At 45.9% G+C, this 288,358-nt stretch overlaps 2 long non-coding RNA genes across 2 annotated transcripts; both read right to left on the bottom strand.

The window, feature by feature from the left end:
* Window positions 1-79,179: 79,179 nt before the first annotated feature.
* LOC109777749 (uncharacterized) lies at window positions 79,180-83,320 on the bottom strand. Its single transcript, XR_005756256.3, has 4 exons — window positions 82,826-83,320; window positions 81,907-82,275; window positions 80,930-81,090; window positions 79,180-79,508 (listed from the first exon to the last, which is right to left on the bottom strand). It is a non-coding gene; the product is annotated as an uncharacterized lncRNA (long non-coding RNA).
* A 50,136-nt stretch (window positions 83,321-133,456) lies between these two features.
* On the bottom strand, window positions 133,457-136,906 carry LOC120961977 (uncharacterized). The gene is made up of 3 exons (XR_012184120.1): window positions 136,601-136,906; window positions 135,356-135,424; window positions 133,457-133,755 (listed from the first exon to the last, which is right to left on the bottom strand). It is a non-coding gene; the product is annotated as an uncharacterized lncRNA (long non-coding RNA).
* Window positions 136,907-288,358: the final 151,452 nt, after the last annotated feature.

The following is a 288,358-nucleotide window of genomic DNA, read 5'->3' as shown; positions in this document are numbered from 1 at the left end:
TTCATATCTCTCAACTCGGGTATTTGCTTGAAATATTAACTTCAACTCCTGGAACATCTCATATGGTCCATGACGTTCAAAACGTCTTTGAAGTCCCGATTCTAAGCCGTTAAGCATGGTGCACTAAACTATCAAGTAGTCATCATATTGAGCTAGCCAAACGTTCATAACGTTTGCATCTGCTCCTGCAATAGGTCTGTCACCTAGCGGTGCATCAAGGACATAATTCTTCTGTGCAGCAATGAGGATAATCCTCAGATCACGGATCCAATCCGCATCTTTGCTACTAACATCTTTCAACATAATTTTCTCTAGGAACATATCAAAAATAAACACAGGGAAGCAACAACGCGAGCTATTGATCTACAACATAATTTGCAAAAATACTATCAGGACTAAGTTCATGATAAATTTAAGTTCAATTAATCATATTACTTAAGAACTCCCACTTAGATAGACATCCCTCTAATCCTCTAAGTGATCACGTGATCCATATCAACTAAACCATGTCCGATCATCACGTGAGATGGAGTAGTTTCAACGGTGAACATCACTATGTTGATCATATCTACTATATGATTCACGCTCGACCTTTCGGTCTCCGTGTTCCGAGGCCATATCTGCATATGCTAGCCTCGTCAAGTTTAACCTGAGTATTCCGCTTGTGCAACTGTTTTGCACCCGTTGTATTTGAACGTAGAGCCTATCACAGCCGATCATCACGTGGTGTCTCAGCACGAAGAACTTTTTCGCAATAGTGCATACTCAGGGAGAACACTTTTATCTTGAAATTTTAGTGAGAGATCATCTTATAATGCTACCGTCAATCAAAGCAAGATAAGATGCATAAAAGATTAACATCACATGCAATCAATATAAGTGATATGATATGGCCATGATCATCTTGTGCTTGTGATCTCCATCTCCGAAGCACCGTCATGATCACCATCGTCACCGGCGCGACACCTTGATCTCCATCGTAGTATTGTTGTCGTCTTGCCAACTATTGCTTTTACGACTATCGCTACCGCTTAGTGATAAAGTAAAACAATTACATGGCGATTGCATTGCATACAATAAAGCGACAACCATATGGCTCCTGCCAGTTGCCGATAACTCGGTTACGAAATATGATCATCTCATACAATAAAATATAGCATCATGTCTTGACCATATCACATCACAACATGCCCTGCAAAAACAAGTTAGACGTCCTCTACTTTGTTGTTGCAAGTTTTACGTGGCTGCTACGGGCTTAGCAAGAACCGTTCTTACCTACGCATCAAAACCACAACGATAGTTTGTCAAGTTGGTGATGTTTTAACCTTCATAAGGACCGGGAGTAGCCACACTCGGCTCAACTAAAGTGAGAGAGACAGACACCCGCAGTCACCTTTAAGCAACGAGTGCTCGCAACGGTGAAACCAGTCTCGCGTAAGCGTATGCGTAATGTCGGTCCGGGCCGCTTCATATCACAATACCGCCGAACCAAACTATGACATGCTGTAAGCAGTATGACTTATATCGCCCACAACTCACTTGTGTTCTACTCGTGCATAGCATCAACGCATAAAACCAGGCTCGGATGCCACTGTTGGGGAACATAGTAATTTCAAAAAAATTCCTACGCACACGCAAGATCATGGTGACGCATAGCAACGAGAGGGGAGAGTGTTGTCCACGTACCCTCGTAGACCGAAAGCGGAAGCGTTAACACAACGCGGTTGATGTAGTCGTACGTCTTCACGATCCGACCGATCAAGTACCGAACGCACGGCACCTCCGAGTTCAGCACACGTTCAGCTCGATGACGTCCCTCGAACTCCGATCCAGCCGAGTGTTGAGGGAGAGTTTTGTCAGCACGACGGCGTGGTGACGATGATGATGTTCTACCGACGCAGGGCTTCGAATAAGCACCGCTACGATATAATTGTTGTGTCTATGGGGTGCCCCCCTGCCCCCGTATATAAAGGAGCAAGGGGGAGGCGGCCGGCCAAGGGGAGAGGCGCGCCAAGGGGGGAGTCCTACAACCTCCGGGAGTAGGACTCCTCCTTTCCTTGTTGGAGTAGGAAAAGAGAAGGGAGAAGGAGAAAGAAGGAAGGGGGCGCCCCCCCTCCCTAGTCCAATTCGGACTAGTCCATGGGGAGGGGTGCGGCCTCCCTTTGGGGCCTTTATCTCCTTTCCCGTATGGCCCATTAAGGCCCAATACGAATTCCCGTAACTCTCCGGTACTCCGAAAAAATACCCGAATCACTCTGAACCTTTCCGAAGTCCGAATATAGTCGTCCAATATATCGATATTTACGTCTCGGCCATTTCAAGACTCCTCGTCATGTCCCCGATCTCATCCGGGACTCCGAACTCCTTCGGTACATCAACATACATAAACTCATAATAAAATTGTCATCGTAACGTTAAGCGTGCGGACCCTACGGGTTCGAGAACTATGTAGACATGACCGAGACACCTCTTCGGTCAATAACCAATAGCGGAACATGGATGCTCATATTGGTTCCCACATATTCTACGAAGATCTTTATCGGTCAGACCGCATAACAACATACGTTGTTCCCTTTGTCATCGGTATGTTACTTGCCCGAGATTCGATCGTCGGTATCTTGATACCTAGTTCAATCTCGTCACCGGCAAGTCTCTTTACTCGTTCCGTAATACATCATCCCGCAACTAGCTCATTAGTTGCAATGCTTGCAAGGCTTATAGTGATGTGCATTACCGAGTGGGCCCAGAGATACCTCTCCGACAATCGGAGTGACAAATCCTAATCTCGAAATACGCCAACCCAACAAGTACCTTCGGAGACACCTGTAGAGCACCTTTATAATCACCCAGTTACGTTGTGAAGTTTGGTAGCACACAAAGTGTTCCTCCGGTAAACGGGAGTTGCATAATCTCATAGTCATAGGAACTTGTATAAGTCATGAAGAAAGCAATAGCAACATACTAAACGATCGAGTGCTAAGCTAACGGAATGGGTCAAGTCAATCACGTCATTCTCCTAATGAGGTGATCCCGTTAATCAAATGACAACTCATGTCTATGGCTAGGAAACATAACCATCTTTGATTAACGAGCTAGTCAAGTAGAGGCATACTAGTGACACTCTGTTTGTCTATGTATTCACACATGTATTATGTTTCCGGTTAATACAATTCTAGCATGAATAATAAACATTTATCATGATATAAGGAAATAAATAATACTTTCTTATTGCCTCTAGGGCATATTTCCTTCACGATGCCCTTCATCCCAGCGCCAGCCGCTGCCTCTTCGGTGGCTCGCCGGAGCCCCGTCCGCCCCATCGTGGCCGCCGCTCCCCAACCGCGCCCAATCGGGCTGGGCATCAGCCCCCCAGCGCCTGAAACCCGTCTGCCCAGCGCCCGTTAAGGCCTCTGGGCCTATGACATATGGGCCCCGCCCCCAGAACGATTAAAAGAAAAAAAGAGAATAAAAAAATGTTAGAATAAATTAATTAATGAGTTAATTAATCCTATTTAACTAATCTAATTAAAATAAATTAGCCTAATCACTCTGTTAGTCTAATTAACCTGGTTTAGTTAACCTGAGTCTATGACGAGTTGGACCCACGTGTCAGCTTGACCAGTCAATGGTCAGAGTTGACTGCTGATGTCATGCTGACATCACGATGACGTTATAAATGCAATTTCGAATTAAAATAATCTCATAATTCTAGAAAATGATTTAAAATTTTAAAAATTAATATAAAATAATCCGTAACTCGGATGAAAATAATTTATATATGAAAGTTGCTCAGAAAAACGAGACGAATCCGGATACGTAGCCCGTTCGCCCGCCACACATCCCTAGCATAGCGAACATGATACTTTGCCCCTCTGGTTCATCTGTCCGAAAACGCGAAACACCGGGGATACTTTCCCGGTTGTTTTCCCCCTTCGCCGGTATCACCTCCTACTACGTTAGGGCAGACCTATCACCGTTACTTGTCATGTCTTGCATCGATATGCATCTGTTTGCATTGTATTCATTGTTTCTTCCCCCTCTTCTCTCCGGTAGAGTACGAGACCGATGCGGCTGCTACCCAGTACGACTACGGTGTTGACGACCCCTCCTTCTTGCCAGAGCAACCAGGCAAGCCCCCCCCCTTGATCACCAGATATCGCCTATTCCTTCTCTCTAATGCTTGCATTAGAGTAGTGTAGCATGTTACTGCTTGCGGTTAATCCTATTCTGCTGCATAGCCTGTCATTGTTACTACATTTGTTACCCTTACCTGCAATCCTAAATGCTTAGTATAGGATGCTAGTATTCCATCAGTGGCCCTACATTCTTGTCTGTCTGCCATGCCATACTACCGGGCCGTGATCGCTCGGGAGGTGATCGCGGGTATATACTTATATACATAATATATGATACATGTGGTGACTAAAGTCGGTTCGGCTCGTAGAGTACCCGCAAGTGATTCCGATATGGGGGCTGAAAGGACTGGTGGTTCCATCCCAGTAGTGGTGGGCCTGGGTTCCCGACGGCCCCCGACTGTTACTTTGTGGTGGAGCGACAGGGCAGGTTGAGACCACCTAGGTGAGAGGTGGGCCTGGCCCTGTTCGGCGTCCGCGGTTACTTAAAAATAACACGCTTAACCAGATCTTGGTATTTGATCTGAGTCTGGCCACTAGCCTATACGCACTAACCAACTACGCGGGAACAGTTATGGGAACTCGATGTCGTGGTATCAGCTGAAGCCTTCTTAACGTCAGCGACTGAGCGGCGCGCGCCGGATTGGACTGGAACACCTGCTCTTGTATTAGGGAGGCTAGGTCTGCTTCCGGCCGTGTTCGCAACGTGCAGGTGAGCAACGGGGGATGGGCCGACACCCCTGCGCGCATAGGATTTAGACCGGCGTGCTGACCTCTCTGTTGTGCCTAGGTGGGGCTGCGACGTGTTGATCTTCCGAGACCGGGCATGACCCAGGAAAGTGTGTCCGGCCAGAGGGATCGAGCATGTTGGGAAATGTGGTGCACCCCTGCAGTGAAGTTTATCTATTCGAATAGCTGTGATCCTCGATAACAGGATGACCCGGAGTTGTACCTTGACGTTATGACAACTAGAATCGGATACTTAATAAAGCACACCCTTCCAAGTGCCAGATATAACCCGGTGATCGCTCTCACACAGGGCGACAAGGGGAGGATCGCCGGGTAGGATTATGCTATGCGATGATACTTGGTGAACTTATCATCTGCTCTCTTCTACATGCTGCAAGATAGAGGCTGCCAGAAGCGTAGTCTTCGACAGGACTAGCTATCCCCCTCTTATTCTGGCATTCTGCAGTTCAGTCCACCGATATTGCCCCTTTACACAGATACCCATGCATATGTAGTGTAGATCCTTGCTTGCGAGTACTTTGGATGAGTACTCACGGTTGCTTTTCTCCCTCTTTTCCCCCTTTCCTTTTTACCTGGTTGTCGCAACCAGATGTTGGAGCCCCGGAGCTAGACGCCATCGTCGACGACGACCCCTACTACACCGAGAGTGCCTACTACTACGTGCAGGCCGCCGCCAACGACCAGGAGTAGTTTAGGAGGATCCCAGGCAGGAGGCATGTGCCTCTTTCGATCTGTATCCCAGTTTGTGCTAGCCATCTTAAGGCAAACTTGTTTAACTTATGTCTGTACTCAGATATTGTTGCTTCCGTTAACTCGTCTATGATCGAGCTCTTGTATTCGAGCCCTCGAGGCCCCTGGCTTGTAATATGATGCTTGTATGACTCATTTTATTTTTAGAGTTGTGTTGTGATATCTTCCCGTGAGTCCCTGATCTTGATCGTACACGTTTGCGTGTATGATTAGTGTACGATTGAATCGGGGGCGTCACAAGTTGGTATCAGAGCCGACTGCCTGTAGGAATCCCCTTCCAAACTCCTTGGCCTAAGTCGAGTCTAGACATTGCAAAACTTTTACTAACATGGTTGTGTGGCTTACGGGCCCATGTTGCCATTGGGTGGTATTAGGATCTTTTATTCCTCGTCTATACTCTGGGACTCTGATCTCTCTTCTATTCAGGTTAAATGATTTTGCTAAAAAGACTTAACTTTAGGTTCTCGAAAATACTTTCTCCCGGAGAGCCCCTCACTCCAGATGATCGCTTGCTGCACCAGAAGATTCCGAAGATACTCTCCGATAGTATCCTGAGAACATGTGCTCATTGCGTTTGCAATTCCCTTCCACCGTCAACCCCTATAGATAACTACATGCACTTGTCATTCTTACATTAGTCCCCAGTTGCTCTTGCTATTACAAGATCATCTGAAATCCTCTCTATTGTTCCGAGAATATTTTGTGCCTACTGCCTTGCAGTTCCTTTCCACCTGAATACCCCTATGGATAATTTCTCGCCCTTATCGAGTATCCGCTCATCCCCAGTTGTTCATTTGTTTCACAATGGTCTTCGAAATACTATTCGATCCTCCAAAAATCCTCAGTAGCTTATTGCTCTGCAATACTTGTCTACTTGCATTATGGATGCTTTCCATATGTCTGGCAATATTCGTTAGTATCCCTAGACACCGTCATTTTGATTCTATTGATTCAGCATGAGTGCGAATGCACGCAATCAACAGTTGATACTTTAAATTATCTTTCCGGCACAGACGTCATTTGAACACGAGCTTGTTCTCGACCAATCTATTTGTCGTCAATTGTACCCTTAGGTCTATTGAACTTATCCACCCTTGATCAGAGCGTCTGCTTCTGATCCTTCGATTTGGAAATCATAATTCCTTTGATATCTAAGCATCGAATCATTCAGATGTTCTATAATCTGATGCCCTTGCATTCTTTCTTCAACTAGTGGTGTGCCGATGCTCACACCATCTCCGCTATGGACCGTCAGATCCTTTGTTGGATTATTATTTGACAATGTCCTTCATATTTAATCGCCTTGTGAATTCTTCTCTGATACATAATGCCATTAGTAAATCCTATTCTCTGATTTGGACAACCATGCTCTACTTTCGAGCTTGTGTTAATTACTCCTAAAAATTTTGTGGTATAGGTTCCTAAGACGCCCTGATGGGTTGAACCAATGCCTTACCTAATCTATGTGAGCCCGAAAGATTTCAAGGGTCATACTCATCTGGTATTTCACCAGGTAAAACTTTCAACACTAATGCCATTATCGAAATGAGAAGTGAATGTAAGGTTGTGCTTTGGAGAAGTGGGAGTCGACCTTGAACTTTGTGTTCATGCCCATGGACCCGATGTGGAACTTATCATGGAAGCTTCTTGTAGTAATAATAATCCCCTTGTTATAAGTTCATCTTGTATCTATGTTTGGTCCTTTGCAACCGTGGCTCCGACCATGATTGTTTTTCGTTGATCCCATTTCTCGGACAAGTTAAATCGTTTGTGTTCTGCAGATCAATATGCCTGCTCGACCTTGGAGCATTCCCCTATGGTATCTCGAGAATATCACGGAACTACATAACTTCTTATGAGTTCTTCCTCAACTATTATTTCTCACCGATTCCAATTTTTCCTGGGATCTGAGTGGTTAGTCACTCAAGTACACCGATAACTGAATCGTGTCTGTTCTATGATTCAACCATTCTTAGCAATGTTCCCTGCTTACGAGTGTGTACCCGATCACTTCATTCCTAGCCTGGTTGACTATATCATTATTGTGCCATCTTCATGGAGAATTTTCGACGACGAGAAAACCCTACGTCGATCTTCCTCGTCATATCATTTCGCCTTGAACGGCAAGCTTGATTTCGAGTATGTGTCCTATCCTTGGTTCCAATAACCTTTCGCTTCATCATTTATTTGACTTAATGTCATCGCCGATCGATTAAACCTGCATGAAATCTCTCTACAATTGTGTTGTGATCATCATCAACATTTTGAGCTCTTTCAGGATATCAATCAAATTCATGATGGGAAATACCATCCCTTCCCCTCGATGATTGTGTTCTCATCGACCACCTTATTTCCTTCCATTCAACACAAACTTGTTCGTGTTTTGTGTATACCTTGAGATCCTTGCTATCCAGCATTTGTTCTCCGTTACCTTGGAGTATTACCATCTTTTATGTCAAGAATGTCGTGAGAATTTCACCACCTCTTAAGAATTCTTGATACAGGTGATACTTCTTGCCATATCCGTTCATTCCTTGGTCCTCGTGTTGTTTCTAATCAGAAAACCAACAATTCAACTATGCTGTGCGACTTCAAAATTCTAGCAACCCTGTTGCTTTGAAGTTAATGGTCGATATTTCATTCTTAGACCATTGGTTATCGAATCACCATTCTAACATTGATCATGCTACCTAAGCCCATATTTTGGGTGCACCTTTCAACCAATGTTTTAATGTGTATGTTTTCCTCGAGCATACTGAGGGAGTCCTGGATTAGGGGGTCCTCGGACAGCCGGACTATATCCTTTGGCCGGACTGTTGGACTATGAAGATACAAGATTGAAGACTTCGTCCCGTGTCCGGATGGGACTCTCCTTGGCGTGGAAGGCAAGCTTGGCAATACGGATATGTAGATCTCCTCCCTTGTAACCGACTCTGTGTAACCCTAGCCCCCCTCCGGTGTCTATATAAACTGGAGGGTTTAGTCCGTAGGACAACAACAATCAGACCATTGGCTAGCTTCTAGGGTTTAGCCTCTACGATCTCGTGGTAGATCAACTCTTGTAATACTCATATCATCAAGATCGATCAAGCAGGAAGTAGGGTATTACCTCCATCGAGAGGGCCCGAACCTGGGTAAACATTGTGTCCCCCCCCCCTCCTGTTACCATCCGCCTTAGACGCACAGTTCAGGACCCCCTACTCGAGATCCGCCGGTTTTCACACCGACATTGGTGCTTTCATTGAGAGTTCCACTGTGCCGTCACCGTAAGGCTTGATGGCTCCTTCGATCATCGGCAACGATGCGATCCAGGGTGAGGTTTTCCTCCCCAGACAGATCTTCGTATTCGGCGGCTTCGTACTGCGGGCTAACTCGCTTGGCCATCTGGAGCAGATCGATAGCTACGCCCCTGGCCATCAGCTCGGGTTTGGAAACTTGAACTATACTGCCGACATCCGCGGAGACTTGATCTTCAACGGATTCGAGCCCATGTCAGGTGCGCCGCACAATCACAACGAGCATGATTTAGCTCTGCCGTCGGACTGTGTTCGGGAGAACACACCTGCAACTACTCCGGCCCTCAATCCGGAACAAATTGCGCCATCTGTGGACGGGTGGATGGACCCCGCCACGGAGGCCGCACACTCAGTGGCGATAGCGCCGAATACTGACTTCACCTCCTACGAGACCCGTGTTGTCGAACCATTGGATTCGTCCCCGGCCACGGACTCCGAGCCGCTTGTGTCCGTGCCCATCAAATCCGATTGGGCACCGATCATGGAGTTTACCTCCGCAGATATCTTTCAGCACTCGCCTTTTGGCGACGTACTAAACTCATTGAAGTCTCTCTCCCTGTCGGGAGACCCTTGGCCGAACTATGTCTGGCTAGAATGGGATGCGGACGATGAAGAAATTCGCGCCCCACCCACCACCCACTTAGTAGCCACTGTCGACGATTTAACCGACATGCTTGACTTCGGCTCCGAAGACATCGGCGGTATGGACGACGATGCAGGAGACGAACAAGAACCACCGCCCACAGGGTGCTGGACTGCCACCTCATCACATGACATATACATGGTAGATACACCCAAAGAAAACAATGACGAGGAACGGAAGGATGCAGCGAAGGATGGCTCCCTCGAGAAGCAACCAAAGCATCGGCGTAGGCGCCGCTCCAAATCCCGCCTCGGCAAAAACAGTGCAAGAGAAATTAACACCCCAGTCGACTCTAGAGGAAACGACGACCACATTGACCCAGCGATAGAGCAGGATGAACCAGCAAACAACGAACATAGTACGAATCCGCTGTCCGAACACGGCGACGCCGAGGATAAAGCTCATCAACCTCCCTCCGGATAGGAAAACAGTCCGGACGAGGATGCACACATCATCCGGGAAAGGCACTTGGAACAAGAGAACCTCCGCAGAAGGCTTATTGCCACCGCGAGGAGTCTGAAGAAGCAGAAGCAAAGGCTTAAGGCCGCGCAGAATACGCTCAACAGTAGATGGAACAAAGTGCTCGACAATGAAGAAAAGTATGGTGGTATTTACCACACAAAGAGCTATCCAAAGAGCAAGCTGCTGCCTGAATTTGATGATGAGGCCTTAGAGCCCGCATAGCCGAAAAACAAAACGGCCGACCGGTCGGATCAACCACCTCGTGGCCGTGATAGAGCAGCTAACAAGGCCGCACGTAAGTCAGCACACGATTCACGTGAGGACTTGCATCAGAAGACCGGCGTGACCAGAACCATCTACGAATCAAGGAAACGCGCTCCAGCGCACAACCAAAACCGAACACTACAACCGTCAGAACGCCATGACACATCCAAATACAGGGGTGCCGCAAACCCCCTATGTTTCACCGACGAGGTGCTGGACCACAAATTTCCAGAAGGATTCAAACCAGTGAACATAGAGGCGTACGATGGAACCACAGACCCTGGGGTCTGGATTGAGGACTTTATCCTCAATATCCATATGGCTCGCGGAGACGATCTCCACGCCATCAAATACTTGCCCCTCAAGCTGAAAGGACCAGCTCGGCACTGGCTGAAGAGCCTCCCCGAAAACTCAATTGGAAGTTGGGAGGAGCTTGAGGATGCTTTTAGGGCTAATTTTCAAGGGACCTATGTCCGACCTCCGGATGCAGACGATTTAAGTCATATAATTCAACAGCCCGGAGAGTCAGCCCGAAAGCTTTGGAACAGATTTCTCACTAAGAAGAACCAAATCGTCGACTTCCCGGACGCCGAAGCCTTAGCAGCTTTCAAACACAGCGTCCGAGACGAATGGCTCGCCAGACACCTCGGCCAAGAAAAACCGAGAACAATGGCAGCCCTGACAAGCCTCATGACCCGCTTTTGCGCGGGCGAAGATAGCTGGCTAGCCCGTAGTAGCACCAGCAACACGGGCACATCCGAAGTCAAGGATGGAAATGGAAAACCATGATGCAGTAAAAGCAAGCGTCGAAATAAAGAAGACAACCCAGATAACACGGCGGTAAACGCCGGATTCAGGGGCTCTCAACCGGGTCAGCGAGAAAAGCCTTTCAAAGGCAGCAGAGATGGATCGTCCAGCCTAAACAAGATTCTAGACAAATTATGTCAGATTCATGGCACCCCCGATAAACCTGCAAATCACACACACAGAGAATGCTGGGTCTTCAAGCAGGCCGGTAAGCTAAACACCGAACACAAGGGGAGGGAGACACCAAGTGAAGACGAGGACGAGCCTCGCCAGCAAAGCACTGGGGGAGAGAAAAAATTCCCACCAGAGGTCAAAACGGTGAACATGATCCACGTGACGAAGAGGAGATGCAAACATGCACTCCGAGACACACGCGCCGTAGAGCCCGTCACCCCTAAGTTCAACCCCTGGTTGGCCTGCCCGATCACTTTTGATCGCAGGGATCACCTGACAAGTATCCGGCATGGAGGATTGGCTGCCTTGATGTTAGACCCAATAATGAACGGATACCATCTCACACGAGTCCTTATGGACGGCGGCAGTAGTCTTAATGTGATATATCAGGACACAGTCCGCAAAATGGGGATAGACCCGACAAAAATCAGCCACAGTAATACTACCTTTAAGGGAGTAATACCAGGCCCAGAGGCCCGCTGCACGGGCTCTCTAGTACTAGAGGTTGTATTCGGTTCTCCCGAAAACTTCCGAAGCGAAAAGTTAACCATCGACATCGCTCCATTCCGAAGTGGCTATCAAGCACTACTCGGAAGAGCAGCGTTTGCTCGTTTTAATGTAGAACCGCATTACGCTTCTCTTAAGCACAAGATGCCCGGTCCACATGGCATCATCACAATTAGCGAAAATATCGAGCGTTCCTTATGCATGGAAGAACGTGTGGCGGCTTTAGCAGCCGAACACTAAACGGCCTCTCCAACCAGAATAAATGATCGGTCGTCAAGACCGCGGACAGGGTTAGACGAGTCCGGCACATCACTAGCTGTAACAGCTTAGATATACCTAAAATTGGTTCGATGGATTTACCCTCATAAGCGGTAGCAGGGGCTTCCCGCATGTAAAAGGACTACAGTTCGGCTCGACCTTACTTATCTTGATTTCTTATGGTTTATTGAGAATAACCAATTTTTTCGCACGACAACTTTCACCTAAGTTCTTCTCTTTTACAGATGGTAATCGTGATACACCCTTCCAGGATACGGCACAACGGAGACACAGGCGCAGACGTGCAGCAGATCCCCGCTCAAAGGTTTCTTTTTAGATTAAGACCCTGCGTAAACCTTTTTTACTGTCTCTTGTTGCTTCACATCCTCCGGATACTCAGCATAACCGAGAGCAATGCTGACGTTATTGGCATTTCACCACGTCAGAACAATGCACGTACCTGGACACTCAGGGATCATCATCAAGGGCGTTATTTAGCCCGGTATATGTTGTAAAGACCGAATACCTTAGGGAGTGTTCGGCGTCGCGAGTTTGGCCTTATATGCATCAGCTCCGAATCATGTCTTTGGTCAAATGTTGGGTTTGCCTGGATCCCGTGTTTTGCTACCTTACGTTCTGCTCTATCGGCTAAGGTGGCACCGGGAGAACTACTGCGATTGTGCCCTGGTTCATCCGGACGAGCACCTCAGTAAAGAAAGCCGAAAACTGACTGTCATGATAAAGCGCGAGACTGGTCAACCACTCAATGACTTAGCGGAATCTTCGGGATTCCTCTGCATTAACGAAGGGCCGTTTCCTGGTCATATACGTACGCGCCCCATATTCGGATGAGCGCGGAGGTACCAGGGGCTATATAGTAGCCCCACCATCACACACCTATGGCTAAGTGAAGGTGTTAAAGCAATATAGTCCGATTGCCTCGTTCGCTGTGCTATCACCTCCTTAATGGACCAAGACGTTGGATCAAGTGTGAACACGCGTTTTTTGCGAACACCCCCGCATTATATGCATGGGGGCTGAAGCCGACGACTGCAAACTTTCAGGTTATATACATATATACATAAACGGCCACAGAGGAGGCATCATAATACTTTCAGGCAAAAGTATAAACACAGCCTTTATAATTTAATAAGCTTTGTTCTTACAATTGTGATACATGTCACTAGAACATGATATGCTTCGAGCATTGAGCCTCTATTACACGAGCGCCTTCTAAGACTTCCTCAAAATAGTGCTCGGCCGATACCCAGCCTACCGCCGAACTCTGGGATGCCATAGTGGTGGCTTCCATCTCTGCCCAGTATGTCTTGACACGGGCAAGAGCCATCCGCGCACCCTCTATGCACGCCGACCTCTTCACAGCGTCGATATGCGGCACAACACCAAGGAATTGTTGCACTAGGCCAAAATAACGATTCGGTCTCGGTCCCTCCGGCCAAAGGTGATCCACGACGGACCTCATAGCAAGTCCGGACAACCTATGGAGCTCGGTCCACTCGGCCATTTGTTCATTTAACAGTAGCGGACGCGTTGGAGTGCGGAACTGTGACCAGAACAACCTTTCCACTACATGATCCTTCTGATCTTTGAAAAACTTGGTCGCATCAGCGGCACTCGCTGCTAAATCCAAGTACGCGTCTGCAGAACTCCATAATTTATCCAGAGGGGCATACTTCGGGTCTCCAAACCTCGTCCGCAACAAAAAGGGCTTCCCAGCCGCAATATCTCCGGCTTGACGGAGTTCCTCCTTCACCGCTCTAATTTGCATGCGGGTTTCCTTGGCCGCTTCCATGGCCTGCTTCAGTTCCGCCGCCTTCGCTTGGCTTTCCTTTTCAAGAAGCTCATACCGGCTGGCGGCATCTTTCAGCTCAATAGCCATCTTGGCTATTTTATCTTTGCTCTGGCAATGGGCAGCCTGTTCGGCTCTTAGCTCTTCGATCGCCTTTAGGGCGGCCGCATCACTCTTCCTGGCTTGTTCCTTGGCTCGGGCAAGTTCTGCCCGAAGGGTCTCCACGGCGACAGCTCCATCTGCAGTCACACCATATTACAGATACTAGCATCATGCTCGTCTTAATATGTATTGATCCTAGGAGAATACATACCATGTGCCTCGTCAAGCCGCTTGTTTACAAGCACGATGTCGGCATCTGCCGCATCAAGTTGCCGCTTTAGTTCGGCAAACTCACCAGTCCGGCCAGCCACCGGACCCGCAGCCACCTGCACATGAAAGCAGCACGGTTTTACCTAGGACTATGATCCTCTATTTGCCGTCTTTTTCGACAGCAACTAGAGTCTCAGAGGCTACGATCTGCATAGGCCACACCTAGCGTGTGCGGTATCGTCCAAAAAATATATATTACTTCACGTACCTCAAAGCCTTTCAGCAGACTCATAAAAGCTTCATGCAACCCGCTTTCGGCGGATGAAATCCTCTCAACCACCGTGCCCATTAGCGCATGATGCATTTCCGAGACAGCCGCTTGCTCCAGAAGATTCATCAGTGCGTCCGATCGCACACCGGACGGTTCCGGACTCTTTCTGTGGCTCTCCTTAGGAGCCGAATACCCTGGACTTCGGTTGGCCAAAGGTTTACCTTCTGGCCTTGGCGGATTAGGAGAAATCCTCCATGACGACACCTCAGGGTCGCCCGCTTCACGAGGCGGGGAGGCACGGGGAGGTGTTTCGCTCTCCATCATCTCCGGAAGAAGATCCCTCGAAGACGAGCTCTGTCGAGAAGGGCTACGATCCGAACTACAAGACGCACGCCTCGGTTATCGTTCTCGGAAATGAAGCAGGATATATTTACTATAAAGTACTTTCATTTACTTACAGCTCGGTAGAGGGCTGGTCCCCTTGCGGGTACTGTGCGGTAAGGATGCCCTCCGGGGTAGGACCCTCCGACAAGGGATTCTTCCCTCGCTTGGAGACCATTACTTCCAAGTCTTCAGAGGTGGTCCTCTTCCTTCCCTGGGGAGAGGGAATTTTAGATTCTTCCCCCCGGTTATCCTCCTTCGCGGAGGCACTAATTCCCCCGGTCTGGATGATTAGTGAGTGAGGCTCGCTCTCGGCCTCTTTGTTCCTCCCTTTACCTTCCCCTGATGGCGCTTGATAAGGCGCAAGCTCAAGCATCCTGGCTAGTACAGGATCCGGTGAGCCCTCGGGAAGGGGGGCCGGACATCTGATCATATTCGCCTTTTTTATCCAGTCCTGGTCAAAAGGCGACTTTTCAGAATGATGTTGTGATAAATTAAAAGACAACGTGTTCGGCCACGGAATTACTTACTTGAGTGTCTGGATGATTGCAGTTCAGACCCGCATCCTCAGAGGTGTCCGGACACTCTATTTGTGATCCGAAGAACGATATGTACATCTCCTCGAGCGTCACGCCGAAAAAGTGCTGAATAGTTCACGGTCCTTCCGGGTTGAACTCCCACATACGGAGAGGTCGACGTTTGCAAGGCAGGGCTCGACGAACTAGCATAACTTGCATTACCTTAACGAGGCTGACATCTCTCTCGTGGAGATCTCGGATGCAACTCTGCAATGTCGGAACATCATTTACTGGCCCCCAGTCGAGCCCCTTGTTGACCCATGACGCCAGTTATGGCGGGGGGCCCGAGTGGAAGGCAGGGGCGGCTACCCACTTAGTACCCTGGGGAGCTGTGATATAAAACCACTCCCGTTGCCATAAACTGGACACCTCCGGGAAGGAACCCTTTGGCCATGGAACATCGGCACCTTTGCTTATTACGGCACCTCCGCACTCTGCGTGTCGCCCCTCAATCATCTCCGGCTTCACATTAAAGGTCTTGAGCCATAAGCCGAAGTGTGGGGTAATGCGGAGGAAGGCTTCACACACGACGATGAACGACGAGATGTGAAGGATGGAATCCGGAGCTAGATCATGGAAATCGAGCCCGCAGTAGAACATGAGCCCTCTGACAAAGGGTTCTTGACTGAAACCTAGCCCTCGGAGGAAGTGGGAGACAAATACGACACTCTCGCCAGGTTCGGGAGTGGGAATGACTTTCCCTCGACCAGGCAGCCTGTGCGAGATTTCGCCGGTCAAATACCTAGCTTCTCTTAGCTTCTTGACGTCATCCTCTGTGACGGAGGAGGGCACCCACCGACCTTGAAGGTTGGATCTGGACATGATTGTAGGTCCGAAGCGCCTAGCCTGAACCTTGGGTGTTGGAACTCGAGGCGGGGGAAGGATTCGATTGAGCGCGAGAAGAAGGGGACAGGCCTAGGCCTCTTTATAAAGGGGATGAATATCAAGCGTCCTCCGCGTGGCCGTTTGGGACTTGCCTAAATCGAGGAGTCATACCAACAGGCACGCTTGGGTTACCCATACCCGTATTGATGAGAATCCCGTGAAAAATGGGACACGATCTCTGCTTCGACAGGACGTGCCAATAAAAACTGCCTCACAACGCGTGCAATGGCAGGGTCAGAAAAACGGTTCTTCATGACCAGTCCACGGCAGTACGTCACATTATGAAAAGCTGTCGGCAGATTAGATTTGTGGAAATATTATTCTCTCTACGGTGGTATGTGGAATTTGTTTTGCAGAGCCGGACACTATCCTTGTGTTCAAAATCTTCTATGGAGTATTCGGAGGAGGAACCCGCCTTGCAATGCCGAAGACAATCTGCGCGCTGGACTCATCGTCATTGAAGCCTGGTTCAGGGGCTACTGAGGGAGTCCTGGATTAGGGGGTCCTCGGACAGACGGACTGTTGGACTATGAAGATACCAGATTGAAGACTTCGTCCCGTGTCCGGATGGGACTCTCCTTGGCGTGGAAGGCAAGCTTGGCAATACGGATATGTAGATCTCCTCCCTTGTAACCGACTCTGTGTAACCCTAGCCCCCTCCGGCGTCTATATAAACCGGAGGGTTTAGTCCATAGGACAACAACAATCAGACCATAGGCTAGCTTCTAGGGTTTAGCCTCTACGATCTCGTGGTAGATCAACTCTTGTAATACTCATATCATCAAGATCAACCAAGCAGGAAGTAGGGTATTACCTCCATCGAGAGGGCCCGAACCTGGGTAAACATTGTGTCCCCCGCCTCCTGTTACCATCCGTCTTAGACGCACAGTTCGGGACCCCCTACCCAGGATCCGCCGGTTTTGACACCGACACATACCTCATTATATCATTTGATCTGACAAATGTTATCTCCTTGTTCACATAAGTGTGGAAATCCATCTTTTGAAAATCTCAATGAATTGTCGCTGAGTCAATCAGCCACCTCCTCACCTCTCCTTGATTTAATGATGAACTCGTGTTTCGGAACTCGCTTCCATAGTTCAATTCCTGAGAATCTTACAATGTCATCTCGACAATTTGTGTTGTACCTTTCTTCTAAGGCATCCTGAGTCTGAGTTATCCTGACACCAATCAGATTTGAATCTCGGTCATATATGATGGTTGGAACATATTTCCAAGAGTTATAACAACGGTCTTTATGTGACCCGGCAAGGTGATGTCGTGCCTAACACACCTGGCCAGAGGCCCTATTGTTATAGTTCTTCCTTTTAGCAATGTTAACCATTCTTCCATGAGGAAATTGAAAGACTTATTCTATAAGTTGTTCCTGATGAATCCATTGAGTATCCAAAGTCCAACCTTTGCTTGAAGACCATGTCAATGCTATCTCGAAGCATGTCTGTGGTACTCCGATTTTCAACAAGAACATTTGAAGCCCAATGCTAATTGTTTCTTGATGAATTATCCAAACACCGTTGTATGGGTAATGTCATGAAATTTCTCTCCCCTTACCTAAAGGGTTTTGTACTTTCTATCATGTCATGGATATCTTGTCCTTGGAAGGATATACCCCTGAAATGTGTGTTTCAACATGTTTTCCTTTACATTGTTCTGTTTAATCTGATGATCACATTTCCTTTTCCATTGTTTTGGTTAACATTTCTTGTGATCTATATGATCTAAACAGTAATATTCTTCTGCTTATGTAAACACCTCGGTGTACAGCTCTGTCAGTAGGACCCCCTTACTATTGCTGATAACATTCTGGTAACCACCGATGGACGAGAACTTTGCCTATTGGTCTGCCTCGTTCAATGAGCAGGAAAATGGTTCTCTTCGTCCCTCGCCCTTGGTATCGATGTTGTTGCCGACATAACTAACAGGCTATCCTCTATTCCTCTGACATGCCTTGCTTACATGATCGTGCAAGACGTCACTGCCCTTCCTACTTTTAACCCACATGGTGGGCCAATAACCCACAGTTCCACAGGATCAAAACCTGACTCTCCTGTACACCCCTATTTCTAAAGTTAATCCCCGCGTTTGGATTCATAGGTAATTCACGAGCCACCTTCCTAGTGATCCATTCTGGTATCAGACGCAATACTTATCCTCGTTGCTCTAGACTCCTATCACACTTTGGTTCAGGCATTGAACGATTGTCTATCTGTTTGAAACTTCTTATTGTACCTTCTTACTTTGCTCTCGATGTGTTTCATTTAACCAACTCGAGAGATACCCATGTGTTCATTCATGGGATAACCCCCGATGATTACCCCTTATAGCCATCTATCGTTGTCGAGCTGCCCCTTTCCTATTCGTAAGTACGATGGAGTTCCTGAAGAAAGGATGCCGACTTCATCATGATGACCTGAGATAGAGAAATGAAGACATCAGCGAGAAGGATCAACCTCTTTGAGAAGATCAAGCAAGACCGAAGAGATTCGTTAGAATTTCGTAACCAGAGCTTTCTCCCTTACTCCACCTCTTAAATCCCGGGAAGAGATTTCTTGTAGTGGAGGAGAATTGTGACGCCCAGATAATTAAGCTACAGTAACCCTCTGCGCTGTTAACCTCGCGTGAGTTCAAAACCGATTCGAAATTCGAATTCAAAGTAAAGGCAAACAACAAAGGTTTTGAAACTTTAAGATTAAAATGTTCGGTTTGTGGCAAATAATCCATACTAAATATTGGCAAAGAAACCACACTTCTACAAAGTATTCAAATGCACTACAATAAATAAAACAACAACTAAACCTATTATAAATGCCCTTTTGAAATTTATAAAAATGCAAACTAGATAATTTAAATTCCAAAAATATATTGTGGTGGTGGGCTAATTTGCATCCTCAATTTAGGTACTGGTCTTATAATTTTACAAAAATAAAAGCTATTAATACTAAAAAGAAAACAGAAATGCAAAATCAAAACAAACAAAAATACCTAAAAGGAGAACCCCCCATGGGCCACGACCTAGCTGGCCTTTGGGCCAACCATACCGGCCCAGCCAGCCCCCTCACCTCCAAAACTTAACCCACTCCCCGTGACCTAACCTAACCACGCCCCCACTCGCCCCCATACGTCTCCCTCGCCCCCCCCCCCCACTCGCTCGCTCTTCCCCCCGATCTGGATCGAGATCGGGGCAAGGTGTGACGCCCCCGATTTGACCGTACACTAATCATGCACGCAAATGTGTACGATCAAGGTCAGGGACTCACGGGAAGATATCACAACACAACTCTAAAACATAAATAAGTCATACAAGCATCATAATACAAGCCAGGGGCCTCGAGGGCTCGAATACAAGTGCTCGATCACAGACGAGTCAGCGGAAGCAACAATATCTGAGTACAGACATAAGTTAAACAAGTTTGCCTTAAGAAGGCTAGCACAAACTGGGATACAGATCGAACGAGGCGCAGGCCTCCTGCCTGGGATCCTCCTAACTACTCCTGGTCGTCGTCAGCGGCCTGCACGTAGTAGTAGGCACCTCCAGTATCGTAGGTGTCGTCGTTGACGGTGGCGTCTGGCTCCTGGACTCCAACATCTAGTTGCGACAACCAGATAGAAAGGAAAGGGGGAAAAGAGGAAGAGGAGCAATTGTGAGTACTCATCCAAAGTACTCGCAAGCAAGGAGCTACACTACATATGCATGGGTATATATGTAAAGGGGCATATCAGTGGACTGAACTGCAGAATGCCAGAATAAAAGGGCGATAGCTAGTCCTGTCGAAGACTACGCTTCTGGTCATCTCCATCTTGCAGCATGAAGGAGAGAGTAGATTGAAGTCCTCCAAGTAGCATCGCGTAGCATAATCCTACCCGGTGATCCCCTCCTCGTCGCCCTGTTAGAGAGCGATCACCGGGTTGTATCTGGCACTTGGAAGGGTGTATTTTATTCAGTATCCAGTTCTAGTTGTCATAAGGTCAAGGTACAACTCCGGGTCGTCCTTTTACCGAGGGACACGGCTATTTGAATAGATAAACTTCCCTGCAGGGGTGCACCACATAACCCAACACGCTCGATCCCACTTGGCCGGGCACACTTTTCTGGGTCATGCCCGGCCTCGTAAGATCAACCCATCGCAGCCCTACCTAAGCACAACAGAGCGGTCAGCACGCCGGTCTAATCCTAAGCGCGCAGGGGTCTGGGCCCATCGCCCTATGCACACCTGCACGTTGCGAACGCGGTCGCGAGCAGACCTAGCAACCCACACGATCACGGCGGTTACGTCAAAGCGGTCCAACACGGCGCGCGCCACTCAGTCACTGACGTCACGAAGGCTTCGGCTGATACCACGACGCCAGGATACCCATAACTACTCCCGCGTAGATGGTTAGTGCGTATAGACCAAATGGTCAGACTCAGATCAAATACCAAGATCTCGTTAAGCGTGTTAAGTATCCGCGAACGCCGACCAGGGCCAGGCCCACCTCTCACCTAGGCGGTCTCAACCTGCCCCGTCGCTCCGCCACAAAGATCCACTTGCGGGTACTCCTACGAGCCGACCCGACTTTAGTCATCACATGTGTCATGTACATAGTATATAAGTATATACCCGCGATCACCGCCCAGGTGATCACGGCCCGATAGTATAGCACAGCAGACGGACAAGAATGTAGGGCCACTGATGGAAAACTAGCATCCTATACTAAGCATGTAGGATTGCAGGTAAAGGTAACAACAGTAGTAGCAAGGATAGGCTATGCATCAGGATAGGTTATCGGAAAGCAGTAACATGCTACACTACTCTAATGCAAGCAGTATAGAGAAGAATAGGCGATATCTGGTGATCAAGGGGGGGGGCTTGCCTGGTTGCTCTGGCAAGTAGGAGGGGTCGTCAACTCCGTAGTCGAACTGGGCAGCAGCAGTGTCGGTCTCGTAGTCTACAGGAGAGAAGAGGGGGAAGAAACAGTAAATACAATGCAAACATAAACATGACGATGCGTGACATGACAATGAGCAGTGCGAGGTGTGTCCTAACGCGACAGTAGGTGGTACCGGCGAAGGGGGGGGACATCTGGGAAAGTATTCCCGATGTTTCGCGTTTTCGGACAGACGGACCGGAGGGGGAAAGTTGCGAGTTTGATAGGTTAGGGAGGTGTGGTGTACGAACGGACTGCGTATCCGGATTCATCTCGTCGTGCTGAGCAACTTTCATGTTGAAAATATTTTAATCCGAGTTAGGATTAAAAGATATGATTTTCTACAGATTTTATTAATTTCTGGAATTTAATTAATTTTTTAATTTAATTCGAAATTTGGATTTATGGCATCAGCATGATGTCATGCTGACATCAGCAGTCAACTTGGGTTGACTAAGTCAAACTGACATGTGGGTCCAGTGGGACCCACCTGTCATTCTCTGTTTAGGTTAATTAGGGTTCAGCTAAATAATTACTGTTTAATTAAATTAATTATCTAATTAGATTAATTTAAACAGGATTAATTAACTTAATTAATTTAGTTAATTAATTAATTAAATTTATTTTAATTATTTTTTTACTATTAATTTATTTTTATTTTTTTATTTATTTATTTATTAGTTTTTATTAACTAGTTTATTATTATTATTATTTATTATTATTTTTTCATTTCATTTTCCTTTTTTTTGTAAACGTTCTGTGGGGGGGGCGCGGGCCCCGTTTGGCAGTGGCCCAGGGCCATAGCGGGTCGGGCGTCGGGCATTGCCCGAAGGGGCGCTACGGGCGTGGCCGGCAGGGGCGCACCCGACCGGGCGCCGGCGGCCACCGCAGGGCGCCGGAGCAAGGGGAGGGGGGTGCCAGTGGCCAGGGGCGGCCGGAGTCAGGCGCGGCGAAGGCCAGCGGGCGCGGGACGCGGCCGGTGCGGCGCATCCGCGGCGGCGCGGGCGGCACCGGAGCGGGGCATGGGAAGCGGCGGCCGGTGGCGGCCAACGGCGGGCGGGCCCGGCGCAGGGAGCTCGCACGCGAGCGGCCTGGGGGCGAGGGTGGCCACAGGCAGGCGCGGCAGTGCGCGCGCGTGCGGGCGGGAGAGACGGGGCGCGGGGGCGCGGCCATGGGCGCGTTCAGGGGCGTCGGGGCGCGGGTGAGGACGGCGTCGTGGGGTCCGCGAGCGGCAGGCGGCGCCACGGCGGGCGGCACGTGCGTGCGACTACGGCGCGGCGCGGGAGCAGAGAGGGAGGAGGGGGAGGCGGCGGCTCACAGGGGCCGTAGGGGATGGGCATCGGGGGTTGAGGGGGTCGACGGGGACGACGGCGACGTGGGAGCAGGCCGGTGGGGAAGCTCCGGCGAGGGCGAGGCGGCGCGTGCTCCTGGCGGCGGCGGAGAGGTCCAGGGGCGGCGGGGTCGAGCGCCTCCTCCTCGATCCCGATCGGGGGAGAGGGGGGATATTTCGGGGGGAGTGGGGGGTTGTCGATGAGTGGGTGGGGGTGAGGGGATAAGGTGAGAGGGGTGGGCCGGCCGGCTGGGCCTGGGGGTCGGCCCAGTTGGGCCAGGGTCCTGTGGGGGGGGAGGGGGGTTCCTCCTTTCTTCTTCTTTTTTCTGTTTGTTTTCTCTGTTGCATTTTCTTTTCTTTTTATTTATTTTCTTTTCAGTTTTACATCATTTTAAAATTGTTAGGCATTTTCTAAAAATATGTTTTCTCCACAATAATTATCAGTGCAATATCTGGCACCCACCGAACATTTTTGTTTAAATTTTTGAAAACTTTTATTATTGACATTAATTTGAATTTAAATTTTGAAACGGTTTCGAATCATCGCGAGGTTAACAACAGTAACCGTGGTGACGTGGCATCATTAGCGTGGGATCACTGTAGCTTAATTATCCGGGCGTTACAAATCTCCTCCACTACAAGAAATCTGGTCCCGAGATTTAGGAGGTAGAAAGAAACAGTGCGGGGTATTCTTCGCGCAGACGATCCTCTCGTTCCCAAGTGGCCTCATCTTCAGAATGGTGCGACCACTGGACTTTGAGAAACTTGATCGCCTTCTGACGTTTGCGGCGTTCAGCTTGGTCGAGAATGCGGACCGGATGCTCCTTATAGGAGAGGTCTTGCTGCAATTCGAGCACTTCATGATCCACAGCTCGGATTGGGTCCTTGAAGCAACGGCGGAGCTTTGACACATGGAACACATCGTGAACCTGAGAAAGGTTCGGCGGTAGCTCCAGTTGGTATGCCACTTTTCCACGCCTTTCGAGAATAGTGAATGGTCCAATATATCGAGGAGCTAGCTTGCCCTTGATCCCGAAGCGGTGAGCACCCTTCATAGGTGTGACTCGAAGATAAGCCTTTTCGCCAGGTTGATAGACCATATCTTTATGATGACGGTCATACTGACTCTTCTGACGTGACTGAGCAGTCTTGAGATTCTCACGAATAATGCGGACTTGTTCTTCGGCATCTTGGATAATATCCGGACCGAAGAGTGGACGTTCCCCAGTTTCTGACCAGTTCAGAGGGGTTCGGCACTTTCGTTCATATAATACTTCGAAGGGGGCCATCTTCAGACTAGCTTGATAGCTATTATTATAAGAGAACTCAGCATACGGAAGAGATTCCTCCCATTTCTTGCCGAAGGAAATAACACAAGCTCGAAGCATGTCTTCGAGAACTTGGTTGACGCGTTCAACTTGCCCTTGCGACTGAGGATGAAATGCAGTACTGAATGACAGATGAGTTCCCATAGCTTCTTGGAAACTTGCCCAGAATCTTGAAGTGAATAAGCTGCCACGGTCTGAGCTGATAACCAATGGAATACCGTGGAGTGAAACAATCCTGGACATATAGAGCGTTGCCAACTGGCTAGCAGTGATCGTTTCTTTGACCGCCAGGAAATGTGCAACTTTGGAAAGCCGGTCAATGACGACAAGAATAGCATCATTACCTTTCTGCGATTTGGGAAATCCAGTGACGAAGTCCATCTCAACATGGTCCCATTTCCATTCAGGAATAGAGATAGGTTGCAGAGTTCCAGCAGGCCTTTGATGTTCTGCTTTGATACGGCGGCAAACGTCACACTCAGCAACATAACGAGCAATGTCTTGCTTCATATTAGACCACCAAAATCTCTGACGGATGTCTTGGTACATCTTTGTACTACCAGGGTGGATACATAGAGGTGTATCATGGGCTTCTTTCATAACTTCCTGTGTCATATCCAGGTTTTTCTCTGCACATGGCACCACTAGGCGGCCCTTGAAGTATAAGGTGCCATCTTCAGCAACAGTGAAGAATGAGGGCTTTCCTTCCGCGAGGTAGCGCTTAATCTTGTGGGCTTCAGAGTCATACTTCTGTAGTCTTTTGATGCTGTCCACGAGATCTGGTTTAGCAACTAGGGTATTGAGGGAACCCTGGGTAACAACGTGGAGGTTCACCTTGCCAAACTCCTTAGGAGGGGGAGCGAGTGCACCCGAAGGGACAATATAGAGGTTCAGCTTCCTGAATTCTTCAACAAGCGAGGGCTGAACTTTGTGAACCTGGAGGTGGTTGCAGTAAGACTTGCGGCTCAAGGCATCAGCCATTACATTAGCCTTGCCTGGCGTATAGGAAATACCCAAGTCAAAGTCTGCAACAAGCTCCATCCATCTCTGCTGACGGAGGTTCAGGTCTGGCTGAGTAAACAGATACTTCAGACTTTGGTGGTCAGTGAAGATCTTGCAACGATTACCAAGAAGGTAATGTCGCCACTGCTTCAGCGCATGAATGACAGCAGCAAGTTCGAGGTCGTGAACTGGGTAGTTCTCTTCGTGAGGGCGCAATTGCCGAGAGGCATAAGCAATCACTTTGCGGTCTTGCATTAGGACACAGCCTAATCCTTGACGGGAAGCGTCGCAGTAAATGACGAAGTCCTTCTTAGTATCAGGTGGAGCTAGAACTGGAGTAGAAGTCAACTTGTCCTTGAGTGCCTGGAAACTTTCCTGACATTTGTTTGTCCATTGGAACTTGACGCCCTTATGCAACAGATTAGTCAGAGGCCTGGCGATCTTGGAGAAGTTCTCGACGAATCGACGGCAATAGCTGGCGAGACCGAGAAAACTTCTGACTTGCTTAACGTTCTTGGGAGGAGTCCAATCAAGAATAGCCTGAACTCGCTCGGGGTTGATGGCAATACCATCCTTAGAGATGACATTCCCAAGATAGGTTACTTCCGGTAGCCAGAATTCACATTTGGAGAACTTGACATATAGTTGATGCTCTCGTAGCTTTTCCAGCACAAGTCGAAGATGTTCAGCATGTTCTTCTTCGTTCTTGGAAAATACCAGGATATCATCCAGATAAGCCACAACGAACTTGTCAAGGTAATCCATGAATATATAGTTCATCAGACGAGAGAAGGTGGCTGGAGCATTGGTTAAACCGAAAGACATGACGGTGTACTCGTATGAACCATAGCGAGTCACGAAGGCGGTCTTTGGGATATCCTCTTCGCGAACACGGATCTGGTGGTAGCCCAACCTCAAGTCGAGCTTAGAGAACACTGACGAACCAGCCAGTTGATCATACAAATCATTGATCCGAGGAAGAGGATACTTGTTCTGAATGGTAGCTTGGTTTATAGGACGGTAGTCTTGAACTAATCGGTTTGTCCCATCCTTCTTCTTGACAAAGAGAGAAGGTGCTCCCCAAGGAGAGCAACTTGGGCGAATGAATCCTTTGCGAAGAGATTTGTCGATTTCCTCCTTAAGCTCAAGGAGTTCATGCGGCGGCATCTTGTAGGGTCGCTTGGCTATAGGAGCGGTGCCTGGTTTCAAGTCGATGATGAATTCGACAGCTCTAGCAGGGGGAATCCCTGGAAGTTCTTCAGGGAAGACGTCGAGGAATTCACGCACGACGGGAATGTTTTCAATGCCCTCGAGTGGTGTAGCGTTCAATGCATTCAATGCATAGAGCCTTGCCTCGGCATTTTGCACCAGATGGGCTTGGTAAGTAACTATCTCATCTGAAGGGTGTAGCAGATGGACGGTCTTAGTGGTGCAAACGATTGAAGCAGTATGCGCTTTTAACCAATTCATTCCCAGAATGAGATCAATGCTACAGGACTTCAGTACGATGGGAGAGACAAGAAATTCCAGTCCTTCAATTTCAACAGGAACGTTGTGACTAGCCATAGAGGTTTGACATTGGCCCGCAGGGGTGTGTACCACTAGCGGAGTGTTCATCTCTTCGTATTTAATGCCATGCAGGAATGCAAATTCTGCTGATATGAATGAATGGGATGCTCCTGTATCAAATAAAACGGATGCTGGTACTGAATTTACGAGGAGTGTACCCATCACAGTAGCAGGCTGGTCTTGAGCTTCGTTGAGATCAACGTGGTTGGCATGAGCACGACCATAAGACTTAGCATTGTTGTTGCGGGGCTGGTTGTTACCACGGCCAGCTGCTGGAAGGGCCAGTTGATTCTGGTTCTGATAGCAGTTCCTGGCAAAGTGACCCGGTTGACCCCACTTGAAGCACAGACCATTATCGGGAGTGGGGACAGGAGCCCCAGGTGGGGGAGCTGGTAGCTTTGACTGCCTAGATGGTGGAGGAGGCAGACGCGGTGCAGCATAAGATTTCCTTGGAGCAGGTGCATTTGGACGGTACATGCTGTTCGGGATCCATATCTTTCGCTTCTGCGAGGGCGGGCCCGAAGATGAGCCCGTGTCACGGTTGCGCCTCTGAGAGCTCTGGTATTCCTGCAGACCAGTCTCGACATTGATGGCCTTATTCACCAAGGTGGCGAAATCGGCGAAGTCATGCACTAGAAGTGCGAGCTTGATGTCAGCCTGGAGGCCATCACGGAACTTCTCCTGTCTGCGTGCATCAGTTGCAATGTCCTCCTCAGCATAGCGAGACAAGTCCAGAAACTCCCGTTGATAAGCTTCAACAGTTTTGTTGCCTTGGGTGAGGTTGCGGAACTCACGCTTCTTCCGGTCCATGACTCCCTCAGGAATGAAGCGGGCACGGAAAGCAGCTTGGAAGTCTGGCCAGGTGATGATTGTTCCAGCCGGCAGAGTACGCCTGTGGCTGTCCCACCATTGAGCTGCGGGTCCCTTCAGAAAGAAGGAAGCAAAGTTGACATAGCTGGCAGGGGCTACATCGGCAGACTCCATCTCATAGGTGATGTCACGGAGCCAGTCATCAGCATCCAGGGGCTGAGTTGAGCTGCGGTACACAGCTGGGTTCAGGCGCATGAAATCCTGCAGAGTTACTGGGGTTGGTTGCTGGTCCATATTGGGGCGAGGAAACTGAGCCATCATATTTTCCATGAATTGGCGGTTCAGTTCAAACTGTTGGATCATACCAGCCATGTACTCAGGTGGTGGTGGGGCATCGCCACCACGACCACCTGGTCTAACCATCCTGCTAATATATAACAGGGGTAGTTCCGCATTGAGAAAATTTGCAAAGACAAGAATCATTCATGATGAAACATGCATAATGAAAGGAGCACGATAGCTACTACATAGTAGTCGGCATAACTTACAAAAGGGGTCATGCATAGAGTTCAGTACATAGAGTTCAGTACATAGACTAAAACATCATAGGCGGCACACAGGCTCGCGGCGAATGCATCTAACTCTACAAGCAAGCCTACATCAGTCCCAAGAGGTACTGTGGAGGTAATCGTAGCCCGACAGCTGGTAGTGAGGCAACGGGTAGCCCTCCACGTCAGCAGACTGGGGGCCGTGGATACTCAGGTGTAGAGCCCGACGCTCAGGTGGCAGAAGAGGACCAAGTGCGGGAGAGTAGCCTCCCACCTCTGGCCAACCGACACCGTGGGGCATCACGGTCCTGGCTGGGTAGATCGCAGTACGCGGTAGCTGTCCAGATCGGACAAAGGGATGTAGCAGCGTCAGAGCACAGTAAAGGTGCTGACGGGTGGTGTACATCTCGTGGCGAAGAGCTCGGTTAGCTCGATCCAGCCCATCAGCATGCAGAACCAGGTTCTGATGGTAGAAGGGCTCTCGGGTGACAGTGGAGTAGGCAGCAGTATAGTATCCCTCCGCACCAACATCAGATGCGATAGCAATGTGCCTGAAAGGGGAGGTGTCCAACTCCCGATACTCTCCACGAAGACGTGTCAGAGCAGCATAGGCAGCATCGTGGACAGCCATATCGATGGTCACACCAACTCCGTGTGCGGTGTGCAGCACAGCAGTGGAGTCATACTCCCGCGAGTAGAGGTGGACGATGGCACGGTACTGCTCCTGGTTAAAGTCCTGGTACTCCTCGTAGACGGTGTACTCAGGGTGCCAGCGATAACCCAGATAGGTCATCATCTCAGCTAGCACAGCCGGTGATCCCGAGGCACCAATGGCCGTCGTGTGGCGCACGACCTGCCTCGTGGGTTCCATTTGAAAGCAAAGACGTTTCAAAGGAGTCAAATGACAGTGTGTGAATTGTTCAAAATACTATTCTAAGAAACAACTATGGCTTATCCAACTTTGGGGTGAATGCGGTCACGGGATCCTAGTGTTAGAGTTAGTAAATTCGCTTAACCCGAGTAGAAGAGAGTTCAGAGTCCCAGAGTAAAGGTCGAGGAGTAAAAGATCCTAGTACCACCCAATGGCGACGTGGGCCCGTAAGACACACAGCCATGTTACTAAAAGTTTTGTAATGTCTAGACTCGACTTCGGCCAAGGAGTGTGGAAAGGGGGATTCCTACAGGCAGTCGGCTCTGATACCAACTTGTGACGCCCCCGAATTGACCGTACACTAATCATGCACGCAAATGTGTACGATCAAGGTCAGGGACTCACGGGAAGATATCACAACACAACTCTAAAACATAAATAAGTCCTACAAGCATCATAATACAAGCCAGGGGCCTCGAGGGCTCGAATACAAGTGCTCGATCACAGACGAGTCAGCGGAAGCAACAATATCTGAGTACAGACATAAGTTAAACAAGTTTGCCTTAAGAAGGCTAGCACAAACTGGGATACAGATCGAACGAGGCGCAGGCCTCCTGCCTGGGATCCTCCTAACTACTCCTGGTCGTCGTCAGCGGCCTGCATGTAGTAGTAGGCACCTCCAGTATCGTAGGTGTCGTCGTCGATGGTGGCGTCTAGCTCCTGGACTCCAACATCTGGTTGCGACAACCAGATAGAAAGGAAAGGGGGAAAAGAGGGAGAGGAGCAACCGTGAGTACTCATCCAAAGTACTCGCAAGCAAGGAGCTACACTACATATGCATGGGTATATGCGTAAAGGGGCATATCAGTGGACTGAACTGCAGAATGCCAGAATAAAAGGGGGATAGCTAGTCCTGTCGAAGACTACGCTTCTGGTCATCTCCATCTTGCAGCATGAAGAAGAGAGTAGATTGAAGTCCTCCAAGTAGCATCGCATAGCATAATCCTACCCGGCGATCCCCTCCTCGTCGCCCTGTTAGAGAGCGATCACCGGGTTGTATCTGGCACTTGGAAGGGTGTATTTTATTCAGTATCCAGTTCTAGTTGTCATAAGGTCAAGGTACAACTCCGGGTCGTCCTTTTACCGAGGGACACGGCTATTCGAATAGATAAACTTCCCTGCAGGGGTGCACCACATAACCCAACACGCTCGATCCCATTTGGCCGGGCACACTTTTCTGGGTCATGCCCGGCCTCGTAAGATCAACGCGTCGCAGCCCTACCTAAGCACAACAGAGCGGTCAGCACGCCGGTCTAATCCTAAGCGCGCAGGGGTCTGGGCCCATCGCCCTATGCACACCTGCACATTGCGAACGCGGCCGCGAGCAGACCTAGCAACCCACACGATCACGGCGGTTACGTCAAAGCGGTCCAAGACGGCGCGCGCCACTCAGTCACTGACGTCACGAAGGCTCCGGCTGATACCACGACGCCGGGATACCCATAACTACTCCCGCGTAGATGGTTAGTGCGTATAGACCAAATGGCCAGACTCAGATCAAATACCAAGATCTCGTTAAGCGTGTTAAGTATCCGCGAACGCCGACCAGGGCCAGGCCCACCTCTCACCTAGGCGGTCTCAACCTGCCCTGTCGCTCCGCCACAAAGATCCACTTGCGGGTACTCCTACGAGCCGACCCGACTTTAGTCATCACATGTGTCATGTATATAGTATATAAGTATATACCCGTGATCACCGACCAGGTGATCACGGCCCGATAGTATAGCACAGCAGACGGACAAGAATGTAGGGCCACTGATGGAAAACTAGCATCCTATACTAAGCATGTAGGATTGCAGGTAAAGGTAACAACAGTAGTAGCAAGGATAGGCTATGCATCAGGATAGGATATCGAAAAGCAGTAACATGCTACACTACTCTAATGCAAGCAGTATAGAGAAGAATAGGCGATATCTGGTGATCAAGGGGGGGGCTTGCCTGGTTGCTCTGGCGAGTAGGAGGGGTCGTCAACTTCGTAGTCGAACTGGGCAGCAGCAGTGTCGGTCTCGTAGTCTACCGGAGAGAAGAGGGGGAAGAAACAGTAAATACAATGCAAACATAAACATGACGATGCGTGACATGACAATGAGCAGTGCGAGGTGTGTCCTAACGCGACAGTAGGCGGTACCGGCGAAGGGGGGGGACATCCGGGAAAGTATTCCCGATGTTTCGCGTTTTCGGACAGACGGACCGGAGGGGGAAAGTTGTGAGTTCGATAGGTTAGGGAGGTGTGGTGGACGAACGGACTGCGTATCCGGATTCGTCTCGTCGTTCTGAGCAACTTTCAAGTTGAAAATATTTTAATCCGAGTTACGGATTAAAAGATATGATTTTCTACAGATTTTATTAATTTCTGGAATTTAATTAATTTTTTAATTTAATTCGAAATTTGGATTTATGACATCAGCATGATGTCATGCTGACATCAGCAGTTAACTGGGGTTGACTAAGTCAAACTGACATGTGGGTCAAGTGGGACCCACCTGTCATTCTCTGTTTACGTTAATTAGGGTTTACCTAAATTATTACTGTTTAATTAAATTAATTATCTAATTAGATTAATTTAAACAGGATTAATTAACTTAATTAATTTAGTTAATTAAATAATTAATTAATTAAATTTACTTTTATTATTTGTTTTACTATTAATTTTTTTTATTTATTTATTAATTTTTATTAACTAGTTTATTATTATTATTATTATTATTATTTATTATTATTATTATTATTTCATTTCATTTTCCTTTTTTGTAAACGTTCTGTGGGGGGGCCCGTTTGGCAGTGGCCCACGGCCATAGCGGGTCGGGCGTCGGGCATAGCCCGAAGGGGCGCTGCGGGCGTGGCCGACAGGGGCGCACCCGACCGGGCGCCGGCGGCCACCGCAGGGCGCCGGAGCAAGGGGAGGGGGGTGCCAGTGGCCAGGAGCGGCCGGAGTCAGGCGCGGCGAAGGCCAGCGCGCGCGGGACGCGGCCGGTGCGGCGCATCCGCGGCGGCGCGGGCGGCACTGGAGCGGGGCATGGGAAGCGGCGGCCGGTGGCGGCCAACGGCGGGCGGGCCCGGCGCAGGGAGCTCGCACGCGAGCGGCCTGGGGGCGAGGGTGGCCACAGGCAGGCGCGGCAGTGCGCGCGCGTGCGGGCGGGAGAGACGGGGCGCGGGGGCGCGGCCATGGGCGCGTTCAGGGGTGCCGGGGCGCGGGTTAGGACGGCTTCGTGGCGTCCGCGAGCGGCAGGCGGGCGGCACGTGCGTGCGACTACGGCGCGGCGCGGGAGCAGAGAGGGAGGAGGGGGAGGCGGCGGCTCACAGGGGCCGTAGGGGATGGGCAGCGGGGGTTGAGAGGGTCGACGGGGACGACGGCGACGTGGGAGCAGGCCGGTGGGGAAGCTCCGGCGAGGGCGAGGCGGCGCGTGCTCCTGGCGGCGGCGAAGAGGTCCAGGGGCGGCGGGGTCGAGCGCCTCCTCCTCTATCCCGATCGGGGGAGAGGGGGGATATTTCGGGTGGAGTGGGGGGCTGTCGGTGAGTGGGTGGGGTGAGGGGATAAGGTGAGAGGGGTGGGCCGGCCGGCTGGGCCTGGGGGTCGGCCCAGTTGGGCCAGGGTCCAGTGGGGGGAGGGGGGTTCCTCCTTTCTTCTTTTTTCTGTTTGTTTTCTCTGTTGCATTTTCTTTTCTTTTTATTTATTTTCTTTTCTGTTTTACATCATTTTAAAATAGTTAGGCATTTTCTAAAAATATGTTTTCTCCACAATAATTATCAGTGCAATATGTGGCACCCACCAAACATTTTTGTTTAAATTTTTGAAAACTTATATTATTGACATTAATTTGAATTTAAATTTTGAAACGGTTTCGAATCATCGCGAGGTTAACAACAGTAACCGTGGTGACGTGGCATCATTAGCGTGGGATTACTGTAGCTTAATTATCCGTTACACAAGGACCCGAAGCCACTGCGCCACCCGGCGCCAACCACCTCCGTCGACTGGAGCTCCTCCGCCGGACCGCCTCATCACCGCCTCGCATCTGGCTCCAGCCACCGTCGCCCGCATGCGCCACGCCCGTCACCCCCTTCGCTCGCCCGGAGCCACGTCACCGACCATCGCCAACTCGCCGAACCGCCTCCCCGTCTCCGTCGCTCGTCCCCGTCCGCCTCCTCGACCCCCGCTGCCCGTACCCTATGCTCCCGCGGTGAGGCCTCGTCCTTCCCCTTCCCTGCCTCTGCTCGATGCCGACCGCGCGCATGCGCACCACGCCGTCGCCCCCTGCCGCTCTCGACCGTGCCCCGCGTCCATAGCGCCGCCCCGGCACTCCCCACGCAGCTGCCCCGCTCCAGCGTCGTCCTTGCGCTGCCCCACGCCCGCCGTTCCCGCACGCACCCTCGGCGCTGCTCGCGCGCCCTCGTTCACCACCGCCTGGACGCTCCGCCCCTGACCTCACTCGCCTGCGCCTGCAGCCGCGACCACCGCACGCCGTGGCCGCCGCGCCTCGCCCTTGTCCCTGCGTCGTCGCTGCAACGCCCCCCTCCCCCTTGGCCTCGCCCTAGGCCCAACTCGCCTCGTCGCCACTGCCTGCAGCTACTGCTGCTCCGTGGCCATGCGCCGTCTGCCACGGTGGCCCTCTCCGCTACCCGCGCCGCCCTGCTCCGGCTACGGCCACGGCCGTCGGCGCCCACAGGGCCGCTGCCCTTCATCCCAGCGGCAGCCGCCGCCTCTTCGGTGGCTCGCCGGAGCCCTGTCCGCCCCATCGTGGCCGCCGCTCCGCAACCGCGCCCAATCGGGCTGGGCGTCAGCCCCCCAGCACCTGAAACCCGTCTGCCCAGCACCCGTTAAGGCCTCTAGGCCTGTGACATATGGGCCCCGCCCCCAGAACGATTAAAAGGAAAAAAAAAAGAATTGAAAAATGTTAGAATAAATAAATTAATAATTAATTAATGAGTTAATTAATCCTGTTTAACTAATCTAATTAAAATAAATTAGCCTAATCACTTAGTTAGTATAATTAACCTGGTTTAGTTAACCTAAGTCTATGACGAGTGGGACCCATGTGTCAGCTTGACAAGTCAACGGTCAGAGTTGACTGTTGATGTCATGCTGACATCATGATGACATCATAAATGCAATTTCAAATTAAAATAATCTGATAATTCTAGAAAATGATTTAAAACTTTAAAAATTAATATAAAATAATCTGTAACTCGGATTAAAATAATTTATATGAAAGTTGCTCAGAAAAATGATACGAATCTGGATACGTAGCCCGTTCGTCCGCCACACATCCCTAGCATAGCGAACACGCAACTTTTCCCCTCCGGTTCATCTGTCCGAAAACGCGAAACACCGGGGATACTTTCCCGGTTGTTTTCCCCCTTCGCCGGTATCACCTCCTACTGTGTTAGGGCACACCTGGCACCGTTACTTGTCATGTCTTGCATCGATATGCATCTGTTTGCATTGTATTCATTGTTTCTTCCCTCTCTTCTCTCCGATAGACTACAAGACCGACGCCGCTGCTACCCAGTACGACTACGGTGTTGACGACCCCTCCTTCTTGCCAGAGCAACCAGGCAAGCCCCCCTCCTTGATCACCAGATATCGCCTATTCCTTCTCTCTACTACTTGCATTAGAGTAGTGTAGCATGTTACTGCTTGCGGTTACTCCTATTCTGCTACATAGCCTGTCATTGTTACTACATTTGTTACCCTTACCTGCAATCCTAAATGCTTAGTATAGGATGCTAGTATTCCATCAGTGGCCCTACATTCTTGTCCGTCTGCCATGCTATACTACCGGGCCGTGATCGCTCGGGAGGTGATCACGGGTATATACTTATATACATAATATATGATACATGTGGTGACTAAAGTCGGGTCGGCTCGTAGAGTACCCGCAAGTGATTCCGATGTGGGGGCTGAAAGGACAGGTGGTTCCATCCCGTTAGTGGTGGGCATGGGTTCCCGATGGCCCCCGACTGTTACTTTGTGGTGGAGCGACAGGGCAGGTTGAGACCACCTAGGTGAGAGGTGGGTCTGGCCCTGTTCGGTGTCCACGGTTACTTTAAAATAACATGCTTAACGAGATCTTTGTATTTGATCCGAGTCTGGCCACTGGCCTATACGCACTAACCAACTACGCGGGAACAGTTATGGGCACTCGGCGTCGTGGTATCAGCCGAAGCCTTCTTGACGTCAACGACTGAGCGGCGTGCACCGGATGGGACTAGAACGCCTGCTCTTGTATTAGGAAGGCTATGTGTGCTTCCAGCCGCGTTCGCGACATGCAGGTGAGCAATGGGCGATGGGCCGAGACCCCTGCGCGCATAGGATTTAGACCGGCGTGCTGACCTCTCTGTTGTGCCTAGGTGGGGCTGCGACGTGTTGATCTTCCGAGGCCGGGCATGACCCAGGAAAGGTTGTCCCACCAGAGGGATCGAGCATGTTGGGTAATGTGGTGCATCCCTGCAGGGAAGTTTATCTATTCGAATAGCCATGATCCTCGGTAACAGGATGACCCGGAGTTGTACCTTGACCTTATGACAACTAGAACCGGATACTTAATAAAACACACCCTTCCAAGTGCCAGATATAACCCGGTGATCGCTCTCACACAGGGCGACGAGGGGAGAATCGCCGGGTAGGATTATGCTATGCGATGATACTTGGTGAACTTACCATCTACTCTCTTCTACATGCTGCAAGATGGAGGCTGCCAAAAGCGTAGTCTTTGACAGGACTAGCTATCCCCCTCTAATTCTAGCATTCTGTAGTTCAGTCCATCGATATTGCCCCTTTACACAGATACCCATGCATATGTAGTGTAGATCCTTGCTTGCGAGTACTTTGGATGAGTACTCACGGTTGCTTTTCTCCCTCTTTTCCCCCTTTCCTTTTTACCTGGTCGTCGCAACCAAATGTTGGAGCCCCGGAGCTATACGCCACCGTCGACGATGCCCCTACTACACCGAGAGTGCCTACTACTACGTGCAAGCCGCCGCCGACGACCAGGAGTAGTTTAGGAGGATCCAGGCAGGAGGCCTGCGCCTCTTTCGATCTGTATCCCAGTTTGTGCTAGCCTTCTTAAGGCAGACTTGTTTAACTTATGTCTGTACTCAGATATTGTTGCTTCCGCTGACTCGTCCTATGATCGAGCTCTTGTATTCGAGCCCTCGAGGCCCCTTGCTTGTAATATGATGCTTGTATGACTCATTTTATTTTTAGAGTTGTGTTGTGATATCTTCCCATGAGTCCCTGATCTTGATCATACACGTTTGCGTGCATGATTAGTGTACGATTGAATCGGGGGCGTCACATTCGCCGAGCACTGCAGAGAAACTGGACGGAGGACTAAACTGTGAAGGGGGACGCCGCACACGGCTAAGAGATTGTCGTGGTCTTGTGTGGTGCCCCCTCCCTCGTATATATATAGTGAGGGGATGGGAGGCAGCCAGGAGGCGCCCGAAGGGTGGCCGGCCGGCCCCTTTGGGCTCCTGCCCTCTAGCGCCCCCCTTCCTTGTATGCGTGTGGGGGGGAGGCATGAGGAGGTGCCCCCCTTTCCTTCCTCCTAGTGGAGGGAAGGAAAGAGGGGCTAGCCCCCTTTCCATACCTAGGGCTGGCGGCCAAGGGATGGGACGCGCCAGCCCCTTGTGGGCAGGTGTGTTCTCCCCTCTTGACCCATAAGGCCCATTAACCTCCCGGGGCTTTCTGGAACCCCTTCCGGTGATCCGATGACTACCCGATACGCTCTGAAACCTTTCCGGTGTCCAAGTAGCATCGTCCTATATATCGATCTTTACATCCAGACCATTCCGAAGCTCCTCGTCATGTCTGTGATCTCACCGGAACTCCAAACAACATTCGGTCATCAAATCACATAACTCATATAATATTATATCGTCAACGTTAAGTGTGTGGGCCCTACCGGTTCGAGAACTATGTAGACATGACCGAGACACCTCTCCGGTCAATAACCAATAGCGGAACCTGGATGCCCATATTGGTTTCTACATATTCTACGAAGATTTTTATCGATCGAACAATATGACAACATACGTAATTCCCTTTGTCTGTCGGTATGTTACCTCCTCGAGATTCGATCGTCGGCATCTCTATACCTACTTCAATCTTGTTACCGGCAAGTCTCTTTACTCATTCTGTAATACATCATCTTGCATAACTCCTTAGTCACTTTGCTTGCAAGCTTCTTGTGATGTGTATTACCGAGAGGGCCCAGAGATACCTCTTCGATACACGGAGTGAAAAATCCCAATCTCGATTCACACCAACTCAACAGACACCTTCGGAGATACCTGTAGAGCATCTCTATGATCACCTATTTACGTTGTGACGTTTGGTAGGACATAAGGTATTCCTCCGGTATCCGGGAGTTGCATGATCTCATGGTCGAAGGAACATGTATTTGACATTAAGAAACAAGTAACAATAAACTGAACGATCATATGTTATGCTACAGTTGGGTCTTGTCCATCACATCATTCTTCTAATGATATGATCCTGTTATCAAATGACAACTCATGTCTATGGTTAGGAAACCATCTTTGATCAACGAGCTAGTCTAGTAGAGGCTCACTAGGGACACGGTATTTGTTTATGTATCCACACATGTATTTAAGTTTCTGGTCAATACAATTCTAGCATGAATAATAAATCTTTATCATGATTAAGGAAATATAATAATAACCATTTTATTATTGCCTCTAGGGCATATTTTCATCAGGCAAAGCAGCAATGATATACCACACTAGATTGATGTTACAGATTGGACCCAAATACCTTTCTGATTTTTTTCCGAAGGGTGCGATACTGGACCACCACACAATATCAAAACTATATCTTTATATTATTTATCATACGTGGAGGTCCCTGTATAGTCTCTTATTTCCCCCTTATTTGAATTTTATAATCCTGGCTTTTCAATACATATCTAAACAGACATGATGTGTTTCTAACTAATTAGTTCCAGGTTTGGCGCAAGGAAACGGTTGTTATGAGTTGCGAGGTCAAACGGCGGTGATCGGATTCGGATGACTTAGAGCAAAGCTGTGAAAGTTCATGTATACCAAACAATATGTCCAGATGCATGGCTTTCTGTGTAAATGCAGACTGTATGCTTACTTATTGTCGTGATCTTTGTACTTCTATGCCTACACCCTACAACCTGAACCACTTGATGACTAATCTGTAATTTGCTGTTCTTCCGTGTTTTTGTACAGATCTTTATCTTTGGTTGTTAGCAATTGAACTTTGTTATGTTTGTAGCTGCAGAATGGTACTGTTCCAAGAAAGGAATTTGTGCGCATTAAATACATGGAAACGTCTTAAGTTGTGTGAATGCAACAATAGATGTTAACGTCAATGGAACCCTTTTCTTCAATTTGGATATGATAGAGCAGGAGAGATTGTATCTAGTTATCTTGCAGTGTTGTTTTTAATACAGACAGCATAATACTCTGCCCATCTTATTCATGCATAAGACTGCATTCTTTCAACCTTATGGTCTACTATATCAACTTAGTTTTTTCTTTCCCGCCAGATACTTTGTTTTCCGCAAGTATCGAGCATCTGCCATGAGCAATGCGAGTGTCTAATATTTGGTTTCCTCCATTCAGCTTGATACACTGATAGTATATATACTCATCTGTGTGTTCTGCCGCAGATTGATACATTAAATCAGCATAAATGAATTAAGACCTTTGTTGTTATATTCACCGGCGAGACATTGTTTCGGATATATACACATATAAATCAGGGCTACATCACCCTTCATGGCCTTGAGTGGTCGAACAAGTGAATATATTTTTTCATTATATAAGGGTGGTGTCTTCACTGCCTTAGGCTGGACGGTTCAATATTTAGTAGCAAACCGTTCAATACTTATCAAAAAAAGCAAACGTACGGTATTAACATAACATAAAAGGGAAAATGGAAATAACTTAGTGTGAATATCAGTAAGGTTAAGAAATATCCAGAAAGAAGAAAGTCAGATTCCCCTATTTAATATATTACGGCAAGAAATTGAGGTTGTATTGAAATGTGATAAATCCGATGCGTTCTGATAAGGCAAGGATCATATGAATCACAAATTTTCTTCCATTAAATATATTGTGAATCAACTGGGTTAATTCACAAACGGATTTCGTGATGTATGTTTCCTTATAAACAACTATATATTGTATGTGTGTTGCATCACCCAAACCAGACCGCTCCTGAACAACTCCTTCAATATCACACCATTCTAACGTCCTTTGTCATGTCGTCCTCTGACTTTTCCTCTGGCTTCAACAACGAGAGGGCTGAGGATCAGCATGAAGATCAGGAAGAAACGACGCAACTGCACCCTGATGTTCTGGCCGGAAGATGAGCAAGAACCTAGGTCACCAGAGGTTTGCATCTTCACCTTACCAACAAATCCTCATGTTGGTGAGGGAACCGCACTGAGGTCTAAAAACTTTAGATTACAAGTTAAGTGGACTTCAATTATTATGCAATTTGGATCGTGTTATATAGAAGTCCAGTTAACTTGTAATGTAAAGTTTTTTAGACCTTGGTGTGGTTCCCTCACCAACATGAGGATTTGTTGGTAAGTTGAAGATGCAAACCTCTAGTGACCTAGGTTCTTGCTCATCTTCCGGTTGAGCCAGAACATCAGGGTGTGCAGTTGCGTCGTTTCTTCCTGATCTTCATGCTGATCCTTAGCCCCCTCGTTCTTGAAGCCAGAGGAAAAGTCAGAGGACGACATAACAAAGGACGCTGGAGTTGTTCACGAGCGGTCTGGTTTGGGTGATGCAATGCACAGACAATATATAGTTGTTTATAAGGAAACAAACATCACGAAATCCGTCTATGAATCAACCCAGTTGATTCACATTATATTTAATGGAAGCAAATTTGTGATTCGTATGATCACTTGCCTTATCAAAACGCATCGGATTTATCACATTTCAATACAACGTCAATTTCTTGCCGTAATATATTAAATAGGGGAATCTGACTTTCTTCTTTCTGGATATTTCTTAACCTTACTGATATTCACACTAAGTTATTTCCATTTTCCCTTTTATGTTATGTTAATACCGTACGTTTGCTTTTTTTTTATAAGTATTGAACGGTTTGCTACTAAATATTGAACCGTCCAGCCTAAGGCAATGAAGACACCATCCTTATATAATGGAAAAATATGTTGAGTTGTTCGACCACTCAAGGCCATGAAGAGTGGTGCACCACTGATTTATATGCGTATATCTCCGAAACAACGACTCACCGGTGAATATAACAACAAAGGTCTGAATTCATTTATGCTGATTTAATGTATCAATCTGCAGCAGAACACACAGATGAGTATATATCCTATATACCTAAAAGATTCATCCCCACAATCCTATTTATCTAAACATGCAAACCATCCACATCACCAGCCAAGCCACATCAGCGTGTTTGCTACATGCTTACAGAAAAGACCCACCACTGCCACATTAGCCTTCAGTTACCAAAAGGAGCATCCACTCGGGATGGCCACGCACGTAATTATCCTAGGCCGACCACAGCGTTTTTCTCCCACGATTGAGCCCGTGCAACATCATCCAACCCACACTTTGCAATTTGTCTGCCTGTTTACCTTCTCGGGTGGGCCATGTGTGGAGTAGAAAAGGAAAGGCATAGAACTCGCTGATTTTCTTTGGTGATTCCGTTGCTCTCCCTATCTATTTTCTTTCTCTCCCATGTCCAATTCACATCCACTTGGACCACTCCTAAGGCCTCCTTTGGTTCATAGAATTAGAAAATCATAGGAATAGGAAAGTCATAGGAAATGAGATGACATGTATCTCAAATCCTATGCATAGGAATAGAAAAGAAGATGCCCTTTGATTCACACCATAGGATTTTTTCCATTAAGTTTAGTCTAATGTTTATTTTTCTATGAAATGTGAGGGATAGGAAGAATTCCTTCATAGGAATAAGATTTCATTCCTACAAACCAAAAAGCTCTAAAGGAATTTTTCCTATAAAAATCCTATCCTATGTAAATCCTACAAAATTCCTCCAAACCAAAGGAGGCCTAAACCTTCGAAATTCTTGCGTTTCCTCTCTCCTGCTACACGCATACCGCATACCCTCGGTCACTGGAGCGAGCGCCGCTTCCTATTCTGTCGTCTGCCGTAATTGACGAGTCAATCTAGCGACTTCCTCTTCCACAAATTATTACTCCTCCGACTCTCTAGCTTCAGGCTGCATCTCTCTCCATTCCCCAATACTAGATAATACCATGCGCGTTGCAGCGGGAAAATAAGCTAATAATATTTTTTATGTACTCCCTCTGTGATCTAAACGCTCTTATATTTCTTTACAGAGGGGTCTAAATGCTCTTATATTTCTTTACGAAGGAAGTACTTGATTTTTTGTACAAATTGTTTAACTACTGATGTTATGATGTTATGCTAGTCTGGTAAAAAAGTATCGACTATAGAGATGACATGTTCGATATAAAAACCTTAATAATTACTATATAGTGCATGAAAATAGATGGCGATGAATGGCAGAGGTGCCTGTATAGAGAATTCAAAGTTACTATTTGTTTCCGATCAGCTGAGATACACATTAAACAAACATCATTTTTTTTCCACTAAAGGCAGCATCCTTAAAACTCATGTAACAACTCAAAAAGTTTATATATGTAACTGCAAAAACAATTTGAAGACATTCTTAATGGATCTCTATTTTAGTACCAAGCAGTATGTTAGTGTCAAAATATTAGTGTTTGTTATTTCACTTTCAGTTGCACAGTCAGACAAATATCCAAACTTTACAATTGATGGTATGGAAAATAAGAACGGTATGGAAAATAAGAACATACCAATATATGGCCATAAATATATTTTTCTTGGTCCTTGATGTAGAATTCAGTCTTGGTCACTGGAAGAATTAAGCGACTTTGCAAGGAAAAATTACTTGTAGTTGTCAAACTGAAACTGGCCTGAAAACGATGACAAAATTGTGCATTCATTGATGTATCATCGGTGTAAAATGTACTTATTGTATTATGCTAGGTTAGATAGGGAAAATCGTTAAGCAAGAAACAGTATGTACCATAGGAACCAACAAACCTAAGGCAGAAGTATATTAATCATACCTCAATTGTCAATTCTACTAGGATTTGTTTTGACAGAAAAATAACTTTCCAGTAATAAATGGACCTTTGATATTTGAAACACAACTTTTCCAGTGCCTGAAATACCATGTACGATTAATCATATGACGGACATTTTATTACCTTCTAGAGAGCAGTAATATATTAGTTGAGACACAATAAATGAATAGAATGTTAGGTCTGCTATGGTGCATTACCTATCAGAACTGACCAAAATCTATCATTTCTGTTGCCTCTAGGCCTTCTACAGTACAGTACAGTGGAGGGCAACCATCCCAACCTAAGAAAAAAGAAAGTGTTGCCTCCACCCAAAGGGATAATGTAATAGGTAGACATATATGTTTCTTTAAACAGATAAAAACAGTTTTACCTGCCTCGCTCCGCATGATATACATGAGCATCCCCGCAGTTTGCAACTCTCATATGCATGGGGAGTAATCCAATATACACTAAAATCTGAGCATACGGCCTTTAATTTATGATATCTAATCAGTGAAAAACAAACACTTTCTATGCAGTGACCTGTGAGGATACAGATGCAAGCAGCAAGACCATCAAAAGAACATCTAATTTATTCAGTCGTACCCAAGGCCACAGTTCAGTCTGATCGAAGAAACTAAAATGGGCCAAAAAGAATAGATAGGAGAAGCAAGCGCGGATCTCTAGGAAGACTTGTACTGCTATATGCCTATCTTATTTCCCTGACTTTGGAGTCCAACTCTCTGTTTTCACAGTAGAAATAATTGTATACGGCCAGAGGGAGACTTCTATTCAATCTCGGAAATCCTTGATCTTAACAAACTAAAAACACATAAATTAAATCATGGCGAAAATCAAACTTGCAACTGACAGAATCCACATTAACAATTACATCAATGTCGTCGGCGGTCCATAGTAGCAAGAAGATCACTGGTGGATCCTGTTGGAAATATGAGCAATTTATCAAATGATTTTATTAACAGAAATATTAGATAAAGCATGACTAATATAACAGTGACAAAACTAGTCATGCGATCTGACAGAAAGAAGGTAAATAACATCTGCATACATGAACTGTAACCAAGTTTATCTAGAGCAGACAGTAGGACAAGTTCCATATATGAAGCAGAGTCTATCATATCTAGGGCAAACACTAGAACAAGAAACTGTAGCAGAACCTGTTGGGGAACGTAGTAATTTCAAAAATTTCCTACGCACACGCAAGATCATGGTGATGCATAGCAACGAGAGGGGAGAGTGTGTCCACATACACTCGTAGACCGAAAGCGGAAGCGTTAGCACAACGCGGTTGATATAGTCGTACGTCTTCACGATTCGACCGATCAAGTACCGAACGCACGGCACCTCCGAGTTCTGCACATGTTCAACTCGATGACGTCCCTCGAACTCCGATCCAGCCGAGCTTTGAGGCAGAGTTCCGTCAGCACGACAGCGTGGTGACGATGATGATGTTCTACCGACGCAGGGCTTCGCCTAAGCACCGCTACGATATAATCGAGGTGGATTATGGTGGAGGGGGGCACCACACACGGCTAAAAGATCAAGAGATCAATTGCTGTGTCTACTGGTGCCCCCCTGCCCCTGTATATAAACGAGGGAGGGAGAGGCCGGCCCTAGAGGGGGCGCGCCAAGTGTGGGGAGTCCTACTAGGACTCCCAAGTCCTAGTAGGATTCCCCTTTCCTTTCCGGAGTAGGAGAGAAGGAAAGAAGGGGAGAGGGGAAAGGAAAAGGGGGTTGCACCCCTTGTCCAATTCGGACCAGAGGGGGGGGCGTGCCTCCTTACTTTTGGCCTCTCTCCTCTATTCCCGTATGGCCCAATAAGGCCCAATACTTCTCCCGGTGAATTCCCGTCACTCCCCGGTACTCCGAAAATACCTGAATCACTCGGAACCTTTCCGATGTCCGAATATAGTCGTCCAATATATCGATCTTTACGTCTCGACCATTTCGAGACTCCTCGTCATGTCCCCGATCTCATCCGGGACTCCGAACAACCTTCGATACATCAAATCACATAAACTCATAATATAACCGTCATCGAACTTTAAGCGTGCGGACCCTACGGGTTCGAGAACTATGTAGACATGACTGAGACACGTCTCCGGTCAATAACCAATAGCGGAACCTGGATGCTCATATTTGCTCCCACATATTCTACGAAGATCTTTATCGGTCAAACCGCATAACAACATACGTTGTTCCCTTTGTCATCGGTATATTGCTTTCCTGAGATTCGATCGTCGGTATCTCAATACCTAGTTCAATTTCGTTATCGGCAAGTCTCTTTACTCGTTCCGTAATACGTCATCCCGCAACTAACTCATTAGTTGCAATGCTTGCAAGGATTATAGTGATGAGCATTACCGAGTGGGCCCAGAGATACCTCTCCGACAATGGGAGTGACAAATCCTAATCTCGAAATACGCCAACCCAACAAGTACCTTCGGAGACACCTGTAGAGCACCTTTATAATCACCCAGTTACGTTGTGACGTTTGGTGGCACACAAAGTGTTCCTCCGGTAAACGGGAGTTGCATAATCTCATAGTCATAGGAACATGTATAAGTCATGAAGAAAGCAATAACAACATACTAACCGATCAAGTTCTAAGCTAACGGAATGGGCCAAGTCAATCACATCATTCTCTAATGATGTGATCCCGTTAATCAAATCACAACTCAAGTCTATGGCTAGGAAACTTAACCATCTTTGATTCAACGAGCTAGTCAAGTAGAGGCATACTAGTGACACTCTGTTTGTCTATGTATTCACACATGTACTAAGTTTTCGGTTAATACAATTCTAGCATGAATAATAAACATTTATCATGATATAAGGAAATAAATAATAACTCTATTATTGCCTCTAGGGCATATTTCCTTCAGTCTCCCACTTGCACTAGAGTCAAAAATCTAGTTCACATCACCCTATGATTTAACATCAATAGTTCACTTCACCATGTGATTAACACCCATAGTTCACATCGTCATGTGACCAACACCCAAAGGGTTTACTAGAGTCAATAATCTAGTTCACATCGCTATGTGATTAACACCCAAAGAGTACTAAGGTGTTATCATGTTTTGCTTGTGAGAGAAGTTTAGACAACGGGTCTGCCACATTCAGATCCGTATGTATTTTGCAAATTTCTATGTCAACAATGCTCTGCACGGAGCTACTCTAGCTAATTGCTCCCACTTTCAATATGTATCCAGATTAAGACTCAGAGTCATCTGGATCAGTGCCAAAACTTGTATCGACGTAACCCTTTACGACGAACCTTTTGTCACCTCCATAATCGAGAAACATATCCTTATTCCACTAAGGATAATTTTGACCGCTGTTCAGTGATCTACTCTTAGATCACTATTGTACTCCCTTGCCAAAATCAGTGTAGGGTATACAATAGATCTGGTACACAGCATGGCATACTTTATAGAACCTATGGTTGAGGCATAGGGAATGACTTTCATTCTCTTTCTATCTTTTGCCGTGGTCGGGCTTTGAGTCTTACTCAATTTCACACCTTGTAACACAGTCAAGAACTCTTTCTTTGACTGTTCCATTTTGAACTACTTCAAAATCTTGTCAAGGTATGTACTCATTGAAAACAAACTTATCAAGCGTCTTGATCTATCTCTATAGATCTTGATGCTCAATTTGTAAGCAGCTTCACCAAGGTCTTTCTTTTTGAAAACTCCTTTCAAACAATCCTTTATGCTTTGCAGAATAATTCTACATTATTTCCGATCAACAATATGTCATTCACATATACTTCTCAGAAATGTTGTAGTGCTCCCACTCACTTTCTTGTAAATACAGGCTTCACCGCAAGTCTGTATAAAACTATATGCTTTGATCAATTTATCAAAGCGTATATTCCAACTCCGAGATGCTTGCACCAGTCCATAGATGGATCGCTGGAGCTTGCACATTTTGTTAGCACCTTTAGGATTGACAAAACCTTCTGGTTGCATCATATACAACTCTTATTTAATAAATCCATTAAGGAATGCAGTTTTGTTTATCCATTTGCCAGATTTCATAAAATGTGGCAATTGCTAACATGATTTGGACATACTTAAGCATCGCTACGGATGGGAAGGTCTCATCGTAGTCAATCCTTTGAACTTGTCAAAAACCTTTTGCAACAAGTCGAGCCTTATAGACAGTAACATTACCGTCAGCGTCAGTCTTCTTCTTGAAGATCCATTTATTCTCGATGGCTTGCCGATCATCGGGCAAGTCAATCAAAGTCCATACTTTGTTCTCATACATGGATCCCATCTCGGATTTCATGGCCTCAAGCCATTTCGCGGAATCTGGGCTCATCATCGCTTCCTCATAGTTCGTAGGTTCGTCATGGTCAAGTAACATGACCTCCAGAACAGGATTACCGTACCACTCTGGTGCGGATCTTACTCTGGTTGACTTACGAGGTTCGGTAGTAACTTGATCTGAAGTTTCATGATCATCATCATTAGCTTCCTCACTAATTGGTGGTGTCACAGGAACCGGTTTCTGTGATGAACTACTTTCCAATAAGGGAGCAGGTATAGTTACCTCATCAAGTTCTACTTTTCTCCCACTCACTTCTTTCGAGAGAAACTCCTTCTCTAGAAAGGATCCATTCTTAGCAACGAATATCTTGCCTTCGGATCTATGATAGAAGGTGTACCAAACATTTTCTTTTGGGTATCCTATGAAGACGCACTTCTCCGATTTGGGTTTGAGCTTATCAGGTTGAAACTTTTTCACATAAGCATTGCAACCTCAAACTTTAAGAAACGACAGCTTAGGTTTCTTGCTAAACCATAGTTCATACGGTGTCGTCTCAATGGATTTAGATGGTGCCTTATTTAACGTGAATGCAGCTGTCTCTAATGCATAATCCCAAAACGATAGTGGTAAATCGGTAAGAGACATCATAGATCGCACCATATCAAATAAAGTGCGGTTACGACGTTCGGACACACCGTTACGCTGTGGTGTTTCAGGTGGCGTGAGTAGTGAAACTATTTCACATTGTTTTGACTGAAGGCCAAACTCGTAACTCAAATATTTTACCTCTGCGATCATATCGTAGAAACTTCTATTTTCTTGTTACGATGATTCTCCACTTCACTCTGAAATTCTTTGAACTTTTCAAATGTTTCAGACTTATGTTTCATCAAGTAGATATACCCATATCTGCTCAAATCATCTGTGAAGGTCAGAAAATAACGTTACTTGCCGCGAGCCTTAACACTCATCGGACCGCATACATCAGTATGTATTATTTCCAATAAGTCAGTTGCTCGCTCCATTGTTCCGGAGAACAGAGTCTTAGTCATCTTGCCCATGAGGCATGGTTCGCAAGCATCAAGTGATTCCAAAAGCCCATCAGCATGGAGTTTCTTCATGCGCTTTACACCAATATGACCTAAACGGCAGTGCCACAAATAAGTTGCACTATCATTATTAACTTTGCATCTTTTGGCTTCAATATTATGAATATGTATATCACTACGATCGAGATCCAACAAACCATTTTCATTGGGTGTATGACCATAGAAGGTTTTATTCATGTAAACAGAACAACAATTATTCTCTAACCTAAATGAATAACTGTATTGCAATAAACATGATCAAATCATATTCATGCTCAATGCAAACACCAAATAACACTTATTTAGGTTCAACACTAATCCCGAAAGTATAGGGAGTGTGCGATGATGATCATATCAATCTTGGAACTACTTCCAACACACGTCGTCACCTCGCCCTTAACTAGTTTCTGTTCATTTTGCAACTCCCGTTTCGAGTTACTACTTTTAGCAACTGAACCAGTATCAAATACCGAGGGGTTGCTATAAACACTAGTAAAGTACACATCAATAACATGTATATCAAATATACCTATGTTCACTTTGCCATCCTTCTTATCCGCCAATTACTTGGGGTAGTTATGCTTCGAGTGACCAGTCCCTTTGCAGTAGAAGCACTTAGTCTCAGGCTTAGGTCCAGACTTGGGCTTCTTTACTTGAGCAGAAACTTGCTTGCCGTTCTTCTTGAAGTTCCCCTTCTTTCTCTTTGCCCTTTTCTTGAAACTAGTGGTCTTGTTAATCATCAACACTTGATGCTCTTTCTTGATTTCTACCTTCATCGATTTCATCATCATGAAAAGCTCGGGAATCGTTTTCGTCATCCCTTGCATACTATAGTTCATCACGAAGTTCTACTAACTTGGTGATGGTGACTAGTGAATTCTGTCAATCACTATTTTATCTGGAAGATTAACTCCCACTTGATTCAAGCGATTGTAGTACCCAGACAATCTGAGCACATGCTCACTGCTTGAGCTATTCTCCTCCATCTTTTAGCTATAGAACTTGTTGGAGACTTCATATCTCTCAACTCGGGTATTTGCTTGAAATATTAACTTCAACTCCTGGAACATCTCATATTGTCCATGATGTTCAAAACATCTTTGAAGTCCCGATTCTAAGCCGTTGAGCATGGTGCACTAAACTATCAAGTAGTCATCATATTGAGCTAGCCAAACGTTCATAACGTCTGCATCTGCTCCTGCAATAGGTCTGTCACCTAGCGGTGCATCAAGGACATAATTCTTCTGTGCAGCAATGAGGATAATCCTCAGATCACGGATCAAATCCGCATCATTGCTACTAACATCTTTCAACTTAGTTTTCTCTAGGAACATATCAAAATAAAACAGGGAAGCTAAACGCGAGCTATTGATCTACACATAGATATGATAATACTACCAGGACTAAGTTCATGATAAATTAAAGTTCAATTGATCATATTACTTAAGAACTCCCACTTAGATAGACATCCCTCTAATCATCTAAGTGATCACGTGATCCAAATCAACTAAATCATAACCGATCATCACGTGAAATGGAGTAGTTTTCAATGGTGAACATCACTATGTTGATCATATCTACTATATGATTCACGCTCGACCTTTCGGTCTCAGTGTTCCAATGCCATATCTGCATATGCTAGGCTCCTCAAGTTTAACCTGAGTATTCTGCGTGTGCAAAACTGGCTTGCACCCGTTGTAGATGAATGTAGAGCTTATCACACCCGATCATCATGTGGTGTCTCGGCACGACGAACTTTGGCAACGGTGCATATTCAGGGAGAACACTTGTACCTTGAAATTTTAGTAAGGGATCATCTTATAAAGCTACCCGAACTAAGAAAAATAAGATGTATAAAAGATAAACATCACATGCAATCAAAATATGTGACATGATATGGCCATCATCATCTTGTGCCTTTGATCTCCATCTCCAAAGCATCGTCATGATTTTAATCGTCATCGGCATGACACCATGATCTCCATCATCTTGATCTATATCAATGTGTTGTCATATGGTCGTCTCGCCAACCATTGCTCTTGCAACTATTGCTATTGCATAGCGATAAAGTAAAGCAATTATTTGGCGCTTGCGTCTTATAAAATAAAGAGACAACCATGAGGCTTCTGCCAGTTGCCGATAACTTCAACAAAACATGATCATCTTATACAACAACTTATATCTCATCACATCTTGACCATATCACATCACAACATGCCCTGCAAAAACAAGTTAGACGTCCTCTACTTTGTTGTTGCAAGTTTCACGTGGCTGCTACGGGCTGAGCAAGAACCGTTCTTACCTACGCATCAAAACCACAATGATAGTTCGTCAAGTTAGTGTTGTTTTAACCTTCTCAAGGACCGGCGTAGCCACACTCGGTTCAACTAAAGTTGGAGAAACTGACACCCGCTAGTCACCTGTGTGCAAAGCACGGCGGTAAAACCAGTCTCGCGTAAGCGTACGTGTAATGTCGGTCCGGGCCGCTTCATCCAACAATACCGCCGAACCAAAGTGTGACATGCTGGTAAGCAGTATGACTTGTATCGCCCACAAGTCACTTGTGTTCTACTCGTGCATATAACATCAAGGCATAAAACCAGGCTCGGATGCCACAGTTGGGGAACGTAGTAATTTCAAAAATTTCCTATGCACACGCAAGATCATGGTGATGCATAGCAATGAGAGGGGAGAGTGTGTCCATGTACCGTCATAGACCAAAAGCGGAAGCGTTAGCACAACGCGGTTGATGTAGTCGTACGTCTTCACGATCCGACCGATCAAGTACTGAACGCACGGCACCTCCGAGTTCTGCATACGTTCAACTCGATCACGTCCCTCGAACTCCGATCCAGCCGAGCTTTGAGGCAGAGTTCCGTCAGCATGACGGCGTGGTGACGATGATGATGTTCTACCGACGCAGGGCTTCACCTAAGCACCGCTACGATATAATCGAGGTGGATTATGGTGGAGGGGGCACCGCACACGGCTAAAAGATCAAGAGATCAATTGTTGTGTCTAGATGTGCCCCCTGCCCCCGTATATAAAGGAGGGAGGGAGAGGCCGGCCCTAGAGGGGGCGCTCCGAGTGTGGGGAGTCCTACTAGGACTCCCAAGTCCTAGTAGGATTCCCCTTTCCTTTCCGGAGTAGGAGAGAAGGAAAGAAGAGGAGAGGGAGAAGGAAAAGGGGGCTGCACCCCTTGTCCAATTCGGACCAGAGGGGGGCGCGCACCTCCTTCCTTTTGGCCTCTCTCCTCTATTCCCGTATGGCCCAATAAGGCCCAATACTTCTCCCGATGAATTCCCGTAACTCCTCGGTACTCCGAAAATATCCGAATCACTCGGAACCGTTCCGATGTCCGAATATATTCGTCCAATATATCGATCTTTACGTCTCGACCATTTCGAGACTCCTCGTCATGTCCTCGATCTCATCCGGGACTCCGAACTACCTTCGGTACATCAAATCACATAAACTCATAATATAACCGTCATCGAACTTTAAGCGTGCGGACCCTATGGGTTCGAGAACTATGTAGACATGACCAAGACACGTCTCCGGTCAATAACCAATAGCGGAACCTGGATGCTCATATTGGCTCCCACATATTCTGCGAAGATCTTTATCGGTCAAACCGCATAACAACATACGTTGTTCCCTTTGTCATCGGTATGTTACTTGCCCGAGATTCGATCGTCGGTATCTCAATACCTAGTTCAATCTCGTTACCGGCAAGTCTCTTCACTTGTTCCGTAATACATCATCCCGCAACTAACTCATTAGTTGCAATGCTTGCAAGGCTTATAGTGATGAGCATTACCGAGTGGGCCCATAGATACCTCTCCGACAATCGGAGTGACAAATCCTAATATCGAAATACGCCAACCCAACAAGTACCTTCCGAGACACCTGTAGAGCACCTTTATAATCCTAATAGAAAGAGGAAGAACACGTACGGGACAGCAGTAGCAGAAGCACTGGACTTGGGGTCGACATCCTCTCCAGCCATGTCGTTGATGAGGTTGTCGACGTCGGGGAAGAAGTCGTCGTCGGGGAAGTAGTCGTCGGAGTCCGTGATGAAGAAGTCAGTAGTCGCGCGGAGCGCTCCCCAAAAACCTTATCACCCTTCTCCTGTACAGGACTCAAAGAGCTGCGGTTTCGGAGGCCTACTGTCCCGACTCGCGGTGCACGCCGCAAGCCGGGATGAGGAAGACAACAACAGCACAGAGATTGGAACCGGTGGCGAGAGGAAGGAGAAGTTCTGGTGCCTTTCTCTGAGAGGAGCGACCTCCGTTTTATAGGTGCAAGAGAAGGAGGCGAGAGGCTGCGCCGGGAGCTGAAAGGAACTCGGGAAATGAAACGAACAGGCAGCAGCCGAAGGGTGCAACGTTCGTATTCAATGTCCACTATAGCAAAAACTTTCCAGCTCCCGAGTGACCTTTCGTATACCCATAGTGCGTGGCAAAAATTTGGATATCGGCTCGGCTCATTCCCGCTACCCGTCGTGACGAGGCGTGGCGTGGCGAGGCGGGCGGCGGAGGAGGAGCGCGCGTGGATATCCCTCTTGTTCTTATGCTCATACAAGTGGGGAAAAAACGTCCCTCATAAGGAGGTCCAACTCCTACTAAACCAGCAATGTGGGACTAAACTTTAGTAGTATCCCTTGCCTTGCACAAATGGGCTAAGTGGGCCTCTAGGATTTATTACAAATTTCTGAAATAGTTATTGGGCTGCCCAAAATAGACTAAATTCCAGCAATCCCCCACCAGATCCCAGAGGCACACAGAAATTTGCCTTTGGTTCCAAAAACTGTTTTATATACCGGTACTGCAGTGGATACTGTTAAGTTGAACTTCCACCTAGAACTCTATGCTACACTAGTAAGCAACTTGAATAGTGGACTGGGCCTTGAACTGCAAGTTTTCTGCGAATCTAGCTTCACATAAAGCCTTGACGGATACGTGGCTACCGTGGGTCTTCCCCGCGGGTGGAGCTTATGCGTCATACTCCGAGACCTTTCATGAGTTTACTAGAGAGAACCCTACTCTCATAGATTGCGACGTTTGACAATCAGACTCATATAGGTGTGTTCTTCAAAAGATGTTCTGCAGGACAACATCTCTGCTTAAATGAGACACTTAGAACACATTAAGATATACATCAACCTGCCATGCAGTTTTAGGAGAGTATTGCATCTTCATGGAGTGGTATTGTTAATAGTAAGGATACTCTCCTCTCAGTTGACCAACAGCTTGTCTTCCACATCTAATTCATGGGATCTCCGATCACAAAGAATAGGTTACCACTGTGAACAACTCATATTGTTGGTCTCATACCCATCTCCCTCGATGCATTATCTATCACATTACGTGATAGACCCTTAGTAAAAGGATCTGCCAGATTTTTAGACGTTTGTATATAATCCAATGCAATAACTCCGGAGTTTCTCATTTTTCTGACAGACTTTAACCTTCTCTGAACGTGTCTCGATGACTTCATGTTATCCTTTGAGCTGCTCACTTTCGTGATCATAGTTTGATTGCCGCAGTTCATAAGGACACCCGGTACAGGTTTCTCAACAACCGGCAAGTCATTCAAGAGCCGACGAAGCCAATCTGCTTCGACCGTAGCTCTATCTAGTGTTGTGAGTTCTGCTTCCATTGTTGACCTCGTTAAGATGGTCTGCTTGCCAGACTTCCAAGAAACAGCGCCACCTCCATGAGTGAATACATATCCGCTCGTGGCCTTTATCTATCAGCATCTGAGATCCATTTTGAGTCACTATACCCTTCAAGCACCTTTGGGTGCCCGATGTAGTGAATTCCATAGTTTGCAGTGCCTTTCAAATAACGCAAAACTCTCTCTAGAGCTTTCCAATGAACATCTCCTGGTTTTGAGGCAAACCAACTCAGTTTGCTAACGGCAAAAGAGATGTCACGTCTTGTAGCACTGGCTAAGTACATAAGCGAGCCAATAATCTAAGAATACTTCTATTGATCTCTAGCAATTCTTCGATTCTTTCGAAGTAGCACGCTAGCATCATATGGTGTTGGAGAGGGCTTGCAGTCACTATAGCCAAAGCGACTCAAGATCTTTTCCACATAGTGAGATTGAAGCAATGTAATTCCACCATCATCGTCTCTCAACAACTTGATGTTCAGAATGACATCAGCCACTCCTAAATCCTTCATCTCAAAACAGTGAGATAGGAAATTCTTGACCTCCTTAATAACATTTAGATTTGTTCCGAAAATCAGTATGTCATCAACATACAAGCAAAGGATAACTCCCTCGCCCCCACCATGGCGATAATACACACATTTGTCAGCTTCGTTTACAACAAAGCCTACAGCTGTTAAAGTTCTTTCAAACTTCTCATGCCATTGTTTGGGTGCTTGCTTGAGTCCATACAAAGACTTCAGCAACTTGCACACTTTTCCTTCCTGACCATCTAGTACAAACCCATCTGGTTGTTCCATATAAATTTCCTCGTCCAACTCTCCATTTAGGAAAGCAGTCTTAACATCCATTTAATGAACGAGAAGACCATGCGAGGAAGCTAGTGAAAGTAGAACTCGAATAGTGGGCAATCGAGCCACAGGTGAGTAAGTATCAAAGAAGTCTTCACCTTCCTTTTGGGTATAACCCTTAGCCATGAGCCGAGCCTTGTAGTTTTCAATAGTACCATCAGGCATAAGCTTCTTCTTGAATACCCATTTACATCTTATAGGTTTGCATCCATAAGGACGATCAGTTATCTCCCAAGTTTCATTCGCCAAGATGGAATCCATCTCGCTACGAACCGCTTCCTTCCAGTAGTCAGCATCTTCAGATGCATAGGCCTCTGAAATAGAATTGGGAGTGTCATCTATGAGATACACAAGAAAATCATCACCAAAGGACTTTGCAGTCCTCTGTCTCTTGCTCCTAGTAGGAACTTCATTGTTCTCCTCCACAGGACTTTCAAAGTGTTCCATCGAAATGGCAAGTTTGGTAATTGTAACTGGTTCCTGATTCGATGAACTAGGCATCTCCTGATTAGATGAGGTAGCCATATCCTTCATGGGAAAAATATCTTCAAGAAAGTCGCATCATTTGACTCCATGATCGTACCGACATGCATGTCAGGTACCTCAGATTTTACAACCAAAAATCTATAGCCAATGCTATGAAAAGCATATCCCAGGAAAACACAATCCATAGTCTTTGGTCCAAGCTTCCGCTTCTTTGGAATTGGAACATTGACTTTTGCCAAACAACCCCATGTTCGTAGATAAGAGAGTTTTAACCTTTTCTTCTCCCATTACTCGAATGGAGTTATCTCTTTGTTCTTTGTAGGAACTCGGTTTAGGGCATGACATGCCGTCAATATCGCCTCCCCCCACCATGCCTTGGAGAGACCCGATGTGTCTAACATGGCGTTAACCAAATCAGTTAGAGTACGGTTCTTTCTTTCGGCCACCCCATTTGACTGAGGTGAATAGGGAGGCGTCCTCTCATGGATTATACCATGTTCCGCACAAAAAGCATCAAATTCATTGGAAAAATACTATCCACCACAGTCGGACCTAAGCCTCTTGATTTTTCGATCAAGTTGGTATTCCACTTTAGCTTTATAGATCTTGAAAAAGTTCAAAGCCTCATCCTTAGATTTCTGAAGATACACACGGCAGTATCTAGTGGAGTCGTCAATTAACGTCATGAAATATTTCTTTCCACCTTTTGTCAAAACACCATTCATTTCACATAGATCTGAATGTATGAGCTCTAGTGGTGCAAGATTTCTCGTTTCCGCAGTCATGTGAGACTTACGAGGTTGCTTAGCTTGCAAACAAACTTGACACGTAGATCCCTTGACAGTGGTGAAACTAGGGATTAAGTTCAACTTCGCTAGTCACGACATGCAACCAAAGTTAACATGACAAAGACGTGAATGCCACACATTTGATTCACTATTGTTGCAAACATGATTAACAACTTTATTGCAAACATTTGACAAGGATAAACGAAATAGGCCTCCTGACTCATAGCCTTTACCAACAAAGGTTCCATATTTGGATATTACAAATTTATTCGACTCAAAGACAAGCTTGTAGCCATCTCTACACAGAAGAGATCCGCTAACAAGATTTTTATTGACGGAGGGGACATAATGCACGTTCTTCAGCCGCACGATCTTCCCCGAAGTAAACTTCAGATCGACCGTGCCAACACCACGAACAGAAGCACTTGAACCGTTGCCCATCAGCACGGTTGAAGTCCCTGCGGTCTAATAAGACGAAAACATGGAAATATCACCGCATACATGCACATTAGCACCCGTGTCAATCAACCAGTCAGGAGAATGACATACTGAAAGAATACTGGGAAATATACCATACCCAGTATCCTTCATGTCAGTGTCTCCAATGACAACATTAGCGGTCTTGCCGCCTTTCCCAGGATGACGCTTGTCATAGCGATTAGGGAAACTAGGAGCCCAATGATCAGGATCCCACAAACATGACAAGCACCTTTCTTCTTGTCATTCTTCTTCTTGAAGTTCGTGTGTTGCACAACCTTGTTCTTCCCATCAAACTTTGCTTTACCATCAAACTTGCCCTTGTTCTTGAACCTGTGGAGCTGGAAGTTCTGCTTCTGTACCACATTGGCACTAGATCCTCCCTCAATACCTCGGGCACGTGTGTCCTTTGCTCTCGCCTTTTCTTCCACATCAACAGTGCCAATGAGATCCGGGACGGAAAACTCCTGCCTCTTATGCTTCAGCAAGGTAGCAAAGTTCCTCCACGAAGGAGGAAGCTCCATGATGTACAGCTCAGTGCCAGCATCCGAGACCCCAAACTTGGCCTCGAGTGCATCCCACATATCTTTTCCATTATCAATTGACGCATAAGCATCAACTATGTTCTCACCAAGAACACTCAAGAGAGCAGCCTTAAACAGAGCATCCATTTTCTGAAAAGCTTGTGCCCGTTGAGCATCAAGCTCTCCTTCAGGTTTGCCAAGAGTGGCGTCATAGCAACTCATGGTTTCAAACCATAAGACTGCTCTCACGCGCCAGCTCTTATAGTGGATACCCTCAAATATAGGAGGTCTCATGGAAGCAGCAAAACCACTCGGGGTAAATTGCCTATAGTAAGGTTTTTGGATTGTTGGAAATATGAGCAATTTACCAAATGATTTTATTAACAGAAATATTAGATAAAGCATGACTAATATAACAGTGACAAAACTAGTCATGCGATCTGACAGAAAGAAGGTAAATAACATCTGCATACATGAACTGTAACCAAGTTTATCTAGAGCAGACAGTAGGACAAGTTTCAAATATGAAGCAGAGTCTATCATATCTAGGGCAAACACTACAACAAGAAACTGTAGCAGAAACTCTAATAGAAAGAGGAAGAACACGTACGGGACAGCAGCAGCAGCAGAAGCACTAGACATGGGGTCGACATCCTCTCCTGCCATGTCATTGATGAGGTTGTCGACGTCGGTGAAGAAGTCGTCGTCGGGGAAGTAGTCGTCGGAGTCCGTGATGAAGAAGTCAGTAGTCACGCGGAGCGCTCCCCAAAAACCTTATCACCCTTCTCCTGTACAGGACTCAAAGAGGTGCTGTTTCGGAGGCCTACTGTCCCGACTCGCGGTGCACGCCGCAAGCCGGGATGAGGAAGACAGCAGCAACACAGAGATTGGAACCGGTGGCGAGAGGAATGAGAAGTTCTGGTGCCTTTCTCTGAGAGGAGCAACCTCCCTTTTATAGGCGCAAGAGAAGGAGGAGAGAGGCTGCGCCGGGAGCTGAAAGGAACGCGGGAGATGAAACAAACAGGCAGCAGCCGAAGGGTGCAGCGTTCGTATTCAATGTCCACTACAGCAAAAACTTTCCAGCTCCCGAGTGACCTTTCGTATACCCGTAGTGCGTGGCAAAAATTTAGATATCGGCTCGGCTCATTCCCGCAACCCGCGGCGCATCGTGACGAGGCGAGGCGTGGCGTGGCGAGGCGGGCGGCGGAGGAGGAGCGCACGTGGATATCCCTCTTGTTCTCATGCTCATACAAGTGGGGAAAAAACCTCCCTTATAAGGAGGTCCAACTCCCACTAAACTAGCAATGTGGGACTAAACTTTAGTAGTATCCCTTGCCTTGCACAAATGGGCTAAGTGGGCCTCTAGGATTTATTAGCAATTTCTAAAATAGTTATTGGGCTGCCCAAAATAGACTAAATTCCAGAAAAACCCCACCAGATCCCAGAGGCACACAGAAATTTGCCTTTGGTTCCAAAACACTGTTTTATATACCGGTACTGCAGTGGAGACTGTTAAGTTGAACTTCCACCTAGAACTCTATGCTACACTAGTAAGCAACTTGAACAGTGGACTGGGCCTTGAACTGCAAGTTTTCTGCGAATCTAGCTTCACATCAAGCCTTGACCGATAAGTGGCTACCGTGGGTCTTCCCCGCGGGTAGAGCTTATGCGTCATACTCCGAGACCTTTCATGAGTTTACTAGAGAGAACCCTACTCTCATAGATTGCGATGTTTGACAATCAGACTCATATAGGTGTGTTCTTCTAAAGATGTTCTGCAGGACAACATCTCTGCTTAAATGAGCCACTTAGAACACATTAAGATATACATCAACCTGCCATGCAGTTTTAGGAGAGCATTGCATCTTCATGGATTGGTATTGTTAATAGTAAGAATACTCTCCTCTCAGTTGACCAACAGCTTGTCTTCCACATCTAATTCACGGGATCTCCGATCACAAATAATAGGTTACCACTGTGAACAACTCATATTGTGGGTCTCATACCGATCTCCCTCAATGCATTATCTATCACATTACATGATAGACCCTTAGTAAAAGGATCTGCCAGATTTTTGGACGTTTGGATATAATCCAGTGCAATAACTCCGGAGTTTCTCATTTTTCTGACAGACTTTAACCTTCTCTGAACGTGTCTTGATGACTTCATGTTATCCTTTGAGCTGCTCACTTTCGTGATCACAGTTTGATTGTCGCAGTTCATAAGGACACCCGGTACAGGTTTCTCAACAACTGGCAAGTCATTCAAGAGCCGACGAAGCCAATCTGCTTCGACCATAGCTGTATCTAGTGCTGTGAGTTCTGCTTCTATTGTTGACCTCGTTAAGATGGTCTGCTTGCAAGACTTCCAAGAAATAGCGCCACCTCCATGAGTGAATACATATCCGCTCGTGGCCTTTATCTCATCAGCATCTGAGATCCAGTTTGAGTCACTATACCCTTCAAGCACCTTTCGGTGCCCGGTGTAGTGAATTCCATAATTCGCAGTGCCTTTCAAATAACGCAAAACTCTCTCTAGAGCTTTCCAATGCACATCTCCTGGTTTTGAGGCAAACCGACTCAGTTTCTAACCGCAAAAGAGATGTCAGGTCTTGTAGCACTGGCTAAGTACATAAGCGAGCCGATAATCTGAGAATACTTCAATTGATATCTAGCAATTCTTCGATTCTTTCGAAGCAGCACGCTAGCATCATATGGTGTTGGAGAGGGCTTGCAGTCACTGTAGCCAAAGCGACTCAAGATCTTTTCCACAGTGAGATTGAAGCAATGTATTCTGACCATCATCGTCTCTCAACAACTTGATGTTCAGAATGACATCAGCCACTCCTAAATCCTTCATCTCAAAACAGTGAGATAGGAAATTCTTGACCTCCTTAATAACATTCAGATTTGTTCCGAAAATCAGTATGTCATCAACATACAAGCAAAGGATAACTCCCTCGCCCCCACCATGGCGATAATACACATATTTGCCAGCTTCGTTTACAACAAAGCCTGCAGCTATTAAAGTTCTTACAAACCTCTCATGCCACTGTTTGGGTGCTTGCTTGAGTCCATACAAAGACTTCGGCAACTTGCACACTTTTCCTTCCTGACCATCTAGTACAAACCCATCTGGTTGTTCCATATAAATTTCCTCGTCCAACTCTCCATTTAGGAAAGCAGTCTTAACATCCATTTGATGAACGAGAAGACCATGCGAGGCAGCTAGTGAAAGTAGAACTCGAATAGTGGTCAGTCGAGCCACAGGTGAGTAAGTATCAAAGAAGTCTTCACCTTCCTTTTGGGTATAACCCTTAGCCACGAACCGAGCCTTGTAGTTTTCAATAGCACCATCAGGCCTAAGCTTCTTCTTGAATACCCATTTACATCCTATAGGTTTGCATCCATAAGAACGATCAGTTATCTCCCAAGTTTCATTCGCCAAGATGGAATCCATCTCGCGACGAACCGCTTCCTTCCAGTAATCAGCATCTTCAGATGCATAGGCCTCTGAAATAGAACTGGGAGTGTCATCTATGAGATACACAAGAAAATCATCACCAAAGGACTTTGCAGTCCTCTGTCTCTTGCTCCTAGTAGGAACTTCATTGTTCTCCTCCACAGGACTTTCAAAGTGTTCCATCGAAATGGCAGGTTCGGTAATTGTAACTGGTTCCTGATTCGGTGAACTAGGCATCTCCTGATTAGATGAGGTAGCCATATCCTTCATGGGAAAGATATCTTCAAAGAAAGTCGCGTCATTTGACTCCATGATCGTACAGACATGCATGTCAGTACCTCAGATTTTACAACCAAGAATCTATTGCCAATGCTATGAAAAGCATATCCCAGGAAAACACAATCCACAGTCTTTGGTCCAAGCTTCCGCTTCTTTGGAATTGGAACATTGACTTTTTCCAAACAACCCCATGTTCATAGATAAGAGAGTTTTAACCTTTTCTTCTCCCATTCCTCGAATGGAGTTATCTCTTTGTTCTTTGTAGGAACTCGGTTTAGGACATGACATGCCGTCAATATCGCCTCCCCCCACCATGCCTTAGAGAGACCCGATGTGTCTAACATGGCATCAACCAAATCAATTAGAGTATGATTCTTTTTTCGGCCACCCCATTTGACTGAGGTGAATAGGGAGGCGTCCTCTCATGGATTATACCATGTTCCGCACAAAAAGCATCAAATTCATTGGAAAAATACTCTCCACCACGGTCGGACCTAAGCCTCTTGATTTTTTGATCAAGTTGGTTTTCCACTTCAGCTTTATAGATCTTGAAAAAGTTCAAAGCCTCATCCTTAGATTTCAGAAGATACACACGGCAGTATCTAGTGGAGTCGTCAATTAACGTCATGAAATATTTCTTTCCACCTTTTGTCAAAACACCATTCATTTCACATAGATCTGAATGTATGAGCTCTAGTGGTGCAAGATTTCTCGTTTCCGCAGTCGTGTGAGACTTACGAGGTTGCTTAGTTTGCACACAAACTTGACACTTAGATCCCTTGACAGTGGTGAAACTAGGGATTAAGTTCAACTTCGCTAGTCGCGACATGCAACCAAAGTTAACATGACAAAGACGTGAATGCCACACATTTGATTCACTATTGTTGCAAACATGATTAACAGCTTTATTGCAAACGTCTGACAAGGATAAACAAAACATGCCTCCTGACTCATAGCCTTTACCAACAAAGGTTCCATACTTGGATATTACAATTTTATTCGACTCAAAGACAAGCTTGTAGCCATCTCTACACAGAAGAGATCCGCTAACAAGATTTTTATTGACGGAAGGGACATAATGCACGTTCTTCAGCCGCACGATCTTCCCCGAAGTAAACTTCAGATCGACCGTGCCAACACCACGAACAGAAGCACTTGAACCGTTGCCCATCGGCACAGTTGAAGTCCCTGCAGTCCGATAAGACGAAAACATGGAAATATCACCGCATACATGCACATTAGCACCCGTGTCAATCAACTAGTCAGGAGAATGACATACTGAAAGAATACTGGGAAATATACCATACCCAGCATCCTTCATGTCAGTGTCTCCAATGACAACATTAGCGGTCTTGCCGCCTTTCCCAGGATGACGCTTGTCATAGCGATTAGGGCAACTAGGAGGCCAATGATCAGGATCCCCACACACATGACAAGCACCTTTCTTCTTGTCATTCTTCTTCTTGAAGTTCGTGTGTTGCACAGCCTTGTTCTTCCCATCAAACTTTGCTTTACCATCAAATTTGCCCTTGTTCTTGAACTTGTGGGGCTGGAAGTTCTGCTTCTGTACCACATTGGCACTAGATCCTCCCTCAATACCTCGAGCACGTGTGTCCTTTGATCTCGCCTTTTCTTCCACATCAAGAGTGCCAATGAGATCCGGGACGGAAAACTCCTGCCTCTTATGCTTCAGCAGGGTAGCAAAGTTCCTCCACGAAGGAGGAAGCTTAGTGATGATACCTCCGGCAACAAACTTGTCCGGTAGGATACAACTGAAGTGCCCAAGTTCTCTAGCAAATGACTGTATCCCATGAGCTTGCTCAACCACGGTGCGCTCTTCAGTCATCCTGTAATCATAGAATTGCACCATGATGTACAGCTCAGTGCCAGCATCCGAGACCCCAAACTTGGCCTCGAGTGCATCCCACATATCTTTTCCATTATCAATTGACGCATAAGCATCAACTATGTTCTCACCAAGAACACTCAAGAGAGCAGCCTTAAACAGAGTATCCATTTTCTTAAAAGCTTGTGCCTGTTGAGCATCAAGCTCTCCTTCAGGTTTGCCAAGAGTGGCGTCATAGCAACTCATGGTTTGAAACCATAAGACTGCTCTCACGCGCCACCTCTTATAGTGGATACCCTCAAACATAGGAGGTCTCATGGAAGCAGCAAAACCACTCGGGGTAAATTGCCTATAATAAGGTTTTTGGATTGTTGGAAATATGAGCAATTTACCAAATGATTTTATTAACAGAAATATTAGATAAAGCATGACTAATATAACTGTGACAAAACTAGTCATGCGATCTGACAGAAAGAAGGTAAATAACATCTGCATACATGAACTGTAACCAAGTTTATCTAGAGCAGACAGTAGGACAAGTTTCATATATGAAGCAGAGTCTATCATATCTAGGGCAAACACTAGAACAAGAAACTGTAGCAGAACCTCTAATAGAAAGAGGAAGAACACGTACGGGACAACAGCAGCAGCAGAAGCACTGGACTTGGGGTCGACATCCTCTCCAGCCATGTCGTTGATAAGGTTGTTGACGTCGGGGAAGAAGTCGTCGTCGGGGAAGTAGTCGTCAGAGTCCGTGATGAAGAAGTCAGTAGTCGCGCGGAGCGCTCCCCAAAAACCTTATCACCCTTCTCCTGTACAGGACTCAAAGAGCTGCGGTTTCGGAGGCCTACTGTCCCGACTCGCGGTGCACGCCGCAAGCCGGGATGAGGAAGACAACAACAGCACAGAGATTGGAACCGGTGGCGAGAGGAAGGAGAAGTTCTGGTGCCTTTCTCTGAGAGGAGCGACCTCCGTTTTATAGGTGCAAGAGAAGGAGGCGAGAGGCTGCGCCGGGAGCTGAAAGGAACTCGGGAAATGAAACGAACAGGCAGCAGCCGAAGGGTGCAGCGTTCGTATTCAATGTCCACTACAGCAAAAACTTTTCAGCTCCCGAGTGACCTTTCGTATACCCATAGTGCATGGCAAAAATTTAGAATCGGCTCGTTCCCGCAACCCGCGGCGCGACGAGGCATGGCGTGGCGTGGCGGGCGGCGGAGGAGGAGCGCGCGTGGATATCCCTCTTGTTCTCATGCTCATACAAGTGGGGAAAGAACCTCCCTTATAAGGAGGTCCAACTCCCACTAAACTAGCAATGTGGGACTAAACTTTAGTAGTATCCCTTGCCGTGCACAAATGGGCTAAGTGGGCCTCTAGGATTTATTAGGAATTTCTGAAATAGTTATTGGGCTGCCCAAAATAGACTAAATTCCAGCAATCCCCCACCAGATCCTAGAGGCACACAGAAATTTGCCTTTGGTTCCAAAACACTGTTTTATATACCGGTACTGCAGTGGTGACTGTTAAGTTCAACTTTCACCTAGAACTCTATGCTACACTACTAAGCAACTTGAACAGTGGACTGGGCCTTGAACTGCAAGTTTTCTGCGAAATTAGCTTCATATAAAGCCTTGACCGATACGTGGCTACCGTGGGTCTTCCCCGCGGGTGGAGCTTATGCATCATACTCCGAGACCTTTCATGAGTTTACTAGAGAGAACCCTACTCTCATAGATTGCGACGTTTGACAATCAGACTCATATAGGTGTGTTCTTCAAAAGATGTTCTGCAGGACAACATCTCTGCTTAAATGAGCCACTTAGAACACATTAAGGTATACATCAACCTGCCATGCAGTTTTAGGAGAGTATTGCATCTTCATGGAGTGGTATTGTTAATAGTAAGGATACTCTCCTCTCAGTTGACCAACATCTTGTCTTTCAAATCTAATTCACGGGATCTCCGATCACAAAGAATAGGTTACCACTGTGAACAACTCATATTGAGGGTCTCATACCCATCTCCCCCGATGCATTATCTATCACATTACATGATAAAGCCTTAGTAAAAGGATCTGCCAGATTTTTAGACGTTTGGATATAATCCAGTGCAATAATTCCGGAGTTTCTCATTTTTCTGACAGACTTTAACCTTCTCTGAACGTGTATTGATGACTTCATGTTATCCTTTGAGCTGCTCACTTTCGTGATCACAGTTTGATTGTCGCAGTTCATAAGGACACCCGGTATAGGTTGCTCAACAACCGGCAAGTCATTCAAGAGCCGACGAAGCCAATCTGCTTCGACCGTAGCTGTATCCAGTGATGTGAGTTCAGCTTCCATTGTTGACCTCGTTAAGATGGTCTGCTTGCAAGACTTCTAAGAAACAGCGCCACCTCCATGAGCAAGCACTACACAACACAATCTCTCTCTATCTCGCTCTTGCCCTCTGATGTACAGCAGCTGTGAATAGCAGAAGCAACAACAGCATAGCAGAGATTTACACACTGCAGTTTGCAAATTCAGAGTTGCGACAAAACGCCCGGGATCTGATCATGTGGTTCAGTTTAGCTCTTGTCTACTCCTAAATTAACAAGCAACCATGGCATTATCTGTAGGATAGATCCACAGCAGTTCTAAACTCCATGGAGTAATCGTTTCATGTACTTTCAGAAATGAACGGTAAGCTGTTTTCTTGCATATAGCAATTACAGGTCCGGGAAGTGGGGAGTGCAGAAAGAGAGGGCCTCACCTTGAGGTGAAGGTGTGGATTATGCTCGGAGTGGCTCGGCTACGGTACAAGACCGGGCAAGACGACGAGGGCGCCGTCGCTCCTCCTTGCCGCGTCCGCTGTGCCAGATGTAGTCATACACACCGCCGGACGGCTCGTACGCAGAGCGGCGAGGCCTTCTGGACCGACCATACCGGCGGCCGGGCAGGCTCGGTGCCGATGGGACGGCGCGAGAGGTTCCGGGCAGAGAAGGAGGCCGGCGACTTCGTGGCGGGGAGAGGAGGATGTGGGCGACGCCGTGAGGGAAGGGAGGCTATGGGGACCGGAGGTGGCAAGCTCCGCCAGTGGCGTGTTGGGGAGAGGAGTGGTCTGGAGATCGAGGAGAAATTGGACACTGTCTTGTGCCACTATGCGGTGAGGATAAGGCATTGTTGGCCAAAAACAACATTTTTTTTTCTTTTTCTTTTTGCAAATAAAACAGCTGTGTTTTTCTTCTGCAAAAATTATCAGAGTTCACTGGAAGTATAAAACATTTCAAAATAATAAAAATCACATCGAGGAGAGAGTTTACCCTAGCTGCCAAGGGATAGTGGAGTGAGGAGAAACCCTAGATTGGTTAAAACCGTTGTGTTAGTGTCACTTTTATGTTTATATATGTTTATGTAATACTCCCTCCATCCGAAAATACTTGTCGGAGAAATCGATTTATCTAGACATCTTTTAGTTATACAAATATTCATTTTTATCCATTTCTTCAACAAGTATTTTCAGCCAGAATGATATAATATATCGTTTATATTTTCATATATTTCACTTTTGTTCATCGGAGATAAAAAGTGATGGATTCTGATGATGCTTTCAAAAATATGCACAAGCGGTGATATCTCGGAACAAATAAAGAAAGCAAATATAAGAAGAGTCGCATAAGTTATCTTTTTTCATTGCGATTATTGTTCTATCCTTCGTCATATGGTTTTTTGTATTGAACTACTTCAACTTGTTTTTGTATGCTGATTATATCTGTACCTCTAGATATTATAGTCACTGAATCAATTATGTCTGCCTCAATAAACCAAGTTCATGAACATTGGAGATGCCTTGTTGTCAAGTTGGAATGCCTTACAAAATATGATATGTTCTTCCACAACGGTGTAAGCCAATCACATATACTTTGTACTTAATAATATAAACCAAAATATCTAATAACATAAATATATTCTAAATGTGGAAGTACAATTGATAAATGATTTTGTATCCATGCTCATGGTCATCTATGAGACATTTGGCCGTAGCAACGCACGGGCATTCTACTAGTATAGGATGTGTCTCTTTGCATCACAATGTCGGCAATCTCGCGGCGCACCTGGCCTCCGCTCTCACCAGCTTTTGCCGCCCTCCTGCGCCTTGCCGCAGGTCACCGATTCCGGCGGTTCTACTGTCGAGTCCTCGATCTACCACCCAGAAATTGCATGTGGCCGGCTGCCCTTTTTTTCAGCCTCTCTTTCCTCTTCCGTTGTCCATCTACCTCCCACATCTTACTTCTTAGGCCTTGCCGTAGTCACCCAGCTATCATAAAGCCACAATCTTCGTGCCCTTCACCCCAATTCTAATGGCATTGGCCTGTTACGAACATATGATGCATGGACAGAGGCGGCATATCTAGGTGTGGTCAACCTGGAGAGGGCGTTCTGTCACTAAGGATTTTGTTTGTGGATTCTATCACTGAATTGATCTTCTTCGGCAGACAATTGGCAGGATAGGCTACGGTGGAGGCGTTCCTCACAACGACGAGGTCTTCTAGCGGCTGGCCGCTTCGCGCCTCCGCCTCCGGCTTCCCCAGCGCAGCGTCCCCGCCCTGGAAGCAGAGCCTCGCGGAGGATGCCGCTGTGGCGATTACCTTGCAGTCGCACGCTGGTGCCTCGGCAGAAGGCCGGGAAGGCGGCCCACACCGGCGGCAAACCCCACCCAGCACCTGCATGTCTTGCGTGTCCTCTGCTCACCTTCCCCACCCTGAGTGTGGCCCGTGGTGCATCGAAACCAGGTCATTGATTGCAACCTTCCAATGTCTCTAAGGATGTTTGTTCCTGCTTTGTACAACAGCCAGTCATTCTTTTCTTCCTACAACAGTCATGTCTCTAAAGTTGTACTACCGTTCTTTACCTTCAATTTCAGAATACTATAACAAGCAGTAGTATTTGGTTGACTGCAATTTTTTCCGTAGGTGTTATTTTTCGGTTTAGATGTGGACCAAGATTTCCCAAAACATAGATTGCTGATGTATTGCCAATCATTACATCATGTGTTCCATTTTTTGGACTATATCAAATTATTATTCCTGGGATCTTTTATAGAAGTCTCAGCATTACATGTATTTGTTGTTTTCCTTTTCTTGGGTTATTATGGAAAGATTAGTGGTATAGGAATTCGGGATTGCTAAATCTCAGTCGATTGAGACTTAACCAAGTCTCACTCGATACTATATTCGCGGGATCTTACGTGGAGATCCGTGTAAATTTTTCTTTTTAGTTTTTTTCTTTCTTTCTTGCATGTTATATCACTTGACTTAGACTTGGTTAAGCCTCAGTCGACTAAGACCTAGACACACCCGTAGAAATTACAATTTTGTTATTCTAAGTTATGAAAAATATGGTCCTATAGTAATCATGTCTCATTGCCATTGTTTGATTGAATCTAGCTTTCATCTTTCTAATCTGACGTATGTAAATTTAATTCTTGGTATCCTCCATCCGTTCATTCTTTCCATATTCATTCAGATTTCAATAGCTGCAGTTTTCAGCTGTAGATTAAGCAGAAGGAAACCATTTCCACAGAGGATATTGTGTACTCTGCAGTGCCTGGTAATAATCAATTGTAATGGATCTTTCTGCACATATTGTACTATTGTGCAATGGAATGGCACAACTAAGTTGCTCCCAAGGGTCTGATTTTGTTCTTGGTTTGTCACTAACGAAAATTCAAGAGCAATATGATCTACAAATTTCTTCAATTAATTTAGAAGCAAGGCATATGTTGTAGTAAGCACTTGAATTATCACATGATATTTCAATTCACTTTGCATCAATTGAGAAGCATAAAGTCTCGCCGCAACGCGCGGGGTATATCTAGTACTATTAGTGTATCAAGCTGAATGGGGGAAACCAAATATTAGACACTCGCACTGCTCATGGCAGATGCTCGATCCTTGTGGAAAACAAAGTATCTCGCGAGAAAGAAAAAAACATAAGTTGATATAGTAGACCATAGCGTTGAAAGAATGCAATCTTATGCATGAATAAGATGGGCAGAGTATTATGTTGTCTGTATTAAAAACAACACTTCAAGATACACTACTGTAGGATGTTGCTAACACGACATTACGATCAGAGACCCTTCGACGAAACTGTGTGCGATGCATTAATCGCAAACGGTGATGTAAAAAACCCGTCAAAAAGGTGCAAAACGTTTATGATGGCGGATACATCAAACACGGTTCAGATTTTAGTTGCGTGTGCGATGCCAGACATACGTTGAGTTCAATGAACTGTTTGTGATGAGGCAGAACAAAAGAAACGGGCAGCCAGATGAAGGCGTGTGCGATATACGGCATAAGTTCACTCGGATGAACTGTTTGTGATTAGGCAACACAAAAAAATGGTCAGCCATATCAAGGTGTGTGCGATATACGGCATACGGTTCACTTGGATGAATTGTTTGCTTTGAGCCAAGAGAACAGAAACAGTTCAATTTAACAAGATGTGTTGATACGCGGCAAACAGGTCTGTAATCAAAAATGCGTGCGAAGACCGATAATGATATAGACGATTGCTGCTAATAAGCCGCGTGTGTTGTGGGCAAACGCTTGGTGGTATACAATTGTCAGCGAACCGACGGGTTCCCTAGTATGGTCCGTATGCGATGTCATTGCACACAGAACAACAACATATGTACTTATAACTTATAAGGACTTGATTTCATAAACAGATTGAACATCCAGTTACATATGTGGCTAGTACACACATGACCTTTGCACATACCAAAATATGTTCCAAAATGCCTAAAAAAACTCAAATAATGTATAAAAAGGCAAAACGAACCGTGAAGAATTTCATATTTTTAGGACGACGCTACTATAGTTGCATGTTTCCTCTGTAGGCGGGAAGAGACCGCGTATGTCGTTTCACATACATAGGTGACAAAGTCCCTCTCGGAACCATGAGCCTTTTTGAGAGAAGCTCCGGCTTGTAAGAAGTTTGTACCAAAACTTGTTCCAAATTGGACTATTTTTTTACCACAGCATGTTGGTGCTATGTCATAACACCATGCCAAGTTTCATAATTTTGAGGCGAGTTTTGGATTTACAGTAATTTTAAAACCAGGTTTCTCAATGTTTATTGTCGAGTCGGCACCGCCCTGGATAGCTTTTTCCTCGTGGATCCCAAATGACAAATCCAAATCTGTCACTACCATGCAGGTTTTCTTATTAAGAATTACAGCCCATTTGGTGTGCTAGCTGAAAATAAGTTTGTGGGTGCTGGTGGGCGCTAAGAACTTGCGGTTCTGTAATGAACAAAGATCTCAAGGGTCCCGCGAGAGTGAGGTTCTTTCCCTATGTTGTGAATGCTTATAATATTTATGTCTTAACTAAAGAAATGGCAAACCATTGGCCCAGTATGAAAGAAAATATGGGTCAAAGCCGAGTTGAAAACGGCAACAATATCTAACTCCAGCTTACAAATAGTACAAAAGCATGACGATTAATTGCTCATCAGATTTAGACAAAATCCAGATTGAACAGGACAATGGCATCTAACACAACCAAAGTTTTCGGCAGTCACAATCAAATGGATCGGCCTGATCCATAAAATCAAGATCCTGGGCCAGAAATTCTACTGGTCCATGATGACAATCTATTGTAAATAGAAGCCGAGCACGATTAGAAGCCCTTAGGTCCACCTAAAACTTCTTTTTATGTTGTTCAACACTTGTAGCCGTAAGAAATTTCTTGTCGAAAAACTTAATCCTCACGGACAATAGTGCCCTCGCATTCAACATGAAGAATGTGACAAAGCTAGTGTTTGCATTGTTGGATGCATATGCTTCCAGCGTTACTGTCTTCAAATGAATGTCATGAGATCTGAGAAAATCCCGGTGCTTCTTGAACCATCGATTGGTTATACTTTTTTTCTCCATGTGCTAGTGCCTAAATAGAGATGAAGATTGAAAACACTTAATGTCTAAAAAAGATTATGTTGAAAGAGTGATAGCTGAACGATTAATTATAGTACATTATGTATGGGCTTTCAATGTGCGCGAAATCATCACCTTTATATACAAATTCTTCAGACATGGAAAGCATTGCAGCAAGCCAATAATTGTGTTCAGATCAAAACACCACATATCGATATGTAAGGTCTTGACAGAATCCACCACCACTGATAGAATGGACAAGCTCTTCATTGAGCATAGAACATAATATTACTACCAAAAGTGTACTCCAAGATGATACTTATGCGCACAAATGAAAAAAGCAGATTACAAAAGTTTACGTGAATAATATACAGTACCTCAATAGGTGTGGAGCCAAACACCATCTTGAACCATTTAAAAGGATCACGAATTGCACCCAAGGTCTCCAGTTTAGGCGTAGAGACTACAATTATTTGCGAAGGTACTATAATAGAATCAAGGAGCAACCTTTGAAGTGAATGGGGCATTTTCAATGATGAGATCATGTCCAAAAGACAAATTTCCATGCTTACAAGGAGGGGTGACTTTATTTTGAGACAACGGATACGAATTTCTATTCCAAAAACAAGCAGCAAGCGCTCCAGGGCAGGGCAGCTGGAGTGGATGATGTTGTGTAGTGCGGCCTCCGACAGATCAACCACCACAAGCGCAAGTTTTTTTAGAGTGGGAGTCGAAGCATTTGTACCAGATTGTTTGCTAGATGGCATCGGGCGAAGGTGGCGGTGTGGAGAGAGGAGGAAAACCACGAGATGGACATCAGTGGTGAGGGCACAGATACATCGGTTCGTGGTATGTTACATACATAGTCATGGTAGAACTCAAGCTGCTGGAGTTTATCGAATTGACGGGATGTCAGCCAGGCGGCCACCGTGCAGGGTATGTCCAGCAGGTAGCATGCCGGGATGCAGATGCATTGAATGGAGCCCTTGTGGGAGGATATGCTGGCTTCGGGGAGTTCAGAATCATCATCGACAGATAGCTGACGATAGGCGAGATTAAGAGGCGCGGCGCGCCACAGAGTGCGCCACCGAGATGCGAGGACTTGTGTGCGGCAGCCATCCTTGGTGGGGAGAAGGGAGATGATCTCCCCAAGGATGCCGTACGGGAGATCGCTGATGCGGTCCGCTGGAGATTCTACTGGTTCCTCGGGTCTAGGGGGCATGGCCGCTTCTGGCCGCGCAGCCGGGTCCAAGATCTACATCCGGCGGCGGCGCTGGCCGGAGCCTCATCTGTGTACATACCAATCTGAAAGAAAAAATGGCAGAAACATACATGTAGGACATTCGAAATCAATTCTCAAGATCTGAAAGACAAAAGGCACAAGCATATATGTGGGAAATTCAAAATCAATTCTCAACATCTGGCCACGACACTACAAAAAAAGACACTTCTGTGATGATACGTGTTTGTCATAGTAAGTCACGTTTTCTGTCATGCATGTACATCCATGACGATTTTATGACAGAATCAAGATAGTCATACCTGTGCTGTCGTAGAAGTGTTCCATGACATTACCAAAATTATCATCACCTAAGTGTCCACTTCCATGACGATAAATCGCGCGTCATGGAAGTGCTTTCGTCAAGGGTGACCGACACGTGGCATCCACCGTAATGGGTCGCCGTTAAGCTATCAGGTCCGGTTTTGGATCCGATAACCCGCTAACAGCCCGGACCAATGCGGATTTTCCACGTGTAAAATTCTCATTGGCCGGAGGAAACACGTGTTGGCTCACTGTTGGGACAGATGTCATCCATTCATTGGACAGGAGGCGCCTATGATACGTCGACACGTGGCACGGCCCAACAGAGGCCCATTCCGGTGAAAAGGCCGGCCCGTTTGACTTGGTCAAAACGTAACAGGCCGGCCCACGGAAAGCATGTTCCTATATAGCCCATTTATGGCCCGCTAACTCACGGCCCGTTACGGCCTATCGGAATTAAACCTAGTAGCTTCATCTGGGCCGTCCAATATGATTCCAGTGTTGGGGAACGTAGTAATTTCAAAAAAATTCCTACGCACACGCAAGATCATGGTGATGCATAGCAACGAGAGGGGAGAGTGCCGTCCACGTACCCTCGTAGACCATTAAGCGGAAGCTTTATAACAACACGGTTGATGTAGTCGTACGTCTTCACGATTGACCGATCCTCAGTACCGAACGTACGGCACCTCCGCGTTCACCACATGTTCAGCTCGGTGACGTCCCGCGAACTCACGATCCAGTAGAGCTCGAGGGAGAGTTTCGTCAGCACGACGGCATGGTGACAATGTTGATGAAGCTACTGACGCAGGGCTTCGCCTAAGCACCGCTACGATATGACCGAGGTGGATTATGGTGGAGGGGGGCACCGCACACGGCTGGGAGAGATCAATGATCAACTTGTGTGTCCTAGGGTGCCCCCTGCCCCCGTATATAAGGGAGCAAGGGGGAGGCCGGCCGGCCCTGTAGGGCGCGCCAGGAGGAGGAGTCCTCCTCCTAGTAGGAGTAGGACACCCCTCTTTCCTACTCCTACTAGGATGGGGAAAGGAAGGGGGAGAAGGAGAAGGAAAGGGGGGCGCCGCCCCCCCCTTCCTAGTCCAATTCGGATCAGAGGGGGAGGGGGCACGCGGCATGCCCTGGCCGGCCCCTCTCTCTCTCCACTAGGGCCCAACAAGGCCCATTAACCCCCGGGTGGTTCCGGTAACCCCTCCGGCACTCCGGTAAAATCCCGATTTCACCCGGAACTCTTCCGACGTCCAAATATAGGCTTTCAATATATCAATCTTTATGTCTCGACCATTTAGAGACTCCTCGCCATGTCCGTAATCATATCCGGGACTCCGAACTACCTTCAGTACATCAAAACATATAAACTCATAATACCGATCGTCACAGAACTTTAAGTGTGTGGACCCTACGGGTTCAAGAACTATGTAGACATGACCGAGACACGTCTCCGGTCAATAACCAATAGTGGAACGTGGATGCTCATGTTGGTTCCTACATATTCTGCGAAGACTTTTATCGGTCAAACTGCATAACAACATACATTGTTCCCTTTGTCATCGGTATGTTACTTGCCCGAGATTCGATCGTCGGTATCTCAATACCTTGCTCAACCTCGTTACCGGCAAGTCTCTTTACTCATTCCGTAATGCATCATCCTGCAACTAACTCATTAGTCACATTGCTTGCAAGGCTTATAGTGATCTGCATTACCGAGAGGGCCCAGAGATACCTCTCCGACAATCGGAGTGACATATCCTAATCTCGATCTATGCCAACTCAACAAGTACCATCGGAGACACCCGTAGAGCACCTTTATAATCACCCAGTTACGTTGTGACGTTTGGTAGCACACAAAGTGTTCCTCCGGTAATCGGGAGTTGCATAATCTCGTAGTCATAGGAACATGTATAAGTCATGAAGAAAGCAATAGCAGTAAACTAAATGATCAAGTGCTAAGCTAACGGAATAGGTCAAGTAAATTGCATCATTCTCCTAATGATGTGATCCCGTTAATCAAATGAAAACTCATGTCTATGGCTAGGAAACTCAACCATCTTTGATCAACGAGCTAGTCAAGTAGAGGCATACTAGTGACACTATATTTGTCTATGTATTCACACATGTATTATGTTTCCGGTTAATACAATTCTAGCATGAATATTAAACATTTATCATGATATGAGGAAATAAATAATAACTTTATTATTGCCTCTAGGGCATATTTCCTTCAGTCTCCCACTTGCACTAGAGTCAATAATCTAGATTACACAGTAATGATTCTAACATCCATGGAGCCTTGGTGCTGATCATGTTTTGCTCGTGGAAGAGGCTGAGTCAACGGGTCTGCAATATTCATATCCGTATGTATCTTGCAAATATCTATGTCTCCCACCTGGACTTGATCCCGGATGGAATTTAAGCGTCTCTTGATGTGCTTGGTTCTCTTGTGAAATCTGGATTCCTTTACCAAGGCAATTGCACCAGTATTGTCACAAAAGATTTTCATTGGACCCGATGCACTAGGTATGACACCTAGATCGGATATGAACTCCTTCATCCAGACTCCTTCATTTGCTGCTTCCGAAGCAGCTATGTACTCCGCTTCACATGTAGATCCCGCCACGACGCTTTGTTTAGAACTGCACCAACTGACAGCTCCACCATTCAATGTAAACACGTATCCGGTTTGCAATTTAGAATCGTCCGGATCAGTGTCAAAGCTTGCATCGACATAACCATTTACGACGAGCTCTTTGTCACCTCCATAAACGAGAAACATATCCTTAGTCCTTTTCAGGTATCTCAGGATGTTCTTGACTGCTGTCCAGTGATCCACTCCTGGATTACTTTGGTACCTCCTTGCTAAGCTAATAGCAAGGCACACATCAGGTCTGGTACACAACATTGCATACATGATAGAGCCTATGGCTGAAGCATAGGGAACACTTTTCATTTTCTCTCTATCTTCTGTAGTGGTCGGGCATTGAGTCTGACTAAACTTCACACCTTGTAACACAGGCAAGAACCCTTTCTTTGCTTGATCCATTTTGAACTTTTTCAAAACTTTGTCAAGGTATGTGCTTTGTGAAAGTCCAATTAAGCGTCTTGATCTATCTCTATAGATCTCGATGCCTAATATATAAGCAGCTTCACCGAGGTCTTTCATTGAAAAACTCTTATTCCAGTATCCTTTTATGTTATCCAGAAATTCTATATCATTTCCAATCAGCAATATGTCATCCACATATAATATTAGAAATGCTACAGAGCTCCCACTCACTTTCTTGTAAATACAAGCTTCTCCAAAAGTCTGTATAAAACCATATGCTTTGATCACACTATCAAAACATTTATTCCAACTCCGAGAGGCTTGCACCAGTCCATAAATGGATCGCTGGAGCTTGCACACTTTGTTAGCTCCCTTTGGATCGACAAAACCTTCCGGTTGCATCATATACAACTCTTCTTCCAGAAATCCATTCAGGAATGCAGTTTTGACATCCATTTGCCAAATTTCATAATCATAAAATGCGACAATTGCTAACATGATTCGAACAGACTTAAGCATCGCTACGGGTGAGAAAGTCTCATCATAGTCAACCCCTTGAACTTGTCGAAAACCTTTCGCAACAAGTCGAGCTTTGTAGACAGTAAAATTACCATCAGTGTCAGTCTTCTTCTTGAAGATCCATTTATTCTCTATGGCTTGCCGATCAACGGGCAAGTCAACCAAAGTCCACACTTTGTTCTCATACATGGATCCCATCTTAGATTTCATGGCCTCAAGCGATTTTGCGGAACCTGGGCTCACCATCGCTTCTTCATAGTTCGTAGGTTCGCCTTAGTCAAGTAACATGACCTCCAGAATAGGATTACCGTACCACTCTGGTGCGGATCTTACTCTGGTTGACCTACGAGGTTTGGTAGTAACTTGATCTGAAGATTCATGATCAACATCATTAGCTTCCTCACTAATTGGTGTAGGTGTCACAGAAACCGGTTTCTGTGATGAACTACTTTCCAATAAGGGAGCAGGTACAGTTACCTCATCAAGTTCTACTTTCCTCCCACTCACTTATTTCGACAGAAACTCCTTCTCTAGAAAGGATCCATTTTTAGCAAAGAATGTCTTGCCTTCGGATCTGTGATAGAAGGTGTACCCAACTGTTTCCTTTGGGTATCCTATGAAGACACATTTTTCCGATTTGGGTTCGAGCTTATCCGGTTTAAGATTTTTCACATAAGCATCGCAGCCCCAAACTTTAAGAAACGACAACTTTGGTTTCTTGCCAAACCACAGTTCATAAGGCGTCGTCTCAACGGATTTCGATGGTGCCCTATTTAACGTGAATGCAGCTGTCTCTAAAGCATAACCCCAAAATGATAGCGGTAAATCAGTAAGAGACATCATAGATCACACCATATCTAGTAAAGTATGATTACGACGTTCAGACACACCATTACACTGTGGTGTTCCGGGTGGCGTGAGTTGCGAAACTATTCCGCATTATTTCAAATATAGACGAAACTCATAACTCAAATATTCTCCTCCACGATCAGATCGTAGAAACTTTATTTTCTTGTTACGATGATTTTCCACTTCACTCTGAAATTCCTTGAACTTTTCAAATGTTTCAAACTTATGTTTCATTAAGTAGATATACCCATATCTTCTCAAATCATCTGTGAAGGTGAGAAAATAACGATACCCGCCGCGAGCCTCAATATTCATCGGACCACATACATCACTATGTATGATTTCGAACAAATCTGTTGCTCGCTCCATTGTTCCGGAGAACGGCGTTTTAGTCATCTTGCCCATGAGGCATGGTTCGCAAGTACCAAGTGATTCATAATCAAGTGATTCCAGAAGTCCATCAGTATGGAGTTTCTTCATGCGCTTTACACCAATATGACTCAAACGACAGTGCCACAAATAAGTTGCACTATCATTATCAACTCTGCATCTTTTGGCTTCAACATTATGAATATGTGTATCACTACTATCGAGATTCATCACAAATAGACCACTCTTGCGTGACCATAAAAGATATTACTCATATAAATAGAACAACCATTATTCTCATATTTAAATGAATAACCGTCTCGCATTAAACAAGATCCAGATATAATGTTCATGCTCAACACTGGCACCAAATAACAATTATTCAGGTCTAAAAATAATCGGTAGATGTAGAGGTAGCGTGCTGACGGCGATCACATCGACTTTGGAACCATTTCCCACGCGCATCGTCACCTCGTCCTTAGCCAGTCTTCGCTTAATTCGTAGTCCCTGTTTCGAGTTGCAAATATTAGCAACATAACCAGTATCAAATACCCAGGTGCTACTGCGAGCTCTAGTAAGGTACACATCAATAACATGTATATCACATATACCTTTGTTCACCTTGCCATCCTTCTTATCCGCCAAATACTTGGGGCAGTTCCGCTTCCAGTGACCAGTCTGTTTGCAGTAAAAGCACTCAGTCTCAGGCTTAGGTCCAGACTTGGGTTTCTTCTCCTGAGCAGCAAATTGTTTGCCGTTCTTCTTGAAGTTCCCCTTCTTCTTCCTTTTACCCTTTTTCTTGAAACTGGTGGTCTTGTTGACCATCAACACTTGATGCTCCTTCTTGATTTCTACCTCCGCAGCCTTTAGCATTGCGAAGAGCTCGGGAATTGTCTTATCCATCCCTTGCACATTATAGTTCATCACGAAGCTCTTGTATCTTGGTGGCAGTGATTGAAGAATTCTGTCAATGACACTATCATACGGAAGATTAACTCCCAGTTGAATCAAGTGATTGTTATACCCAGACATTTTGGGTATATGTTCACCGACAGAACTATTCTCCTCCATCTTGCAGCTGTAGAACTTATTGGAGACTTCATATCTCTGAATCCGGGCATTCGTTTGAAATATTAACTTCAACTCCTGGAACATCTCATATGCTCCATGACGTTCAAAACGTCGTTGCAGTCCCGGTTCTAAGCCGTAAAGCATGGCACACTGAACTATCAAGTAGTCATCAGCTTTGCTCTGCCAGATGTTCTTAACGTCGTCAGTTGCATCTGCAGTAGGCCTGGCACCCAGCGGTGCTTCCAGGACGTAATTCTTCTGTGCAGCAATGAGGATAATCCTCAAGTTACGGACCCAGTCCGTGTAATTGCTACCATCATCTTTCAACTTTGCTTTCTCAAGAAACGCATTAAAATTCAACGGAACCACAACACGGGCCATCTATCTACAACAACATAGACAAGCAAAATACTATCAGGTACTATGTTCATGATAAATTTAAGTTCAATTAATCATATTACTTAAGAACTCCCACTTAGATAGACATCCCTCTAATCATCTAAGTGATCACGTGATCCATATCAACTAAACCATAACCAACCATCACCTGAAATGGAGTAGTTTTCAATGGTGAACATCACTATGTTGATCATATCTACTATATGATTCACGCTCGACCTTTCGGTCTTAGTGTTCCGAGGCCATATCTGCATATGCTAGGCTCGTCAAGTTTAACCCGAGTATTCTGCGTGTGCAAAACTGTCTTACACCCGTTGTAGATGAACGTTGAGCTTATCACACCCGATCATCACGTGGTGTCTCGGCACGACGAACTTTGGCAATGGTGCATACTCAGGGAGAACACTTTTACCTTGAAATTTAGTGAGAGATCATCTTATAATGCTACCATCAAACAAAGTAGAATAAGATGCATAAAGGATAAACATCACATGCAATCAATATAAGTGATATGATATGGCCATCATCATCTTGTGCCTTTGATCTCCATCTCCAAAGCACCGTCATGATCACCATCGTCACCGGCGCGACACCTTGATCTCCATCGTAGCATCGCTGTCGTCTCGCCAACTATTGCTTCTACGACTATCGCTACCGCATAGTGATAAAGTAAAGTAATTACAGGTGATTGCATTGCATACAATAAAGAGACAACCATATAGCTCCCGCCAGTTGCCGATAACTCTGTTACAAAACATGATCATCTCATATAATAAATATAGCATCATGTCTTGACCATATCACATCACAACATGCCCTGCAAAAACAAGTTAGACGTCCTCTATTTTGTTGTTGCAAGTTTTACGTGGCTGCTATGGGCTGAGCAAGAACCGTTCTTACCTATGCATCAAAACCACAACGATAGTTCGTCAAGTTAGTGTTGTTTTAACCTTCTCAAGGACCGGGCTTAGTCACACTTGGTTCAACTAAAGTTGGAGAAACTGACACCCGCTAGCCACCTGTGTGCAAAGCACGTCGGTAGAACCAGTCTCGCGTAAGCGTACGCGTAATGTCGGTCCGGGCCGCTTCATCCAACAATACCGCCAAACCAAAGTATGACATGCTGGTAAGCAGTATGACTTGTATCGCGCACAACTCACTTGTGTTCTAGTCGTGCATATAACATCTACGCATAAACCAGGCTCGGATGCCACTGTTGGGGAACATAGTAATTTCAAAAAAATTCCTACGCACACGCAAGATCATGGTGATGCATAGCAACGAGAGGGGAGAGTGCCGTCCACGTACCCTCGTAGACCGTTAAGCGGAAGCGTTATAACAACGCGGTTGATGTAGTCGTACGTCTTCATGATCGACCGATCCTCAGTACCGAACGTACGGCACCTCCGTGTTCAGCACACGTTCAGCCACTACAAGAAATCTGTTAATACGTGACGGATCCAATCCGTTACCGACCTGCACAAAACTGTCATGCAGGGGCATACGTGACGGATTTGAAATCCGTCATGCATATCGCGTCATAATTTGACCACTGCACGCTCCTTGACGGACCATCCAAAACCGTCACGGATCATGACGGTTCCTAGCCGTCATGGATGGTAGTTAACTGACGTGCTCATAACGGCGTTAATGCGTATACCACATCATCATCTGACATGGATCTGACGTGGCAGCCCATGTAGTAGTCAGCCCATCAAATTATTTGGCCCACTAAATTTTAGCTCAGTCCAAGATTGTCGGCCCATATAGTAATCAACCCAAATATTAGAATTTCAATCCATTATGGTACGGCCCACTAATTTCAAGTCAGGACATTAGCCCATGTCTCATTTCTCTTGGTCAATGGAAATTTAAGCCAATAATAATTTGATAAAAAAATATACGCTCATGTCATTAAAAAAGAAGATTACATAAACACACTTGAAAATACCTATACATGAGCAAAAAAAGAGCCAAAAAAAGAACACTATGCTACTCTACAACCAGCGCCGCCCCCATCAAGCAAGGCCCAACGCTCGTCGAACATCAATCACGGGTCGTCCCACATTCCTAGCCGTTTGATCCACCCCTCCACAAAGTCGTGAGAACACATGTCTTCGTTGTTGAAAATGCTCCCATAAACCAATATCTGCCACATGATAAAAAATATATCACAATATATAGTATTATAGCCAGTAGGTTAAACTAGAAGTAACTTACTACTCCCTTCGTTCCTAAATATAATTTTTCTTAGAGATTTAAATATGGACTATATACGAATAAATATAGCCTTATTTTAAAGTGTAGATTCACTCATTCTGCTCCGTATGTAGTCCATATTAAAATTCCTGAAAAGACTTATATTTAGCAAGGGAGGGAGTACATGTTATCAAGTCCTATATTTTTTCACTCCCGCGATGTAAAGTAGTGCAACAAAATCAATCGTGTGAAAAGAAACAACCGACGGCAACAAAACGGAATGATGAGCATTCATAGATCAATAGAGTTGGCAGTAAACTTCACTGTGCTTATTTGACATGAAGTTCCAGACTATCACTACACTAAAATTGAATCATGCTATGAAAACATTCTGAAATTCCTACTATTGATCTCTCATGAGTTGTGAAATATAAAGTATAAAAAGTATAAAAATTAAATCAAGGGAAGGCACTTTCGTACTTACTATAAGAAATAAATAACATAAGCAATACTTTTATCCTGGTAACAAAGGCAAACATCAGAACAGAAAGGAAACAAACCTTTTTTCTCTTAATAAGGTTATTATGCTACAGGAGAATAATAATATCACAAGTACCTTCCAACAACAAAAAAAGAATACTAGCTTCTCGTACAACAATCAATCATACTGTGATGCATCCACAGTGTGAACCTAAGATGGAGAAAGCAGACTACCACGATTAAAATCTTCATTTCAACCATCGAAAGGGATTACCCAAGCCTTTGGTATGAAAAGAAGTGATAATTGATGTATCATATATGTACTGTGGGATATTGGGATATTGAACTGGAGGGAATTCAGTTACCATGTACAGAATTATTGTTGTCCATTGCAATCTGAATCCTAAACTCTATGTTTTAGAATAGGAACTTGTTTCTTTTATACTAACAAGACAACAAAATATAGAGTTACAGTTCTAAGATGCTGATGATAGAAGTACAATTTTTTAGGTTTGCTCTCAAGTACTACATATAAGCATTTGTAAAACAAGTCCATTCTAGGAAGATACAAAGCCACAGCTGAATTTGTATCTAACAAGCTGTGACTTCCGAATTAAGTCCCAAAAGATGAGTACGAACGCAACATGAAGACCAGTGGTTAGAAAAAAATAGCTACATCATATTATGTGGATTAGAATTAGCTTGCCCTAATTAAATTATGTGTAATAGTGCAAGAGAATCAGACCCACAAAACCATCGGCAACTAATCAAGCTCACACGTTCATCTCGGAAAGTGAATCCACCTCTAAACTGAAGCAAAACATGATTTGTATTCAGATTACAACTGTCATCCAGATTTGGGGGGAAAGTGGGGAGAGGGGAGAAGCTCACCACTACTGTAGGAGGGAAGGAAGACGCAGCCATTGGTGAGCTTGTCCACGCGCAATAGGACACAGGGGCCAAGCGGGTGCTGGACTTGCTGTTCCACCTCCTCCAGCAAAGAGAGCTTGTCATGGATGGCCGCTTCGATGAGGAGGACGTCCTGTACACCGCTGGATGGGTGGAGAAGGCTGTAGGCATTAGTAGCACAGAAATTGACACTAATAAATAGTTGTATTTGACACCACAAGCAGCCTTTCCAAAATACGATGATTCTCAAGAGAGAGAAAAACATTGTCCAAGAAATCGGGAAACGGAGGCCAGATGCTTGGTAACATAACAGGTAGCAGAAGCAGCAGAAGGTAATCCTTATAACAAGAGGCTAAGCATCCAGCATTGGCTACAGTTAGCCACTTCATAGCAACTAACACTGGCCAATAAAAAGTAGCACAAGTACAACTATGAGGGTGTGAACTTGGTGCCAATCGGTTGGCCAGCCTCGTGGATCTGGAGATCATTTGTTCGTACAAGTACAACTAGCAAGCACTTGTCTGTTATCGGAGCCATTTCATTTGCAACGGTATCATAATAAAAATGTAATGTAAAATCTTGGTGTTGTGCACTAGCACTATAGCAACAAAAATTATCAGCAATTACGTTCGCTTCTTAAAAACTGAAAAGGAAGAATTGCATCCTCGATCAAGTATGCTGGCAGTACGAATTTGTGGCTCCAAGTGAATCAGCAATCAATTGTACTGTTTGTTAAAAGAGTATTTTGTCCATGTGTAGAAACAAATACAGAAACTGATCTTGATAATATTTGGCATGCCCAATAACAGATTAAAGTACATATTTGATAGCACAAGCAACAATTTTCCCCAAAATTAAAAACAAGATTACGAAGCTACAGACTGACCATATCCAGCACAAGCAATTTGTCACATCAAATGTTTACTCTGGGCAATATAGGCATAGCAGCACAACCTTACCTAGCGCCATGGCCATTGTTCAGTGGCGGGGCGTGCTTATGTTGTATTGGCACTCCTCCTTGGAGTTTCAGGATGAGGAGCAGCACACGCATTCGCCGCCACCATCGTCGAGCAGGACAAGCCGCGGTGCCCGCCCTCTTCCTGGACCAGCGGCTGCAGGGTGCGCCGCGTCCGTGGATCCTACGGGAGGAGGTCCTCCGCGCCCGAGCATCCATGGAGATCCATCCATCGATTTAGCGGTGGGATTGGGAACTGGAGAGGCGGTACCGTACGGGGTGAGCGCCATGGACACAGTGGAGCACACGAGGAGGAGGAGGAGGCCTATCTATGCGCAGAACCACAGGATGTGATATCCATGGCACTTTTTCTCTACAAAGTACATGCAAAGAAAAACAACAGATAAGAAATAGCATGTACCGACAGAATCTGCAAATATGAGTTTGTCTTCATTTAGATATAAAATGGTATGAGTTTCTCAATTATAAAAGCTCCCAGGATAAATGTTTCAGGCAATTACTAGATAAACAATCAGACAACATACGTCAGACTCTCTGAATTACAGTGCACAACTACAAAGCAATGTTTGAACTCTAAGAAGAACGGAAATTTGCCTAATACTTTTTGTTTCCAGCACAAAAAATGAATGTGCTGCACAAATGTATAATTAGGAAGGAAGCAGAACAACCTACGTCTACAAATCACAAACAACCAGTAGCGAACGAGCATCCCAGGAAGTGGTGCTCGTGCCTTCTGCTGTTCGTTTTAATGGTGGACAAGGCAGACGCCCAGATACTCTGCCTGTACCAACTCAACCTGGCCAACGAGGCCTGCAACCATCCTTTACCAGGAACAACAACATCCATCCATGGAGAGAAGAAGAGGGGAAAGGGAGGGTACGGGACAGTGCAGAGGTACGTACTGGGCCTTGCCGGCCGGAGAAGGTGAACCGCGAAGTGTGGAGACTGCGCACCACGGTTGGAGAAGACGGCTGCGACGACGAGGGTACCGACGGTGGCGCGGCTGACGGAAAATTGGACCCAGCCACAAGGGCCGCCGATGTACTCTGGATCTGTGGCGTTGTCTCCGCCTCCTGTACCTCACCACCGCTCACCGCCAGATGGAGTTGGGCAGTGCCCGCCGCCAGCAACCTCAGGGACATCCAAATCCGGCAGTTGGTCCCGCCGCCACCACTGCCGCCTCAGATCGAGGGGTAGGATTGGGTTGCCATAGCTCGATGGGGCGATATGAATGGAGATGGGCATGGCGTGGGGTTGACTGGGGGGTTCGGGCTGGGATAGGTGGGGAGTGGCCAGATGTGGGGTGGTTCGGCGCTGGCGCCGCCGACATGGAGCAGCGCGAGGAGAAAGGTGAAGTGGCGGCGGAGGCACGAGGGAGGGAGAAGGGTAATTAGGGTTAGGCTGGTTTGGGCTCTGTTAAATGGGCTAGCTCGAAAATTTTGACTCCCCGCGCTGGTGACTTGAAATTTTGCTTCGCGCGCGCTCTCTCACGGTTTTGGTCTCTGTTTTTCTTTTCTATATACACCCTTCTTGCATCTGACTGACATGCAGGCCAAACAAAGGGCACACACAACACATCATCAGTAGGAGCCATCTGTGACGGTCCAAATCGTGGATGAGGGTGTAAATGGCTTGGCCTAGTAAGCCGTTCCGTGACGGTTTCCGTGACGGTCCCTGAATGTCTGTCATAAAGGAGCTACCATTTTGAGGCCCATTTGCTGCTTGCTAGTACGTGACGGTTTTCATGATGGTCTACGAGAACGTCACCACAATTCCGTCATGGATTAGCAAGTTTCTTGTAGTGAGCTCGGTGATGTCCCGCGAACTCACGATCCAGTAGAGCTCGAGGGAGAGTTTCGTCAGCATGACGGCGTGGTGACGATGTTGATGAAGCTACCGATGCAGGGCTTCGCCTAAGCACCACTACGATATGACCGTAGTGGATTATGGTGGAGGGGGCACCGCACACGGCTGGGAGAGGTCAATGATCAACTTGTGTGTCCTAGGGTGCCCCCTACCCCCGTTTATAAAGGAGCAAGGGGGGAGGCCGGCCGGCCCTGTAGGGCACGCCAGGAGGAGGAGTCCTCCTCCTAGTAGGAGTAGGACTCCCCTCTTTCCTACTCCTACTAGGAGGGGGAAAGGAAGGGGAGAAGGAGAAGGAAAGGGGGGCGCCGCCCCCCTTCCTAGTCCAATTCGGACCAGAGGGGGAGGGGGCGCGCGACCTGCCCTGGCCGTGAAGGATTTGGGTCATATTCGGCCATGTCTGACATTTGGCCTGTTAGAGGCCCACTATAGATTTGCGCCACTTTCGGCCCGTTGTGATTTTCGGCCTGTTAACGTCGGACGAAATCCATGGGCCATATGTGGACCAACGTGACATCAGGCCCATTAACGACCCATATAAAAATGACAATAATCTAGCCCGACCGAACTTCCGGCCTGTTAAAGGCCCATGTATTAGGTCGGTGCATTTACGGCCCGTCTGAATTTCGGCCTGTGAAAGATCCGCGTCGTAAATGGGCCACCATTTCGGCCTGCTAAGACCAGTGGGTTATTTGGCACAATCAGGGCCCAATCTCACTTTCGGTCTATTAAAGGCCCATGTTTTTTATGGGCTCGAGATATTTACACCTGTAAACGGCCTATTGTTACTGAGGGCCCAAATTATGTTTAGGCCTCTTAAAGGCCCACTATGGGCACATGCCTACTAGAAAAATATGAAAGCTTATGCTAATTTAGGCCCAGATATTTTTAGTGGGCTACATGCAAATTTCGGCCGATAATCGTTTTTAGCCCAATTGGAATGGGCCCGACGAATGTTGGCATGTTGGGCTCCTACGAAGCTTTCGGCCGAATACATTACTAAGATAAACCTACACTATACAAAAATAGCGTCGTAATTACTGCAGCCTTTGGCAGCATCATAAATGCTGTATCAGAACAAAATAAATTCCAACCGTACAACAAAAGGCCTGTTGGCATAAAGTTTACAGTCCTTGCAGATAAAAGCACCATCAGATGTATAGAAGCATAGATCATTTGACCTGAAAGCTAATGTTTCAGGCTGTAGAATTTGATGGAGCAGCACGATCTTCACCTTTTTCCGCCATTGCTCTTGAACAACGAAGCGAATGTCTGATAGTCTAGTTTCAAAACCATTCATATCTTGACGACATTTGTCAACCACTATTCTTGTTTCCAAAACGACGTCCATTAGGGATTGGACTTGTGTCTGAAGCACAGATATATCACTCTGTCTAGCAGGAAGATTTTGTTCAGTAGGCGATTTGGACGAGGTTACCTTGACAACCAACCCAGAATTATGCAGGAAGGTGCTTTTTGCACTGTTAGTGGAGAGATACTGACCTACTGCAGCAAGAGGTGACATTGTGCCTGTGGTAGCCTCGTCACCTTCAGGTGGTTGTGGCTGTTCAATCATTTGTTCCATAGCTTCCTCAAAGTTTGAACTTGTAGATTAGTGTACCAGATAAGTTACTAATGAGACAAAAACAAACAAAGTAGGTTACACATTTATACATAACTTATTTTGGTGAACTACTGTAATACATTAGCATGTATTGTAGTGCCAACTACATAATAAAATCACTTTCGGAACATATGTCCATGTAGCATGCCTACTGTATTGTCTATTTCCTCACATTCGTTGACATCTAAGGATAAAGAGACATGGTTTAAAGTAGGATGAACATAGTATGACATCATTCATATCATGGGCAAACAGATATAAAACAAACAGGCTATTTTATCATTGTGTGCGCACATGAACATAACAACTAGATTACAGATCAAGACCAAAAGAATACCCTTCATCTCTTTTAAACCATGTAAGGTGAAATGATACGTTAAGACAACTGTGTATAAAAGTGAACAGAGTAACTGACATTGGCTGCAAACCAAGTAGTTAAATGAACACATTACAGTACCAATCAGTTCAAAGGCAAGAGGAGTAAGGACTTACAACAGCGGCTTGAACTGCTTTGCTCATGCCCTTCATCTTGCTGGTGTGGCAATCCTTGAAGATTTGCACTGCATTTGGTTCAGGTTCTTTTTGGTCCGCACAGGCTTTCCTCTGTATCTGGAACAAGTCAATATAGATACGATAATATGGCACAGAAAAAAGAAGGATGTAGCAGCTATTTACAAGAGCCTCGTAGTGTGCAATATAGCTACGAGATCCTGTTGTCTGTTGGAATTTCACTTTAGAACGGTTGGTCTTGTTCTTCAAACAGTTAGCCTAGAAGAAGATACACTTGTAAGGCACATACATAAATACAAGTTCAATATGTGGTCTGATCAAATACATATAGCCTACCTGATACTTTGGATCAGACCAGTGTTTAACGAGGGCTGTCCAGTCTTCATCTGTAATATATTCCACTTGAGATGTTTGGGCGATTTCATTGTTAGCCTTGCCTTCAAAGTGAGATTTTCTAAGGTGGTACCGATACTGTCGCAGAGCAGACTGAAAAACATGAGTGCATGCTTGTTTAGTTGCATCATCTTTCGGATCCAACTTGAACCTCATCTGTTGAAAAAAGAATGTGAGTCTTATTAGGAGGAAGCTAGAAAGTATGGGACAGAGCAAGACTATATTACTAATTGCGATGAATAACATTACTTACGGATAAATGGTCAAGGAAGGTGTTAAACTGGGTATTGTCTTTCTCATCCCTATACTGGATCCACGTCGGGAGGATACGTGCATGACACCTAACGGCAACGGTTGCCTCTGATACTAACTTGGCTGACTCTGTAGCATCACGTGGCCTTTTTAAACCTGCCTCAAAATGGATCTCCATTCTTCCTCCTTTAGATTTTGTTAGTCTGTCAAGCATTATCCCTGATGTCTGTTTCCGCTTGCGCCGTGGTGCTAGTTTAACAACGAATATGGAAAGTGTTAGTGTACATCAAACTGTGAGAGCACATATAAAGGACCATGCAACTGCAACTTGACTCGGTCAGGTACCGTCTTGGTGTTGATGCTCATGGGGTTCATCTGATCTTGCCAAGTCCTGTTGTGTCATCAGTGCTTCGGAAGTAGTGTTAGGTGTGAAGGCAGCTTGGGAACTGGCCAGTTCCAGAGCAAACGAACGAGTAACTCGTTGAGATGCTGGTACAGTTGAAGCGGATGTTGCAGCTGGTGGAGCAGGTGATACTGTGTTTGTAGATTTAGCCGGTGGACTTGGACCTTCTACTGCACTATAAGTACCAGCAGAATCTGGATGGCTGATCCTTTTCCGTTTCACCCGACGAGTAACACCACTCCCTACTATATTATTTTCCTTGCTCTTTTTTGACTTTGCCATGTCAAGTCGTACCCACAACACAAAAGAATAAAATCGCTCTTCAGAACTCATTGAAGCATGATACAGACAAGCAATACTTTGATGTAAGACAACCGTATGAGGATGGAATATGTAAGAAAAACAGGACAACATGCCATATTCACAGCTACGATGTGTAAACTAAGCAGAAGGATTTTCAAGAAAATAGAAGTAATGCAAGCTAGACACCATATGAAAGATGCAACCAATATTACTCTGCCAAGTTAAAAGTGTCTTGTCATAAGTGGCAATTCGAAAAATTAGAAGCTGTACAACGTAGAAATCAATGCAAGGTGCAACCACTATCAAACTGCCATGTCAAAAGCGACCAATCATGAGTGACTAATGCGGGATACACAACAGCAGTACTTTGATGTAAGAACATGGTATGATAGATAGATGCAGTGTATTCTAGACACAGAACGCCATGTCATATGCACATGTATAACGTATAAACTCAGCATGTGCAATTTAATCAAAATAGAAGAAATATAGGCTAGACAACATATGCAACATGAAAACAATTATCACACTATCAACTTAGAGCAAGCACCTGCGATGGTGGAGTACGGGAGATGAACTCATCATGTAGACTTGGGACTTCAACTTCATTAGTAGTAGCAGTGGAAAATCTAGAGAGTCTCTATTTGCGTCGGTGCGGAGGACCACCAACGTCCCCTAACTTACTCTTTTCCTTCCTATTTTCTGATATTGCCTTATGAAGTCAAAACCACAAGAAGATGAATAAAATTAGCTCTGCATAACTGGTTGATGCATGATACAGACAAACACTACTTTGATGTAAGGCAAGCGTAGGATAGGAGGATGGAATATATACAAAAAAATACAACATTTAATATTCACATGTACGATAGGAAGATGGAATATGTATGAAAAAACAGTAAGCGGAAGGCATTTCAACAAAATTAGAAGAAATGAAAGCTAGGCACCATATGAACATGCAACCAATATCACTCTATCAGGTAAAAAGTGCCTCGTCGTAAGTGCCATTTCAAGAAATTAGAAGCAGTACAAGCTAGAAGACAATGCAAGATGCAACCTACATCACAGTCCCAAGTTAAATGTGTCTTATGGGTAAGTGGTCGTTGCAGGTATAAGTTGTAAGCTATGCAGATGCAATTCAACATAATCAGAAGCAATACAAACTAGACATCATACGGAAAATGCAACCACATATAACAGTTCCAAGTTAGAGCAAGCACCTGTGATGGCGGAGTAGGGGAGATGTGCTCATCATGTACACGTATGTTCTAGAAACAGGAACACGTGTCATATTCACAGGCATTATGTGTAAAGTAAGCAGATGCAATTCAACAAAGTTAGAAGCAATACAAGCTAGATATCATACGCAACATGCAACCACATATAATAGTGCCAAGTTAGAGCAAGCACCTGTGATGGTGGAGTAGGGGAGATGTGCTCATCATGTACACGTATGTTCTAGAAACAGAAACACGTGTCATATTCACAGGAATTATGTGTAAAGTAAGCAGATGCAATTCAACAAAGCTAGAAGCAATACAAGCTAGACATCATACGCAATATGCAACCACATATAATAGTGCCAAGTTAGAGCAAGCACCTGTGATGGTGGAGTAGAGGAGATGTGCTCATCATCTACACAGCTACGTTGACTGTCTAGCCTTGCGTTGTCTTGCGAATCTTGTTGGGAGGATGGCGAAGTAGAATCTGTAGAGAACCTCCGTTTCAGTTGCTCGGAAGGACCACCATCATCCAATGCCTTGCCAATTTCCTTCAGCTTTATTGATTTTGCATTGTGACGTCAAACCGACAAGAAAAAGGAATATAATTCGCTCTTCAGAACTCATTCATGCATGATACTGACGAACACTACTCTGATGAAAGGCAAAGTCATGATACGAGGATGGAATATGTACGAAAAAATGGACGGCTTGACATATTCACACCTATGATGTGGTAACTAAGCATAAGGCACTTCAACAAATTAGAAGCACTGCAAACTAGACACCATATGAAAGGTGCAATCAATATCACTCTGCCAAGTTAAAACTGTCTCGTCATATGTGGAGCTCATCAAACTAGAAGCAATACATGCTAGAAATCATATTCAAGACACAAACCAATATCACACTGCCAACTTAAAGGTGTCCCATCATAAGTGACTGATGCAGGATACACAAGAAGAGTAGTTTCATGTAAGAACATGGTGTGATAGACAGATATAGTATGTACCAAAAACAGAAAAGCGTGTCATATTCACACCTATCATGTGTAAGCTAAGCAGATGCAGTTTACACTAATTAGGAGCAATACAAGCTAGACACCATATTCAACATGCAACCAGATATCACACTGCTAAGTTAGAGCAAGCACCTTGGATGGTGGAGTAGGGGAGCGGAGACTTGGACCTTGTAATGCACTATCAGTACAAGGAGAATCGGTACAGATGTTCCATTTACCTTGCTGCAGAGGACCACCATCATCGCCTTCCTTACTCTTTTCCTTCCTCTTTCCTAATTTTGCCTTGTCAAGTCAAACCCACAAGAAAAAGGAATAAAATTTGCTCTTCAGAACTCGTTGATGCATGATACTGACGAACACTACTTTCATGTAAGGCAGCCGCATGATAGGAGGATGGAATATGTATGAAAAACAGGACGGCGTGACATATTGACATGTATGATGTATAAAGTGTAAACTAAGCACAAGGTGCTTGAACTTGTTAGAATCAATGCAAGCTAGAAACCATATGAAAGATGAAACCAATATCACTCTGCCAAATTAAAAGGGTGCCCTAACAAATGTATTTGACCAAATTAGAAGCAATACATGGCAACAGGCTAGAAACAATAAGCAATATGCAACAAATAAAGGTGACTCATCGTAAGTGATTGATGCAGGATACAGAAGAGAGGTAGTTTCATGTAAGAACAAGGTTAACACATAGATGTAGTGTGTACCAAAAATAGGAAGGCATGTCATATTCACAGGTATAATGTGTAAACTAAGCAGATGCAATTTACCTTAATTAGAAGCATTACAAGCTAGACACCGTATGCAACATGCAACCACATATCACACTGCGAAGTTAGAGCAAGCACCTGTGATGGTGGTGTGGGGGAATTGCGGTCATCAACTAGAGAGCTACGTTGACTATCTTCATTTAGCCTTGCTGTTTCTTGAGAATCATGTGGGGAGGATGACACTGCACTCTTTAAACGAGTATGGCGTCTCACAGTAACCCACTCGGGTGACTGTCTCATCATAAGTGATTGACGAGGGATACAAAAGAGCATTAGTTTGATGTACGAACATGGTTAATAGACATATGTAGTATGTATCAAAAACAGGAAGGCATGTCATTATCAAAGGTATAATGTGTAAAGTAAGAAGATGCAATTTAACCAAATTGGAAGCAATACAAGCTAGACACCATATGCAACATGCAACTACATTTGACAGCGCGAAGTTAAAGCAAGCACCTGGGATGGTTGTGTGTGGGAATTGAGATCATCAACTGTAGAGCTACGTTTACTATCTCCAACTGCTGACACTGCACCGTTTAGAGTGCTGAAACGCTTAGTGCTTATCTTCAAATTACACTAGAGCGACTTCTATCTTTTCTTTTCAGCATTCATCAACACTGCGTCAGAGTCTGAAATACCCATGCATAAAAAACAATAGTGTGAGTATGGGTGAAGTGTGTGCACAATTAGTACAGTGTAAAGGTAGCAGATAGCAGGTCGGTGAGAAATAAATGACGGGAGACATATGATAGCTCTACAACATGCATGGCACACTAAATTACTACAGGACTATGAAAATAACATTCGACTGAAAACAAATAGGCCAGTCCATTTTTTCTGCACCGTCCGATGTACAAAGAACGGGCAGATCGCCTTCATCTACCTCCAGCCAGTCAGTGTTGACAATCTTCCTCGAAACGCCAGCGACCATCGGCCCAGTCCCCTGCCTGCGCCCTCCCCTGGACCTCACCGCACCGCCGTGCTTGGCACCACCCCCCGGCCATCCATTCAAGCCCCGCCGACCTCCAGATCAGGCGCAAGCAGCTCCTGCGCCCCACACCCCTATGATAGACACAGATGTGCCGCTTCCCCGGTGAACAGGCGGACTAGGTACAACGCGCGCCTAAGTGGATGCTGCTTCTTTTAATTGCAGTTCGACTAACCCTGAATTCAAATCCAAGCGGGCTACTGACCTCTAGCAAAGGTGAAATAGTAAAGGGCGGAAACCTTGTGCATTTAGTATCACGAAGAAGATGCAGTAAGAAGCGCTCAAATAGTTTCTTTCGTGGGATGAATACGGTGTGAGCAGAGACGTATGGTTTGCACGAATAAGGGAAGAGGAGTACTTCTTTCTGCTGGCAGTGCTGTGTCCTCCTTCTGTTTTTCCAACGATCTTCTTGTGGTTCGCTGGAAACGAGAAGTTGCGGAGGACGGTGCAGCCTTGGACGAACCCATGGCCAAGTTGTTGAGTGTGGTGCGGTGGCCGTCTATCGGCGGCGGGGAACCATATCCAAGGAGACGAACGACGGCGTAGCGGGAACAGCTCCGGTGCGGTGGACGGTTGCGACAGTGGAGCGGCAGCATTGAGGCGCAGGACGGCGTGGTCGGAGTGGTTCTAGTACGGCGCACGTCGGCGTCGGCGTCGTGGAGGCAGCTCTACCTCGGCTTCAGCTGCTAAGTCCTTGAGGGTGTTGCGGTTGCGGTTGTGTTGGACGACGACGTCGGGGTACCGGCTCCGGCATGATGGAGGAGGGCGGCGGTGGATTGGGCGCTATGGGGTGGAGTACGGAGGAGGCTGGGGTTTCGCGGCTGGTGGAGAGGGCGTTTTGGCGCCCACGGAATATGAATGGGGAAACAGAGGGAGGCGGGGAACTAAGGGGGAACAATGTTTCGGTTTGGGACGCGCTTGTTTGGAATTTGGGGAAAGTTACAAACTTTGCTCCCATCTAAAATTTCAGACATATTGCGGGTTGGGGGTAGGACAGTAATCTCAGGTGTCCCAAATGTGGGCGGGATAGATTTCGGCCGAGCACATGGGTGTTTAGGTGCCCACGGCGCATGAATGCTTCTCGGAGGCGGTTGAGACTGGCGTCTTGGTGAAGTTACAAACCTACCCCGGTTTAGACCTTTGGACATCGGGCCGATAGGCTACACAGGCCAGAGTCAGGACAGTAATTTCCTACCACCAAACATTAGTCTCGCGCGGTTTCGGGTGACCAGAGGCCTAATTGGCGCTTCGTTCAATATTTGGGAGCAGAAGCATTAACGTTTACAGTTCTCTTGAATTGAACTTTCAGGATTTGTCAAACTTCACAAATCTTTACTCTTGAAAGTCCTAAAGCTACGATTATTTTGGAATGGAGGGGGTACATTTGAGTATACATTGTACACGAGTATATATTAAAAAAATATGCAACTCACCTCAGTTCATGCATTGTTCCAGATATAATCTCCTTGGTTGCAAAAAAAAGTTAGACATGCGTATGAATATATATAGCATGTTCAAACGCACAACAATGATTGATGCACCCTTTTACATCTGATTTACAAATGCCATTATCTCGGGTTCAAATAGATGAATGCACTTCCTATGAATTCGAATCTTCGAAACCCCCTTTATGTTGAATTCGACATGTATTCTATTTCGTAGCTAGCAATTTGGAATGTATCCATGCAAGTGACAAATGTATAAAGTGCTTCACACTAACAACATGGAGTGCACTAATTAATGTTTATATATGAATTGCAAAAGCATCCATTGCCTGTATTTCAAACCGCTCTCACTCTATTGATCGATAATATGAAATAAACACATGCACATGCTAGAATTCAATAGAGTATGGGTGTCTAATAGACCAATTTTCGTCCATACGCAATTTGCAAAATTCACGATCTCATCCAAAAATAATAATGCCATTTATATTTTAATTTAATGCGTAGAACCGCCTTTTACACGTAGATGCACTATGCCTCGGCCCGTTCTCACAAATGCGCTATATATATCTCTATCTACCGCATAAGTGCACACACTTTATATGCATCGGCATTTCTCTTTCACACAGGCTCACAATCTCTCTCGGGGTGTCGGGGAGTCTCACGCACATGCTCTCTCTGCATCTCTCTCTCTTTCTCACTACTATGTACCACTCTTTTCACTAATCTCAGTTGGAAAACACTATATCTCTCACATGCATATATACACACGCACGGTATCTACTAGCCCTCTATACGCACATATATGTGCCTACGTGTCTCCCGCACGCACATTATCTTTAGGCCTCTCTCGCACACATTGCCCCCCCAGACACACCTCTTCTTAGTACTTGGCAGATATGATTCCATCATATCATTCGGTAGGATATCCCTGACTGTTAGGCTGGATGGTAATACGAGGCAAAGTTTTACCCTAGTTCGGACCCTTGCAGTTGAGGAAAAAGCCTACTCCTGGTACTGTATATTAGTGATAGGGGTGTGTACAAAGTACGCGTGAATACCAGGCATTGTGCGTGTGTGTATACTATCGACGAACTAGCCCCCAAGCTTCTATAACATACTGGGGGCCTAGGGTTACAAATCATATATAGTCGGCTTATCACCAGTGGGGTAGAGTCCTCCGCGACTCTGGTAGCTAGCTTCATGTTGTACGCCGAGTCCTCCACATGGGTCTTCGTATAACGCGTCTCGATCCAACCTATGTGGCGCAGGATGGAACCGACCCATGAGTCCTCATGCTGACCCACCACAACTAGAAATGATGTGCCCACCACACCACACACGCAATCGGCCACTAAGAAAATAAGCATATACAATAGTACAATGTTATACATGAAAGTTAATTGCATGGTGCATCCAAAAATATTTGTTCTGCATTGTGAATGTTTATATATTCTCCTAAAATATTAGTCACGGGAAAGAGAAACGAAGGGCATATCTCTCCTTGCCTCCACTGGACATCCCCTCTTTCTAAAAGTATGCACACAAACTATCTCTTGGCCCTCTAAAAGTATGCATGCCCACAACACATTCGCGCGTGATGGTCACTGTATTTCAAGCTAAAGCACTATACGGTCACTGGACTTCAGAATATGCTCATTACGGTCACCGTATACATTCTCGTGGTGATCATACGGTATCTAGCTCACGATACGTCTCCGTATTTTGTTGATGACACTGATGGACTTTGCATTTGATGCGTGCTCCGTATTTTGTTGACGACACTTACGGTCATTGTATTTGAAGCGAAAGCACGATATGGTCACTGGACTTCAGAATAAGCTCATCACGGTCACCACATACATTTTGTCGTGCTAACCAACATGTGGTTGGATGGTTAGGAGGACAGTGGTTTCTCGAGCCCACCAGGGTTAAAGTCCCGGTGCTCGCATTTATCCTGGGTTAATTTCAGTATTTTCCGGCGATGTGCGTTCAGTGGGAGGAGACGTTCCACTCGACTACGAGGCACCTATGGTGACTTTGTAAAATCTCAAGATCATATGCTAGCTCACTCTCTCGAAGGTGCTCATAGGGGTAGGGTCTGCGTGTGTGCGCTTATAGCGGTGAGTGCTTGTGCGTATATATGAGCCCTTGCGTCTGTACCGTGTTAAATAAATACATGTCATGATTATATGGTCACTGGCTCACCCATACAACTCCGTATTTTGTTGATGACACAATCAATTGACCAGTCAAACGTTCCACGTGGCGGAACTAGTGTTGCACCATCGGGGCGCGTAACCGTGGGGCCCACCTGTCAGCCCGTATATGAAAGAAAGAAATGGTAGTTTGAGTCCGTACTGTGTTAATAAAATACATTTTAGGGTGATCATACGGTCACTGGCTCACCATACAGCTCCGTAATTTGTTGATGACACGATCAATTGACCAGTCAAACGGTCCACATTCAACAGCGCACATTACCATAGGGCCCACCCGTCAGCGCGTATATGAAGGCCAGAAATGGTAATAAATTAGTGGTTGGTGGGTACTCGAAGTCGTGAGACCTCTGGTTGGCAGTCGACGGCGGTGGGGGCGCGTTGATTGGGCGGTGGGTGGGGATCGCCAGAGAAAAAGCTCGGCGCGGCCGGGCCTAGAGGGATGGCCGGTGCGGTGGCGGACCGGTGGTGGGGAGTGCTTTCGGGGCGGGCGTGGCGGCGCGGGCCGACGGTTCAGCCGGTGGTGGCTGGCGGCTCAGGGGGGTGGAGTTTGATGACAAACTGCAGGCCCTTGATTTCGTATCCAATGGCTGGAAAATCTAATGACCAGAGATGAAAAAGTCAGTCGACCGACGTGTAGCCTCACCCCGCACGTACACATGCACGCACGCAAGACACGCATGCATGCAGGCGTGCAACACTGACACGTACACATAACAAACACACGCACGCATGCAGGCGTGCAACACTGACACGTACACATGCACTCACGAACACACGCACGTACGCACACATGCATGCAACACTGAAACGTACCCTTGCACGCACGCAACACTCGCATGCCTGCATGCACAGAACACACGACACAAGACACACACTCAACCTATACGTGCATGCACCCTTTGTTAAGGACATGGATTGTTACGGGTATTAATCAATCTTATCTTTTTTTGCAAGGTTTAATCAATCTTGTCTGTGATAAGCAGAACATTGATGTTTGCAGCGGTCTTTATGAATCACAACGTATCGAACGGGCTATCAACGTATATATGAAAATTTTAAAATTCTCTTACATTATATAGTAGGCTTAGATTAAATAGATGACGTCACACTCAATGAACAATCATCGGTTTATGAAATTCCCGCTTTTGACCGCCCTGGCCCACCAAAGGTTCCTCTACTATGCGCTGCCTGCGTTGGGTCACTGACATGCGGGCCATGTACCCAAAGAGCCCACACGTCAGTGGAAGAATGACGCGGTGTCCTACGTCAGAGTCGAGGGCGCCACTCGCTGCACGCCCGGCTGAACACGCCTCCTTGCCGCATTCAAACGCCTCCATGAAACCCGCCCGTGTGGAAGCCGAGAAACCCACTCTGGACACACGTCCGTTCATGACCGGGCCGACATTGAACGCAACGCCGGCCGAGCTCCTCCCATCCGCCGTCTATTTAATCTCCTATTTAAACGAGGCCAAACGCCGGCCAAGAATCGCACACCTCCGCCGCTCCCCTATCTCCTCCTTCACCATTTTGTCCACTCTTACAATGGCTTACGAAGAGTAGTTATTCCGCACAAGCCATTTTTCTAGGTTTGTATCTCTCACACACACCCACGTAGGTGGGGGACGTGCACGAAGAGAAGAGGTGCACGCACGGCGCACGTACTCCCGTCTCTTTCCCAACCACACCCGCGCGGGTACACGGTGGAGCTCATTTCTGTATGAAAAGGCAGCCCACATGGTAATTTGACACGTGTACTGGTTGTCCACTTGATGGAGGGAGGATCGTCTACCACGGGTGAACAAACAAATTGCGACTTGACGTGTTATGTTAAAAAAGAGCCAAAGCATGTGGGGCCTACCTTAGAGGCAAGGCTCTATACACTGGAGTACTTTTCATGTGTCCCGTCAACTCACAGAACGAGGAGAAGCTTGCTTAGTACGCCATCTCCCCAGCCCACGGGCGCGGTGGCTCGCAGGATGAGGTGAAGCTTGCTTACTAGTAGTAGTACTGTACGCATTACGCCCGCTCCCTCGCCCACGCGTGTGGTGGCTCGCAGGGTGAGGAGAAATTTTTACTACTCCCTCCGTTTACTCCTCGTCCCTACTACCTTGGTTAGAGGATCATCATATTGTTTGGAATATATATGTCCTTTAGTACTCCCTCCATTTACTTATACAAGGCCACTATAAAAAAATACATTTTGCATCTATACAAGGCCACAAACAGTAATCGAGACAAAAGTTACTACTCCCTCCTTTCCAGTTTATGGCTCAATTTCAAAATCTCTCCAACCAAGGTAGACGGTGAGTGGTCGAATTAATTTCGTACTCCTAGTTTGCACAAGTAATTAGTACGCTCGCTTTTCTCAAGAAGTTATGTTTACTGAGGCATTAATTAGAATGAATGCATGAATGACCACTAAATTTCCATGAACTTCTACATGCATTGGTGAGTTTTCTCTTGACACTGCTTGCATCGGGTGATCTAACGCACCTCGAAATCCAACATGTGATGGTACTACTACTAGTAGTAGAATTGAGACTTATAAAACGGAAAAACGAATGTTTTTTAGACGAACCCTATAAACCCTAGTGGGTACGTACTCCGTAAAATTAGATTTCCCCAAAACTAAGTCGCTCAACCTTTATTTGCTTGTTTCCCTTCCTGCCTCCTTGCCTCGAACAGACTATGCCAAACTCCCCTGCCTGCCACACGGGAAAAGACCCGCCCTCGCCTTTTTTAGTCGGGTTTGTATCGATGGATCGCGCGAAGCAGCAAAAACCCAAGCCGTGTGTTGTAATCCTCCGTCAACGCTCGCTTTCATGAATTCTGTACTTCCTGTCGCCAACATGTGGGACATATAGCAACCGGGTCGACGTGTCAAGCACCAAATAACAGTGCAGAACAGCAGGGGGATGCACCCCAGTCGTACCGCCCCAGTAGTAGTAGTAATGAGCAATGAGACGTCAAATCACAATGCCGCACCTTCCCAGACGGATGAAACAACCATTATTTCACACTTCGGTTCGCCATCATCTCAAACCACGTAGTATTGCTTCTGCCTCAAGAGGGACACGCGCATCGCCTTGGTACGTCATGATACGTGGGACCGCATGACAGGCCAGGCTCCCCCGCCGATCGCTCGGTAAAATCACCTCATTTTTACTACTATACTTCATCCGTATCAGTTTACATGGCATGCACGCCGTTCTAGGTTGAGAATTTATCTGCCTATATATGTGATGAACAATATATGTTTAGAAACTACATCCGCTTAATAATCCAATGATATACTTTTTGTGACATAGTAACTCACATTTAGTTAGGGGCTGTTTGGTTTGTGACTAACTTTGCCAAAGGTTGCCACACCTAAGGTTAGGCAAGTTTGACTAACTTAGGTGGTGTTTGGTTCAAGCCTCACCTTAGGCAAGCCACACTTGAACCCCACATGGAATACATACAAAAAGTGTGGCAAGATTCCCTTAGGCTTGACAACTTGTGGCTCTCATTTTGATGAACTAAGCTTAGGCAAGGTTGGCAAAAATGTATGGCAAAGTGTGGCAATGCTAGGCCTAAAACCAAACAGCCCCTTAGTCAAATGGATGACCTAGAACTACGTGCACACCCTATAAACTGAGACGCCTAAAAAAACGAGACGGAGAGGGTAGTTCAGTATGTATCTTTTTAGATCAATATAGTCAGGATTCACCTAGGAGCAAAACCAAGTGGTAGGCTGCACCTGTCGTGTTGGCGTAGCGACTCAAGCAGGGTCAGTACGCACACGAAATGGCGACACACTTAACAGGACCCCTTTGGCCGACATGTGGCTCATCCACTGTCTTTTTCCATGTGCGATGCACCAAATTACAGTTCAGAGCGACGGTTGGAATTGGAGGCACCCCGGTCGTAGCGCCGTAGTAGTAGAAAATGAGCGATGAGGGGTCAAATCACAAAGCCCCATCTTTCCCGCATTAAGCTGGACGGACGAAGCAACCATCATTTCACTCTAGGGCGCAAGAGTATAAAGAAAAGAGAAAACCAATGATGCGTGCGGCAGCTACCTAGGGCACCCTAGGGTAGGGGTCTCCACTATAGATCAATTTTCTTTTGAAAGCGCCTCCACTACAAATCGGCTTCTCCCTCGTCCTCTTGAAGAAAACCGATGATGCGTGCGGCGGTACGATTTGTAGGAGTACTACTACGGCGTGCAGGGCCATGTCGTAGTAAACGGGAGAGGGATTGAGTTCGAGTCGACGCCTTAAATATGTGTGGACCGCTTGGTTTTAGGGGAATGAGGCAGCATTTTGGGTTCGGGGATCAGTGGAGATATAGTACGTACAAAAAATTGTGGACGTAGGTTCGACCGAAAGGCAATGATGCATGGGCCCTGCATTTTGATATACCCGGGGCCGCGTCAAATTTGCTACTCTACTCAAAACTAGTAAGGTACACATGCATTGAACGCATGAGATTTCGAAACCAAATTATGAATAAATACACACTATAGCATGTAAAGCTTTGAGTCATATATGCATGATGTAGATGTTCGTTTAGTTCTTATAGTTCATCTCATTCAAAATCAATTAGTTTTATAAAAATGTTAAGATTCATGGGGTTGTGCATTGTAAAGCATAAAGTAAAAAACAAATAATGGCAATTCATTTAGAAAAAAATCAATTATGATACGGAAGATTCTAGAACAAAGGAGAAGTGCTTGTGTTTTGAGGTTTGTGCATTATGCTTAAGTTCAACCATGGAGTCTTCTAAATTGTACATGTGGCAGATCTGGTGGAATGTTGATGATATCCAACGGCCAGTAGTGCTCGGATTTGCCATCTCTGCACTGTCGGATTAGCTTCATCCAGCGACCATCTTTCAAGTTATTCGCACACTATATAGTTCTTGTGCCATAGTTGCATGTCTTGGAAAAAAGCTACTAGTGGGTTGTACTAGCTATTTAGGAATAGAAGATGTATACATGGAAGTTGTAGGGAAAGAGATGACATGGAGTATCTCAATTCCTATGAGTAGGGATTGGAAAAGAGATGTCATTTGGTTCACATCATAGGAACTTTTCTATTGAATCTAGAGATGACATGTATCTCAATTCCTATGAGGAGGGATTAGAAAAGAGATGTAATTTGGTTCATATCATAGGAACTTTTCTATTAAATATACGCTAATGTTTATTTTCCTTTGAAATTATGGGAGTATAGGAATCCATTCATATGAACCAAGTGGCTCTAAAGCTATAGAAATGATATCATGTTTATTTCCTTTGAAATGTGGAGTATATGAATCTATTCCTATGAACCAATTGGCTCTAAAGGAAAAAATCCTACAAAAATCATAACATATAGAGTTCCTATGATATTCCTCCGCACCAAAGGATGGTTGAAATTGCTGCAGGTGATACGATGGTCTTTGTTTGTAGACTCCTCCCCCATCTTTATAGTTACATCTCGAAGATGAATGAAATGATATATACAGGGTATTATACATGTGCAATTTGGTACACAAAAACTCGGTAAAAGTTTGCGAGGTTCGAATTTTCAATAAAGCTGTATGCACTGCATTTTGGAATGGAGGGAGCATACGGCAGTTGCTAACACTCACATGGAAGATTTGCATGTAGGAGGAGTGGCTGTTCTGTTAAATGACATGGCAAAACTGACACTGTCGGATGCCGATCTAACAGTTCTTACGGCATTTGTCAGGAAAAGGCTTGTGGCGAACGTTTGTCGGATAATGATTTACGGACACATGCATTGCATTGATACGTGCCCCCCTCTCTCTCACGCACACGCACCCTCCCGAGTCCTCTCGCACCCACCGTCTATCTGCAGGTAGACGTCAGACACATATGTGCTCTTCACACCCTACCCTCAGAACTTCTAAAAAACAAAAGACGTCGCGCACATTTTATTTTAGCTCACACGTCACACACTTATACTATTACTCTTGTGGCGAATGTTCTTTGGGCATAGTATATTGTTCTCTCACGAAGAGAAGCGGTGCACGCACGCACTAGTTCTCTCACACCCACTCGTGGGTACACGTAGGAGCGCATTTTTTTGAAGCTGGTACAACAAAATCACTCCACTATATAAGCAGGAGCCTTAGCGCTTGCTTTACTAGGGTTCCTCTCGTTCACTCTCTCATGCTCTCCAGATCTAAGCAAGACATAGGTGGCCACACTCTCTCTCAGCTCACAGCTGGTCACAAATCTGGCCAGACAACCTTGACCGGGTAGGGGTGTAGGTGCATTGTTCACGCTGTCGTCGGCGGCGAGGGAGGAGACCAATGGCTGCCCGCGCGTCCCGATCGGCGGCCGTGCCGTTCTCTCCGAGAGAGCGCCGGCTCCGGAGGGCCTCCGACCCCTTATTCCTCCCTGCGGTATTGTGGCCAAGATGCGGCCTCCCAACGCCATCTTTGCCACATGCCGACGACCCTCAGGTATATATTCCTTCGAAACCTGCCTTGCTCTACTGCCCCAGCTCCCCACTTGGCTTCATGTGGATCTTTTTCTACTTCCGTCCGCTGTTCCAAAGCCACCTAGACTTTTACTATTATTAGAGGTAAAGCTAGTTCATACAGTCAACTCTAAGAGTTGGTTGAAACAGGGAAGAAAGTGGGAAAGCTGTAGCATGAATCTAAGACTTGGTTCTAAGAGGAAACGGGGGAAAGTAGTAGATACTGGCTACCCAACCGGTCTCTTGGTTGAAAAGACGAAGAAAGCATGGTGGATGGCGAAGGGTGGGGGGAAGTGGACCTATCTCTTGGGTGAAAAGGGAAAGAAAGTGATGGGTGTTGGGGGGCAACGCAAATGAGAATGAGAGGTCTAGATTTCCTGTGCTCACATAGGAAAATGTCGCCGAGGAGATAAAAAATGGGCGAAATGCAGACATGCTGCCTGAGTGTTTGCCACTCTCGGCAACCAAATCTGCCTCACCACTTTATGCCCCTGCTGTCCCTATGCCCATATCGCAACCGTTAATGTAAAATCACATGAAGCATTAAGCAATGCCACCTAATGTCACTATAAGTAATGGTCTAGTGCCGTCGATAAATTGAAGCAATGCCACCACCATTTTATGAAGTACTTCCGCCTTGCTTTATTTCCCATGAATTGTGTTTTTGCAGTTACACTTAAATCTCACACCGCTAACATTGCTTCATCCCAGTGGAACTACACAAATTTGATTGCACATTTACTGACCATGTGCTACTCTCATGATAGTAATACTAATGCTATTGTTCTGCATGTTAATCTAGTGGCAGTGTTGATGTGATGTGATGCTACTTCCTTAGGGACACTTTCATACTGTCAATCTAGTGCCAATTATAAAACAATAGATGATGTTGTTAATCATACGCCACTGCAAATATCTGTCACTGTTTAAATAACCATATTTCGTATTTGCGCAAACAGGGATGTCTGTCTCCATATCATTTCGGGATGTCTGTCTTCGTATCGTTTCTGTCCGCGCAATCAAAAGCACACACCGCAGTTTTAGTAGAACTGCGCAAAATGAGATGGCTATCCCTCGTTGCCGTCGTCTAACCACCCGTCTTCCAAGTATTCCTACATTGGTAGTTACTAGGTAGAATGACCAACACAATATAAAAGAAGTTGATTCGTACGTTTTACTTCCTGATTGCACTGTAGGGACGAGCAAAAACAACTGCATCCTAGTCCGGAATGCACTTTCTACCAGTTCATCCATGGACCAAGGACTAGCTGGCACGGCTGCACGGCGGTTTTTTGGACAGGTGCGCGGACAAGAGGCACTGTGGTCTGCTTATTTCTGCAAATAGCGCTGCTTAAATTTAGTGGAATGCACAAGACTTTCAGCTGGTCAGTACACTACATGGTTCAGTTCAACATTCCAGCTGAGAACACAATTATAATTGGTTATTCTAGAATGAGAGAACCTAACCTTGGATGGTGGCAACAAGAAAAAACCAGAGTGAACTCCAGGAAATTTAAGCCCGCCGGGAGGCCCTTTGCTCAGAGAAGCCTTGCTTGTTTTTTCCTGATTTGTAAACCTTCTCACAACTTTGTCTTTTGCTGTGAACTAGTATATGTTTGTTATGTTCTATGAATCATTGAGATGTATAAAATTGCTTAACTTATGCTTTTCAAGTTTTTTATGAAGCCAAGTTTAATGTGAGTGTTCCACATGAACTCTGGACTAGCGTGTGAACGTTTGGAATTTACATTGTGGCCTCAGTTAACTGCATGAACCACTGTAACAAGATACATAGTTGCTTATATGTCAGACAGTAGATTGTTGATTGTTAGCTGGTCGATAGCCTAGTGTTGAAGCGAGCTGAGCCAATGTGCCGTGTTTTGCACAACTGCTTACAAGTGGGGTAGCACCAACAGTGTTTACAAGTACTTATGTATACGTCGGCGCACAGTTCTCGAACAAGTACTCTATTTCATCAAAACACACACTGCTCGTATGATAAACCGTGACAACTTATGTCTTACCATGCCATATTCATGAAAAAACTAGTGAGGACGCATCTGTTTGGGCAACAATTACGATGGTTCTCACATGATTCACGGGCACACAAAAGTAGCAGCAGTTCCCATAGACGGATTCAAACAGAGTACTAGCCCCAGAGGGCTCGATAACAGGCAAGGTTCGGATAATTAGACACAATCCAAACTACTATTAAACACTAGCTGGGGCAACTATTTCATGCCTCGATCTAATTTAGGCTGGACACAAGACGGACCTTGCCATGAACATCCTCGAGGACGTCCGGCAGCAGCTCAATCCTGTGAACCTTCATGAAAACAACCTTGTGGCCTCGCCACTCATAAACTTGTTTGTGGAGGCATGCCATGTCATCTTCCCGCGTAAGCTTGACAAGAACAGTATGCCTCACAAAAGGAGTAGCTTTGAACTTCTTGTGCTTCGGTACACCCTGGACAACACGCCTGACAATAGTGAGGCTGGAATACAACTCTTCATTGGTATAAGCGCAAATGGCTTCCAGGATCCAACAGCCTAAAAACTATGTTTTCCCAGTGCGTATATTCAGGTCATCCACCTCATAGCGAGTGACATGTACAACCACACAATCCTTGTCTGCATCAGGGCTCTAATTGAAACAGAAACAAATTCTGAATTACTTTCCATTATAAGAAACACAAGTTATTTAAACCACTATATATAGCATGGCATCGAAGCTAATAAAATTTTGCATTATTCATCACCACATACTTAGATGAAAAACCACAATCGAGATCGACAAAGAAGAAAATCAACTTGGGCAGCTCAGCGGGGGGGGGGGGGGGGGACACATCCTGCAGTGCCACGGGGGCTGTAACCTCAAACGGGGCATTGACCATCTTAGTAGTGGCCATGAGCGTATCTGGGGTCGGCTCGGTGGCTGCCTCCATCTTCTTGGAGCTCTTTGTCTCGTGGGGATCAGCCTCCCGCGTCTGCTCCAATATTGGCAGATCTTTGCCTGGTTCTCCTTGGTCCATCATGAAACTGACGAATACTAGGAGACCACTGAAAGGAAAACACAATCGCAATGACAATGAAACAAAAAAGAGAGTGAGGATCGGTTACTGCTTTGCAAAAGTACTTTTTTTTCTCTGAACAAAAATATACCAACATCACGGATCCGCTTACCTTCCCTTTGTTGGGAGAGAAGAACAGTGGCAGATGCGAGTGTTGCCTTTCTTGAAGACGGTGAGGGAGAAGGGGATTCAGCGAAGAGTGAAATGATGGTTGCTTCGTCCGTCAAACTTAGACTGCGGGGAGGTGGGGTTTTGTGATACGATGGCTCGTTATTGCCGCGCTACGACCGGGGTGACTCTCCGCCTGCATACTGCCTTCTAATTTGGTGGATGGCATTTGGGCCCACACGCTGCATGGCCCGCATGTCGGTGAACAAAAGTATAACGGCATTCAGTAGAGGGAGACGTTTCGATGACCTAGGAGGAGCCAGAAGCTATTGTATCCACTGTACTAGTAGTAATTGTTTTTCTGGGTAGCTGTAGAGTGTCTCCACTATACTAGTAGTAATTGTTTCTCTGGGCCCAAGAAAAAACAGCCTATCAACCCTCGTAAATAGTAAAATCAATTCAAAAGTCCATATATTTACTGAATGAGAGGCACTACCCACACCCAGCACACCGCCCCCCGAAAAACTTGGGTGTTCTTCTTCCTCCTCACTCCCACCCACCTCACGTCAGCTCGCTCCACTCGTACCCCCAAATTCCTCACCTCACTCCTACAGAAAACCCCAGCTCCCCTTCTTCCTCACTACTACAGAAAAACCCCAGCTCCCCTTCTTCTTCACTCGCACTACAACTAGGCTCGTCATTCCTTACTCTGCTCAAATCCGTGAGTGCGACGCGACGCCCTCGAGGAAAATGGAGTTGGCTGACCCCAGCGCCAAGAAGATGAGGCTCCCGCCAGCGGTGACGCCTGTTGTAGATCCCGCACCCGGCAGCGCGGGGAGAAGCGGCGACCTCGCCCCCACCGGATCCCAGGAACCCGTAGAATCTCGGGTGGACCGCATCAGCGATCTCCCGGACGCCGTCCTTGGGGAGATCATCTCGCTTCTCCCCACCAAGGATTGCTGCCGCACCCAAGTCCTCTCAATTCGGTGGCGCCCTCTATGGTGCGCCGTGCCCCTTAATCTCGACTGTCATCAGCTATCTCTCTTCAGTGATTTTGAAATCCTCAGAGCCATCATCTCCTCCCACCAGGGCTCCGTTCAAAGCCTCTGCATCCTGTCATGCTACCTGAGCAAGCATACCATGCCCTGCACGGTGGACGCCTGGCTGAAATCCCCTGAATTCACAGAACTACAGCTGCTTGAGTTCTACTATTCCCCTGGAAATCACCTACCAGATACCGAACGCCATCTACCTGTGCCCTCAGCACCGATGTCCATCTCGCGGTTTTCCTCCTCTCTCCACACCGCCACCTTTGCGCTGTGCGACCTACCAGACAATCTGGTACTAAACCTTCGACTCTCATTTCTTAAGAAACTTTCACTTGTGCGGGTTCGTATATCGAAGGCCTCATTGCACATCATCATCCACTCCAGTTGCCCTGCCCTGGAGTGCTTGGTGCTTGTTTTCACAGTTAGAATCGTTTGTCTCCAAATAAAGTCGCCTAACCTTGTAAGAATTGGAATTTGTTTTGATGGAAGGCAGCTCATCATCCAAGATGCCCCTTCACTTCAAAGGTTGATCCTTGATTCTAGTTATTCACCGTTGCAAATAACCGTCCTCTCTGCGCCTAAACTGGAGACCTTGGGTGTAATACATGATCTCTGTGCTCATTTCAATATGGTGTTTGGCTACACTGTTCTTCAGGCACTTTATATTATCATCTACACTTGTAACCATAAGCTGCATTTTAAATTTCTGCGCATAAGTTATATGTCATCTTGGAGTACACATTTTGTACTAATATTATGTTCTATGCTCAATGAAGAGTTTCTCCATGGATGGCCTATCAATGGTGCTGGATTCTGTCAAGATCTTATATATCCAAATGAATAGTTTTGATCTGAACAAGATTATTGGCTTGCTGCAATGCTTTCCATGTCTGGAGAAGTTGTATATAAAGGTGATAATTTCACGCACATTGGAAGCCCGCATATAGTGTACTAGAATTAACTGTTCAGCTGTTGCTCTTTCGACACTCTTTTTTTAGACCTTTACTATTTTCAATCTTCATGTCTATTTAGGCAACAAGACGGGGTAAGAAAGTTATAACCAATCGGTGGATTTGTAAGCATTGGGATTTTCTCACTTCTCATGAGATTCGATTGAAGACAATAACGCTAGAACGATATGTAGCCAACCGTGCAAACACTAGATTTTTCACATTCTTCCTGCTGAATGCGAGGTTACTATTGTCCATCAGGCTTAAGTTTATTAGCAGCATGGTTTTGACATATGGGTATGTGGAAGAGCAAAAAAAGGAGTTTCAGGTGGGCAAAAGAGCTTCTGAACGTGCCGGGCTTCTATTTACAACATATTGTGGTCATAATCTAGTAAATTTTATGACCCAGGATGTTCATTCTATGGACCTGACCGATCCATTTGACTGTGACTGCCGAAAACAGTGCTGGAGTTAGATGTTGTTGCCCTTTTCAACCTGGGTTTTTTTGTAAACCTAATGAACAATTAACCCTCGTGCTTTTGTACAGTTTGTAAGCTGGAGTTAGATGTTCTTACCCTTTTCAACTCGGCTGTGACTGTCATATTTTCTTTGAAGCAAGGAAAATGGCTTGCCAGTCATTTTATTTAGAGTGAAATATTGTAACAACTAACAAATCCAAAACAAGGGAAATAACATCACTCTCGCCGGCTGCTTGAGCTCACTGTGCATTACAGAAGCCAAGTGATTAGCCCCCACCAGCACCCACAAACTTATTTCGAACTAGCACATCAAATGGGCTGTAAATTTTCATAGGAAAGGCTGCATGACCGTGACAGATTTGGATTCTGACATTTGGGACCCGCGAGGAAATAGCCTATCCAAGGTGGTGTCGACTTACTAGCCAGTCAACAAACGATTCTGCCTACCAGCCGTTGGACTGACATCCAACATCTGTCGTGTATCTTCTATCTCTTGTCTTCTTCTTCCTCCAGCTACCCAAACCAAACCACCCCGTCGGCTCCGCCTGCTCCCGCCTCCCATGGCTGGCTGCGCCTCCGCCGCCCTACCGTACATACCCTCCAACATTGGCCAGTCCCTCCCTCTATTCCCCCACACGTCCTGTTATTCTCCGGTGGCGTCAGCCCCAACACGCACCCGCACCTGATCCAGTCAACCCTCGTACTCCCCTTCTCCTGCGACTGGACCGGCGCATCTTCCACCACTCCTGTTCGTTCCGTCCGAGGCCTCGCCGTTGTCCTCTGCCTTGCAGCCTTGGTTCGCTCACCGTGCGCGGTGCGCCACCCTCTTGCGTTGTCAACGTCGTCAACAACCGAGAGGAACAAGGAGATGACTGTACGTGGAGAGGATGACAGTAGGGACCCACCAGCGTCATGGCAGTACGCAAGCAAGTGCCTCTATATTACAAGCCCAAAAAGATGGTTCGTCCTAATGGTTGGACATCTGGGGCTCACGCCATTGTCAACGTAGTCAATAAACGAGAGAATTACATTACGAGCGGCTGACACCAGGGACCCAGCAGGCCGCGCAGTTTTGTTTGAGGAACAAGCAGTTGTTATTTATACTAGTTTTAGCGACGGATCAGGGTAACAACGGGGCTGTGGCCCATCTAGCCAGGGTTTTATTTATGTTTACCACATCATGAGCCCAGTTGTGATTTTTTCTTGCTGAAAATGGCTAGCCCAGTTCTATTTTTTAAAAGAAATACCCAAACGAGGCCTACTTGCTTTATCATCCCTGCTGGGCTTCAAATCTTTCAAGACGAGGAGAGTTTCATTCGGTTTACCCAGAAATGGGCTGTACATTTTTAAAACACATCAAACCGGGAATTAGTTTCAATTTTTTTTCATCACCAGATTTTAAATTCCATTGATTTTTATACGTGGAAAATTATTTGGATTTTATATTTATATAAATTATTTTTCAAAATAGTTTGAATGTGAATCGATATTTCGGGATTAAAAACAGTTGACCGCACCGAAATATGCAAAATTTCGTATACTTTTTAATCGTGGCCACAATATGGGGTGTAATGCTAACAAAAAAAAGATGGGCTCCAAAAAATTCTTAAGAATTAGCAAATGGGTTGTACATTATTAGAAATAATGCACACGAGAGCAGTGATTTTTGGATGTACATCCAACGGCTGTCTTGCTTCTTCAATCTCTGCTCTTCCTGCTCCAGCCGCTCAAACAAGCGCCGGCGGGACTGCCTGCTCCCTCCTCCCGCGGCCGGCTATGCTGCCGCGCAGGCCTCACCGCCCCACCGTACTCCCATCGTTGGCCTAGCCATCCCTCTACTCACCCACACCTGCTGTTATTCTCCGGGGACGGCAGACGAACCAGTAAACCCTCGTACTCCTCCGTGTGGAAAACAACTGTCGAGTCTTCCCTGGCTCCATGTCGTTCCCTTCCTAGGCCTCGCCGTCGTCCACCGCCCTGGTGCTCTCGGCGCGGCCTGGTCAACGTGGTCAATGAACGACATCCATCAGAAGTGGACTATACGTGGAGAGGCTGACAGCTGGGTCCATGGCCGCACGCAAGGAAATGCCTCCTTATTACACGCAAAATAATGATTCCTCCACCTGACAGCTAGGACGCACGGGAAGGGCTTCTGTATTTCGCGAAAAAAATGTTCCCCCTGCTGACAGGTCGGACCCACCAGCTATATCTTTGCACGCAAGGAAGTGCCTCCTTATTACACACAAAAAATGAATACCCCCTGCTAGCTGGGACCCACCATAGTGGGTGGCTAACTTGTGGGCCTACTAAGTCGATGGGGATGGAGTGCTTTGTCAACTTAGTCAATATGAACGATTCTAGCTCCAGTGACCGTACGATGTCCATCCAACGGCCATAGTGCTTCTTCAACCTCTGGTCTTCTTGCTCCAGCCGCCCAAAGCAGCGCCGGTCGTGCCGCCTGTTCCTGCCTCCCGTGGCCGGCTGTGCTGTCGCGGAGGCCTCACCGCCCCCATACTACTCCCACCACTGGCCAGGCCATCCCTCCACTCACCCGCACCCCTTGTTATTCTGCAGCGACGATAGCCTCACACCGCAGCCGAACCAGTGAGCCCTCGTACTCCTCTCCGCGTGGGCATCCACTGCCGCATCTTCCCCGGCTCTGCGTCGTCCCCTTCCTAGGCATCGCCGTCGTCCACCGCCTTGGTGCTCTCGGCGCGGTGTGGTCAATGTGGTCAACGACTGACTTCCATCGGAAGAGTACTGTACGTGGAGAGGCTGACAGCTGGGTCCACTGCCGTAGCTGGGTCCACGGCCACAACCCAGTTTTTTTGTGATTTGCCAAGTAAGTCGCTTTGTCAGGCCTGTTGGGCTGCAAATCTTTCAAGACGAGGAGAGCTTCATTCGGCTGGCCGAGAAAATGGCCTATCAGTAATGAGAAATGGGCTGTACATTTTTAAAACACATCAAACCGGTAATTAGTTTCAAATTTCCTTTTTTTCATTTCGAGATTTTAAATTGCATTGATTTTTATGTGTGGACAATTTGTTGGATTTTATATTGATATACATTTATTTTTAAAATCAGTTTGAATGTGACTCAAAATTTCGGGATTAAAAACAGTTCGGACCGCACCAAAATATGCAAAATTTCGTATAATTTTTTAACCGTGGCCACAATATGGGCTGTAATGCTAACAAAAAGAATATGGGCTGCAAAAAAACCTTAAGAATTAGCAAATGGCCTGTAAATTATTAGAAATAATGGCAGATGGGATGTTTGCTGTTTTCCACAGATTTGAGGCTTTCCTAAAAAAAGGTTGACGCATAAGCAGTGACTGTTGGATGTCCATACAACGGCCGTCGTGCTTCTTCAATCTCTGCTCTTCCTGCTCCAGCCGCTCAAACAAGCGCCGGCGGGACTGCCCGCTCCCTCCTTCCCGCGGCCGGCTGTACTGCCGCGCAGGCCTCACCGCCCCACCGTACTCCCATCGCTGGCCTAGCCATCCCTCTACTCACCCACACCTGATGTTATTCTTCGGCGACGGCAGAAGAACCAGTAAACCCTCGTACAGTCGTACTCCCATCCGCGTGGAAAACAACTGCCGAGTCTTCCCTGGCTCCGTGTCGTTCCCTTCCTAGGCCTCGCCGTCGTCCACCGCCTTGGTGCTCTCGGCGCGGCCTGGTCAACGTTGTCAACGACCGACATGCATCTGAAGTGGACTATACGTGGAGAGGCTGACAGCTGGGTCCACGGCCGCAAGCAAGGAAATGCCTCCTTATTATGCGCAAAATAATGATTCCTCCACCTGACATCTGGGACCCATCGAAAGGGCCTCTGTATTTTGCGGCAAAAATGTTACCGCCGCTGACAGCTCGGACCCACCAGTTATATCTTCACACGGAAGGAAGTGCCTCCTTATTACGTGCAAAAAAATGAATACTCCCCCTGCTAGCTGGGACCCAGTATAGTGGCAGGCTGACTTGTGGGCCTACTAAGTTGACGGGGACGGAAGGCTTTGTCAACTTAGTCAATATGCACGATTCTAGCTCCAGTGACCGTACGATGTCCATCCAACGGCCGTAGTGCTTCTTCAACCTCTAGTCTTCTTGCTCCAGCCGCCCAAACCAGCACCGGTCGTGCCTCATGCTCCTGCCTCTCGTGGCCGGATGTGCTGTCGTGGAGGCGTCACCGCCCCCTACTACTACCGCCGCTGGCCAGGCCATCCCTCCACACACCCACACCCCCTGTTATTCTACAGCGATGGCAACCTCAAACCGCAGCCGAACCAGTGAACCCTCGTGCTCCTCTCCGCGCGGGCTTCCACTGTCGCGTCTTCCCCGGCTCCGCGTCGTCCCCTTCCTAGGCCTCGCCGTCTTCCACCGCCCTGGTGCTCTCGGCGCGGTGTGGTCAACGTGGTCAAGGAACGGCTTCCATCAGACGTGGACTGTACGTGGAGAGGCTGACAGCTGGGTCCACGGCCGCAGCAAGGAAGTGCCTCCTTATTACGCGCAAAATAATTATTCCTCCACCTGACAGCGGGGACCCACCGGACGGGCAACCGTATGTTGCGAAAAAACATTTCCCCCTGACTGCTGGGACCCACCAGCTACATCTTCGCACGCAAGGAAGTGCGTCCGGGCAAAAAAAAGTGATTCGCCCCCCTGACTGCTGGGACCCACCAGCTACATCTTCGCACGCAAGGAAGTGCCTGACAGTCGGGACCCACTTTGTCGAAGCGTACGTAGCGTTGTCATTCTGGTTGCGAATGTGTACGTACATGCTGGTCGATGTAGAGCGCGCACGTGTCGTAGTAGAGGCGCGCATGTAGCATGTACACGTATGTACAGCAGCCAGTGTGCAAGAAAGAAAATACGGCCACGTACGTACATACAGGCGGGGTCTTGAACGCCTACTCGTTTATACGTACGGCTAGGGCTCGTGTACATGGCTGAGTCAGAACGGAGAAACTGCGTCGTCGTCGTGTTCATGGGGAGCCAACCGGCTGGGTCGGAATGGAATGCGTCGTCGTGTTCATCGGGAGGGCTTGGACGGAACAGCCGATGGAAACGAGGCCTGGCGTACCGCAGAACGGAGGGAACGGCCTTGTGTTCGATCGGCCACGTTCGAAACGGGATCCTGTTCATCGGGAGGGGTCTGGCGTACCGCAAAACGGAGGAAACGGACCTTCTACGGTCGAAACGGGGGTCCTGTTGATCGGGAGGGGTGTGGCGTACCGCAAAACGGAGGAAACAGACTTGTGTTGGAGCGCTGCGGTCAAAACGGGGGTCCTGTTGATCGGGAGGGGTGTGGCGTACCACAAAACGGAGGAAACAGACTTGTGTTGGAGCGCTACGGTCGAAACGGGGGTCCTGTTCATCGGGAGGGGTGTGGCGTACCGCAAAACGGGACTCCACGGGATACTGTTCATCTCCACCGTCGACCCCCTCCAGCCTCCATGGGCTACTGTTCATCCACTGTAACACCCCGCATGTAACTTTCCATATTTGTAACTCCGACTCTTGCCATTTTCGGCTTTGTGTTATGATATTCCCTCCGTGGTCGGGTTTTGTCTTTCGTTTTGCATTTTGTTCATGTCATGCATTTCATATCATGTCATCATGTGCATTGCATTTGCATACGTGTTCGTCTCATGCATCCGAGCATTTTCCCCGTTGCCCGTTTTGCAATCCGGCGCTCCTATCTCCTCCGGTGCACCCCTCTTGTTTTCTTTCGTGAGCGGGTGTCAAACATTCTCGAAATGGACCGAGGCTTGTCAAGTGGCCCTAGTATACCACCGGGAGACCACCGGTCAAGTTTCGTTCCATTTGGAGGTCGTTTGGTACTCCAACGGTTAACCGGGCATCCGCAAAGGCCATTTGAGTGTCCAGCAAAAAACCCCCTCAAAACCAGCCCAAAACCCACCAAACTCTCTTCCATGCTGTAGGTCGTTCGATCACGATCGTGTGGGCGAAAACCGCACCTCATTTGGACTCTCCTAGCTCCCTCTACCTATAAATATGCATCCCCTCCCGAAAACGAATGCAGTCGAAACCCTAGCCTTCGTCCCTCTGCGCGCCGGACGTGTCCGCCCGCGCCGGACGTGTCCGCCCGCGCCGGACGGAACCGCGCCGCCGGCCGCAGCGAATCCCGCTGCGCCACGTGGCCCGCCGCCGCCCGTACTGCGCCGGCCCGCCGGGGCCTGCCCGCGGCCCTCCCGGCCCGTCGCCGCGCCCCCGCACGCGTCTGCCCCGCCACCGCGCCACATCTCCTCCACCTCCGCGCCGCCTCGCCTTCCCCGCCGCCCTGCTCGCCGCCGGCCGTCGCGCCACCGCCGACGCCTCGCGCCGCCACCGCACTCGCCGCCGCGGACGCTGCCCGCACGCCCAGCGTCCTCCCCTCCGGCGTCTTCTCCTCCTCCCGTCGCCGGGCGCCTCTTCCTCGAGCTCCAGCGCCGCCGCCGTCGAGGAGCCCGGCCAGATCTGGATCGAGGTAGCTCCGGCGTTGACTTTCCCGAGACCCCGTTTTTTCTCCAAGTGTTCAATATGTTACAGCATGTGCCCATGTTCATCAGTGCATAACTCTCTGCATATAGCTTCGTTTCACGCGTGTAATATGTCAAATTGTTTGTCTCGTGATGCTCTACATTTTGTTCAATTGCACGATGTTCATTAGAGGCCATCTTGATGCCCAAATCTCTGTTGCAAGAGGGCTAGTTGCTGTTATCTGCTGGTTCTTATCAGAACTTGGAGATTTGTCTTTTTTGTATCATTTAATCTGTGCATCTTATGGGCATGAGCTCTACATGTGTTTTGTTTTATTCCATGCCATCTTTCCAAGGGTGTATGCCATGTATTTTTGTCATCTCTGTGGTGACTAGAACAAGCATGCAAACTAGGCCCCGTAATGTTTCTGATTTCAGGGACTTGGTGATTTCTCCAAGTCTGTCTGCTGTTATTTTATTGCCATGTAAACTTGATGCTACAGAGAGATCCATGCATATTTTGGTGATGTTCAGTAAAGATCTTTTGTAGATATAGTTGTAATGGATCCATTCCTGCCCTTGTTTGCAATTTTGGAATGCCATAGCATGACTCAATCTTGCTCTACTTTTGCTATAAACTATTTCTGGCAGATTCTTAACATTATATTCATTTTTGCCAAGCTTATTGTAGTTGATCCATACATGCTATGTATTTGCTCTTGCCATGGATAGCTTCATAAACATGCCATCTTGCAGTAGGTATGCTTTTTTTGTCATGCATTGCCTTGTGGTGAGTGCGTCAAGCTCACCAAGATGCCCTCATATTATTATTTCTGCCATGCTCTGTTTTCTGCTAAGTCTGAAACCTGATAACGAAACTTGCTATGTTTACATGCTTGCCATCATATCTTCTGGTCCTTTTTGGCTTATGGTCAGTAAGGGACTTTTGTCATATGCATTTCGTAGAATACTTTAATGCCTTGTTTTGCCATGTTAAGTTCCTGTAGCATGTTGATTTCGTGCTCTGAACATTGCTACCTGATGCTGTTTCAGACATGTCCAGTAATTTCACCAAGTCTGTGAACCTGTTATCTTTTGCACTTTCGCCATGCTTGTTTGAGCTTGTTATGTTGTGAACTAGCCGTAGCTCAGTGTTCATCTTTTGTCAAGCATCTCCTGTAGATTACTGCCATATGCTTTGTTGCTATGTTGGAGTGCTGTAGCATTGTTACTTGTTGCATTTTAAGTGCTATCATGCTGTTAATCGCAGATTCGTGTCATTCTTGTTTTGCTTGCCATTTGCAAACCGTGCATCCGTTTCCGGTGATCTTTATATCGATTTCGACCAAAATCATCTCATCTTTCCAGTGGCATGCTTGGTTTGCCAAGTTACTGCCTTGTTCATCATTTTCCTCCCGAGCATGCATACGCACCGCATATCATATCTCGCATATCATACATGTGTTGCATCATGTTGCTCGTGCATTTCTCGTGATTGATTGTGGTTCCGTTGCTTGTGTTCTTGTCTTGGGTAGAGCCGGGAGACAAGTTCGTGAACGAGGAACCTGTTGAGTACGCTTACGAGGATCAAGCTTTCGACAACTCTGAGAACCTTGCAGGCAAGATGACCACCCCTCGAAATCACTTCTATCTTTGCTTTGCTAGTTGTTCGTTCTATTGCCATGCCGCGCTACCTATCACTTGCTATATCATGCCTCCCATATTGCCATGTCAGCCTCTAACCATCCTTTCCTAGCAAATCGTTGTTTGGCTAAGTTACCGCTTTTGCTCAGCCCTTCTTATAGCGTTGCTAGTTGCAAGTGAAGTTGAAGTTTGTTCCATGTTGGAACATGGATATGTTGGGATATCACAATATCTCTTATTTAATTAATGCATCTATATATATTTGGTAAAGGGTGGAAGGCTCGGCCTTATGCCTGGTGTTTTGTTCCACTCTTGCCGTCCTAGTTTCTGTCATACCGGTATTATGTTCCTTGAGTTTGCGTTCCTTACGCGGTCGGGTGATTTATGGGACCCCCTTGATAGTTCGCCTTGAATAAAACTCCTCCAGCAAGGCCCAACCTTGGTTTTACCATTTGCCACCTAAGCCTTTTCCCCCAGGTTTTCGCGAGCCCGAGGGTCATCTTTATTTTAAACCCCCGGAGCAGTGCTCCTTCGAGTGCTGGCCCAAACTGGGCGATGTGCGGCGCCCCCTGGGCAACCAGGGTCTATGCCAACCCGACGTCTTGCCATCCGGTGTGCCCTGAGAACGAGATATGTGCAGCTCCTATCGGGATTTGTCGGCACATTCGGGTGGCTTTGCTGGTCTTGTTTTACCATTGTCGAAATGTCTTGTAAACCGGGATTCCGAGACTGATCGGGTCTTTCCGGGAGAAGGTTTATCCTTCATTGACCGTGAGAGCTTATGATGGGCTAAGTTGGGACACCCCTGCAGGGTATTATCTTTCGGAAGTCGTGCCCGCGGTTATGAGGCAGATGGGAATTTGTTAATGTCCGGTTGTAGAGAACTTGTCACTTGACCCAGTTAAAATACATCAACTGCGTGTGTAGCCGTGATGGTCTCTTCTCGGCGGAGTCCGGGAAGTGAACACGGCCTGAGTTATGTATGACGTAAGTAGGAGTTCAGGATCACTTCTTGGTCATTGCTAGATGACGACCGTTCTGTTGCTTCTCTTCTCGCTCTCTCTTGCGTATGTTAGCCACCATATATGCTTATTGTCGCTGCAGCTCCACCTCATTACACCATCTTTTCCTACAAGCTTAAATAGTCTTGATCTCGCGGGTGTGAGATTGCTGAGTCCCCATGACTCACAGATTCTACCAAAACAGTTGTAGGTGCCGACGATGCCAGTGTAGATGATGGGATCGATCTCAAGTGGGAGTTCGATGAGGAACATGGTCGTTACTATGTGTCTTTTCCTGGTGATCAGTAGTGGAGCCTAGTTGGGACGATTGGGGATCTAGCATTTGGGGTTATCTTATTTTCATTTGGATTTTGACCGTAGTCAGTCTATATGTTTGTATTTTGGATGATGTATGAATTATATTTATGTATTGTGTGAAGTGGCGATTGTAAGCCAACTCTTTATCCCATTCTTGTTCATTACATGGGATTGTGTGAAGATGACCCTTCTTACGACAAAACCACTATGCGGTTATGCCTCTAAGTCATGCCTCGACACGTGGGAGATATAGCCGCATCGTGGGCGTTACATCCACCGTCGACCTCCTCCAGCCTCCACCGCGCGCTACTCCATCGGCTACTGTGCAACCAGCCCTCTCCACGGGCTCCTGTTCAACCACCCCTCCACGGGCTACTGTTCATCCAGCCATCCACTGTCTACCGTTCATCCAGCTCTCCACGGGGTGGTCCTGTTCATCCAGCCCCAACCAGCTCGATCGATCGGGGTCCTGTTCATCCAGAGGCAACACCACGGGGTCCTCTTCATCCACCCCCACCGGGAACTGTTCATCCAACCCCCCCCCCCAGCAACGCTCACTGTTCATCCAGAGGCAGCATCGATCGGCTTCAGTTAGCAGCAGTAGCGAAGGAATCGCTCGATCGGGTTCAGTTAACAACCATCGATCGATCGCTCGGGTTCAGTAACGCATAGCCTGCAGTGCAGTCGCTCGGGTTCAGTTAGAGCCCAACGCCTCGCACCCATGCGCGTGCGTGTATGAGAGAAACGCGCATCGCTCGGCCCCGACCACCCCACCGTAACTGGGAACACCCCGATATTTTCCTCGCCCTTGCTTCTACCACGGTTTTTCCGTCATGGACGGCCCAAAGAATGTCATGCAGCTGCGTCTCCGGCCCGCCCAGGACGAAAAGCCTATTTTCTGTCATGATTTTTTGTCATAGAAGTAGGAGCCCACCACACCTATGATGATACCGGGTTTTGTCACAATTATCGTCATAGAAGTGTCATAAGTATGACAGAATTTTTTTTCGTTCGGCCCAAAATGTCACGGATGTGTCTTTTTTTTTGTAGTGATACATGTTGCGCCATTGGAGTTTCAATTGGATCCTTCATATTCGAAAGTAGTTGGTATGAGTAAATACAGTGATGCAACAGCAAAGGAGTATGGACCATAGCTACGGAATCTGACCTGAGAACAGTTGCACTTCTTCTTTAAACGTGGAGTTTGGGTTCGCTGTGGTGGTCTTCGTGCTTTGGGCACTGCAGTTGCTTTACAAGCTGCTCGTGTGGGGGTACTCTGTGGTGGACATGGTGCTTTGTCAACTAGAAGTGGGTTACTATCCGCTGGGGTTGGGGTTAGATGGGTTGTAGCTGGTTCTCTGCCCAACGGTGTAAGTGTGGAATCTGGAAGAGTCTCGATTATGTGTGGTGGGGAAAGTTTGTGGGCCAGTACAACCATGGTTCTATCTGCATCGACGGGTAGCACTGTCTTTTGTGAAGAACGGGTTTTTGCTCCCTTAGATACTGCCATCACCCCTTCCAATTCAAATGGCTGATAAACAAGAAAAGAAATTGAACGTACAGACATTGTATGATAGACAGATGTGGTAATTCACATATATGTTGTCTAAGCAAACAGGACAGCATGACACAATTTCACATATATGTTGCCTAACTAAACAGGATAGCATGACACAGTTTCAGATATATGATGGATAACTTAACATGATATAATGGCATAATTCAACATATGATGAGTATCTAAATAGGATGACATGACAAAACTATATGATGTCTTTCTAAAATAGGTTGGGATGAAATAATTCACATAAATGTTGTCTAAGTATACAGGATGGCATGATATAATTGACATAATTGATTCATATACTAAGCAGATGACACTCTCATGTATGATCTCTAAACTAAGCAGATGGAATTCAATATTGTGCATATGATGTCTAAACTAAGCAATGCAAGACACCATATGCATGATATGAGAAATATAAACATTGCAACTTAGAGCATACACCTCAGGTGGGATATAGGACTGGTCATCTGTCTCTGAATCCTCCTCTGAGGAGCTCCCTGTAACCATCGAGATATATGCTTCAACGGGTACCATTGCCTGCTCTGAAGACCTTGTTTTCACTCCTGATTTTTCCATAACCGGCTCAAATGGCTGATACACATGAAGAGTAGTTCAATATACACAGATTGTCGACAAATGGAATACGTAATGAAAAAAAGATGGCATGAGATAATTCACATATATGATGCCTGACTACATGGCGGTGCATAATTCACATATATGATAACTGGCTGAGAAACATGGCATTGCATAATTCACATATCTGATATAGAAAGCAAACATGAGGCATTCACACAAAGCATGTCTAATCTAAGCAGATGGCATGGCAATGCAAGACACCATATGCATGATATGAGCAATATAACCTTGCCAAGTTAGAGCATGCACCTGGGGGGGGGGATACGACTGGTCATCTGTCTCTGAATCCTCCTCTGAGGAGCTCCCTGTAACCATCGAGATATATGCTTCAACAGGTACCATTGCTTGCTCTGAAGACCTTGTTTTCACTCCTGATTTTTCCATAACCGGCTCAAATGGCTGATACACATGAAGAGTAGTTCAATATACACAGACTGTCGACAAATGGAATACGTAATGAAAAAAAAGATGGCATGAGATAATTCACATATATGATGCATGGCTACATGGCGGTGCATAATTCACATATATGATAACTGGCTGAAAAACATGGCATTGCATAATTCCCATATACTCCCTCTATTCCTAAATATTTGTCTTTTTAGAGATTTCAAATGGACTACTACATACGGACGTATATAGACATATTTTAGAGTGTAGATTCACTCATTTTGCTCCGTATGTAGTCACTTGTTGAAATCTCTAAAAAGACAAATATTTAGGAACGGTGGGAGTATGATATAGAAACCAAACAGGTGGCATTCACACAAAGAAAATTAGCTGATGACATATAAGATGAATAATGTAAGCAATGCGAAGCGCCATATGCATGATATGACCAACATCAGCATGCCAGGTTAGAGCAAACACCTCAGGTGGTAAATAGGAGTGGTCGGCTCCCTCTGAATCCCCATCTGAACAGTTATCTTCCTCTGGAATACAATCTGGAATGGCGGGAGGGGGGCACTTCGCCCACCATGGAGCGGCGTATGCATGACATTGTATTCCCACGCAACGGTCTTCTCTTTTTTCTCTACATGTTCAGTACGATTGTGTACAATAACTAACATGCATAATAAAAATTAGTTAGATTTTGTAAGGCCTAAGGGGTGGATGCAGAAATCAAGACTGATGGTAGCAACCGAGTGGATAGATCTAAAACTAATGATAGCAGGTAGATTATAGCTTCAGTTTAAAAAGATAGACAATGGATCATCTACCGTTTGTTGCCCACCCAACATGAACCACATAGAAGACCCCAGATGAACAAGATAGTAGACATATACTATTCATTGCTGCCTTGATATGAGACCCACGGGCATTTTAAAACTCAAGTCTGAACGATAAAGTAGTAGGTAATAATAACCGATGTATAACATAAGCAAACACGAAAGACTACGACCTCTCTTACGGAACTGTGTAGTCCTCAGGTTCATCTGCTCAGTCGATGATGGTAATGCAGTTGGTGTGGCTGCCGGCAATGGGGAAGATGATTTGAGGCGGCGAAAGAAAGTTTGCAGGGGGAATCTCTGTTGCAGTGAACACTTCTGTCGATGGTGCACCTCATGTGGGGTGGATGACGGCATGGCAGGAGCAGGACATAACACACAGAGTTTTCTTTGACGCCTATCTGAAAATGAAGTAAATCTGTAAGGGCTCCTTAGAATTGGAGGATTCTATAAATGCAGGGACAGGAAAAACACAGGAATAGGATAGGAATGCACGTGCAAAACAGAGCATTTGGAAACATAGGATTTCTGTGAACCTCGGTGTTTGGTTCACATGAATTGGAAGAACACGGGAATGGAGAAACATGGTCAAATTAAAGTCAAACCACGTGAAAATGAAAAGATAAGAATCTTATTATGCCAGTAATGCAATTTGTCCTGTTCTTCATGCATATTAATTTGAAAAGGACGTCCAACTGGATATTAAAATTCCTACCATTTTTCTTTGAAAGAGACACCAAAGGAAAAAAATCCTCCAGATTTGCTTTGCTCCACTCCTAACTAAATGCACGAATAGTAGTACCATAGTAGTTCCATAGGAAAGGATCCCTGAGGGATCGATATGAATGCAGAGTAACAAAGTGATGCGAAGAGTGTACAACCTCTCTTGCATAGCCTTGTCGACCTCAGCATCATTGGATTGGACGTGGAGGATGGTGATGCTGGTGTGACTGTCGGAGGCGGGGAAGAAGATCCGAGGCCTCTGGAAACGGCACCAAGGGTACTGCTCTGCTGTGATGGACGGTTCCGTCGTTGGAGCAGCTCCAGTGAGGTGTACGGCGGCGAGGCTGAAGCAGGACAAGACAGACAACGTTAATCTGAAGTGGGACTCTAATATCATCTGCAATAGATGATGTAAAATACATCACCAAAAAGTGCTAGATGTAAAATGCATCAGCCGCGCCACGGCCGCTCTGACAGATGTTGTAAATACTGTTTACTCTTAACTTAACTGAGAAACTGAACTTTATAGTCGAAACTGAATTTTACTGTCGAAACTGATTGAACTAGTAGAAGAGCATTGCAATAGATGTTTAGGGTATTCGAGCACTAGTAGCAGAGAAGCAGTGATCTAAATCAGCAGACGCTCGAGCAGGGAACACACTAGCAAAGAGCAAGTCGTGCAGCAGAACCGCGAGCGAGTGCTAAAGCAGCAACTCCTGTAGCTGCTGGAGGTCGTGCAGCAACAGCAGCAGCGCGAGCGAGAGCAAGAGCAGAGCAGCAGCACGAATGAGAGGAAGAGCAGAGCAACAGCGCGACCGACAGCAATAGCAGAGCAGAGCAGTAGCACGAAGTGGCCGCCGAGGAAGCAACGACATGGGGGAGAGACGTCGTGGATGAAGTGGCCGGTGACGGGGCCATCGATGGAGACCCGTCATGGCTGCTCGGTATTGAGCACTGGCGGCCCCGTGAGATCGAACAAAAGATAAAATGCAGCAGTGAGTGCAGAACCTCCTTGGTGGTGCCGAGTTGGCCTCGGCTTCATCGAAGGAATTGGAGAGGGTGCTGCGGTTCCGGTGGGGCAGGTCAAGACAGCGTTGTGGGGATGGAGGTGGCGCGATAGACGAGGCGAACGTCGGGGCATCTCCTTGGAGGTGGAGGACGGGGCGGCTGATCCGGTGGGACGATGAGATCGACGACGGAACCTCATCCGGTGCGGTGGATGAGGGACGACGAGCTATTGCGATGGACGACGTCGTCGGGGAAGAGTCTCTGGCTGGGCGGCGGTCGGGAGGCCGACCGAGGAGCGTGGGGTTTCGTGGGTTTTGTCGGCCTCGGTGTATGCTACCTCTTGAGCACTGCGTTGGTCTTCCCTTGAAGAGGGAAGGGTGATGCAGCAAAGTAGCGTAAGTATTTCCCTCAGTTTTTGAGAACCAAGGTATCAATCTAGTAGGAGACTGCATGCAAGTCGCCTCGTACCTATACAAACAAATAAGAACCTTGCAACCAATGCGATAAAGGGGTTGTCAATCCCTTCACGGCCACTTGCAAAAGTGAGATCTAATAGAGATAATAAGATAAATATTTTTGGTATTTTTTTATGATATAGATTGAAAGTAAAGATTGCAAAATAAAATAGATTGGAAACTTATATGATGGAAGATAGACCCGGGGGCCATAGGTTTCACTAGTGGCTTCTCTCAAGATAGCATACGTATTACGGTGGGTGAACAAATTACTGTCGAGCAATTGATAGAAAAGTGCATAATTATGAGAATATCTAGGCATGATCATGTATATAGGCATCCTGTCCGCGACAAGTAGACCGAAACGATTCTGCATCTACTACTATTACTCCACACATCGACCGCTATCCAGCATGCGTCTAGAGTATTAAGTTCATAAGAACAGAGTAACGTATTAGGCAAGATGACATGATGTAGAGGGATAAACTCAAGCAATATGCTATAAACCCCATCTTTTTATCCTCGATGGCAACAATACAATACGTGTCGTTTCCCCTATTGTCACTGGGATCGAGCAACGCAAGATTGAACCCAAAGCTAAGCACTTCTCCCATTGCAAGAAGGATCAATCTAGTAGGCCGAACCAAACTGATAATTCAAAGAGACTTGCAAATATAACAAATCATACATAAAAGAATTCAGAGGAGATTCAAATATTGTTCATAGGTAATCTTGAACATAAACCCACAATTCGCCGGATCTCAACAAACACACCGCGAAAAGAATTACATCGAATAGATCTCCAAGAAGATCGAGGAGAACTTTGTATTGAGATCCAAAGAGAGAGAAGAAGCCATCTAGCTAATAACTATGGACCCAAAGGTCTATGGTAAACTACTCACACATCACCGGAGAGGCTATGGTGTTGATGCAGAAGCCCTCCGTGATTGATTCCGCCTCCGGTGGAGCGCCGAAAAAGGCCCCAAGATGGGATCTCACGGGTACAGAAGGTCGCGGCGGTGGAAATAGGGTTTCGTGGTGCTCCTGGATGTTTTCGGGGTACATGGCTATATATAGGAGGAAGAAGTAGGTCGGTGGAGCTACGAGGGGCCCACGAGGGTGGGGGCGCGTCCAGGGGGCAGGCGCGCCTCCCTGCCTCGTGGCCTCCTCGCTTCTTTCTTGACGTCCACTCCAAGTCCCCTGGATCACGTTTGTTCCAAAAATAACTCTCCCGAAGGTTTCATTCCGTTTGGATTCCGTTTGATATTCCTTTTCTGCGAAACACTGAAATAAGCAAAAAAACAGCAATTTGCACTGGGCCTTGGGTTAATAGGTTAGTCCCAAAAAATAATATAAAAGTGCTTAGTAAAGCCCATTAAACATCCAAAACAGATAATATAATAGCATGGAACAATAAAAAATTATAGATACGTTGGAGACGTATCAAGCATCCCCAGGTTTAATTCCTACTCGTCCTCGAGTAGGTAAATGATAAAAACAGAATTTTTGATGTGGAATGCTACCTAGCATATTTCCCAATGTAATTTCCTTTATTGTGGCATGAATGTTCAGATCCGAAAGATTCAAGACAAAAGTTTAATATTAACACGAAAATAATAATACTTCAAGCATACTAACAAAGCAATCATGTCTTCTCAAAATAACATGGCCAAAGAAAGTTATCCCTACAAAATCATTTAGTCTGGCTATGCTCTATCTTCATCACAGAAAGTATTTAATCATGCACAACCCCGATGACAAGCCAAACAATTGTTTCATACTTTTGATGTTCTCAAACTTTTTCAATCTTCACGCAATACATGAGCGTGAGCCATGGACATAGCACTATATGTGGAATGGAATGGTGGTTGTGGAGAAGACAAAAAAGCAGAAGATAGTCTCACATCGACTAGGCATATCAACGGGCTATGGAGATGCCCATCAATAGATATCAATGTGAGTGAGTAGGGATTGCCATGCAACGGATGCACTGAGCTATAAGTGTATGAAAGCTCAACAAAATAAACTAAGTGGGTGTGCATCCAACTCGCTTGCTCACGAAGACCTAGGGCATTTTGAGGAAGTCCATCATTGGAATATACAAGCCAAGTTCTATAATGTAAAATTCCCACTAGTATATGAAAGTGACAACATAGGAGACTCTCTATCATGAAGATCATGGTGCTACTTTGAAGCACAAGTGTGGTAAAATCATAGTAACATTGTCCCTCCTCTCTTTTTCTCTCATTTTTTTATTTGGGCCTTTTTCTTTTTTATGGCCTTTTTTTGTCTTTTTTCGTCCGGAGTCTCATCCCGACTTGTGGGGGAATCATAGTCTCCATCATCCTTTCCTCACTTGGGACAGTGCTCTAGTAATGATTATCATCACACTTTTATTTACTTACAACTCAAAAATTACAACTCAATACTTAGAACAAAATATGACTCTATATGAATGCCTCCGGCGGTGTACCGGGATATGCAATGAATCAAAAGTGACATGTATGAAAGAATTATGAATTGTGGCTTTGCCACAAATACGATGTCAACTACATGATCATGCAAAGCAATATGACAATGATGAAACGTGACATAACAAACGGAACGGTGGTAAGTTGCATGGCAATATATCTCGGAATGGCTATGGAAATGGGAATGAAATTCAAACATCTGGGCATCGTGGCTCAGCTGAGAACATTGAGAAACTTGGTTTTAAAATTATTGTAAATCCAAAACACGCCTGAAAATCATGAAACTTGGCATGGTGTCATGTCATGGTACTACCATGCCCTGGTAAAAAAATGGCCAAATAGGAACACATTTTGGTATAAGCTTCTTGCAAACCGGAGCTTCTCTCAAGAAGGCTTGTGGTTCTGAGAGGGAACGTGTCACCTCTGAGTGCGAAACAATATACGCTGCCCCACTCGAGTTTCTTTACAGAGGCAACATAGAACTACATGAGTGCCCTGTTAAATTTTGGAATTATTCCGGGTTCGTTTGGCCTTTTTTATGCATTAATTCATTTTCTAGTCATTTAATGTGCATAATTCAAATTTGAAGTACAAGCACATGCTCCCGTGCACCAAAGTTGGTTGAAAATCACATGTGTGTCTTCGGGTGAATTTGTAGGTCCCATGCAAGAAAAAGGAATGAAATTCAAACATCTGGGCATCGTGGCTCGCCGAGAACATTGAGAAACTTGGTTTTAAAATTCTTATAAATCCAAAACACGCGTGAAAATCATGAAACTTGGCATAGTGTCATGTCATGGTACTACCATGCTGTGGTAAAAAAAATTGGCCGAATAGGAACAAGTTTTGGTATAAGCTTCTTGCAAACTGGAGCTTCTCTCAAGAAGGCTCGCGGTTCTGAGAGAGAACGTGTCACATTTGAGTGCGAAACAATATACGCTGCCCCCCTCGAGTTTCTTTATAGAGTCAACATAGAACTACATGAGTGCCCTATTAAATTTTGGAATTATTCCGGGTTTGTTTGGCCTTTTTTATATACTAGATGACCCGGTTGCGCCAATTGCGCAAGAAGCCATTTAGAAGGAATGTTAGTAGTGAAGAAGTAAGAGACGTAAATGAAAAGATGATGCTACGTGGATTGTATTACAGATAGTAGAATGGCTTAAACTGGTTAGCGCAAAAAGCTAATTAAAACCAAGAATTATGGTATCGATAACCATTTTATATGCACAAAGATCATTTCATTATTGGCCAAAGAGAAAACAAATATGTTCATGCCATATTGTTCGAAGCCACTCTCAATAAAATAGCATCCAGCATAACATGAACCGTTTTGAATAATTTGGAACCATAGATATCTAAACAAGCAACATCCACCTTCAGGACCTGATGCATAAGAAATGGTCTCTCGGGAACCATATCCATTCAAGTAGGCTGTAAAGGGAAAGAAAGATAAAGATAAATGATTAACAATGTTGATAGCATGAAGCAAGACATATGGAAAGTGAAGCAAATGTGTCACAGATTGCAGAAAAGTATTTCAACCATGAAGATGGGTACGAAAGCTAATATCACGCTTATTATTACACAACTGATTAAGTATAAATAAGTGAAGATATTCATTGATGTACAATATTAGCATGTAGGCCTAGGATATGGTTCCATTCTTAGTCCATCTGGAGCAGCCCGTATAGTTATTATCTGTGGCATATCTTGGTTTTCAGACCATCTACAGATGCCCATATACTTAAAAGGCCAAATGGCACAAAATACAAATTCAGATGAGGAGATATTAGCAAATAAATGCTTAGCATTATAGATAGTACATAACAATCAAATTTTTGCTACTGAAGTGCATGTCCTTTTCTCTGAAATTAATGGTCGGGTGGAACATATATATTCACCAAGTATATCCCCTCTTCTTAGACCAAGACGACACAATGAGGTATCATCTGTTTCCTAATTAAACTGTAACCTGAAATCTATGTGCATACGTGCATGGGCATGTCCATTTATTCCTAATAGGAAAATATGCCAAAAGATCGGTCACTTTCTCTTTTGAGCTGGAAAGACCGGTCACTTGGATGCATGCAGACACCTCTAATCTAAACAGAGGAACTGAACAATCAGTCACTATGATTTTATTAACTATATACATATACATATACATTCCAGTCAAGCGTCTTTTTAGAAAGTGACATGCTTAGCTGTGATTTTCTTAAATATGCGCCACCAAATATTGAAAGGTAGAATAATATCGTCATCCTTTTAGTTACCATCCCTATGGAGGAGCATAAAGATAGCAAAAATGTTAGTACTCTATGCACACCTACTGTAACTCATCCTTTTAGGTGTTTAGTAGGACCTACTTCGTATGTGTCTCTCACTGTAGGTGGGCAATACATTCCCTTGACCAGGTTAGGAATGTCCAAAATATTGTTTCCAAAAATAAACATGAGTTACAGTTTAGTAGGACCGAGAAGGATTCAAGATTATAAAAGGAGCTGGGATACACATTCTTATTAAAGTTATTGGTTCAGATCTGTGTAGCTTTCAGGGGCCTACCAATCAATCCATATGTCCATCCGTACAATACTTTCAGGAGGGTACCACTCAATCCATTTGAGCATCTCCTTTTTGCATTAATAGAAGAGGAGCTAGCATACCTACAGATGGGTTGGTGACGGTGAGGTCGCCAGCAAGTAGACCTAGCGGCAGAGGACACCGCCTCCCCCATGCCGCTGGTGGGAAACCACCACGACACGAGCACTCTCGCCGGAGAGGCACCCTCAATCTCCGCTGATGGCTGCTTTCCCTGATAGCTGAGGGATCTGCCGGTGAGGTCCTGACAACTCTTCGAAAGGAGCAAAAAAGCAAGTGTTGATCTATTATTTCCCTCATAGAGCATTGTAAGCACGAGCAGATGTTCGCCAAGTGTGTGTTTTAAAATACACTATAATTGCAAGCAAGTAACAGCGGTGATGTATACTTGTACATACTTCTTCTGTGATCTGAACAACAAAGCTAGCAACACCTCCTTAAAATATCTCCACACCTCTTAAATCAGTAGGGGGAAAGGGTGTAAGCACCTAGGCGCTAGGGCAGAACAAAACGCATTGCTTAAGCCTGCGCTTAGGCAAGATATGCGCTAGTCAGTGCGAAAATACAAAGTTAACAATTAGAGGTTTTTCCCTAGTCCTAAATAAAAGGACTCGAAAGCCATGTAAATTGTGTAAAGCAGAGCAAAGAAGTAGAAAACCAGAACATAACTTCAGAAGAAGAAACTGAAGTACTGGACTAAGGTATATGTTTTAACCAAACACTATCATACTTTGGAATATTGTTCCTTATTTCAAGTGTACAGAAGAACCAAGAGCAGCATGAATCACTTGCCCATAGCATAAAGTTTCTGCATCATAGCATCAAGAAGCTGTATCATAGCATCAAGAAGCACTTTCTGTTTAGTAAACTGCAATTTGGAAGGTTAAGTTGTTGCATCATAGTATCAAGAAGCACTTTTTGTTGGGATCTTAACTTTGTCCATCACGACAGACTGATTACACAAGAAAGACACTGTAAGCAAGTGTTGGAAGCTTCATAGTGTATGATTTGAGACGTTTATCCATCTATTATTTTCCCGTGACAAAAAGGGTGTTGTTAAACAATGGTAATAGTAGAATTTTGGAAGTTTGGCAATTACAATACAGTAAATGCCTATCCTGAAGTTAAAACTAAATAAAACCAGGGTTTAGAAGTGAATTTCACGGATAATTTTTCATGTTGCTTGAATCATAATTGAATCAATAATATGATTTTCCATGTCACATTATTATGCTAACTGGGATTGTAGTAGAAAAGGTAGGATAACAGTACTATACTCCACTCTTTTTCCTATTGGGAAGAACCACCTCTCCTATCTCATTCTCTGAATTTTCATATAGATAACCTTCAATTTTCTCTTTGTTCTTTCCATTTTATTTCAGTAGCTCCTTCAATTCATATGATTGGTTTTGTTTCATCGATGGACCCTAAGCGGTTAATGCATGAACTTGCTAAAATGTTCAGAATGACGCAGTTACTACATCTAATTCAATAGTAGTGCTTCTGCATTAACGTACGTACCTATGGTATGGATGACTGTTTACAAACCTGAGTCATAATTAACAGTGTTATTAAACAATGGTGATAGTAACTTAATGTGCAGTTCACATGTACAAATTCGAACTCTTATGTTTTAGCTAGGATATGTATGCTAGTTAGGAAATCTTAAAGGAGAGCTGGTAAATATCAAGAGGCATATGTATACAACCGTAGATGATAATTTTTCTGAGAATAACAGGGCTTTCAGGTTGTTGTAGTTGAACAAGATTCATGCATATACTATCTTGCAGGCAGCAAGAAAATAGGAGATCAGCATGTATTTCCATGCATCAACAGATTATTCACATGTCGATTAAGAAGCACACGCAACATGGATCGATAGGTTGACTAAAGAAGATTAGTTCGCGAAAACATATTGTGTCGTCGCTCAAGGTTTACTTGAAGGTGAGTGAGGTGGCCTGATCTGGTGAGAATCCATAAGAGGAGCTGAAGTGTTGCGTGATGCGTAGATGGGAGAGAGCGGAACTTGCGGGCGAGGGAGCATATACCTGAGACAGAGCCAGATCGTCGAGTGTTTTCCTTTTCTGAAGATCCATAAAAAACAACTGTAAGATTTTTTTATGTAAACTTCCATGTGCCTTTGGAATAGCGAAGCAACACTACTGAACATAATAATCATGTTTCTCGGAAGATATTTTTAGGAAAGTAATAAAATTTACTCTTGTAACCAGTTTCTCACCTAGTGTAGAAGAGGCTGCGGATAGGAAGCAAAACCAAAATTAATGTCACTTTGATAGTTGTACCTCACATCCTGCATCACTATCAAGACCAACTATTAGATTTACCATAGACTGTCCACTAAGAGAGGCCAAATATGATCATGAATGAATGACAAAACTGTATCTACCCTCTATAAACATCATTCATCTTAAGAACCTTAACTTCATAGCATCCACACTGCCAGAGAACACAGAAATATATATATAAACTGTAAAACATTCACACTACAACTAAAACCATGATAGGTTGAGCATATGGAGGCATCAAAAAAGGAAATAGGGAAGAACTCACCCGATCAGAGCCAACAGAACAATGAGAACATCCAGCTTACATGCAACACCATCAGTGGTAGAACTACTGCCGTCCCTAACTGAAGAAAATATCAAAGAAATTAAACCATCATGTCCACAAGCAACGAGTGGATTTGTAAGAAAACCAACAACATGAAGATGTCCCTTGATGTAGTAGTAATTAATAGGATATCGATATGAAGAAAACGATAATTAGATCATGCATTGATAATCCAACATAGATACGTACAAAAGAACAAGCAACCTTCGAAATATTTGGTCGAAAGTAATCCAGACATTAATTACTAATTATTACATGTAGGCCAACTGAAAAAACACAACCATCTACAAATAGAAAACATGGGTTGGCATACAACAATCAGAAGCGAGCCTTGCTCATTCTCGCTTGATACAAAAACCCAGAAAACAAACTACAACAAACAACTGAAATCTAATACTCTACAGATGTTGGAATTATAGTTTTTACTACAAAAAAATGAAGGCATTAACAAGCTAAGTATCTTGGTTTTAGCTACCAAACCAGAAGGATTGCTACAGTACCTTTCAGTTCAGTAACACAGTTCGGCGAGGTTGCAAAGTGGTCTTTGTCGCCTCTACTGCCATCGTTGTAGGAACCCAGACCCATCCAAACCCTAGATGACTGAAAAAAATGAATTAGGAGGACATGAATTAGAGGGAGGAGCTCACACAAGGAATTGCAATCAAAAGGGAGGCGGAGGTAAAACTAGTTGTGCTCTGTGGGAGAGGTGGGTCGTGGGGAGAGGCCGATATTCTGTATCTACGCCAGGCTACTCCCTGCTCCTCGCCCTGCAACCCATCAGATTCCACTTGACCGAAACTCCCCTTCGCCATCGCCTCCCCGTCCGTCGCGGCATCCACCGGCTGCAGCTCTCCGGGTTCATCCCTCCATGCCTAGAACCGGAGGGAGGGAAGGAGGAGAGGAAGGGGAGGAAGAGGTGCTGAAGGCGGAGGGGGCGAGGAGGCCGTGAGGGACGGGGAACAGGAGGCGACGACGGCATGGAGAAGAGGAGTCGGATGAGAAGGGAGGAGGGAGAGAGACGAGATATTTTCTCTCGCAGTGGACGTGTACCCTTTTTCTCTCGCTGCCCGCTTGCTAACTGCTCATAGCCGACGTGGATGGCTTGGTCGTGACTAACAACCCCTTCATCCTTTATAAGGTAAATTAATTGAGTTTTTGGTCATTTAATGTGCATAATTCAAATTTGAACTACAAGCACATGTTCCCATCCACCAAAGTTGGTTGAAAACTCACATGTGTGTCCTCGGGTGAATTTCTAGGTCCCATGCAAGAAATGGGAATGAAATTGAAACATCTGGGCATCGTGGCTCGGGCAAGAACATTGAGAAGCTTGGTTTTAAAATTCTTGTAAATCCAAAACATGCCTGAAAATCATGAAACTTGGCATGGTGTCATGTCATGGTACTACCATGCTGTGGTAAAAAAATTGGCAGAATAGGAACAAGTTTTGGTATAAGTTTCTTGCAAACCGGTGCTTCTCTCAAGAAGGCTTGTGGTTTCGAGAGGGAACGTGTCACCTTTGTGTGCATAATTCAAATTTGAAATACAAGCACATGATCCAGTGCACCAAAGCTCACATGTGTGTCCTCGGTAAATTTATAGGTCCCATGCAAGAAATGGGAATGAAATTCAAACATCTGGGCGTCGTGGCTCGGCTGGAAACATTGTGAAACTTGGTTTTTTAATTCCTGTAAATCCAAAACACGCATGAAAATCATGAAACTTGGCTTGGTGTCATGACATGGTGATACGTCTCCAACGTATCTATAATTTATGAAGTATTCATGCTATTATATTATCTGTTTTGGATGTTTATGGTCTTTACTAAACACTTTTATATTATTTTTGGGACTAACCTATTAACCGGAGGCCCAACCCAAATTGTTGTTTTCTTGCCTATTTCAGTGTTTCGAAGAAAAGGAATATCAAACGGAGTCCAAACGGAATGAAACCTTTGGGAGAGTTATTTTGGAACGGAAGCAATCCAGGAGACTTGGAGTAGACGTCAGGGAAGCTTCGAGGAAGCCACGAGGCAGGGAGGCGCGCCCTACCCCCCTGGGCGCGACCCCACCCTCGTGGGCCCCTCGTGGCTCCCCTAACCGACTTCTTTCGCCTACATATATATCCATATACCCTAAAAACATCGGGGAACACAATAGATCAGGAGTTCCGCCGCCGCAAGCCTCTGTAGCCACCAAAAACCAATCGGGACCCTGTTCCGGCACCTGCCGGAGGGGGGATCCCTCACCGGTGGCTATCTTGGCGCTCTCCATGATGAGGAGGGAGTAGTTCACCCTCGGGGCTGAGGGTATGTACTAGTAGCTATGTGTTTGATCTTTCTCTCGTGTTCTTGATTTGGCACGATCTTGATGTACTACGAGCTTTGCTATTATAGTTGGATCTTATGATGTTTCTCCCCCTCTACTCTCTTGTAATGGATTGATTTTTTCTTTGAAGTTATCTTACCGGATTAAGTCTTTAAGGATTTGAAAACACTTGATGTATGTCTTGCGTGGGATACCCGTGGTGACAATGGGGTATTCTATTGATTCACTTGATGTATGTTTTGATGATCAACTTGCGGGTTCCGTGACCTTGGGAATCTATGCATAGGGGTTGGCACACGTTTTTGTCTTGACTCTCCGGTACAAACTTTGGGGCACTCTTTGAAGTTCTTTGTGTTGGTTGAATAGATGAATCTTAGTTTGTGTGATGCATATCGTATAATCATACCCGTGGATACTTGAGGTGACATTGGAGTATCTAGGTGACATTAGGGTTTTGGTTGATTTGTGTCTTAAGGTGTTATTCTAGTATGAACTCTAGGATAGATCGAACGGAAAGAATAGCTTCGTGTTATTTTACTGCGGACTCTTGAATAGATCGATCGAAAAGAATAACTTTGAGGTGGTTTCGTACCCTACAATAATCTCTTCGTTTGTTCTCCGCTATTAGTGACTTTGGAGTGATTTTTTGTTGCATGTTGAGGGATAGTTATATGATCCAGTTATGTTATTATTGTTGAGAGAACTTGCACTAGTGAAAGTATGAACCCTAGGCCTTGTTTCCTAGCATTGCAATACCGTTTGTGCTCACTTTTATCATTAGTTATCTTGCTGTTTTTATATTTTCAGATTACAAAAACCTTTATCTACCATCCATATTGCACTTGTATCACCATCTCTTCGCCGAACTAGTGCACCTATAGAATTTACCATTGTATTGGGTGTGTTGGGGACACAAGAGACTCTTTGTTATTTGGTTGCAAGGTTGTTTGAGAGAGACCATCTTCATCCTACGCCTCCCACGGATTGATAAACCTTAGGTCATCCACTTAAGGGAAATTTGCTACTGTCCTACAAACCTCTGCACTTCGAGGCCCAACAACGTCTACAAGAAGAAGGTTGTGTAGTAGACATCACATGGCACCAACATGCTGTCGTAATTTTGCTGTCCGATTTGCGAAGGCGCACACATTAACAATCAACAAAGTCATTTGGAACAAGTGATGTGTGACGCCCTCGATTCAATCGTACACTAATCATACACGCAAATGTGTACGATCAAGATCAAGGACTCACGGAATGATATCACAACACAACTCCAGACACAAATTAAAATAATACAAGCTTTATATTACAAGCCATGGGCCTCGAGGGCTCGAATACATAAGCTTGAAAACACAAGAGTCAGCGGAAGCAACAATATCTGAGTACAGACATGAGTTAGACAAGTTTGCCTTAAGGAGGCTAGCACAAAAGCAACAACGATCGAAAAGGCAAGGCCTCCTGCCTGGGAGCCTCCTAACTACTCCTGGTCGTCGGCGACCTCCATGTAGTAGTAGGCACCCTCAGTGTAGTAGCAGTTGTCGTCGAAGGTGGCGCCTGGATCCTGGGCCCCACCATCTGGTTGCGACATCCGAGAAGAATGGAAAAGGGGGGAAAAGGGGGAGCAAAGCAACCGTGAGTACTCATCCAAAGTACTCGCAAGCAAGGATCTACACTACATATGCATCGGTGTCAATGAAAAGGGGTAGTATATGTGGACTGAACTGCAGAATGCCAGAAGAGAAGGGGAAGGCCTAGCCTATCGAAGACTAGCATCTTCTGGAAACCACCATCTTGCAGCAACAGGAGGGAGTAGAGTAGCATAAAGTAAAGTAGTAGTAGTGTTATCAACCTCGGCCAGAGATCCTTTCTCGACTCCCTACGAGAAAGCAATCCCAGAGCCATACTATCCATTTATCACCTCATATCCATGTCTCATCTCAAGTATCCAGTTCTAGTTGTATCGATCAAGATACAACTCCAAGTGTCCATTACCGTAGGACAGGCTATCGATAGATGTTTTCTTCCCTGCAGGGGTGCACCAACTTACCCACCACGCTCGATTAACTCCGGCCGGACACACTTACCTGGGTCATGCCCGGCCTCGGCCAAACAATACGCTGCAACCCGACCTAGGCTTAATAGAGAGGCCAGCACGCCGGACTAAACCTATGCCCCCAGGGGTCATGGGCCATCGCCCCCGGGAACTCATGCACGTTGCGTGGGCGGCCGGTCAGCAGACCTAGCTACCTCCTTCAACAAGGCAGGTGCTTACGCAGTCCAACCCGGCGCGCGCCGCTCAATCGCTGACGTCTATTAAGCTTCGGCTGATGCATACGACGCAGAATGCCCATACTATGCCCACATGATGGTTAGTGCTATCAGGCCAGAGGCCCCTCGGATCAAATATCCAAATCGTAGTGGATTAGGAACGCGCGGTAACAAGCAGAGACTCACGAAAGATGTGACCCCGTTGCCCCATCTCGAGGACTTGTGGCAAGGGCTAGGAATGCCCAGCCACGCCTCGTAATTATCTCGCGGGCACCCTCCAGGTCAACCCGTCTCCACACCACTCGCGGGTACCCCTCAGGGTCGACCCGCCCTTCCAAGTAACAGTTGTAAATTCCAAGTATCCGTGTGTTCAAACATCAAGGGGAAAACCCGAGGAATCACCCCTGGTAAATTCCACTCGATGTAATCATCAAGGTGAACGTAAGAGGAACCACCCCCGAGGTTCACACTTGAGGGGTTGCACGACAGAGTCGTATCGAAAGTGCTTAAGGCGGAATCACCCTCGATGACCATGACCGAATAGCTACACTACAGGGTTAACATCAGAAGTGCTGTAGAGGTCTCACCCTCGGCACTCGATAGTAACCAGTAGTGTCGAGCAACTAAGGGGAAAGTGATGTGCGGTGTCGGGGCCTGGTCTTCGATCCTGTTGATCGGGTCTTCGATGATGAAGCAGGGGCAACAAGGACAAGGTGGGGGTCACGGATGGATCGCTAACCAACCTATACTAAGCAGTTTAGGATAAGCAGGTAAGGTACAAAGAGCAGGTTACAAAAGTAGGCTATGCATCAGAATAGGAGCAAACAATAACAGTAGCAAAATCTAATGCAAGCATGAGATAATGGAATGGGCGATATCGGGATGATCAAAGGGGGGGCGGGCTTGCCTGGTTGCTCTGGCAAGGAGGGGTCGCCATCGACGTAGTCGATCACAGGGGCAACATCGGTCTCGGGGTCTACCGGAGAGAAGAGGGAGAAGAAACAGTAAATACAGAGTAAACAAGTGTAACACTAAGCATGACAAGACGATATACAGAACTAGGGTCGACCTAACGTAGCGCTGCACGGAATAGGTGAAGGGGGAAAACAACCGGGAATGTTTTCCCGGTTCCGGACCTGTGTCAGACAAATGACCGGAGGGGGAATGTTCCATGTTCAGTAGGTTAGAGGGGTGTGGCAGTTATGTGGGTGACATATTCGGATTCGTCACATTTTCCTGAGCGATTTTCATATATAAAACATTTCCATCGGAGTTACGGTTTATTTTTTATGAATTGACAAAGATTAAAGCATTTTCTAAAATTTTGGATTTATTTTAAATCGAGTTGACCAAGTCAACCTGACTAGTCAAATGAGGAGTGTGTGGCCCACATGTCATAGGAAGCAACTAAAATATTCTAGTTAATTAGATTAATTAGTCTAGGGGTCCACTTGTCATAAGCTACACCTAATAACAGAAATAAACCTACCTAATTAACTAAACTAATTAAGTACAAGGGCCCACTTGGCATATGCTAGTTTGGCTCCTAATCTAACCTACCACTAATTAACTAGGCCGGCCATTGGTGGTCAGCTCACGGTTGTGCACACTCACGCACAACACATGGGTGCTCTGCCCTGGCCAACAGCAACAGCAAATGGCAGCAACGGGCAGCAGCAGGTAGCATCAGCAGCCAACGCAAAGGAGCAGCAGTAGCACAAAGCAAAGCAGCGGCAAAAGTAGCAGGAGGAGCGGCAAGCAAGCAATAGCTCAGAGGCTAGTAGCTAAGCAGCAGCAGCAGCAAGTAATCAGCAGCGGCATGAAGTAGAAACAGCAAGCAGCAACAACGGCGGCGGCGCTAGAGGCATCGGGAGCAGCAGAAGTGGGCAGCAGCAGTTCTAGGCAGAACAAGCAGCGGCGGCAACGCCTGCGGGCTTGGCCAGGCGCAGGGGCGAACGAGGCCCGGGCGCGGCCTAGCGCGGCAGGGAGGCGAGGCGAGGCGCGGGCACGGGGTGGTCACGGCGTGGGGGTGGGGCGGACGCGAGTCGCGCGGGCGCTGGCCGTGACGGACGACGGCTATGGCTACGGGCGGGAGACGCGCTCCGACGATGGATCGAGACCAGGGAGAGAGGGAAATAGGGGAGGAGCTCACATTGGTGCGGCAGTGAGGGTCAGCGGGCTCGGGGTTGCAGCGGATCGGCCGAATTGACGACGGCGGCTGTCGAGATGCAGAGGCGGAGATGAGCGCGATGGCGACGCGCGAGGGCCTCCCGGCTTGGTCCAGTGGTTGAAGTCCACGGAGAAGAGGACGGCGCTGCCTCTAGACATCTTGTCGTCGCTCGGGGATGACCATGGCCACGAAGGCACGGCGACGACTTCGCTCGGGTTCGTGCTGTGAGGGAGAAGCGGCGCGAGAGGAAGAGGAGGAGAGCATCTAGGGTTCGTCTACGGGGTGAGGAGGGCCTTATACACCTCGGGGCTCACCGGATGATCGACACGGCGGCATCGGGCACATGGACGGGCAGCCAGACGCCACGCCATGGCATTGTCTCCTTCTCTGGCAAGAGAAAGGAGAAAGGCCGGCCAGATGGGCTGGGCCTGGAACAGGGGAAGTGAGAGGCCACGTGCTCAGGGGCTTTCCTCATTTCATTTTATTTTTCTGACTTTACTTAAACCTTATATGTTTTCTAATTAAGGTAGCTACTAAACGGTTTTTGCGAGATGTGATACTTTGCACATAAATCAAGCTCAATAATATGGCACAAAAAGTTTTAGAGCAATTGAAAAGGTTTAAATATTTTTAGAAGTTGAAAAGGTCAATTGATATGTTGATGGACCACTTCATATTTTCCCACGGATTAAATGGTGAGTCAAACGATGTTGGTTTTAACATGAAAAGATCAGGGGGGGTTATACTGAAATGCGAACATTTTAGTATTATAGTTTGGAGAAACAATATTTTGACTTGTCTTTTAATTTGAATTTGAGGTCGGTTTGGGACAAAGTGATGAATAGCAAAATTTAATTATGATTACATGGCACCATTAACAGGAGTTTACTGTAGCTTGACACCCGTGATGTTACATGCTGTCACGTTACAATCGGAAACACAAGTATTATTGAAACCGCTGGCGTTCTATTTACCATTTACGTGTCGCCACGCGTCCCATTTTTTTATTAGCTAGGAGGCGCCGTGCAGGGTAGCTATTTGAGTACGGGAGGCGTGCGATCAGACCCCTGCGCGTGCTTATCGGGAGGAGAACCCTTTGACCTCCATCTGCCGTGCACCTCTCTCCCAAGGTCTCCATTAATGGTGCCCGAGCCTCTATTTAATGGCGTGGCAATGTCTCACTCGACTGAGATTTAAGAGAGAAAAAAGAAGATATGAAAAGAAAATTTTGCACGGATCTTGATGTAAGATCCGACGGACCTATATAGCATCTACTGCGACTTATAGCAAGATTGATGAATATATATATAAGGACGATGAGAGTGGATAATAATTGTCGTGCATAATTAGGAAGATAATTTAAAAAGCCACATGCGGCTACGCCCGAAATACACAAGGGCAAAAGAAGAAGGAAGACGCATACAACGATCTGGCTCGCTGATCTCTACTTTCTTTATGTACTGCAGGTCGCGGAGACTAGTTCTCGCGGCGAGCGGCGATGATCTCTTTCATCAGTTTCATGTCCTTAATACGCTACTTGGAAGCATCCACGAATTCCTCCACCAGCCTATTGCGCTCGATGCGGAGCATGGCATTCTCGTCCATAAGTTTCTTGGCGATGACGCCCATCCTCTGCAACAAGGCAGCGTTCTCCTCTGCCTGCTTCGCCCTTCCGGCGACCTTCGCCCTCAGCAGGTCACGCTCGGCCCGGAGCTTCGCATTGCCCTCCCCTAGTTGCCGGATGACGCTGGTAGCCTCGTCCTACAACCTCGCCTAGCCGAAGATCTGATCCATCTGGCTATGGACCATCGCATGCATGCGCCTCTAAGAGTCCTCGCCTGCCCGCGAGAAATTTTCCCAGGCCGCCGCGGCACGGCGGGACCTCCGTGCTGCTTCGGCGGCGCGGCGGGGCATCTCTGCTACTTCCGCGGCATGGTCAGACCAGTTTGCTACATCGACGGCACGACGTGACCTCCGTGCTGCTTCAGCGGCGCGGCGGGACCTCTGTGCTGCTACTGCTGCGCGGCTGGACATGTCGGCTGCTTTTGCGGCAAGGCGGGACATCTCTCGTGCTTCCTCTTCCATGCTCGCCTCTCCCTGGTGGCAATCTCTCGACCCAGAACTCACGCTGGCCATGGCTTGATTGACTTGATTGTTTTTTATGGATGAGGAGTTGAGGAGGAATGTGCAGTCATCTTGGCACAGTAGTATTTATAACCGAGTACTACTAATATGCTTCTAAGTGGGAAATCGTTTAGGTTGTGATCGGTGTGAACAGGTTTGCAATTAAATATAACATGGTAGTAGTAGTAATTTGGAATGTGACGAGACGCGCTCAAAATTTATTGACGGTTCTAGTTTCGAAGTGCGGCACTAGTTCCGGATGGCGTAATGTGGGCACGTGTTCTCGGCTGTGGTGTAGCATATGCCATGGTACTAGTTCTTTTTCTACTGCTGTGTACGTGCAAAAACTGGCACCACCGGATACATATCTTACGCTTATTGGGGCGTTCGACAGGAATAGCCTCGTGGTGAGCTATAGACTAGTCTTTTTTTTCAGACGCATTACACCTATCTCTCGGGACTTCTCGCACCCACCATCACTACTCCCTAGGTCGATGCCACCCACATACACTTGTACTCTGAGTTTAGCACGTTATACAGGAAGAGAAGAGGTGCACGGACGCACTCGTCCTCTCTCACACACGCATCTGTAGCTACGAATTGTAGTGTTCTCAACCATCCGATTGGCTCTATCATAGGTTTCACGTTGCTCCTTGGCCTTGAGATTGAGAAGTTTAAAACGCGGAGGCTAAGATGGAGGCGCAAGGTTTTGGTTAATTAATGTGCGGGCCGCACACGGCACCAACACGACACGAGCTTCGTCTGCCTGGTGCCCATGCAGTCGGGTGAGTTGTCCAAGTATAGACACAACTAGGCCCTCGTTGGTATCCGTGCCTCGACTTAGGCTATTCATAGTGGAGAGTAACATAGACTAGTTACTAGTCTATGTTACTAGTACCTTCATAGTGGGTAGTGTCATATATGTGGTAACATAGTATTACATGTCTTCATTTATTACTTTGTACTCATTTTGCATTGGAAAGTGCTATGTGATGGTAACATATTAGGCTAGTCATAGTGGGAGTAACTTAACTAGTAACATAGCGCACTTCGAGAAAATTCTGCTTATGTGGCAAGTAATTAATAAGAGGTGGTAACATAATATGTTACTGTAACATAGCGCTTTCCAAAAGAAGATGAGTTTACGAGCTAATAAATGAAGCCATCTATGATGCTACTATTATGTTACTTTGGATTAGGCTAGTCATAGTGGGAGTAACTTAACTAGTAACATAGCGCACTTCGAGAAAATTCTGCTTATGTGGCAAGTAATTAATAAGAGGTGGTAACATAATATGTTACTGTAACGTAGCTCTTTCCAAAAGAAGATGAGTCTACGAGCTAATAAATGAAGCCATCTATGATGCTACTATCATGTTACTTTGCATTAGGCTAGTCATAGTGGGAGTAACTTAACTAGTAACATAGCGCACTTCGAGAAAATTCTGCTTATGTGGCAAGTAATTAATAAGAGGTGGTAACATAATATGTTACTGTAACATAGCGCTTTCCAAAACAAGATGAGTCTACGAGCTAATAAATGAAGCCATCTATGATGCTACTATTATGTTACTTTGCATTATGAAGGTAATAGCTTAGACTAGTGTCATATGCATAACACTAGCCTAAGTTACTCCCCACTATGACCAGCCTTATGAAGGTAATAACTTAGACTAGTGTCATATGCATAACACTAGCTTAAGTTACTCCCCACTATGACCAGCCTTATGTTACTCTATTTGCCTCTCTCCTCATTAATTACTTGCCACCTCATCATTTTTGCTTATGTGGCATCTATGTTACTACCTATGTTACTCCCACTATGACCAACCTCATGCGCAGAGAAATTAGGATCGGAGGGAGTACTACTAGTAGTACTACTTTGATGTGTCGCGTCAACTCGCACAAGTATGCAACACTTCCTGAACAAACAAGCATATAAGCTGTTATACTTACTTCTTATAAGCAGTTATACTTCTTACCCAAAGGATCTTTATATCCAATAGACAGAAAATATCCGTTCGACTATTGGAAATTACTTTAACTGCTGATCTGATGTCGAAGTAATTGCTGCATCGCCACCAAAGACCACCATCTCTTAAGCTAAAGTAGACCGAGCTAACCCATATATTAGCATATTACTAAGATAAACAGAAGGCACTGTAGAATCATTTAGGACGTGAGCTTGTCAATCCGAATGTGGAGGGACACCAGCTTAGCCCCGGCCAGCAGCTTGGGCGGAACTGTGAAGAAGGTCAGCTCGTGCACGGAGACGTCGCCGAGATCCTTGCTGCTTGTCACCCCCATTTCCACCTTGACGGCGTCGGTCCTGCCTTTGGGCTCCCCCGGCGGGCCGTTCGCCCATAGCTTGGCCAGGTAGTGCGGCAGTGGGGAAGACCCCGCTCTGACGCAGACGACCGACACGGCGATAGGCGCACCGATGTCGTGCACGCCGCCGACCAAGAAAAACGTGCGGCCGTCCTCCTCCGCGAACAGCAAGAGCCGTGGCTCCGATAGTGGCACTTGCAGCTGGAGCACCTTGCCATACTGGATCTTGTGCACGGGCATGGGATGCACGACGCTGATGTGGTGGGAGAGCGCCGGCGGCGGGGCTTCGTAGCCGCAGACGGGCACGGGGCATTCGCAGGGCGCGAGCGGACACACGCTCTGGTGATCGGCGAGCTTGTGGTAAGTGACATAGAGCCCACAGCCTTCGTGCGGGCACTCCACCCTCACCGAGGAGAGGACGGCATCCACCGCCGTGTTCCACATGTCGAAGCCACCGCCGCGCTCGCACTGCCGCTGGTTCCCGGGGCGCTCGACGCGGCAGTCCACGCAGGCCAGGTGCCCTCCCTTGCACTGCACAAATCAATCGAACATCACATCAATCAAGAAACCTGCACCTTGCTTGATCAGCCGAACGGACGAGGTATATTCGAACCTCATACACTGGAGGCTTCAAGGGGCGGAGGCACAAGGGGCAGTGGAGCAAGGTGAGGTCCATCGAGACCATAGAGAGCTCCATCGTCGGGTCCTATTCCGTCTGCATGATCTCGCCCACCTCGTGCACAACCATCTCTCGCTTTATTAGGGCCTTGGCATTACAAAGCTTTACCGTCACATATTCATACTACTTCAAGGTGCATTAAACCAACACATGCAAGTATCAAAAGGAGAGTCACGTCATGCATGCATGCGTTGTAATTAATGCATCGGTAAACGCAAATTATTGAAATATATCGAGTGCAGTGCTTTGATGTGTTGTGTCAACTCGTACAAGACCGAGAAGTTTGATTACTACAATGCCCTCTCGCCTTAACCGCACCTGCCTTTGGCTGCATGACAGGTGGGCCACCCTCCTGTTGGGCCCACCTGTCATACACGCAAAGGCAGGAGCAGTAAGTCAATGAAGCTACGTCCCTCCCTCACCCATGAGCGTGGAGGCTGGCAGGACTAGGAGAAGCTTTCGTTCGCTACACGCTCTCCCTCCCGCACGCGGTGGACATGCAGCAGTTCAATCGGTGTCAGATAGCCAGAAGCATACTATAGTACTCCTCCACTGCAGTAGTACTCCAACATTGTTCGACTTCCCAAAGAGGCGAAGAGCCAAGCGCAGCCCGGACGCTCGTGTGACAGTTTCATCTGTAGAGTAGTCTAGGATAGCGTGTACCGTGCCTGTAAGCTTAAAATCGTTGGGGTCGGGTCCATGCTTTTTTTATTAAAATAATCTTCTGGCCCTACCTGTCATCCTGGTGATTGTAGTTTGCATGCTCATCTGGTCAAGACAGGAATATATATTTTAATTTTGGTGGGGTAAATGTTAGAGGTTGCAGCAAATGGAGTATTGTACACTGCGGGTCTTTCAGCCAAGTTTAGAGGCAACCATGTGGGGCCAGTGCTATGATGTGTCGCGTCAACTCGTACAATGAGGAGAAGCTTGATTTTACTACTACACGCCTTCCCCCTCGCCCATGCGCGCGGTGGCTCGCAGACAAGGACATGCTTTGCTTATAGTAGTACTACAACAAGCTATCCCTCCCGCTCGCGGTGGACGGACATGCAGCAGTGGATTCGATATTGTAGAAGCAGTAGTAGTAACATCATTGTTCGTCTTCTCGAAGAGGCGTAGAGCCAAGCGCAACCCGAACGTGGCAGTTTTGAACCTTGGAGCACGCATATAGCCAGGCTCTTGCATGAGACAAAATTGCTATGTGAGCCCACTATTACTTTCTAGTATAGCCCTGTAAACTAGAAAGGAGTATTTGCCTTTCTAGAGATTTCAACAAGTGACTAGACTACACCGAGACGGAGTACATACGGAGAAAAATGAGTGAATCTACACCGTAAATAAATACATAGTTCTCTCGTTTTCCTCTCTGCCTTGGTTGCGGTGCACAATAGGCACCATAGGACCTCGTCGTCGACAGGAACGTCTCCTGACACGCGATAGGGGGCGGAGGGAGCGATCTGGTGCGGGCAGGGGAGATTATTTTAGTTCTCTTTTAGTGGGCTCGAGGAGAACTAACCCAACTAGAACCTCTCCACCGGGCTAGTTTTTTTAGCTGGGTTAGAGCAAACTAGCTCAAACTAACCCCTCTTGTTTGGATAATTTGAGGCTATTTCAACCCAAACTAGCTCTAACTCAGGGATCCAAACAAAGATAGCATAAGAGGCCACACGCAAGTCCCTGGTACCTACACAAACAAATAAGAACCTTGCAACCAACGCGATAAAGGGGTTGTCAATCCCTTCACGGCCACTTGCAAAAGTGAGATCTGATAAAGATGATAAGATAATATTTTTGGTATTTTTATGATAAAGACTAAAAGTAAAGAATGCAGAATGAAAATAGATTGGAAACTTATATGATGGAAAATAGACCCGGGGGCCATAGGTTCCACTACTGGCTTCTCTCAAGATAGCATAAGTATTACGGTGGGTGAACAAATTACTGTCGAGCAATTGATAGAAAAGTGCATAGTTATGAGAATATCTAGGCATAATCATGTATATAGGCATCACGTTCGCGACAAGTAGACCGACCCCTGCCTGCATCTACTACTATTACTCCACACATCGACCGCTATCCAGCATGCATCTAGAGTATTAAGTTCATAAGAACAGAGTAATGCATTAGGCAAGATGACATGTTGTAGAGGGATAAACTCAAGCAGTATGATATAAACCCCATCTTTTTATCCTCGATGGCAACAATACAATACGTGTCGTTTCCCCTTCTGTCACTGGGATCGAGCAACGCAAGATTGAACCCGAAGCTAAGCACTTCTCCCATTGCAAGAAAGATCAATCTAGTAGGCCAAACCAAACTGATAATTCAAAGAGACTTGCAAAGATAACCAATCATACATAAAAGATTTCAGAGAAGATTCAAATATTGTTCATAGATAATCTTGATCATAAACCCACAATTCATCAGATCTCGACAAACACACAGCAAAACGAGTTACATCGAATAGATCTCCAAGAAGATCGAGGAAAACTTTGTATTGAGATCCAAAGAGAGAGAAGAAGCCATCTAGCTAATAACTATGGACCCGAAGGTCTGTGGTAAACTACTCACACATCATCGGAGAGGCTATGATGTTGATGTAGAAGCCCTCCGTGATCGATGCCCCCTCCGGCGGAGCACCGGAAAAGGCCCCAAGATGGGGTCTCACGGGTACAGAAGGTTGCGGCGGTGGAAATAGGGTTTCGTGGTGCTCCTGAATGTTTTCGGGGTACGTAGGTGGAGCTACGAGGGGCCCACGAGGGTGGGGGCGCGCCTAGGGGGCAGGCGCGCCTCCCTACCTCGTGGCCTCCTCGTTCGTTTCTTGACGTCCACTCCAAGTCCTCTGGATCACGTTTGTTCCAAAAATCACGCTCCCGAAGGTTTCATTCCATTTGGACTCCGTTTGATATTATTTTTCTGCGAAACACCGAAATAGGCAAAAAACAGCAATTTGCACTGGGCCTTGGGTTAATAGGTTAGTCCCAAAAATAATATAAAAGTGTATAATAAAGCCCATTAAACATCCAAAATAGAATATATAATAGCTTGGAACAATAAAAAATTATAGATACGTTGGAGACGTATCAAACATCCCCAAGCTTAATTCCTGCTCGTCCTCGAGTAGGTAAATGATAAAAACATAATTTTTGATGTGGAATGCTTCCTAACATATTTCTCAATGTAATTTTCTTTATTGTGGCACGAATGTTCAGATCCGAAGGATTCAAGATAAAAGTTTAATATTGACATAAAAATAATAATACTTCAAGCATACTAACTAAGCAATTATGTCTTATCAAAATAACATAGCCAAAGAAAGCTCATCCCTACAAAATCATATAGTTTGGCCATGCTTCATTTTCGTCACACAAGAATGCTCTCATCATGCACAACCCCGATGACAAGCCAAGCAATTGTTTCATACTTTAGTAATCTCAAACTTTTTTCAACTTTCACGCAATACATGAGCGTGAGCCATGGATATAGCACTATGGGTGGAATAGAATATGATGATGGGGGTTGTGTGGAGAAGACAAGAAAGAAGAAAGTCTCACATTGACGCGGCTAATCAATGGGCTAGGGAGATGCCCATCAATTGATGTCAATGCAAGGAGTAGGGATTGCCATGCAACGGATGCACTAGAGCTATAAATGTATGAAAGCTCAACAAAAGAAACTAAGTGGGTGTGCATCCAACTTGCTTGCTCACGAAGAGCTAGGGCATTTGAGGAAGCCCATTGTTGGAATATACAAGCCAAGTTCTATAATGAAAAATTCCCACTAGTATATGAAAGTGACAAAACAAGAGACTCTCTATCATAAAGATCATGGTGCTACTTTGAAGCACAAGTGTGGAAAAAGGATAGTAGCATTGCCCCTTTTTTATTTTTCTTCTTTTTTTCCCTTTTTTTTGGGCCTTCATTTTTTTATTTGGCCTTTCTCTCTTTTTTTTCTTTGGGACAATGCTCTATAAATGACGATCATCACACTTCTATTTATTTACAACTCAATGATTACAACTCGATACTAGAACAAAATATGACTATATGAATGCCTCCGGCGGTGTATCGGGATGCGCAATGAATCAAGAGTGACATGTATGAAATAATATGCATGGTGGCTTTGCCACAAATACGATGTCAACTGCATGATCATGCAAGGCAATATGACAATGATGAAGCGTGTCATAATAAACAGAACGGTGGAAAGTTGCATGGCAATATATCTCGGAATGGCTATGGAAATGCCATAATAGGTAGGTATGGTGGCTGTTTTGAGGAAGATATAAGGAGGTTTATGTGTGATAGAGCGTATCGTATCACGGGGTTTGGATGCACCGGTGAAGTTTGCACCAACTCTGAAGGTGAGAAAGGGCAATGCACGGTACCGAAGAGGCTAGCAATGATGGAAGGTTGAGAGTGCGTATAATCCATGGACTCAACATTAGTCATAAAGAACTCACATACTTATTGCAAAAATCTACAAGCCATCAAAAACCAAGCACTACGCGCATGCTCCTAGGGGGGTATATTGGTAGGAAAAGACCATCGCACGTCCCCGACCGCCACTCATAAGGATGACAATCATAGAACACCTCATGTTTCAAATTTGTTACACAACGTTTACCATACGTGCATGCTACGGGACTTGCAAACTTCAACACAAGTATTTCTCAAATTCACAACTACTCAACTAGCACATCTTTAATATCACTATCTCCATATCTGAAAACAATCATCAAGTATCAAACTTCTCCTAGTATTCAATGCACTTATATGAAAGTTTTTATTATATCCAACTTGGATGCCTATCATATTAGGAATAATTTTATAGCCAAAGCAAATGACCATGCTGTTCTAAAGGACTCTCAAAATAATATAAGAGAAGCATGAGAGATCAATAATTTCTATAAAATAAAACCACCACCGTGCTCTAAAAGATATACGTGAAGCACTAGAGCAAAATTGTTTAGCTCAAAAGATATAAGTGAAGCATATAGAGTATTCTAATAAATTCCGATTAATGTGTGTCTCTCCCAAAAGGTGTGTACAGAAAGGATGATTGTGGTGAACTAAAAAGCAAAGAATCAAATCATACAAGGCGCTCCAAGCAAAACACATACCATGTGGTGAATAAAAATATAGCTCCAAGTAAAGTTACCGATGGACGAAGAAAAAAGAGGGGATGCCTTCCGGGGCATCCCCAAGCTTAGGATTTTGGTTGTCCTTGGATTTTACCTTGGGGTTCCTCAGGCATCCCCAAACTTAGGCTCTTGCCACTCCTTGTTCCATAATCCATCAAATCTTTACCCAAAAACTTGAAAACTTCACAACACAAAACTCAACAGAAAATCTCATGAGCTCCGTTAGCGAAATAAAACAAACCAACACTTCAAGGTACTGTAATGAACTCATTCTTTATTTATATTGGTGTTAAACCTACTGTATTCCAGCTTCTCTATGGTTCATAACCTCCGATACTAGCCATAGATACATCAAAATAAGCAAACAACACACGAAAAACAGAATCTGTCAAAAACAGAACAGTCTATAGTAATCTGTATCTAACGCAAACTTCTGGAACTCATAAAAATCTACCAAAATAGTACGACCTAGATAATCTGTTTATTGATCTACAGCAATTGCAATCAGTATTTTATCACGTTCTGGTGATTTTTAACAATTGTTTTCGTGGGCAGAAAGTTTCTGACTTTTTCAGCAAGATCAAATAACTATCATCCAAGAAGATCCTATAGGTTCTACTTGGAACAAACACTAACTAAAACATAAAACCACATCTAAACAGAGGCTAGATCAAATATTTATTAAATAACAGCAAGTACAAATATTGGGTTGTCTCCCAACAAGCGCTTTTCTTTAAAGCCTTTCAGCTAGGCATTATTGATAATTTTAATGATGCTCACATGAAAGACAAGATATGAAGCGCAAAGAGAGCATCATAAAACACGTGACAAACATATCTAAGTCTAACATACTTCCTATGCATAGGCATATTATAAGCAAACAAATCTGCAAGGCAAGCAAAAACTAGCATATGCAAGGAAGAAGAAAGGAACAATAGCAATCTCAACATAACAAGAGGTAATTTTGTAACATGAAAATTTCTACAACCATATTTTCCATTCTCATAATAATTACATGTAGGATCATAATCAAATTCAACAAAATAGCTATCACATAAAATATTTTCAACATGATACACATGCGCACGAAGTTGACACTCTTCCAAAATAGTGGGATTAACATTAACTAAAGTCATGACCTCTCCAAACCCACTTTTATCAAAAATACCATAAGATTGAACATTCTCCAAATATGTGGGATCTAAAGTTGACACTCTTCCAAACCCACTTTCAATAATATTGCAAACATTATTATCAATCTCATATTCATCATGGGGCTTAAATAAATTTTCAAGATCATAAGAAAAATCACCCCTCTCATGATCATTGCAACAAGTAGTGGACCTAGCAAAACTAGCATCCCCAAGCTTAGGGTTTTGCATATTATTAGCACAATTGACATTAATAGAATTTATAATAACATTATTGCAATCATGCTTTTTATCCAAAGATCTATCGTGAATCACTTCACAAAGTACTTCATCACAATTTTCAGATTCACGAATTTCAAGCAAAACTTCATGGAGATAATCTAGTGCACAAAACTCACTAGCAATTGATTCATCATAATTGGATCTCTTAAAAAGATTAGCAAGCGGATGAGGATCCATAGATCTTAGGTTCTCTGTTTAGCAATAAATACACAACTATTCCAACAAAACGAGCAAACGAGCCAAGTAAGACATCAAGGCAAACGAAAAGACGAACAGAAGAAGGGCGAAGAAAATGGCAAAGGTGAAGTGCAGGAGAGGAAAACGAGAGGCAAATGGAAAACAATGTAATGCGAGGGATAAGAGTTTGTGATGGGTACTTGGTATGTCTTGACTTGTGCGTACACTCCCCGGCAACGGCGCTAGAAATCCTTCTTGCTACCTCTTGAGCATGCGTTGGTTTTCCCTCGAAGAGGAAAGGGTGATGTAGAAAAGTAGCGTAAGTATTTCCCTCAGTTCTTGAGAACCAAGGTATCAATCCAGTAGGAGGCCACACGCAAGTCCCTCGTACCTGCACAAACAAATAAGAACCTTGCAACCAACGCGATAAAGGGGTTGTCAATCCCTTCACGGCCACTTGCAAAAGTGAGATCTGATACAGATGATAAGATAATATTTTTGGTATTTTTATGATAAAGATTGAAAGTAAAGATTGCAAAATAAAATAGATTGGAAACTTATATGATAGAAAATAGACCCGGGGGCCATAGGTTTCACTATTGGCTTCTCTCAAGATAGCATAAGTATTACGGTGGGTGAACAAATTACTGTCGAGCAATTGATAGAATAGTGCATAGTTATGAGAATATCTAGGCATGATCATGTATATTGGCATCACGTCCGCAACAAGTAGACCGACTCCTGCCTGCATCTACTACTATTACTCCACACATCGACCGCTATCCAGCATGCATCTAGATTATTAAGTTCATAAGAACAGAGTAACGCATTAGGCAAGATGACATGATGTAGAGGGATAAACTCAAGCAATATGATATAAACCCCATCTTTTTATCCTCGATGGCAACAATACAATACGTGTCGTTTCCCCTTCCGTCACTGGGATCGAGCACCGCATGATTGAACCCAAAGATAAGCACTTCTCCCATTGCAAGAAAGATCAATCTAGTAGGCCAAACCAAACTGATAATTCGAAGAGACTTGCAAAGATAACCAATCATACATAAAAGAATTCAGAGAAGATTCAAATTATGTTCATAGATAATCTTGATCATAAACCCACAATTCATCTGATCTCGACAAACACACCGCAAAAAGAGTTACATCGAATAGATCTCCATGAAGATTGAGGAGAACTTTGTATTGAGAATCAAAGGGAGAGAAGAAGCCATCTAGCTAATAACTATGGACCCGAAGGTTTGTGGTAAACTAATCACACATCATCGGAGAGGCTATGGTGTTGATGTAGAAGCCCTCCGTGATCGATGCCCCCTTCGGTGGAGCGCCGGAAAAGGCCCCAAGATGGGATCTCACGGGTACAGAAGGTTGCGGTGGTGGAAATAGGGTTTCGTGGTGCTCCTGGATGTTTTTGGGGTACATGGGTATATATAGGAGGAAGAAGTAGGTCGGTGGAGCTGCGAGGGGCCCACGAGGGTGGGGGGCGCCCAGGGGGCAGGCGCGCCTCCCTGCCTCGTGGCCTCCTTGTTGATTTCTTGATGCCCACTCCAAGTCCTATGGACCACGTTTGTTCCAAAAATTACTCTCCCGAAGGTTTCATTCCGTTTGGACTCCGTTTGATATTCGTTTTCTGCGAAACAGTGAAATAGGCAAAAAAACAGCAATTTGCACTGGGCCTTGGGTTAGTAGGTTAGTCCCTATAATAATAATAATAAAGTGTATAATAAAGCCCATTAAACATCCAAAACAGAATATATAATAGCATGGAACAATAAAAAATTATAGATACGTTGGAGACGTATCAAGCATCCCCAAGCTTAATTCCTGCTCGTCCTCGAGTAGGTAAATGATAAAAACAGAATTTTTGATGTGGAATGCTACCTATCAGATTTCTCAATGTAATTTTCTTTATTGTGGCATGAATGTTCAGATCTGAAAGATTCAAGACAAAAGTTTATTATTGACATGAAAATAATAATACTTCAAGCATACTAACAAAGCAATCATGTCTTCTCAAAATAAAGTTATCCCTACAAAATCATATAGTCTGGCTATGCTCTATCTTCATCACACAAAGTATTTAATCATGCACAACCCCGATGATAATCCAAGCAATTGTTTCATACTTTTGATGTTCTCAAACTTTTTCAATCTTCACGCAATACATGAGCGTGAGCGATGGACATATCACTATAGGTGGAATAGAATGGTGGTTGTGGAGAAGACAGTCTCACATCAACTAGGCGTATCAATGGGCTATGGAGATGCCCATCAATAGATATCAATGTGAGTTAGTAGGGATTGCCATGCAAAGGATGCACTAGAGTTAGAAGTGTATGAAAGCTCAACAAAAGAAACTAAGTGGGTGTGCATCCAACTCGCTTGCTCACGAAGACCTAGGGCATTTTGAGGAAGCCCATCATTGGAATATACAAGCCAAGTTCTATAATGTAAAGTTCCCACTAGTATATGAAAGTGACAACATAGGAGACTCTCTATCATGAAGATCATGGTGCTACTTTGAAGCACAAGTGTGGTAAAATGATAGTAACATTGTCCCTTCTCTCTTTTTCTCTCATTTTTTGGGCATTCTCTCTTTTTTATGGGCTCTTTTCTTTCTTTTTTTAGTACGGAGTCGCATCCCGACTTGTGGGGGAATCATAGTCTCCATCATCCTTTCCTCACTTGGGACAATGCTCTAATAATGATGATCATCACACTTTTATTTACTTAAAACTCAAGAATTACAACTCAATACTTAGAACAAAATATGACTCTATGTGAATGCCTCCGGAGGTGTACCGGGATATGCAATGAATCAAGAGTGACATGTATGAAAGAATTATAAAGGTGGCTTTGCCACAAATACGATGTCAACTACATGATCATGCAAAGCAATATGACAATGATGAAGCGTGTCATAATAAACGGAATGGTGGTAAGTTGCATGGCAATATATCTCGGAATGGCTATGGAAATGCCATAATAGGTAGGTATGGTGTCTATTTTCAGGAAGGTATATGGTGGGTGTATGATACCGGCGAAAGGTGCGTGGTAGTAGAGAGGCTAGCAATGGTGGAAGGGTGAGACTGCGTATAATCCATGGACTCAACATTAGTCATAAAGAACTCACATACTTATTGCAAAAATCTATTAGTTATCGAAACAAAGTACTACGCGCATGCTCCTAGGGGGATAGATTGGTAGGAAAAGACCATCGCTCATCCCCGACCGCCACTCATAAGGAAGACAATCAATAAATAAATCATGCTCCGACTTCATCACATAACGGTTCACCATACGTGCATCCTACGGGAATCACCAACTTTAGAACAAGTATTTATCAAATTCAAAACTACTCAACTACCATGACTCTAATATCACCATCTTCATATCTCAAAACAATTATCAAGTATCAAACTTCTCTTAGTATTCAATGCACTTTATATGGAAGTTTTTATTATATCCATCTTGGATGCCTATTATATTAGGACTAAGATTTTAACCACAGCAAATTACCATGCTGTTCTAAAGGACTCTCAAAATAACATGAGTGAAGTATGATAGATCAATAATTTCTATAAAATAAAACCACCACCGTGCTCTAAAAATATATAAGTGAAGCGCTAGAGCAAAATTGTTTAGCTCAAAAGATATAATTGAAGCACATAGAGTATTCTAATAAATTCTGATTAATGTGTGTCTCTCTCAGAAGGTGTGTACAGCAAGGATAATTGTGGTGAACTAAAAATAAAAGACTCAAATCATACGAGACGCTCCAAGCAAAACACATATCATGTGGTGAATAAAAATATAGCTCCAAGTAAAGTTACCGATGAACGAAGACAAAATAGGGGATGCATTCTGGGGCATCCCCAAGCTTAGGCTTTTGGTTGTCCTTAGATTTTACCTTGGGGTGCCTTGGGCATCCACAAGATTAGGCTCTTGCCACTCCTTGTTCCATAATCCATCAAATCTTTACCCAAAACTTGAAAACTTCACAACACAAAACTTAACAGAAAATCTCATGAGCTCCGTTAGCGAAAGAAAACAAAACACCACTTCAAGGTACTGTAATGAACTCATTCTTTATTTATATTGGTGTTAAACCTAATGTATTCCAACTTCTCTATGGTTCATAAGCTGCAATACTAGCCATAGATTCATCAAAATAAGCAAACAACACACGGAAAACAGAATCTGTCAAAAACATAACAGTCTGTAGTAATCTGGACCTAACGCAAACTTCTGGAACTCAGAAAAATCTGCCAAAATAGGGCGACCTAGATAATTTGTTTATTGAACTACTGCAATTCGAATCAGTATCTTATCACGTTCTGGTGATTTTTAACAATTGTTTTCGTGAGCAGAAAGTTTCTGACTTTTTCAGCAAGATCAAATAACTATCATCCAAGAAGATCCTATAGGTTTTACTTGGCACAAACAATAATTAAAACATAAAACCACATCTAACCAGAGGCTAGATCAATTATTTATTGAATAGCAGCAAGTAAAAATATTGAGTTGTCTCCCAACAAGCGCTTCTCTTTAAAGCCTTTTAGCTAGGCATGGATAATTTTAATGAGGCTCACATGAAAGACAAGAATTGAAGCGCAAAGAGAGCGTCATAAAACACGCGATAAACACGTCTAAGTCTAACATACTTCCTATGCATAGGCATTTTATAAGCAAACAAATTATCAAGGCTAACAAAAACTAGCATATGCAAGGAAGAAGAAAGGAACAATAGCAATCTCAACATAACGAGAGGTAATTTTGTAACATGAAAATTTCTACAATCATATTTTCCTTTCTCATAATAATTACATGTAGGATCATAATAAAATTCAAAAATATAGCTATCACATACAATATTCTCAACATGATCCACATGCATGTAAAGTTGACACTCTTCCAAAATAGTGGGATTAACATTAACTAAAGTCACGACCTCTCCAAACCCACTTTTATCAAAAAAATCACAAGATTGAACATTCTCCAAATATGTGGGATCTAAAGTCGACACTCTTCCAAACCCACTTTCAGTATTATTGCAAACACTATTATCAATCTCATATTCGTCATGGGGCTTAAATAAATTTTCAAGATCATAAGAAGAATCACCCCAATCATGATCATTGCAACAAGTAGTAGACATAGGAAAACTAGCATCCCCAAGCTTAGGGTTTTGCATATTATTAGAACAATTCACATCAAGAGAATTTATAGTAAAATCTTTGCAATCATGCTTTTTATTCAAGGAGCTATCATGAATCTCTTCATAAATTTCTTCATCACAATTTTCAGATTCACGAATTTTAAGCAAAACCTCATAAAGATAATCTAGTGCACTCAAATCACTAGAAATTGGTTCATCATAATTGGATCTCTTAAAAAGATTAGCAAGCGGATGAGGATCCATAGATCTTAGGTTCTGTGTTTAGCAATAAATAAACAACTATTCCAACCAAACGAGCAACCGAGCCAAGTAAGACATCAAAGCAAACGAAAAGACAAACAGAAGAAGGGCGAAGAAAAGGGCAAATCTTTTCAAAAATCGTTTTAGAAGTGGGGGAGAGGAAAACTAGAGGCGAATGGAAAATAATGTAATGCGAGGGATAAGAGTTTGTGATGGGTACTTGGTATGTCTTGACTTGTGCGTAGATCTCCCCGGCAACGGCGCCAGAAATCGCACGTTGGCGGGAGATCAAATCTTGACTTGACTTGGTGTAAGCCTCCCCAGCAACGGCGCCAGAAATCCTTCTTGCTACCTCTTGAGCATGCGTTGGTTTTCCCTTGAAGAGGGAAGGGTGATGCAGCAAATTAGCATAAGTATTTCCCTCAGTTTTTGAGAACCAAGGTATCAATCCAGTAGGAGGCCACACGCAAGTCCCTCGTACCTACAAAAAAAATAAGAACCTTGCAACCAACACGATAAAGGGGTTGTCAATCCCTTCACGACCACTTGCAAAAGTGATATCTGATAGAGATAAATAGATAAATATTTTTGATATTTTTATGGTATAGATTGGAAAGTAAAGATTGAAAAATAAAATAGATCGGAAACTTATATGATGGAAGATAGACCCGAGAGCCATAGGTTTCACTAGTGGCTTCCCTCTAGATAGCATAAGTATTATGGTGGGTGAACAAATTACTGTCGAGCAATTGATAGAATAGTGCATAGTTATGAGAATATCTAGGCACGATCATGTATATAGGCATCATGTCCGCAATAAGTAGACCGATTCCTGCCTGCATCTACTACTATTACTCCACACTTCGACCGCTATCCAGCATGCATCTAGAGTATTAAGTTCATAAGAACAGAGTAACGCATTAGGCAAGATGACATGATGTAGAGGAATAAACTCAAGCAATATGATATAAACCCCATCTTTTTATCCTCGATGGCAACAATACAATACGTGTCGTTTCCCCTTCTGTCACTGGGATCGAGTACCGCATGATTGAACCCAAAGCTAAGCACTTCTCCCATTGCAAGAAAGATCAATCTAGTAGGCCAAACCAAACTGATAATTCGAAGAGACTTGCAAAGATAACCAATCATACATAAAAGAATTCAGAGAAGATTCAAATATTGTTCATAGATAATCTTGATCATTAACCCACAATTCATCGAATCTCGACAAACACACCGCAAAAAGAGTTACATCGAATACATCTCCAAGAAGATCGAGGAGAACTTTGTATTGAGAATCAAAGAGAGAGAAGAAGCCATGTAGCTAATAACTATGGACCCGAAGGTCTGTGGTACACTAGTAGAAAACCGGGCTTTGGTCACAGGGCAATATTCACATTAGTCCCGGTTCAGTCATGAACCGGGACTAATGCGAGCATTGGTCCCGGTTCGTGCGGCCAGGGGCCTGCCGGGCCTCGTGGGGGCATTGGTCCCGGTTCGTCCGGCCGCTTTGGTCCCGGTTGGTGGGACAAACCGGGACCAATGGGCCACGCTCCTGGCCCACCACCCTTTAGTCCCGGTTCATACCACAAACCGGGACTAAAGGGCTGGTCCTAGTTGCGGCCAGTGGTTAGTGCCACCTCGCCAACCGAAGGGCGCTCACACCAGTTTATAAGCCCGTCCCTCTCTGCCCTGTTGAGCTCCTCTCAAAGTGAAAATAGATGCCCTTATACACGGAATTTGACCTAAATTCACAGTAAATTTCTTTGAATTTCATAGAAATTTATTATGAATTTAGGTTGAATTTTCTCTATAGGCGCATCTATGTTCATTTTTTAAGTAAATAAAATAAATAAACCTTAATAAAATAAATAAACCTTAATAAAATAAAATAAAATGAACTATAGTAACTAAAATAAATAAACCTTAATAAATTAAATAAAAATAGCAGCAGTAAAATAAATAAAAATAGCAGCAGTAAAATAAATAAAAATAAAATAATTAAAGTAAAATACATAAGTAATTAGAAATAAAATAAATAAGTTTTTTGTTGTAAGTAGAAACAAAACAAAACAAAACAAATAAAGCAAAAGAGGAAACAAAAAACAGAGAAAAAAAATTATGCCACCTACTGGGCCACCACGGCCTGAATACGACTTGAAACCCATCCGTGGGCCAGGATTCAGGCCCGCAGAAGGCCCAGTAGGCCCCACAGGCAAAGAGCATGGTTAGGCCCGAAAGCCTGCAGTTGAGAGGAGCTCGGGAGGGTGGGCGCAGCAGCGCTTATAAACCACTCTCGAGCCCTCTCAACTAGCGAGGTGGGACTAAACTTTTGACACGGGGCAGCACAAGGCCTTTGGTCCCGGTTGGTGCCACCAACCGGGACTAAAGGTGGTCATTGGTCTCGGTTCGTGGCACCAACCGGGACCAAAGGCCTTTAGTCCCGGTTGGTGCCACGAACCGGGACCAATGAGTTCCCTATATATACCCCATCGCCACAGCAGAGCACTCCACAGTGCTCTGTTTTTTCTGGCCGGCGAGGGGAGGGCATTTGGGTGCTCTAGCTCACCTCCTATGCACATGAGGTGTTCGATGAAATGTCTGAGCCCCGACGCCGCCCGCCGCCCCGATGCCGCTAGGCTGCCCCGACGCCGCCCGCCGCCCCCGCCGTCGCCGTCGCCTGTGCCCGTCGTCGCCGTCGCCATTGCCCGCGCCCTCACCGTCAGCCGCGCCCCTGCCCCGACGCGCGCGGCCCCGGCCCGTCCCCGTCGTCGCCGTCGCCCTGCCCCGCCCTTCGCCGCCGACGCCTCTGCCCCTGCCCCGACCACGCCGCCGTCACCTCTGCCCCTGCCCCGACGCGGCGCCGTCGCCTTGGTCAGGGCCGGCACTGCCCCCTTCCTCCCTGTCTTTTTATTGCATTTTTATAAAAATGTATATATGTATGTTCATGTATATATGTTCTCTGTGTATATATATGTATGTTCATGTATATATGTTCTGTGTGTATATATGTTCTCTGTGTATATGTTCATGTATATATGCAACAGATAGATTTTTAGAAAAGTTAGGATTTTTTCTGTTCATAGATTTTTTTGGTGATATTAATTATTGTAGAATATGCAAATGTTTGTATATTCATATGAACAATGCATTAGGCAAAACCTTTACTTTTTTGAAATTTTCTATTTGAGCATTTTTTTATGAATGAGAGGAAAAAGGAAAATAAGAAGAGGAAGAAAGGAGAAGAAGAGGAGAGGAAGAAGAGGAGAAATAAATAAGAAGATGAAAAAAGAAGAAAAAGAAGAGGAGAAGAAGAAAGGAATAGAAGAGAAGAAGAAAAAATAGAAAAAATTCTATTTTTTCTTCTTCTCTCCTCTATTCCTTTCTTCTTCTCCTCTTTTTTTTTTCTTCTTTTTTTTCTTCGATCTTCTCCTCTATTCCTTTTCTTCTTCTCCTCTTTTTGTTTCTTCTTCGTTTTCTTATGTTTTATCGGGTCTGTCGTCTTCGATATACCCCTCTCCCGACAACTTCAACATGAGGGGGGTCGATATACCCCTCCCCGATAATATTATTTTCCCATGTACGTTCATTGTCGTTGTCGCTATAACCCCCTCCCGATAACTTCAACACGTGGGGGGGGGTCGATATACCCCCTCCGCGATAACATTATTTTCCCATGTATGTATGTCGTCGTTGTCGATATATATAACTCCCTCCCAGATAACTTCAACATGATGGACGGTCGATATTTATACCCCCTCTCGACCGTGATAACTTATACCACGGGAGCACCCCCCGGCCCTCTCGCTCGACCAAAACTCTCGAGGACACACAAACCCTAGAAAAAATTGATGTCGGTCTCCTACCCCCTCCCGCCGCGCCCCTACCCTTGAAGCGTTGCCGAGGCCACCCCAAACCCGGAATAAGGTAGGTCCAGTTTGCACTAACCACCTGCTTTCATGTTTGTGTAATAATTTCCATGTTGTAATATTTGCAGAAACAATGGAGCACGGACGAGACGAGCAAGCAGAAGAGGTGTTGGGGGACATAATCTTAGCCGGAGGTGATATCTTGTCGTATCTTAACGACAATGATGGTCTGGAAGAACAGGGTGAAGAAGCAGGCTATGGTGATCGAAGAGTGGAGGAGGAAAGACATGATTATGATGGCTCCGGTGACCCAATGCTGGTGCAAGAAGGAGCCCGTGGTGACGGCTCCGGTGGCCGAACAGAGTCCGGCCAGGTAAATATATTAGTTAAGCCTGTGCTAACTAGCTAATTGATGCATTCATTGTTTTGGTATCTACACATATTAATTAACACTCGTCTGTCTTCTTTTTTCTAGCCCTCCGGATCGATCACTGCAATCGCGCGCGACGGCCAACCGATTGAACCCATCCGGACAAAGGATGCATTTGCTGCTCATTGCGGGGTTCTAGTTAGGGACAAGATCCCGATCAGCATCCACCAATGGTATAAGCCTAAGAAGGAAGACCCTGAGGTGTCTTATGTCAATGATATGCAGAAAGATGATCTTTGGACTGAGCTGAAGGCAAATTGCTCCCTACCGCCAGAGGAGGATCCGGAGAAGCCAGTTAAAGAGCAATTAATCAAGTCTCATGCTCTTAAGAAGATGGCAGACCTATTCAGGAGGTGGAAGAATGAGTTGAAAACGTTTGTCGACAAAGAAGAGACACCAGAATTCATCGGCCGGTATGAGAAGATCAGAGATCACTGGCCCGCATTTGTGGCCCACAAGACATTGGAAAAGAGTAAGAAGATGTCAGCGACAAACAAGAAGAATACTGCGAAGAAGAAGCTTCACCATCGCACGGGGTCAGGTGGCTACCTCAAAGCCCGGCCTAAGTGGGCCAAGGCTGACAATGATCTGCTTGAAAAAGGGATCGAACCACAGATAATGAACTGGACAGACCGTTGCCGGACTTGGTTCTTCGGGGCTGGCGGAACCTTGGACCCTGTATTAGGGAGGTGCGTTAGGACGAACGAGCTTTTGAGAATACCAGTAAAGAAGATTCAACAATATATCAATGCAGCGCAGGAAGGGACGTTCATTCCAGACAGAGAGAACGACGAGCTCACAATGGCCCTTGGGAATCCTGAGCACCCTGGACGGACACGACGCACGCCAGGCTCCGTTCCGTGGAAGGCTAGTTTTCCGGACGCAGGCGGTTACAAAAGCCAGGAGAGGAGGAAAAAATGGAGCAGACCCAAATTCAGAAGCTGCACGAAAGGGTTCAAGCGCTAGAGGAACGAGACAGCAATCGACATGCTGAAACTACCCCCGAAGCTACCCCGCCATCTCAGCAGAGAAGCAGCGTGGCTTCCACCGAGCTGCTTCAGCTGGAGCATGTCTTGACGGCTCCTGCTAGCTACCCCGTGGATGCTATCACGGAGTCTCAACATTGCCACCTTATGGCGCAATGGCAGAACTTCAAAGTCAAGGCGGCTGTTGGCTCTGTTTTACCTCCTGAACCCGGCGCAACCTACCACTGCCGGCCGATTCCAGAAGGATATGCTAGGGTGATGGTGGATGAAATAACGGAGGGATTTGAGGACCTCCAGCTTGACCGCCCTACCGGTGAAGGGGAGACTCGGCTGGGTTTAGCTCTGAAGACTCCATGCCTATGGCGGAAGGAGCTCAGCAACCTTCCGAACTGGATGGCTCCGGCGAGTAAGGGCACTCCGCCTCCTCCTCCGCCTCCTCCTCCGGCGAGTGATCAGGGCACTCAGCCTCCTTCTCCGGCGCGTGGCGGCACTCCGCCTCCTCCTCCGCCTCCTCCTCCAACGAGTGATCAGGGCACTCAGCCTCCTTCTCCGGTGCGTGGCGGCACTCCGCCTCCTTCTCCGCCTATGCCGGCGCGCCAGAGCAGCCAGCCTCCTCCTTCTCCGCCTCGTCAGCAAGGGCGGAAGAGACCCGCCGCCGCTCTGGCTGCTCCCGCGCGTCGTAGTCCTTCTCCTCCGCCTCGTAAGCAAAGAAAGAAGACAGCCACAGCCGCTCCGTCTGCTCTGCCGGCGTCTAGCAGTACAGCTGCCAGAGGCGGGAGGCAATACAGATTCGGTCCTTCTCTGAAGACTCCAGAGAAGTTACCATACGAGAGGACCGAGGAGGAAACCAGGAAGATCGTGCGAGCCGAAGTGACAAACTTCTTTGAAGGGGTGAAAGCAAAGAAACATCCACCTCCGGAGGAGAAGGTAGATCCGGTGAAAGCAAAGCGCACTCTGGCTGCCCTGACAAAACCACCAAAGTCTCCACCGAGAGGCAACTATGAGCGCATTCTTGCAAAGACATATGCCGAAGCGGAGCGGTCGGGAAGTACTGTCAGTGATCAAAGGTTAAAAGAACGACGAGCTGGGAAAAAAATGCCCAGCTCGGCGAACAAGCGAACCAATCGTGCCCCCCGCTCAAGGTGTCAAAAGACATCATCGCTAATGATCCGAGGATGGTGGCCGGTTATAGCAATCTTGGAGATTACCTGCCCGACGATGTACATTATGAAATCATGGAAGTGGACGAACACAAATACCATTACAGGAAGCCTCTCGTCAAAGATGAAAGATCTCTAACAATGATGATGCGAAGATTACATGATTGGTACATGAAAACCTGCAGAGAGTCTGATGGGATGAATACTTTGACGCTGAGAGTTAAACCGGAGCATGACCTCGTTGGAATTGAACTGCTGAATGTTCCATTTGAGGATTTCTTCCAGTTTTACAATCAAAAGGCCCTCGATAAAACAACGATCACTTGCTACTGTCTGTAAGTAGTACTACTTCTGTCATTAAGTCTCTCTATATAGGTCAGCTCTTTCATTGCATGTGTTTATAATTTATAATTATCCTCACTATATTATGCAGATTGAAGATCGCCGAATTGATGAAAAGACAAATCGGTGATATTGGGTTCATTAACACAAATCTCATAGATGCATATACGGTTGAAAAACATGCCAAAGAAGCCGAGGCCAACTTGCTACGATCGTTGGTATTAAATGAAAACAAAGATATAATACTCTTTCCTTACAACTTCAAGTGAGTGTTACTGTCTTGTGCATATTCGGTTTCCCTTATTAGTCCAGGTTATGGTAATGTAATTGATGACTTATGCATGCATGCGCAGCTTCCACTATATTCTCCTAGAGATTAAGCTTGAGCAGGGAGTAGTAACCGTCTTAGACTCGAGACGAAAAGATCCCCAGGACTATGCGAACATGACTCAAATGCTCGAGAAGTAAGTTAAATCGATCATTATCCACCATATCAGCAACTTTGTTCATTTCCTGATATCAAGTAATTGTTTTCTTTGTCTGGCAGGGTTTGGAGAAAATTCACCACAAAAGCTCCGGGACTGCCGAAGAAGCTGCAATTTAAACACCCGAAAGTAAGTACTATAGTAGCATGTTCCGCGCATCTCCTAGTGATTCAAGCGCTAGTTTCATCAATACCATTTAGCATGCTTGCCTATCAGTTTGATTGACCTCTATTTCTTGTAAAGTGGTTGTGGCAGGAACCCGGGAATAATTACTGTGGATACTACGTTTGCGAGTCCATCCGCTACACGACCTGTGACCGGGGCTACTCTGACGAACAATATGAAGTGCGTAAGCAATAATATTCACAATTTTATTTTATTACCATCATTTGTGTTGAGTTTCATTTATTCATATATATATATATATATGTATTGACCCCCTTCTTCAAATTAGATGTTTCGGAAGCGGGATGAACTCCTAGCACCAGATCGTATGCGAGCAATTCAAGAGGAATTGGCGGCATTCTTCCTTGACCACGTGATCGCTGAAAATGGAGACTACTATGTGGACCCTGTGTTCTTACAATTTAATTAGGAGTTTGTATTGTAAGAGATAATTATTGTATATATGTAGCCGGTAGTGTCGGATAGATATACGAGAACTTGTTTTTCGACCAATCTCTCGGAGAAGGAGAGGTGGTCGATATCACTTCTCTCTGTATGCATATGTTCATGACGATCTTCTGTTTCCTTCATTTGATTACTAGCTAGCGTGTCTAGTCCTCTCCATACGTATATAGTACGTAGCGTCGACCAGGCACGGAGATAAGAGAGGACACATCTCTCTATTAATTAGCTAGCTAACACAATATATGAAACACCTAAATTAACACCCAACCCCCCCCTTCAAAAAAAAAACAAAAACCCCAGCCCTGAAATGCTGACGCGTGGATGCCTATTGGTCCCGGTTGGTGAAACCAACCGGTAGAAAAGGCCCTGCCTATTGGTCCCGGTTGGTGACACCAACTGGGACAAAAGGCCCTGCCTATTGGTCCCGGTTGGTGGCACCAACCGGGACCAAAGGCCCCCCTGCCAAGGCTGGCAGCAGCGGCCATGTGGAGGACCTTCTGTCCCGGTTCGTGTAAGAACCGGGACTAAAGGGTTAGGGCTTTAGTAACGACCCTTTAGTCCCGGTTCGAAAACCGGGACAAAAGGCCCTTACAAACCGGCGTAAAAGCCCCTTTTCCTACTAGTGGTAAACTACTCACACATCATCGGAGAGGCTATGGTGTTGATGTAGAAGCCCTCCGTGATCGATGCCCCCTCTGGCAGAGCGCCGGAAAAGGCCCCAAGATGGGATCTCACGGGTACAGAAGGTTGCGGCGGTGGAAATAGGGTTTTGTGGTGCTCCTGGATGTTTTTGGGGTACATGGGTATATATAGGAGGAAGAAGTAGGTCGGTGGAGCTGCGAGGGGCCCACGAGGGTGGGGGGCGCGACCAGTGGGGCAGGCGCGCCTCCCTGCCTCGTGGCCTCCTCGTTGATTTCTTGACGTCCACACCAAGTCCTCTGGATCACGTTTGTTCCAAAAATAACTCCCCCGAAGGTTTCATTCCATTTGGACTCCGTTTGATATTTCTTTTCTGCGAAACACTGAAATAGGAAAAAAACAGCAATTTGCACTGGGCCTTGGGTTAGTAGGTTAGTCCCAATAATAATAATAAAGTGTATAATAAAGCCCATTAGACATCCAGAACAGCATATATAATAGCATGGAACAATCAAAAATTGTAGATACGTTGGAGACGTACCATTACTCCACACATCGACTGCTATCCAGCATGCATCTAGAGTATTAAGTTCATAAGAACAGAGTAACACATTTGGCAAGATGACATGATGTAGAGGGATAAACTCAAGCAATATGATATAAACCCCATCTTTTTATCCTCGATGGCAACTATACAATACGTGTCGTTTCCCCTTCTGTCACTGGGATCGAGCAACGCAAGATTGAACCCAAAGCTAAGCACTTCTCCCATTGCAAGAAAGACCAATCTAGTAGGACAAACCACAATGATAATTCGAAGAGACTTGCAAAGATAACCAACCATACATAAAAGAATTCTGAGAAGATTCAAATATAGTTCATATATAATCTTGATCATAAACCCACAATTCATTGGATCTCGACAAACACACCGCAAAAAGAGCTACATCGAATAGATCTCCAAGAGGATCAAGGAGAACTTTGTATTGAGATCCAAAGAGAGAGAAGAAGCCATCTAGCTAATAACTATGGACCCAAAGGTCTGTGGTAAACTACTCACACATCATCGGAGAGGCTATGGTGTTGATGTAGAAGCACTCCGTGATCGATGCCCCCTCCGGCGGAGCGCCGGAGAATGCCCCAAGATGGGATCTCACGGGTACAGAAGGTTGCGGCGGTGGAAAATAGGGTTTCGTGGTGCTCCTGGATGTTTTCGGGGTACGTAGGTATATATAGGAGGAAGAAGTTGGTCAGTGGAGCTACGAGGGGCCCACGAGGGTGGGGCGCGCCCAGGGGGGCAGGTGCACCTCCCTGCCTCGTGGCCTCCTCGTTCATTTCTTGACGTCCACTCCAAGTCCTCTGGATCACGTTTGTTCCAAAAATCACGCTCCCGAAGGTTTCATTCCGTTTGGACTCCGTTTGATATTCTTTTTCCGCGAAACACTGAAATAGGCAAAAAAACAGCAATTTGCACTGGGCCTTGGGTTAATAAGTTAGTCCCAAAAATAATATAAAAGTGTATAATAAAGCCCATTAAACATGCAAAACAGAATATATAATAGCATGGAACAATCAAAAATTATAGATACGTTGGAGACGTATCATAGAACTGTACATGCTACGGTCTGGACCGTAGCACATTGTTTTTTATGGCCATATCAGCACATTGTTTTCTACTGCTGATTCACTGGGCTGCCGTGGTTCGCACTCCTCTGCCGTGGTTTGCACTCCTCCTACGTACTTCGCCGACATGTGGGAGAGCCAGCATCCGGGTCTATGTGTCATGCACCAGATTAGAGTGCGGAATGGAAGGGGGGCATCACCCCGGTCGTACCGCCAGTAATTCGTGATTATAGTGAGTAGTCATATCACAAGTTTTTCCAGCAGTAACGCGCTGTCAAATCGCACAGCCCGACCTTTCCAGTAGTAAGTAAGTTGAATCCGCTACTCCCTCACCCTCCTCGCCTCTCTGTCAAACCACCTATGCGAAAACTGCCGTGCGTACTGCCCGGGAAAAGCCCCGCCCTCAACTTTTAATTACGCGGAAATAGTTCGAGCTTGTTCGTTCTATATAAATACTAGTACCGTATGTTTATTCACCCATGGGGTTGTTCAATGAATGGAGGGCCGGGGAGCACAAGTGAACAATACTACTACTACTACCTCCGTCTTAGTTTATTGGTCCCGATTGTATATTGTGCCAAATTTTGACTATTGATTGAACTAACAAAACGTTCATGCATGTTACCAAAAATTATATCATTGAAAACTATGTTGAAATACGAATCCAACGATATAACTTTTGTTGACATGCATTAACATTTTGTTAGCTAGATATTTGGTCAAAATTTGGCACCAACTACAAAGGTGACCTATAAACCAGGACGGAGGTAGTAGTAGTAGTAAGTAGGAGTCGTACAGTTACTCACCTTAAATAGAGAGTTTCTTTTCTTTAATGCCACGTACACAAATTGAAATGCTTGTTGTGGAGAGAAAAAGACAATCACTCCACTATATATGTACGCCAGGGCCTGAGCGCTTGATTTAGTAGGGTTGCTCTCTTCATTCTCTCATCCTCTCCAGATCTAAACAAGACAGCAGTAGCGACATTTTCTCTCTGCTCACCGCTGGTCACAGATCCGGCCGGATCCCTTTGGCTGGTGTGTGTAGAGGACTAGGTGCATCGTTCACGCGGTCATCGCCGACGAGGGAGGAAACCCACAGTTGCCGGAGGGGCCCGATCATCTGCCCGTGTCGTTCTCTCCGACACAGCGCCGGCTCGGGAGGTCCTCCGACCCTTCTTCCTCCCTGCCGTATTGTGCACAGATCCGACCTGCCGCTGCCGACATCCCGACGACCCTCAGGTATAAGTTCTTCGAAAGCGGCCTTGCTCTACTGCCCCAGCTCCCCACGTGTCTGCATGTGCATCTTTTTCTACTTCCATCAGCTCTTCCAAAGCCACCTAAATTTTTAGTATTATTAGAGGTAAAGCTACTTCATGCATTCAAATCTAGGACTTGGTTCAAACAACGAAGAAAGGGGGGAAAGTTGTAGCATGAATCTAGGACTTGATTCAAAGAGGAAATAATATGGTGAAAGTAGCAGAGACCGGATACCCAACCGGTCTCTTGGTTGAAAAGGGAAATAATGGGAAAACGCAATACAAACTGGATAAGGAACATATCTATTATTGGTTGAAAAAGGATAGAAAGTGGCGGCTGGTGGACAAGTCAACAGAGTATGGCCAGGATTAGATTTGTTGCCCTCACCTAGTAAAAGGTCTCCAGGATTAGAATTGCTGCCCTCACATTGTAAAAGGTCTCCAGGATTAGATTTGTTGCCCTCACATAGTAAAAGGTCTCCAGGATTAGAATTGCTGCCCTCACATTGTAAAAGGTCTCCAGGATTAGATTTGCTGCCCTCACATAGTAAAAGGTCTCTAGGATTAGATTTGCTGCCCTCACATAGTAAAAGATCTCCAGGATTAGATTTTTTGCCCTCACAGAGCATGAACAAACTCGGCATCACCACTTTATGCCTCCTTGTAGGTACATTGTGCTGATGCGTCCACTGTCGCATGTCCTTATACCAACCTTTTCCTGTTGTTAATGTAAGGGCGCATGTAAAATGAAGCGATCACACTGTTACCTTAGGGACATGTCTAACCAGTGTTTTTGTTAATCTAATGCCTCCAGTGATATGATGCAATTAAATTGTGTTACAAATGGTACACTTGTAATAGGCTATCAAGCCACGGCTTGGAAGCCTGGTGTATACACCTAAAACCCCGGGTTAGTCTGCCTTTTTAAGTAAGTCACTCCGCCCAGGTAAACCCGGTATGACCCGTCGAACTTTGACAAGTTACTCTGATAAGACCCTGAACTTGTCAAGTTAAAATGATGATTGGTTAAGGATTGAGGACCATCTTAAAAGGCTTTGTAAAATGGTTTAACTCAGTGGCCTGGCAGCCCATGAAAAGCCTCAAATTTGGGGCCTGGCAGCCCATGAAAAGCCTCGACTACAAGTTTTCATCTGCTAAGTTTTTTCTCCTTTGATGAGATTTATAATGTTTTTGATAAACTGGCGTTCATTAAACCCGGCTTGACTTTCAACTACAAGTTGTCAGTATATGATCAGTTATAATCCGGCGATTATTAACCCGGTCTGGTTTTGACTACAAGTCGCCAGTGTTATATATGGATAATCCGATGTTTATTACAACCCGGTACGGGTTTATCATAAACCGACAAAACATGGAAGGAGTTATCGGTACTCAAATTTGGGTTATCACCCTTACTACAAAAAGTTGGTAAACCAACGATGTGATTCAATGTCACAAGTATGATATACTTCATATTTGATTATTCTTAAGTGCAGCCTTGGTTATAAACCCGGGTTATATGTTGGACATTATGACCCGTCCGGCGGTAAACCGCCAGGACACTTTAAACTTGTTGTATGCAGAAACAGGTTGAGTAAAGCATGATTATACATCACTGGTGTTTATTAACCCGGCCTGGTTTTCGACTATAAGTCGCCAGTATGATGATAAATTATCCAGTGTTTATTAACTCGGACTGGCTTGGGATTATAAGTCGCCAGTATATATTTGGATTGCGCCATTGGAATCATGCGCTCATAAATCATTGGATTATATTATTTAAATCTTCAAATAGCCAACATGGCTGGATTTTTATTATGGTTATCAATAACCAGTATTATGATTAAGGTTTTCAAAGTCGCTTTAGCGCAATGGCTATTCTATTATCAATGGATATGATTTATTAGACAATGGAAGGAATAGTCCTGAGTCGCTGCAGGCTTACGACCCGGCACTTGGGGGCTACATTATTCAAGTTGAGATTACATCAAATATGCAAGTCCCATGTCACTGCCAGCATGCACCATGGCACTTGGGGGCTAATGCAAAGTCATTTTTACTGGCCTTATTGAAGACCCGACTCATCACATCATAATGAGCCGGCCCTTGGGGGCTACCAATTGCTCCTGTCAAAAAACTTAAGGTACACAAGTCTTAATCCATTATATTGAAGGATCCACTACTCAGTTGGTAAAGCACAAAGCTCTTAACCTTGTGGACGTGGATTCAAGCACCATGACGGGGGTTACATCATATGATGTTATTTTCAATGAAGTATATATAAAGTCCCAGCTCAATATTAACTTACTGAGCCGGCCCTTGGGGGCTACACATCACTCCTGAAATCTACATGATTATATTTACAAAGTCCCTTCTCATTATTGCATAATGACCCGGCCCTTGGGGGCTACACTGGTTGAAGTTTTTATGAGCATAAGGCAATTTCAAGTCCCAGGTTGCTGCAAGCAAGACAACCCGGCACTTGGGGGCTACATATATGGAGTATTCAGTTTTTACTAGTGACTGAGATGAACATGGATTTCTTCAAAGTGGCAGTAATTATATGGAAACAAGTATCAAATCATCACTTTGTTCTGTTCAAGACTTGGGGGCTACAGGTAATATGGATATAAGGGAGAAATATCTTCCAATTTTCAGTTTTGAGCAAACCAGATTGACCCGGCATCACCAATCATTATGACCCGGTGTCTACAACAATCATAACCCGGCATCATCAATAATTATGAACCGGCGTTGGAAACAATCATGAACCGGCGTTGGAAACAATCATGACCTGGAATTATCAGTTTTTATAACCCGGCAATTTTGACAATGATAAACCGGCAAGTTCTACATTTTCAAACTGGCGGATATCAGTTGAATATTTGAAGACCAATATTTTTGTCAAGTCAGCGCATTGAAGGCAGAGTCAAATGGATTCTTTGTTTACAATATTTTTTCTACAAGCAAATTGATTATGAAGCTGATCTAATGACCCGGATTTTCTAGAAGAAGGAAATAACAATGACTTAAGGATGATCAGATGTCGGCTTACAAGAATATTTAACCCAGAGCGCAACCTGTCAAATTCATTCTTGTGTTTATGTTGCAGGATCAGTTTAACATGGATAAATCCAAATTAAACTGGGGGCTAATGTCAGGGATATACCCCGCGGCGTAACCCGACCGGAAGTATAACCCGGCCGGACTTGGCGATTCACCGGCGACCCGCACAGACCAAACGGTTTACAAGCAACCTGACTGAACATTATGATTCACTGGTAACCCGGCGGGCTGGACAGACGGATGACAAGGCCCAAGGCCCAGAAGGCCGGCTCATGTTATGGTGGGCCGGTTTAAGAGGAAAGGCATGAGGAATATTTATCTTACAAGGAGTTAAGACCTGGACTTGTATCCGATTTGTATTAGAGATAGACTAGTCCTAATCCTAATAGGACTCCACATGTAACCCACCCCTTCAACATATCTAAGGAGGGGCAGGGCTCCCCAAAGAGGGACAAGCAAGAAGAAACAATCTCTAAGGCTAGACACAACTAGGAGCGCCGGCTTACGGCGACGCCCTCATGAGCATAATGAGACCTAGCCACAAACAGCATGTAGGGCTATTACCGGATGATGTTTCCCGAGGCCCGAAGCTGTCTAAATCATTATCTTCTGTTGCGTCTCTCGATTCCGCTCAACCCCTCTCAAGCTACCACATAGATGCGTTGGCCTCGCGACTAAGTCCGCACACTAGGACGTCTGCCGTGACAAATCCACGACACCGCAAAAATAATTTCATCGAATAGATCTCCAAGAAGATCGAGGAGAACTTTGTATTGAGATCCAAAGAGAGAGAAGAAGACATCTAGCTAATAACTATGGACCCGAAGGTCTGAGGTAAACTACTCACACATCATCGGAGAGGCTATGGTGTTAATGTACAAGCCCTCCGTGATCGATGCCCCCTCCGGCGGAGCACCGGAAAAGGCCCCAAGATGGGATCTCACTGGTACAGAAGGTTGCGGCAGTGGAAATAGGGTTTCGTGGTGCTCCTGGTTGGTTTCGGGGTATATGGGTATATATAGGAGGAAGAAGTAGGTCGGTGGAGCCACGAGGGGCCCATGAGGGTGGGGGGCGCGCCCAGGGGGGCAGGCGCGCTTCCCTGCCTCGTGGCCTCCTCGTTCGTTTCTTGACGTCCACTCCAAGTCATCTGGATCACGTTTGTTTCAAAAATAACTCTCCCGAAGGGTTCATTTCGTTTGGACTCCGTTTGATATTCCTTTTCTGCGAAACACTGAAATAGGAAAAAAACAGCAATTTGCACTGGGCCTTGGGTTAGTAGGTTAGTCCCAAAAGTAATATAAAAGTTCTTAGTAAAGCCCATTAAACATCCAAAACAGATAATATTATAGCATGGAACAATAAAAAATTATAGATACGTTGGAGACGTATCAAGCATCCCCAAGCTTAATTCCTGCTTGTCCTCAAGTAGGTAAATGATAAAAACAGAATTTTTGATGTGGAATGCTACCTAGCATATCTTTCAATGTAATTTTCTTTATTGTGGCATGAATGTTCAGATCCGAAAGATTCAAGAGAAAAGTATAATATTGACATGAAAATAATAATACTTCAAGCATAATAACTAAGCAATCATGTCTTCTCAGAATAACATGGCCAAAGAAAGTTATCCCTACAAAATCATATAGTCTGGCTATGCTCTATCTTCATTACACAAAATATTTAAATCATGCACAACCCCGATGACAAGCCAAGCAATTGTTTCATACTTTTGATGTTCTCAAACTTTTTCAATCTTCACGCAATACATGAGCGTGAGCCATGGACATAGCACTATATGTGGAATAGAATGGTGGTTGTGGAGAAGACAAAAAGGATAAGATAGTCTCACATCAACTAGGCGTATCAACGGGCTATGGAGGTGCCCATTAATAGATATCAATGTGAGTGAGTAGGGATTGCCATGCAACGGATGTACTAGAGCTATAAGTGTATGAAAGCTCAACAAAAGAAACTAAGTGGGTGTGCATCCATCTTGCTTGCTCACGAAGACCTAGGGCATTTTTGAGGAAGCCCATCATTGGAATATACAAGCCAAGTTCTATAATGTAAAATTCCCACTAGTATATGAAAATGAAAACATAGGAGAGTCTCTATCATGAAGATCATGGTGCTACTTTGAAGCAAAAGTGTGGTAAAAGGATAGTAACATTGTCTCTTCTCTCTTTTTCTCTCATTTTTTTATTTGGGCCTTTTCTCTTTTTTCTATGGCCGGTTTTTTTTCTTTTTTTTTTGTCCGGAGTCTCATCCCGACTTGTGGGGGAATATAGTCTCCATCATCCTTTCCTCACTTGGGACAATGCTCTAATAATGATGGTCATCACACTTTTATTTACTTACAACTCAAAAATTACAACTCAATACTTAGAACAAAATATAACTCTATGTGAATGCCTCTGGCGGTGTACCGGGATATGCAATGAATCAAGAGTGACATGTATGAAAGAATTATGAATGGTGGCTTTGCCACGAATACAATGTCAACTACATGATCATGCAAAGCAATATGACAATGATGGAGCGTGTCATAATAAACGGAACGGTGGAAAGTTGCATGGCAATATATCTCGGAATGGCTATGGAAATGCCATAATAGGTAGGTATGGTGGCTGTTTTGAGGAAGGTATATGGTGGGTGTATGATACCGGTGAAAGGTGCGCGGTGTTAGAGAGGCTAGCAATGGTGGAAGGTTGAGAGTGCGTATAATCCATGGACTCAACATTAGTCATAAAGAACTCACATACTTATTGCAAAAATCTATTAGTTACCAAAACAAAGTAATACGCGCATGCTCCTAGGGGGATAGATTGGTAGGAAAAGACCATCGCTCGTCCCCGACCGCCACTCATAAGGAAGACAATCAATAAATAAATCATGCTCCGACTTCATCACATAACGGTTCACCATACATGCATGCTACGGGAATCACAAACTTTAACACAAGTATTTCTCAAATTCACAACTACTCAACTAGCATGACTCTAATATCACCATCTTCATATCTCAAAACAATTATCAAATATCAAACTTCTCATAATATTCAATGCACTCTATATGATAGTTTTTATTATACCTATCTTGGATGCTCATCACTTAAGGACTAAAATTTTAACCAAAGCAAATTACCATGCTGTTCTAAAAGACTCTCAAAATAATATAAGTGAAGCATGAGAGATCAATAATTTCTATAAAATAAATCCACCACCGTGCTCTAAAAGATATAAGTGAAGTACTAGAGCAAAGTTATTTAGCTCAAAAGATATAAGTGAAGCACATAGAGTATTCTAATAAATTCTGATTAATGTGTGTCTCTCCCAAAAGGTGTGTACAACAAGGATGATTGTGGTGAACTAAAAGCAAAGACTCAAATCATACAAGACGCTCCAAGCAAAACACATATTATGTGGTGAATAAAAATATAGCTCCATGTAAAGTTACCGATGGACGAAGACAAAAGAGGGGATGCCTTCTAGGGCATCCCCAAGCTTAGGCTCTTGGTTGTACTTGAATTTTACCTTTGGGTGCCTTGGGCATCCCCAATCTTAGGCTCTTTCCACTCCTTGTTCCACAAACCATCAAATCTTTACCCAAAACTTGAAAACTTCATAACACAAAACTTAACAGAAAATCTCATGAGCTCCGTTAGCGAAAGAAAACAAAACACCACTTCAAGGTACTGTAATGAATTCATTATTTATTTATATTGGTGTTAAACCTATTGTATTGCAACTTCTCTATGGTTCATAATCTCCGATACTAGCCATAGATTCATCAAAATAAGCAAACAACACACGAAAAACAGAATCTGTCAAAAACAGAACAGTCTGTAGTAATCTGTATCAAACACATACTTTCTGGAACTCAAAAATTCTACCAAAATAGGAAGACCTAGATAATTTTTTTATTGATCTACTTCAATTAGAATCAGTATTTTATCACTTTCTGGTGATTTTTAACAATTGTTTTTGTGAGCAGAAAGTTTCTGAGTTTTTCAGCAAGATCAAATAACTATCATCCAAGAAGATCCTATAGGTTTTACTTGGCACAAACACTAATTAACCACATCTAAACAGAGGCTAGATGAATTATTTATTACTAAACAGGAACAAAAATCAAGGAACACAAATAAAATTGGGTTGCCTCCCAGCAAGCGCTATCGTTTAACGCCCCTAGCTAGGCATTGATAATTTTAATGATGCTCGCATCAAAGACAAGAATTAGAGCACAAAGAGAGTATTATAGAACACGTGATAAACACATATATGTCTAACATACTTCCTATTCATAGTCATCTTATAAGCAAACAAATTATTATAGCAAGAAAAAATTAGCATGCAAGGAAGAAGAAAGAGACGATAGCAATCTCAACATGACGAGAGGTAATTTAGTAAGATAAACATTTCTACAACCATATTTTCCTCTCTCATAATAATTACATGTAGGATCATAGGAAATTTCAATAAAATAGCTATTACATAACATATTCTCAACACGATCCACATGCATGCGAAGTTGACACTCTTCCAAAATAGTGGGATTATCATTAACTAAAGTCATGACATCTCCAAACCCACTTTTATCAAAAATACCATAAGATTGAACATTCTCCAAATATGTGGGATCTAAAGTTTACACTCTTCCAAACCCACTTTCAATATTATTGCAAACACTATTATCAAGCTCATATTCATCATGGGGCTTAAATAAATTTTAAAGATCATAAGAAGAATCACCCCAATCATGATCATTGCAACAAGTAGTAGACATAGCAAAACTAGCATCCCCAAGCTTAGGGTTTTGCATATTATTAGCACAATTCAAATCAAGAGAATTTATAATAACATCATTGCAATCATGCTTTTCATCAAAGGAACTATCAAGTATGGGTGCAATAGCAACGATCTCATGTTTAACATAAGGAACTATAGCAAATTCGTCTTCATAAATATTGGCATCATGGCCACAAGAATAGCAAGCATCATGTTGATCAAGGGATATTTCAATCAAATCCTCAGAATCATAATTATCTATAGATTCATGCATATCATTATTTTCTTCCAAAGCAACGGTCATAAATTCTTTGGCATAGATATTATGGGCATAGTTTTCATCGCAATATTTAAGTATCTCAAAATTTTCAGATTTGTAGAGAGTAATACCATACTTTTCAATCAAAGAAGCAACTTCATAAGCACCCTTAAAAACAACAAATTCTTCAATTTGTTCGATATCATAGTAACTATAAACACCTTTGCATAAGAAGATAAGATTTCATTATCATTAAACTCACATAGGTAGGGAAGGTGCTTTTTAGGGTTATTAGAGCAACAAGTAAAATCATAAATTTCACAAAGATTCCAAGCATAGCATAGGAAACTATTTATTTGATACCATAAGAGCTTCCCTTTTTCAAACAAACGATGACGCACAAAATGAGCATGCTCACCTAAAGATTTCCCATCAACTAGGCTAGTTGGGGTTTCAGCACGAGCGCATAAGGATCGAAGATGATCCAAGTAGAACACTTTAAGTTGGTCCATATCAATACATTTTTAGCAAGTAAAGATGCAAGCAAATAGAAGGCACATGGAAACACAAACAAAGATACATACGGGAAGAAGGCGAAGAAAAGGCAAAGGTGAAGTGGGGGAGAGGAAAACGAGAGGCAAATGGCAAATAATGTAATGCGAGGGGTAAGAGTTTGTGATGGGTACTTGGTATGTCTTGACTTGTGCGTAGACTCCCCGGCAACGGCGCCAGAAATCCTTCTTGCTACCTCTTGAGCATGCGTTGGTTTTCCCTTGAAGAGGAAAGGGTGATGCAGCAAAGTAGCATAAGTATTTCCCTCAGTTTTTGAGAACCATGGTATCAATCCAGTAGGAGGCCACACGCAAGTCCCTCATACCTACACAAACAAATAAGAACCTTGCAACCAACGCGATAAAGGGGTTGTCAATTCCTTCATGGCCACTTGCAAAAGTGAGATCAGGTAGAGATAATAAGATAAATATTTTTGGTATTTTTGTTGTATAGATTGAAAAGTAAAGATTGCAAAATAAACGTCGCCAGAAATCGCTAGTTGTTGGGAGATTAATATGATGGGAGATAGACCCGTGGGCCATAGGTTTCACTAGTGGCTTCTATCAAGATAGCATAAGTATTACGGTGGGTGAACAAATTACTATCGAGAAATTGATAGAAAAGTGCATAATTATGAGAATATTTAGGAATGATCATGTATATAGGCATCACGTCCGCGACAAGTAGACCGACTCCTGCCTGCATCTACTACTATTACTCCACACATGTCAGGACCCCGATCCTAAGTCACACCGATCTAGCATGTAACACATCATATCACTTTGCAGCCTCACGCACGGTATTCCCACGGGTGCCACCTTACCTGGCCCGGGACCGTTTGTGCCTTTTGGCTCATGTATATGATAGTGCCGCTAGCATCCATATGACAAAGAACCCCGGCCGACATGACTAGTCGTAAACCCAAGGTGGCGCTAACTTACAGGGACAGGCATACATGACTCAGCAACGAATGTGTCGATCAACAACATATGAACCCAAGTCCTAGCAAGCTACAAGGACTTAAAGAAACAACGTGTGACATTTCCCCGAAGGGAGTGACACAGGAACAAAGAAGGACACATGCCGGCCAGCCTAGGTGTTCCGGAGCAGTTGCAAGCTACCATGGCTCAGTGGAAGCACTAGGAGACATTTCCCGGTAAGAGAGGCTACCAAGAAAAAACAACTAGGTTGTCGGATCCCACACATACCAAGCATTTCATTAACATACACACAATATGCTCGATATGTGCAAATACAACATGGCATCACAACAAAACTCTACGACTCAGAGTATTTATTCATTAGACTCTGAGGAGCCAGATATTACAAACATGGGTCTGATGACCCAACATTCAAGTCATACAAGCAATAAGCACATGCAGAAGCTTAACTTGTCTGAGTACAGACAACTACAAATGAAAAAGGCTGAGAAGCCTGACTATCTACAAGACCCTGCCGAGGGCACAAGATTGTAGCTGAGGTAACAAGCTAAACGTCGAAGTCAACGCGGAACTACTAGTGAGACTGAAGTATCTCTGCAAAAACATAAATTAAGCAAACGTGAGTACAAATGTACCTAGCAAGACTTACATCAGAACTAGCTACATATGCATCAGTATCATCAAAGGGGTGGTGGAGTTTAACTGCAGCAAGCCAGCTTTGACTCGGTGGCTATCCTGTACTACGACTGCTTGTAACTCTTTTGAGGTGGCACACACGAGTCCACATATTCACCATATCAATACACCACTATGAATCCGCTCCCGTCTCCCTACGAGAAGGCCATCCATAGCACTCACGCTTATCTTGTGCATTTTAGAGTATCCACTTTCACTTGTCTATGAACTGTATAGGCAACCCAGAGGTCCTTTACCGCAGACACGACTATTCGAATAGATGATGTTAACCCTGTAGGGGTGTACTTCTTCACACACGCTCTCGCCACTTACCACCATGTACACATCGTGTATCTTGGCAACCTTCAAGCGGAAGCCTGGCGAGGGAGTTGGCCATGACCTGACTAACCACACAAGTCTCTAGTCCAGGTTTATCGCCTATTCGGGTTCCATCCACAAGGAGATCCGGCCGGGGTGTCGCTCACGGCCCCAAACGATGTGAGCAGGGTTCCCAAGCCCACCATCCGGGTGCCACTTGGTACACCATGCCACTGTGCCTAGTCTGTCCCAAGCCCACCTGTATCGGGTGCCACTTGGTAGACTACTAGCACTACCTACAAACACCAGAAACTAGTTGCAACTCCTGGACAGAGATCAGGTTGATTAATAAGTCGAGGGAGCTTGGAGTGCACGAAGCCCAATGTGTCGTAGTAGCTGTTCATGGATCACAAACACAGAACTCAGTTCCTGAGGACGGTTTCAATGAGACAACCCACCATGTACTCCTACATGGCCTCTCACCGCTACCTTTACCAAATCGTGTTCACACACTTAGCTCTCAACAGTAGGACATGTTCACCACATTCCAATTCATCCCCGATGAATCAGACCTGACTCAACTCTAAGCAGTAGCAGGCATGACAACAAGCATGAATGAGTAGGCACATCGGGGCTCAAACAACTCCTACTCATGCTAGTGGGTTTCATCTATTTATTGTGGCAATTTCAGGTCATGCAGAGGAAAGGGTTCAACTACCGCAGCATGTAACAGTTGAATCGTTGTTGTCCTAATGCAATAACAGAGAGCAGGAGCGAGAGAATGGGATTGTATCGGAATGAACAAGGGGGGTTTTGCTTGCCTGGCACTTCTGAATATGATATAGCTCTTCATCGGTGTCATTGAACTCATCGTCGGAACATACATCTACCGAGGGGGAACAACCACCGGCAACAGAGAAAGAACACAATCAATGCAATGCAACAATATGATGCATGATCATGTCATGGCAATATGATGTTCACTGAGCTAATGCAACTAGCAACACAATTAAATGAAGTTGGTTTGAACCCAAGGTTCAAATTCAAACTCCACATGTGGTTATTTAAATGTCATTCATTTGATTTGTCCTAAACAGTAGCCAAAAGTTGTTCTAACATGCACGAAAATTGTACAGATGGATAGATTGGACTTTTCTGATAATTTTTCATATATAAATTATTCCATTCCGAGTTATAGTTTATTTTCTATGAATTTTTGAAGTTTAAGTCATTTTCTGGAATTTCCTGAATTAGTTTTAGTCCAGAAAATCCTTTAGTGCGTCAGCATGACGTCAGCAAGTCAACAGGGTGGGTCCAGGTCAAACCTGACGTGTGGGGTCCACGCATCAGTGACAGTTAGTTAACAGGGGTATTTATCCTAACTAAAATGATTAGTGGGCGCTGGGGCTCACTGTTAGTGTCTCTAGGGGGGGGGGGTTAGTGCTAAACTAATCTCCTGGCCGGTGCGGTCCACCTGTCAGGCCGGCGAGGTTGTCGCCGGCGACCACGGGACACGGCGGTGTCCGTGTTACGGCCAACGGGGCGGCGTCTGAGAGCACCAGGGCGTAGCCCGGGCTCGTCCGCATCCAGGGGAGCAAGCGGCAGGCTGCGGGGGCGCCGGAGCTCGCCGGAAACGAGCTCGGGGCGGCGGCCGAAGCACGGCCAGGTGCGCGTGCGGTGCTGCAGTGCATGGCAGGAGCTGTGGGCGGCGATGTTGGCCTTCTGAGAGGCTGCTGAGCGCGGGAACATGCGCGGGCGCAAACTGCGGTGGCCCTGGCCACGGCGGCGACATGAACGGCTGCGAGGAGCTACGGCCATGGAGGGGAACGGAGCTCGAACGCGCATAAACGAGGGGTAGAAGAGGGGTTCGGAGCAGGAGCTCACAGCAGATCCAGCGGCGTGCTCAGTGGGCTCGCGGAAGGACATACGGCGACGGGGCGTTGACGGCGATCTCGGGCGGCCGGCGATGAAGAAGACGACGGTGATGGCTCCACGGGGCATCTGGCGTCTTGTGGCTTGACGGAGAGGTATCAGGCGACGTGGCGGAGCTCGCAAGCACGGCGGGCGGTCGAGGGGATGGCGGGGAGCACGTGCGCAGCAGACAGCGGCGATGGCAGCGCTCGGTTTTTCGCAGGAGAGAGCGAGGGAGAGGGAGACAAGGCGAGTGAGGGGGTCGGACGGATCCAGACGTCTGCGGTGAGGTCTTCCGCAGCGTCCACGTAGGCTAGCAGGCAAGAGGTGGCCGGGTCGCGTGGCCACGCGTGCTGGGGCGTGCCCCTATTCTCCTGGAGCGAGGAAGGGGATGACTGGCGTCGGCCAGTCAGCTAGGCCAGCCTGCTAGGCTAGGACAGCTGGGCCGCCAGGTGAGCCCAGGTAAGGGTTTTTCCCTTTTTTGTTTTCTTTTCTATTTCTGACATTTGTTTGATTTAGTTTTAGGCACTAAATCATTTTGTTTTCTTCTGATAAATTTTTGTGGGGACTATTTGGATTATTCCAGAGCCCCTCACATTTACCCAGAATTATTGGACATATATAAAATATATAATATATATATATATATATATATCCAATGCAAATAATTATTGCATTAGTTCCAAATGCCCAAAATAAATATTTATGAGCTCCTAAATATATTGGTTTGAATTTTACCTCTTACGAGAAACATGAACATTTTCTTGGACCTATTTGGAGCAAATTTTATCTTGGTCATTTCCAGAAATGATTTCTGAGGCTTTCACATGTCCCCATTTCAAGTTCATTGAAATATATACATGATGCAAACAACAGTAGCTAGCCTAGAGCATACCAGAACTAGGGATGTGACAACTCACACCCACTAAACAAGAATCTCGTCCCGAGATTCAAGACGTGAGGTAAGAAGACAGACGGGACACAAAGCTAACACAATCTTATTAATCCAACTGCCCTTCTCGAGGATTTTGATTCATTGCATCATCTTGGTCTTTGACATCTTTTCTTTCGAGATCTTCATCCAACAGGATGATGACAGAGAAAAACTCTACTGGAAATGATCTTCTTGAGATCGGGCAACTCAAGATCAACCCAGGAGTGAGACATTGAAACGTCTCTCGAGTTGAGACACAAAACATACATCCAGAGGAATGGAAAAATAACAAATGATGAAGGTTCAATTTGGTAAGAAAAATTCCACGCTTTAATAAGATGGTGCACTAGTTTTAGAGTAACGAGGAGATAAATTGCCCTTCATACCACAGCGGGGCACCTTACGGAAGGTGACTGACAAAACTATTCCCCTAAGTGGCAAAAACAATTACTGTTGATGCATAGATCATTGGAACTCTTCATTCCAGCCCGAGGCAAAACACAATTGACCGTTTGAAGGAATTTGAAAGAATGGCATACTTAGTTTGGAAAGGAAACTAGAGTTATAAGACAACTCGGCAAACGGAAGGCACATTCCAATTGATACCGAGGATATAACCTAGTGTATGAGCATGCTCTCAAGAACTTGAGCATTTCCTTATTCATCAGGGCCTTACCAACATCCGTGTCGAGGATCCTAGCAACACATCATACTACCATGATGAATAGTGATGGACGATGCAGATGCAAAGGAAGACAACACCTTCTCAGATTTTACCTTAGCAATGCCAAGGAGACAAAACTTGGATGATCGACTGAGAGACATCTAGCACTCTGCTTCTCATGTTCTCCTTGATGTACCAGATACCACGATCATTCTTAAAGCATCAACATGGTCATCAAGTAAAGGTCGGACTTCAGGAGCTCAAAATCCGTAAGGAACAACTTCTAGAATAAGTCATGCAAAAACCTCATGGGAAGTGACCAAACGGCTTAATCAAGATACTACAATAATAGTGCTTCCAGCTAGGTGCGTCCACTTCACTGGAACCTATATCATAGTTCTTGGAAGAAGTTCCAGCCATCATATCTGCCTGAGATTCAGATCTGGTTGGTAACAGGATAACTCAGACAACATGTCTAGAAAAGGAAGTTTGCAACACAAACCGACGAGATGACGTTGCGAGATTCTCAGGAAATGAACTACGATAGCAAGCTCCAAAACATGAGTTGGTTCTGCTACATACCTGTGAACACGCTGTCCAAGACAAGCATGACCACATAGTAGTCTTATAACAAAACGCTACCGAGTTCAGGTGGGGAACCATCATTGGGGATATCGAAGTCCTTGTATAAGCCCGGGTCTTAAGAAGGAACTTCTTTTCCTAGAACAAGTCAATCAGTGGCTTAGTGTGCTAGGAAACACATATAGAATGGAGGCGGCCAACCTATCAAACCATAGCGTACTTCGCACATGCGTAACCGACTTGGGATGATTCCAGAGGAAGCAAAACAAACCTTTCTCAAATTCATGGCAGCAACTTGCATCAGATGCACATGAACTGGAGAAAGTCACTTCTTACACCAAACATATACTTTATGCACGGAACATGAAGATAATGCTTACAAAAGTTTCCAACACTAACTTACATGTTTAGCATGAATTATGGACAAGATGAAAATGTTGTCAATGGGCTCAACAACAATCCATCCAGACTTCCATATAGATGCAATTCCACAATTAAGTGAATACGGTGATAACATTGGTCAGACCAAAAGATGTAATGGTGTATGCTCGAGGAATCAACCATGAGTAAGACAACATTACAAACATCATTGGTTCTAATTTGATTTGAGGATAGCCCACACTCAAATCAAAGTTTGGACAAGACAATTGTCGGATGTGGGGTTCCGGCAAACCCTTAAGGTTCGAACACTGGGGTGCGCGCGAAGTCTTTCCCTCCTACCGATCTACACCCTAGCTCGCTAGGATCTCGCGGACGAACTCGACGAACTCGCAACACAGAAAGACACGGGGTTTATACTGGTTCGGGCCACCGTTGTGGTGTAGTACAGTACTCCAGTGTGCTGGTGGTGGATTGCCTCTTGGGCTGATGATGAACAGTACAAGGGGAAGAACAGCCTCCTGAGGTTGAGGTGTTCTTGTCCTAGTGTTGGCTTTCGATCTGTTTTCGTCCTCCCTACTACATAGGTGGCTAAACCTATTTATAGGGGCCCTGGTCCTCTTCCCAAATAATGAGCGGGAAGGGAGCCAACAACGGCGGGCAAGTTTGAAGGGGGACAGCTAGTCCAAGCTATCCTGACAAAAGTGGTCTTCGCCTGCCAAAGGATCTGGTGGTGACGCCGTCTTGGGCTCAACGATGACCTCCGTCTTGCCATCCTCCTGGTCTTGGTCTCGTTGCACCAATATAGCAACCTTTGCCTGGTGCCTCGGTACTCCTCGCCTGCGCTCGCCTCCTTAGCACCAAAGAGGAAACAAGGACGCTGCGCGCACTGGCGCCCGCCTGGTGTCGATCGTCATGGCTCACGTCATGAGAGCCTCGTGAGGTTTGCCTCGCCTTGATATCTCCGCTCCTCATGAGCCTTCCTGGCTTGGCCGCTCCCGAGGAGGTCTTGCATCGTCTGCCTCGCGAGGCTTGGCCCCTCGCTAGGGTCTTGAATGCCTTGTCGATGAAGATCGGCCGAACGGCCTGCTGACTTAGCCACGCTGTGGGCCGCAGGCAGGCAAGTCTGGGGACCCCCGTTCCCAGGACGCCGACAGTAGCCCCCGGGCCCAAGGTGCGCTCGGGCTTGGCTTCGTGGCGAATCCAAGGGCCAAGTACAGAGCACCGCGGGCCCCAAAAGCCTGCGGCCTCGGTTGACGCGTGGCGGTTGATTGGACGTGGGCGTCTCCGCTTCCCCACGCTGCCTCTGAATCCGCCTAGCTATGCGGCCCCGCGGCCTAGACAGTTGTTCCTCCTTTGCCCACGCCTGTCTCTTCCAATCTCCTTGCTTCGTCGAGGCCCTATTCTGCCCTGCCAATTCGGCTTACGCTCCGCCTGCTTCATCGCCATGTCGCCGAAACAAGCTGAAACGGGGAAGAAACCCCTGTCGTTGCCAACTGCGCCTCCATCTTTTGAGCCGGCGCTCGGCCGGCCTCAGGTGCTCAATGACGAGGCCATGGACAAGGTGCTCCCCATGCTCGCCTCCAGCTTCAACGAGTGGGGAGACGGTGGCTTGGCCCCCGTCCCGCACTCGCATGGATCGGGCAGCCACTGAGGTCCCGATCTTCATTGATGCCCTTTGGGCTGGCTTGATTCCTCCCTTCTTCGCCTTCTTCAGCGTGGGGCTCAAGCATTACCAGATCCACATGCTTCATCTCGACCCTCAATCTGTGACCCTTCTTGCCGCCTTCGCCTTCTTGTGCGAGGCCATGGTGGGCGTCGCTCCTTCCGTGGCCCTGCTTCGCCATTTCTTCTCATTGCATCTGACTGGTCCCCGGCAGAGCTCGGAGTGTGTGCTTCCAGGCCGTAGCCGCGACCGCAGGCGTGGGGATTGACTACGAGCTCCCTTCATCCACGAGCGAGTTTCGTGCGCGGTGGGTGTTTATTGATGCCGGCGTGCTCAGCCCTCTGCTCCAGGTTCCGGTAGGACCCGCTGTTCCAAACTCCGGCCGGGGCCACCAGAGGCTCTCGAGCCCTCGCCTTGCTCTTGTCTGGGCCAGGCTGAGGCTACTGAAGAACCGCAGCGTGACCGCGCCTATGGTGGTGAAGGAGTTCGTCAAGCGCCGGGTTGCTCCGCTCCAGCGCCACTCTCGCCCAATGTGGGCTTTGATCAACAGTCAGGACCACATGAGGTTCCAGGAGTCTGGTCTCCCTCTCGAGACGCGACAGACAGTGCTCAAGGTCTTGACGGGTGTCCCTTTGCCGGCCGAAATGCCAGGGAAGAATTGCCTGCTGTATAACTGCAAGAACGAGGATGAGTTTGCAGCGAGCATGCCTTCCTTTGACGAATGGGGGCTGCGGCCGATCGGTCTGGTGGAGCCCCGCGAGAACCCCGTCATCGTGGTTCCCTTCCATGCCGCCGGTGCCGAGCTCACCCCAAGTGGGGGTGCAGGAGGGCGAGATCCGACGGAGGCTGGTGACCCAAGTGCTATGGGGCACATGCTGAGTGGTGATCCTGGGGCGTCATCCTCGGGAGCTTGCGACCCCCTTCTTGAAACGCCGGTCGCTGAGGCGACGCGGCGTGCGGCTCCCGAGGCTAAGGCCCCGGAAGCCTCGGGAGTTGGTGGTAAGGCGGTGCCCGGCTGTTTGCCGCATCCGGGCACCCCTAAAGTTGTCTCTCCAAGCTCTTCGCCCCGTGAAGCCGCCATGTCCAGCGATACGGCCGACTCTGCGTCGATTTTGTGGAGCTCCGCAAGAGGAAAGGATCCCCGAGCGGCAACAACATCTTCGGACCGCTGAAGCGGAGGAAGTACATCGCCGTTGACGTGTAAGTATCTTATCGCTGTGGCTCCTTGTGTGCTGTTTTCCATCTCCTGACGTCAGTTCTTCAGGGCTCCTTCCATTGAGGTGGTTGCGCCTCCTGAGAAACAGCCTCCTCCTTCGTCGACTCCTTCATCGGCCTTGAGCGTTCCCGGCCTGCTTACCGCCCCTGGAGCAGGGTTGGTTGGGGGAGCATCTCCGTCTTCGTGGCGCGCTGAGCCCGCGGCTTGGCCATCCCTTCCCCATGGTCTGGCGTGGAACCTGGCGGGCGTGCCCAAGACCCCTGCTCATGGACAACAGCTGGCTGGCTTTGATCTTCGGCTCCTTTTCATGCAGCGTGCCCCGATCAGCTCGGGCTTCTCGCGAGGTCTGGCTGACGTCGGGTGCGGCGTCAGCCCCCAGCCCCCTGCCGGGAAGTGGCGCGCCACTCGGCGCCCCGCCCACTGCCCTAGAGGTGGAGGACGAGGTGGGCCGAGCGTTCGAGCTTGAGCGCAGGCGGAGCATAGTTCGTCACGAGCTCTTCCAGGAGGCGATGGGCGCGATGAGTCGACTGGGTGAAGAGCTCGTTGGTGTCGACTCGCGCCTTGAGGCTGATGGTCTCCAGCTGGCGAAGGAGCAGCACAAGCTGAAGGTGGCCATCAACCTCGGCCGCTATCAGCGTGACCTTGAGAATGCGAAGGCCGAGGCGTCCCTCAAGATCGCCCATGAAGCCCACTCGCGAACCTTGGAAGAGGCTCACGAGGCTGACCGTCGTCGCGAGGCTACGGAGAAGCACGCGTGGGAGCTCCAGGCCTTGAGCGTGTCCCTTGAGCCGCGGGTGGAGGCGCGTAGGGCCGCTCTTGCATCGCTGATGGGGACGCCCGTGGAGGAAGAGGAGGTCCGGAAGCGCTGGCTCTAGAAGCCGTGGAGGGCAGCCTCGAGCTCGAGCAACTGGAGACGAGGGTGCGTCAAGTTGCTCAAGCAGAAGATGCCGTCGGGGCTCGCGAGGCCAGAGTCGAGGAGGAGGTCAATCGCTGGGTGGCCGAGGTTCACACAGACCTGGAGGGCAGGTACGACCTGAAGCTGAAGCTCGCGGGTAGGGAGGATGCGGGCAGGGCCGCTGCCCTCAGGCCCAGGTTGGATGATGCTCAGAGGCGCGTGGAAGCCACGGCCGCCGCCCTGGTTGGCCTCCGCCTGCGCCGAGCTGCGTTCCCTTCGGAGGCGGGTCGATGACGCTGAGGCCGTCGTACGGCAAAGCACGGAGGAAGTGCTCCAATGACGAACACTGGAGCGTGAGCATGCCCCTATGCTTCAGGATCTCCGGAACAGGGCCAATATTCCCTTGGGCTATATTTGCGATGTGGAGGCGCCGACCCCTCACTCGAATAATTATGCCAGCCACCTGACCTTCTTCACCAAGGTGGTGACGCGCCTGGAGGCTCGATCTGCCAGAGCTCGTCAGCTTGTGGAGGAAAGGGGCCGTGGCCTGCTTGAGCGCGCTTTCTCCCGTGTCTTCAGCCACCTCCTGAATGCCGACCCCAACTTTGATTTCGACGCCGCCATCGCCCCCGTACCCACGGCTGTCCGGGGCAACCTGACGCGTTGGGTTGAGGACAATGTTGACGCGTTGGTCAGGGCCTTCACCTCGGAGGATGACGCGGTGGTGGTCGCCGTAGACGAAGGCGACGTGGTTGACGACGGCGACGGGGGTGTCGCCGGTGGTGGCGACGATGGTGACGAAGACGATGACGACGCGAGTGACGCGTCCGCGGGTGATGCAGCGTGTGGCATTTCTGGTTGATCCGATGTTCTCCTATCGTTTCATCCTGCACACAAAACTCGGGCGTGGCCCTTGGAAAAACTTGTAAGAGCATTTTGAGAGGGGGAGCCCCTCATGTAAGCAAATTGCAGTTTTACTTTCCTATGCGGTGTGAGTTTGTGTCCTCGCGGGCTCGTGAATCTAGGTGCGAGTTTTTGGTCATGGTTTACCTTAGTCAGCCCTAGCTTGGAGCTGGGTCGCGAGGCGTCGAGCTTCTGAGAATCCTGCGGAGCTTGTTGCCCCGTCAGAAGGGGCCTCACAAGAGGTGAGCACCAGTTGTAGTGCTAGCGCGCGCTCGACATGCGCGTGCTTCGCGCTGTCCCGCTCGCGAGGAGCTCGTGAGGGGAAGGCGATGGGCATGAGTCCCAGGCAAAACGAGATCCAGAAGGCAAGAAATTGCTCAAATGATAAAAGGCTCCCCCCGCGCGCATCGATAAAAAATCGGCTTCAACTTAAATCCAGATTCAGAAAGCAAAGCTACAAAAAGAGAGATCCAAAGCAAAAGGCCGCGTCCGGCAACTAGTCTAGTCTTCTGGTCTTCAAGTCTTCTCACCAGCGTGGAGCTATGTGCTACCATTAGGCGTGGGAGGGAGCCCCAGGGCCTGAGGCTGGCACCCCTGAGACTCCGGGGCGTGTACAGCCCCAACTCATTATTACGTGAGAGTGTCACGGGTGGCGAGCTTCATAGGCACCGGGCCTTCTTCACAGGTACTGGCCTTGCTTCATATCGCCAGATGAGGGCCCTGCCTTGCGCCACCCTTGACCTCCTTTGAGCCGACCGGTCACCGGGACGACACAAAAGAGGGAAAGAGGACACCAGCGGTGCCCTTGGCGACCACAGGTCCTCTATCGGGGGAAGGGTCGTCGAGGCCTCCCCGGCAGAGGGCCTACCTCCGGGCGTCGCCTGGCGTCGCACGACGCGGGGAGGGGCCTTGCTCCTAGTTCCCTCCTAGCGGCCCCCAGCGTGTTTCCCTTGCTGGGAGGGGTGCTGCCATGCCAGGGTCATCGATCGACGCTGCAACCTGATTCATCTGCAGCCCATGGTTAGCGTAAGCCTGTTCCTAAGAGATCAGCGGTACCCTGTAGTTGCCGTTGCCGGCGCGATCGTCGTGGTTCTCCGTCGGTCCTTGGAAAGCCTCGGCTCCTAGCGCCCCCTCTCCCCAATCTTCTCCAATGAACGAGCCGTGGTCGTCCTCCTGTGCGTACTCTTGGTCCATCATGCGGGGCACGTAGGCCTCCGGGGCCGTCACCCCGAACACCTTGCCGCAGTGCCCCACGCTCCATGTTGCTCGGCCCAGGGTGGCGTCCTGAGGATGGTAGCATGGCATCCGGCTAGGACCGTGGGGGGCGATGCTTGCGCCCATGCTTGTCGCGGGCGGCATAGGGGCGGCGGAGCCCCCTACGCCGCTGGTCGTGCTAATGTTGATGGAGCCCCCAGGCATAGCTGATGGCGTGCGGTTGTGGTGAGGCCCACCGTGTGGCCCTGCAGTAGCCTGAGGGGAAAGTCGATAGCAGAAAGGTGGTGCTCCCGACATCGCCACATCCAGCAGCTCGGCAACACGCTCCAGCAGTGCATCTCGGCCGCTTTCCATCAGCCTGCATCGCAGCAGCTCCCTTGCCACGATGAGCGCTGCCCGCATGTTTGCTTGCTCCCGCCGTGAGTGCGCCGCCATTGCTACGGCATGGCTCGCTGCTCTTGCAGCGGCCCGTACTTGCCGCGGGGTGAGGGTGGACGATGCCTGGCCGCGCTGCCCGCGCCTGGCGGAGTTTGGCGGCGCTCGCGCAGCCTGAAGCGCGGGGTCGAGGTCTTCATGGGTAGGCGGTGCTGCCCGGGCTGGCCAGGCTGCCCAGCGGTCGGAGCCGGCTCTTGAGTCGCCGGACATCGTGGCTGTGGAGCGTTGGCGGGCTGGTCGGCGGAGAAGAAGCTCCGGAGCACCCCTACCTGGCGCGCCAAATGTCGGATGTGGGGTTCCGGCAAACCCTTAAGGTTCGAACACTAGGGTGCGCGCGAAGTCTTTCCCTCCTACCGATCTACGCCCTAGCTTGCTAGGATCTCGCGGACGAACTCGACGAACTCGCAACACAGAAAGACACGGGGTTTATACTGGTTCGGGCCACCGTTGTGGTGTAATACCCTACTCAAGTGTGCTGGTGGTGGATTGCCTCTTGGGCTGATGATGAACAGTACAAGGGGAAGAACAGCCTCCTGAGGTTGAGGTGTTCTTGTGCTAGTGTTGGCTTTCGATCTGTTTTCGTCCTCCCTACTACTGTGGTGGCTAAACCTATTTATAGGGGCCCTGGTCCTCTTCCCAAATAATGATTGGGAAGGGAGCCAACAACGGCGGGCAAGTTTGAAGGGGGACAGCTAGTACAAGCTATCCTGACAAAAGTGGTCTTCGCCTGCAAAAGGCTCTGGTGGTGACGCCATCTTTGGCTCCACGATGACCTCCGTCTTGCCGTCCTCCTGGTCTTGGTCTCGTTGCACCAATATAGCAACCTTTTCCTGATGCCTCAGTACTCCTCGCCTTGCGCTGGCCTCCTTAGCACCAAAGAGGAAACAAGGACGCTGCGCGCGCTGGCACCCGCCTGGTGTCGATCGTCATGGCTCACGTCACGAGAGCCTCGTGAGGTTAGCCCCGCCTTGATATCTCCGCTCCTCATGAGCCTTCCTGGCTTGGCCGCTCCCGAGGAGGTCTTGCATCGTCCCCCTCGCGAGGCTTGGCCCCTCGCGAGGGTCTTGAATGCCTTGTCGTTGAAGATGGGCCGAACGGCCTGCTGACTTAGCCACGCCATGGGCCGCAGGCAGGCAAGTCTGGGGACCCCCGTTCGCAGGACGCCGACAACAATAGATCCAATAATTGATCATGAGGACCAATTGATGAAGATATCATGTTTCTTCGACACGCACAAACACAAGGATATCCCTCCGGAACGAACTAACTTAGGCAAGCTTTTATCTTCCAAATCTCCAAGTTGTTGTTTAGCTTAACCAATTAGCTCAGGGGTATCCAACACAGATTCTTAGAGAAGGGGTGGTTTACAAGAAACCAACTTGATCACGAACTCAACACAACGGTCAGGGAACAACCTGGTAATACTTCCGAGAAGATATTCGGAAGATCAGGAACCACCGATATGCTACTAAGCTCGAGAATAATCTTGCTTTTCAGGGCAGGATGATATGATCAAAAGAGCGAGGGTTTGACACAAGCCTAACTCATTGACCCTATCTCATTGATCGAGGAGTGCACCAGAAATAAGGACTATGTAGCACAATCACTCTTAGAATGATAATTCAATAACCAACATGCTAAGAATGAGATTATTGTCCATTTACTACCAGTCAACGGGGTTGCTAGGAGTATTGATTTCACACATCACAGTTCACTTGTCGGTATTCCGGTTACAACAACACGGGGACCGAAGAATGAATAATGATGGCGAGAAGTATCACTACATCAAGAACTCATAAAAGGTTGTGCAATTTCCATGACATTCTTGACATAAAGACGGTAATACTCCAGGGTAGAACAGAAGAAAAGCTGGATTGGCATTTGATCTGCAGAATACAACTGCTTTGACCCAATCCAAGAAATGGATAAGGTACTGGAGTTTGTTTCTCCTAGTCATTCCAAAATAGAATGGCCTGACGGACCACAAGAATATTAGACTTTGATGAATGAATGCAATGATATACCCTCGACTACCAATAGATAGACGGAGGTCAGAAGACAACTAAAGAGAGACAACTCAACTGAGCATATAACTTTCTGAGTTGTGGATGCATAGATTAATATGTCAAACCAAGTTCAACAGGTTTCTTCCAGATAATCCATGCAGAGAGGTAGGACTGGCGGAGTCACAATATAGAATGGAGAACTTATCAAGAGCACTCTGGTTGTGATCTTTTGGTTCAAAAGAACTTCTGCCATAGGCAGTTCATGGTATTTGGAAGAAAGAAATACCACGGACCTCGAGGACTATCACAAAGGTTAATAATATCCTAAAGGAACAAGCAAACACTATCTACACGAAGTAAGTAGAGTGAATCTTGGGTTCAAGAACCCAGAATAGAATGCCTACTAACTAAGTGGCATCACGGGATGCTTTCGAGAATAATGGCCAGAATCATCACACTGGGATACAAAGCATTGCTAGATTACTAAGTGGTTCTCTAAGACACCTAGGGTCATAATAATAGCTCCAACATATATGGCGAGGCAACAGAGTACCTCAACTCACCGATTAGTGTGGTTAAACTGTCCCAAAAAAACATCAGGAATGAAAAGAATGGATTTGCAAATGCATCAGACTATTTAGAAACCTGGGACGACTCGGACATCATAACGGCTGTAAATGCTCAAAAGATTTGAGAAATCCTGCAAGATGGTGGCATAACCACTCAGCATAACAATATCAAGGTTCCGAGATCAAGGATCAACACACGAGGGTATTAGGTACTGAGCTGAGACTTGAATCCATCAATCCTATGAGTCTATGGATTAGTAACACGTGAACCTAATAGAAAGATGAGAAGCCTAGTTCCTTAACGCCGTAGGAAAGATAGGATGACTCGGATTAGAAGGACATAAGGTATAAGGAGTAAAAAGAGCCTTACGTTCCCTTCCACAATCAATTCCCTTATATAACTAAAGCATTTCTAGACACGACTTCGACCACTTTGGCTTGGTAATCCTACAGGCAGTCAGGCTCTGGTACCAAAGCTGTTAGGACCCCGATCCTTAGTCACACCAATCTAGCATGTAACACATCATATCACTTTGCGGCCTCACGCACGGTATTCCCATGGGTGCCACCTTACCTGGCCCGGGACCGTTTGTGTCGGTGGGAAATGACACCTATGGGATCACGAGAATCCCTGCTACGGTTGCCGAGGCACAGGGTTGTAAGAAGAGCAGGGATAATAGTCAGCACAAGGATCGTTTACCCAGGTTCGGGCCACGAGGATGCGTAAAACCCTAGTCCTGCTTTGGTGGATGTATTGAGTCTTCTTGAGCTCTCCAACTAGCTATGGTGGCTGCGTAGTTCAAAAGAGCCGAATCCCTCTCCAGTACGCAATTGGCCTCCTTTTATAGTCAAAGGGGCTGCCACAGTGGCACACAGGAGGTGGAGAGGCATACAGTACTGCGATCTTATCGCCCGTATTACAGGACAGGACGCATTTAATGCGCCGCTGAGGTGTCCCCTAGCTTTATTGGGGACGGGAGCGAGGCCCGTCCCATCCGTCGCCGCTCCTCCTCGCTTCGATAGGCGCCCTGGCCAGCGATGCGTGCGGCGCCATGTAGGCAGGCAGGCAGCTGAGGTGGCGCGGTGGTAGGGTCTTCACGAAGATGTGCATGCCGCCACGCAGGCGCTTGCCGATTTGGCCTGGAAGCAGCATGTTGCCACGCAGGTGCCAGCCCAGCTGGTTGGGCTGGCAGCTGCATGCGAACGGCGGTGGAAAACTTTGGCTAGCGTGGGCCTGGCAGTGGCCCCGCTGATGTCCTCGTCAAGGGCCTTGCCGGGGGCCCGGCAAGGGTCTTGCCGTGGCGCGCAGTCGTCCCCGGCAAGGATCTTGCCGGGGGTCTTGTGGCTTTCCTTGGCAAGGATTCTGCCCGAGGGTCGCCGTCTTCTGGTCCTCATCTGATCTCATACGTCCGTGGTCTTGACAAAGATCTGCATGCCACCATAGAGGTGCCTGCTGAGCCCTGGTCCAACCGTAGTTAGTCGGGTTGGAACCCGCGGGCTCAAGGGTGGCTCGCTCTGCTGGTGTTTGGGCAAGTTGCCCCGGCAAGGTTCTTGCCGGGGCCGCGAAGGCCTGCCCCGGCAAGGGCCTTGCCGGGGGACTCCACCTCGCCCCTTTTCTGTCTTGTGTTTCTGGTCTTGGCGTTGCCTTGATCGTCTTGTGTTGGGCCTCGGCTTCTCTCCGGCTCCCCTCCTTTGTCCTGCTACGTGTGGCCGTGGCGCGTGGCTCTGACTGCCCGTGTACAAGTAAAGGGGTCAAAAGGAGTGCCCCAACTTTTGTAGACCGACAGGAGCCCCCTGGCCTGGGCCACACATAAGCGCGACACGTTGTTGGGCCAGGCCCAAAACGGTGCACGGGCAGGCGGGGCAGATTTTACCGCAGTAATTTTTCGTCCGCTGTGCTTCCCCACGCCCTGCGCGCGATGTGCAGGGTCGTGCATGACGTGGGGGTCGTGCGTGGGGCGGTTTCCGCATGCATGCGTCACATCATGGTAAAGAGGCGGCTCGCGCCTTCCCCGTAAAAGAGGGAGGCGTGGAGGCGCGGCTCATTTACTGGATGGACTTGGGTCGCGGTCTTGAAGGTGCCCACTCCCCCCGATCACGGGGCGGGGAACGGTCGCCTCACCCATCCTTTCGACCCTGCACGTTCGGCACACATCCTTCATGCAAGTGGCGGGCGGTGGACCGGGAAACCGGGCCGTCGCTGAGTGGGGCGGCGGGTCGGTCCTGATTCCCTGCGCCTCCGACGGCTGGATTGGCTGGGTGGGGCGGCCGGGCCTCGACCTCGCCCCTTTATAAGGAGGGGCAGGGAGGGCGTCGTCCCGCATTCTTCCAGCACCCATCCTCCTTCATCTTTGCTTCTTTCTTCCACCTGCCATGGCGAGAGGAGGTGCTGGGCTTTCGTCGGTAACGGCGAGGGTCGCCGCTCGTCAGCGCGTCCCTCCTCCCCATGAGCCTGCAGCGGCGGAGCTAGCCGCAAGAGGAAGGGGGAGGGGGCATGGCTGAGGTCGCCGCGGCGGTCGGGGGAGAGGGGGACAAGGTGGCGCGGCGGTCGTGCCTCTGCCAGCGGTGCCCCCCGCGGTGGAGGGCCACGTCGGGGACCGGCCCCGCGAGTTCTTCATCAGGCTGCGCCGGCCACTGCGTCATAATCTCCGTCTCCCCACCCCTTTTGCTCAGGAGATGGAGCTCGATGTCGGGACCCCGATTCTAAGTCACACCGATCTAGCCTGTAACACCTCATATCACTTTGCGGCCTCACGCACGGTACTCCCACGGGTGTCGCCTTACCATGGCCTGGGACCGTTTGCGCCTTTTGGCTCACGTATATGACAATGTCGCTAGCATCCATATGACAGAGAACCCGGGCCGACATGGCTAGTCGTGAACCCAAAGCGGCACTAACGTATGGAGACAGGCATACATGATTCAACATCGAGCGTGTCGGTCAGCAGCGTGTGAATCCGGGCTGTAGCACTGGGCTAACAGGACTCCGGGAACCCGGGCTGTAGCAGGCTAGGCAGGACTCCGGATATCACCGCGTGACATTTCCCCGAAGGGACACACACATGAACGAAATGAAACACCTGCCGGCCAGTCAAGTGTCCAGAGCAGTAGTGCTGGGCTAGCAGGACTCCGGTGAACCGGGCTGTAGCGGACTACTATGGCTCAAGGAGGCACTAGACTACATTTCCCCATAAGAGAGGCTGCCAACGATAAACAACTAGATTGTCGGATCCCACACATAGCAATACACGTTACACGTACGCATAACATGCAAGTATGTGCTGTACAACATGGCATCACAACATAACGTAAACTCATATAGATAAAAGGCCCAGAAGAGCCACATAGCATTAAGTACAAACAGGGGTCACATGACCCATCATTCAGAGCATACAAGCAACGGAAGCATTACATGTCTGGGTAGAGACAACTACAAAGGAAAAAGGCTGAGAAGCCTGACTATCTACAAGACCCTCCCAAGGGTGCAAGATCGTAGCTGAGGTACAAGCTACTCGTCGAAGTCCAAGCGGAACTACTAGTAAGACCGAAGTCTCCGCTGCAAAAACATAAATAAAGCAACATGAGTACAAAGGTACTCAGCAAGACTTACATCAGATCCTATCATACATGCATTTGTATCAAGAAGGTAGTGTGGGGTTTCGTTGCAGCAAGCCAGCTTTGACTCAGTGGCTATCCTGTTCTACGACTACGAGAAACTTCTTTGAGGTAAGAAGGCGCACACGAGTCCACTAATCACCACCTCAATACACCACTATGGATTCATTCCCGTCTCACTACGAGAAGCCATCCATAGTAGTCACACTTATCTTGAGCATTTTAGAGTATCCACTTCAAGTTGTCTATGTACCACGTAAGCATCCAAGAAGTCCATAACCGAGGACACGGCTATTCGAATAGATCATGATAACCCTGCAGGGGTGTACTGCGTCACACACGCTCTCGCCACTTACCGCCACGTACAGGTCATGTACCTCGGCAACCTTCAAGTGGAAGCCTGGCGAGGGTGTCGGCCACGACCTGACTAACCACACAAGACTCTAGTCCAGGTTTATCGCCTATTCGGGTTCCATCCGCAAGGAGATCCGGCCGGGGTGTCGCTCACGGCCCCAAACGATGTGTGCAGGGTTCCCGAGCCCACCATCCGGGTGCCACTCGGTACACCAGGCCACGTGTGCCTAGTCTGTCCCAAGCCCACCCTGCCGGGTGCCACTCGGTAGAAAAATAGCACTACCTACAAACACCAGAAATTATTTGCAACTCCTGGACAGAGATCAAGGCGGTTAATAAGTCGAGAGAGCTTGGAGCGCCCGGAGCCCAATGTGTGGTAGTAGCTAGTCATTGGACAACTTACACAGAACTCGGTTCTTAAGGACGGTCCCAATGAGACAACCCACCATGTACTCCTACATGGCCTCTCATCGCTACCTTTACCAAATTGTGTTCACACGCTTAACTCTCGGCACCAGAACATATCGTAACACTCCAATTCATTCCCAATGAACCAGACCTGACACAACTCTAAGCAATAGCAGGCAAGGCATGGTAGGAACACAACATGGCTCAATCAACTCCTACACATGCTAGTGGGTTTCAACTATTTACTGTGGCAATGACAGGTCATGCAGAGGAATGGGTTCAACTACCGCAGCATAAAGTAGCAGTTGAATCGTTGTTGTCCTAATGCAGTAAAAGAGAGCAGGAGCGAGAGAGTAGGTTTGTATCGGAATGAACGAAGGGGGTTTTCTTGCCTGATAGATCAACAGGGTGGCACTGCTCCTCAGACAGGTACTCTGGAACACTCTCCGGAGCAGGACCTATCGAGAAGGAACGGTGTCGACAATCAAAACACAATCATATGCAACAATATGATGCATGAATATGGCATGAATATGTGATGTATTTTGAGCCAATGCATTTAGCATTCAACTTGGAAGAGATCCATTTGAACCAAAGGTTCAAATGCAACTCTAATTTAAGTCCTTATATATGCCATTTATATGTTTTCACTTATACAGTAGGTATAAGTTGGTTTTTCATGCATGAAACTAGTACAGATGGATAGATTGCATTTTTCTGATAATTTTTCATATATAAATTATTTAAATCTGAGCTACGGTTGAATTTCTATGAATTTTAGAAGTTTTGAACATTTTCTGGAATTTCCTGGTTTAATTTAAATCCGGAAAAAGGGTTTATTGCGTCAGCACTGCATCATCATGACGTCAGCGGGTTAGCGGCGCTGACCAAGTCAAACCTGACGTGTGGGGTCCACACGTTAGTGACTCAGTGTTAACCGGAGGGGTTTTCTAGTTAACCCAAATTATTTAGCGGTGCTGGGGCCCATTGTCAGTGTCAGGGGTTAGGTTAGGTGGTGATTAGCACTAAGCTAATCACCTGACAGGCCGGACCCACGTGGCAGGCTCAGGCGACAAGGCTCGTCGCCGGCGACCACTGGCCACGGCGGAGTCCCCACTAGAAGCCACGGGAGCGGCGGCTGGGGGCACCAGGGGGTTGCCCGCTGCCGCGCATCCAGGGGAGGCGACGGGAGGACGCAGGGTGGCCGGAGCTTGCCGAAGCGAAGCTCGCGGCGGCGGCCGGAGCTCGGGCTCGAGCGGCTGCGGGCTACAGAGCACGGGGAAGCAGGAGAGGAGGGGAAACCGACGCGGGGCTCACAGCGAATCGGCGGGCGTCGTTGGAGAGCTCGGGGAAGGGCTGGAGTCGGCGGGGCGGCGATGGGGATCCACGGAGGCCGGAGGCGAAGGTGGCGACGGCGACGGCTCCACAGGGTGCTCCGGCTCGCGTGGCTCGGCGGAGAGCTTCAGAGCGAGGAGGCGGAGCTCCTGCGCGTGTCGGAAAGGCGAGGGGGAGGCGGTGGCTGCGGCAATGGGGAGCGGCGGCGACGGGGGCGTTTGGTCGTCGTGCGAGAGAGCGAGGGAGAGGGGAGAATGGGCACGGGGGAGAGCGAGAGAGGTGCGGGGCGGCGCATGGCGTCGTTTGGGCGATCCAGGCGACGAGGGGAGAAGCAGGAGGTGGCGCGCATGCGCGCGGTCGGCGAGCGCGTGCCCCTGTCCTCCTGGCCCGAGGAAGGGGACGACTGGCACTGGCCAGTCAGCTGGGCCGGCACAGAGCCAGGCCAGCAAGTGGCCCAGGTAAGTCCAGGTAAGGGTTTCCCCCTTTTTGTTTATTTTCTATTTTTCTGACATTTGTTCTGATTTAGTAGAATACTAAATCATTTTATTTTCTTATGCCAATTTTTCTAGGGGCTAGTGGTATTATTCCAGAACTCCTCAACAAATGGCATAATTTTTGGACAATATTATATATATATAACAATATATATCCAAAGCAAATAATTACTGCATTAATTCCAAATGCCCAAAATAAATATTTATGATCTCCTAGAAATATTGGTTTGATTTTTATCTCTGTCCAATATTTTCAGAGAGCAACATGAACATTTTCTTGGACCCTTTTGGAGCAATTTTTATCTGGGTCATTTCCAGAAATGATTCTGAGGGTTTCACAGATCCCCATTTCAAATTTAAATGAAATTTAGACATGATGCACACATGACTAGCTAGTCTAGGTCATACCAGCGCTAGGGATGTGACAACTCGCCCCCACTTGAAAGAATCTCGTCCCGAGATTCAGGGGTCGATGAAAAGAAGGTGGGGTACTCCAGTCGAAGACGATCTTCTCGCTCCCAAGTAGCTTCTCTCTCAGAATGATGAGACCACTGAACCTTGAGAAACTTGATGTTCTGACGTCGGGTGACATGCTCTGCTTGATCAAGAATGCGAATAGGGTACTCTCGATATGTGAGGTTATCTTGGAGATCAAGCGTTTCGTGGTCCACTCCGCGGATGGGATCTGAGAAGCAACGCCTGAGTTGAGAGACGTGGAAGACATCATGGACTCGAGAAAGATGTGGGGGTAGTTCCAACTGGTAGGCAACCTCTCCTCGTTTAGCGAGAATGCGAAAAGGACCAATGTAACGAGGAGCCAACTTGCCCTTGATACCGAAATGATGGGTACCCTTAAGAGGAGTAATCCGAAGGTAAGCCTTGTCGCCAACTTCATAAGCCACTTCCTTATGACGGCGGTCATACTGGCTCTTTTGGCGAGATTGGGCTGTTTTCAAATTCTCACGAATGATGCGAACTTGCTCTTCTGCTTCCTGGATCATGTCCGGTCCAAAGAATTGTCTTTCACCAGTTTCTGACCAGTTCAAAGGTGTTCGACATCTTCGTCCATACAGAATCTCGAAAGGAGCTTTCTTAAGACTGGATTGATAGCTATTGTTATAAGCAAACTCGGCGAAAGGTAGGCATTTCTCCCAATCCATACCGAATGAGATAACGCAAGCTCTTAGCATGTCTTCGAGAATTTGGTTGACCCTTTCCACCTGACCACTTGATTGAGGGTGGAAAGCGGTACTGAAGGAAAGATGGGTGCCCATGGCAGTTTGGAAACTCTCCCAGAAATGAGAAGTGAAGAGACTACCACGGTCTGAATTGATCTCTAGTGGAACACCATGAAGTGACACTATTCGAGAAATATATAAGTCAGCGAGCTGACTAGCAGTGATACTCTCTCGAACAGGTAGGAAGTGAGCCACTTTGGAAAGATGATCAATGACTACGAAGATAGCGTTATTCCCTTTTTTGGTCCTGGGAAAGCCGGTGATGAAGTCCATACCAACTTTATCCCATTTCCACTCAGGAATGGCTAAAGGTTGAAGGGTGCCAGCAGGCCTTTGATGTTCTGCCTTAACGCGACGACAAAGTCACAGGTAGCAATGAATTGAGCGATTGCTCTCTTCATCCTAGTCCACCAGAACCTATGGCGTAGGTCCTGATACATCTTAGTACTACCGGGATGAATCGTGAGAGGGGATTCATGTGCCTCCTTAAGGATCAATTGTCGCAGATGTTGATTCTTGGGAACCACCAAGCGATTCTCAAAGAAAACAGCACCTCGATCATCCATAGAGAAACATCCACCAACTCCCTTCTTAATGTTTCTCTTGATCCAGGAAATTCCCGTATCCTGCTTCTGAGCAAAGATGATCTGATCCACAAGAGTAGGTTTCGCCACCAAGGTAGAAAGGAATCCTTGAGGAGCAATGTGAAGGTTAAGCTTACAGAATTCCTCATGGAGAAGTGGTTGGCCCTGCTGCAACATAAGATTGTTGCAATAGGACTTACAACTTAGCGCATTAGCCATGATATTGCCCTTGCCTGGGGTGTAGGTAATCCCTAAGTCATAATCTGAGATCAACTCCAACCAACGTCTTTGCCTAAGGTTCAAATCTGGTTGGGTGAAAATATACTTGAGACTCTGGTGATCGATGTAAATCTCGCAACGTTTACCAAGAAGGTAATGTCGCCATGTCTTGAGTGCATAGACTACGGCTGCAAGCTCTAGATCATGTGTAGGGTAATTCTCCTCATGTGGATGCAACTGTCGAGATGCATAGGCAATCACATGATGATCCTGCATAAGAATGCAACCTAGTCCCTGTCGTGAGGCGTCGCATTAGATAACAAAGTCTTTAGTGAAATCCGGTGGCACCAGTATGGGAGCAGAAGTCAGGCGTCTTTTCAGTTCCTGAAAACTGTATTCACACTGTGGGGACCACTCAAACTTTTTATCCTTCTTGAGAAGTTCCGTGAGGGGTCTGGCTACTTTGGAGAAGTTTTCAACGAAGCGGCGACAATAACTGGCTAGACCAAGGAAACTCCTAACTTGTTTAACTGTTTCAGGTGGAGTCCAATCAAGAACGGCCTGAAATCTCTCAGGATTGATAGCAATGCCCTTACCAGAGATCACGTGGCCTAGGTAGGTCACTTCGGGCAACCAAAATTCGCACTTGGAGAACTTGGCATAAAGGCGGTGCTCTCAGAGTTTTTCTAGCACAAGTCTAAGATGTTCGGCATGCTCTTCCTCATTCTTCGAGTAGATAAGGATATCATCGAGGTAAACCACGACGAACTTGTCTAAGTACTCCATGAAGATCGAGTTCATCAAGCGGGAGAATGGTAGCTGGAGCATTGGTTAAACCAAAGGACATGACGGTGTACTCGTACTGGCCATAACGAGTTACAAAAGCCGTCTTAGGAATGTCCCCGTTTCTAATATTGATTTGATGGTAGCCTAACCTCAAATCCATCTTGGAAAAGACTGAGGATCCAGCGAGCTGATCATACAGGTCGTTGATCTATCGTGACCAAATTAACGGGACGATAATCTACAACCATCCGGTCCGTACCATCCTTCTTCTTGACGAAGAGGATGGGGCAAGCCCAGGGAGAAGAACTAGGACGGATGAAACCCTTTTGCAAGGACTCATCAAGTTGTTTCTTAAGCTCAGCTAGTTCTAAAGGTGCCATCTTGTAAGGTCTCCTAGAGATTGGGGCGGTTCCTAGGATAAGATCTATGACAAACTCTACATCTCTGTCAGGTGGAATACCTGGCAGTTCCTCTGGAAAGACATCCGGAAAGTCACGGACTACTGGGATATCTTCAAGGTCTGGAAGAGGACTGGCATTAAGAGAATAGAGTTGACGCTTTGCAACTCTGGTGGAGACAGTGACTAACTTACCAGATGGGTGTGTGAGTTGAACAGACCTGGTGTAACAATCGATCTTGGCATGATGAGCTGTCATCCAGTCCATACCCAAGATGATGTTAATATCTGTAGACTTGAGGGCTATAAGTGAGGCAAGGAATACAAGTCTGTCAACAAGGATTTCATTACCATGGCTTATTCTGGTAGTTTGCCATCTAGACCCTGGAGTTTGGATTTCAAGTGGAGTTAGCATATCACAAAATGACATGTCGTGTAAACGAGCATAGCCTTCAGAGATGAAGGAGTGAGATGCTCCAGTATCGAATAGAACCGAAGCTGGATGGCAATTGACAAGGAGTGTACCAAGAACGACATCCGGATCATCATGAGCGTCTTTAGCTGAGGCGTGATGCACACGTCCATGTTCAGTGGGAGCTGACTTGACACAGATCATCTTGCGTGATGGCTTACCACAGCCAACAGACTTCTCAGGCAGGGGTGGGGCATAGTTGGTTTGAGAGCAGTCACGTGCATAGTGTCCTGGCTTCCCGCATGTGAAGCAAGTCCCTGAAGTTGGATGTGGACCCGCATTGACAAGCGGTCTACCAATAGGCCTGGGTGGAGCATACTGCTGAACTGGGTGAGGCGGCACATAAGATGGCCTCGGTGCATATCCAGGTGGAAGAGCGGAGTTCGGAACCCAAATCCGGCGCTTATGAGAACTAGAACCAGAGGAAGAAACCAAATCACGGGTGTGCTTACGAGACTCCTTGTAGGTGAGCTGAGTTGTCTCCGCATTAATGGCCTTGTTCACAAGAACCTGGAATGTACTGCAATGGTGCAAGTGGAGATCACGACGCAACTTGGGGTTGAGACCCTTCCGGAACCTAGCCTGCTTCTTAGCATCCGTGGACACTTCTTCTGTAGCATAGCGGGCGAGGTTTTCAAACTCTCTACTGTAAGCATCAACATCCATCTTACCCTGGGTGAAACTACAGAACTCTTCTCTCTTGCGGTCAATGAGAGCCTGAGGAATGTGATGCTCGCGAAAATCCTCAGTGAAATCTCTCCAGGTCGGTATCTGGCCAGCTGGAAGCATAGCCTCATAGTTCTGCCACCAAAGACTAGCAGGACCTTCCAGGTGATATGCAGCATAAGTGACCTTGTCACCTTCAGCTACGTTCGCAGAACGCAGCTTGTGTGTGATACTACGGAGCCAGTCATCTGCATCGAGTGGCTCAATGGAATGATGGAAGGCAGGTGGTTTCAGACCAATGAAATCATAGATGGTCACTGACTCTTTGCACTGGGGTGTGGTGTTCTCCTCGATACGTGCTAACAAGCGATTAGACTCATGCTTGTTCCTCTCCATCTCTAACATAAACTCTGCCAACGAAGGCTGGTCGGGAGGATCCTCCTCATCCCTACCACCTCCGTGGTTCAGGCAACGAGCAACAGAACTTCGGTTAACTGATGACATCCTGAGAAGCGGAACCAAGGACGAGGTCAACAACAACTATAGGATGCAACATGTAGCATAAGAAAACTTAGTATCTCTCAAACTCCTAGGACGAATCCGGCAGCATAACGGCAGTAAAATGCTCAAAATGAGACATTCTGCAAAGGACGGGGTAGCACCTTACTCAACATCATCACTCAAGGTTCTGAGATATTACTAAACAGGCTACACCGGAGGTACTCAAACTAGGATAAGACTCTGATCAACCAATCCTAAGAGACTACGGTGTAGTAACATGTGATCCTGATAGATGGAAGAGAAAGCCTAGTTCCTTAACCCCGTAGGAAAGATAGGATGACTCAGATCAGAAGGGCATGGGGTAAAAGAAGTAAAAAGAGCCTTACGTTCCCTTCCACAATCAATTCCCTTACATAACTAACGAATTTCTAGACTCAACTTCGACCAGGTTGGCTTGGAAATCCTACAGGCAGTCAGGCTCTGATACCAAAGCTGTCAGGACCCCGATTCTAAATCACACCGATCTAGCCTGTAACACCTCATATCACTTTGCGGCCTCACGCACGGTACTCCCACGGGTGTCACCTTACCATGGCCCGGGACCGTTTGCGCCTTTTGGCTCACGTATATGACAATGTCGCTAGCATCCAAATGACAGAGAACCCGGGCCAACATGGCTAGTCATGAACCCAAAGCGGCACTAACGTATGGGGATAGGCATACATGATTCAACATCGAGCGTGTCGGTCAGCAGCGTGTGAATCCGGGCTGTCGCACTGGGCTAACAGGACTCCGGGAACCCGGGCTGTAGCAGGCTAGGCAGGACTCCGGATGTCACCGCGTGACATTTCCCCGAAGGGACAGACACAGGAACGAAATGAAACACATGCCGGCCAGTCAAGTGTCCAGAGCAGTAGTGCTGGGCTAGCAGGACTCCGGTGAACCGGGCTGTAGCGGACTACTATGGCTCAAGGAGGCACTAGACTACATTTCCCCATAAGAGAGGCTGCCAAGGATAAACAACTAGATTGCCGGATCCCACAGATAGCAATACACGTTACATGTACGCATAACATGCAAGTATGTGCTGTATAACATGGCATCACAACATAACGCAAACTCATATAGATAAAAGGCCCAGAAGAGCCACATAGCATTAAGTACAAACAGGGGTCACATGACCCATCATTCAGAGCATACGAGCAACGGAAGCATTACATGTCTGGGTACAGACAACTACAAAGGAAAAAGGCTGAGAAGCCTGACTATCTACAAGACCCTCCCAAGGGTGCAAGATCGTAGCTGAGGTACAAGCTACTCGTCGAAGTCCAAGCGGAACTACTAGTAAGACCGAAGTCTCCGCTGCAAAAACATAAATAAAGCAACATGAGTACAAAGGTACTCAGCAAGACTTACATCAGATCCTATCATACATGCATTTGTATCAAGAAGGTAGTGTGGGGTTTAGTTGCAGCAAGCCAGCTTTGACTCAGTGGCTATCCTGTTCTACGACTACGAGAAACTTCTTTGAGGTAAGAAGGCGCACACGAGTCCACTAATCACCACCTCAATACACCACGACGGATTCATTCCCGTCTCACTACGAGAAGCCATCCATAGCACTCACACTTATCTCGAGCATTTTAGAGTATCCACTTCAAGTTGTCTATGTACCACGTAAGCATCCAAGAAGACCATAACCGAGGACACGGCTATTCGAATAGATCATGATAACCCTGCAGGGGTGTACTGCGTCACACACGCTCTCGCCACTTACCGCCATGTACACGTCATGTACCTCGGCAACCTTCAAGCGGAAGCCTGGCGAGGGTGTCGGCCACGACCTGACTAACCACACAAGACTCTAGTCCAGGTTTATCGCCTATTCGGGTTCCATCCGCAAGGAGATCCGTCCGGGGTGTCGCTCACGGCCCCAAACGATGTGTGCAGGGTTCCCGAGCCCACCATCCGGGTGCCACTCGGTACATCGGGCCACGTGTGCCTAGTCTGTCCCAAGCCCACCCTGCCGGGTGCCACTCGGTAGAAAAATAGCACTACCTACAAACACCAGAAATTATTTGCAACTCCTGGACAGAGATCAAGGCGGTTAATATGTCGAGAGAGCTTGGAGCACCCGGAGCCCAATGTGTGGTAGTAGCTAGTCATTGGACAACTTACACAGAACTCGGTTCTTAAGGACGGTCCCAGTGAGACAACCCACCATGTAATCCTACATGGCCTCTCACCGCTACCTTTACCAAATCGTGTTCACACGCTTAACTCTCGGCACCAGAACATATCGTAACACTCCAATTCATTCCCAATGAACCAGACCTGACACAACTCTAAGCAATAGCAGGCAAGGCATGGTAGGAACACAACATGGCTCAATCAACTCCTACACATGCTAGTGGGTTTCAACTATTTACTGTGGCAATGACAGGTCATGCAGAGGAATGGGTTCAACTACCACAGCATAAAGTAGCAGTTGAATCGTTGTTGTCCTAATGCAGTAAAAGAGAGCAGGAGCAAGAGAGTAGGTTTGTATCGGAATGAACAAAGGGGGTTTGCTTGCCTGATAGATCAACAGGGTGGCACTGCTCCTCAGACAGGTACTCTGGAACACTCTCCGGAGCATGACCTATCGAGAAGGAACGGTGTCGACAATCAAAACACAATCATATGCAACAATATGATGCATGAATATGGCATGAATATGTGATGTATTTTGAGCCAATGCATTTAGCATTCAACTTGGAAGAGATCCATTTGAACCAAAGGTTCAAATGCAACTCTAATTTAAGTCCTTATATATGCCATTTATATGTTTTCACTTATACAGTAGGTATAAGTTGGTTTTTCATGCATGAAACTAGTACAGATGGATAGATTGCATTTTTCTGATAATTTTTCATATATAAATTATTTAAATCTGTGCTACGGTTGAATTTCTATGAATTTTAGAAGTTTTGAACATTTTCTGGAATTTCCTGGTTTAATTTAAATCCGGAAAAGGGTTTATTGCGTCAGCACTGCGTCATCATGACGTCAGTGGGTTAGCGGCGCTGACCAAGTCAAACCTGACGTGTGGGGTCCACACGTCAGTGACTCAGTGTTAACCGGAGGGGTTTTCTAGTTAACCCAAATTATTTAGCGGTGCTGGGGCCCATTGTCAGTGTCAGGGGTTAGGTTAGGTGGTGATTAGCACTAAGCTAATCACCTGACAGGCCGGACCCACGTGGCAGGCTCAGGCGACAGGGCTCGTCGCCGGCGACCACTGGCCACGGCGGAGTCCCCACTAGAAGCCACGGGAGCGGCGGCTGGGGGCACCAGGGGGTTGCCCGCGCTCCCGCGCATCCAGGGGAGGCGACGGGAGGACGCAGGGTGGCCGGAGCTTGCCGAAGCGAAGCTCGCGGCGGCGGCCGGAGCTCGGGCTCGAGCGGCTGCGGGCTACAGAGCACGGGGAGGCAGGAGAGGAGGGGAAACCGACGCGGGCTTCACAGCGAATCGGCGGGCGTCGTTGGAGAGCTCGGGGAAGGGCTGGAGTCGGCAGGGCGGCGATGGGGATCCACGGCGGCCGGAGGCGAAGATGGCGACGGCGACGGCTCCACAGGGTGCTCCGGCTCGCGTGGCTCGGTGGAGAGCTTCAGAGCGAGGAGGCGGAGCTCCTGCGCGTGTCGGAAAGGCGAGGGGGAGGCGGTGGCTGCGGTTTTGGCGAGCGGCGGCGACGGGGGCGTTCGGCCGTCGTGCGAGAGAGCGAGGGAGAGGGGAGAATGGGCACGGGGGAGAGCGAGAGAGGTGCGGGGCGGCGCGTGGCGTCGTTCGGGCGATCCAGGCGACGAGGGGAGAAGCAGGAGGTGGTGCGCATGCGCAGGCGGCGAGCGCGTGCCCCTGTCCTCTTGGCGCGAGGAAGGGGACGACTGGCACTGGCCAGTCAGCTGGGCCGGCACAGAGCCAGGCCAGCAAGTGGCCCAGGTAAGTCCAGGTAAGGGTTTTCCCCTTTTTGTTTATTTTCTATTTTTCTGACATTTGTTCTGATTTAGTAGAATACTAAATCATTTTATTTTCTTATGCCAATTTTTGTAGGGGCTAGTGGTATTATTCCAGAACTCCTCAACAAATGGCATAATTTTTGGACAATATTATATATATATATATAAATATATATCCAAAGAAAATAATTACTGCATTAATTCCAAATGCCCAAAATAAATATTTCTGATCTCCTAGAAATATTGGTTTGATTTTTATCTCTGTCCAATATTTTCAGAGAGCAACATGAACATCTTCTTGGACCCTTTTGGAGCAATTTTTATCTGGGTCATTTCCAGAAATGATTCTGAGGGTTTCACAGATCCCCATTTCAAATTTAAATGAAATTTAGACATGATGCACACATGACTAGCTAGTCTAGGTCATACCAGAGCTAGGGATGTGACACTCGACCCGCCCCAGACCCTCATCTTGCACATGAGGGGCTGCGGGACCGGCGGCACATGGGTCGACGTCGACTTCGCTGCTCCTCACGTCATGTACCTCCGTCGCGGATGGAAGACATTCGCCCGCATCCATAGCCTGACGGTGGGGCTCGTCCTCTACTTCAAGTTAATGGAGGGCGGCCTGCTCTCCGTCAAGGTCTTCAGAGATCTTGGCACTCGCCTGAAGTGCTGCGTGGAGAGCTCCTCCGACGATGAAGATTCCACCTCGAAGGAGAGCGACGAGGAGGACAGCGACAGCGACGACGAGGGTAGTAGGCGGGAGGATGACGGGTCCGACTAGGTGTCGGACTCGCCGTCCCGGGGTGGTGGTGGCAGCAGCAGCATCTGCACCAGGCCCTCTGAACTTCTTGGGGCCGCCTCCTTTGGCGGCTGGCATAGGAGGCCCGGAGAAGGTGAAGAAGGCGGGTGGCGGACCGTCAAGTCAGAGTACGCGGGCACCGACGCCTTCGTCGCGTATTGCCAGTCCTGCCGCCTCGTCTTCCAGCTCTTCTCCCGTCATCACCACCACCAGCCTCTCCCTGGGATGGCCACCGGGATGTTCTCCTGGTGCCTTCTGCTGCTCGTGCCTCGCCTAGGTGCTCTTTTTGCCCTTTCGTCATCTTGTTCCATTTCCTGAGGAGAGGGACAAGAAAGGGATTACGGGCACCTTATCTTTTCTTAGTTTGTAAGCCTGTGGGCACTTGTTAGATTTGAAACTTGTAATCCCCTTGCTCATGTTTTTCTTTCCGTACAAACTTGTACCTGTATGGGACGTTTTTAATGAAAAAGGGTGCTTGCCGGGTTTTTTGCGCGTGAGTGAGGCCCATGCCAAGGATGAATCCTTGTTATTTTTAAGATAAACATTATCGCCCGGCAGCAGGCCTTGCCGTTCCCCTACTTCAGCCGACCATTCTCTCGCTCTTGGCGGAGGCAGGGGCGATGTGGAGTTAGGCCCCTCGTCCGTTTCTCTTGCCACCGCGACTACGACCGAGTTCCGACCCAGGGGACAGCTCTTGGGCACGGGAAAAGGGGAGCACGGTGGTTTTAAGAAAATAAACGAGGTTACACACGTCCCAGTCCCGTATGGAAATGCATAACAGGGGAATGAAAGACTTATCTGAATCCGTAGCCCCGGCAACCTTGGCTTGCCGTGGTTGGACCCTTGCGTCTTCAGCCCCCGGCAATCTTGGCTTGCCGGGGTCGGAGCACCGATCCGTCCTCTTTCTCCCAAGCGACTCAGGAGGAGTGTCCATGTGTCCTGCGAACCAAAGGAGACAGAAAGACGCATACTCGACCTCTAGGCTAGGGGTTAGTCGCCGCTAAGCACTATCAACCCTAACCGAGGGAGAGACTCAACCTAGCATGCATGCTATAACTTAGGGCGCCAGCGCTTCATTTATTTATGCTCAGGGTCTGCGCCTGGCTTTGTACAGAGGGTTACATGCCTTGCCAGCAAAGCTGGTACAAAAGGTGGCTTGCCAGGAGGCCCGGCAAGCCGCGCCTCATGGGTAAAACTTGTGAAGATGCTCGATGTTCCAGGAGTTGCTCACTGGGACAACATCTTCGCTCTCCAGGCGGACTGCGCCAGGGCTGGTGACTCGTATTACCCGATAAGGTCCTTCCCACTTTGGCATCAACTTGTTGGAATTCTTGGCCGACTGAACGCGTCGAAGAACAAGGTCGCCTTCCTCAAAGCTTCGGGCATGGACCTTGCGGCTATGGTAGCGGCGCAAAGCCTGCTGGTAGCGTGCTGCTCTCACAGCCGCCCGAAGACAATCTTCCTCAAGGAGCGTTGCGTCATCTTGCTGCAACGGCTCTTGCTCAAGCTCATCATAAGAGAGCACTCGAGGTGACCCGTATATGAGTTCCGTGGGGAGAACTGCTTCTGCCCCATATACTAGGGCAAAGGGTGTCTGGCCGGTGGCTCGATTTGGCGTCGTCCTGATCGACCAAAGAACCGCCGGCAACCCATCAATCCAGCGCCTTCCACTCTTGTGCAGCCTGTCAAAAGTCTTCGTTCTCAGGCCTCGCAGCACTTCAACATTTTCCCTCTCCGCTTGGCCGTTGCTCCGGGGGTGTGCCACGGAAGCAAAACATACCTTGCTGCCAAGGTCTTGAATGTATTGCATGAAGGTGTGACTTGTGAACTGCATGCCGTTGTCGGTGATGACTCTGTTTGGCACACCAAAACGGCAGACTAGTCCCTTGAAGAACTTGACGGCTGACTGTGCTGTCACCTTCCTCACTGGTTCCACCTCCGGCCACTTTGTGAACTTGTCGATTGCGACGTACAAGTACTCAAAGCCCCCGACAGCGCGGGGGAAGGGGCCCAGTATGTCGAGCCCCCAGACCGAAAATGGCCAGGAGAGAGGGATTGTTTGAAGGGCTTGAGCTGGTTGATGAAGCTTCTTTGAATCGAACTGGCACGCTTCACACTTCGTTACTAGTGCAGTTGCATCCTGGAGGGCGGTGGGCCAGAAGAAGCCTTGCCGGAATGCCTTGCCGGCAAGGGCCCTTGACCCTATGTGGGAGCCACATATGCCTCCATGTATCTCTGCCAAAGGCTCCAATCCTTCCTCCCGGGGGATGCACTTCAATTTCACACCGTTCGGCCTTCTTCTATACAGGACGTCATCGACGAACTGGTACAGGGCAGACCGACGGGCTACTCTTTCTGCTTCTTCCTGCTCCTCAGGAAGTTCCCCTGTCTGGAGGAAATGGACGGTATGCTGGGCCCATGCTGGAGCCTGGGGCTCGACGACAAGGACCAAAGGCATCTCTTCCGCTATGGGGACAGCCGTCTCTACGGCCAGGGCTTGCTGCCCTGTCTGGGTCAGCCGTCCCTCGGAGGGCTCAGGATCTGCGGCAACACCCTTGCCGGCAGCCCCTGGGGGTTCGGCGGGAAAGTACTTGCCAGGGTCTGACTTCCTCCGCTTGTTCTGCTTTGTTGATGGCTCGACGGATGGTTGAGTTAACTGAAGCAAAAAGGTACCTGGTTCCACAGGTAGCTTGAGTGCAGCGCGCTTTGACAGGTAGTCAGCGATGTCGTTCTCCGCTCGGGGAACATGCTCCGCTTGTATACCATCGAAGCGCTCCTCCAGTTTCCTCACCTCATCTACGTTGGCCTCCATCAACGGACTCTGATAATCCTTGTTAACTTGTTTGACGACAAGCTGTGAATCACCCCTGACGATGAGCTTTTTCACCCCAAGGTCCGCCGCGATCCTGAGACCGGCAAGCAGCCCCTCGTATTCAGCAGTGTTGTTTCTGGACATCTCCCTGGGAAAGTGCATCTGGTTCACATACTTGAGGTTCTCTCCGGTGGGTGCAACAAGCAGCACACCGGCACCGGCACCTTTCAGCGTGAAAGCCCCATCAAAATACATGATCCAGTCGCAGCTTGCTTCCTTGCCGGGGAGAGCGGTCTCCTGAATTTCTTCATCGGGTGTTGAGGTCCATTCTGCAATGAACTCCGCCAAGACTCTGCTCTGGATCGTCGAGGTACTTTCAAACATCAACCCAAAGCTCGACAACTCCAAGGCCCATTCCACAATCATTCCGGTCGCATCTGGGTTATGCAGTATCCGTTGCAACGGGAGGCCGGTGCTACCTCTTGAGCACTGCGTTGGTTTTCACTTGAAGAGGAAAGGGTGATGCAGCAAAGTAGCGTAAGTATTTCCCTCAGTTTTTGAGAACCAAGGTATCAATCCAGTAGGAGGCCACGCACGAGTCCCTCGCACCTACACAAACAAATAAATCCTCGCAACCAACGCAATAAAGGGGTTGTCAATCCCTTCACGGTCACTTACGAGAGTGGGATCTGATAGATATGATAAGATAATATTTTTGATATTTTTATGATAAAGATGCAAAGTAAAGAAAGCAAAATAAAAACGGCGCCAGAAATAGCTTGTTGTCAGGAGATTAATATGATGGAAAATAGACCCGGGGGCCATAGGTTTCACTAGTGGCTTCTCTCAAGAGCATAATTATTACGGTGGGTGAACAAATTACTGTTGAGCAATTGACAGAATTGAGCATAGTTATGAGAATATCTAGGTATGATCATGTATATAGGCATCACGTCCGAGACAAGTAGACCGACTCCTGCCTGCACCTACTACTATTACTCCACACATCGACCGCTATCCAGCATGCATCTAGAGTATTAAGTTCATAAGAATAGAGTAACGCTTTAAGTAAGATGACATGATGTAGAGGGATAAACTCATGCAATATGATATAAATCCCATCTTGTTATCCTCGATGGCAACAATACAATACGTGCCTTGCTGCCCCTACTGTCACTGGGAAAGGACACCGCAAGATTGAACCCAAAGCTAAGCCCTCCTCCCATTGCAAGAAAGATCAATCTAGTAGGCCAAACCAAACTGATAATTCGAAGGGACTTGCAAAGATAACCAATCATACATAAAAGAATTCAGAGAAGATTCAAATATTGTTCATAGATAAACTTGATCATAAACCCAGAATTCGTCGGTCTCAACAAACACACCGCAAAAGAAGATTACGTCGAATAGATCTCCACAAGAGAGGGGGAGAACATTGTATTGAGATCCAAAAAGAGAGAAGAAGCCATCTAGCTAATAACTATGGACCCGAAGGCTGAGGTAAACTACTCACACATCATTGGAGAGGCTATGGTGTTGATGTAGAAGCCCTCCGTGATCGATGCCCCCTCCGGCGGAGCTCCAGAAAAGGACCCAAGATGGGATCTGACGGGTGCAGAAGGTTGCGGCAGTGGAATTAGGTTTTTGGCTCCGTATCTGGTAGTTTGGGGGTACGTAGGTATATATAGGAGGAAGAAGTACGTTGGTGGAGCAATGTGGGGCCCAGGAGGGTGGAGGGCGCGCCCCCCTACCTCGTGCCCTCCCGGTTGATGTCTTGAGGTAGGGTCCAAGTCCTCTGGATCACCTTCGTTCTGAAAATCACGTTCCCGAAGGTTTCATTCCGTTTGCACTCCGTTTGATATTCTTTTTCTGCGAAACTCTGAAATAGGCAAAAAACAGCAATTCTGGGCTGGGCCTCCGGTTAATAGGTTAGTCCCAAAAACAATATAAAAGTGTATAATAAAGCCCATTAATGTCCAAAACAGAATATAATATAGCATGGAACAATAAAAAATTATAGATACGTTGGAGACATATCAGCGGGTGACGACGGTGATCTCGTGGGCTTGGAAGTAATGACGCAGCTTCCTCGAGGCCATAAGGAGGCCGAAGAGCAATTTCTGCACACCAGAGTACCTAGACCTAGCCCCCTGCAAGAGGGAGATGATAAAGTAAACCGGGTGCTGCATCATCTTCTTCTTCTGCACCGCTTCACTTGGCTGTGCGGGCGCCGCCCCGATGGCGTCAGACTCTGCCGGGGGCCTTGCCTCGCTGGCACCAGGCCCTGCCGGGGGAATCTCTGGCTTGCCATCCGCCGGTCCTGCCGCCGCCACTGCCTCCTCGTTGACCTCCGTCTGGGCCACCAGTGCGGCGCTGACCACTTGATTCGTTGCCGCTAGATACAGCAGCAACAGCTCTTGTGGTTTAGGCGCAACCAGTATCGGCATGGAGGAAAGGTACTTCTTCAGATCCTGCAATGCCGCCTCGGCTTATGGGGTCCACTCCATTGGGCCTTCCTTCTTCAAGATTTTGAAAAAGGAAGGGCGCGCTCGGCAGACTTGGAGATGAATCGGCTCATGGCGGCAACGCAGCCAGTGAGCCGACGCACATCCTTGATCCGCTTGGGCGCCTCAATCTGCTCGATAGCCTTGATCTTGTCTGGGTTTGCCTCAATCCCGCGTTGCGACACAAAGAACCCGAGAAGCTTGCCGGATGGAACGCCGAAGACACACTTCTCAGGGTTCAGCTTGAGGTTGATCTTGCGCAGGTTGGCGAACGTCTCTTCCAGGTCTTGTACAAGAGTGGCCTTGTCCTTGGTTTTAACCTCTATGTCATCCATGTATGCTTCCATATTTCTATGGAGCTGGGGTTCAAAACCAATTTGGACCGCTCTTGCGAACGTCGAGCCAGCACTTTGCAACCCAAAAGGAATCCGTAAAAAGCAATACGTACCACACGGGGTGATGAATGCTGTCTTCTCTTCATCTTCTCTTGTCATGAAGATCTGGTGGTAGCCCGAGTAGGCGTTGAGAAATGACAACAGATCACACCCGACCATGGAGTCAACAATCTGGTCGATGCGCGGCAACGGGAAGGGGTCTTTGTGACAAGCCTTATTGATATCTGTATAGTCAATACACAACCTCCACTTCCCATTTGACTTGCGCACCACCACCGGATTGGCCAACCACGTCGGATGGAGCACTCCTCTCACCAAACCTGCCGCTTCCAACTTCCTGATCTCTTCTGTGATGAACTCCTGCCTTTCCAGAGCCTGCTTCCTGACCTTCTGCTTGACGAGCCGCGCATGAGGACAGACAGCTAGGTGGTGCTCAATCACCTCCTTGGGAACGCCTGGGATGTCAGATGCTTGCCATGCAAACACGTCCACATTCGCCCGTAGGAAGGTGACGAGCGCGCCTTCCTATTTGCTGTCGAGGGTGGAGCTTATAGTGAAAGCTCCTCCCGTGCCATCCTCCCTAACGGACACCTTCTTGGTCTGCGGTGACTCGGCCCTGGATTTCTTGCTCTTGCCGGTGGAGCTCTCTGGCACGTCCTCGACGGTAGCACAACACTCCGAAGAGGTGCGCTTGCCGGAGTGGGTGCGAGAGGTCTTGCCAGGCCTCCTTTTCCCTCCTGGGGCTTCAGCGGTAGGAGCAAGTGCCTTGGCGGCGGCTGCCGCAACTGCTTCCCGGTAGAGTTGGTCGGTGCAAATTAGTGCGTCCTTCTTGTCGGAGGGGACGGAGATGATGGTCAACGGCCCAGGCATCTTCAGCATGTTGTAGGCATAGTACGACGCCGCCATGAACTTGGCTAGTGCCGGGCGGTCGAGGATCCCATTGTAGGGCAAGGGGATCTCGGCCACATCGAACATGATCCTCTCCGTCCTGTTTTTCAACTCTCCTCCAAACGTCACGGGCTATGTGACCTTTCCCTTCGGCTGGCTCCTCCTCGGATTGACCCCTTGAAACGTGCCCGTTTCCTTGAGGTCTCCATAGGGAATTTGCATCCTATTGATCACGACGGGCGAGATCAAGTTCAGGTCGGCCCCGCCGTCGACCAACATCTTGTTCACCTTGAGGTTGCGTATCATTGGCGAAACTAATAACGGCAAACACCCGACCGCGGTTGTGCGGTCAGGGTGGTCCTCGGCATCAAAGATGAGGGGCGTGTTGGACCACTTCAGCGGCTTCTGAGCATCGAACTACGGCTCCGCTGCCGTAATCTCACGCGCCCACTTCTTGAGCTGGGGGTGAGAAGTATGCATCGAGGCGCCGCCGTCGACGCACATGGCCTCCGTAGCCTTCTGGAACTCTTGCTCGCCGGACTCGTCGTCCTCGTCATGATCATCGTCTTCTTGCTTCTTGTCACGGCCCCGAGCGGGCCTCTCTTCCGGGTTGTCCTTGCTGTGGCGGCCTCCTTGGCCGCAATGCTTTTTGCCGGATCCCTCGGCACCATCCTGGCCCTTCTCCTTGTCCCGCCTCTCATACTCGGCTTTTTGCTTCTCGGCAAGCTGCTCGACTTGTCGGCAGTTCTGGAGGTCGTGGCCCTTGGTGCGGTGGATCTTGCGTACTGCTTGTCGGAGCTTCCTGGCTTGTCGGCAGCCGCCAAGGCCCGGCAGGCAGCGCACCCGGCAATCTCCTTGCCGGGGTCGTCTGCCTTGGCCTTCTTGGCAACGCCGGTGCTGTCGGATCCCTCGACGGCAAGCACGGTCTTGCCCTTGCGTTTCCTATTGCGACGCCGACCCTTCTTCATCGGGGCGGCGGTGTCCTCATCAGTAGAGTCGGTTTCCGCACCGACGTCCTCGCCGGGGTACTTCCTTCCCTCTTCAGCCCGGGCGCACCTATCGGCCAGAACATAGAGTTCGGCCACATCCTTAACATTGGTCATCGCCAGCTCTTCGCGCATCTTGCGGTTGCGCACGTTCTGATGGAACGCGCTGATCACGGTGGCGGGATGAACGTCGGGGATGTTGTACTGCACCCGGCTGAATCTCTGGATGTAATTGCGCAGGGTTTCCCCTTCCTTTCGGGGGATGATATGCAAATCACTAGCCTGGCCATGAGCTTGGTGGCCTCCAGTGAAGGCGCCAACGAACTCATGGCACAGATCCGACCAAGAAGAAATGGAATCCGCCGGCAAGTGCATCAACCAAGACATGACATTGGGTTTCAGTGCTAACGGGAAGTAATTGGCAAGCACCTTGTCGTCCTGAGCTCCGGCAGCCTGCATCGCGATGGTGTAGATGCTGAGGAACTTTGACGGATGGGTCTTGCCAGTGTACTTCTCGTCGACGTCGGGCTTGAACGTGCAGTGGGACAGCCACTGGAACTGCCGCAGCTCACGGGTAAAGGCTGGGCAGCCCACCTCATAAGGTAGGCCGCCGGAGCCCCCCGGTGCTGGGTGGTCCATAGCGGGTCCCGCCCGCTTGTCCGACCGGTGGCGTGTATCATGCCGGCGCTCGATAGTGGTTCGAGCATCTTCGTGAGCCCGCTCTCGAAGAACTTGGCACTGGTCGTGGTGGGTCCGTGGGTCGGATGACGCTATGGAAATATTATCACAAGCGTCATCACGATGGACCGACACACGCGGTGGCTGGCGTGGAGGAGGAGAGTGCACCGTGGCCGCAGCACCCCCGGCCTCTCCATCGCTGGCATGCGGTGGTTAGACGGAGCGCCGGCCCGAAGGCCCCACCGGTCGCGGATCATCTTTATTGGTGACGGCGACGAGGCTCCAGATGGTGGCTCTCCACTCGTCGAGCTTCTCCGCAGCAGGAGGGAAGTCGAGGAGCAGCTGCGCGCATGCCAAAGCTTCCGCTGGCGTGGGTGGCGGTGACAGCTGTGTGGACCGTGGCGCTGTTCGACCTCTAACTATGTTAGAAGGAGCTCTACCACGGCCCAGCGGCTGCCCGCCATTTTCGCCAGCACTTCTGCGAGCATGCTGGACTCCTTCGTCCCGTGGATGATGCACAGGGCTCCTCCCACGGCGGTGTCCGGGGTCTCCAGCGCGGCGTGGCTCGTCGCGCGCACCCTGGGAAGAGCAGGCTGTGGGCGCCGGCGTGGGCGTCTTGGAGGCTGCTGCGCCGACGGCACAATGACACTCCTGGAGGGCCCCGCGCCGCCTGCGGGGGGGGGGGGGGGGGCGGGCAGCTCCGTCTTTGGATTTGGTGGCGTGCGGCCCGTCGCCTGGCGTACGAACGACGCCGCTCGCTAGGCTCTACCTGCCAGAGCGATGCTGGTGCTCGCGAACTATGGCCCGGGTCCTGTCCGCGACCGGCCCGCTGCTCGCCCGCACTGGTACGGGCCGTTCGGCTCCCGACGAGGCGACTGCCGTGATCGTCTTCTTCTTGGGAGCCGTGGCGATGAATAACTGCTAGGCTAACTACTAGACCAGATTCTCACAATTTGCGTCCCCCTACCTGGCGCGCCAAAGATGTCGGTGGGAAATGATACCAATGGGATCACGAGAATCCCTGCTACGGTTGTCGGGGCGCAGGGTTGTGAGAAGAGCAGGGAGAATAGTCAGCACAAGGATCGTTTACCCAGGTTCGGGCCGCGAGGATGCGTAAAACCCTAGTCCTGCTTTGGTGGATGTATTGAGTGTTCTTGAGCTCTCCAACTAGCTATGGTGGCTGCGTAGTTCAAAAGAGCCGAATCCCTCTCCAGTACGCCATGGGCGTCCTTTTATAGTTGAAAGGGGCTGCCACAGTGGTACACAGGAGGTGGAAAGGCATACAGTACTGCGAGCTTATCGCCAGTATTACAGGACAAGATGCATTTAATGCACCGCTGAGGTGTCCCCTAGCTTTAATGGGGACGGGAGCGAGGCCCGTCCCATCCGTCGCCGCTCCTCCTCGCTTCGACACGCGCCCTGGCCAGCGATGTGTGTGGCGCCATGTAGGCAGGCAGGCAGCTGAGGTGGCGCGGTGGTAGGGTCTTCACGAAGATCTGCATGCCGCCACGCAGGCGCTTTCCGATCTGGCCTGGAAGCAGCATGTTGCCACGCAGGTGCCAGCCCAGCTGGTTGGGCTGGCAGGTCCATGCGAACGGCGGTGGAAAACTTTGGCTGGCGCGGGCCTGGTAGTGGCCCCGCTGATTTCCTCGGCAAGGGCCTTGCCGGGGGCCCGACAAGGGTCTTGCCGTGGCGCGCAGTCGTCCCTGGCAAGGATCTTGCCGGGGGTCTTGTGGCTTTCCTCGGCAAGGATTCCACCGAGGGTCGCCGTCTTCTGGTCCTCATCTGATCTCATACGTTCGTGGTCTTGACAAAGATCTGCATGCCACCACAGAGGTGCCTCCCGAGCCCTAGTCCAACCGTAGTTAGTCGGGTTGGAACCCGTGCGCTCAAGGGTGGCTCGCTCTGCTGGTGTTTGGGAAAGTTGCCCCGGCAAGGTTCTTGCCGGGGCCGCGGAGGACTGCCCCGGCAAGGGCCTTGCCGGGGGACTCCACCTCGCCCCTTTGCTGTCTTGCGTTTCTGGTCTTGGCGTTTCCTTGATCGTCTTGTGTTGCGCCACGGCTTCTCTCCAGCTCCCCTCCTTTGTCCTCCTACGTGTGGCCGCAGCGCGTGGCTCTGACTGCCCGTGCACATGTAAAGGGGTCAAAAGGAGAGCCCCTACTTTTGTACACCGACAGTTTGCGCCTTTTGGCTCACGTATATGATAGTGCCGCTAGCATCCATATGACAAAGAACCCGGGCCGACATGACTAGTCGTAAACCCAAGGTGGCGCTAACTTACAGGGACAGGCATACATGACCCAGCAACGAACGTGTTGATCAACAACGTATGAACCCAAGTCGTAGCAAGCTACAAGGAATTAAAGGAACAACGTGTGACATTTCCCCGAAGGGACTGACACAGGAACGTAGAAGGACACATGCCAGCCAGCCTAGGTGTTCCGGAGCAGTAGCAAGCTACCATAGCTCGGTGGAAGCACTAGGAGACATTTCTCGATAAGAGAGGCTACCAAGAATAAACAACTAGGTTGTCGGATCCCACACATACCAAGCGTTTCATTAAGATACACACAATATGCTCGATATGTGCAAATACAACATGGCATCACAACAAAAGTCTACGACTCAGAGTATTTATTCATTAGGCTCCGAGGAGCCAGATATTACAAACATAGGTCTGATGACCCAGCATTCAAGTCATACAAGCAATAAGCACATGCAGAAGCTTAACTTGTCTGAGTACAGACAACTACAAATGAAAAAGGCTGAGAAGCCTGACTATCTACAAGACCCTGCCGAGGGCACAAGATCGTAGCTGAGGTAACAAGCTAAACATCGAAGTCCACGCGGAACTACTAGTGAGACTGAAGTCTCTCTGCAAAAACATAAATTAAGCAAACATGAGTACAAATGTACCCAGCAAGACTTACATCAGAACTAGCTACATATGCATCAGTATCAACAAAGGGGTGGTGGAGTTTAACTGCAGCAAGCCAGCTTTGACTCGGTGGCTATCCTGTACTACGACTTCTTGTAACTCTTTTGAGGTGGCGCACACGAGTCCAAATATTCACCATAGCAATACACCACTATGGATCCGCTCCTGTCTCCCTACGAGAAGGCCATCCGTAGCACTCACGCTTATCTTGCGCATTTTAGAGTATCCACTTTCACTTGTCTATGAATTGTATAGGCAACCCAGAGGTCCTTTACCGCGGACACGGCTATTCGAATAGATGATGTTAACCCTGCAGGGGTGTACTTCTTCACACACGCTCTCACCACTTACCACCATGTACACGTCGTGTATCTTGGCAACCTTCAAGCGCAAGCCTGGTGAGGGAGTCGGCCACGACCTGACTAACCACACAAGTCTCTAGTCTAGGTTTATCGCCTATTCGGCTTCCATCCGCAAGGAGATCCGGCCGGAGCTTGGAGTGCCCGGAGCCCAATGTGTGGTAGTAGTTGTTCATGGATCACAAACATAGAACTCAGTTCCCGAGGATGGTTTCAATGAGACAACCCACCATGTACTCCTACATGGCCTCTCACTGCTACCTTTACCAAATCGTGTTCACACACTAAGCTCTCAACCATAGGACATGTTCACCACATTCTAATTCATCCCCGATGAATCAGACCTGACTCAACTCTAAGCAGTAGCAGGCATGACAACAAGCATGAATGAGTAGGCACATCGGGGCTCAAACAACTCCTACTCATGCTAGTGGGTTTCATCTATTTACTATGGCAATGACAGGTCATGCAGAGGAAAGGGTTCAACTACCGCAGCATGTAATAGTTGAATCGTTGTTGTCCTAATGCAATAACAGAGAGAAGGAGCAAGAGAATGGGATTGTATCAGAACGAACAAGGGGGTTTTGCTTGCCTGGCACTTCTGAAGATGATATAGCTCTTCATCGGTGTCATCGAACTCATCGTTGGAACATACGTCTACCGAGGGGGAACAACCACCGGCAACAGAGAAAGAACACAATCAATGCAATGCAACAATATGATGCATGATCATGTCATGGCAATATGATGTTCACTGAGCTAATGCAAATAGCAACAAAATTAAATGAAGTTCGTTTGAACCCAAGGTTCAAATTCAAACTCCACGTGTGGTTATTTAAATGCCATTCATTTGATTTGTCCTAAACAGTAGCCAAGAGTTGTTCTAACATGCATGAAAATGGTACAGATAGATAGATTGGATTTTTCTGATAATTTTTCATATATAAATTATTCCATTCTGAGTTATAGTTTATTTTCTATGAATTTTTGAAGTTTAAGTCATTTTCTAGAATTTCCTGAATTAGTTTTAATCCAGAAAATCCTTTAGTGCGTCAGCATGACATCGGTGTGACATCAGCAAGTCAATAGGGCGGGTCCAGGTCAAACCTGACGTGTGGGGTCCACACGTCAGTGACAGTTAGTTAACAGGGGTATATATCCTAACTAAAATGATTAGTGGGCGCTGGGGCTCCATGTTCTAAGGGGGGATTAGTGCTAAACTAATCTCCTGGCCGGTGCGGTCCACCTGTCAGGCCGGCGAGGTTGTCGCCGGCGACCACGGGACACGGTGGTGTCCGCGTTATGGCCAACGGGGCGGCGTCTGAGAGCACCAGGGCGTAGCCCGGGCTCGTCTGCATCCAGGGGAGCAAGCGGGAGGCAGCGGGGGCGCCGGAGCTCGCCGAAAACAAGCTCGGGGCGGCCGCCGGAGCACGGCCAGGTGCGCGCGCGGTGCTGAAGTGCATGGCAGGAGCTGCGGGCGGCGGCATTGGCCTTCTGGGAGGCTGCTAAGCGCGGGAACATGCGCGGGCGCGAACTACGGTGGCCCTGGCCACGGCGGTGACATGAACGGCGGCGAGGATCTACGGCCATGGCGGGGAACGGAGCTAGAGCGCGCATAAACGAGGGGGAGAAGAGGGGTTCAGAGCAGGAGCTCACAGCGGATCCAGCAGCGTGCTCAGTGGGCTCGTGGAAGGACGTACGGCGACGGGGCGTTGACGGCGATCTCGGGCGGCCGGCGATGAAGAAGATGGCGGTGACGGCTCCACGGGGCGTCCAGCGTCTTGTGGCTTGACGGAGAGGTATTAGGCAACGTGGCGGAGCTCGCAAGCACGACGGGCGGTCGAGGGGATGGCGGGGAGTGCGTGGGCAGTAGACGGCCGCGACGACAGCGCTTGGTTTTTCGCGGGAGAGAGCGACGGAGAGGGAGACAGGGCGAGTGAGGGGGTCGGACGGATCCAGACGTCTGCGGTGAGGACTTCTGCGGAGTCCATGTAGGAGGTGGCCGGGTCGCGTGGCCACGCGTGCTGGGCGCGTGCCCCTGTCCTCCTGGCGCGAGGAAGGGGATGACTGGTGTCAGCCAGTTTGCTGGGCCGGCCTACTGGGCTAGGACAGCTGGGCCGCCAGGTGAGCCTAGCTAAGGGTTTTTCCCTTTTTTGTTTTCTTTTCTATTTCTGACATTTGTTTGATTTAGTTTTAGGCACTAAATCATTTTGTTTTCTTCTGATAAATTTTTGTAGGGACTATTTGGATTATTCCAGAGCCCCTCACATTTACCCAGAATTATTGGACATATATAAAATATATAACATATATATCCAATGCAAATAATTATTGCATTAGTTCCAAATGCCCAAAATAAATATTTATGAGCTCCTAAAAATATTGGTTTGAATTTTACCTCTTACCAATATTTTTAGAGAGAAACATGAAGATTTTCTTGGACCTATTTGGAGCAATTTTTATCTTGGTCATTTCCAGAAATGATTTCTGAGGCCTTCACATGTCCCCATTTCAAGTTCATTGAAATATAAACTTGATGCAAACAACAGTAGCTAGCCTAGAGCATACCAGTACTAGGGATGTGACAACACATCGACCGCGATCCAGCATGCATCTAGAGTATTAAGTTCATAAGAACAGAGTAACACATTAGGCAAGATGAAATGATGTAGAGGGATAAACTCAAGCAATATGATATAAACCCCATCTTTTTATCCTCGATGGCAACAATAAAATACGTGTCGTTTCCCCTTCTGTCACTGGGATCGAGCAACGCAAGATTGAACCCAAAGCTCAGCAATTCTCCCATTGCAAGAAAGACCAATCTAGTAGGCCAAACCAAACTGATAATTCGAAGAGAGTTGCAAAGATAAAAAATCATACATAAAAGAATTCATAGGAGATTCAAATATTGTTCATAGATAATCTTGATCATAAACCCACAATTCATCGGATCTCGACAAACACACCGCAAAAAGAATTACATCGAATAGATATCCAAGAAGATCGAGGAGAAGTTTGTATTGAGATCCAAAGAGAGAGAAGAAGCCATCTAGCTTATAACTATGGACCCGAAGGTCTGAGGTAAACTACTCACACATCATCGAAGAGGCTATGATGTTGATGTAGAAGCCCTTCGTGATCAATGCCCCCTCTGGCGGAGCGCCGGAAAAGGCCCCAAGATGGGATCTCATGGGTACAGAAGGTTGCGGCGGTGAAAATAGGGTTTCGTGGTGCTCCTGGTTGGTTTCGGGGTATATGGGTATATATATAGGAGGAAGAAGTAGGTCGGTGGAGCCACGAGGGGCCCACGAGGGTGGGGGGCGCGCCTCCCTGCCTCATGGCCTCCTTGTTCGTTTCTTGACGTCCACTCCAAGTCCTCTGGATCACGTTTGTTCCAAAAATAACTCTCCCAAATGTTTCATTCCGTTTGGACTCCGTTTGATATTCGTTTTCTGCGAAACACTGAAATAGGCAAAAAAACAGCAATTTGCACTGGGCCTTGGGTTAGTAGGTTAGTCCCAAAAGTAATATAAAAGTGCTTAGGAAAGCCCATTAAACATCCAAAACAGATAATATAATAGTATGGAACAATCAAAAATTATAGATACGTTGGAGACGTATCAGTGCGTGTGGTGGAGGGAGGTCACTGGAGGAGGGAGTGGGTAGCGCGGAGGGGGGGGGGGGTGTTGTGTGTTTGTAGTGTTGGCAGAATAAGGTTAGGTGTTATTAGAATAAGACTCTTTAAGGGTGTTATCATAATAGACTCACCCTATATATATATATATATTCTAATAACACTTCCGCACTTCACGCTCAACAGAAGCGCACTACCACTACAAGAAATATGTCAACTAGTGACCTTCTGTAAGTGACCCTGGAAGAATTGGTCATAGATCTATGACCATTTCAGACCAATTGGTCAAAAGCTGTTCGGGGGGCTCCAAACCCTAAACTATAACGACCATTTTGGTCAGAAAGGTCGTAATTTCCTTACACGAAATGGTCATAAAGCAGATAGAACTGTTCCGCTGCCTTATTTCTAGCTGATCATGACCAATATAGATGGTCATAACCTTGTAAATTGTGGTGGGTTGCTATGACTAGGCGCCACCTCATCAGTTTTGCCTATGTGTCATGTTCATGTGGCAGTTTTTGCCCTAGGTTGTGAAGCAACCTATATTTCTGTCATTCCCAAAATTCCCAAAAAATCTCATATATTCTTTGGGTCATATCTTCTTTACGATGAGCACTGCAATGCTTCACGGGAGAACTGCTTCATTTTTTGTCAGTCCGCCCGCATGTTCTGTGTGGAATCAGGTGTTGCGGGATGATTTAATTTGTTTTTGGATCTCATTTGACCTTTATTCTTTGTAATTTATAGGAAAAGCGACTAAAATCTTTGCAAATCGAGCGATTTGGTTGACGAGCTTTCTTTGTTCGTTCCTGTTCGCGTCGGATGCAACTTTTTCGTGCTCGGATGTTGTTTGTCAGTAGGAATTCTTTGATTGCGTTCGTTTTAATCGGTCCGTTTACTCTACAATTTGTCTAATTTTTAGGAGTTAGTTTTCAATTTGTGCGAAATCGATTATCTGGGCGTGTGAGCTTCGTCCGCTCGTCTGTTCTTGTTGTTTTTTTGGATTTTGTGCGCCGATGCGTTTTGAATCTTGTAATTAGTTTCTCCTTTTGGTTTGAATTCAATGTATTGTGCCTGTAACGTTCGTATTTTTGGTGTGCATTTTTAAAGAATATCGTGTTCATCCTAGTGGCCATGGGTTTGATGTATTTTTTGTGGATAATTGTTCAAATTTGAGTGGTTGCGCAATGGTTTGGCCACTTATCGAACTACGAGTGGAATTGGCACCTCTGTTAGTCTCCTACATATCTGGACCTGTACTGCTTTGATTTTATTGTTGCAGTTCTGGCATATGTTTATAGTGTACTGCATTTTGTTAAGTAGTGGACTTCAATGTAACTATATTATAGTGGGCATGACAGCTTATGAGATAATTCTGTTTCTCAAACTGCATTCTGTGTTTTAGAGAACTGCATAGTATGCACTTTCGTACTACATTAGCAGAATAGTTATGCTGCTATTTCTGCTATTTATGTCAATTCTTCTGAACTCCATACCATGAGAATTCTGTTGAACAACATAGGTTAACTACAAAGTTTTCGACCACTGGGATTGCATTGTTATTGTTTAGAGTGCTGCATTTTTTTATATAAGGATCGTACTATGTGTATTAGAGAACTGCATTTCTGTCAGCAACAACTTGTCTAAATAGGGTGATAAAATGATGGAGATGAGGTTGCATACTTTAAATAGGCACCGTTCAAGCCTTCTGATGGACATAATTTTAAAAGCATACAACATAAACAAAGCATTAGAATATGCCATGGATGGGTTGCTTTATCCTAGACAAACTACTGCGCAAATATTGTAAACTTCAGGGAGTCTTCTTCTTTGTAGAAAAACACCATGGCCACTTCTTTAGCCTCAAAGCCATTCTGGGAGACGGAATCTTTCTAGCTAGTAGTTATGTTGATCCAGTCTACAGAGTCAATGTGGTAGTCAGCTTGCATGTCTGCATACCCATTCTTGTGTTGTGTCTCCAAAGTAACCTTCCCTGAACTCGAAGCAGGCAACCTTATTGTGGACGACAGTTTCTGTATTTTGGCATGCATGGAAAAAGAATTTTTGAAGTAAACATCAAATTTTATAAGTAAACTCCATACCAAATGTTGACTTAAATATGTAGATATATATGACTTCTTTTTAAGAAAGCAATTGCAATGTATGAACAAACTTATATACGGAGTTGACCTCTAGTTTTAGTAGAATATATATTATACTGTAACTTGTTTGCATTGGAAGGTCATTTGCAGTGTACTTCACTAGCATGATAAGAGAACTGCAACACTGATCTATTGAACCTCTTTTTTGTTCGTGTGTTGGGGTTCTGATCTAACTAGTGTTCTATACCTGGTGTGGTACTGGAGAAATGTAGGTAGGACTATCTAGTCTTAATAGATGACAAATCCAAACAACAACACATATCTTTTTGTATTTGTTGATACTGTTGAGCAAATTTATGGAAAAATACATTCAGATGTGGAGTTGCAGCCTATTTTGTTTCAAATATTGTGAGGGGAAAAACATACCCAACTTTCTTGCAGGTCCGCGGATGTGAGGCGTTGAAGAAATGGTGCCCGAAACCCCCTGTTGGGTATCATCAGGCACCCGAGCATGTTGCGCCACTCGGCGTCGGTGAGCTCTAGACCATCTGCGTACACGCATGTGTCCGCTACCGGCGCCATCCTTGCCAAGCACCCGCACGAACAGTCCATGGCGGGTTCAGTGGAATTTCAGTGAACAGTTGGGGATGGGAGGAACCCTGGATCTACGATTTGAAGAAAAAGAGGAACGGTGGGAGGAGTTGTGTGAGTCTGGAGCACGAATGGATAGGTTTTATGCAGCCAATTGAGCAAGGGAAGTAACAAATGTTGTGGTTGGTGTTAGGTGGTGGATTGATTTTGATTCAGTCTACGCGAATGCATTTGACAGGCAACATCACTGCTTACTTGAATCTAGCGAACTGCATTGTCGTATTACAACAAACTACAGAATGCGTGGATTGTGTTTTTATTTTCTTGTTATTGTTTATATTTTTATTGGGCCGTGGTTTTTCGTGGTATGTGGGAATGTTTTTTTATTTTCAGCGTCCTCTCTTTTGCGTGTTGGGAGTGAAAATGCATTCGGCCCAAGTAGGCCTGTAAGCACGACTGGTTCCTGGTGCGTTGTGTGTGCGCGGTAACGTTTAGTCCCGCCCAGCCCGCCAAGAGCATGCCCGGCCTGTTTATAAGCCCTAGCAAGGCAGCTGTATCGAACTCCTCTAGTTACTTATTTGGGCGCTTATACACGGCGCTCGCTGCTCTAACCTCTCTGACCTGTGGGCCCATGTGTGCACGGCCCCATGCATCATGGCTCAGAACGGACTCGCCTAATGTGGGCGCAGACTTACTACGAGACTGACTTGGGCATGGTTGCACCTGGGTGGTAATTTTTTTAAATATTTTTCCTCTTACGTATTTGTGTAATGTAGGGTGTGCACTGCTTAGTAAATCATTTTGCAATGCATTCATCAGGTTTGTGTACTGCATGTGCACACATTCCGCACTACATATGCAGGTGCATTTTTGTGCACTACATGCTAGTTGCATTTTTTTATTGTTTTTCCTCTTACGTATTCTTTTTCCAATATACGGTGTGCACTACTTTGTTGGGTTTATGTGCACTGCATTCGTCAGAGTACTGTACTGCAGGTGTACACATTTTGCACTGCATGCATCCTCTTTGTGCACCGCATCTTCGTCCCGTTTTATGCACTGCTCGAATCACATACCTTATGTGCACTACATTATGTTCTAATATTGAACTCTTGTTTTGTAATTGAAATAAAGTTCTTCATAACATAATCAAAGTTCATCATTACAAGCCATTCTGTATGACAAGCAAACTAAGTTCAGCAAAAGAAAACGATCACAAGCAAACTAATGATACGTAAGCAAACAACATAAAGAAAATTTGATGATAAATCTAAAACGACGCAAGCAATGTTGGCTCTTGGTCAGCACCGTTTGCTTCTTCACCAGGTAGCGTCTCCTCAGCTACTCCTAGTGCACTTCTTGGGGGTCTCCTCCTTCTCCAGCTTTGCACGGCGAAGCCCATCCTGGGTGAGGGTGATGCGGTTCCATATCTCGAACACTACATAGGCGTCCTTTGCCGCGTACTCGATGTGCCTCATGGTCAGAGGCAGGGTGGCCCAGCGCCTGTGTTCTCCGTCGGTGATCTTCTTCTTCATGTTGTTGTAGTATTCGTCGATGAGCATGCCGGCGACGTCTGCAAGGGAGTCCAACTCCTTTGTGGCCTCGGGCACCCTCCATTCCTTCTGGATGTCGATGAAGTTGGCGACCTCCAGATTGACGCGCTATAGCCTGGTTTTGTCGCTGCCGATGGAGAAGCCAGCAAACGTGTACCTGGGGTCGGCGAGGAAGTTGTCGAAGATCATGCATGATACGTCTCCAGCGTATCTACTTTTCCTAACGCTTTTCCTCTTGTTTTGGACTCTAATTTGCATGATTTGAATGAAACTAACCCCAGACTGACGCTGTTTTCAGCAGAACTACCATGGTGTTGTTTTTGTGCAGAAATAAAAGTTCTCGGAATGGAACGAAACTTTGCTAGGATTTTTTATATCAATAAAGAGAATTTCTAGATCCAAGAGTCATGTGAGGGGGCACCTTGGTGGGCACAACCCACCAGGGTGCGCCTGCCCCCAGGCGCGCCCAGGTGGGTTGTCCCCACTTGGTGGCCCCGCAGACCCTGGAATCGACGTTATAAAATCCTATTTTTCCATAAAAAATCAGGGAGAAAGAATTATCGCGATCCACGAGACGGAGCCGCCGTCACCTCCTGTTCTTTATCGGGAGGCCAGATCTGGAGTCCGTTTGGGGCTCCGGAGAGGGGCCTCTTTGTTCTTCGTCATCACCAACCCTTCTCCATCGCCAATTCCATGATGCTCCCCACCGTGAGTGAGTAATTCTTTTGTAGGCTTGATGGTCCGTGAGGAGTTGGATGAGATTCATCATGTAATCAAGTTAGTTTTGTTAGGGCCTGATCCCTAGTATCCACTATGTTCTGAGATTGATGTTGCTATGACTTTGCCATGCTTAATGCTTGTCACTTTGGGCCCGGGTGCCATGATTTCAGATCTAAACTATTTATGTTATTACCATTATATCCATGTTCTAGATCCGATCTTGCAAGTTATAGTCACCTACTATGTTTTATGATCCGGAAACCCCGGAGTGACAATAGTCAAGACCACTTCCGGTGATAACCGTAGTTTGAGGAGTTCATGTATTCACCGTGTGTTAATGCTTTGTTCCGGTTCTCTATTAAAAGGAGGCCTTAATATCCCTTAGTTTCCAATTGGACCCCGCTGCCACGGGAGGGTAGGACAAAACATGTCATGCAAGTTCTTTCCATAAGCACCTATGACTATTTACGGAATACATGCCTACATTATATTTATGAACTGGAGCTAGTGCTATGTCGCCCTAGGTTATGACTGTCACATGATGAATATTATCCAACAAATCATCGATCCAATGCCTATGAATTTATTATATATGGTTCTTGCTAAGTTACTACTAGTATCGTTACTACTGCACTTGCTACAAAACTATTGCTATCACTATTACTGTTACCATTGCTGCTGTCACTATTATCAAAACTATCATATTACTTTGCTACTGATCACGTTGCTGCAGATAATTAATCTCTAGGTGTGGTTGAATTGACAACTTAGCTGCTAATACCTGCGAATATTCTTTGTCTCCCGTTGTGTCGAATCTATAAATTTGGGTTGAATACTCTACCCTCGAAAACTGTTGCGATCCCCTATACTTGTGGGTTATCAAGACCTTTTTCTGGCACCGTTGCCGCGGAGCATAGCTATATTTGTTGAGTTACTTGGGATTATTATCAATTTATCACTATGAAGAATCTGAAGGATGCTAAGACTAAGATTTATCCCTCTAAGACGAGGGGAGGTAAGGAATTGCCATCCAGTTCTGCTTTAGATTCACATTCTGTTATAAGTAAACTTAAAACACCACCACATGCTATTAATCCTGATATGACGCAAGTTATTGATGATGCTACTTCTGCTATGAATGATACTTATGATGATGGTAGTACCTTGCTTGATGATAATGATGTGCCACTTGGTGATTTTCTTGATGAACAAATTGCTAGAGTAAGACAACATGATGTTGTTCAATCTGATGATGAGCTTGAAACTGAAAATCTTGAAACACCTACTTGAACTAGGCCTCCTAGATATGAATTGCCTAAGGTACCAGAAGTGTCTTGGACTTAACACGGCAGATGCCCTAGCGAAAGGACTTGGGTGTGGAGCCATCGCCGCTAGGTTAGCTTGAAGGGGTTAAAACGGGACAAAGGACATGGGGAGTTTACCCAGGTTCGGCCCCTCTCAACGAGGTAAAAGCCTACTCCTGCTTTAGGTTGTATTGCTTGGGTTTCGATGACCAGGGAGTGAATACGCTTGACCTAGCTCTCGATTAATTGTTACTTGAGTTAACCCGCCGCCGAGTCACCCCTTTATATACACAGGTGGATGCCCGGCGACTTACAGAGTCCCGGCCGGCTCATACACAACGTATCCGGCTCGGTAACCAACTAAGCTTGTCTTACAATACAATTTAAACATATGGCGGTTCATACCCATGGGCCTCAAGTCGCCCCTGGGTCTTGGGCCTTCAATAAGCTTGCTCTTATGGACTGCCATCTTCATCATCCTCTTGGGCCTTCTCATCTTAAGCTGCCAGTGGCATGACCTGGCTCCTCCTGGGCGGGTCATAACCAGTAGTTATATCCCCAACATTATTCCCCAGGTTGATTTTAACTTGTTCACATCAATCTTCAGTGCTTGACGTAGCAAAATCTTCCATCGTCAACCTTTATGATCTTGCTATAACCCACCATGACATCAGCTCACAGAATTGTGTTAACTCGCCATGACGTGATCTCGCATTAACTTTGCAGGAGGCCCAAAACATCTCAACATATCTTTGACATTAATGGACTTCCCGAAATTCAAGGCGTCCGTGTAGCCACATAATCATTTTTCAGCCTCCTCGATTCCCGTGCATGCCTTTTATTCACCTCCTTATAAATAGGGATGGGGTCCTTCTTTTCATTTTTCCATCCTGCCCCCTTGCCTTCGTCTTCTTCCTCGCGACGCCCTAGCAAGCTCGAGCTCTGCCGCCGCCGCCTCCGTCTAGCGTCCTCAACATCGGCCGCTACATCAACCTGATCGGACCAGAGTACTACGGCGCACCTCCGCTGTTCAGCAGCCTCAGTAAGTGCCCCACCTCCTACATAACCAGATTTGCTTTACGGTTCGCCTCAGCTCATCAGAGTTCTTCGCTGTTCTTCGTTTTTCCTCTTTAGACCACACAGCTGAATTTGAATCAGTTATCAAACTTGTGCGGCAACCGTTTAGGATCCCTTCTCAATCAAAGAAAACCCTTCTTCTGTAGAAAAAGTCTCATTGAACATAGGAGTTCTTCCGCTGCTATCACCTTAGGTTTAGAATTGTTTTATTTTCTGAACTGCTGTAGATCCTAAATTGTAGCACCAGTCTACGAAATCTGTTTGTCATCACTTAGCAAATCCTCACTCATAGATCTGAAATATGGCAACTAGTCTGTCGGCTTAACTCATAAACTGTAACCCACCATGTACCATTAGTCCCCTTTTAAGCCGCCAATATATATATCTGCATAACTCAGTGTTATGTTCTGGCTTAATACATTGGCCATTTTATATTGCTTACCTTTCAATCAAGGACCGACTTATCAGCATAATCTTAAACCGACAATATTTCCTTTGTAGTCAAGAATGTCTAAAGCCAAGACCGTCACGTCATGTCATTGGGTCGCCTCCCGGGTTACCAAGGAATTACTGAACAAGTATGTCCAAACGGGCGTCTTAGCCAAAAAAGAGGTCATCCATTGGAGGGTCCCAGGCACAGAAACCCCTCCTGAGCCCAAGGACGGTGAAGTAATTGTCCTTACTGATCATCTGCTCCGAGGTTTCACCCCCCTGGCTCAAAATTCTTCCGTTATGTGTTGCACTTATTCAAGTTCCACCCTCAAGATATTGGGCCAAATTCCGTCTCAAACATCTGCAACTTTCAAGTGTTCTGCGAAGTGTACCTTCAACAGGAGCCCAACAAGCCGCCAGCTGTAAGCTTTTAAACAATTCCAGTTTAATCATATCTTCACTTAAATTGCCCTTCTCATACCCATTTGATTTTTGCAGGCTGATTCACCTTTTTGGAATAGGAAGCTGCAGGATAAACCGGTCAAGAAGACCCGGACGAAGAATAAGGTTCAGAAAAAGCCTGCCAAGAAGAAGACCAACACCTCCAATCTATTGGACTTGGACGATGTTGAGTCGGAGGTAGAACTTGACTCCCTTGGCTCATTTTTTATACATCTTATTGACAATGATCACTATCAGGATGACGCGGAAGGCAGCCACGCAGACGGTGAAGAGGTAACTATCCTTTCCTCTGACTCAAAACCTCTGCCAAGATAGAAAATTCGTCAAGCAAGTCGAAAAGTAAGGTTTTCTCATCCTTTAGCTTATTTGGATCCCAAATTTATTTTGAAGAAGCACCAACATGAAGCTCGCCGCACGACCCGGAACAACGGTGGCGGGATTCTTTCTCCCGGCTTACCCAACACGCCGGTCCCTTGCAAGCGCCGTCCAGAGGTTTCACAAATTTCTGACTTAGCATATCTAAAAGCGGGCTTTATTCGACAACCTCTTAACCTGTCTGACTCAAATTATCAGGGAACTTCTCATTCCTCCTCTAGCGATTCAAGGGACACAAGTTCCCCTGTTCAAAATTGTTCCTGGGTAAGAAACACTTAAGCCTGTTTATCTTAATACCTTACTCCATTAATACACTAATCTCATCATGTGTTTTTATTTTCAGTGCCATGGCCAAGCCCAGTAAGAAGTAGAAAGTTGATAAGCTGGCTGAAGAACCCAAAACTGCTGACCCAGAGAAACATACAACGTCCGAGTCTTTGCATCAAGTTTCAGAAGCAGCTATGGATGACCCGCCCCCAGAGGGACACCCTATCACCAAAGAAGCTATGGAAATTGACCCGGAAAATGATAAGCCACCGAGTCCCACTTAGCCGGCTCATGAAACCGAAGATGTTATAGTCACTGGGACAGCTTTCACAGCTCCAGGTAACAACACTGTCTTGTCCAAGCACAACGCCAAAGAGGAATTCTCCGCTGTTGACAAAGGCATGTGGAAACTAGATCTAGAGAGTTATGCTCAGTTCAATGCCAACCAGCTTCACGCGGGCTACTTGAACCGTCTCCATACCAGCCGTGACTTTGAAGCCGGCTTGGTAAATCTCATGAAAGATCGCTTTGAGGTAAGCAAAACTTGTCTCACACAAATATATATATATATATATATCTGTCAGCCACCAAGTCTATTGGATGTGATAACCTTGAATATGCTATAGACTTTAAATTTCCTTGGTGATCTTGATGTCCATGTGATAGCATTGTCGGGGATATACCCCGCAGTATGACCCGGCTGGAGATATAACCCGGCTGGGATTGGATGTTTCATTGATGACCCGGCAGACTATAAGCCAGCAGGAATAGTTAAGCAAGTTAAGCTGCGGGAACAGTTAAGCATTGTAATCCTGCAGGCACAGTCATGTAACCCGGCAGACAGTGTCATGTAACCCGGCAGACACAGTCATGTAACCCGGCAGACACAGTCGTGTAAGCCGGCATGCACAGTCATGTAAGCTGGACAGTTAAGCCAGACGGTAAGCGAGATGGTAAGTCAGATCGTAAGCCAGACCGTAAGTCAGATTGTAAGCCAGATTGTAAGAAGCCCAAGACGTTAAGAAGCCCATGGAGAGAGGCCCGTGATGAGAAGTCAGAATAGTTTAAGTCTTAGTCCGAGATGGACTCTACATGTAACCCGCCCCTTCAACTTATATAAGGAGGGGCAGGGCACCCCAAGAGGGACAAGCAAGAAGAAACAATCTCTAGGGCTAGACACAACTAGGAGAGCCGGTTTACGGCGACACCCTCGTGATCATAATGAGACCTAGCCTCAAACACCATGTAGGGTTGTTACCGGATGATGTTTCCCGGGGCCCGAAGCTGTCTAAATCCTTGTCTTGTGTTGCGTCTCTCGATTCCGCTCAATCCCTCTCAAGCTACCACATAGATGCGTTGGCCTCGCGACTAAGTCCTGACACTAAGGACATCTACCGTGACAATTCCACGACAGCTGGCGCCCACCGTGGGGCCTGCACACGGTGGTGATGTGTTCTTGAAGGGATCTCTCCTAGGGTTTTGAGAAGATCGCGACCTGTCGGATCAGCAAGAGCCGGTATGGAAGAATTCACATAAACTACGAAGTTCATCAGTCAAGATTGAAGTAATTTTCAGCGGCGGCGTATATAAGATTGAGCATGAAAATTTAGGGTAGCGTCTGTGTTGCACCGCGCCCCCAAATCGCCGAGACAGACAACAAATTGGTCTCGCCAAGATAAACCGCCGCCTCATGCTGTCTGTTAAAAGCTGGCAGGTTTCGTCTATGGAAGTGGATGCGTCAAATCGATCCTCGTCCAAGCCTCTTTAAACCGGTACAATCGGCGAGTCACCATCGTGGTTCCATGGACAATTATCCAAGTCCAAGGTGTTCAGAGACAGTCAACAGGAATCACCTCCGTCATCTGCCAGTACAAACAGCAATCAGGACAACTGCTATGGCCACGTGAGAACTCCAGATCGATTATATTATGACAAAAGCCACTACCGAATCATCCCCCCAACCTGGAACACACGGATCGAGGATGGACAAACCAACAACCACCAGGATGAGCACAAGGATTCAGATTGTTGCGATTGCTCAAGTCGTCATCTCTGTTGAATCCTCCCTTTGCTGCGACAACCACAGCCGCCTGCATCTGCTGATGTGCCGCTGCCGTGACGCCGCGCCAACCACCGCAGAGTCACCATGGCACCCGTCTCTGCTACCGCGACCCGCCGCTTGCGAGTTAATCCGCCGCTCCGGGCAGCCACCGGCTTGCGTTAAGTTGCCGGACCGGCCCTCCGTTTCTCTGCTGGCCGCAGACGACGCGCCCAAACCACCTTCACCTCGCCTTGAGTGCCTGCTGCCTCCGCGGCTGAGACGAGCAGCAGTGCCTCCAAACACGCCGGTCGCACCTCCGCCTCGACTATGGCCAAGTCATCACCTCCAGCTCCGAGCCGGTTCACCTCTACCGAGCCACCTCGACGGCCGCACTTGGAGCCGCTCCCACTTGTACCGAGGCCGTGACCCACCGGCGTCCCCGTTGAACCGCCGCCGGCCCACCCTTTCGTTCCGGCTTAAAATTCCACCTCGGGCGGCGGTAGGCCGGCCTGGCCGTCTCAACCGCGGCCTCGCATCGCCCATGTCGGACCGGGCTCGACTTCGTCTTAGGGCCACATTAATTACAACCCAGAGAAGGGGCAAAATCGCCTGTCCGATTCACCCTGCCTCCTCTGCTGAGATTCAACTTTGTGAAAGCCAGCCTTGAGTCGTCGCACCATAAACCGCCGTGTTTCAAAGCACTGTTGGCCTCCTTGAGTCGCCGGAACATGTTAACTACAGCCAGTGCGCCTCTGAGTCGCCTCTTCCGACAACTCTTCGCCAAGTTGCCGGTTTACCCCCAGTTGCCAGTTTATCCCCAAATCTTCCGCTGGGCTGCGAGTCGCCTCCACACTCCGCGGGTTGTCCCGGCCTCACCGGCGCCTCCGGCACGCTTCCGCTGCTGTAACCCGCCGCGAGTAAGCCGCCTTCGTCTTCATCACGGCCAATTTCCAAATCACCGCCGGCTCAGTAGCACTTCGTCATTGAGCCGACGTGGCCCGTGCGTGGAGCCGCCCGTACTGACCCGCCACTAGAGTCGCCACGTCCTACCTCGCCAGGGGCCTCCTCGAACCGCTTCGTTCCATTACGGGCGAACTACCCCGCCTTGGAGCTGCATAATTGACCCGCCGGCGCAGCCTTGAGCCGCCCCTGCCGGCCGCGTTTGTTTTAAACCGCCATCGATGCCATGGCTTTGACTAGAGCCGTCCCACGCGGTTCCACCCCGCCGGGTCACAACATTAACGCCATGGCAGCCACCTTGTTGTCCCTGCGGGCGCGCCCCTGCCGTGAAGCCTCTTCGTGTTAAGACATCGAGCCGCCGCTGACGAACCGGGATCCTCGGTCATCTCCGCGCTGAGCCGCGCGTGGATTTGCCTCTAAAACCGCCATCGCCACTGCCCCGTCCAAGCGACCGCATCCGCTGGTCTCTGCCGACGGTTTGAACCGGCCCTGTTAATATGAATTTCCACGGCCGGATCACCTGCTGTTTCTGAATCAGTGCTCGAGCATTGCCTATACCAAGAGCCGCCCAGAACAGTAGTTGTCGTTGCCATGGCCGACTTCACCGACCACGTTGCCGGTTCTCTTCGCCGTCTTCGCCTCTGTCGCCGCCGTGTCAAAATTGTTGTTCGCCTCCGTCGGCTCGCATGGTTTCTGCGGTCTGTTTCCGCTGTCAGCCACTTCTCCAAAAGTCACAAAATCCAGCCGAGGCCCGGTCAGCGTTACCCTTGTGAGCAGCTGGCAGTCCGCGCTGCGGCGCCGGTGTTGGCCTTCATCGTCATCATTTGTTTTATTAAGAGACCTGCATTGCTAGGTCGCCGCTCAGTCCTACATCCCACTGTCCGAGCCGCAGGATTTTTACTTTGTTCTCATAAGGATCTACGTAAGGGACAAGCAGTAAGCGACCCATCAAAGATTCTCGCGAAGCAAGGAAATTTTGGTTGCTGTTGTTACGACAAGGGCATCGAGGGATCTGACTGAAATCCATCCAGCTGATATAGCAGCAGTACCATTGTTACATCTTTGGAGCTACAGCCCTACCACCCACGTGAAGGACCAAGCACCAGTGTCTACGCGAGAATTAAAGCTAATACTCACTCCTACATGGGAAGGAAAAGGACGTGAGTTTGCCAAACGTTCTAGTCCACGTCCAAAAAAAATTACAACAGAGGGTCACGTGGATGTTATGCTACATCACATCAGCGGAGCTCAATGTCCATATACTATTTAGTGTTATATGGCACCAGCATGTGCGTTCATCCGACAAAAACAATATCAGGTAAAATTATTGTGATACTGCGGGTACAGAGCACGCGCTGGCAACGTTCTATAACGGCGTTTTCCTCCGCCTCATGTGGCTTACTGAGCCTGAGATTGACTCGCCCATCCGTACCGGCTTACAACGCCGCGGCCGGCTCACCCGTGATTGATTACAGTTTCACCGTGATCTTCAACTCTGCGGTGGATAATTACTGGCCTGACATATCAGGTGAAATTCATCCAGTATATTTTATATTATTCTCTTTAAAAGAGCAATTACTTTGGCTTGCAAGTTGTCTCATGTAGGACTCAAACTGGTCTATATCACGGTCAACTATGGAGAATCTCAAGTCAATTCATTGAGTCGTCTTAAGACTCGGGGGCTACAATGACATGGCTCAGTAAGTGTTGCCAGTTTAAAAGCCGTCCGGAGAAGTTCCGGTTCAAGAAGAATGTATCTCTCGCAAAGCTTGAGGCCTCAGGAAAAATTAAAGGGACCAAAGAGAGTCTGTTGCAAAGCACAACTCAAACATAGGTACCCTGTTTCAAGGTCATTTGGGGGCTTCCTGTTCAAACATAGGTCATATTCGAACCAAAGAGGACATAGCTGTTGGTACCCTTTTGATCGGCAGAGTGCCGAGCTCACTGAGGGGTTTCTTGATCGTATTCGAATCATAGTTCAACCCCCTTTGGGAACCGACGTGGTTCATATTCGAATCAGCGTCGTTAAACAACTCTCAAGGTCATTTGGGGGCTTCCTGTTCAAACATAGGTCGTATTCGAACCAAAGAGAACATAGCTGTCGGTACCCTCTTGATCGGCAACGCCAAAGCCACTGGGGCTATATGATCGTATTCGAATCTTAGCTTAACCCCTTTGGGACGGTTTTCTGATCGTATTCGAATCAGAAGCCTCGATTTTTCTTTTTGGCTTAAGTTTTTTGAAAAGAGTCTTTGGTTTTATCTTGGGACCTTTTTTGTTCATATTTGAAGCATATATGTGGTTTCGATTAACCCGGCTTGACTTTGGATGATAAGTCGCCATACATGACAATCATAAACATTTGGAAGTTTTTGGCTTCTAAAAATTGGGTTATCACCCTTACTGCACAGGTATCTTAAACCGGCAGTATGATTCACTATCACAGGAACCGGTTTTCCAAACCGGATTATACTATTATTCAAATCTTCAATAGCCAACATGGATGGATTTCTATTATGGTTATCAATAGCCAATATTTTGATGGAGGTCTTCAAAGTCGCTTTAGCACAATGATTATTATTTTATTAATGGACATGATTTATTTTCACAATGGAGGGAATAGTCTCGAGTCGCTGCAGGCTTACGACCCGGCACTTGGGGGCTACATTAATCAAATTGAGATTACGTGCAAGTCTCATATCGTTGCAAGCATGCACCATGACACTTGGGGGCTAATGCAAAGTCATTTTTTGCTCATCTTATTGAAGACCCGATTCATTACATTATAATGAGCCGGCTCTTGGGGGGCTACCAATTGTTCCTGTCAACAATTCAAGGTACACAAGCATTAATCCATTATATTGAATGGTCCACTATTTAGTTGGTAGAGTACAAAGCTATTAACCTTGTGGACGTGGGTTCACGCCCCATGGTGGAGATTATATTATATGATGTTATTATCCAAGTCCCAGCTCAGTATTATCTTACTAAGCCGGCCCTTGGGGGCTACACGTTGCTGCTTAAGTCTACATGATCATATCTATAAAGTCCCTGCTCATTATTGCATAATGACCCGGCACTTGGGGGCTACATTTGTGGAATACTCAGGTTTGACTAGTGATTGAGATGAGCAACATGGATTTCTTCAAAGTGGTAATATTTATATTGAGGCAAATCTTAAGTCATCACTTTGTTCTGCTCAAGACTTGGGGGCTACAAGTAATATGGATATGAGGGAGAGAAATCTTCAAAATTCTCATTTGACCCAGCGTCGGCAGCAATTATGACTCGGCATCATCTATTTATAACCCGGCAAGTTTTTTCATCTTTAAGCCAGTTGAAGGTAACATGAGTATTTCAAGACCTATATTTTTAAACATTGGGAGCTGAGTCAAATGAATTATTCTTCAGTCTTTCTCTGTGAGAAACCAACGTCAGCAAATTGATTATGAAGTTGGCTTATTGACCCGGATTTTGTAGAAGAAGGGAATACCAAGGAATTAAGGATGATCAGGTGCCGGCTTACAAGAGCTTTTTAACCCGGAGCATAATCTGTCAAAATTGTTCTTGTGTTGTTTTACAGGATCAGTTTAACATGGATGAATCCAAATTAAACTGGGGGCTAATGTCGGGGATATACCCCGCAGTATGACCTGGCTGGAGATATAACCCGGCTGGGATTGGATGTTTCATTGATAACCCGGCAGACTATAAGCCGGCAGGAATAGTTAAGCAGGTTAAGCTGGCGGGAACAGTTAAGCATTGTAATCCTGCAGGCACAGTCATGTAACCCGGCAGACACAGTCATGTAACCCGGCAGACACAGTCGTGTAAGCCGGCATGCACAATCATGTAAGCCGGACAGTTAAGCCAGACGGTAAGCCAGATTGTAAGCCAGATTGTAAGTCAGATTGTAAGCCAGATTGTAAGAAGCCCAAGAGTTTAAGAAGCCCATGGAGAGAGGCCCGTGATGAGAAGTCAGAATAGTTTAAGTCTTAGTCCGAGATGGACTCTACATGTAACCTGCCCCTTCAACTTATATAAGGAGGGGCAGGGCACCCCAAGAGGGACAAGCAAGAAGAAACAATCTCTAGGGCTAGACACAACTAGGAGAGCCGGTTTACGGCGACTCCCTCGTGATCATAATGAGACCTAGCCTCAAACAACATGTAGGGTTGTTACCGGATGATGTTTCCCGGGGCCCGAAGCTGTCTAAATCCTTGTCTTGTGTTGCGTCTCTCGATTCCGCTCAACCCCTCTCAAGCTACCACATAGATGCGTTGGCCTCGCGACTAAGTCCTGACACTAAGGACATCTGCCGTGACAATTCCATGACAATATTCGAACTGCAGAATCAACACAAGTAGCCCCCAAGGGCCGGCTTTATCCGCATGGTTAAGCTGGGACTTCAAATATATAGTTCTTAATTTCGCATATGTAGCTTCCAAGGTCCGGCTTAAACTGACAAGTTAAATCAGAACTTCAAATAATAGTGCTCAATTTTGCACCTATAGCCCCCATGAGCCGGCCATGTGCGTAAAACATGAGCCGGGTCATCAGAAAATTGTCTTAAAAAAAGAGCCATATGCATTAGCCCCCAAGTGTCAAGTAAAATACTTGTATTATGCTTGGGACTTCAAATAAGATGATCATAATGCCTCCTATCTTATTCATGTTGCAGACTGAATTAAATATGAAGGAATCCCAAGTCAATGATCTAAGGGCCAACATTCAAACCCAACAGTCTGAGACTTCAAAAGCCAAATCAGAGCTGAAGACTGCATTGGAAAACATTGAAAAGCTGAAACAAGACTTTAGTGCTGATAAAACCGGCTGCGAGACTGAGAGCAAAATCATATTCATAATACTCAATCCACACAAAGAACTACAACGGGACCCCAAAGTTTCTATCAGAGAAAAGATAATAAAAACGTGCATCAACCCCTATGCAAACATTACCCCGATATCGCCGCGGGAATCCGCAAGTTGAATGCCATAACATATATCAAGTGAATCAATAAGATACTGCAATGTCACCTCAAGTATTCATACCGCAAGACGTACATCATGTGTTCTCATCTCTGGATATTCAATCCGACATGACAAAACTTCAAAGGGTAAGATTCAATTCATCACAACAAGAGTATAGAGGGGAGAAACATCATATGATCCGACTATATTAACAAATCCCATGATAAAGATCATGAGAGAGAGAGAGAGATTAAACACATAGCTACTGGTAAAACCCTCAGCCCTGAGGGTGGACTACTCCCTCCTCATCGTGGTGGCCGCCGGGATGATGAAGATGGCCACCGGTGATGATTTCCCCCTCCGGAAGGGTGCCAGAATGGGCCCCCCATTGGTTTTCGGTGGCTACAGAGGCTTGCAGCGGTGGAACTTCCAATCTAGGTTAACCCCGAAGGGTTTCGGAATATTTGGGAATTTATAGTGCAAAGAGGGGGTGCGGGAAGCCATCGAGGTGGGCGCAGCCCACCTAGGCGCGCCAGGGGGCCTGGCGCGCCCTGGTGGGTTGTGCCCCCCTCGAGGCACCCCCCAGGTGCTGCTCTGGCCCATCGGGAATGTTCTGGCCCATAAAAAATCCACAAAAAGTTTCGCGGTGTTTGGACTCTATTTAATACTGATTTCCTGCGATGTAAAAAACAAGCAAAAAACAACAACTGGCACTTGGCACTGGGTCAATAGGTTAGTCCCAAAAATGCTATAAAATGATTGTAAAACATCCAAGAATGATAAAATAATAGCATGAATACTTCATAAATTATATATGTGTTGGAGACGTATCAGCATCCCCAAGCTTAATTCCTACTTGTCCTCGAGTAGGTAAATGATAAAAGAAATAATTTATGAAGTGTGAATGCTAGCAAAGTGCATAAGTTTGATCAATGATAATTTCAATCACTTTTCATAGCATCATAACAACAATTCTTTCTCATAAAACTTCTCATGTTAGAGTGGCAACCAATTCACATGTTAAGGTTCAAACAATGAATTCTCTTGAAACCCAACAACCTATGTTCTTAGTCACCAAGCAATTGCAGTTCAACTTATTCAGCAGAGTTTAAGTAAGAGCTCCACATACTCAACCATCATATAGTCTTCTATGATTGCTAACACTCACAGCGTACACATGAGAAAAACATTTCAAACGGACACATAGAAAGATAGGGGCTTATTGTTTTGCCTCCCAACGTATTCACCACAAGGGTGATGTCAAGAATAATAACTCATGCCACCCATATTCAACTAGACATATGTGCCTAGATCTTTCCTCAACACATGATGCTTGCCAAAGGAGAAAAATAAAAAGAAATAGAGAGAAAAACTATGACTCTTTGCATAAAAGTAAATACTGAAGAGTAAAAGATAGGCCCTTCGCAGAGGGAAGCAGAGGCTGCCATGCGCTTATTTGTTTGTATGCTCAACCCCTTACTGCAAAAGAACGTCACGTTATATTGCCCCTTATGATAGCAACCTTTATTATGTAGTCTATCGCTTTTATTCTTTGCCATCACAAGTTCGTACAACGCTCAATTTTCTCTTACACTAAATGATCTAACACTTTTAGAAGCAAATTTTATTTCCTTATTGCACCGATGAAAACTTACTTGAAGGATCTTATTCAACCCTTAGGTAGGTATAGCGGACACTTGAAAATAAGATTTGGGTTTAAGGGTTTTTGGATGCACAAGTAGTATCTCTACTTGGTGCGGAATTTTTGGCTAGCAAAGATGGGGGGCAAGCACCACATGTTGAAGGTTCTATGACAATATAACTTCTATGTGAATATGAACAAACATAAATCATTACGTTGTCTTCCTTGTCCAACGTCAACAATTTTAGCATATAATATTTTGATGGGGGATCACAATCACAAAAGATTTCCATGATAGTGTATTTGCATGTGAAGGTTCTCTTCCTTATACTAATTATTCGTGAATTGCTTGTATAACCAATGTTGTGATTGTGAAGCCTCAAAAGATTTCACTTTCTAAACCCAATGTGAAGCTACCACTAGGCATGATACGATTTCAACTTCATGACATTCAATTTATTCAACAATTTACTCATATGATATAAGTGAAGCACAAGAGTAAATGACAAGCTACTCCAAAAATATATAAACGAAGATCATGAGCATAATATTTCTTTCTCTGAAATTAATTTAAGTGAAGCACGAGTGAATTTCTTCAAAAATACTAAAGCACACCGTGCTCAAAAAGATATAAGCGAAGCACTAGAGCAATTCCATAGAAACGAGCTTTGTCGACGGGATGTGAATGCCGCTTACTTAGCCTCCCTGGCAACTATTTGAGGACTTTATTTTATTTAAAAACTTTCAGATCTAAGTATTCTATTAAAAGAGCAAGCAAAACAAAATAAAATGACATTCTAAGATAGCACACATCATGTGAAGAAGCAAAAACTTAGGCTCAACCAATACTAACCAATAATTGTTGAAGAAGAAAGGTGGGATGCCCACCGGGGCATCCCCAAGCTTAGATGCTTGAGACTTATTGAAATATTATTTTGGGGTGCCTTGCGCATCCCCAAGCTCGAGATTTTGTGTCTCCTTAATTCCTCTCATATCATGGTTTTCCTAAATCTCAAAAGCTTCACCCACACAAAACTCAACAAGAACTCGTGAGATAAAGTTAGTATAAACCAATGCAAAAACATTATCATTATATACTGTAGCAAACCACGAAAATTATTATTCAACGTTGCATACCAAATGCCTCTACGTATTTAATGCTCCTATCCTCAAATAGAGTCATTAAACAAGCAAACATATGCAAACAATGCAAACATAACAACAATCTGCCAAAACAGTACAGTCAGTAAAGAATGTGAGAGTATCAATACTTATTCAACTCCAAGAATTATGAAAATTTCCCACACTGTAGAAAATTTATCAAAGCTTATTTTGCAAAAAGTTTCAATGTTTTATCACATTCTGACTTTTCTAGGGAATTTTTGCAACATCGATAAACTTTCTGTTTTCAAACAGCAACATGTAGACTTGCAAAATAAGCATGGCAAAGGCTATACTTGATATTGTTATTGAAAAGAAAGATGAAAAAGATTATTTTAAATAATAGCAATCGAATCCTAACAAAATAAATTGATGCTCCAAGAAAAACACATCTCATGTGACGAATGAAAACATAGCTCCAAGTGAGGTTACCGATAATGTTGAAGACGAAAGAGGGGATGCCTCTCGGGGCATCCCCAAGCTTAGTTGCTTGGATCTTCCTTGAATATTTCCTTGGCGATTCTTTGTGCATCCCCAAGCTTAGGTTCTTGTCACTCCTTATTCTCCTCATATCGATATCTCACCCAAAACTTGAAAACTTCAATCACAGAAAACTTAACGAAACTTTGTGAGATAGGTTAGTATGATAAAGAGCAAACCATTCCACTTTTGGTACTACCAAAGACAAGATTCATAATTGTTCTCACACAATGCCTACTGTAGCATATCATTTCTAAAATTTATATTGAGCAATATAAGCCATAGAAACTAGAAACAAGCAAACTATGCATTGAAAACAGAATCTGTCAAAAACAGAACAGTCTGTAGTAATCTGTACTCCAAAAATTCTGAAAAATTAGGGCCAGGTGCGAAATTTGTATATTAATCTTCTGCAAAAAGAATCAAACCAAAAGCAATCTTCTATTAAAAATAATAATTATTTTCATGAGCGCAAAAGTTTATGTTTTTCAGCAAGATCAAATCAACTATCACCAACATGATCCCAAAGGCTTTACTTGGCACTTTTTTGAAAAAAAGCTATAAAACATGATTACTACAGTAGCATAATCATGTGAACACACAAAAATAGCAGGTAAAAGTGTTGGGTTGTCTCCCAACAAGCACTTTTCTTTAATGCCTTTTAGCTAGGCATGATGATTTCAGTGATGCTCGCATAAAAGATAAGAATTGAAACATGAAGAGAGCATCATGGAGCATATGACTAGCACATTTAGGTCTAATCCACTTCCTATGCATGGCGATTTGTGAGCAAACAACTTATGGGAACAAGAATCAAGTAGCATAGGAAGGCAAAATAAGTGTAACTTCAAAACAATCAACACACAGAGAAGAAACTTGATATTACTGAGATATGTAAGGGCATAAGTTCCTTTCTCATAATAATTTTCAGAGGCATCATGAATGGATTCAACAATATAACTATCACATACAACACTCTTTTCATGATGCACAAGCATAGAAAAATTATTACTCTTTATGGCATACATGTCATCATAATAATCATCATAGATAGTGACTTTATTTTCATAGTCAATTGAAACCTCTTCCAAAATAGTGGATGTATCACTAAATAAAGTCATGACCTCTCCAAATCCACTTTCATCAATATTGTAATAAGATTCAACACCCTCCAAAATAGTGGGATAAATACTACCTAGAGTTGACACTCTTCCAAACCCACTTTCATCAATGTAATCATCATAAATAGGAGGCATGCTATCATCATAATAAATTTTCTTATCGAAAGTAGAAGGAATCAAAGGATCATATTCATTAAGCAAAGAATCCCCAAGCTTAGGACAAGCATTATTTCCAGCAAATAAATCTTCAAACATATCATACTCATTAAACATAGCATCCCCAAGCTTGTGGTTTTGCATATCATCACAATCATTCTTATCAATAGCATGAATGGCACCAATAGTATAGCAAACATTATTATCATATTCTTCCAAGCAAGTGCTAAAAATATTTTCAAGATCATAATGGATATCATTGTCTTCCCAATCATAATCATCACAACAAGCAATAGGCATAACAAAATCATCATCAATATCATCATCCTCCATCAACATATTTGATTCACCTTCATGTGGCACGATGGTGATGGGACTAACATTATTTGGGAGAGATACCTTTTTACCTCTATTCTTTCTTCTTTTGTTCTTCTTCACCACACCATGTGTGGGTTTAATTAAATTTTTCAAGCTTCTTGTTGAAGAGATTGATTGGTTAGAAAGCTCCTCCTCGTAACCTGATTCATCATAATAAACTCTAGGAGGGTTTTGGGAAACATTTTCCCTTTCATTAGTACTCTCTTCATATTCTATTGGTTTTCTTGACTTTATATAGTTGGCAACATAAGGATACTCAATGCAATTTACCGTAGAAAACATATAAATTTCCTCTAGATTAAAATCAAGAAATCCCTCAATATCAAATTTTGGAATACCCTCGGTTATATGTTTCATTTCTTCATACCCCAAAAGAAGACTAAGCCCTTTATGATGCTCAATGGTAATCAAGTTATCACAATTTTTGGACACAATTTGATCATGAATAATTTGCATTGGAGATTTAAATGACCATGTTCATTGCAAAGTTCACGAGGATGGCGGGAAAAATTAAATCTTTTAGCACAATCACCTAGCCTCTCTCATTTCTAAATATTTATGCTTCTTACAAAATCTATGTTCCCTTTTTGGTGTGCAAATGCATCCCAATTCACTCCACAAAAATTGACATGCTTGTAAGAAACACTTTTGTCATGACTTGTGCAATCATCATTAGCATTTTGGATATTCCAAGAATTCATACTAACAACATTGCAATCATGTTCATCATTCAAGTATTTTGTGCCAAGCATTTTATTGACTTCTTCTTCTAAAAATTGAGCACAATTTTTTGAACCATCATTTTCAAGAAAAATATTATAAATATGATCAATAATAGGATGCAACCTAAATTCCATTTTTTGTAGTTTTCTTTTTATAAACCAAACTAGTGATAAAACAAGAAACTAAAAGATTCAATTACAAGATCTAAAGATATACCTTCAAGCACTCACCTCCCTGGCAACGGCGCCAGAAATGGTGCGTGGCGGGGAGACTATCTTGACTTGATCCTCCCCGCAACGGCGCCAGAAAAGAGCTTGATGTCTACTACGCAACTTTATTCTTGTAGACACGTGTTGGGCCTCCAAGCGCGAAGTTTTGTAGGATAGTAGCAATTTTCCCTCAAGTGGATGACCTAAGGTTTATCAATCCTTGAGAGGTGTAGGATGAAGATGGTCTCTCTCAAATGACCCTGCAACCAAATACAAGAAATATCTTGTGTCCCCAACACACCCAATACAATGGCAAATTGTATAGGTGCACTAGTTCGGCGAAGAGATGATGATAAAAGTGTAATATGGATGGTAGAAATATGTTTTTATAATCCGAATAAATAAAACCAGCAAGGTAGCAAATAGTAAATGGGCACAAAAACGGTGTTGCAATGCTTGAAAATGAGGCCTAGGGTCCGTACTTTCACTAGTGCAACCTCTCAACAATGCTAACATAGTTGGATCATATGATTATCCATCAAAGTGCAATAAAAAATCAGTCCTGAGTTCTTATTAGCAGAGAAAAAAAATATAAATTGTTTGTAGGGTATGAAAACACCTCAAAGCTATTCTTTCGGTTCAATCTATCCTAGAGTTCGTACTAAAATAACGCAAGCTATTCTTTCCGATCGATCTAATCAAGAGTTCGTACTAACATAACACCAAAGCAAATTCATATTCATAATACTCAATCCACACAAAGAACTACAAGGGGACCCCAAAGTTTCTATTGGAGAAAAGATAATAAAAACGTGCATCAACCCCTATGCAAAGATTACCCCAATATCACCGTGGGAATCCGCAAGTTGAATGCCATAACATATATCAAGTGAATCAATAAGATACCCCAATGTCACCTCAAGTATTCATACCACAAGACATACATCATGTGTTCTCATCTCTGAATATTCAATCTGACATGACAAAACTTCAAAGGGTAAAGATTCAATTCATCACAACAAGAGTATAGAGGGGAGAAACATCATATGATCCGACTATATTAACAAAGCCCCATGATATAGATCACGAGAGAGAGAGAGAGATCAAACACATAGCTACTGGTACAAACCCTCAGCCCCGAGGGTGGACTCCGCCCTCCTCATCGTGGTGGCCGCCGGGATGTTGAAGATGGCCACCGGAGATGATTCCCCCCTCCGGCAGGGTGCTGGGACAGGCTCCCGGTTGGTTTTCGGTGGATGCAGAGGCTTGCAGCGGCGGAACTTCCGATCTAGCTTTTCCCCGAAGGGTTTCGGAATATTTGGGAATTTATAGTGGAAGAGGGGGTGCGGGAGGCCACCAAGGTGGGAACAACCCACCAGGGCACGCAAGGCCCCCCTGGCGCACCCTGGTGGGTTGTGCCCCCCTCGGGGCACCCCCCAGGTGCTGCTCTGGCCCATCGGGAGTCTTTTGGCCCATATAAATCCACAAAAAGTTTCGGGGTGTTTGGACTCCATTTAATATTTATTTCCTGCGATGTAAAAAACAAGCAAAAAAACAACAACTGGCACTTGGCACTGGGTCAATAGGTTAGTCCCAAAAATGATATAAAGTTGCTATAAAATGATTGTAAAACATCCAAGAATGATAAAATAACAGCATGAATACTTCATAAATTATAGATACGTTGGAGACGTATTAAGGCTGTCTGTGCTTTCACAAAGGGTGGAAGAACTAAAACGATCAGCCGCCAGAGCCGGCGCCGTCACTGCTTTGAGCCGGGCAAAGGCGTGGCAGGCGGAACTTGACCCGGAAGAAATAGCAACCGGTTGTCCCAGTTTAAAAGAGGATGGGTTACCCTTTAGCGTTGATGACTTTGCCAAAATAGCAAGAGAAATGCGTCCATGGGCAAGCAAGCTAGCTGAGGAAACTGATCTTTCGAAATACCATCCGGTTTATGATGCTACAAATTCCAAAGTGAAGGCACCAGTTCATGAGGCCATGGACCTTATCCCACCAACACGTAAGCACACCTTCGCTCCTCACATTGACGCGTCAACCCTTATAGACGATGAAGCTGTTTTCAAAGCTTTGACTAGGATCGATTGGTCGTCGCCTAACTTCCAGACAATAGAGGAAGAAGAAGAGCCAATGCAGGATGATCCGGAAGCCTCGACCCACCAAGACCAGGAGTCTTGATCCATGAGCCGGTTTACCAGCCACAGCATTGGACGTTGTGTATATCAAAAACACTTATTCTTTTGGGCTCGGGGAGCCATGTAATAGGCTAGATGAAAAACCATGATCTGCCACGCCATTGTGCGTGTTTATTTGCATAACACTTTTGAGCCGCCCGATCTGACTTTAAAGATCCGCTATTGTCAATCTTGCAGATCATGCTATCATAAGCCCGGTACACAAGTAAACAACATGTGCCCTGGCGGTTTACCCCAGGGCGGGTCATAATACCCCTTATAAAATCCACTGGTGGCTATATAGTCCATAACCAGGTCGAGTTTATCAAAACCTTGTATATTCAGAACAAGTAAACAACATACTTGTGATATTTGTTCACACTGCCGGCTTACCACGCCATACATAATAAGGGTAATAGCCCAAAGATATAGAGCATAGTGCCCTATTCAATTTATTCATACTGCCGGCTTACAACGCCATATGCAGCATGGGTAACATCCCAAAAACTTAGAGCATAGAACTCCAAGCGCATAATCAATACACATTGGCGACTTATCGTCCAAAGCCAGGCCGGGTTACCAAAACTCCGGATAGATTCAAATATGAACCATAAGGTTCAAAGCGACATGGCCCTAACCAATTTTCAACCATATATCAGTACGACACAAACGATGAACCCAAAAATGTTCAAAGCAAATATAAACCAGAAAAACAAGGCCTTCATAGGTTGCCAAGCCTCAATATCAACTGCTATTCAAGGGCCGCACAGCCACTGATTTAATCCTTAATTCAAAACTGTAGGCCATGCCTCACATGACCAATCGTCGTTTTAACTTTGACAAGTTCAGGGTCTTTATAAGATTGACTGTCAAGAGTACGGTGAGTCATTCCAGGATTACCTGGTCGGAGTGGCATGCATACAAAGGCAGGATAACCTGGATTTTTGGTGAATACACCTGGCATCCAAGCCCATTATCTCTACTACCTAAAAGAAACGGAGTGCCCCGTTTCCCATCTTACGTCGTCCCACCCTTCGTCCTTCCTCCCCGTACGATATCTCCACACCGGTTTTCCTCTCCTTTCCAGTTTTCTATATAGAATCGGTTTTCATCTGGCCGGACATACCAGGATCAATCTTTCTTAACAACAATCAATTCTCGTATGGTATGGTAGTCAATCTCTTATTCAGTAACGCATATAACACAATCAATTCACGCCGATCATGGACCGAATTCTTCTCTTCCTTATTTTCTCTTTAGTAACGCAGAACACAATCAATTCCTGTCATTCTTTGGTAACACAATACACAAATCGTGTCATATGCTAATCAATCTCCTGCCTTTTCTGTCTTTATTTTTTTGCCCATAAAATCTCTTGCTTTCTTTATTGATTTCCTCTAATTCATCTCATGATGATGAGAAGACCCTACATGGGAACGCAAGATCATACATGCAACGATGCTGGGATCCCGCTCGCACCGTGCCCCTCGAGGCCACCATCCTCCTTGAGGAGAAGAGGCTGGAGTACTCGCCTCAAGTCTGCACCAACAATGGAGGACACTTGAGGCCCAGACCAGACTCACGTTGCCTCTGCGCGCCTATGTTGACTGGCGCCGCCGAGCCCTTTTCCTGATGTAGTCTCCCTGAGCATCACCGCCGAACCCTCCCCACGAGCGTCTTCCACTAGTTCATGATTGGACCACAACCAAGCCTTTTTCATCACCGAGTCACTGGGAGATGGGAAGCAGAAAGAAGATGTCGTGCAGTTTTCCGGAAGGACCGAGGTTGGCTAGACCGCAGACTCCCGGGCAAACGACCGGCTGAGCGTCAACTGCTACCTTGAAGGATGCGGCAGCGAGCGGCGCAACAAAGGTCATCAGTGTTGCTGCGAGTCTTGGTCTGTTAAATCCTTTCAAGATTTTTAACTTCTTTTCTGTTTATAATTTTCAGTTATTTTCTTGTCTTCTTGATTGCCATTTGATTTACTTTTTCTATGGTATAGTTACGAGGATGTTCTATAGGAAATGCCAAGATGGGGAGCTACCGTGCTCCGTGCATGATGCAGTTATGTACGTCTACATTGCTTTTTCTTCATTGCTGCAATGTTCCTCTTCCTGTGTTTCAGGGTCATCCCATGAATATATTTTTCATATTTCTCGGGGAACTCAGGCGCTCAATACACACTAATTAATCTTATATAAGTTGTATATTTTATTCATATGTTGCAGAAAACATAAACCCTTAGGATGGATTTTTGTTGCATATATCCTTGGCAGTATGTATAGTTGTATTCCCACACTTTTAACAACACTACTATCTGAGCTCTCCCTAACCAAAAGACTAGCAAGATATATGTAGTAGTACAGTTGGGTCATTCAAATATTCCATAGCACATCGCGCTTCTTGCTATTTATTCATAGTCCTTGCGCAATACTATGGATTTCTAATTACTTCAGTTAGTGGTCGTTTTCTCTCCATATTAACATAACCTGATTAATTGTAAATTATTTTGTTGGATGGTGTATCATCCCTTGATTTCGCTGGATTATATTACCATACCTGGTTACATGTACCAACTTTGGCAATGGCTTACTATTCAGTTGCAACTGAACTGACTTTATTTTACAAAACTCAGCCTTATTGTGAAGTTTGATTATTCTTCTATTTGGACGGGAAATATTTTGATTTCTATTCATCGACGGGAAATTTTGCATGTGATGAAAATTAAGAGAACCAAGACAGAAAATGCACAGATACCATGCAACCATCAAGAGAACAAACTATCATTATATGGATCCAGTTCACACAAGGTTCTCAATGGTCCACGGAAGATTGATTGAATGTTATCTTTCTGATTATTACACATCATCTTTATGTAGCGAAAAGCAGAAGAAGCGGCGCTTGATCAATGTAGCCTGAAGAATATTTGTATGAGTCGCATGTAATTGTAACATAAATATCATGGCGAATGGAGGAAAAGAGGGATATTGTAATGGTAAGGAAGAGAAAATGACCGTTGTTGAACCTAGCATGTCTTGAAACCAGCAACATGTCGCGATGGATATTTTCTCTACCATATGAATGAGAGTTGGTTATTTGTTTTCACAAGTTTTCTTATTTTCAACTTGCCATCCAATGGCCCTATCCATTGCTTTCTTCTTAAAAGTTTATTATTTAGTCTTTCCATGTGTTAAGTATTTGAATGATTGTGTCCAATATAAGGGTTAGTTTGTTGATAAACGAAATAGGCTGGTTTGGTGATTAAGAAAATGGCACCATGAGGCCATGCTTATGCATCACCAATAACATTCATTGTGGCCATATATGTGATTTAGGTAGAATAATATCAGGGACAATATTTGTGGGATTGCAATAATAGAGAAGGATTGATGACGGAGATTTCATTCGTGGCGAGCCAAAAACAGGTGTAGATGGAGAAGAGACAACATGCATTTTCATGTGTGGTAACTCGGAGTTAAGCTTAGACACGTCGTTTGAGCTATACCTATTTTTCCCGTTGCAACGCACGAGCAAATAACTAGTAAGGGTAAACAAAGCTCTGTTCATTAAACAAGAAGCCCCCAAATAATATGTAACATCCCAAATTTTCAATTTGGAATGTTATACATTAGATCATCATGCATAACATATTTTATTGCATTTTGTTTTGCGATCCTAGAAATTCTACGCAACTCAAGGACCCACGGAGAGAGTTGGGGATTTCATTATTTTCATATTTGGGTTTTCTCAAATTTTGAAAATAGGATCATTTCTTTTAATTATTTTCTCTCCGAAAATATTTCATATCAAATACATGAGAGGGGATAATATGACTTCTCCAAAAATAATGAAATATTGGAGGAAAAATATTAAAAACAAATATTTGATTTTATTTGGATTTTATTTGAATTAGAAAAATATGCGTTTTTCAAAATTGCATTTTAGGCCCAAATAAATGTTCATCTTGTCCGGCTTATTTTTATAGGATGGGGAAAATTTACTTCGGGATTTTTGGAGTCCGTTTAGTATTTCTTTTCTTTCTTTTCTGCACGTCCGATTTAAAAAAAAACGAACCGACCTACCGGGCCGTGTCCGGCTAGGACTCTGGCCCGGCCGGCCTTTATAAGCCGCGAGGCCGCCCCGCCAGCCCAAGCCGCCCGCCCCCGCGAAACCATAGCGCCGCCGCCGCCGTCGTCGCCCCGGAGCCCCGCCGCCGCCGGTTCCGCGCCGCCGCCGCCCCGGAGCCCCGCCGCCGACCCCGCCTGACACCGGAGCTGCCCCGCCACCACCGTCCCGCCACCCGAGGTTGACCGCCGCCGCTGCCGGTTTTCTCCGGAAAAACCGTGCGTGTTTTTTTAGAAAACCCCGGTTTATTTTTTTATTAGATCGGTTTTATTTTATTTTTTTCGGTTTAGTCTATTTCGCGGACGTTCGTCCGTACGTTCGTTTTAACGAACGGTTTTCATCATTTAACAGCAGACAGCGAACGTTCGTTCGTTAGCCTGTTCGTCAGTTTTTCTTTTTCTCGGATTTTTCGCGATTATTTTCGATCGCGATTTCCGATCTGTTTTTCGTTTTAGTATAACTTATCGCTCGTTTATCGGAATCACGCGATTCAAGCGCCTAGAGTTTCATCTCGAAACCCTCTTTCTGTTTAACCAACTCAAACAAGTTTTTGCTACTGTAAAAATTTGACTTAGGTCTAGATTAGTAAATGAAGCTTGTTTCTTTCGCCGTTTGAGTTTCGTTGCTTCGTCCGATTTGATTCTTTTTGCAAACCGGAGTTCTTAAGTTGAAATTTCTGGTTAGATCTCTTATTTGAGTTTTACCCATGCACCCTTGCTTGATTGCTTGTGTATGTATTGTTTGTTTGTGATAGAGTACCCGGAGTGCGAAGCGTGCTACTACAGGTCTCTAGGTTTCACGTATCCTCAGCAAGGCAAGTAACACTTTGATCATACCTCTTTACCACCCAGTTTTATTACATTAGATCAATCCTCAAACTATTGCATGATTAGGATCTGATTAAAATGTGGATTTTGGGAAGTAGATGAGGTAGTACTTATTGCCTTGTTTATATCAAACCATTGGGAGTTACTTCTACGTTTGCTTATATTGCTATGCTATGCTTGTAGACGTGGATTGGGTTCGAGTGAATTTCCATGACTGATGTGAGATTGTTAATTAATGGTTCAACTTAAGGTGGTTACTTTAATTTATATCTGGGTGGATTGAGGCACCTGGAGAACCCAGTGTTGCCTGTATTTTTTGGATATCCCGGAGTACCCGTGTGATCATCCTATGGACCGCCACCCAGGCTCAAAGGGATCATGAGATTTTTCATCCTAGAAACTTCCGTGTGCAGCCACAAGCTATTATGGGCTCTAGCATAGTTGAGTAGGTTACATGACCTCTTTAAGAGGTGGGCTAGCAGATGTAGGGGAAAGTAGGTGTAACTATCCACCCGGAGTAAAGAGTATTGTTTCTGAAAGACTGTGTCTCGGTCATCCGTTTCTCAAACACCATGTAGTGCGAGAAATCAAGCGGAGGCGATCGAGTCTTGTGGGGAAAAGTGCGCAAACCTCTGCAGAGTGTACAATCTAATCATGGTTAGCCGTGTCCCCGGTTATGGACGTCTTGAGTATCTAGTTCTTGGATTATCATGTGAATCTCATCATCATGTTACTTAATTTAATTTGATTGGGTTAATCACGTTCTTAATTGGGATTGAGTTGGACGTACCTTCTCAATGTTTAACAACCACCATGATAGTTAAATAAAATTTATTCCTTTGTGGTAGGGAAAAATTGGCTTTTCGCAAAACTTTAACCATAGAGCTTTCCACCAGCCAAATATGCATGTAGTGTAGCATTATTCTGTTCATTACTCTATGTGTTACATTGCGAGCATATTCCATGTGCTGACCCGTTTTCGGGCTGCAACGTATCGTGTTGCAGACTTTTCAGACGACGAGTAAGGAGCCTTAGGTCGTGGTCTTATACTCAGTGATGCCGTTGGAGTTGATGGACCCACTTTATCTTCCAAGCCTTCCGCTGTTATCGTTTTAGATGGCCTTAAGCCGTATTTATTGTATTAAGTTCTCTCTTGAACTATTCGATGTAATAAGTGTGTGATTGCTACTCTGTTATAAATCCTTCAAGTACTGTGCGTGTTAGCATTACCGATCCAGGGATGACACTGATGCACAGAGACTAGACTGTTTGAGGTCTGGTCGCTACAAAGATGGTATCAGAGCACACGCTGACTGTAGGACACGACCACTAAGCTAAAGCCCTAGAATCACTACTCTCTTCTCATTTCTGACTCCTCTCCTTTCTTCCGCTCTTTTAGGATGGCGGATGCAAGGAACAAGTTCGCCCAACCGGATGAGGATACACCTTTTGGACGACACTTGAAGGAAGTTACTAAGTACCTGAACATCGGAATACCAAGCTTCACAGGAACCTACAACGCCACACTACCAGAAGAGGAGCGCTGGATGATTCAATTTCAAGTTCTAGGAAGGACGTTCATCCCAGTCACTGAGCCCATAGAGTTTTCCTTTGATGCACCAACCTGGGGTCTAGGAAAGAGCATGGCAGCCCACATCACCATGGGACGCATTGGAGAAGTGTACCACAATGATCTCAAGGATACTATCTATCAGATTTGTGGGCGCCGAGACGAGCAATGGGAGATGATCAGTACCAGGAAGGATAGATCTATTGCAGCTTTCATTCCGGAGTTAAACCAGCACATTCGTCGCTAGGAGAACTAGATGTGCGCAGACATGATAGATCTGAAGAAGGCAAAGACAAGGATCATGGAACTGGAGGAAGAACTCAAGGCTACACGCGATGGATATGAGGAGGAAATTGCAACATTGTTGGAGAAGAATGACGACCTGATAAATAAGCTAGGAGTTTTCATGGGAGACCCAGCACCAGGAGGAGATGATGACGATTCTACTTGCCCAGAGAACTACATCATCATCGACGACACCGACTCGGACCCCAGTGATGATGATTGGGAGGATGAAGCCGGAGCAGATATCATGGAGTCTTCGACTGAGCAAATTTTCTAGTAGACCACCAAATTAGTAGTAGTATTCCACCATGTATATAGTATAGTCCAAGCACTTTGTAACGATAGTTAGATCGATTGTATGCCTTGCTTGAATTGATTGGAGTGATATGATTGTGTTTGTCTCATGTGCATATGGGTAGTGTTTTCCCTCTAGACCTCATTCTATCCTATTTTCTCATCTTTTCTAAACCCATCAGATGCCTCCGAGACGCGACACCGGATTTGTTTTCCCACCGGAGATCAGTCAGTTGATTCAGCAGCAGAATGCCTTGATGCAAGTGCTAGTTCAGAACCAAGGCAACAACAACAACAACCCACCACCACCACCACTTGTTGATCACTTAGCCCGTTTTCTTAGGCTGAATCCGCTGGTGTTCTCCAGTAGCACCGAGCCGATTGTGGCAGATGATTGGCTCCGCAAGGTTGGAAGGGAGCTGACCACTGCAGGATGCACAGACGCAGAGAGAGTGATTTTTGCCGCACATCAGCTTGATGGACCCGCAGCATCATGGTGGGAGAATTACACAGCCACTCACCCCAGTCACACTGTCACATGGGACCAGTTTCAGCAAGCTTTCCGTACTGCCCATGTTTCAGCAGGAGCTATGGCCATGAAGAAGCGTGAGTTTCGCAACTTACGCCAAGGAGGACGTACCGTTGGCCAATACGAGGAGGATTTCAGTAAGTTAGCACGTTTATGCCCCAGATGATGTTGCTACGGATGTAGCTAAGCAGGAGAAGTTTCTGGAAGGACTGAATGATGAGCTGCGCATGCAGTTGATGGTGGCAACTTTTAACAACTACCAGGAGTTGGTAGATAGAGCTCTCATGATTGAAGGGAAGCAGCAGCAGATTGAGAGTCGTAAGAGGAAGTATGGACAAGGAAAGTATAGTACATGAGCTCACCAGAACCCTCGTTATACCCCGAACTCGGGAGGACACCTTCAACATAACCATGGAGGTCACAATCACAATGGAGGTAGCTCGCACAATCATAGTGGCCCCAAGAATGGCAATGGGAACGGAGGAAGCAACGGACAGAACCGTACCAACCCATCAACCCCAGCCAAGAGGGATCTAAGCCATGTTACTTGTTTCAAGTGCCAGAAGACTGGACATTATGCCACTGATTGTCCGGAAGCTAAGAATGGAAATGGCAATGGAAGCTTGGGGAAGAAGCCAAACCCTTTCAACAAAGGACAAGTGAACCACGTTAATGTGGAGGAGGTTGAAGCACAGCCTGATGCAGTAATAGGTAAGTTTTTGGTTAAGACATTTACTGCAATCGTTCTTTTTGATACTGGTGCATCGCATTCATACATATCAAGGGGATTTGTGGATAAGTTTAAGTTGCCCACCAAAGTTCTTAGAACACCTATGTTAGTAACCTCGCCAGGAGCAGAGTATATGGCAAGCCAAGGATGTTTTTAGATGCCATTGGCCATAGGTAGGCATGTTTTCACCTCAGACCTAATAGTTTTGGAGTCGCAAGGTTTGGATGTGATTTTGGGTATGGATTGGCTATCGATGTATGGAGGAAACATCGATTTCGCCAGTAAGACGATTTTGCTTACTACCCCAGAAGGAAGAAGGATTAAGTATGTATCCCGGCATGTGCCGAAGAGGACTCAAGTGAATTCCTTATCAGGAGTTGTACAGGAGGAAGTGCTAGTGGTGAAGGATTTCCCTGACGTATTTCCAGAGGAGTTGCCAGGCATGCCACCGGATAGAGACATCGAGTTTTTGATTGAGCTTTTGCCAGACACTGGGCCAATATCTAAGAGACCGTACAGGATGCCCGCTAAGGATTTGGAAGAAATTAAGAAGCAGGTTAAGGAGTTACTGGATAAAGGATATATTCACCCGAGTTCGTCACCTTGGGGATCACCCGTACTTCTAGTGGAGAAGAAAGATGGATCATTGAGGATGGTTGTTGATTATCGTGGATTGAATGAAGTAACAATCAAGAACAAGTACCCACTGCCGATGATCAATGATCTGTTTGACCGACTACAAGGAGCTAATGTATTTTCTAAGATTGATTTGCGATCAGGATACCACCAGTTGAAGATTCGGGAGCAGCATATACCCAAGACAGCTTTTACCACAAGGTATGGGCTATATGAGTACACCGTTATGTCATTTGGCCTGACTAACGCACCCGCCTATTTCATGAACATGATGAACAAAGTGTTTATGGAGTTTTTGGATAAGTTCGTCATAGTGTTCATTGACGATATTCTGGTCTATTCGAAGAATGAAGAAGAGCATAAGGAGCATTTGCGTTTGGTACTTGGAAAGCTCAGCGAACATCAGTTATATGCCAAGTTCAGCAAGTGCGAGTTTTGGTTAAAGGAAGTTGGATTCCTTGGACATGTTATATCCGGAGAAGGAATAGCAGTAGATCCCACCAAGGTTAACACTGTGACAAATTGGGAGTCACCCACGACAGTTGGAGAGATCCGGAGTTTTCTTGGACTCGCAGGATATTACCGGAGATTCATCGAGAATTTCTCGAAGATTGCAAAGCCTATGACGGAGTTGTTGAAGAAGGGCACCAAATTCAATTGGACTGAGGAATGTGAGGCTAGTTTCCAGGAGTTGAAGAAACGTTTGGTTACAGCGCCAGTGTTAATTCTGCCAGATCAACACAAGGATTATGAAGTATATTGCGACGCTTCTCGTCTAGGACTTGGAGCAGTGCTAATGCAGGAGGGAAGAGTTGTTTCATATGCCTCACGACAGCTTAAACCCCATGAGTTGAATTATGCTACACATGATTTGGAGTTAGCAGCCGTAGTGCATGCGTTGAAGACGTGGAGACATTTTCTCATCGGAAACCATTGTGAGGTGTACACGGATCACAAGAGTTTGAAGTACATTTTCACGCAGAAGGAGTTGAATCTCAGGCAAAGCAGATGGTTGGAGCTCATTAAGGATTATGATATGAGATTGCATTATCACCCAGGGAAGGCTAACATAGTAGCTGATGCATTGAGCCGCAAGAGCCATGTCAACACACTCATGACCGGAGAGTTACCCAAGGAGTTAGCAGAGGATCTTCGCGAACTATGTTTGGAAATAGTTCCAAGAGGCTTTGTAGCAGCATTGGAGATTCAGTCTACTTTGATGGATAAGATCAGAGAAGCTCAGAAGACAGACAAGGAAATTGCAGAGATAAAGGAAAGGATGAGTAAAGGAAAAGCCAAGGGATTTCGTGAGGATGAGCATGATACCTTATGGTTTGAGGACCGCGTTTATGTGCCCAATGATCCGGAGATCGGGAAGTTGATCTTGCAAGAGGCCCATGATTCACCATATTCGATTCACCCAGGAAATACCAAGATGTACCTGGATTTAAAGGACAGTTTCTGGTGGACTGGAATGAAGAAGGATATTGCGGAGTATGTAGCAGTTTGTGATGTATGTCAGAGAGTAAAGGCAGAGCATCAGAAGCCAGCAGGATTGCTACAACCATTGCCGATACCCGAATGGAAGTGGGATAAGCTAGGCATGGATTTTATCACAGGATTGCCCAGGACTCGTTCAGGCTATGACTCGATATGGGTTGTAGTCGATCGTTTGACGAAGGTAGCTCATTTAATCGCAGTAAAGACCACTTATACAAGTGCTAAGTTGGCAAAGATATACATGACCAGGATCGTATGTCTGCATGGAGTTCTGAGGACCATTGTATCAGATAGAGGAACCCAGTTTACTTCAAAGTTTTGGAATCAATTGCACGAAACTTTGGGTACCAGGCTAGAGTTCAGTACAGCCTTTCATCCACAGACACACGGACAGACCGAGAGAGTCAATCAGAGTTTGGAGGACATGCTGAGAGCTTGTGCGCTAGATTATGGATCTAGTTGGGACGACAATTTGCCGTATGCAGAGTTCTCTTACAACAATAGTTATCAATCAAGTTTGAAGATGGCCTCTTTCGAAGCTCTGTACGGAAGGAGATGCAGGACACCGTTGTTGTGGGATGAAGTTGGAGACCGCCAGTTGTTTGGACCAGATTTGATTAAAGAGTCTGAACAGAAAGTGAAGTTGATTCGCGATAGGCTCAAGGTAGCCCAGTCCAGGCAGAAGAGTTATGCGGATTCTAAACGCAAGGAGACAGTTTACGAAGTCGGAGACAGAGTGTATCTTCGAGTATCACCACTTCGAGGAGTGAAGCGCTTTGGAGTTAAGGGAAAGTTAGCGCCACGTTTTGTAGGACCATACAAAGTCTTGGAGCATATGGGAGAAGTTGCTTACAGGTTGAAATTGCCCGAAGGATTGTCGGGAGTTCACGATGTGTTCCATGTTTCTCAGCTGAAGAAGTGCCACGCGGAGATGGCTGAGATACCACGGAGAGATACAGTGCCACTGGAAGCGATTCAGCTGGATAGTGATTTGACCTACGAGGAGAAACCAATCAAGATTCTCGAATATGACAGCTGAGTCACCCGTAGCAAGGTTATCAAGTTTTGCAAAGTTCAATGGAGTCACCATACCGAGGATGAAGCCACCTGGGAGCGAGAGGAAGATCCATGGAAGGACCACTCTCACCTATTTTCTAGCCAACCCGAATCTCGAGGGCGAGATTCATCTTAAGGGGGGTAGGTTTGTAACATCCCAAATTTTCAATTTGGAATGTTATACATTAGATCATCATGCATAACATATTTTATTGCATTTTGTTTTGCGATCCTAGAAATTCTACTCAACTCAAGGACCCACGGAGAGAGTTGGGGATTTCATTATTTTCATATTTGGGTTTCTCAAATTTTGAAAATAGGATCATTTGTTTTAATTATTTTCTCTCTGAAAATATTTCATATCAAATATATGAGAGGGGATAATATGACTTCTCCAAAAATAATCAAATATTGGAGGAAAAATATTAAAAACAAATATTTGATTTTATTTGGATTTTATTTGAATTAGGAAAAATATGCGTTTTTAAAATTGCATTTTAGGCCCAAATAAATGTTCATCTTGTCTGGCTTATTTTGAGAGGACGGTGAAAATTTATTTCGGGATTTTTGGAGTCCGTTTAGTATTTCTTTTCTTTCTTTTTCTGCACGTCCGATTTAAAAAAAAAACGAACCGACCTACCGGGCCGTGTCCAGCTAGGACTCTGGCCCGGCCGGCCTTTATAAGCCGCGAGGCCGCCCCGCCAGCCAAGCCGCCCGCCCCCGCGAAACCCTAGCACCGCCGCCGCCGAACTGCCCCGCCGCCGCCGGTTCCGCGCCGCCGCCGTCGCCGCCCCGCCGCCGCCCGGAGCCCCGCCGCCGACCCCGCCCGACGCCGGAGCCGCACCGCCGCCGCCATCCCGCCACCCGAGGTTGACCGCCGCCGCCGCCGGTTTTCTCCGGAAAAACCGTGCGTGTTTTTTTTAGAAAACCCCGGTTTATTTTTTTATTAGATCGGTTTTATTTTATTTTTTCGGTTTAGTCTATTTCATGGACGTTTGTCCGTACGTTCGTTTTAATGAACGGTTTTCGTCGTTTAACCGCAGACAGCGAACGTTCGTTCGTTAGCCTGTTCGTCAGTTTTTCTTTTTCTCGGATTTTTCACGATTATTTTTGATCTTGATTTCCGATCTGTTTTTCGTTTTAGTATAACTTTTCGCTCATTTATCGGAATCAAGCGATTCAAGCGCCTAGAGTTTCATCTTGAAACCCTCTTTCTGTCTAACCAACTCAAACAAGTTTCTGCTAGTGTAAAATTTGACTTAGGTCCAAATTAGTAAACGAAGCTTGTTTCTTTCGCCGTTTGAGTTTCGTTGCTTCGTCCGATATGATTCTTTTTGCAAACCGGAGTTCTTAAGTTGAACTTTCTGGTTAGATCTCTTATTTGAGTTTTACCCGTGCACCCTTGCTTGATTGCTTATGTATGTATTGTTTGTTTGCGATAGAGTACCCGGAGTGCGAAGCGTGCTACTACGAGTCTCTAGGTTTCACGGATCATCAGCAAGGCAAGTAACACTTTGATCATACATCTTTACCACCCAGTTTTATTGCATTACATCAATCCTCAAACTATTGCATGATTAGGATCTGATTAAAATGTGGGTTTTGGGAAGTAGATGACGTAGTACCTATTGCCCTGTTTATATCAAACCATTGGGAGTTACTTCTACGTTTGCTTATATTGCTATGCTATGCTCGGAGCCGTGAATTGGGTTCGAGTGAATTTCCATGACAGATGTGATATTGTTAATTAATGGTTCAACTTAAGGTGGTTACTTTAATTTACATCTGGGTGGATTGAGGCACCTGGAGAACCCAGTGTTGCCTATATTTTTTGGATATCCCGGAGTACCCGTGTGATCATCCTATGGACCGCCACCCAGGCTCAAAGGGATCATGAGATTTTTCATGCTAGAAACTTCCGTTTGCAGCCACAAGCTATTATGGGCTCTAGCATAGTTGAGTAGGTTACATGACCTCTTGAAGAGGTGGGCTAGCAGATGTAGGGGAAAGTAGGTGTAACTGTCCACCCGGAGTAAAGAGTATTGTTTCTGAAAGACTGTGTCTCGGTCATCCGTTTCTCAAACACCATGTAGTGCGAGAAATCAAGCGGAGGCGATCGAGTCTTGTGGGGAAAAGTGCGCAAACCTCTGCAGAGTGTACAATCTAATCATGGTTAGCCGTGTCCCCGGTTATGGACGTCTTGAGTATCTAATTCTTGGATTATCATGTGAATCTCATCATCATGTTACTTAATTTAGTTTGGTTGGGTTAATCACGTTCTTAATTGGGATTGAGTTGGAGGTACCTTCTCAATGTTTAAAAACCACCATGATAGTTAAATAAACTTTATTCCTTTGTGGTAGGGAAAAATTGGCTTTTCGCAAAACTGTAACCATAGAGCTTTCCACCAGCCAAATATGCATGTAGTGATAGCATTATTCTGTTCATTACTCTATGTGTTACATTGCCAGCATATTCCATGTGCTGACCCGTTTGCTGGCTGCAATGTATCATGTTGCAGACTTTTTAGACGACGAGTAAGGAGCCTTAGGTCGTGGTCTTCTACTCAGTGATGCCGTTGGAGTTGATGGACTCACTTAATCTTCCAAGCCTTCCGCTATTATCGTTTTAGATGGCCTTAAGCCGTATTTATTGTATTAAGTTCTCTCTTGAACTATTCGATGTAATAAGTGTGTGATTGCTACTCTGTTATAAATCCTTCAAGTACTATGCGTGTCAGGATTACCGATCTAGGGATGACATTGATGCACAGAGACTAGACTGTTTGAGGTCTGGTCGCTACATAATAATTCAATCCAGGCGTACAAGCCGGATCCGTAGGGTAGTCATAGCTATGCTCAATGAGAAGGAAGCCCCCAAGTAATTTGCAAACAAGGCGTACAAGCCGGATCAAGAGGGTAGTCATAGCTATGCTCAAAAAGCAGGAAGCCCCCAAGTGACCTTATGAATTGACAATACAGACTCAGATTCTCAGAAATGAAACGACAGAGGCCCTGAATTATCAGGGATGCCGGGTTGATTGTACTAATCATAATATATACATTGGCAGAAGTATGTACATCACAAGAGCCAATGCCTCAGGTGTAATAAGGCCGAAGATGATCAATGTTCCATGGCCGGCGAGTCTCACTACAAAAAAAAGACACTTCCGTGATGATACGTGTTTGTCACAGTAGGTCATGTTTTCTATCATGCATGTACATCCATGACGATTTTATGACAGAATCAAGATAGTCATACCTGTGGTGTCGTAGAAGTGTTCCATGACATTACCAAAATTATCATCACGGAAGTGTCCACTTCCATGACGATAAATCACGCGTCATAGAAGTGCTTTCGTCAAGGGTGACCGACATGTGGCATCCACCGTAACGGGTCGCCGTTAAGCTATCGGGTCCGGTTTTGGATCTGATAACCCGTTAACAGCCAGGACCAAAGAGGATTTTCCATGTGTAAAATTGTCATTGGCCGGAGGAAACGCGTGTTGGCTCACCGTTGGGACAGATTTCATCCACTCATTGGACAGGAGGCGCCTATGATAGATCGACATGTGGCACGGCCCAACAGTGGCCCATTCCGGTGAAAAAGGCCAGCCCAGTAAGAATTAGCAAGCCGACTCTTATAAGGCCTACTTGTGTCAGGTCCATTTAAGCCCATGGCCCATACGAGATGTGCCAATTCGGCACGTCAACGGCTCGTGAACGATTTGACACCATTGCAGCCCATCGTTAGTTTGAGCCCGTTAACAGCCTGCTATATATTTGGGCTCAATATTGGCCCGATGTGGTTTCGACCTGTTAATGGCCCATTCAAGGGATGGGCCAATTTCCAGGATGTACATCTTTCGGCCTTTTAGCGACCCATTTAAGTGTTGGGCCAATTTCCGGCACGGTGTGTCTTTCGGCCTGTTGACGGCCCATAAGCGAGTTGGGCCATTTGCCATTGGACCTGAGTTTTGGCCTTTTAATAGCCCATGCTCTTCATGGTCCAATACCAGCCCGGTTTCTCTTTCGGCCTGCTAAAGGCCCACAACACAGTTGAGCCATTTACAATACGACCTGACTTTCGGCCTCTTAGCGGCCCATGCTGTTCATGGTCCAATACGAGCCCACTGTCTCTTTCGGCCTGCTAAAGGCCCACAGTATAGTTGGGCCATATGTAGCCCAACCTTAGTAACGGCCTATTAACGGCCCGTGAAATCAAATGGGCCCACCTGTTGCCCGCTTCGACGTCGGCCTATTAACTACCCGGGAGGTTAGAGGGCCGACAATTATCTTGCGGCCTGGTAAGGGCCCATTAACTTAATGGGCCCATTAAGTAATGGGCCCATTAACTTAATGGGCCCATTAACTTAATGGGCCCACTAAAGTTCATACATGTCTTTAGGCCCAATTAGATAATTTGAGCCCATTACGACGAGCAATTATGCACAGGACCAAAACCGATCAAGCAAAGGTATGGCATACAGGGAAAAACGTTGCACATCCACCATATATTACAGGAAATTACATCCACTGGGCAATCAATGATTGATGCCAGTGCAAATAAATGAAGAGAACCTAACGATCTACAACGTCATAATTTGCAACCTCAGCGCGGATGACGCCCATAAGCATGTGGGCAAGTTCTTGATGCTTTGCTACACTGTCTTTGAAAACATTGATTAGTTGTTCTTGCGCATGAATGTGAACCTCTGATTCCTCCACCATTTCCATCATTGCTTCAGTCATTAATTGGTCACAAACATACATTTTTTCTGCTGCATTCGAGCCAGAGGAAACTGAACAGATTCAGATGGCGATTTTGGCAGGCTTGTATTATTGATAGTGGAGAGTGTCTGGACCACTGCATCATAACATAAATGAGGAGGGGAATCGAACAGATTAATCATGAGTTATTGCCATATTACCTGGCCTAGATTTATTGGAAAAAAACAATGGGGTTGCCATGCTGTTTTCAGAGTTTGTGTTCTTATCTTCAGCAGCCTGCACCAAATTAACACACTAGCATTGCTATCATTAGCCAGGTGAGATAATAGGAAAGCAACATTGACACAACGAATGTTTGCGCAACCAGACCACACCAGCCTACACCAAATTAACACAATATGGCACATCTATCATCAGCCAGGTAAGGTAATACGAAAGAACCATTGACACAATGAATGAATGGGCAACCAGAGTAGCACTACAATCAGTAATGTGCATGATATGAGATAGTTCACTCATGCAGCTCAGTATGCAAAACTACCAGGCAGTTTTCCTTACAAAAACTCAACATTGTTGCCTTTAACATTTTGCTACAACTGAATTTAGATCAGATAAAGGTTGGATTCACACCGATGAACAAAAAATACATGCTGATGTAAAAATATAGTGATATACAGCAGGTACTTACATTAGCATTGGAGCACAAAGAATTCCTACAAAATACTTTCCTCGAATACGTTCCCAGTACAAAAAGTCTTCTATCCTTTAAGCTTATTTTCTAAAAGAGAGATGGGTAAGAAACATGTAGAAAATATGATAAGAATGCTATAAAATTTCATGATGCGAGGATACGCACACGCTTCTTAGAATGGAGTTGACATATTTTTGCTGAACTGGAGCGGACTAGTTCTTTGGCCACAGGAATCTGCTTATTATCAGTGGGAGTTGGGTTTCTTTGTGCTGGAGCAGTATCTATGAAAACTGGAGTTGGTTTATTACCTCCTGGCGTTTGGATCTTTTGCAAAGACCTAGTTTGTAACCCTTCAGATTCTAACATAGTTGTCTTCTCCTTGCATGCCGTATATATAAGAATGGTGCTTCAATTATAAAACATGCTACAACAGAGATGGAATAGGTACTGAAGAATAGAAAGGCATGACATATTGACATGTATTCCCTCCATCCAGAAATAAATGGATGGGTCTAGGCGTACTTCAGTTCTAGATACATCCAGTTTTATCCATTTCTGCGACATGTAATCCGGACGGAGGGAGTATGATGTAAGAGCTAGGGATACGACAGGACAACAGTGTAAAAAACACTACTTGGATGTAAAACTGTACGCTAGCGGAATACATTACAAAAAAACACTAAGGCAACATATGCATGTATGATTGGGAAACTAAGATGGCATTGCAAGAGACCACTAGAACAACACTTCAATGTAAAAAAAAGAACATGGTATGGTAGACAGATGGAGTACATACTGATGAATAACAATGCATAAGATATTGAGAAGCATGATGTCCAAACTAAGCAGATGGCATTGCGATAGAGTAGAATGACAGTACTTGAATTTGAAAACATGTTATCATTGATGGAATAGGTACTGAAAAACAGGAAAGCATGCCATATTTACATGCATGATCAGCAGACGGAGCACAAGGCATTGCAACAGAGTAGATGCACTCCAGGACATTATATGCATGTTGTACCCATATCAAGGGCCAAGTTAGAGCAAGGACCTTATGGGGTGAATAGGATTCATTATCTTTCTGCAAGTCTTGTGAAGAACTGCCTTTACATGTTCCATCATATTGGGTATCATTGACGTCAAGTATGTTGGCCGTTACATTGCCCCGTGAGGTTCTTGTGGATAAATCAGTGTGTGCAATTATATCTGACCTGCATGGAAGACAACTAGTAGTTAGATTTATGTAATGAGTGTCTGTAGGAGACGACATAAATAGTAGGACTGGGGTTAACTAGCAGCAACAGGTCTCAAAAACTAAAGGGAGAACACAGATGAAAGCTACAAAATATGTATTGTTTGTACTCGAGATTAACTAGATGGCACAAAAAAGTATTAAGGAACAACATAGGTTATACTAGAAGTGGTATAATACTATAATCACCAGCCTGTGGGATAGCATTGGCTGATGGATCATAACTATGGAAAAACGTTACCTAAAGAACAAGTCTCTTACCTGAACTATGGAACAACGTTAACTCCTGAACAAGACCCGTAAGAGATCAGCATGAATATACAGTGAAATGTGATGATCATTTTTCCATGCTTAGATGAATAACAAAGCCATAAATGTTGCACACAAGTAAGATGAGGGTACAACCTATCTGGCCGCCATCCATAGGAGTGAGCATCATGTGCTGACTTGTCGATGACCCTGCAGTTGTTGTGGCTGTCCATGTCGGGCACGCGCATTCGACGCAGGGAACTGTTGAGTGGGGACTATAGCTCCCTTCTAGTGTATGATTCCCTTGTTGGAGCAGCTGCGGTGAGTCGGAAGACGGTGTGGCTGAAGATGCAGAAAACGCATAATGTTAAGAACGACACATCTCTCTGATCTGAAGAAATACCATAAGAGATCAACAGCAAGGTACGAGAGTGGTCACACGTCTGTTGACTCAAGACTAAATTGGGGTCACACGATTTTATTTTATTTTGGTACTATCTGATCTATGCCGGATGGCTTGATGGCTGTCTTGTGCCTCCTGGCTGACACTGTTCGGAATCTTCCCTGAAGAGCCAGCGACCACCGGCAGAGCAGCTTGCCTCCGCCGTCCGTGGCCCCGACCAAAACCCCACTCCCCGCCCCACCGCACTGCCGTGGTTGCGCCGCCCCCGGGCCAATCCACAAAGACTCGCCGTCATCCAGATCCGGCGGTGGCAGTACCTTCAACCCACGCAACTCTAAGATAGCCATCTAAGCGCTGCTTCCGTGGCGAACTTGCGCCCCCGCACCCTTACGTTAGACACCAGCCAACCAGCAGCCTAGGAGCTCCACCGGCTCGAAGGGTGCTGCTTCCCATTGGGAATCGATTGGCCCAGAATAAAAATTCAGACAACTAACGCCTAAATAAAGTGATTTGAGATGAGGGTGTGACCTATCTGGTGGCCCGGTGAAGTAGGCAGCTCCAGTTGCCGAGTCAGTGAGGCCGGCGCGGTAGCGGTGGCTACCGACGACAGGGAAGCAGAGATGTCGTGATGGTCGACGGCTATGGGGAAGCAGCGCTGGGGCTCTGGACGGGTCCAAAGGTTGAGCCGCTCCAGCGCCGTGAACAACGGTGGGGGTGAGTCGGCTCCGGTACGGTTCGCGCGACCGTCGTCGAGGCAGCTCCGGCAGCACGGAGTAAGAGGCACACGACCTAGTGCATGATGGCAAATGGACAACGTCTCTGGGATTAGAGAGGAGGGCGGCTGTGAATTTGGTGCGGTGGGGGCGCCATGGAGGAGGGGCTGAGGTTTCGTGGCTCGGGAGAAGGGAGCTTCCGAGGAGAAGGTGATTTGGCGCCCACGAGGTATGAATGGGGAATTGGGAGGGCGAACCATGTCTTACAAACGCATTTGTCTGTAATGTGGGGGGAGTTACAGTTCTACCCCTGCGTTTAGGCTTCTCGGCTTGGGTCTGTGTACTGACGGTCAGGGATAGTAGAGTAACTTTGCTTCTCCCAAATAGTGGGCGCAAGCTATTTTGGGCGAGGAGGGCGTGTTCTGAAATATAGTGGGCACAAGCGATTTCAGGCGAGGAGGGCGTGTTTTGAAATATAGTGGGCGCGAGCGATTTCGGGCAAGGAGAGCGTGTTTTGAAATAGTGGGCGCGAGCTATTTCGGGAGAGGAGAGGGTGTTTTGCCGACCATGGTTTTTGAATTATTCGGCACATGTCATTTCGGCCAAGGAGAAGGCGCGCTTGGATGAATTTATGAACCTACCCTCGATGTACAACTGGCCAATTGATGCGTGTCCCACATAGGCCGGTAATTTCGCGTATCCCATTTATTTTCTCGGGCGAATTCCACCGAGCAGAGGGTGTTTAATGGTTCGTTCAAATTTTGGGAGAACGAGCGTCCACGTCTACCTTACCAAGTCGATTCGAATCAAATTTTGAAATATTAGCTTGCCACTTCTTTTTAGATGGAGAGATGATGCTCGGGAGTAATGTGTTTTTACATGCTCGTTGCTAGCGATTTACTATATGACAAATAGTTGAACCACTCAAAAACGGGAATCAAACCCAAAATGAAATATCTTGATTCAAAGAAATAGCTCGTTCACCAGGTCAAAATAGTGAACTAAATCCAAAATTGAACACCTCAATTGAGTAGCATGTTGTACAGTATTATAGTACTCCATGAACATGTTGAAAGTCAAATTAATGAACTTGTTTTACATACGCATATCTCCATTCATCTGTGGATTGCAGACAACATGTTCCCCAATTTAAATATTTGAATGCAAGTTTATATTGAAACAAGGTTTATATCAGTCTTTGATGCATAAAACACGGCCTCCCCCTCTCCCGGACTCCTGCTCTCTCTCTCTCTCTCTCTCTCTCTCTCTCTCCGACAATCTTCAATTCTGTCGCACACATCCAACACACAAACTTTGTTGCTCCCTCTCCCTCTCTCTCCATCTCTCTCTCTTCGTCTCTGTGTGTGTGTGTGGGGGGGGGGGTCTTTCTAGTTCGCATGCATATATACTCCATCTATAGGTCTCTCTCGCACACTATGTATGATTTTCTAGTCCAAGCTAAATATCTTGGGTGCACTCATTGTACGCACACAAATTCCTTGGCTCGTTGCCCGTAACTCTCTCACGCACCACTCTGTCGTCTCGGAGCTCTTTCCTCTCTCTCTCAAACTCTCCATCTACCTGGGTCACACATACACATGCATATCTCACCCGCACTCGATAGACCCATCTAAAACTCTATCTCTCTCCCTCGTTCTCTCTCCATCTCACATGCACACACACACAATCTCATGCCTAGCCAAGTATGATGGTCTCTCACTCAAATGTAGGCACATGCAGTCCCCCCTATATGTATATGACTAGCTAATCTTAGTCTCCATCACAAACATGTGCATGGTCTATATCGATTTCTCTCGGGGCATCTTTCTATCGCGCACGCACCTGCCTCGATCTCCCACCCAAATAGTCCCCTCACGATCTCGGGGGGATCTCACTATCACAAACACACCATGTCTCCCTCCCCATGCGTCCATGTTCTCCATGTGTCCCTCTCAACCTTTGTTCCTTGTTGGCCAGACCTCTATTGGACATGTGCTATAGGGGTGTCTCTCTCCGTTGCAAACAATCATGCACTAGCTATCTCCGTGTATCTCCTCACCTCGCTTTTCTACCTCGGAGATGCATGCGTGATATGTTTGCATAAGAAACGAAAAAACACACACTCTCTCTAATTTATCGTTTGTTGTCCCTTTCTCTTTCACACACATACTCTTTTTGCACACTCACTCATTCTCCTTCACACGCACTTGATCTCTCTCGACTTAGGCACTCTCTTTGGTCCATAGCATATATAGATTTATTGAAAAGTCAAACATCACAAAGTTTGACCATGTACATGGAGAAAAACATTTACATCTAGAACGACAAACATATACCATTAGATTCATCATGAGATGTAGTTTCGTATGATGTATCTTTGGTATTGTAGATATAAATAACATTTGCGTAAACCTGATCAAAGTTTCCAAAGATCGACTTCTAAAAAATTTACATGCACTGCATTATCGAGCGGATGGAATATCTCTATCCCCCTCTCAGCTATATATCTGACGCACCACTCAGCCTTATCGGGGCTCCTCTATCTCTCTCAAACTTTATATCTCCCTGGTTCACACATACACATGTCTCGCTCGCACTACATATAGACCCATCCAACACTCTCCGCCCTTGTTCTCTCTCTATGTGACACGCACCCCCCTAAGTACAATAATCCCTCACTCCATCATAGGCGCACACACTCCCCCTAAGTATATTATCTCTCACTAGCCATCAGGAACCCACGTATTGTCTCCTTCCATCCATACGTATATCTCGATATCTCTCGGGGTATCTTCTATCACGCACACACCTTGTCACTCGACCTCCCACCCATGTAGTCCCATCACGATCTCTAGGGGATCTCTCTATGACAAACATACGCTCTCTCCTCCCCATGTATGCATTTTCTCCGTACGTCTCTCTCGACCTCTCTCCCTTGTTTGTCAGACCCCTCTTGGCCACGTGCTCGGGGTCTTTCTCTCTCGGTTGCAAACAACCACACACTATCTCCTCACCTTGCTTCCATTGTCGAAGATGCATGTGTGATATGTTTGCATAAGACGCACACGCCCTTTCTCTACTTTTATCGTGTGTTGTCCATGTCTCTTTCACACATGCACACACGCTTTTTTCACTCACTCTTTCTATTTCACACACACACTCTCTCTCTCTCTCTAGTTAGGGACTCTCATTTCCATAGCATACGGATATTTTGAAAAGTCAAACCTCAGAAAATTTTGACCAGGTATATGTGGAGAAAAACATTTACATCTGGAACGACCATTAGATTCATCACAACATGTACTTACTTCATACTATCATTTATCTTTGGTATTGTAGATATAAGTAATTTCTTTATAAACTTGGTCAAAGTTTCAAAAGTTTGACTTAAAAAAATGTTGGCACTACATTATCGAACGGAGGGAGTAGCTCTTTCTCTCTCTGCTATCTCTCACGGGCCTCCCCTCTCACTCGAACTCTCTATACCGACGGATTATACGCTCACTATGTCAGTGTATTGCTCCGTATATTGTTTAGTTGACTGGTTAGTAGGTTAGTCCCAAAAATAATATAAAAGTGCTTAGTAAAGCCCATTAAAGATCCAAAACAGATAATATAATAGCACGGAACAATAAAAAATTATAGATACGTTGGAGACGTATCACCTCACTGATATAATAAACCAGCCGCTGAAACGGATATTCCTTGCCCGCTTCCTTCCATTCCACAATAATTGCCACACTGACGGCTCGGCTATTAGCAACCACATATAATAGTAAGGGCTGCTTATCAATAGGAGCTGCAAGGATCGGCGGCTCATCCAACTGCTATTTCAATGCCTCAAACGCCTGATCAGCGGCATCACTCTAGACAAAGTGATTCGTTTTCTTCATCATCTGATTCAGAGGGATAACCTTTTCGCCCAACCGGCTTAACGCCGCGATAAGACCCGCCAGACGCTGGACATCATTAATACACGCTGGCTAGCGAAGGAAGTGATAGCCCTGACTTTCTCCGGGTTAGCTTCAATGCCTCTTTCAGAAACCAAAAAAACCCAAGAGCTTGCCTGCTGGCACACCAAAGACACACTTAGCTGGGTTAAGCATCATCTTGTAGACCCGAAGATTGTCAAAGTTCTCTTGCAAATCATTTATCAAGGTCTCCTTTTTCCTGGATTTCACAACAATATCATCCACATAAGCATGAACATTGCGTCCAATCTGGTCATGAAGGCAATTTTGAACACACCGCTGATAAGTCGCCTGGGCACTCTTGAGCCCAAAAGGCATAGACACATAGCAGAAGGCTCCAAAGGGAGTGATGAAAGTTGTCTTCTCCTGGTCCTTAACTGCCATCTTGATCTGATGATACCCAGAATAAGCATCCAAAAAGCTCGAATGCTCACAACCCGCCGTGGCATCAATGATTTGATCAATACGAGGGAGAGAAAAAGGACCAGCCGGACATGCCTTATTAAGGTCTGTGTAATCCACACACATGCACCAAGTGCCATTTTTCTTAATTACCAGTACGGGTTAGCCAACCATTCAGGATGAAAAACATCAATGATGAACCCCGGCCGCCAAAAGCCAGGCCACTTCCTCACCAATGGCCTTACGCCTCTATTCATTAAAACGACGAAGGAATTGTTTGACCGGTTTAAACTTTGGATCAACATTGAGGGTGTGCTCAACGAGTTCCCTTGGTACACCTGGCATGTCTGAAGGCTTCCATGCAAAGATGTCCTGGTTCTCACGGATGAACTCGATGAGCGCGCTTTCCTATTTTAGATCCATACTGGCACTAATACTGAACTGCTTGGATGAGTCGCCAGGAACAAAGTCAACCAGCTTAGTGTCATCTGCCGATTTAAACTTCAACGACGGGTCATGCTCTGTGGTTAGCCTTTTCAAAGGTGTCATATCTGCCGGGTCCACATTATCTTTGTAGAACTTCAGCTCCTTTGTTGCACAGGCAGTCTCTGCATAAGTGGCATCGCCCTCTTCACACTCTAAAGCTATCTTCCTGTTGCCATGTACCGTGATGACAAACATAACAAGGCCGTGCCATGAATTTAGCATAAGCCGGCCGTCCAAACAAGGTGTGGTAAGGGCTCTTGATCTCGACCACTTCAAAAGTTAGTGCCTCAGCTCTGAAATCATGATCATCTCCAAAAGCCACTTCCAAAGCTGTCTTACCCACTGGGTACGCCGACTTACCAGGCACCACTCCATGAAAAAAGTAGAGGACGGCTTAAGATCCTTATCAGTTAAATTCATACGGCGAAAAGTATCATAATAAAGGATATTGATGCTGCTGCCTCCATCCATGAGCACTTTAGTGAACTTGTACCCTCCAATCTGAGGCGCAACCACCAAACCCAACTGACCCGGATTGTCAACCCAGGGCGGGTGATCCTCATGGCTCCATACAATAGCATGTTCGGACCATCGCAAGTGTCGAGGGACTGCCGGCTCAACCGCATTCACTTCCCATTTATGAATCTTCTGATCTCTTTTACACAAGCTCGTCGTGAACACATGATGTTGACCACTATTCAGCTGCTTCAGATTGCTCTGATAACCCGACTGCTGCTGCTGATTCCCTTATTGTTGATTAAAACCACCTTGATTGCCTTGGCCCTAAAAACCAGAGCTTGAGCCGCCACCCCCAAAGCCAGGTCCGTGTGAGCCGGATCCTGAAACGCCATTCGGGTCATGATTATTTTGGAAAAAAATTGGAATTCCTGTATTCCCTCATGATGAAACAATCCTTCCATAAGTGGCTGGCTGGCTTCTCTTGCGCCCCGTGTTTCGGGCAAGGCTGATTCATCATTGCCTCAAGGTTGAACTTTGGCTCGCCAAACTGGGGTGCTGACGACTTCCCCTTACGACGCTGATTATTATTCTATGCATTGGTGTTAGCCACAAATTCTAAACTGCCGTCGGCTTTGCGCTTACCGTTACCACCTTGACCCGCCGTATTATGTTGTTTTCCCTTCGCATTGTCGCTCTTCCTTCCCTTGCCAGCCTTCTCTTCATCAGACTCGGGGTCTTTAGTACTATCAGAGTCGGCGTACTTAACGAGAGCCGCCATGAGCTCTCCCATATCATTGTAGTTGCACTTAAGCCGCCCCAGCTTCTGCTTAAGGGGAAGGAAACGGAAATTCTTCTCCAAGATCAGGACGGCTGAACCGGCATTGACACTATCTGATGAGAGGATAACTGCCAAGATCCGGCACACCCAATTGGTCGTTGACTCGCTCTCACCTTGGACGCAAGAATCCAGATCAAGAATCGACATCGGCTGCTTGCACGTGTCTTTGAAATTTTGAATAAAATGCGCCTTCAATTCAGCCCATGATCTGATGGAGTTAGCGGGCAATCCGTTCAGCCAAGTATGTGCCGGCCCATCTAACATCATAGTGAAGTACCTAGCACATGCAGCATCACTGACATCCAGCATCTCCATAGCCATCTCGTAGCTCTCAATCCAGGCATACAGGGGTTGATCCGCTGTGTAATTAGGCACCTTGCAAGGGCCCTTGAAATCCTTAGGCAAGCGCTTGTTACGTAGAGCCGGCACTAAACATGGCACACTGAGGGTTCTGGAGGTCAACCCTGCCTCCACAGACGCCGACGGGTAAGCCGGAGACTATTGCTGAGCCGCCAGCTCGGCCTCGCGCCGTGCCCTACCCTGATCCACCAGAGCCTGGGCATCATTACCAGTGCACGGCGGGTCATGTCTACGAGGCTGGTTATGGTGCCGCTCACTGCTCGAAACCGCTGGCGACTCAATATGCCTGCTATAACTCTGGCTTGGATGAGGGGTAGAATGAATCCGTTCACGGCTGTATGAATAAGTTGCCTGTTGAGCCACTGCTGTCTGAAGAAGCTCTCCGGCCCTCCGGATCTCCATCGCGGCTGGTGGCTCGCCTTCAACGAGGAGAGCCGCCAATCATGTAGTTGCAGCAACCATATTGTCCAGTGGGTTTTAATAATGACCCGACGATGTCAGAACATGCTGAGGCGGAGTCAAATTCAAACGAGGCTGGTCTGCCGCACGTGGCTGAACCGGTGCTCCGGCCAAGGGTGTCTCAACGGCCTGGTTCACCACGGGCGGGTCACTGGTCCCTGCCCCGGGCGTGTTAAAAAGGTTCCTAGCCTCATACTCTGTAGGTAAGCGGGTCTCGTGCCTCCTCCTCATAATAGCGTTTGAAGCGTTCTGGTCCAAGGTGAGCTGGAACGACTCTACCTAGATCCCTTGTGATTGCGCGTCCAAGGCGGCTCGTTTTTTCGCCATCCTAGCATTCTCAGCAGCAAGTTCTTCCTTGGCTTGAGCTATCTCATCTCGCAGCTTTGCTTCATCCACCTTGTGATGTTCTTGAGTCTCCGGGGTTACCTCTGTCCCCATTAAAGTCGCCAAAGCATCCAACAGCTCGGTCAAAACCTGAGCCGGCGGGCGCACTGAGCCGCTAGCACTAGCCATCGCTGCAGCCGTTGAATTGGAGGTCATAGCCACAGTGGTCGTTGAACCGAGCACCGGTTGTGTACCGGCCATGAAGATCGCAACCCTGTTCGGCGGCTCGTAGGGGACCGGAATACTGTCACCATCGGAACAGCCCCCAAGCATGTCATCTTGTAGTGGATACATTGAATCGGTCTCACCAGTTGAAGACTCACCATCACAGCAGATTACCATCTCTCCCCCGAAGATAGATCCTTCAAGATCCGCCCCATGGATTAAGCCAACGAAGACATGCTTCGCGGCGGTTTGAACCATGGCGGGTCGTGCGCGCTGAGCCGTCTCGATGATGTCGGCGCAGGTGTCCGGCTCAGGCCTTGACTCGCCTATCTTGCCAATGAAGACATGGATTCTGCCAAAGGGGACACGATACCTGTACTCAACTGAGCCGGCCTCAGGGCCCCAGCTAGTATCGTCGATGTAGAGCTTGCCGCGACGACTCTTGGTCATCCAGCCCACGGCGTATCCCTTGATCCCTGCAAAGCTGCCCTTCAAGAACTCAAAACCACCGTGCGCTGGCCCAATGGTGGGCGCCAACTTTCATGGACTTAACATGATAGATGCCCTAGCGAAAGGACTTAGGTGTGGAGCCATCGCCGCTAGGTTAGCTTGAAGGGGTTAAAACGAGACAAAGGACACAGGGACTTTACCTAGGTTCAGCCCCTCTCAATGAGGTAAAAGCCTACTCCTGCTTTAGGTTGTATTGCTTGGGTTTCGATGACCAGCGAGCAAATACGCTTGACCTAGCTCTCAATCAATTGTTACTTGAGTTAACCCGCCTCTGGGTCACCCCTTTATATACACAGGTGGATGCCCGGTGACTTAAAGAGTCCCGGTCGGCTCATACACAACGTATCCGGCTCCGTAACCAACTAAGCTTGTCTTATAATACAAGTTAAACATATGGCGGTTCATACCCATGGGCCTCAAAAGTGCCCCCCGGGTCTTGGGCCTTCAATAAGCTAGCTCTTATGGACCGCCATCTTCGTCATCCTTTTGGGCCTTTGATACGTCTCCAATGTATCTATAATTTTTGATTGTTCCATGCTGTTATATTATCAATCTTGGATGTTTTATAATCATTTTATACTCATTTTATATCATTTTTTGGTAATAACCTATTGGCATAGTGCCAAGTGCCAGTTGCTGTTTTTTTTGCATGTTTTTTACATCACAGAAAATCAATAGCAAACGGAGTCCAAATGCAACGAAACTTTACGGAGATTTTTTATGGACCAGAAGACACCTAATGGGCCAGGGCTGCGCCTGGGGGGTGCTCCGAGGAGAGCACAACCCACCATGGCGCGCTAGGAGGCCCAGGCGCGCCTTGGTGGGTTGTGCCCACCTTGGGTGCCCCCCAGACCGCCTCTTTGCTCTATAAATACCCAAATATTCCAGAAACCCTAGGACAGTTGACGAAAATCAATTCCAGCCGCCGCAGAGTCCAGAACCACCAGATCCAATCTAGACACCATCACGGAAGGGGTTCACCACCTCCATTGGTGCCTCTCCGATGATGCGTGAGTAGTTCTTTGTAGACCTTCGGGCCGTAGTTAGTAGCTAGATGACTTCCTCTCTCTCGCTGAATTCTCAATACAATGTTCTCTTGGAGATCCATATGATGTAACTCTTTTTGCGGTGTGTTTGTTGGGATCGGATTAACTTTGAGTTTATGATCAGATCTATCTTTTTATATCCATGAAAGTATTTGAGTTTCTCTGATCTCTTTTATGCGTGATTGCTTATAGCCTCGTATTTCTTCTTCGATATTTGGGTTTTGTTTGGCCAACTTGCTCTATTTATCTTGCAATGGGAAGAGGTGCTTTGTAGTGGGTTCGATCTTACAGTGCTTGATCCTAGTGACAGAAGGGGAACCAACACGTATGTATCATTGCTACTAAGGATAAAACGATGGGGTCTATCTCTACATAGATAGATCTTGTCTACATCATGTCATCATTCTTATTGCATTACTCGGTTCTCCATGAACTTAATACACTAGATGCATGCTGGATAGCGGTCGATGTGTGGAGTAATAGTAGTAGATGCAGGCAGGAGTCGGTCTACTAATCTTGGACGTGATGCCTATGTAATGATCATTGCCTGGGTATCATCATGATTATTTGAAGTTCTATCAATTGCCCAACGGTAATTTGTTTACCCACCGTTTGCAATTTTTCTTGAGAGAAGCCACTAGTGAAACCTATGGCCTCCGGGTCTCTTTCCCATATTATTTGACTCTGCGATCTATTTTCCTTTTCCTTTATTTTCAGATCTATTAAACCAAAAATACAAAAATACCTTGCTGCTATTTATTTTATTTGGCGTTTGATCTATTAATCTACTACAATTTATCTCATGTCCGTTTGCCAATTTTTGGCACCGTTACCCGGAAGGGATTGACAACCCCTTTAACACGTCGGATTGCGAGTAGTCGTTATTTGTGTGCAGGTGTTGTTTATGTTGTGTTGCTTGGTTCTCCTAATGGTTCGATAACCTTGGTTTCATATCCGAGGGAAATACCTACCGCCGCTGTGCTGCATCATCCCTTCCTCTTTGGGGAAATACCGACGTAGCTTCAAGTGACATCAAAAGGAATTTCTGGCGCCGTTGCCGGGGAGGATGTTCAACATATACCAGGTTCCTAACCACAAATCACATCTCCTTGCAATTTACATTATTTGCCATTTGCCTCATGTTTTCCTCTCCCCCACTTCACAAAAATTTGACGTTTTATTCGCCCCTCTTTTCCGTTCGCCGTTTTCTTGCCGGATTGGTTTTTGAGTGCAATCTTGTTGTGTAGTCATCATGACTCAAGAGAACACCAAGTTGTGTGATTTCTCAAATACCAACAACAATGATTTTATTGGCACTCCGCTTGCTCCTCCCGCCACTAGTGCGAAGTCTTGTGATATTAATATTGCTTTGCTGAATCTTGTTATGAAAGATCAATTTTCCGGTACGCCTAATGAGGATGTCGTGTCCCATCTTAATACCTTCGTGGAATTATGTGATATGCAAAAGAAAAAAGATGTGGACAATGATGTTGTGAAGATGAAATTATTTCTGTTTTCTTTATGTGATTCTGCAAAAATTTGGTTTTCTTCTTTGCCTTGCAATAGTATCGATTCTTGGAATAAGTGCACAGATGCTTTATCACTAAGTCTTTTCCGCCCGAAAAATTATTTCCCTTAGAACCCAGATCATGAATTTCAACCAACTTGAACATGAGCATGTTGCACAATCTTGGGAAAGGATGCTAAGAAATTGCCCAACTCATTGGTTAAATCTTTGGATGATCATACAAAAAAATTTTGCGAGGTTGAATTTTGTTTCTCGTAATCTTTTAGATTCCGCCGCGGGTGGTACTTTTATGGAAATTACTTTGGGTGAAGCCACTAAATTGCTTGATAATATTATGGAAATTATTCGCAATGGCATACTGAAAGAGCTCCTACTAGTAAAATAATTAATTTGGTTGAAGAAATTTCTTCTTTGAGTGAAAAAGTTGATGCTCTTATGAAAATGGTTGCTAGTAAAAGTGCTCCTATTGATTTTAATGATATGCCTTTGTCTACTTTGATTGAGCAAACTAGTGATGTCGTAGATGTGAATTTTATCTCTCGAAATAATTTCAACAACAATGCTTATAGAGGTAATCTGAATCCTAGGCCTTTTCCTAGTAATTCCTCTAATAATTATGGTAATTCCTATGGAAATCCTTCTTATAATAATAATAGGAACACCTCTGATCTTGAGAATAATATTAAAGAATTTATCAACACGCAAAAAGTTTTCAACACCTCCATAGAAGAAAAGTTGAATAAGATTGATGATTTGTGTAGAAGTGTTGATAGAATTTCTCATGATGTGGAAACTCGGAAGATGAAAATTTTTGTGCCTAAGGTTGATGAATCAATTAAAGCTCTTTATGTTTCTATGGATGAAAGTAAGAAAAGAACCGCTATGCTTAGAGCTAAAAGAAATTTTTAAGAAAAAGCGTTTTCTAGTGATTACTTTTGTAAAAGTGATGAAGATCTTAAAATGATTGGTGTTTCTTCTATTGATTCCTTGTTTAGTAATATTAAGATTGATAAAAAAGGGACTGGAGAAGAGTCAACTTTAGTTAGAAGGAATCCCGTTATTTCGGAGGGTGAAAATCTTGTTGAGAAAATTGATAAAAGTGGGTTTGAAGAGGTCAAAACTTTAGCTAGTGATGTACCCACTCTTTTGGATTACAAAGACTTTAATTATGATAGTTGCTCTTTGATTGATTGTATTTCTTTGTTGCAATCCATGATAAATTCACCCCATGCTTATGAATAAAATAAAGCTTTTACTAAACATATTGTTGATGCTATGATGAAAGCTTTAGAAGAAAAGTTGGAATTAGAAGTTTCAATTCCTAGAAAATTGCATGATGAATGGGAACCTACTATCAAAGTCAAGATTAAAAATTATGAGTGTTTTTCTTTGTGTGACTTGGGTGCTAGTGTTTCTACTATTCCGAATCTTTATGTGATGTGCTTGATCTTATCGATATTGAATCATGTTCTTTGAATTTGCACTTGGCGGATTCTACTATTAAAAAGCCTATGGGAAGAATTAATGATGTTCTTATTCTTGAAAATAGGAATTATCTGCCCATACATTATATTGTTCTTGATATTGATTGCAATCCGTCTTGTCCAATTATTCTTGGTAGACCGTTTTTATGCACTATTGGTGCCGTGATTGATATGAAAGAAGGCAATATTAAGTTCCAATTTCCTTTGAGGAAGGGTATGGAACACTTCCCTAGAACAAGAATTAGGCCACCATATGAATCAATCATGAGGCATCTTATGGATGTCGAACCGGAGATGACAAAACGTAGATCCTTGCTTTATGCCTAGCTAAGGGCGTAAAACTATAGCGCTTGTTGGGAGGCAACCCAATGAATAAAATTTATTTTTGCTTTTTGCTTCCTCTTATTGAGTGTTAGCACAATTATGCTACTGTTATGGTTGTGTTTTTTATGTTTTAATTAGTGTTTGTGCCAACTAAAGCCTTTAGGATCTTCTTGGGTGATAGTTGTTTGATCTTGCTGAAAAAACAGAAACTTTTGCGCTCGCGAAAATAATTTTAATTTCTAACCAGAGAGCGATAAAATACACATTCCTTTTGCAGTAAATCAATATACAAATTGCTCAGGTCGTCCTATTTTTTCAAAGTTTTTGGAGTTACAGAAGTATTCGAAATACCCAGATTACTACAGACTGTTCTGTTTTTGAAAGATTCTATTTTATTTGCATTGTGTGCTTGTTTTGATGGCTCTATGGTTTTCTTTGATGAGTTTTTGCCATAGAAAAGTTGGAATACAGTAGATATAATGCAAGAACAAAATATGAATTGGTGCGATATAGTACTTATAGTAGTGATTTATTTTCTTATACTAACGGATCTCACGAAGGCTTTTGTTGAGTTTTGTGTGATTGAAGTTTTCAAGTTTTGGGTGATCTTACGATGGATGAAGGAATAAGGAGTAAGAAGAGCCTAAGCTTGGGGATGCCACGGCATCCCAAGCTATTATCCAAAGGAGATGAAGCAACTAAGCTTGGGGCTGCCCCCGAGTGGCATCCCCTCTTTCTTCTAACGACCATCGCTATTTTACTCGAAGCTATGTTTTATTCGTCACATACTATGTGTTTTGCTTGGAACGTCTTGTATGATATGAGTCTTTGCTTGTTTGATTTTATGTTTTAAGTCTTGATTCCTTGATGGACACACCTATTTGAGAGAGCTAAAATTATGTCATGACTTGTTAGAATTGCTCTCTATGCTTCACTTAAATTTTTATGAGCTATGGACTTGCTCTAGTGCTTCACTTATATCTTTTTCAGCATGGTGTTCTTAGTATTTTTGAAGAAATGCTCACTTGCTTCACTTATATTTATTTGAGAGTTAGTGAAATTTTGAAGAAATCCTCTCTTGCTTCACTTAAATTAATTTGAGAGAAAGAAAGAAATGCTATGCTCATGATCTTCACTTATATTTGTTTGAGCTTGTCAAAAGCAACATATGAAAATTAGTTCCAAAGTGATAGATATGCCAGAAGGATATAATAAAAACTTTTGTGAAGATCATTGTACAAAATAAACTTGATTCTTAGTAATGGTTTTGAGATATGATGATGTGATATGTGAGTTATGTTGTTGAGTAATTATGCTTTAGTAAGAATATTGGTTTAAGCTTTGTGATTCCCTATGCAAGCAAGAAAGTCAATAATTATGCAATGAAATTATATCCTACTTGTGGTGCATTATTTGGTGTTAATTATGCTTAATGCTCGCTTATGAGATTATTCATTTCTTGGTTGGTCGCTTCTCAATCTTTTCCTAGCCTTCATTTTGCACTAAGTATGATCTCTACTTGTGCATCCAAAAACCTTTAAACCAGTTTTGCCACATGAGTCCACTATATCTACCTAAATGCGGTATTCTTTTGCCGTTTTACACAAATTTTTATGTGCCATCTCTAATTTTCAAAATAAACTTCTCTTTTGTGTGTTCGTTTCGATCGCAGAGCGGTGAGGGGTGGCTAATATTTTCCATGCTAGATGTGTTATTCTCACGATGAGTGTTTATTCACTTGTGATTGCACGAGAGTAAGACAAAGGTATTAGGGATGCCCAGTCCCGAAATGAAAAATGAATTTACTTTATGTTATCAAATAATAAATTCCTTGGAAAGTGTTGGTATGGAAGGCACCCGTGGATAAGGTTAGCCATGGAAAGTGAAAGTATGGTTGAAAAAGGAATAAACTTTATTTTCTGTTTGGGAACCGCCTATGATATATCTAGGATGGAAAAATATTGGGAACTCTAAGTCGTTTTCATTGGTGGGAAGGACACACCTCCCCAAAAATATTTATCTCTAAGTTTTTCGCTTTGAGCTCTGGCACCTCTACAAATCCCTACTCCCTCTGCGAAGGGCCTTTGTTTTACTTTATGCAATTTTTATTTTGAATTTGAGTCTCCATCATCTCTTATAAAAGCACCAACTAGATGGCACTATGATCGTACTTGAGCATTGGGTGTAGTTAATATGCGACTGTGTTTCATGAATGGATCAATGATTGAGCATGATGGGCTAGGGATAGCTTATTTTAGCGTTTATATTTTGAAAGACATGGTTGCTTGTTGATATGCTTGAGTATTTAAGTTATCATGTAAAAACTAGACTACTGCTTTGAACAATATAAAAGTCCAAATGTCCATGCTATAAAGAAAAGAAATATGATATGACATGATAGACAGCATTCCACATCAAAAATTCTGTTTTTATCACTTACCTTCTGGAGGACGAGTAGGAGTTAAGATTGGGGATCCTGATACGTCTCCAATGTATCTGTAATTTTTGATTGTTCCATGCTGTTATACTATCAATCTTGGATGTTTTATAATCATTTTATAGTCATTTTATATCATTTTTTGGTACTAACCTATTGACATAGTGCCAAGTGCCAGTTGCTGTTTTTTTGCATATTTTTTACATCGCAGAAAATCAATACCAAACAGAGTCCAAATGCATCAAAACTTTACAAAGATTTTTTATGGACTAGAAGACACCTAATGGGCCAAGGCTGCACCTGGGGGGGTGCTCCGAGGAGAGCACAACCCACCATGGCGCGCCAGGAGGCCCAGGCGTGCCCTGGTGGGTTGTGCCCACCTCGGGTGCCCCCTGGACCGCCTCTTTGCTCTATAAATACCACAATATTCCAGAAACCCTAGGAAGGTTGACGAAAATCAATTCCAGCCGCCGCAGAGTTCAGAACCACCAGATCCAATCTAGACACCATCATGGATGGGGTTCACCACCTCCATTGGTGCCTCTCCGATGATGCGTGAGTAGTTCTTTATAGACCTTCAGGTCCGTAGTTAGTAGCTAGATGGCTTCCTCTCTCTCGCTGAATTCTCAATACAATGGTCTCTTGGAAATCCATATGATGTAACTCTTTTTGCGGTGTGTCTGTTGGGATCGGATGAACTTTGATTTTATGATCAGATCTATCTTTTTATAACCATGAAAGTATTTGAGTTTCTTTGATCTCTTTTATGCGTGATTGCTTATAGCCTCGTATTTCTTCTCCAATATATGGGTTTTGTTTGGCCAACTTGATCTATTTATCTTGCAATGGGAAGAGGTGCTTTGTAGTGGGTTCTATCTTACGGTGCTTGATCCTAGTGACAGAAGGGGAACCGACACGTATGTATCATTGCTACTAAGGATAGAACGATGGGGTCTATCTCTACATAGATAGATCTTGTCTACATCATGTCATCGTTCTTATTGCATTACTACGTTTCTTCATGAACTTTACACTAGATGCATGCTGGATAGCGGTCGATGTGTGGAGTAATAGTAGTAGATGCAGGTTGGAGTGGGTCTACTAATCTCGGACGTGATCCCTATGTAATGATCATTGCCTGGATATCGTCATGATTATTTGAAGTTCTATCAATTGCCCAACAGTAATTGGTTTAGCCACCATTTGCTATTTTTCTCGAGAGAAGCCACTAGTGAAACCTACGGCCCCCGGGTTTCTTTCTCATATTATTTGCCTTTGCGGTCTATTTTCCTTTGCCTTTATTTTCAGGTCTATTAAACCAAAATACAAAAATACCTTGCTGCAATTTATTTTATTTGGCGTCGATATATCAATCTACTACAATTTATCTGACATCCGTTTGCCAATTTTTGGCATCGTTACCCGAAAGGGATTGACAACCCCTTTAACACGTCGGGTTGTGATTAGTTGTTATTTGTGTGCAGGTGCTGTTTACGTTGTGTTGCTTGGTTCTCCGACTGGTTCCATAACCTTGGTTTCATATCTGAGGGAAATACCTACTGCCGTTGTGCTGCATCATCCCCTCCTCTTTGGGGAAATACCGACGTAGCTTCAACCGACATCAGCCTTCTCATCTTAAGCCGCCAGTGGCATGACCCGGCCCCTCCTGGGTGGGTCATACCCAGTAGTTATATCCCCAACAGGAAGGCTATGTTATGAATGAAGAGACAACTAGAGACATTCTTGCTTGTAAGGATAGAGATGATCTAGAGAAATTATTATGCAAGTATAAAGAAAAATCTCTGAATGCTAGAAATTATTATTTGCTACTTCACCTATCTTTATTGATGATAAGGATTATGAATTCTCTGTTGACCCAGAGTTAATTACTTTGGTTGAATCTGATCCTTTCCATGGTTATGAAACTGAAACTGTTGTGGCACATCTTACTAAGTTGAATGACATAGCCACCATTTTTACTCATGATGGGAAAACTCGCTATTACTATATTCTCAAATTATTTCCATTCTCATTCAAGGGTGATGCCGAAGCTTGGTGCAATACTCTTGCTCCTGGTTCTGTACGTAGTCCCCAGGATATGATTTATTACTTCTCTGAAAAATATTTTCCTGTTCATAAGAAACAAGCTACCTTATAGGAAATATTTAACTTTCTGCAAATTAAACAAGAGAGTCTCCCACAAGCTTGGGGGAGGCTTTGCCTGATCATCCTCTTAAGAAAAAAATGAAATAATTGATATCTTCTATAATGGACTAACCGACGCTTCTAGGGATTTCCTAGATAGTTCTGCTAGTTGTGTTTTCAACGAACGAACTGTTGGGCAAGCTGAAGAATTATTGAATAACATATTGAAAATTTATGATTATTGGACTCTTCCAGAACCACCGCCTAAACCCACTCCGAAGAAGTGGGGTGTATTATATCTCAGTCCCGAAGATATGCAAGAGGAAAAGAGATCTATGAAGGAAAAAGGTATTAGAGCTGAGGATGTTAAGAATTTACCTCCTATTGAAGAAATACATGGTCTTAATACACCACCACCATCAAGGTGGTAGAGGTAAATTCTCTAATGAAGTTCAATGATAATGACAATCCTCACAATATGCACCCTAGCCAATGCCTTTATGAGTTTGAAAACTACATTAGAAAACAAGATCACTTCAATGCAAATGTTATGAAACAATTGAAATACAATTCTGATATGATTGCTCATTTGAGTGACTTGTTATTTAGAATCTCAAATGATGTTAGACGTGTTGGAAAGCATGCTTCTATGGTTCAAACTCAGTTAGAACAAGTTTCTAAATCTCAAAGAAAGTTGCTAGATGAAATGAACAATAACATACATGAGTTTGTTGTTAGAGTAGCAACTACAGGAGGTAAAATGACTCAGGTACCACTTTATCCCGAGGGACACCCAAAAAGAATTGAACAAGACTCTCAAAGAGCTAACACCGATGCACATAGTCCTACTAAAAAGAAAAAGAAGAAGAAAAATGATAGGACTTTGCATGCTTCTAGTGAACCTGAAGTAGAAAGACCTCCTAATAATGATAATGAAATTTCTATCTCTGATGCTGAAACACAGTATGGTAATGAACACTCACATTCTGATAATGAAAAAGATAATGATGAGGTTCATGAAGACACTCAAACAAATAATAAAGAACCAGACAATGATGTTGAGATAGAACCACCAGTTGATCTTGATAATCCACAACCTAAGAATACACGATATGATAAAAGGGACTTTATTGCAAGAAAACATGGTAAAGAAAGAGAACCATGGGTTCAAAACCCTATGCCCTTTCCAACTAAGTCAACTGAAAAGAAAGATGATGAAGAATTTGAACGCTTTGTTGAAATGCTGAGGCCAGTCTTTTTGCGTACTGGCTTGACTGATATCTTGAAAATGCCTCCTTATGCAAAGTACATGAAAGACATCGTGACCAATAAGAGAAAATATTGGAAGCTGAAATCTCCACTATGCTTGCTAATTATACTTTTAAGGATGGAGTACCTAAAAACTTGGAGATGCGGGAATACCAACTATACCTTGCTCCATCAAAAAGAATTATGTGAAAACTGCTTTATGTGATTTGAGAGCTGGTGTTAGTGTTATGCCTTTCTCTTTATATAAAATACTTTATTTGAATAAACTCACACCTACTGAAATATCTTTGCAAATGTCTAACAAATCAACTGCCATACATATGGGTATTTGTGAGGATGTGCCCGTTGTTGTTGCTAATGTTACTATTTTGACTGACTTTGTTATACTTGAGATGCCCGAGGATGACAAGATGTCGATTATCCTTGGTAGACCCTTCTTGAATACTGCAGGGGCTGTTATTGATTGCAATAAAAGCAAGGTCACTTTTCATATCAATGGTAATGAGCATACAGTGCACTTTCTGAAGAAACAATTCCAAGTGAATGGTATTAATGTTATTGAAAAATCTCCGACAATCTCTATTGGAAGTTTTCAACTACCTCTACCTAGTGTTAAAAAGAATATGAAATGCTTATTATTGGGGACATACATATCCCCATTGAGGTAACTTAGTGAATTACGGAAGTTCCTCGGTTTCATGCAAATTGAAAGTGGTTGTTAATAAGACTTGATCAACCTTATTAATGGATCATTTTTTAGAGGTATGAAGTTGATGAATTTAGTGAGCACTACCTTCTGTCCCTACTTTTTGTTTTTTGTTTTTATTAGGTAAATAAAATAAAATGCCATGTTTTGTCCGTTTTCTGAATTTCCCGTGCAATAGAAAATGACCCAAAAATAAAAGTTCTCAGAATGCTCTGAAAATTTAATACAATTTTTTCTTAATATTTAAGAATTTTTGGGGCAAATAATATCAGAGGGAGGTGCACCAGGTGGGAACAACCCACCTGGGTGTGCCAGGACCCCCAAGCGCGCCATGGTGGGTTGTGGTCCTCACGTGGGCCCCCTCACATATCTCTTCACACCACATCATCACCTACCTCCAGAAAAAATTCACCATTGCTCTCTCACGTTCTTGCTCTCAAACCCGCGGATTTCGATCTCTTTGCTCGAAGCTCTGTTTCCGAAATTGTTTCGAGGGATTGTTTCTTGGTATGTGACTCCTCCGTTTGTCCAATTGGTTTTTGCTTTAGTGGTTTATATTTTGAATAATTAGCTACTCTTGGTGCTGCTATAGATGAGCTTGCATGTTGAATATTTAGAATTCTAAGTAGTTTGAATGCTTGATATGGCCTCTATGTATTCCTACGAGTAGATGCTATTAGTTTTGTGAAGTTTTGTTGAGAAAAAATTGTGGACTAAAAATTTCCGAATATTTTTTCATAGGAAAAGGATGAATATCTGTAGGAAATTTGCTTCCAAGAAGAACTCCAAGGGAGTTATTGCGGAGTCGTCTGACAATGATCTCCATATCCAGAGGTTGGCGGAAGTACGGCCGTGCGAATAGCCACATACCTCGTTCATGGAAGAGGCTAGAATCCTTCAAGAGTTTACACAATATGCTGCTAATGCCTACCTCACCGACTTCATCACAGCTGAATGTGAACAGTATCATCTCCTCACAAATACCTTTGTTCAAAGTTTTACTTTCCTTCCTAGGAATAATCCTCCTGAGGTGCAGTTTAATTTATACGCTGAGTTCCATCAGATACCGCTTACTGAGTTCTATGAAATATGCTTGCTTCCTTCTGATGGTGGTTTGGTAGAGCCTAGGCCGGCAGAGTTTGAGGCCCTTTATCGTACCTTGACAGTGGGAGATGAGAGAGGGGTGTCGGGTATCACTGTCGCAGGCTTGCATTTTCCTGCTGTTTATTATTTCACTTTTTTATTGCAAAATGCTTGTTTGCTAGAGACAAGGTGGGTGCACTCAATGCCCCAGACCTTGCTATTTTACGTCATGCACTTGAGGGCGACAACACTTATAGCTTGAGAGCTATTGTGGCACGTCACCTCCACATTAATAAGTCCAAGGGTAAAATACATGGTGGTATCTTCGCTACTCGTTTGGCGGCTCGCTTTAATGTTGAGATAGGCCTTCATGATTATCCTTTGCCCAAGGTTTACCTAGATCACGCCGCCATGGAACACCACCAGTTTATTGCACGCGATTATCCTAACATTCCTATTCCTTATAACCTGGTTTTTCAGTGTTAACACTCGTGATATTCTTCCATTGCCTGCTCCTGCTTTGTTTGATGCTGTTGCCAGGGGCGGATATAGGATTATGCCCGCAGATATCATTGCCTACCGGAACAACCAGGCTGTATCAGAGGAGGAACCTCAGCAGTGGGATCTGTGGATGCCCGCTCCTTAGCACCCCGACTACTATCCAGGATACTGATCGATTACCAAGTTAGGACAAAAGCCTAAGCTTGGGGGAGTACGTGTTTCCCACCGACATTACATTCATGTTCACACATATCATTCCAGTTGTCAGTGTCCACACTTTTTCATTATATTATCCATGTTACATTTATATTCTCGCTTTCTTCTTGTATGTTTGAAAAACCTTAGAAAAACCAAAAAAATTAGTTGTAGTTAGTTTACTTTGTATACATGCTTAGTTGTAGTATTAAAAAGAAAACCCAAAAAGATTTCCTTGTTCTTGTTTTGCTTGTTGGGAGCTTTCCCGTGTAAATAGTTTTCTCATTTTTGCTTCTCCCTTTTATTTGCTTGTTCAAGAAAACCAAAAACACCAAAAATATTTTAGTGTGTTTCTCTGAATTTCTTTCTTTTTATTCGAGTCGTACCAAGGAGAAGACCATAATGAAAATGTTGAGTGGCTCTCGATTGCATAATTGTTGATCTAACAAAGAGCCCATATTACCTTGTCTTCTCCTGTTGAATAAAATGTTTGCAGATTCCAGCTTAGTCCACGACACTCTTGCACTATTATTATTTTCACATCGTTCGGTCGTGCAAGTGAAAGGCAATAATGGCGATATTTGATGAACTGGCCGTGGCACAGAGAAACTGGTATGAACTCGACTTGTTCTATTTTTGTAAATATGTTTAACCTAGTATCCATGATTCAGCCCATTATGATTAAATATGTTTGCAATGACAATTAGAGATTATAGTTTCTCATGCCATGCATAAGTAGCTAGGAGTGGATAATGATTTATCTTGGATGTCAACATTGCATTAAAATGATTGTGATGTAGTATGATGATATGGTATCCTCCTCTGAATGTTTGAGTGGCTTGACTTGGCACATGTTTATGCATGTAGTTGAATCAAAACCAACATAGCCTCTGTGAAATTTATGTTCATGGTGTTCATATCCTACTCATGTTAGTGTCCAATGTTACTTATGCATAATGCATGTTCATGACCGATATTGCTCTCTAGCTGGTCACTTCTCAACCTAATTGCTAGCCTTCGCCTGTACTAAGTGGGAATTCTGCTTGTCCATCAAAAACTTTGAACCCACGTTATTCCAGATGAGTCCACCATACCTACCTATACGCGGTATTACCCTGCCGTCCTAAGTAAATTTGCATGTGCCACCTCTAAAAACTTCAAATAAATATCCTTTTTGTGTGCTTGGATCGTTCATGGAACGACAGGAGGTGGTCGGTATCTTCAGTGCTAAGCGGGTTATTCTCAGGTTGAGTGTTGATTCACTCACCATCGCACGAGAAAAGGGCGGTAATAGGGATGCCCAGTCCCAAATTGCAAACAGAAATAGCTTACAAATAATCAAACAAAAACTCCCAATGGAGTCAAAACCTTTACTTTTCTCGCTTGGGAACCGCCACTAGCATGCTTAGCATGGAAGATATTGATAGCTGATGGTCGTGACGTAAACAAGAAGGGTGCATTTCTCAAAATATCATTTACCTCTGTTTAAAAACTTGAGCTCTGGCACCTCTGCAAATCACTGCTTCCCTCTGCGAAGGGACTATCTATTTACTTTTATGTTGTGTCATCACCTTCTAAAATAAGCACCAGAACCTGAGAGCACTGCTGTCATGCTGATGCATTGTGTGTAGCTAATGTTGGGTGCATCATGACTGGATCTTTTCTACCATGAATTACAATGTTTAGTCGCTGCTTGAACTTTGGAGGTTCTCTGCATTTATGTTTTGTGTCTCGGGAAGGGCTAGCGAGATACCACTATTGTCATATTATATCATGGTTGTTTTGATAACGTGTTGCTGTTTGAGATAGCTTATTATTGCTCGCTAGCTGATTATGTCATTGATATGAGTTAATATAATTTTTAAGAGTTATTGTCGACATGGTTAGTTATGATGTTGGCTGAAAACCTGCGTGATTTTTAAGCTTATTTATGCAAACAAGAGCAAAAGAGTTCGTAAAAGTTTTTCTTTTTCACTTTCAGTTTATCAACTTAATTGCTTGAGGACAAGCAGAGGTTTAAGCTTGGGGGAGTTTATACGTCTCCAGCGTATCTACTTTTCCTAACGCTTTTCCTCTTGTTTTGGACTCTAATTTGCATGATTTGAATGAAACTAATCCCGGACTAACGCGGTTTTCAGCAGAACTACCATGGTGTTGTTTTTGTGCAGAAATAAAAGTTCTCGGAATGGAACAAAACTTTGCGAGGATTTTTTTATATCAATAAAGAGAATTTCTAGAGCCAAGAGTCACCTGAGGGGGGCACCTGGTTGGGCACAACCCACCAGGGCGCGCCTGCCACCCCAGGCGCGCCGAGGTGGGTTGTCCCCACTTGGTGGCCCCGCAGACCCTGAAACCGACGCTATAAAATCCTATTTTTCCAGAAAAAAATTAGGAAGAAAGAATTATCGTGATCTATGAGACGGAGTCGTCGTCACCTCATGTTCTTCATCGGGAGGCCAGATCTGGAGTCCGTTTGGGGCTCGGGAGAGGGGGATCTTCGTTCTTCGTTATCACCAACCCTTCTCCATCGCCAATTCCATGATGCTCCCCACCGGGAGTCAGTAATTCCTTCGTAGGCTCGCTGGTCGGTGAGGAGTTGGATGAGATTCATCATGTAATCTAGTTAGTTTTGTTAGGGCCTGATCCCTAGTTTTCACTATGTTCTGAGATTGATGTTGCTATGACTTTGCCATG

Source organism: Aegilops tauschii, chromosome 5, assembly GCF_002575655.3.
Source record: "Aegilops tauschii subsp. strangulata cultivar AL8/78 chromosome 5, Aet v6.0, whole genome shotgun sequence".
Lineage (NCBI taxonomy): Eukaryota > Viridiplantae > Streptophyta > Magnoliopsida > Poales > Poaceae > Aegilops > Aegilops tauschii.
The sequence above is the reverse complement of the archived record's forward strand: the minus strand, read 5'-3'. Positions and strand labels throughout refer to the sequence as shown.